The sequence below is a fragment of the Neodiprion pinetum genome, chromosome 4 (genome assembly GCF_021155775.2).
Source record: "Neodiprion pinetum isolate iyNeoPine1 chromosome 4, iyNeoPine1.2, whole genome shotgun sequence".
NCBI lineage: Eukaryota > Metazoa > Arthropoda > Insecta > Hymenoptera > Diprionidae > Neodiprion > Neodiprion pinetum.
In genome coordinates this window covers 26,917,215-27,157,342 of record NC_060235.2, presented here as the reverse complement: position 1 = coordinate 27,157,342, position 240,128 = coordinate 26,917,215, and the positions used below count along the sequence as shown (strand labels likewise).

Here is a 240,128-nt window from a genome sequence, read left to right as displayed (position 1 = left end):
ATGCACTGTACTTGATTGCGCCTAGTTCGTGCAATCTTTTCCGCAGCGCCTAGCTTGCGCTATTTTCTCCAAGCGAATCGTTCGTTTACAATCATGAAACGCATTATGTGTACTACTTCCTTCAAGTTTCGACACGTTGTCTACTCACCTTTGAAAATAACCAAATTGTGCCTACATTTCTGGACAAACCTCCTCAATCAACAACGAATTAACACTGTACTTTTCAGATTTTTCCGATACAGAGCTAGTCATGTTATAACACCACGATTATTCTTCTAATTTCAATTAATTTTCTTATCCTACCTCATTTATTATAATTATCTTTCACATATATCTTTTCTTTCCAAAGACTCAGTCTGATTCTTTGGACGATTCATCCGAGCCAAACCCTACTATTATACACCATTGATGGTTGAACATTCTGACGTATAACTAATACGATGTACGTACATAATTTATTGCTTATTACAAAAATTGTGCCACACCATGGCTAAATAGTGCGGACCCTTGAAGGGCCAGAGATTTGAAGAGATAATTTTTCAATTTTCGAAAGTTCGAGAATTTCGTCGTTTGCCTGTTCATTGTGCATATAAGATTGCTAGGATAAAAAGTGTGACATCAAAGAGTTTCTGAATCTCGTCTTGGTCCTCATTTGTAATGCTGACGAGCAAACAGCACTTTAGGTAGCTCTGTTACACTTTATCGTTTAAAAATAACCAGGCTAGAAATTGACGTTCATACTTAACAATATATAACAAAATAAAATCACTGCATTACTCTGTGATCCATCATCGATGATTAACTTATCATATAATCATTTTATTCTGACAGTATTTCATACAACTGGAACATATTTGAGATTTCGCTGTAATGATACACATAAAACGTAACATCTATGCACGTTTCAGGATATTCTTAGTATTGCTGGAATCAATTCTTCGATGCATTATACCGAGGTAATTTTCCGAGAAAAATCGATTGGGCGCAGTCAGAATACGCTGCGAGCGGTGGGTCAAAAGTTACAGCCAAAAAACCAGAACCTGAATTTTCGACATTTTTCAGCAGGTGCTTTTTCGCTCGCCATTTCTCTCCTGTTGGTCCTACGCTCTTTTCGCCGCGATTTCTGAGTTCCTGAGGGTCCAATTGGTCAGATAAGGGTCATTTGAATCGAATCTGAGACCAAAAGTTTTTTGCCCAAAAAAAAAGTAAGGCTAACCCCTTTGTGTTTTTGGTGAAAATTTTCGCGATTTCGAAAAGTGCTGGAATAAATTCTTTCATGCACTATGTCGACGTAATTTTGCGAGAGAAATCGATTGGGCGCAGTCCGAATACGCTGCGAGCAGCGAATCAAAAGTTACAGCCAAAAAACAAAACCTGTGATTATATGAATCCTTACGCAATGTTTTTGATGTGTTCTTATACTGAAAATATTTATTGCTATTCCAGGTACAACCCGAGGTGGTTATCGGTGGTTGTTCGAGGTGGTTGGCGATTGTTGGAGGTGGTCGGAGGTGGACGAGGAGGAGGATGAACTGAACTGAGTCTCAAAGCCCTGTTGACATAAAAGCAGCTATTCGATAGAAATTATAGTTTATAGTTTACACAGCCCATTGCATGATATTTCATTATAAGTACATATGTTTCAATGTATTTAGGAATAATTTATCAAATATACAGAGGTCATCTGCAAATGATAAATGAATTCGACCGCAGTTTGATGTATTTATTAGAGCTTTAACAATAAATTTAGGCTTTGTTACTTCTTTTATTTTATTATGGATAATCAAAAACATTTCCGACTAATCGTGCTGTGGAAGCATGGGGATTAAACCAAAGGTAGCAAAAGATTAGAAACAGTGTATGTAGAGTACGGGTATTTTTCTAATAATGCAAATAGAATAGAATACCACGCCTTGCGAATTAGCTTTCCAGTCAGAGATGAATGATGAATTTTAAGGACTGCATTATCGTTGTTGAATACTCTACGCCTCATGGGAAACGAAAATCTGTAACGATAAAATTGATGCACCGGATCATCGTCGACTTTAACTTTTGAAATGTCCTACCATTTTCGAACACCTCCTACCTCCCCCTGCCACCTCCGACCATCAATGGCCACTTTCGACCACCCCCTATCACCTTCTGCCAGCGCCGACCACCTCCTACCATTTCCGAACACCTCCAACCATCCTATTTAGCTATATTAGCAGATTAGCTATGATATGAAAAGAGAAGAATTATTCATTTCGAAATGGGATTCTATTCGACGCGCGCTCGATGTATTCCATAACATTAGTATTCATAATTATTCCAACAACTTTTCATTTGCTCTCTCGATCTTGAATTTTCATAGGCATAGAATCGAAACGTTGTTTTAGCTGGTCGCAAGTGAAGTATCTGCGTTGGGTAGAGGAGCAGAATTGTTTTTCGAAAAGTATTCGGATGGAAAAAAATTCAGAGTAACTTTAATACATCACGGATGCGCTAATTTTGAACGAGATGAAATGGATGCTTCGTATATGAGACGGTATTTAACGCTGCGTAGTGGTTTAAAGACCTAGAAAGGTGATAGGGAGAGAAAGAACGACGCTTCTTAACACTTCGAGTGTATTTTAACACACATTTGAAAGATACGAGCGAAATTTTTCATCATCCAACTGTCGCAGAACGGCAGCGTTATTAGCCGACCCGTATCTTCAGTCAACGGCTGACCATCGAAGGGCCTGGCCGCTTGAGTCTGGAATCGGCAGGAGAGATAAAGTGCGTATTTCTTGTATGAAATGTGAAAGCTAAAATCATTATACATCATATCATATCATCATACCTCATACATCGTACATCATACATCGTACATCATACATCATCATACATAGTATCAAAGTTCGAAACCATAGTTTGGATGTCGGACGTTCAGAAAGTGACGTCACCAATTCAAAATCAGCTAGCCGAATTCCTCAGTCTGGAAACAACCGCGCAGTAGAGCGGACGGATGAGAGGCGCGCTCCGCAAATTTCGAGTACCGGGTTCTCAACCTCCCGGATCCCGCGCTTCAGTTCGCTACGTATTTCGAGTCCCGGGTTCTCAACCTCCCGGATCTCGCGCTTCGGGTCCGCTACGCGGTGAAACTCGACTTCCAGGATAAGCGCTCCGTGGTTCCTGGTTCATGTTTACAATAAATTATTTCAATTCGTTTTTCGCGCAACCCCAAATTCGGTGGCTGTCGGTCCGCTAATAAAATTTCTCGACTTCCAGGATAAGCGCTCCGTGGTTCCTGGTTCATGTTTACAATAAATTATTTCAATTCGTTTTTCGCGCAACCCCAAATTCGGTGGCTGTCGGTCCGCTAATAAAATTTCTCGACTTCCAGGATAAGCGCTCCGTGGTTCCTGGTTCATGTTTACAATAAATTATTTCAATTCGTTTTTCGCGCAAGCCGAAATTCAGTAGCTGTCGGTCCGCTAATAAAATTTCTCGACTTCCAGGATAAGCGCTCCGTGGTTCTTGGTTCATGTTTATAATAAATTATTTCAATTCGTGTTTCGCGCAACCCCAAATTCGGTAGCTGTCAGTCCGCTAATAAAATTTCTCGACTTCCAGGATAAGCGCTCCGTGGTTCCTGGTTCATGTTTACAATAAATTATTTCAATTCGTTTTTCGCGCAAGCCGAAATTCAGTAGCTGTCGGTCCGCTAATAAAATTTCTCGACTTCCAGGATAAGCGCTCCGTGGTTCCTGGTTCATGTTTACAATAAATTATTTCAATTCGTTTTTCGCGCAAGCCCAAATTCAGTAGCTGTCAGTGCGCTAATCAAATTCCTATAACTTTACAATCTTCTCATAATCTTTTTGGTAAAATATGTCGATAAAAAAATTATATCAAACCTTACACATTATTTTTGATTTGTTCTCACGCTGAAAATATTTATTAGTATTCGAGGTATAACTCGAGGTGGTTGGCGGTTTTCGTTGGAGGTAGTTAGGGGTGGTTGCGGGTAATCTCGGTGATTCAGGAGGAGAAGGACGAGGATTTGTGCTCGGTGAGTAAAACACTTTTATAATATTTCATGGCAATTGTAATTATATTTCATCAGAAATATTACAAACTTGTCACCTTTACAATAAATTATTTCAATTCATTTTTCGTGCAAGCACAAATTCAGTTGCTACGAATAAGCTTATACAATTTATTATATTATTAATTAATTATTTAATCAATTACTCAATTATAATAATCCTTACACAATATTTTCGATGTGTTCTTATACTGAAAATATTTATTACTATTCAAGGTATAACCTGAGGTGGTTGAAGGTGGTCGGAGGTGGACGAGGAGGAGGACGAGGAGGACGAGGATTTGTGCTGGGTGAGTAAAACACTTTTATAATATTTGATGGCAATTGTAATTATATTTCATCTGAAATATTACAAACTTGTCACGTTTACAATAAATTATTTCAATTCAATTTTCGTGCAAGCACATATTCAGTAGCTATGAATAATCTTGTACAATTTATTATATTATCAATTAATTGATTAATTACATTAATCCTTACACAATATTTTTGATGTGTTCCTATACTAAAAATATTTATTACTATTCCAGGTATTACCCGAGGTGGTCGGAGGTGGACGAGGAGGAGGACCAGGTGGACGAGGAGGAGGACGAGGTGGACGAGGAGGAGGCGGGGTGGGTCGTGGGAGAGGACCTCTCCTCTTCTCAGAGGAGGGGAGGGGGAGGGGCAGGGAAGTGGGCGAGGCGGGCGGGGAGGGGGAAGGGACGGGAAGGGAAGGGACGGGAAGGGAAGGGAAGGGAAGGGAAGGGAAGGGAAGGGAAGGGAAGGGAAGGGAAGGGAAGGGAAGGGAAGGGAAGGGAAGGGAAGGGAAGGGAAGGGGAGGGGGCGGGAGAGGGAGGGAGGGAGGGAGGGAGGGAGGGAGGGCGGAGGGAGAGGGAAGGGCCGGGCGGGTGGGTGGGCGTGTGGGGGACTTGCACTGACATCCGTCGTCCACTCCCTCCCTCCCTCCCGCCCGCCCTCCCTCCCTCCCTCCCTCTCTCCCTCCCTCCCTCCCTCCCGCCCCTCCCCCCTCCCCCCCCCCCCTCCCCCTCCCCCTCCCTTCCCTTCCCTTCCCTTCCCTTCCCGTCCCTTCCCTTCCCGTCCCTTCCCCCTCCCCGCCCGCCTCGCCCACTTCCCTGCCCCTCCCCCTCCCCTCCTCTGAGGAGAGGAGAGGTCCTCTCCCACGACCCACCCCGCCTCCTCCTCGTCCACCTCGTCCTCCTCCTCGTCCACCTGGTCCTCCTCCTCGTCCACCTCCGACCACCTCGGGTAATACCTGCAATAGTAATAAATATTTTTAGTATAGGAACACATCAAAAATATTGTGTAAGGATTAATGTAATTAATCAATTAATTGATAATATAATAAATTGTACAAGATTATTCATAGCTACTGAATATGTGCTTGCACGAAAAATGAATTGAAATAATTTATTGTAAACGTGACAAGTTTGTAATATTTCAGATGAAATATAATTACAATTGCCATCAAATATTATAAAAGTGTTTTACTCACCCAGCAACCTTATCCTGGAAGTCGAGAAATTTTATTAGCGGACCGACAGCTACCGAATTTGGGGTTGCGCGAAAAACGAATTGAAATAATTTATTGTAAACATGAACCAGGAACCACGGAGCGCTTATCCTGGAAGTCGAGAAATTTTATTAGCGGACCGACAGCCACCGAATTTGGGGTTGCGCGAAAAACGAATTGAAATAATTTATTGTAAACATGAACCAGGAACCACGGAGCGCTTATCCTGGAAGTCGAGAAATTTTATTAGCGGACTGACAGCCACCGAATTTGGGGTTGCGCGAAAAACGAATTGAAATAATTTATTGTAAACATGAACCAGGAACCACGGAGCGCTTATCCTGGAAGTCGAGAAATTTTATTAGCGGACCGACAGCCACCGAATTTGGGGTTGCGCGAAAAACGAATTGAAATAATTTATTGTAAACATGAACCAGGAACCACGGAGCGCTTATCCTGGAAGTCGAGAAATTTTATTAGCGGACTGACAGCCACCGAATTTGGGGTTGCGCGAAAAACGAATTGAAATAATTTATTGTAAACATGAACCAGGAACCACGGAGCGCTTATCCTGGAAGTCGAGAAATTTTATTAGCGGACCGACAGCCACCGAATTTGGGGTTGCGCGAAAAACGAATTGAAATAATTTATTGTAAACATGAACCAGGAACCACGGAGCGCTTATCCTGGAAGTCGAGAAATTTTATTAGCGGACCGACAGCCACCGAATTTGGGGTTGCGCGAAAAACGAATTGAAATAATTTATTGTAAACATGAACTAGGAACCACGGAGCGCTTATCCTGGAAGTCGAGAAATTTTATTAGCGGACCGACAGCTAGTGAATTTCGGCTTGCGCGAAAAACGAATTGAAATAATTTATTGTAAACATGAACCAGGAACCACGGAGCGCTTATCCTGGAAGTCGAGAAATTTTATTAGCGGACCGACAGCCACCGAATTTGGGGTTGCGCGAAAAACGAATTGAAATAATTTATTGTAAACATGAACCAGGAACCACGGAGCGCTTATCCTGGAAGTCGAGAAATTTTATTAGCGGACCGACAGCCACCGAATTTGGGGTTGCGCGAAAAACGAATTGAAATAATTTATTGTAAACATGAACCAGGAACCACGGAGCGCTTATCCTGGAAGTCGAGAAATTTTATTAGCGGACTGACAGCCACCGAATTTGGGGTTGCGCGAAAAACGAATTGAAATAATTTATTGTAAACATGAACCAGGAACCACGGAGCGCTTATCCTGGAAGTCGAGAAATTTTATTAGCGGACCGACAGCCACCGAATTTGGGGTTGCGCGAAAAACGAATTGAAATAATTTATTGTAAACATGAACCAGGAACCACGGAGCGCTTATCCTGGAAGTCGAGAAATTTTATTAGCGGACCGACAGCCACCGAATTTGGGGTTGCGCGAAAAACGAATTGAAATAATTTATTGTAAACATGAACTAGGAACCACGGAGCGCTTATCCTGGAAGTCGAGAAATTTTATTAGCGGACCGACAGCTAGTGAATTTCGGCTTGCGCGAAAAACGAATTGAAATAATTTATTGTAAACATGAACCAGGAACCACGGAGCGCTTATCCTGGAAGTCGAGAAATTTTATTAGCGGACCGACAGCCACCGAATTTGGGGTTGCGCGAAAAACGAATTGAAATAATTTATTGTAAACATGAACCAGGAACCACGGAGCGCTTATCCTGGAAGTCGAGAAATTTTATTAGCGGACCGACAGCTACCGAATTTGGGGTTGCGCGAAACACGAATTGAAATAATTTATTGTAAACATGAACCAAGAACCACGGAGCGCTTATCCTGGAAGTCGAGAAATTTTATTAGCGGACCGACAGCTACTGAATTTCGGCTTGCGCGAAAAACGAATTGAAATAATTTATTGTAAACATGAACCAGGAACCACGGAGCGCTTATCCTGGAAGTCGAGAAATTTTATTAGCGGACCGACAGCCACCGAATTTGGGGTTGCGCGAAAAACGAATTGAAATAATTTATTGTAAACATGAACCAGGAACCACGGAGCGCTTATCCTGGAAGTCGAGAAATTTTATTAGCGGACCGACAGCTAGTGAATTTCGGCTTGCGCGAAAAACGAATTGAAATAATTTATTGTAAACATGAACCAGGAACCACGGAGCGCTTATCCTGGAAGTCGAGAAATTTTATTAGCGGACCGACAGCCACCGAATTTGGGGTTGCGCGAAAAACGAATTGAAATAATTTATTGTAAACATGAACCAGGAACCACGGAGCGCTTATCCTGGAAGTCGAGTTTCACCGCGTAGCGGACCCGAAGCGCGAGATCCGGGAGGTTGAGAACCCGGGACTCGAAATACGTAGCGAACTGAAGCGCGGGATCCGGGAGGTTGAGAACCCGGTACTCGAAATTTGCGGAGCGCGCCTCTCATCCGTCCGCTCTACTGCGCGGTTGTTTCCAGACTGAGGAATTCGGCTAGCTGATTTTGAATTGGTGACGTCACTTTCTGAACGTCCGACATCCAAACTATGGTTTCGAACTTTGATACTATGTATGATGATGTATGATGTACGATGTATGATGTACGATGTATGAGGTATGATGATATGATATGATGTATAATGATTTTAGCTTTCACATTTCATACAAGAAATACGCACTTTATCTCTCCTGCCGATTCCAGACTCAAGCGGCCAGGCCCTTCGATGGTCAGCCGTTGACTGAAGATACGGGTCGGCTAATAACGCTGCCGTTCTGCGACAGTTGGATGATGAAAAATTTCGCTCGTATCTTTCAAATGTGTGTTAAAATACACTCGAAGTGTTAAGAAGCGTCGTTCTTTCTCTCCCTATCACCTTTCTAGGTCTTTAAACCACTACGCAGCGTTAAATACCGTCTCATATACGAAGCATCCATTTCATCTCGTTCAAAATTAGCGCATCCGTGATGTATTAAAGTTACTCTGAATTTTTTTCCATCCGAATACTTTTCGAAAAACAATTCTGCTCCTCTACCCAACGCAGATACTTCACTTGCGACCAGCTAAAACAACGTTTCGATTCTATGCCTATGAAAATTCAAGATCGAGAGAGCAAATGAAAAGTTGTTGGAATAATTATGAATACTAATGTTATGGAATACATCGAGCGCGCGTCGAATAGAATCCCATTTCGAAATGAATAATTCTTCTCTTTTCATATCATAGCTAATCTGCTAATATAGCTAAATAGGATGGTTGGAGGTGTTCGGAAATGGTAGGAGGTGGTCGGCGCTGGCAGAAGGTGATAGGGGGTGGTCGAAAGTGGCCATTGATGGTCGGAGGTGGCAGGGGGAGGTAGGAGGTGTTCGAAAATGGTAGGACATTTCAAAAGTTAAAGTCGACGATGATCCGGTGCATCAATTTTATCGTATATTTTATAAATTATTTCTAAATACATTGAAACATGTGTATTTGTAATGAAATATCATGCAATGGGCTGTGTAAACTATAAACTATAATTTCTGTCGAATAGCTGCTTTTATGTCAACAGGGCTTTGAGACTCAGTTCAGTTCGTCCTCCTCCTCGTCCACCTCCGACCACCTCCAACAATCGCTAACCACCTCGAACAACCACTGATAACCACCTCGGGTTGTACCTGGAATAGCAATAAATATTTTTAGTATCAGAACATATCAAAAATATTACGTGAGGATTAATATTTAATAAGTGCTGGCATAAATTTTTTCTGGCACTATTCGGACGCAATTTTGCGAGACGAATCGATTTAGCGCAGTCCCGATACGCTGCGACCAACGCATCATAAGTTACAGCCAAAAAACGAGAACTAGTGTTTTCGACATTCCTCAGCAGGTGTTCTATCCTTCGTATTCTCTCTTCTGTTGATTCGACGCTCTCTTCGCTGTGTTTTTCGCGTTGCTGGGTTTCCAATTAGTCGGGAAGGGGTCATATGAATCGAAAGTACAATTTTCACCACGTAAATAATGCACACAGACTGAACAGAGATAGCTCAGGTATTTAGACGGAGACGGAAGATGGCGATGAATGTATGTTCTAATTTCGAACTTGGTAGTCCAGGAAACAATAATTAGGTCGTTTGTTTATTTGTATAATCAGAATATATTTGTATATAGTCTTTGAAATTACAGTGTGTAATGGGAAACAAAACATACGTCTTATATTCTTAATTATCTTATTTTATGCATACATGAGAAGTCAAACCCTCGTTTCAGGTGCAACTTTTTCAGTATCAACATTTTCTCCATATTCAATCACGTGTCATATTCATGATTATGTATCAATCTAATTCGGAAAAGCGCAAAAAAAAATTGACTGCGTAAAGTTTTTGAATTGTACGTGTATGTTTAAAAATTTTTCTCAGCATCACTCACAACATTTCACTGCATTATCCTCACAAAGCCATAATTCCTTAAAGGAGTAGCAATATCAGCCGTTTGTGGTAAATAAGTATTCGTTAGCTTACATGTAAAATGTTACATCTATAATCAACGTACATGATGATTTCGGATAATATTTTCAAACTGACGTTTCAAATCTATCACGCCGGCTAGGCTTGGGCTCTAATCTTACAAACTAGGCTAGGCAAATAAGAGTCTTCCCTTCGTTTATCTGGTCCTGTACTTTATCACTGGCCGTTGATTTTTCAGCCTGGCTGCTGAAAACCGCAGACGCAAATGTCAGGAGTACTCCTAGCACAGCCAAGTAGGATGCCCAGCCTGAAAATACATGAATTTCAAGAAATTGACAGCGCATCGCTTATAATTTATGTGCCTCAGATTTGCCCAGAATCGAGTTATTTTGAGTCTCAAATTTAAGTGTGCATTCAGGTTTTATTCACTCTCCAAAAATCATTGGAACTCAGTAGTAGTGGCAACTGAAGTATTGTTTCTATCATGTTTGATTGATCGGAACTTTCGGCACATCAAAATTATAATAGTGGGTGTTTGGTACTTTCAAGTAAAGCACAACGGCGATTGGTTCTTTTACATGATGTTATATTTTGGGTAACACACTTAGAAGTGAATTTGGCGAGGTGAAGACTTTGCAGTTTTTAGAATTTAGTTGATAGTTAGAGATCTAAAATTGTTCATAGTTGTTTTGTGTTATTAGGGGGGAGTACGGTCTAAAAACAGCAGAAAACTTGAATCCAGTTGAAACTGTTTTTCGATAGCAAAGTTACATATAATCGATAACAAGCTTGCACGACTGGTTCAATGTGTTTTTTCGCAGAATATGAATGGTTCGAGACGGAATTGCATATTACAGATTGGAGTGAATTGAAATTGCGTAACGTAGAATGCAAACTTAAACAAATTGAACGAACCCAAATCCACAGGCACGTGATATTCGAGACAATAAAACGATTAATTCGGATAGATTTGAGTTATCAATCATTTAGTTTTATCTTAACATTCGAATTGGCAGACATCAAGTCGAATCTGTCTCAGTATATTTTGATTTTTTTCGTGTACTGCGAATTTGACGTAACGTTCCATCAAGAAGTTTATCGCAAATCAGTTGGTGTACAGTTTGTCTATTTGGTTTAGCAGTATCTCATACGTCATAGAAAGTAATGTCACAGCGAAAATAAAGGATCAAGCCCATTGTTTTCATCATGATATTAAAAATTTGATATTATCCAACAATTATTGCGAAGGGTGTGACTAGACCGAGTGGATAAACTGTATTATATATAGGTTAGCAAAAAATCACAAAGATTTAGGATTATCTGCTACACACAATCACTAAATATGCAATTATACACGCAGGTATATCTTACCAAGACTGCAGTTTCCCAGGTAAAAAGGCACTGCTTCATCACCGCAAAGCCCTTGAATTTTGCTTGAGCCCCAACCCGCAACGTACAAAATCATCCCAAGGAGATACATGATACCTTAAAACAATTGAAGTAAATTCTTACAGATTAGGAATGGGTTTTAATGTAGCAGGGAAAATCATATCTGGGCACAATATTCGATTTAAAATTTTTTTTCTTTCTAATTACGAAAAATAATTTTCTGATGTGATGGCTATTGTGGATTTTACGTCTATGGTGAAAAGGTTATAGGGGATTTTATGTTGTCTTTCTGGCTGTTTATTCTGTTCTGCAAAGAATCCAAAGCTAAGAAACGAATCCAAACGCAGGTTTTTAAAATTATTCAGTGCCTTTCCACGCAGATTTTAGTCCGTATTACGTGACGTTATACGATTTTCTGGAATGGAAGTAAGGTGTAGGCCTAAAATATGGAGCCGTCACAAAAATCATCCACTTTTTCAGCCAATTACTTACATACCAATATCCCGTGAAATATAGTACATTTTTTTTCTCAATATCTTTTTTCACCTACCCGCAATCGATTGTGCAACGCCAGCTAAGTCGAAAATACTCTTCTTGCCAACACTCTGGACGCAGCAACCTATCAATGCGGCTACTACCGTGGCTGTCATTACGGCCAATCCAAGTGCCAGGAAGAAGAATGCGGCTTTCCAACAGTCAGGAGATGTCGAGGAAAGTGTCGCAAGACCATCAAAATTAAAATCCTCCCAATTTGGTTTGCCATGAAGTGCGGTAGCATTTTCTACGTGAAATCAAAAACGGCACTGTATTTTCGGCATTATTGCATATAATGGTTCGTTATGATTGAAACAGTTCGGAAAGTCTCACCGATATCTTCACTAGTCGGGGGCCCTGCCAGCCATCTTGGAGTCATCAATGCCGAGAACATAGCTAACACAGCACTCAGGGACATTAATGTCCAAAAGAGACTGCGACCGGTTACTATTACGTAGCACATTGTTCCAAGTGGTTGATAGCATTTTAAATTATGGCGACGCAGACTGCCATTTTTCTTCGATTTATAGCAAATTTTCTTTCCTGAAACACAAATAGAGCATGTATATATATATTGTATTATTATAGACGTTGTTCATTAGTCACATTCCAATTATTAAGGTTTCCCTATGCCTGAATAAATTTGAATTTGACTATAGAAGCAGAAAATGGCGGTTAAAACGCGTTTTCAGTGTATGTCTGTTAATTTTTTTTTCTCTGAATGATAAAAGTTTTTTTCTTTATGACTAGCTCTCTTGAACCTATATGCTAAGACCTGCTTGAAGAGCCCCTCTGCATAGAAAAATGCATGATTCCTAATCAATTATCTTAAATTATTGCTTCCGCTTGCATTCTACAGTTAATTATCGATGGATAATTTACTAGTACCAGCAGAAAATACGACCGTAAATCACGCCATCGGTTACGAAAGTATGCACACTTAGTTACAAAGATCAATTTTTTTAATCGACATTTCCGGTTTAGATGACTCTTTGTTTTGCCAATTCCGAGAGTCGCAGAAAACAGCACAAGTACATTCCGTCATCGTCGTATCGCAAAAAGCGCGCGATAAAGCGCGGCAGTAGCCGGTATAAACGAGCGATTATCAACGTTACGATATACCGCAGCCTTTATAATTTTCAGTTAGATTTCATGGAATAACCACATTACTGTTGTACAGTTCGAATTGCCATGGTGGCCGGGTCACGAGACGTATAAGCATCGTACGTACGGCATTATGCGGGTGTCGAAATAAATAGATTCAAGATGGCGAGGCATAGGACCCCCTAACGCAAACACATGCGACGATGGGATGTATATTGTAAAAGAACAGTTTTATACGACGGGGACATCTCGTCGAAATCTGTCCAGCTCCCGTCATGTTTACGATTCATTTGTAACGAGTGTCGCCGCAACGTGACACGTGAAACAAATCGAACCTACGCAGGATATGGAGCCATAAGCGTGTATCCCGGCAGGAAGAATGAATTGTACAGAATTTAAATTGGGCTGTGATATAACACACCGCGTATACCCATATTCGACTTGATGGGAAATATTATTATTACACGTCAACGGTCGTCGTGATAAGTAGACAAGGTATACGGGACAATTTTTTCTTTCACTTTAAACTGCAATTATTAACGATGAAATGGATAAGTAAGACATAACAGACAAAGGTCGGATATAATCATCATGCGTGCATCTCTTCCATACGGGAATATTGTCCTATGGATTTCCACCTGCCTAAGTTTTGCGCACAACGAAAGCGATCGTGATACAGGTATTTAACTGTTTAGGTGAAAACTATTCGAACGTGATAATTTACTTTCGTGAAGAACCACTTTAAAAGATTTGGTACAGGTTATTGTTGGTTATACATCGAAATACCTGATATCAATCGTTGTTCACGGATCTTATTATTAATTACCTCATTTTCTTATCTAAAATCGTCGAGGCTGGGCCATTTTCGAGAACGATTATACTTCGGTAGGGTACAATATGCCTATGTATAAGCATGTATGATGTATACGGCCCTACCATCTCCGTTAAAGAAGACCCCCGGAGTCGCCACATGTTTCTGTGTGGTCTCCAGCTTGTATAGCAAACTCGATCGCACCGAAAGAAAGTAGCGTTCGGTATATTCATACCGTCTGTTGAAAGAGACGTCGAAATTCAAAAAAACCAATTTCCCTCGATTAATTTTAATAAAAAGAAGTTATTGTACTCGATGCTTTGTCTATGACAATTTTTTAATACGCGACTCTCGTGTTCGTATTTTTATTGTACTGAATATTTTAAGACACCGTATTATCGTATATTGTAATGAGGCTAAAGTCAGGAATAATTTTCATTTATATTACAAAGGGGGCTTTCCGACTTCGGTTTTCTTTCACAGTATTTCGAATAAGAAAGCGAAATATGACAGAAGAAAATTTAACAGAATGAAGGTACGGCAAGAGGAATGCATAAAAATTAGGCAAAGGAAAGGGGAAGTAAGATATCTTGCGGAACCTTGTGCAGGGGAAAAAGCTTCAAAACTCCTATAATCGAACTTACGATAATTCAAGTATGGCCCCTTGTGTCTATACTTTATACAGCAATCTGTAAAGTAGGGCATCGCATTTTTTTAATCTTTGCTTCCACGACGTTTATCGCACATCCGTGATTGCTCGTTCGCTTCTGTTTTACAACAATGACAATCATCCTCGACCTATCTCTCTTGCACTACTTACGTTGAGAATCAGCTATAATAGTATCGCATCAAATAATTGTACGCTGCAAGCTACCGTTTCAACGGAGAGTTCAAATACAGCAATTACAATGTTGATTTTAGAATCCTCTAAAGCAGTACTTCTCGGTTTCGTACCGATATACCGTTATTTGAGTTTGACAAGTACCAAAAATTACTCAAACGCGATCAGTACAATATCCCTCAACGATGACAATTACAAAGACCCCCATTCCACAGAAATTTGACTATAAATTCTTTAAAAATTTACGTTATATGCTACGTCAGATTACCGTCAAATTCGATTGCAAAATTGTATTTCTCTCGACAGCTGAAATATTGTCAGAGGTAAAGTATTTTGAAGTTTACTCATCAATTACGAACGTCACAATATGGCTATGATCACGTTACGATGAAACTGTAACGACTAATTACAGGTGTAATTGTCATCTGTTCAGAAGAGAAGAAAATTTCACCGTCAACTTGACTAATCCCTACAATACCCAATAACGAAATCGTGAAAAATGGCTGTTCGTACCAGATCAAGCAAAATTTCGCGGATTTTTCTTAAACAATGACCCTACATTTTATATTTTCATACCTGTATCTCACGTCAACTTGAACTCCAGCTCAAGACATCTTTGCGTTACGCATCCGTAACGTCGTATAAAAATGTGTAAACTTTGTGCGTCTGTCAATTTCAAACTGTAATCTATATCTAATTAATTAGTTTTTTTCACAGACGCTCGTACATTTGTACGCGGACGAACATCGCCTTCAATAATAAGCGCTCTTCGTCGTGTTGTAGATCTATATATATATATATTATATATATACATATAATATGTATTTATATACACACACATGTACGTATATATAACGTAATAATCCATAGATGGAGATTAGAGATGTGATGAGATTCTTTCAACTTAGAACGAGTTTCGACCAAGATATCATTATTTATTGCCTATCTCTTCTGCGCTCATAGCGCGTGAGGAGAAACGATGCACTTATGGGGCCCTTGACTCAAGGGGATCCTTAATAGGGCAGTATACTCGTATACTTCGAGAGGATAGCGATCCCGACTTGCTTTGGTGCAGGGTGCGTTATATTTTTCTAAGTTTAGATCGTGCCGTGGGCGGTTGGTTCGGTTTAGTTGTTGTGTTACTCCGAGTCCTTTCCTCGTGGCCGTTGGACGATTCGACCATTCAGTCAGCACCGCTGCACGTAACAGGCATATGGTTTTCGTTTATTCTTGCTATCTCTAAAACTGCAATCGTAATCTCTTTCTCGGTCTGCTATATCCAGGGTCGTTTTGATCTTGCCGCAGCGTTCAAAAGTTCTCGTCGATCGACTTAATTATTGTTGGATTTGTGAGCCACATGCGTCGCTGCATTATGCACAGGATGCGCGATGAGTAATTCTTCGATCCTACAAGATACTTCAATTTAATTTTTTGAAGATACTTTATTTTGCGCATGAAAAATTGCTCATTACTTACAGAAAACAGTATACATTTTTGTTTTGCGTTGTGTGTCTCTTTGTTGTAAATAAAAAAAAAAAAAAAGAATGAAAAAATTGACAAATTTTCTTTGAGTTTGGAAACACCGATTACTGGAAGAAGAAACAAAATCAAGATTTGTTTGAATTCCAGTTTTTGTTGTAACATATAATTAGCTCTTACAATTAGCAAGGTTCCTCTATGAGTGAATCATCAAACTGAAAGGCTAGAAATACCAGCACAAAAATTTCGTTGCTTGCAAGTAAAACAAGATCACATCATCTTGGGAATTGCATGACGTACGTCCTTTCTGACGTCGGTATTGATCATTTGATATGTAATCAATGACCGCGATGAGATTGGCTATACGTATATAAGGGGTCGGTCGTTCACGCTTGTCTTATGCCGTTCTGTCTGTGAGCGCACGCTTTACGTGTAGACCTTTATCGGCACAAGTGACTCACCACCAAGAATAAGTACAGCGGCACCATGGGAGAAGGGCGAAGACGAGGCACTTGGTTTAATTAAAAAGTATTTAATATTCGATTACAAATCGAGGCTAGCGCAATGCGGAATAAGACACACAGCGTCGACTGCAAAGCGTGAACAATCAGTTGTGCAATATTTTGAATACAGAAACAATTTCACCATCAATGAAATGGAAGACTCATAACGCGCTGATGTACGTTAAAGCGACTAAGCCTTGATTATTTTTTCTGCAATTATGTACCATCATCCCGTTGTTTTATATATAGTTTTGCTCTTTGTTCCCGGAATGCAAAGCGTTCTATTAAACGTACGTTATAGGTGATGTTAAAATACCGAGAGCCTCATTTTTTGTATTGATGTAGATGGCAATTTTGGATCGATGTTTCTGAAGTTCGGATCAATCAAGCTTGATCGAAATCTGAAGTTCACATCAATTTTCAATTCTAGTAATGAACGGATATACATCAGCATACTCTAGTTTATCAATTTTTGATTTTGGATATCTTACCGAATTTCATTTACTTCTGAGGACCTTATTCTTGGAGTTTCAGATCAAGCTTGATCGATCGAAATTTAAGGTACATGAACCAATGAGATACACCAGTAAAATTGTGAAGTTCATTGGTTAATACGAAAATTCTATCGATAATAACTTTCTTGAAACGGTAAGTTGATAGCTTTTCTGGTAGGATAGAGAAATCGAAAATCGAACTTTCCAAGCAGATGTTGGAAAAACATGTTTAATATTCAACATCCAAGTTATTTCTCATCATGAAACTTTTTTGAATTGAAAATTTATCTGAATATCGGGACAGGACCAGGTGTACGATTATTTGAAACTTTTATGATAAAAAGTGAGTGAGGAGACATTTGAAGGAAATCAATTTCCGAGATAATTTCACTTAAATACATCTGGAAATAGACAGGAAAATACTTGTTTTGTCAAGTTTATTTTGTGACACTTCACGTTTCACATCAATAGATAAAATTTGGATAGTAACTGACGAGTCCTTTTTAGCCCACAACGAACCGTATCCTGAATATTCCTGTACATGATAAAACTTCATGACAGTGTTGCAGTGCGTTAAGAATCGTCAGGAATACCTATACCTTATTTATACACATCCTGATAGACGAATGGATACGATCAAAGTTATTTTCATTCGTTTTTCGACGCGTCAATCAATTCACATTAGTTATACGTTGCTCGTTGGGTAAATATAAAACATAATTTCAGTCGCATCGCTACGCATGCCATGTCCATGTATGTACATAGGAGAGAAAGCATCGCACCGTGTCCGTCGTCAATTATGATGTATCGATGCTGTAACCACAACCAAGTCCAATTACTATTTGGATATGCATGTAGGATAAGTTGTAAGTCTAGGCGTAAATGAAGCTCATCTGAAATGATTCAAGTTTTCCGATGCAGCCAGTATATAAGTAAATTATAAGTCACCCGTTATCGATACCTAATATCGGTGGCGATCTGATCTGCGTGAAAATACGATCCGATTTATAAAAGCGACAAAATTTGTCAAGTATAAGTTGCCAAAAATCGAAGTGAATTGAATTCAAACTTTATTACTGAATATTCAATTATTTATAAGTAATATTGAAATTAAAATGAACAGAACTAGTGACATGATATCAGATAGAAAATCGAAGCACGTCACTCGACTAAAAATTTTCTTTGTCATTTCCAATCGAAGGGTAAGACAAGACAGTCCGTCAGTCAGTGACCCTGTAATGGACGCCCACGTAAGTATGACGCAGAAAGATTTGCTTCACATGCGCATACATATATTCATGAATCAATCGACCGTCAGCGTGAATCTTCCGTGTAGGAGTCAGAAAGAACTACTTCTCGCTCGCTGTGATACAAACCCTGCACATATCTAAATATGCACCCACGATATGTACATATGTACCAACATACATGCATGTACGTAAGTATTTATATCACAGAACCCACGCCTCCGTGTACGGGTAGAATTGTCCGTGATTCGCATATCCAGATGCTACTTTGACTTCAACTATTATCGCTGGACTATTTTCTAGATGGCATTAAATTTGTGCCAAGTAATGTAATAACAAATTAGGGAAGATACGAAAGGGGTGACGGTCAGATATTGGTCGAATATGTTACATGAAGTGTTGGTCTTTTTACAGTAGAACTAGTGATGAGGAAAATGGTAACTAGTCACTTATATATTACAAATTACAAAACATAATTCGATAATGAGACGACTACACAATGCAAATTATATTCGCATTTCGTATTTTGGAACAAGTGAAATACGAAATACATTTGTAGGTTGTATGTCGATGTAAATAAAATATAAATTACATTCGTATTTTGTAATTGGGAAGAACTTACACACGTGATGTGTAATTAAAATATAACCCATTACAAATTGTTAATAAGTCGGTGACAGATAATGGTATCAATACAGTTTATCCTAAAGAGATGTAAGAATAATGGTCTTCGTGTAGAATTTGGATTTCAAACCCTTATAGTGTCCATCGTATATAGCAATTATTTTGCTATGTTGTAGTTGACAAGGTTATTTCTTTGAATGAGTTTACTATTGTAATTGCTAATTTCAACGTGCCAAAAAAGTTTTGAGGCCAAGAATTCCTGAAGAAAAAAAAAAAAATGAAATGCGAATGTTTCAGAAGCGATTGTTTTCGAAAATTTCGACCCGAAAAAATTTTTAGTGGTTGAACAAAAAAAATTCCTTCAACTCAGTCTGGATGTCACAGTAAATTGAATGAATTTGTTTTGGAATCAAAGAGATTCTAGAGTTGAAAATCCGTACTTTTCTGATAATTTATTACAAGCTGATCGTAGCCCAAGTATTTATCAAATTATTGTAATGTTAAACTACGGTATTCAGCCTAGAGATGCAAAAAAGAAACAGACTAAATTATCAACAAGAGCTTGAATATGCATTTTTTATTTTATACTAATTAAAAACGGTGGGAAATTTATTAGAATCCTTCAATTTCATTTCACGATGGCTCATTTCGTGTGAATGTTTTTTTTTCCATAAACTAAGCATAGATATCAAATTTGTTTTCTCTCTACAGTCAATTCAGTATTACTATTTGTTGATCCGAATCGATCGATATCAGTGATCGACATCAGTGCAATCTTAAACGTTGTGGTTATGGTTAACCATTTCTCAAATTGTTGTTACCTTGTCGTTAGCTTGTGTTAATTAATCGTATTTGCTCAGATTTATCTCCATTATATAATAGTGATTTTGTTTTTTTTTCTGCCATCACTTTCATCGGCGTAAGTCACACTGCTGGGGACTTTATCAACGGGATTTTCTCTTTTTACAAATTTTTGATTCAGTCGATCCGGCTCATCCATGTTTGGGTTGCGTGGGTTGAGTCTTACCGCAACTGGCGACAGCACAAAGGCGCACCCTGCACTCTTGCTGTAGGCATGCATGTACAGTGTGCATACATCATACGTATGCATAATACATAATATAATGCACACGCTACGCGCAATGATCACCATAAGAGTTGAACTGCAGTTGCGGCAGCTGTATAAGGCAGGTGCAGTTCTGTAGTTCATTCTCGCTACTTTTACTTATTTTTATTTTTTACTTGCTTTCCGCAGTCTCCCACATAATGACGTCCACATTTCCGTTTTTCATTGCCTTCACTTTCATATTACTTTGATTGTCATTTTCGAGATAGTAAAATTCACGTGATTCGTATTTTAGGAAAATTTGTTTTCTAACAGAAATAAAAATTTCAGTTAGTTTCGACTTGATTAAGTTTACTGGGTTTATATATTTGATTTCATTCTACCAACGATCAGGCAGCTTTTTGGGGTCAATATTTTGATTAGTTTACAATTGAATAGTGTTGTGGGATTAACAGTTTTCGGAATTTTTCTTTACTTTCATTTATGGAGAACTACAAAACACACCAATTGAATTATGAGCTGAGTTTTGTGGAGAACATTACCGCCGGAATATTTATTTTTGACAGGGTAATAAAGATTACGTGATATACTGATTAACGCAATTTACAGTTAAAGATATGAATTTCAATGTAACTGATTTCTGTTATTGCTTAGACAACTAATTTATGCATGTGTATGACGGAGTACATAAGAAGAAGTGAAATTCTTCGAATCTTCAATAAGAATATTGGAATATTGTTTGCTACGACAATAACGTATCAAAATGTGAGTAGAAAGTAGAGATTTTGTGAAAATAATGACAAAATTGAAGTTTGAAATTAATAAATTTTCTTACAAAAGTTAAAAATGTCACACTTCTTGAGAAATAATTTTTGTCATGAATATCTTACACGTATTTCAAATTTTCTTTGTTCAAAAAGTACATTTGGATACGAGCCAAGTCAAGTTTTGACATTCGGTCATCTGATTTGACATTTCAGATACATAGCAAAGTGAAATATATATATTTGTTGGAGACAGTCATCAAATTGGAAAAAAATATATAATTTCTCCAAATCGGAATTCGCAAGTCCCCTTTGGTAAATTGGGACGTTTTGCTTGTGAGTAAATAACGAAATATCAATTCACGGTATTAACTTGACTAAAAATTTCGTTTCGCGTACGTGATTATTACTATGAGAGTCAATTGCATCCTAACAAACGTGACCTGATTACTTTTGGTTTCATTGATTCATAGGAACTGGTATAAAATTTTTTGATAGAAACAGCCAATAGTAGTACCATCGAAATGTTAACCCTGAAGAACTGCAACTGCCTGATAGTTGGTGAAACGATCCATGTAGGTAAAATATCCACACGATACCGCAGACGTATAGTTATTGTAGCAGACTGCGCGGCTACATTCTGCGTGTTAACTTATTTTTGCGACGGTAGAAACACAGCCGTGACCGGAAACGATGCAGACATTAGTATGCAGTTGGTGTGAGCTAAACTTAATTCGTGCAAAGGTTCGTAAAATCGGATACGATGCCTTTGTGCATTATTTATAAACTCCTCGGAGACTAAGCTATGTACGATAATTTCTCCAATTGTTTGAAAACGACGAGAAAAATCTATCTTACATTCTTCTGCGACTATTATTTATATCCTACATCGCAACTGTTTCTGCCCATAACTATTCAAGACTTTTTAGCTTATGTGCAAAAATCACTGCGTGTAAGAACTTTTTATAAATCGTTGGCTCGATATCGGCGGTTAGATTCAGCATTATCTATGCCTTGCTCCTAACTTTGAACTCTGATCGATCCGAACGCATCAGCGGGAATTAGGATTGAGTCGATTGGTTTTTATCGGTACCCTGTATCTTATAATCTTTTCCTTTGGAAATGAGTATTTTCTTTACCTACGTTATGCCTGACAGAAGCTAAAAGCTTATTCGTGTAGTATACAAAGTGTCCCATAACTCCCGCAATATAATACGCCTGTAGCGGTGTTGTGCTTGAAATATGAGCGTGGTAAAGTGCAATAGTATACGTGAAATATCTCTATGGCACATATTAACGAAGCTCAGACGCTACACGAGAACCAGGCTATTTCTACATTTGCGGTGCGATGTATATTTTTCTAACTCTGATTATAAGGTCGTTGATTACGAACCTGAACTCAAAATTTGGATTGAAAAAATAGCGGATTCAATTTGGAGGATGAAAAATGCAAGAAGTTATTTAATTGATTTTATCTTGATGCCCGGAGGTGTCCGAAGTAACCGATTGCGAATCTGAAGTGAAGTAAAAATTGAGAAATCTCAAATAGCTGGCTTTTTTTTTACCGTTACTGTGAATTTTTGAATTTCCGTTCCAGACGCGTAATCGTTGTTTTCAAAAATTCCCGGATAGCAGGTTTCATCCAGATTTACTAGTTTCTCACAATTTAGCCCGACAAATTTTTCGTTCAAAATCGTAATCAAGGAAATTTATAATTTATACGACGATAATCTCAGGCAACTGAACACCCGACGCGCGTACATGCGTCAAGTTTTCCGTTTATTTCTAGAGGCCAGCCAACTTTGTATGCGAAAGCGTTTCGAGATTAGTACAAATCCGTCACATTTTGACAATTTCAAATTCTGAAAACAAAAAAGTAACCTCAAGATGCCTTCCAAATTCGATATCGACCGTCTGGCCGTAACTGAGATGGTCAACTTGACCAGCAGACGAAAGATTCGGCACGAATTCGATGAATCTACTAATGGAATCACACGATTTGGCGTACGCGCATTTGGGTGTTTAGTTTCCTGTGACTTTCACGATATCATCTCGAATGGGTAAATAATTACCTAAGCTATTATACAGGCGCACTAAGGAAATAACATTTATACTTTCCCAACGTCATTTCTCATGCCAGCACCACTATTATAGCTTGTCTATACGCGAATAACGGGACACCCTGTGTACGTACAGTGAATACACATCCACCGGTTCCATTTCGACATCCGATCAAACGAGTCGATATTTTCCTAGCCAGCCGAAGACGCGCTAACGTTGGCTCCTCATTATCACGTATCCACCGCAGTCGAACTAGGATAGAAACGGAGTAGCATTCGAGGCGCACACACAAAGATACGCTGTAGATGCGCGAGCGTGATGCCGAATTATTTAACGCCTGTATTTAATGTAATTAGAATGGGCTGCGTGCGGCCGAGTCGCGTCTCGACTGGGATCGAGGAAGGGGGCGAGGAGGTGTCGAGGACACAAAAAAGACACGAGGAAGACAAGAGAGGAAAAAAGAGGATAAAAGAAGCACGCGTGCCTGCAGACTCGCTGCCCTGCCGGCCCCACGCATATTCGGCTTATTCACGAGGAGAGGAAAAAATAAGGAAAAAAAAAATAAAAAAAAAAAATAACGACAACCAACAGCGTGTGGGACAAAGAGAAAATAGGGAATGCGTTATACGTACACGGACGACGACTTCCCCCCCCCCCCGTTCGCCCTGCTTCTGGCCCATATATTCATAACAAACAAAGAAAATTATACCCGCCGTAGAGTGCGGAAACGTCACGTATCTTGACCTCCACGTTTTTGTTTATTTCCTGTAACATCCTTCCGTTTGACGTTGTGGAAACTAGGAATGTCTACATCCCTCGCATACGCTAGAATTTACGTACAGTGTACATACGTATATAGGTATACAGATGTTATAGATTTACGTCTTCGTGTCAGGATGACATCTCACTGAAGGAAGTGACGTGAAATTTACAGGAATTCGTGAGAGAGAGAAAGACGCTACGCGTTGTACGGATTACTCGTGTGTAATATGACGACGAGAATCTACACTTACGTAGCACAGGATTTGTAACGTTATTTTATGATGTATGTATAATTGAAGATGTTGTGAAAATTATTTTGTTAAATGAATTTAACGGCATTTCATGTGGCATTGCCTTCGCTGTGACGAGAAATCATTTGCATGGCATGTGCGTGAATGCTTCTCGTAATTGGACTCCGTAAAATCTCGTTCTTGTTATCTACATGTGCGCTAAATTTCCTCGCCGACTTTAGTTACCATTCCTCTGACCGGGCAAAAGAAAAAGAAATGAAATTTTTATGGCCTGGAAGGGTGGGCTTTGGGAATGGGAGGGGATTTACGGGACACGTGCGGTGCTGAACGCATTTTTTTACATTTCCAGTCGAACTGGTTATCGTAAAGGTCTTTCATTTATGGCTCGTTTCTTATCCAATAAGTTAAACGCGATGCACAGTGCTTACTTTTGTATCGAACTTTCAAACTGCTTCGTGTTTCGGTCTTAAATTTGCAAAGCAGTTAGTTGCATTACTCAAACTCACCCCCCAACTGACGTCGCACGCATAATAATAAGATTTCAGTCCGAGGTCTTTTCAAAAGCTGGGGGAACCTTGAACAGGAACTGAAAATTTCATTTGTTATAGTAACTAGAAAAATTCAGTAAAATAGGTGTCGTTAAAAAAAACTGTTTGAATATTGTTGGAATTACGAAAAACGAGGTACGCGTAACCATTTTGCGCTATTGTCGATCCTTTTTTGGTAATTGCAACGCGAAATCAGTTTGTGAGGTTTACTCTACTTTTTCAGTTAAACAAGCCTTTAACGTCAATTTATTGTTGCACAAGCATTAAATTTTCGCAACAGTTACAAGAAAATAAAGCAACAGTGATCGTAATGAGAAAGAATAGCAGCGGGTGCTAGACTTTCCGGTAACAGCTAGAAAACTAATTTTTATTTTGTGCCTAGAATTATATTTTTCGATTGTGGTAATAAATGAAAATAGTCAAAGACTGAGCGGTAACTGGAAGTAAAAATTTCTCTCACAATCAGTGTACGATACAGCTTAGAAAGCGTACCACATACTATCATCTTTCGAAAAATGGCTAATCATATTTTAAAGCTCGAAGTTACAGCCTCCGAATAACTTCTGCACAAAACCTATGGATTTGATTTTTACATCCGATCATAACTGTCACTGTAATGCAGCTTATCGAAGAATTTAATGGTGGTTTTGCGAAACCTACCTTAAAATCCCAAAACCTAGTTTTTATGGCCACTCTATATCACTTTACGACTTCTCTAATCCGACTCATTTCAAAAAAAAATTTCCACTATGCAAGGTGCAATGTATACACGTAATTTTACACGTGTCCTGCGAGTATTTTATGTTTTATGTGGGTAGACGTTTATTTGTCATTATAGATATACTCACGTTTACGGGGTAAGGTATCATGGTATTTATGTACCCCATACCTATGCCACGACATATTTATGGCATGATGTTACAGTCTCCCCATAATCTTGCCCAGTGGGCCTGACCAAATACGGGGCTATACTTACAGTCATGCACGTACATAATACCAGCCTGGTTGAAAACGTTCTCGACGCGTTGAGTAAATACAAAATTGCTTGTTAGATAATTATAGTCATTCACAAAGGTAGTGATGATGAGATTAGGGTGGAGCAAATTGAGTCGGTACCTGCGCTAAGCTCGAAGAATACAATATTGTACATGGATTCAAGTCTCGCACGTGTTTCTTATATCTAATGTACTCTTTCATTATCAAATATGAGATTCATTAATTGTTACCGCTCAGTGAAATATTTTCCTCTACATATCCCTATAACTCACAACCAATGTAACATCGTTTGCTACTGCTGAAGTCTTAGAAAAATTTCCGACTTTAACCCATTCCCTTTTTTTGTACACTATAGTGTACAGTTTTGATTTTCGATTTCTACAATTTTCTCGTGATATAGTGCATATTAAATAATCGTCAGATGTATGAAATAGGAGTAAAATTTTATGACAAATCGATTGCTGCTATGCATTTTGTAGAATCATTCTCACGTTGTAGGAAGAACGCAAATTTTGAAAATAAAACTCAATTTCTGAAACATTTCCAAAATATCTCTAAATCGTCCAAAAAGTGTTGGTTTACTCAAATAAAGGCATGTTGCTTTTAGATAAATGAAGACTCGAATACACTAAGGCCACATCTTTGATGCTTTGTCGAGTGTATAAAAGAGATGCGGAGTAAAACGGTAACTTTCGGTTGAATGAATGAATGAACATGAACACGAACGCCACCGTCATCCTGTAAAATAAATGCTCCATTCCTCCTGGGATGGGCTTGCCGCATATACAATATCCATCCGTGTGATGAGTGCCATGACTCCTAGCATTATGCACTTCGGTAGATTCAATTAAACCTAAACCCCATAATGCACGCGAGGTACGCTTGGCATGAAAAAGCAATCGTTTAGTGGGTGCGTTAAATGAAAATCAATACGTTTGTAATCTACGATGATTGTTTTAGGAATGGAAAAAAGAAAGCGAGGTTAAAAGTATGAACAGTGGCTCAGACCACGATTTTTTTATCCCCGATCGTTTTAACATGGTGAAAAATCCGATATGCCCATTCGATTTCAATCTGCAACGAGTAATTTGATTCAGAAGACAATTGCCTAGAATTCCAACCCGACAATTAATTTTCATCACGTTAATATCGTCGAATATTCAATTTACCAAGACATTGCACCGATATTGATTTTGATCAACAAATAGAAATATTGAATTGACTATTGAGAGAAAAAAAACACTGTTACGATGAATTTTGTAAGAAACAAGTTTCCAAACCGGTCAATCCGTCGTAAAGTGAATTTAAACAAGATTACAAAGTTTTTCACCTTTCTAAAGTGGTAACTTCACTCTTCATTTTTGCATTTCTAGGAAAATTACTGTAGCTTACGAACGTGTTAATTTAATAACTGCACTCAACACGCGATCGTCTCGTAATATAAGATGATCAAAAAAGTATCGATTATCAATTATTATGCCTACAAGCTCCTAAATCAAACAGAGTGTTAAATGACGTCATGGGTTCGGTGGATTATAAATGACATAACGATGAAGACGTTGTATTCGGTACCTGCAATGCGGTTGCGGCGAAGCATCGTTCTTAATTGATAACGAGTAATTTCATCGCGTCATTTCTTGGTGGCTACAGAACATTTCGCACGATCGACTCTTGCGGCTGGTCGGTAAAATGCGAACGCGACCGACAATGAGCTAACTGGTCAAGAATAAATAGACAAAGAAAATGTGACGTTTCAAATCACTTGTAGCAATTGAATTGTAAGGGTGAAGAATAATATCTAACGGCACGGTATTCATTTACGTACTAGAAAATGGAGAAAGTATATACATTGAGGTTGATTACATTAGGGAAACAAAATATAGACGCGTATAACTTATGTGTAAATGCACGAGGGGTATGTGGATATGTATATTATAGCTAGAACTGGGTACTTGCAAGAGATTCAAACGAAGCGTTGTAAGGAACTCGACACACAAAATAGACAAGGTTGAAGTTGGTAACGTTAATCTGATTAAATATTACGAAAAAAATCATTAATTTGCAATTTGAGAATGAATTCGAAGGAGTTTGTTGTTAAAATATCAGCACGTTCTGCGTTACTGAGGTTTTACAAATTTCAGATGATCTGAAAGTTGCAAAAAGACAGCTTTTCCTGAGTATGCATCGTCACGCTAACGTTATACTAACTTCAATCTGATAAAATTAGCTAGATGTTAAACATTCATATGGGATTATATCTGTAAGAAGTCGATACGGGAACTCAGTGCATTGGAACTTTACGATTTTCGGATTGTTTGCACGCCGATTCGATTTACATGGATTATTTTCGATTGTAAGCACTAATTATAGGCAATATATTGCAATTTAACCACAAGCTATTTATCTGAACCTGAAGTTTACACTTTTCCAAAGTTTTGATAATCAACGAATACACATCAACGCAATATTTATTCCCAAGGCTATCATTTTGCATTTTTCGATAACTAATCAAGTTTCATTTACTCTTTAAGACGTTATTATTGTAGATTTTTGACCAACCTTGATCGATCGAAAGTCGCCGATACTTAGCGTACCCATTTTACACATTCAAATTTCGAATAAGAATCGTATGTCATACAATTGAAAAATAAAGAAATTAACGCATAAATTAGTGGAGCAGAATTCTTCGGGTAAAAATAATAATTAATTTTATATTCACGCAAAATATATATAAAAAAGTATATAATAATACAGATGTATGTATAGAATGTACGTAAGATTCAAAAGTAAGGGTAGATATTCAAACCTGTCAATGATTGAGAAATGTTTCATTCATAACAGTGCAGCGTTATGAGAGGCGCGTGAACTCGTTTGAAATAAAGTTTATAATATGTACCGACGGAATGAGTCACAGGAAATGGTTCACAAACACAATAAGTACATAATCTATGTAGATTATAAATTCTATCTACTCACATTCAAGAGCTTGTATCAATTATGTTTGCAGCAGAATTTGGAACTTCAATATTCGCCGTATACTCCGATTAAATTTAAACTTCTCCCTTGGAACGGAGACGAACGCACTGTAATAAATGTCGGCACGTCGAACAATTAACGATGTGTAACGCGGCTAATCGAGCACAGGGTGAATTACCGGCGCCGACAAACTGTCGCCTAAGACTGAATCGCGGGGCTCGGATGAACCTCTCAAAGCGTGCAGAGCTCGACTCACGTTCAACTAGCTCGCGACCTGCAGAGACGAGACTGCCGTCGAATGCATGGGGAATGTATGGGGAATGCATGGTGGATGGCAACTGGCGCGTTAGAGAATAATCGGAGAGGGGAGACGCATGCGATAGTCAAACATACAAAAAATTACACGGGGCTGAAGGCATTACCATTGTAAATTCACCTTGGGTTACAAATTTTTATTTCTTACAACGTGTCAAATTTCTGGACCTTTTCAGAACCTTTCACCAGGATTAGAAGCCGAGCTTACCGGCTAACATGTTTTTTGAATCATTTTTGTTGAATTCATTTGAATTCTTTTTTAACTATCGAACTGAAAAAATGGCATTCACCAGTGTTTGAACAAACCGCAGGTGCATTGACGAATAAGACGTTTACTAAGCAATTTATGGGGAATTGTTTATGAGAGGACCGGGTTTATCTAGTTTGTGGTATTTTTTTCTAAAATAAGCAATATCTTGTCAAAGCTGAATTGAGTTTTGAAGAAAAGACAATTATGTGGAATAGGAGAAATCCGAAGACTTTATATTTTACAACGTACGTAGTTGATATAGGTGAGTATCGCGTTGTCCACCATTTCCTTGAACTAATGCTTTTTACCCTGCCTACTTTTCAACCCCTGTTATAAAAACGACCCTCCGAAAACTGTTACCCATTTACCCAAGAGCCCGGCACCCCTTATATGCATCAACCCTTGGTGGACTCCCTTCATACGATTCGATGCAGTCACTACTTTTTAGGTATCTAGTTTCATCGATTTTTTTTTATATCTGGCAGCCGTAGGAAGTGACAATCTTGCGATAATTGCCCGATTGTTGGACTGTTTCTTGTACGAAAACTGTCGGTAAATGTTTGCTACTCATTATGAGTAGTATAAATAAGTGATTCCGCGTACGTCCGTTATTTTTATTGCTCATTAAAAAATGCATACACGTAATTTTGTATTCAATGGTCGAGTAGTTCTCGAACTATTTGAGAAACGAATTTAAAAAGAGACATCATTTGATAATGTTTTATGAATTCGAAACGCAATACGAGCGCGAACTTTTTAAGCTGGCTGATTAAGGGCACCCAAATTAACCACTTTTTTCGTATTAGTTTCATCAAATTATTGTACTATACAAAATGAAATGACTACCCTTGATCTCGCTTGATTTTTAAGCTAGCTTTTATCAGTCGCTCCGACACTATAGGGAAGCTTTACAAATAGCTAACGATCATACAGCTGGAAGATATTAGTTTTTCGTTCCTTTCAAGATTTGAATTTACAAAAATTTATCCATCATTGTTTATCTTTGCATTCATCTTCCTATGAACGACGTTTTTCAACGTTAGTACTCTGAAAGATACCCACAACCAGCCGTATTTTTCTTTTTCACATTTCTCACCGTTCCGAACGTAGAGTCGCTAATTTTCGAATTTTTGGCCCATTTTTAAAATTATGACATAATTACAGAAAATTTTACGCAAAATTTGAAAAATTTCAATTATTTGAACATTTGTTGTAATACGAATAGTTATAAGTTATATCAGCTTAAATTTGATATTTTTCTGCAGAAACAAATATTTATCTATTATATTGTGATGACAATTTCTGAAAAAAAAAAACGACTCACTATGAGATAAGTTTAATTTACTTCGGATAATTAACTCGAGTATTTCAACGGCTGTCTAATTTTTGTTTTCTCAAACAATTCAGAAATAGAAAAGTAGCTCAAATAAGATACTGAATCTATGAATTATGCAAATTGGTATGGAGCTGGTAAGTTTTTTTTTTAATATGTGTTGTCGACTAAAAATATGTACGTATCTTCAGTCAATGTATCTCCGATGTTACGTACAGATCTGTAGAATTTTTGATGAGCGATAGCAGGTGACGGGGATGGATAACACTGTAATCATTTGCAATTATCAACTCGGTGAAGAATACATCATTTTCTCAGATTGTAAGTACAGGAGACTGATATCATCCTATTTTCCCATTGGATCAGACACGGAAATTTTCCTAGAAATTTATAAGAAATTATAGAAGCTCAAACAAAATGTGCAGGGGTTTATTATAAGATATAGGGAATAAAAGATCAGCGCAGAAGCAAGTCTGATAAAATGCTCTTTACGCACCTTCCTTAAAAGACTTTGGCGCCTCGTTGACTGTAGATTGCAGGATCGTGTGCGGGTATTAGAGAGGATTATTCCTGAAAGTGAAAGCCCTTGAAATATGTATCTTATACATTACAGTATTTATTTACAGAATAGGAGCGATGACATATAGTATTGTTTTTTTTTTTTTTTTGTTTGTTATAATATATAATATATGTATGTATTTATAAGTGCAATTATTATTAATTGTTGTTAATTAACGATATTTAATTACTAATATCTATGCTCTAGACACAAAAGATATAAACTCCACTTTTCCTAGACTCACTCGATTGTTCGCACTATTTTCTGACCAAAAATTTCATCAATTCAGTCCCCAAGTGGAACTACCATCTTTTAATTCCAAAGTATGGATATATGTACACCATAGAAACGATACTCACACTTAAAAAATAATATTCTGAGTCGTTATAATTAAATATTACTATTTTATTATTAATGTTGTTACTACTATTTTTATAATAATTATTGTTATGATTTAAAATTATTATTCATTCGTCCACCTGGCCTATAGTCGTCTAATAGACACTTCATAGTTACTATAATATTATCCATTATGGAATATATCTCCTTATAAAATATGATTTCATTAAAATCATGTCACATACAGAACTAGATAGTACCGCTTGAAATTATTTACCTGCATTTGAAAATAAGATAAATGCCCCAGAAGCAATTCGCGATGATTAGTCAAGACTGATTGGAAGAAAATGGACAGCAATATTGAAAATCACGGTTTTAACATGTTGGCGAAATTGTAATTATACATTTTCTACAATCACTCTTAATGAATAGAGTTTAATGTAAATAGTTGTCTAATTTCTGTATGAATATGATAATCTACCAAATAAATAATTGGTGGTGCAAATTTTATTCTCCTATATGTTTGTATCGATTTGGTTTTAGTATTACATGCGAATCTACAAATAATGTTAGCAAAATTACCGACCTTGTCATTTTTATTGGGGACAATTTCTACTTTGCATAGATTCAAAAGACAACATTTAATTCTCCAATTTTTTACTTTCGTTATAAATCTTTTGTATAATGTCTGAGAAAGTACACCTAATCGATTGGAAATTAGCAGCGATAAGGGTTAAGGTTGTTATTTATTAAAACTTTACGATATACGTATCGATACGAAGTATTCAACTTGTACTTACTTTCTTACTTTTAAAATTAGAACAAAATGCAAGTTTATCTCTAGCTACTTCATGGGGCATTTATTTGATTTAATTTCAGATGAATAATCAATCACTATCTAACTCTGTTTGACGATTAATTTAAATTATGTTTACATCGTGTAATAATAATCCATGCCTCAATACGGGCAAAATTTTCATAGTCTTTCGATATAATAAAATTAAATTACCCAGAAATCTGGGTAGAGACATGGTAACAGTGTAGAATTTGATGCAAAAATGCTACCTTGATCATTAACTTTAAACATCTTGCAAACGTCGAAATATCATTCGAAATGAAAATATACGAAATGAGAACTTATTTGGTGAATGGTGTTTGTGTACTAGATATTTCTCTGAAAATTCATCTTCACACGAAAATTTTTTCCTTCAAGATAAGCTTTACATAAACGCGTCAGTGTCATGTGTCCGTGTAATGTCATGTACGAATATATGGAATATACAAAAATGCCATTCGAGTATTCATTTGCTTTTGCAATCACTTATAGATTTCCAGCTAAAAAATATTTGAACGATTTTTTATCCAATGAGCACAGGAAGTGTACTAATAAATTTTGCTTTACAACACTGATCTGACCGATATTGCAGTACTTTAAGAAGACAAATAAATGCAGTTACTGAAAAATACGTACATCTCAGTCATTTGGGAGAATTCGTATTATCAAGTTCAGTCGGTTCTGTGATGCTAGAAAAAACATTTTTTTTTACAACTTCAGCAACAATAAAATTCGTAGTCGCGAAATATGGTTTCATAGTTCCGACATTTATCAACGTATACGGCAAATATTTCAAACGAAGATGACTGGTGCGTATTTATTCATTCCCTTATTTGCATCAATGAATTTTGTTCTTCGTCTATAGAAGCGTACCAAACTTCAAAGCACGAATTTTTCTAATTGATTGAGAAGAGCGTATTTTCTACTGACTACGCGTATTTTCTAATGGACCTGGGAATCAATATTCATTATGATTGAACTCTAGTACGCAATTAGCGTAAATGCGAGAGCTGTGTTTCTGCGAAAATTCAGTCGAATCGGTGAGACAAAGAAGATGTTATACGCTTCAAGGAAAAGAGAGGACGATAGTAAAGAATCTATTACGAGATCTGTTGGAGTATAAAAATTTACTCATAGGAACACACTCGCACGATTTCAAATAGTAGGTTTACAATTAGCTTTTGTCGAGACAGCAATTTTCAATGCGACGAAAAGCTATTTCTACCATGACATTTTTATTTCAAAACTATGTAGCTGGTTATTAGTAAATTTTCGCTTGATTCAAATATTGTTGATTCGGAATTAAACAAAAAAAAATGTTATATAGGTAACATTATGTTTACCATTTCTAACATTATTCAGCTATTTATAATTACGCATTATTATTAGTTATTATTATTTATTTATTATTAATTAATTTATTATTATTATTATATTGGACATTTAACAATAAAAAACTGTTGAATTTGAGAATTCTTAAACCATCAATATTTTGGTACCTAGCCAAGTGAATGTAAGCATAATTTTTCACTTGTAAAATAAAGGTAAATAAGATAAAGATGAATTTGTTCTGCTTTCAGTCAACCAAATTAAAATATGTCATTTCGATAACCTCATGAAATTCTGGCTTTGTACCAAATTGCTTTCCTTACGTAATATGGCAGTATCGGCATGATATTTTTTCAGTTCCATATTTTCTAACCGAATGTCAGATTTTTTAAATACGAAACAAAAAAAAAAAAAATTTTTGTATTACCACCGAATGAAGAAAAATTCAACACAAGCAAATATCGGTGATCAAGTGTTAACATTAAATATTACACAATAATTATACGTAGATATAAAACGATGTCCTACCGATATTGGTAGCCATCGCAGCCGAACTGAGAAGGAAAAATGTGTGTACAAGTTAGTTAGTCCTAAAATCAATAAATAGTTCAGTTACTTGATAAATTTTTAGTAATTAATTACATACAGTAATAATAGTTGTAACATAATTAAAACTTATGGCAACACGTGTTCTTTCCTTGATTATAATTATGTGCGCTGTTAGCTTGTCTAGAGCGTCTTACGGTTGCTTGTTACATATACATTATCATGAATATTTTAGTCATCGATTGGAAAACATTTCTCATCCAGTTTCGAACACAAAACAATCGTAATTACTTATTTTTATATCGATTGTACTGACCCGTCGGGACATTCACAAATATTTCGAGATATTCTAAACATTCTTCAACGAACATATCGTTCTTTATTTATTTCAGTTGTTGGTTAACTTTATTAGAGGTACGAATGTCAGAAGAGGAGTCGGAAAGTAGATAAGTTTAGTCAGTTGCCATTTTTCCAGCTAGTCTAAGTGGCTCTTTATGTGATTTATTCATTCACATGTTTCTTTTGATGAGATTACATTCCATTGGTCATTACAGTGTTTTCATAGTAAATACTAAAGTATCTTTCACGTTTTCGCTTGTGCGGTAGACACAATTTAAGAAGTATATTTGGTTCTGTTACGCTAAGGTACTATCAACGGTTCAGTTCAGCGTTTTTCACTTCTAAGATTGTATGTCTCATACAGATATTAAAATGTAGGTGACTCTGAACTGCGTCATTGACATTGTTAGTCGCGCATGCGTTTCACTATTGGACAATAATAATTAAATGCATCTCTCTTTATATATTAATTTCTATATGTGTACTACACGTTTTGCTGTTACTGGTGGTTGGCAAATATTTTTGTAAATCGGGCTACAGCCGAATGCGAATTTAGCTGAATTTTATGACTGATAGCACTTGCATTACGTAACATGACAGCATGAACTGTGACAAAACACATCTTCATTTATCACTGTTAAATTCGCTCACTTTCAATATTTATTATATTGCCTAATGCAATAATTAGTTGTCTAACGATTTAGAATGGATTTTACGGTTAATCTCATGGTCAAAAATAGCTAAGGTATGAGTTGTACAAGATGTACGCCACATAATGTCTAGATTTGTTGATCTTCTTGGGAAACGAATAACGTATGCATTAATTATACACTTTCAACACGTCTGGGGTAGTTTGAAATTGATCAATTTGTGTCTGGCATGATGGATTTGGAATTGTTAAAACAACAATCAGTATACTTGTACGACATATGTGATTATTTATGTACAAATTATAAAAAAGATTGATACTTAAAAATCTGTTCGTCACCATACGCTGATTAATTTGTTCCTACATCATTGTTTGGCATTGAAAGGCAAACTAATAAAAATTATTTGATACCATAATTATACTGAGAATGTGGTTCAATTGCTCGATACGGAGTATGCATTATGAGAAAATTACATAAAAATATAGGGAACGTAACAAAACCAAATTCTATACATCTTGATTTACAGCAGAATTTGTTCATGCAGCTGACAGTGTATAACTGTGATGATTGAAGTATTGTATCTACAGCAAAATACTTGAAACTGAAATATACAAATTCCATTCATTCTCCAATCTGGATTAGTATTCAAATAAAATAGAAATATTAACTGCGGTTACATACTTTTAGCCATGGTGTTTCGATAGCAAATTGCACAAAAAAATATTATGTATGCCAATTTCTTTAAAGTCATTGCAATACTCATAGTAAAAATTGACCAATCATTTCATAAATATTTGAACAAATAAATTTGGACTCAAATTCGTAACTTTGAACGCTCTTTTCGATGGCTACATACTCTTTTTTAAAGGCATGAAAATCATTTTTACGTGTGAATTCAATATTTGATACTCTTGAAGGAGGAATTCGTATATCGTGTCAAGTCTATTGAACACTGCTTGTACGTGAATGTAGCCATTGCCAAGAGGAATCTATTATTGTTCAAATAGGCGTCAAAAATTTTGGAGTAGTTACATAAATGAAAGAAAATTTCAATTTATAATTGTTTAACTCCATCCCTAACATAAGCGCGCTGTCTCAACGAGCATTGGAATAGTTTGGAACTTCCAATTATGAATTTTTTGTTGATACAGTGTCAAGATTGTTTTACGTACTGACGAGTGTAATTGCCAATTAGTCAGTATCTATCTTGAGGCTGTAAAGGGTATGAATCAGTTTCTAGACAACCAGTGCTCTAAGCATAAAACTCTCGGTTATGGTGTGGTGCTCCTGGTTTTGGATATGCTTGGGCTGCGGGAGATCGACGCGGTTCATCCAGAGCGTAAGATCCTTCGTCCTTCTTACGCATTCTGTATACAATGAACATTACCACTAAGATTGCGCAAAGTAGTCCAACAACTGCGCCTCCAATAACAGCTGTAACAAAGAAAATTCAATCAGAAAATAAGACAATGTCTTCGATACTTGTTACTTTTAGTTTTCTTCTCTTTTGTTTCTTTAATGAATTAAATACTGCAATTTTTTTAATGTAATACCAGCATCTTCTTACAATAAAGGCTACTATATCCATACTTCAACTTCTATCATAACTAACTTAGGTGCATTGTCTTTGACGCAATTTGTTCGCACTATGTTCACACCAATTTCGTCATAAGTGGCTATTGTTGATCATTCAACGATCAGTAAGTATATGAATATTAAATCACTAACCAGACATTTTATATATCACAGTACAATGCGTCGTTCGACAGGTACAATAGCCTGTGATTCAGGCAACTAAGCACTCTGCACGTCTCGTCTTGAGTGTCATTTAGGCTAGATTAGATAAGTTAGGTAATATCTTACCGAAATAAGTCTGTGATTCTTGCGCTCTAAGTAAGTATAGTGTGAGATAGGAGCACTGCTCCTAATCATTAATTACCCTTTAAAGTTGCTGCATTCTTTTATGAGACCATTTCACAGTATGCATTGACTGCTTTCCAAGTTTTGATTTCAATAAATAATGTTGCATTTTTAGTACCTCAGGCATTTTCATTCAGACACTGCTGTTTCGTAATTACATTTTCAATTAGTATCTTGTAAGTCCAAAACCCTTCTCCTTATGTCTTTTTCAAGGAAATTTCTAAGGATCGTTGTTAACTATTTCTGATATTAGGATGAACTTGATCTGGGCGTTTTCACCAAATACAGTGCAGTGAAATTATCACACCTTCGGAGTAAAAACAGAGATATTTTACCTCAAAATACTGGCATTTAAAGAATACTCTCCCTAATAACCGTAAGCATTCACTCAAATACAGAAATATATGATGTATAAAATATAACAAGCGAAGTGATTTTGAAAACTTTTTTCTCTACAACTCTCCTCCGAAGTCTTGAATTCACTAGGTAACGAGCGGTGGGTCAAACAGTTTTTTGTGTTGTAACACATCATACGTGAGAATCTTGATATGAGGAAACCGTAAAAGATGGTAATAATTGCAAAAGCTTACCAGCCAAGACGCCAGGTTGTGCAAAGAAGGAACTTGCACGGTCTTCCTGCTTAGGATTCATGTCAGGGCCGCTACTGTCTCCGGTGTCTTCGTCGTGGTCGTATTCGCCCGCAGGCTCATTCACATCAACTCCGGTATCTGGTTTGTTTACTGTCTCAATGACAGGCTGAAAGGGGAATAAAATTTAAAGCCTATATTTAGTATTGGTAGCATACGAAAAAAGTGTATAATAAATAGTACGTTTGGGCTAAAGATATGTAAAGTATCTACGTGTAGACACAGGTTATTCAAAGGCTCCAAAATTTGAAATATCTATACTTAAAGAATTGCTGTCACGAATCTGCAGCAAGAGAAAATTTTTATTTCGTCAAGAGTCGGCTATTGATCACTTGTAACGTAATATTTTGGTTTCATACGAAAGTTTTCATTCAATACTCACAGATGCAAGTATAAATCTAACACACTAGACTATTTCAAATTTGTTTTTTAAAATTTTTTTCCGAGATCCCGCCAGAAACGCAGTAAAGCTTGGTCTCCCAGAAAGGCTACGCCGAAGAATAGGTCTGCGAACGAAATCTAAGAGGTGTCGCACAGCGATTTTGTATCTGCCACCGTGATGGAATAATCAATTTAATATTGAACTTCAATACATGAAAATATCTTGACAAGCATGCCTTCTTTGAATGATAGATCTTCGCGAAGCCTGAATAAATGATCAAATTGTTATATTATTAAAGATAATAAACGATATTGACGATTAACTTATTGAAGATTCATTTCATTTTCTCAACATCAACTCTAATTTGTGGGAAATAGACGAGAGTTATTTCAGATATTCAGACTTATTAAAAACTCTGTAGGTTGTTCACGACATTGCAAAGAGAGGATTAACTTTGATCGAAAAGTATAAGACTGATTCAACAAAAAATGTAGAGACAAAATAATGTAGTTTCCAAATCGTTCAGAATTATCGTATATTACATTCCAATTGCAGTAACATAAATATTTAATAAATTAACTACCATGAAATTTTACATAACTAATTACAGACTATCCGGGTTTTTTTTCCCCCTTTAATTATTCAATATGTGACGATTTAATCATTCATTCAGGTGTCATGGAGGAAAAATTAATCAAAGACGATATTATTGCCGAGATATTTCAATATATTATAGTTTGACATTATAATAACTATTTAAGCCAGATGTGGTCTGTCTGAGAGATTGAAACTTACTTTTTATACAGCAAGTACAAAAAAAATTAAATTAAAAAAAAAAAAAAAAATTAAAAAAAAAAAAAACAACAACCTACTACACATACATCTATATCTGCCATGCCTTTACAGAGAAAGTAATGTGCAGCTTTTGAACTCAATTGTCAAGTTGAATAACTCACCTGATTTGTTTTGACGACGGTATCTTCGATGTAAGGGGCCTTTGTTTCAACCTTCTTTGGCACTGTTTCTTTTCTCGGTGGGATGAATGCTGAAATGTATAAATTTTGATTCAACACGATATCAATTTTAAAAATTGGCTTGACGATAAGCAACTTTATATGTTATACCAAAATACTCATGGTATATCTTATGATATTATTAGGTTTATATCGATATGCATAGGCTTTAGAAGAAAATATCGAATTTCTCAGTGCAACAAAGAAAAATCAGCCTACATAAAGTTTTACCCAAAAATTTGCAACGATTTCAATGCACATAACAGCAGTATTTCAATGAAATTTTCATGTTAAGTAAACTAGTCCGCTTGTGTATGTGATTCTTATTACACTTATTCAGACGTGAATATTGCGTAAAAAAATAAGAATTTAGTGATGCGTCATTTTACTCCTTATTAATTCTAAGAATACGTACATAATACAAATATGACTAGTTTTTACCGATCGCGTAAAGTGTCACTTACTTTGATATAATCATATAATCAAAGCTTACATATTACTGACGCGAAAAAAATCGACGGTAGCGCAATTTTACGTAGAATACCAAATACAATCATCCAAAGAATTTTCAGTTTCACGCAACAACAACGCCAGAGAATGCATTTATGTACTTCAACTATCAACAACTGTGGGAATACATTTTGTGGTGTTATTGGTGTGTCAAATAAGACATTCTTTGCACGTGGAATTTTGCTGCTCAGTATTTTTCACATCAGTTCGTGAAGTAGGCTTTGATACCAGTAAAAATGAGTGATACTTATCCATTCTTGACAATAATTATAGTGTAATTTCGGTAGAACTTTGCTATTTAAATTTTGCTTGAATGTTGAAAGCTGCGATTTTGTAATTTGAGAAAAATATTGAAACAGTGCAAACTCATTGTCAGTCCCTATACAGTTTAAAAAAAGTGCACACACACACTCATTTTGTTACGACTCGATGTCTCTAGATCTGTTGGGTTTAGGCAATTATAGAACAAAAGTCTCGAAAAACTACGAAAAATTTGTTGGATTACGGCACACAAATTCCTGACAACGAGTAAAAAGATGAATACCAAATCAGGAATTTTCTTTGCACTTTTGCTCCTCCTTTCCGTTAATATCGGTTTCAATTGTGTCTCGTATACTTCAGATTCGCGACACGATCTGATTCCGTATCAGTCCGCTCGCATTCGTCATTAGCCACGTTTTCCTGTCCACGTACTTCTCAGCTGTTGAGTCAACATGTGCGCCGGTCCATGCTGGCTGAGTTATTTCTCGGTATGTAATGAGTCGAACGGAAGATCGTAACGTTTACAGGAAGCATTCCAAGATTTGTAATTAACGTTATAACTTTATAAGATCATCGGCTGGATGGTATTTCTTTTATAATGCCACTTATTTAGGCGTGAATGCCGAGTACGGAAAAGCGTTGAAATTGTATTTCAATTTACAGTACGTCGCAGTTAAGGATGCTGGTTTGTACAGTCTAGTGAAAAAGTTGGTCGAATAAGAAAACAATGAAATCAGAGTTAGAAAGTTGAACTTGGGCCAATTGAATTTTATTAAAAAGTTTCTTCTTCATGTAAACAAAATTTAGAAAATGCAAATTCAAGTAAATAGTCCAGTCGGGATAGACATAAAAATAGCCTTAAATGGAAATTCGAATGTCTATCTCGACTGGACTTTATTACATTAAATATGAGGAATTTGACAAAGACCAGTTAAAATTATGTATAAACCGTCCTATTTTTACGGGCCGAGGGACTTTTGTATCATACGCACTTCCGAGCAATATTTCATACCTGGGAGACTTTTCCGGACCTTGTAATAAGTAATTCCAAGTTTAATTATACGCATCACAGCACTATTTTTATGCAAAAGTTACGGCAGGTAAACTGTGTTCTAAATTATGACTGACATTCACAGCTCTAATACTTTAACTTTACTGGCATAAATATTTCTTGAGAATAGTGCTATGAAATTTTACTCTTCATTACTTATAAAATTTCGGAAAGTCCTTCAGCTATGGCTATTGTGGCTGCACGAAAATCGCTCGGTCGGTAAAGAGCTTTGCGGCATCTCACGCTCGACCAAAGCGTGCCATACACATCGTGCCTCGTAACTCGCGGATGGTAAGTCCGTTTGGCAGTGTTCTGCGTAAAAAATGAAGATCATCATATATACCTATATGTGAAATTTCTGTGTCATCCATCTTGACAAAGTCATGATGCAACAAAGCTTGCAAATTTACTGATTTGGGATATACATAAATTTCTCCTTGGTTCGGATTGACGCAAAACTTGGAAATCGGGGGTTTCGTAGGTTGCCGATTACGGAGGTCAAGTAAAAAAAATTTTTTTGGAGCTTATCTTTAAATGAATAAATTTTGATTCTGTACATCGAATAATAATCAAAATCTTCATTTATTACTTATAAAGTTTGCTTTTGTCTTTTTTCCGTAGATAAATAAGTCTTGGAGTTTTTGGTTGATAGCATAAACAGCAGGTAGCAGCACGTTGAAATAAAAAGCAAACCTTATTCAATAAAACTATTTTTTTCTTCTATTAGTTACGTGACAGAAATCAAAATCTGAAATCTAGAACCGAGACTCAAAATTCGTGTTGAGCGATGTTGTGATTCTGAACTAGAAATTCAATATGGTGGATGAAAATACAAGAAGTCAATTTATTTTAATGAAAGTCGATTATGCCCTCGGAGTTTCTGACGTCACTCATTACGAATCCGAAATCTTAGTTTGTAAATTCGAAATGGCTGATTTTGTATACCTGCTATTTTGAATTTTTTAATTTCGAGTTCAAACACGCAATCAACCACCCAAAAAACTTTCGCGTATAATCGAGTTTCATCCAAATCAATTGACTCTTTCCATTTTCGTCTCCCGTACTGGATCCGCTATTTCACGTTACCAAATTTTTAGTTTAGAATCATATAAATATAGTGATCTTAGAAATACCCAAATGGGCGAGCGAGATTTGCTGCATTATAGTTTCGTCAATCAACCATCATCACAGTGAAAATTGTACTTCAAAACGTATCCTCATTTCTTTCAGGGATAACTAAGTCCATGTCGAAATCTAGTATAGCATCGCTTCAAAGGTGAAAGACTATATTTGAAACGTATTTACCTTCGCCTTTAACACCAAGCAAATATGGACTGCATTTGATACTAAATTTTTATCGTAACGAAGAAAAAATTTGCATATCTTATCCCAAGTCTCGATAAAAATAAGACCTTCAACTTCGAAATGAGACAGAGAAATCGACGCTATTTCAGCTATCTTCAAAGCATGTGAGTGGGCTAAAAGGGTTCAAGGCCCAAGTCTTACATCTGCCGTCTTCACCATCCTCATCGTCAGGACCAAGCCCACTTCCGGAGGCTTCGAGATCGTCGCGAACTTCACCGCCCCCGCGACCTGATCCTTCGAATTCCCCTTGATCTTCCAAGTAAATGTCGTCGTCTAGGTATGAATTGTACGACACGCTCCCCGCCGACCTTTCTTTGCTGCTCTGCTGTTGTTGATCCTTCTGTACGGGAAAAGAAAAAAAGACAAAAATATAGATATCCGAAGGGATCCTTCAGAATGCGCCAGGTATAAAATACCTGTCGGCTAAAATATACTAAGAGAAGATATTATGAATGAACTTTTATTATTGAGAATTGTTATCTCTTCTTACGAACAAGGGACAATTTCTCACGAGTGCTTACATAGCTGTAATTTGTACTATTACGTGGAAAAATGAATGGTCAATAGTTATATTACTACATAAGTCACCACATCTGATGTATTTGTGAGACACAAAAGATGTCAATACCTATAGGGATTGTATGAAAAATATGCATCGGAAAGTTGTTCCTAATAAACTTATATCTTTATTGTTAGATTATATAACCTAAATTTTGGTGACCTGCGAGAAAAAGCAAATACTATTTAAAATATGTCACGCCAAACATTCATGATCCTCGAAACAAAATGTTCACAGGAGCGCAAAAATTATTCGCGCTATAAATTTTTAGGAACCTTTAAAGAATAGCATAGAATGCCAGCACATTAAGTTGAGGAGTGAAAACATTAGCGAATAAAAATTGAGTCGTAAAAAATGAATTTTGGAAGTCGATTAATGTGAATACAGCGTGAATTACACGCGAAATAATAACCGTGAAATCTGGCTTCCGAGGGTTCAATGGGTTACTGAATAAAAATTTGGTCGTGAAATTCTGAAATTCGAAATCGTGAATCCAATTCTAAGTTATGATAGCAAGGCTTTTACAGTATCGCCGAATTACACGCCACTTAATTAGAACTCGCATGTGGTTTAAAACCCCTCAAGAATTGTTATTCAAGTTGAATTATCTTGTTAATGGCTAGCAATAAAGTGATGAAACTGGTAATCACAATACTATAAATACTCTGATGAATTGTAAATCCGACTGACTGCATCATGTATATGACATTCGTTAAATAAAAAGAAAAGGTTATCTTATTATCGATGATACCGCAAAACAGAAGCATTTGTATCGGTGAGGGTCAAGGTAAAAATAAGTCGTGAACTCATTCAAGAAGCAATCAATTCTCGGTATATAACCACCGCATATATCAGTCAAGCAAGACGACTGCGATAACTGTCGCAACATAAAACAGGTTTCCATCTTTGTTAAAAGAACCCTTCTTTGGACGTATAAACAAATTACGCCCACCAAAGTTTTTCGGTACATGATGAGCATAATTATATCGCAACAATGTTTCTGCAACATAATAACATATTATTCCGTACTTGTATAACTTGTCAATATTTAAGTATAATTCACATTGAATATTTCATCAGTCCGTGGCATTATTCGGAAGAATTTCGAGATTACAAAATTTTTCCTAATGAAAGGTCCCGGGGAGAAGGGATCCGTTGCGCTATATATAAACTTTTTGTTAATTTGTTCAGCAAACGGCTTCGAGTCACCGACAGAAGCTATGTAATTTGGATTAATGTTCTCCATTTCTTCGACTTACATTATCACAGTGGCAAAAAAGGGTCTCGGACAATCGAGCGTCGCAGACTCTGATGGTCTTCGTGTCTGATAGGATAAAGTCGAGGACATTTGGCTGTTCAAGCGTGAGGATTCGAGTACACCCAAGTTTCTTTCTAAACTTCGACCGTAAGGATTTACGAGTATCTACTTAATTGAAGTCGAAAACATCGTTGCAAAAATCATCTTGCAAATTATAGACTCGCTAGCATTGCACGGGACTTCAAGTGAAACTAAATACATACAGCGAAAGGACTGTAAAGCAAATAAATGATCGTAGATTACTACCTGTTATTCGAAAATCGAATTAGTAGTGAAGTAGTGGTGAGACTGGGTTCAGAACTGCACAGAAACGGTTTTTGCCAGTATAAACTCGACCCTAACGATAAGTACCAACCGTGGCTGACCAGGGTTCACCGGAGGTCAAGTGGTCTGGGTGCTTTAATTACGATCGTGGCGCCGTTAGACTCGTGACCGAGTTCGGTCCGAGCGCAAGTTTGTTGATTTGTTTGAATTGTATTTTTAGTCTTCGAAACAAGGGGCGCGAGTCAGGGTGTGTCACATGTGGGTTTGTGGTGAAGAAGGGCAAACCGGGCCTACAACGATCTTGTGAGCCTTGGCATTTGTCTTCGCACATGGCAGCGAAGACATTCGTACACTGAGAGAAATTTTTATTTCCGGTTACCGCTCAGTCCTTGACTATTTTCATTTTTTACCACAATCGAAAAATATAATTCTAGGTAGAAAATGAAAATTAGTTTTCTAGCTGTTACCGGAAAGTCTAGCATCCGTTGCTATTCTTTCTCATTACGATCACTGTTGCTATATTTTCTTGTAACTGTTGCGAAAATTTAATGCTTGTGCAACAATAAATTGACGTTAAAGCCTTGTTTAACTAAAAAAGTAGAGTAAACCTCACAAACTGATTTCGCGTTGCAATTACCAAAAAAGGATCGACAATAGCGCAAAATGGTTACGCGTACCTCGTTTTTCGTAATTCCAACAATATTCAAACAGTTTTTTTTAACGATACCTATTTTACTGAATTTTTCTAGTTACTGTAACAAATGAAATTTTTCTCAGTGTATAAAATTCAGAAGCTAAAGTCGCCTAGACTGATATCGCATTGCAGAAAATTTGGTAGGAAGATTGAATTGTGGAAGTTCTTTTTCTAGAAAGCTGATTGCTGAATGAAAACGAGCAGTTGATTGTTCTTCTTCCCGTTGATGATCATGATTTTTGAGAATAACTGGGAAGATATTACACAAATCATATGAATACGAGTAATTTCATCCACGCAACACGACGTTAGATATTTTGGTAATAGCAGTAGGCATCTCTTCCCGGTTTGACACAGCATTTTTTGGCATCCAGCAGTCTTAATTTTGTGCATGAACCATTGCGAGAACAACCTAGTTTAAATTTTCGTTTCCGAGTAACGAAGGAAACTGTAATGAAGATATTAAGGCTCCAAGTAATTGTGATTGTTTCTTTTCGAGTCAGTTCACGACTCTGTGGTTAGGGCAGACGAGTCCTGTATGAGTAACATTCCGTTTTACTCTTTCGTTACTACAGTCTTCTTTTTGTATCACTAGACTAAACTTCTTGAACCGCAGGCTGCCTGTGGGGACTCGTGTTGATAGAAGGATCTGGGGATCAGTGGTATACTGACTTTGACCTTTCCGAACATCAGGGGTTTCGTTATTAGTTTTACTGAAAATATATCATGTATTTTTAAAACTTTCAAATTCTACCAACGGTGTTGGATCCTAACAAAGCGTTCTTCTCGGTATCGGTATGGCTGAACCTTTGACTTGCATGACTTGTGTATTTATTAAATAATCACCTTATTTATAGCTTTTGTTTTTACTAAGGAATTATCTCTCATGTTATTGGAACGCCATTACTGTAACCATTGAAGAGATAAACCAAGACAAGAACATCGGATGATGATAATGACGTGTGAAAAAGAATCTTATACGTCTACAAACAACTTGGCATCAAAAGCAATGATTTTTTGTACAAGTGGGTATCCGAACCAGGTACACAGTGCAAGCTCTACCTTTTTTTGAAGTTGGCAAAGATAAGTCGTAGGAATATGCATATGCAGTAAGTGCAAAATCAAATTTGATTTCATTGATTTGTCACTATTGCAAATCGATTTCTTCTATTGTTGTCAATAATGTGGGTATAAATACCAGTGTCACAGAGTACGCGTTTACGATAAAAGCTTCAGTATCAACGTCAGCCGATATGAATTTGAAGTTCAATTTTAGGTTTGTACCGCAATTTCTGAAAATATTTATTTTGCAGCTGACGCAGACTCGATCAGTGAGATACGAATATCTTTTTAGATATGGCTGAATAGACCAAAAAAGTATAAGCTTCGGTTTCCTATCAGCTGGCGGTGAGGTCGAGTCTTTCACGGAAGCGCACGGTGTAAAATCACGAGGATCGATTTAATCTTCGTATAAGCTGTAAGAAGAGTAAGCGGCTTTGGTGGGTGCGCGATGGGTTTTATTTGGTTTCTATAAACGACTTGAATCGTGACTCTACAGCTATACTCTCTCTCTCTTTTGGGCTTTCCTGCGTCGTGCCTTTAAAGTAATTCAATTTACCGCAGGATCGTATCGCTGGGTGCCGAGAGAACGAGTCACGAACTTTTGTCGTGAGAGCGAGGAATCGGTGAAAGAGTCAACGTGTTGAAGGGGTCAGAAATTTTACGCGAAATCGATCTTCCCGAACAAAGAAAAAAGCACTTGAGCGTTACGCGAGTGTGCTAAAATTTTTGTAAACGACGGTGTAATAAATTCTTACAGACACATCCGGAGACTGATGTTTATTATCTGGGGGCAACAATAGAACCAGTTTTGTGAGATTCAGTCTTGTTAAATTAAGAATAGCTGATTTGGCCGGGCTATAGAATAAGTATATACCTGTACATACTCACAGAGGAAAATTTCATTTGTTACAGTAAGTAGGAAAATTCAGTAAAACAGGTATCGTTGAAAAAACTGTTTGAATATTGTTGGAATTACGAAATACGAGGTACGCCTAACCATTTTGCGCTATTGTCGATCCTTTTTTGGTAATTGCAACGCAAAATCAGTTTGTTCGATTTACTCTGCCTTTTTAGTTAAATAAGACTTTAACGTAAATTTGTTGTTGCTCAAGAATAAAATTTTCGCAACAGTTCGCAAGAAAATATAGCAACAGTGATCGTAATGAGAAATAATAGCAACGGATGCTAGACATTCTGGTAACAGCTAGAAAACTAATTTTCATTTTGGACCTAGAATTATATTTTTCAATTGTGGTAAAAAAATCAAAATGGCTAAAGACTGAGCGGTCACCAGAACTAAAAATTTCTCTCAATGCTGTTGTGGTTGCTATCATGAACCGATTTATAAAGAAATTACATGCCGCAAGAATCCTTTTGAATGAAAAAAACATGTGACTCGTAAAAGATGCGAGGTTGTCATTAACTGAGGATAGAGGAGACCGGGGTCGGTTGAAACAACGCTAATAGCTCAAAAAGTAATAGTGATAGTGCGGGGGAGGGGGGGGGGGGGGGGGGGAAGAAGGGAAAGAAGCGGCTTTCGTGTTGGAACGTGCTCGTTTAATGTGATTTCGTGTACAAAAGTAAGTATTTTTCTTGCTGCTATGTCAGTTACGATTGTTTTAATTCCGATTGTTGAAATTATAGTTGATAACAGTGATTTTCCAGAAAATGTTTCAACCGATCCCGATTAGGTTTGGCCTAATCCAGTAAGCGAGGAAAGATTGTAAATAATTGGAAACGATAGAAAGTTTAAATCTGGCTTATCTGTTTTTCTGATCCTACAATTACAATTGAAAATAACAGCATGAATGACTAGTTGAATATACTTCTTCGCGCATTAATAAATGGCTGGAAGGAATCAAATTTACAGCGATTGACTTACTTGCCCTGAAAAAAATTCTACAGAAAATCGCTGCGGTATTGAAATAGAAACGAATGAATAAAAATTGAATGACTCTACCTAAGAAACTTTATTCCAAACGAATTTAACCTCGTGCAAAAGAATCGATTAGGAATATATAGCGATAGAATTGTGTATTAACGATTGGATCGAATTAAAATTCGTGTTATGATTGAAAAAAAAAAAAAAAAATTAACTAAATTTATTGTTCCTTAGAATTCGATGACCACGACAAACCACAATTTGAAACATACTAGAGAATATTGATATTGACTGGTTGTAAAAATTTCAACCGAATTTCTCGAGCCTACTTTTATACATGTGACCCAAATGGGTGTAAGTTTCTACTATAAATGTTCCACATTTGACTTTCTGCTCTCTTTTCGAAAGCAAGCTTACTGCATCTGAAAATGAGAAACGAACAAACACGACACGTCTGACAACGAGATCCTTCGGTATTGGCAGAAAAAAAAATTATTAGAGGTGTAGTGATTTGAAGGCGACTGTTTCAAGAAAGTCGGAATTAAGTTTAACGCCGATAGCTCTTATAATTATTGTTAGTTTGAGAAAAAGGAAACGAAGGTTGTCAAAAAATTTGATTATAATTTACAGAATATAATAATTAGATCATGAAAATAATCATAATAACAACAACAACAACAGCAACAACAATTCGAACTAATTACCGCGTATCGAGTCGAGCTAATTGATAATAGCATGAGCTAGTGTATCATCGATGTATTATACATATCACATCTTCTCAGATTAGGAACCCTTACAATATTCGTAGATTTTCGTAACTTGTAATGCTTCGGCGCAAAGCCCGCTGTGGCGTAAGTAAAATAAATTTAGAAAATTAGAAGTAAAGCTTTCGGAACGTGACAGCAGCTGTACGAGCCATCCGTGAAAACAACGAGGGAATAAATTTGAAGAGCAGTAAAATTGAGAGTAGTCAAGCAGTTCTATTCTCCGTCGGTCGGTAGTAGAATTGGGCGGTTGCCGTGAGACGAGAAGATGTTCAACGATTGCGCACAATCGGTGGTTGTCACATAGCAACAAGCTGTCGATAAAGCTGTCGGCAAGTCAAAACTGACCAAAATTGCCTCTCGTAGATAAATTACATCGTTAGCTGTTTGTGACTTGGGTGTTTAGGCAGCGAGTCTAGGGTGTGTGATATATGTTTAAATTTACACAAGCGTAGGCGGCTGTAACCAAACAGCTTCACGCTGCAAGCTGCGAGCTGCTGATTTCTCGAAAAGGAAACACGGGGAACCAGGGAGGAAGCTGGACGTAAAGGTCGGTGAAATATTCATGCGAGTTAAAAAATTGAAGAGCTTGCAAGGGCGGCTGACTTTGCTCGCGGGCGAATTTCAGGTGTCGCAAATAAGTTACAGGCTGAGTCTCCGACGCGTGTCTAGGAGAAGGCGACATGCAGGACAGGCTGTATCTACTTACAACTTAGCTAAGATGCTTTTGTGGGTGACCTAGTGCCTTGGTGTCGAAGGAGGGAGGATTCGGATGGTCTACCATCGCTTTAGGCCGGGTTCTGACTGCGCCGCTCTAGTACGAAGACGTGCCGCAAAGCGGCGCGGACAGCCGGCAGCAAGTCTGGTAGCGACCAACCCTCGGCAACCCCCAGCCAAAGCCAATGGCGTAGGTATTCGGGGATCTTTGAAACGGGGGTGAAAAAGCTCGGTCGGTGAAAAGGCTGTCTTACGGCCTTGCATGATCGATACGGCGTTTTCAAATTTTGGGTCATGCAATTTCGTGTCGCGGGAGGAATACACTGAGAAAAATTCAGTAAAACAGGTATCGTTAAAAAAACTGTTTCAATATTGTTGGGATTACGAAAAACGAGGTGCGCGTTACCATTTTGCGCTATTGTCGATCCGTTTTTTGGTAATTGCAACGCGAAATCAGTTTCTGAGGTTTACTATACTTTTTTAGTTAAATAACGCGACAACGTCAATTTATTGTTGCACGAGCATTAAATTTTCGCAACAGACACAAGAAAATACGGTAACAGCGATCGTGACGAGAAAGAATAGGAACGGATACTAGACTTTCTGGTAACAGCTACGAAATTAATGTTCATTTTGGAACTAGAACAATATTTTTCGATTTTGGTAAAAAAATGAAAATAGTTAAGGACTGAGCTGTAATCGGAAGTAAAAATTTCTCTCAGTGTATGAGGCATATCGAGTTTTAGAGATAGTTATTGCCATGTTTCTGATTATAGTTTCATTCTCTCGAAACGGTTCGCAAAGTCGGTTTTTTCAATTTTATTCAGTCAAAGATCGTATGACGCATTTCTGAAATGAATTTTCATGAATAAATGTCACTCTTACACGTACAGAACTTGACTTATAAAGAATAACAATTGAATCTGACTCTGAAATTCTTATTTTACGGTCGAATACTTCGAACGTACGAAATTGAATACTTTTTTTTATAAAAGCCTAGTTGCAAGTTGGGAGGATATATTTTTGGTCTCGTGAATTGAAAGAGTTCCGATTACTCTACTATACGGAAATGAAGAAATAATCATTGTCACAGCAGTTATTGGACATAAGTATTTTTATCAAATCTAATACGAGAAAAGTAATGAAATTCAAACGGTTTGCTATAATGTACGAATCTGAATATGGAAGGATTCTTCATATCGGATTTAAAGCGAGGATTTACGATTCACGTAGGTACTCAAACGCTTATGAATATATTTTTCAGCCTACTGCTCAACTTTGCAAGTTTTATGACCCCGATGGAAATTCCCGGTAACTGATGTGAGCTATGACGTGATTTGTGGAACGCCGATTTCCCTTTTTCACGGTATAATACAAGATAAAGATTTTACGCCGAAAGAAATATGACTAGAGAATTTATGTCAAGCAATTTTTCAACAGCGAAAATAACGATCGTTATCGTTATAACCAAAGCCACTAATATTATCGTTGCAATATAATACAAACGCGCTCTAATCTGTCGTACATAATTTACCTTGTACATTCGTTGTTACGTAAACTGGAATTATTGTTCCTATACGTATGCGTTATACCACCATTCTGTGCCACGATGCGCCTCAATTAATCATTGGCATAGCATTGTCCGTGGTGTTTAATCGACGATGATTCAACCAAAAATTTCAAGGCATTCGTTAGCTGCTATTAACCATGTTGGTGTCGCTGTAACGATCCCTTTTATGTAACATCAACACGGTCGATCAACAATATTTATTGGTAATTCGTTTGTAAGTTCAAAAAGTGCGTTGGATTTTTCACTCAGCTTATATATACGGTCGCACAAGCACGAAAGGATGTTTTACGGTAAGAAAATATCCAATCGGAGTGTCATTAGGATTTAAGGTATACCTATTATTAAGGTATACTTGTCGGGAATTTACGTATTTGAACCGTCGCCATTCACAATTCCGCCCGCTATGTTTTACGTTATTCCACATTCTCACGTGGCGATTTTTCAGATGCAGGACTCCGTCTTACAGTATTTCAAGTTTTTGGTTTGCTGCAAACATTCCCTCATTCAATCCAACACAATTCAAAAAACACTGGGATAACGATGGCAACTGATGGCAAATTTGTTGAAAATTTACACGAATCGTGAAAATAGTATATGTATAGTGTAACAAGGAGGCAAACTCGCGTCTTTTAGTGGCGAGCGTAAGTTTGAAATATAAGTCGTAGGTGAGCACGCCTACGAGCCAAAGACTAACAATCAATTTTCAGTCGTAGAAATGGGTACCGTGTGTACGAAAAGCACGGATGAAAAAACGCGTAAAACACGCTCGCGTTACATAAAAATACTTTTACTTTTTTTTAAGTTTAATAAACGAACCAAAATGAATTTTGTCTTAAACTCATCAGAAACACTATTTTTCCAAGATGTGTAAAAAATATCGTGTTAGAATTGGCCGTTGTAGACAACTGTGGTACAATTTTAATCGCCAAGCGTTGGATTGACACCAAATTACAGTCTACAGAAGTCTTCCACACAAAAATTTTTGCATATACTGTATTATCCTGTCTCATTTTAGGAATATACCGTGTTCTCGCACCCAAAGAAAACCAACCGAGTGTTTGTTTGAAACGTTGAAGTTTATTGACATAACTACATTGTAACGATCAACAATTCTAAAATTCGTGCGAACCCGAATTGAAGACAAATAAAATAACATACGTGCGGTTTGCGTGTAAATACCTCTACCGATTTTATAACAACTCGATGAAACGCGATCCACGCATTCTTACGGATTAAAGTTAACGCATAGATGACGCAGTTCTATGCAGGCCCAAGGATATGTAATTCAAAGATAATTAGAACGCTTCGCAGGGCTGATTTCCGTGACAAATTCATCATTCAATTATTATTCAAACAGGGATGCCAAAACGCGTCCTCCGTATCCTGCGGTCGAATTTGCAGTTGATGTAGCATGATGTATGTATTCCCCAGGCGTGTTATAATAGCAGTTGGTTTCCATAAAATGCCCACGAGGTTTCAGCAAGATAGAACAATTACCGGACCGCAGTTAGACAGCAATGTTTCCGATCCGCATGCCGCAGCTTGGTCTCGGTGATAAATTGTTCAGGGTTTTCGACCCAACACTACAGCTGTTGTTGCCTTCATGCAGCAGAAGGCAGCGTTGACAACAATCTTCGTCGAAGAAAATATTTAAAGCGATATGTATTTTTTACCTAAAAGAGAAAGACAAGACGTAATAGCGCAAATTTTATATTCCTAAACCGGCACTCACGATTTTATGTCGCAACGATGTGTTAGGAAAAGAATATTCGAACAAGGTTTGCTAAAACGAAGCATATTTCGCTTCGTCTGTAACCTCGATTTCATCAACAAGACGGGGATTTAATATTGGACGAGTCGGGATCGTCGAAAGGAGGAAATGAACTTGCTAAATACTATCGATTAGCGAGACGAAATATTGATAATTCCGTCAACGGTATGAAACGTGCGATAAAAGGGGGATCCTTAACAACGAATGATTTTACGGATAAGCCTTAATCCTGTCGCGAAGACGTGGAGAAAATGATAAAGCCTATCTACGAAGAATGGGACAGGGATGAGTTGCTAAAACGGTGCTTACAAGTCATGGATATAACTTCAAACAAAATTTCCAGAGAAGATAAAACTTCGAGAAGATGCGAATATTTGTATCTTAAAAGTGATTCGATAAATTTGAAAAAAAAAGAAGTAAGTTGGAGACTTTACAGATGTTATTATCACTTAAAAAAGTTTAAAGAAATTGAATTGCACGGAATACCCCATAAATAAGCAGATACTTCGCTAATACCATTTTCAATGATGGAACAACGAGTCTCGTACAAAAATTTGGTCTGCATCCGACCTGAAAATTGGGCTAAACGTACAGGAGTACTGAGAGTCAATCCAATTGCTATGAACGGTCGTCACGAAATCTCGCTTAATTTTTTAGTTGGAATACAATTATTTCATTCGCAATCAGCGGAGACAAACGGATATGAATAGTGACGTATTCGTGTGCATGTAACGAAATGTGGTGTTCAGGTGTCAAAACAAATGAAGCAGGAAGTCGTACTGTACACGGTATGTACAGCACATACATGCCTGACACTTCCTTCTCCCACCCACATACATGGGTCAGCGTCCGACGGGTCAGTCTGTGAAAAGACTGAATTGACACACGTCTCGCTTTATCCTTCACTATATCATAACGAAATCATGTTTAGTTGTTACACGACCGACCTTACGTACCGTCGTTCATGGTCTATTTTCCTTTTAAGTAAACGCAAATTCCAATTGTAGTGTAGCTCGTTAAAGTATATTATGTATAGTTTAATAATTATTTACAGGTTATTTTTCGGAGCCATAAATTGAATTGGATTTTATAATAAGGTGTTTGAAGTAAAATTGTAGGATTTTTTTTAAAGATCAGTTCGCATTCGACATGCATTTTATATTGCATTACAATTATGAGCAAGTGGAGAAAGAATTTTCTGGAATTACCGAATGGGTTTAGTTATAAAGAAATCTTTCGCCTCCGGAAGAATCTGAATTCCAAAGAATTTGGCTGAACGAATCAAATAAAACCTGTTCAACGTAAACGTTCCAGTTAAAAATAATTTTGAATGTTGATATTACGCAATCGAAGATATCGTCGCTAGTTTGCTATGAAATGATATGTATAATTGAAATATGTAACAATGAAATGCTTCGGTATAAATAAAACTTGGTTAGTAACGAGTGCAAAGAAGTTTATTTCTAATCTGTATTGTCGATGAAAATAAAGCAAACGATTCCAGATTCTGAAAAGGATTCTTGTTCATAAAGTCTGTAATTTTCTGGGAATTCCAAATTGCTTAGCGAATGGAATTCACAGGACAAAATTAGACTTTCAAAGTTATAATTTAACAAATGTGAGAAATATTCGAATTTGAAGACTTTATAAATAAAATCGATTTGTATTTGTAACGATTTTATAACGGCGAACCAATATTCGACGTTACAATAACATAACGATATTTGATAAGGTGGAATGTTAGAATATTAGGGATAAAACTCTGTGTCATGTATCATTCAGGCCACATCTCATCCTGTGTTATGCCAAGATGAGAAATCGAGTAAACAAACATTAGCCAGATTTTTATTGCCAAATAATAATAGAAGTATAAAAATTGGCCCACTCCTTTATTTTACACATTTAAATATTTCTATGGGTCGTACCTTGCCGTTCGTAATTTCAACAGGTAAGGTTGATGAAAAAAACGGAGAACAAAATTATCCCTCCGTCTATACACCGGGTCTTTCAAGGAACAGACGTTTTCTGAATATCAATTTTTATCAACGATACTTCAAAACTTTCGTGTCTGCCAACTTTCGGATAATGTAGCAGACACTTTGAGAAGAAACCCTGATTTTTCCGATTTACTGAAAGCTTAAAAGTCTTCGAAAAAGCGTACGGACTAAAGGTATAAAAAACAAATGTACACACGTAGGGTTAATATTACGATAGTAATAATAACGAGTTTTGTTAAATACACCGATTTCATAGCGAATAGTTAGTTGCAGCGTCAATTAGGAAAGGCGTTGAACTCCGATTCTACGGGGTTACGTTCTGCGATATTAGAATCAACCATTTTTTTTTTTTTTTTTTTGGCTTTAACATGTTGACACTGCAGTTACAGAATTATTTCGCTGAAGGATACCACCGTTATGTTTGTTTGACACTATGAATTGTAAAGACGTGTTAAAGTTTACTAAAATGCGGAAAAACGTATCGAAATATGAGTATCACGATGAAGTCACAGTTTTTAGGTAATAATAAAGCATTTTTCAAATTGCCAAGCTTAGAACGAAAATAAAACTAGTAACTTTCAGTCGGGTAACTGTTGCTTTTTTTGGCGAACCTTACCGTGTCAATAGCAGCTATTCAAAGCTGTAACTTGAAAATTAATTTGACTAGATTTTTAAAAATTTTCAAATAGAAAATTCAAAGCCACATCTCAGAAAGGATCGATTTAAAAAGTTGTTGAAAAATAGAGATTTCTTTTCCGATAAGTGTTTCTATATCTTCGGAGCAGATTTGCAACGCGACCTTCCAATCTTGATCGAGACTTTGTGAAATGCCGCGAATCGAACGCGATGGTCAAGTATAAATTAACGACTTCCGCCGGCCGATAGCCACCATGAAATATCTGATCATGTCTCGGATTGACTTCTAGGGTCGCGTAATAGAGATTTTGCCGGCTGTCGACTGTCTGGAAACAAAATTAGACACTAACGTCATTAGGAACACTAGGCGTGGCTAACCGGAGGATGGAATCACGGCCTAACCTAACTCAACTCGAGTTAAGCCAACCAAACTGACTTTATTATCATCTTAGGAGCGGCACACGTTGCTTTGTAGTATGGAACCGGATCTCGAGCAGCGCCTCGCTGAATCTTACAGAATTTCGCTAAGTAATTCGCCCAGCTCATGGATAAGGGTCACATTACAGTGGGAAATTCGCTGGAAAATTGGCCTCTCAAGGAATCCAGCAGAGGTTGATATGACCTTTCCCGCACCGCGGCTATTAACAGTTTCCTCTTCTCGCTCTGGAAATAGACTGCGATATTATACTTCGTCGCGGATCTTCTAAATGTCTCTGTAACGTGATAAAACGGCAATATTTCGCCGTGGGCTTGGAAAGTGATGCGACAAACTTGTTTTTTGCTGGAAGAATATATCACGTGTATCCAAGACTGAAAGGGTCCTTGTATTAGCTTTTTATTCAGCGCTTTTTACTCTTCTTGTCAAGATCCGAGCGTTCTTCCACGAATCATGTATAATGTCTCGAATAATCCAAACGTAGGTACAACACTTTTTACATAAACGTTATTTTCATCAAAGGATCAGGTGTCGGTCCTTCCCAAGCTTATAAGGATGAACGGCCAAGACCGTATGAATAAAAAGTTAAAAAGACAATGTTATTTGCGCCAATGATAGTAAACACGAATGAAACGCATAATCCCTTCTTATGTAACAAAAGTGAATCCGAGCAAACTCGAATAACACAAGCTGTGATATAAAGAATTTAAGAAACGCTACGTATAATTGAAACATTTGAAATGATTAAATTCCGCTGTTAATTCTCATCCGAATCTAATGTCTTTGGGCTGACTTTAGTCACCATAGAGATCTCCAGACATAATCTAAAAAGATTTGCAGAAATAGTTGTCAAAAGTTACTTCCAAAGTGGATGTAAATAGATTTGTGTTATCACGGTACTACGAGTGAAGAATGTTTGTCAACAATTATATTTGCACTTTGCGATTGTACTACAATTTAATATTTTTAAAAATATATTCAAGTCAATTTGGAAAAATCTGGTCAACAGAAAACGAGTAACAGTCGTTTGACTTATTTACAGCATTTGCCTAGCACTTAAAGTTCCTCATTCGACCCATTATACGCCTTTGTCTGTAGTAAGAATTTCGAATGAAACGTAAGATTCGGGGTAATCCTGTTTCTGTATGGAAATATAAAAGGGACCGCAGGAATTGCTAAGCCAGGCTTTACGGGCGACGGAAAGCTAATGTAAAGATGGCTCGGTGGAAGCGGCGCAGACATGACGTTTGGATGAAAGCAGACGTATCGATTCTCCGAAAGAGGGTGAAATGTATGCGGGGGAACAAACTTTCGGAAGGATATAAGACGGACAGGCGTTAGGCATGGAAAATTTAGCGATTGCGTTACGTCACGACGCCATTACCACAAGGGATTCGAGGGCACCATACGGCTTTGGTTGCCTGGCTTGCATTCGGGTCGTCAATAACCCCTAATCGGCGGGTAGGTGCCGATACTTGAGCAAAAGTATCAATATAAAGTCCAGCAATTTGTCTTCGGTTGTCGAGCGTATGCTTACGAAGATTACAATTTGCAGCAAGCGTATTCGTTAAAGGGAAAATAAGACGCGGAGATAAAGGTCAGCGTCGTTTAAATAAAAATTAACCACATTGACGTTTTTGCATGAATCAGTAGGTCCATCTGTTACATTCTAAAATCAGTGTATGGACTCAAAAATCTTTCGATACACGTGGGATTCGCGTTAGTAAACCCGAGATGAGATCGCCGTCCCAATTCGGAGACCGGGGGTGATTCGAGTCCGCAATCTTCGACCCAGCCGCTCTTCATTATCGTATAACTGACCGCTTTCCCGGGAAAAATACGATCCGAAGTTTGGTTTTCGCGCAAAGTTTGTTCAGTGAAAATGCCGGTCAAGCAGAGCAGCATGGCCTAAAGAAAAACCTCTCGAATGATGATGTCGGAGCGATACTTTTACCAATTTAACCTTGGCAATCGTAAATGACATGAAAATAATCACAAGTTTGACGTTCGTTAATCAATCAATCAAAGTCATCCAAAGCGGTTGGTAATTAATTGATGTTGAATGTATTGTAGTAGGCTTTAACGGAAATAGTAACAATCGATTTATTGATGGATGATCTTATTCAGATGCCTCTGAAATTGATAGCTTCTCAAAGATAATCTGTACAGGTTATATCATTTCGATATAAAACATTCCGTTGTGCTGTGTAATAAACGCCTTACAATTTTATGGTTTAAGTATTGTACTCACTGTTGTTATACCCTTTTATAGTAGGCGTTTCCAATCGTTGTCGTAAACAAGTTTCAAAAGAGCACTTCTGGCCCAGTGATTAATTACTTATTGACGTCCTATTAACAACGGCATTGCCAAACATATATAATAAGCCAACACCAGAGATCTTTGATAAATGTGTTTTAGATCCCAGTAGCTGATGCAAAACCCGTATAAGGCGGGTATACTCTAAATCAAACCTGTCAATTAGACTTAAGGTCTGCCTATAAATTCAACTGATTATCTCCACGATGCTTCGACCTTAATCTATTTACCAACAATACGTATCACAGTTAATTTCATTAATTGTAACAAATTCGTTCCAGTATTAGCTCTGCGATGAAATTAAAGAGCTCGAACGAGTGAAATTAAACGTGTACTTGGTATTGTAAGGCATTTATCGATGATAGCAAAAACTGTATCCGAGCTCGTATAAATACCGTTAATTAAAAATATTCCAATTTCGTTTGTTTTTCAACAAGTATTCGAATGGGGAATTTCATGTTCAATTTTACAGTCTTATACACAAAAATTGTTGAACGGTTGATTATAACCACGAATATTGGAGATTCACTTAGTTAGTCTTTGTTTTTCTATTAAATTTTAACGACTCCATTCCATCAACGGGAGTCCCAGAAACGAATTGCGTTAAGTGAAATAAAATAATTCCTAGGGAACGCCACGGTTCTCAACGCCGCGTCGATTGGATAGAAGTGTTTTATAAACCCTGCAATACTTACAGCTCCGTGAAATTGTACCGAGAGTGAAAATAGAACGAGGTACTGCCGTCGAACCTATGGCTTTTGTTTTTTTTTTTTTGGGTAGTCAATAAAAATATACGGACAGTTTATTATTTTTGAAAATAGTACATGCACAAGTTGCGAGTTATTTCACCTCTTTTACAGCTACCACTCAATTTTTGTCAAAGCTTGCCAGAGAGCTTGGAAGAAAAATAAGATACCGCAATATTGAATAATAATAATAATAGAGTTATAAACTTTTGTCAGAAAAAGATAAAAACCTAATTGAGTAAAAGGTGTTACGTAAATTATTCAGTATCTTCGGATTTACTATTTCTGACGCGAAAATTTCACGCAAGATTACGAAAATTCTTGAAAACCAATTTCGAATTCCCTGTAAGGCTGAAGATGAACAAATTATAGATGCTGCAACTAATGAACGCAAATAATTCGTATAAAATATTCAAACTACAAGACTCAAAAAGCGACCAGACAAATAAACGTCGACTGTAATGCTAACAAATTGGATTCTTTGACGTGTAATTCTATCGCGGATTGGTATGCCAGAGCGTCGAAGATGCTCCTCAAGTTTTCAATAAAGCTAACAAGTTTCACACTGTGAAAAGCTTAGAGCAAGTACAACCGAGGTGTCATTCGGCTCCGTGATTTTCCTCCGCCATTTATCCTCGACCCTTTTTTCTCCTTCCCGCTTCAGCCTCACTCGACTTTGCAGAGCTTTTTGCTTTCTCCACATTCGGCACCTTTACAGTGATTTACAATTTGCACTCGATGATTTTGATTTTGCACATCTGCTTTATTTGCTGCGTATCTGTTATCGAAAAGAGTTGAACATGAAGATGTTTATACGTTTGAAAATACTCTACCTACCGAAATTCACCCACAGACCTGATGAAGTTACGTTCTTCCGACTGAAACCATGCATTCTAAGGAAAAAATAGCTATGCATGGGAAAAAGATATTCAAACAGTAACGATACTTGAAGTGAAAATCACGCTATAAAGAAACTTTTAATGTAATTCGCATAGACATGAATTTGACATGATACATGCAACGACGACGGCACAGGCATCCACTCTTGCGAACTTCCACAACTTTAAATTTATGGACATATCGATTATTCAACACCGTTAGATTCGGTTCAAGAAAGAGAATATGCGTTAAAGATTGATTGAAGGAATAGACTTTTGGTGTAGAAAAGTTCTACCTTTGAATCAATGGATTCGATATTGACCGGTCAAAATTCCAGGTCCACCGATAATTAGGTACAACGGGAAATAACTTTGGTAATATTTACCACACGGACGTATGTTTCCCACGGTTTTTTATTCGCCAAATTTTGATCCGATGCGAAATCTTACACTCAACGTACGCATTCAGAGAATTGCACGCTTTCTTCATTACGGATGATGAACGAATAGAGGGAAAAAAAAAGAAAAAAGAAAAAAAAAAAAAACGGCCGGAGAAAAAAGGCAGGCTATGAAATCATTGTCCTATTAATTTTTCTATTACTTTGAAATCCTCGCACAGGTTCTAACTCATGATTATTCTTGAATATCCGATATAAAAGCAACGCGACGGAACATCGAAGGGTTCCGTTTCTGAATAGAGAATCCCAACATTCCATCGGGCGTATCGGCATGAGTGGAGCCGAAAGAAGAGCTAAGAATTACTTATAAATTCCATTTCCAATAATACCAGCGAGCCATCCTCCGCATTTTCCATTTCCTTCCATCCGTCTGGACGGTATAGTCACCGAGTCACGTAGGCCCCTCAGACCCCCGTGCTCTTCGACCTCTGGAGCCCGGCGCAAATCCCCACAACCGTCATCACCGAACCCTTTTCCAATTCTCCGTGGTATTTCGCTCCCGCATTCAGGAATTTTTACTCGGAAATTCCGAGGCCTGCGCCAGTGGTGAGCGGGGCGCTGCTTCGGCCCTCTTTATCCGCCTCCCGCCTCCCAACCTCCGGAGGTGGGAATAGTGGGAATAGGGGTTGTGAATCAATACAAGGGCAAGCAACCCTCCGGTTATCCCCACCATACAACCACCACCACCGTCACGACACGAATGGCGGTGTGTCTTCACCCGGGTTAACATTCACCCACGAGGGCGCAAAAGCGTTCAGGCATCCCGTGTGTGTGCGTATATATATATATATACTCGCGCGCATTGTACAGCAAGTATCAAGCGTACAATGCTTTTGCTATCAAGATTTTAACAACAATCCAAATACCGGAGCCTGAGCGGAAAGTTTTTGTATTCAAATGGCGAAACGTCAACTGTTGTGTAAAAGTTTTCAGAGAACGTTTCGATCATGTATCATATAGGTCGTTATCTCATGCCTGTAATCGACATTCCGTCGGTAAATTTGGTTGATTCTATATACGACGGACGGCTAATAGATACCTAGAAGCGTGTGTAATGTACGTCAATTTAGTTATTTCGATTCGCTCGTGTTAAAGGGAATAATTCGGAGAAAAGGGGGGTGTAGACTTTACTGGTTAATGGATCGGATCGTATCGATCAGTGAGAGGGTATAAATTTAATCTCATCACTCAGGCACGTGGGACGAACCAGTTTTGTTAGTGTCGATTTGCACGAATGTAGTTTTTACACGTTTTCAACTCGAACGTTCTGCGAAAGGTTTTATCAGTTCACGTAACAAGTATTCTCCATGAGTTGGACCACTTTTTTTCGATTACCACGCGAAATTTTCTAAAACAATGCCAGTTTTTAGCACCAGTTTAAAATACTGCGAATTGATTGAGATTTTTAAATCCAAATGCGTGGAAAATTTTTTTTTTTAACCTAATTAAACGAATTTCACGTGTAATCAAAGTGAAAAATGACAGCGTTAACAAGGAATGCTTCGTATAATATATAACGAGTCACTCGGCCAAAATGAAGGACAAATGCAAACACTGTTAAAAATTTATGTATGGATCTTCCTACACTGTATCGGAAGTTTTATTCAGATACACAATAGTGAATTCGCCGTATATTTACTGTCTATTCAATTTGCAAATACAATAAATTTACTACACAATTAAGTAAATTGAAATTACTTGTTTGTGCTTTTCCTATAAATTGTAGTAAAATCAAAAATTTTCGTTGTAAATTTAAGACTTAGCTGGATCGACTGTAAATTTGCAATCTGATTTCGTAAATCGACAACCCTTTTTTACAATAAATGTGCAGTAAATTTACAATTATTTCTAAAAATGCAGGTGTATATATACGTGAGCGTTAGATATAATATGGAAATGCATATGGACCGGAAAACTTTATTACCTCGAGGTAAAATCGAGCAGAAATATGCACCCCATCAATTTCTGTGCGGCCATCTTTGATAGCGTTTACGACCTGTCTTTGTTAAGGGGGTTGGCCATGGATTCTCTCGTCTCTCTTTCTCTCTTCGGGGAAGAAAAGCGCATGTTGAGCTATATCCTTTACCCCTCAGCGACCCTCGCGACCCAAAGGAGTCCGTCTATGGCGTTGTGATAACCTCGAATATCTGGAGTGAGATTTCGGATAGAAAAAGCGACGACAGTCGCCAAACGAGTCGGTGGCCAGGATGTGGATTTGTAGAACGGTCTCTCCCATCGCTGAGGTAAATCGTTGTCTGGAGTACGATCCGCGGTCGTATAAGCGTTGACAAAGCAAATGGGAGTCCGGTTCATTAATCTAACCCCATTTAACGAGTTGATAAGGTGGAAAACTAGACGGCGCAAGATAGGCTTGGTTCACCAACAGGCGTGTTTGTAATCGCGCGAATTTCTCTCTTTCCCAGAGAGAAAAAAAAAAGAAGGAGAAGTAGAGAGAAAGGAGAGAGAGAACGAACAGAGAGCGGTGTGGTCTGCGACTGATAAAACTTTCGGCGATTGCAATACTTTGGTAATGCTTTTTGTATACTTTTTGTAACCAACACGAAGCATGATTTGTATTGCATACCTCAACCTATTACACGAGTTTATTTAACAACGACTAGGTGTGTCGTTTTTTATCAGATTTTTTAAATTTTACGAATTAAAGAGCAGAGAAAACTTGTCGATGAAAAAAATTAACGGACGATCGCGGGAATCGAATGCGGGACCAGCGGAAACTCATTCGTGAATTTATACCAAGTCGACCATCAGGCGTCTAGTTTCAGACTACCTTGAGAAATTCCAGACGATTTGTTTAATCAAGAGCCCAATACAAGTTGCTGGCGCTCATTTACTCGAGCGGCTAGTCAACATTGAATTACAACATTAGCATTTTACGTTTTTATAAGAACATGTTGTTTCAATGAAGAAATCTTTCACGTTAAGATCTTGTATTTATAGAACGTATAATATGTTTACGGCGCTGAAAGAAAAGCAAAGAACTTCCATTTTGTATGGTTGATTGATTGAAGTTCTTCCCGTTACTGTAATAATTATGGCTGAATGATAGCTTGGCTATACTTTATACGTATTGTTGGCGCAGTTATTTTTTTCACCACATTTACTTCTATTGATGAATGTCAGCGAAATGACAAATAGTCGGGGTGTCGACTTTAATCAAACTCACGGATAGAAGACCGAGGGTCACGAAATTATGCCGAAGAAAAGCTAATTAGAAGTACGTGTACCGGAATATACGAACGATCCAAGAGTCGTTGATGATGTCGGTTTTCGGCCAGATTTCAGCAACAGCTTCGTCAGCAAAAGTGCAAAAAAAAAAAAAATACACTATGGCCATCTTCAAATATGTAATCGCTGCATCAATGGAACTGACCGAATTATCGTGGCTCTCTGTCAGCACAAATTCCGTCCACTCACGTGAAGGAAAATGTCATTAATTTTCGTAAGCAGAAAGGCAGAGCTATGGAATGAACAAACACGGATTAATATTGGACGAGGGATTGAACATTTTTAAAATTATTTAAATCTTCCGCAAGTTCGATAAAGTCATGTGATATCTGGATTATTCAAAAACTCATGGGATACCTGAGCCCTCGAAATCAGGTACGTAAATACTCTGCTGGTAATCCCAATTCAATGTCAAACTTTGCAGAGGTTTTTGAAAACTAAAACTTAGTCATACCACTTAACGCTGGCCCGTTGGGGCTCGATCATTTCGATTTCGAGGCGAAGTAGTACCCGTACTGTTTTAACCGGGGGTTGCAAGCCGCGCCGGTTTCGCAACACGGAAACCACCCTGGCAAGGCCAGCCATGCGGCTGCACCAAATTTGTGTGATTTGTTATTTATTTTCAAGTGTTCTTGATCCGCGGACTGTAATAACCACGTTGGTTTCCCAACGTGTCAACCACCCCGGGTCAAAACCTCAACCATGAGGCCCCGGGAAGGCCAGCGCGAGAATCTCCAATCGGCTCTGCCCAGTTCTGCTCTCGCATCTAATTACTCGATCACAAGTTCGTTAGAAACACGATCCAACGTCATTCAATAATAAAATCGATCGTTATGAGCCTCGATTCGTGGAGTTGATAGCCCCATGTTCACACGGTTCACTGTATCACTCTCTCACACATAACGAGCTACTGTCAATAAGACTCACGTGTTATCTCTTCCGATTTTCGACTAATACTGATCTGATCTGGTTTTGGATTCTTCTCCAAATTTTCGTCTCGCTCGCTCTCGCGGGGATTTTGAGAACTTTGGACTGTATTGTCTTGTTGACCACTCGCTGCAGCGTGCGTGAGATTATCGTACTTGGATTCATTCCCTTTACGAATCGTACTTTTATTTTACTATAGTTACTATATTTTCTTATAACTGTTGCGAAAATTTAATGCTTGTGCAACAATAAATTGACGTTAAAGCCTTATTTGACTGAACAGGTAGAGTAAACCGAACAAACTGATTTTACGTTGCAATTACCGAAAAAGGATCGACAATAGCGCAAAATGGTTAGGCGTATCTCGTTTTTCGTTATTCCGACAATATTAGAATAGTTTTTTTTTTAACGATACCTGTTTTACTCAATTTTTCTAATTACTGTAACAAATGAAATTTTTCTCAGTGTACCATAGGCTGAACGAACAATTTGATTACATTAGAACGCTGGCGTATTCTGATTGGTTCATTATACCCGCGGGATTGAGTAATTTATCTGGCGGAGCCAAGTTCTATTTAGCAAGGGATCAGCTGTCCTAATTAAGCTCAATTTATCGTCCTCCGAAGCCTCATACGCTTCCATTCTCGAAACGATAGGATCCCGTGACGTGAGTAATTTATGATATATGCGAGGGGTACCGCGCAAAGTTCTCCAAGGACGTATCTTTTTCCCTCGGGGATTTACTTGTTCCCTTCGGACAGGGCAGCCTGTCCTTAGAAAGCGGCTGGCTTGATTGTCAATGATACGGCTGATAGATTTTTGTCAATCATTCAGGCGAAGAGAGGGATTATAGCGCTGATTACGAGATGGTTCTACGCCATTTATCCGACAGCCGATTATTGGTATGTGAAGAAAGTCAAGATTTCAGATGCGGGTCAAAGTTCCGAACTGTCAAGACTCAGACAGACAATTCTACTGATTAGTCAAAATTTCAAATGGTCAAAACGACGAACACTGAATATTGCGAATGGTCGAAGCACTAAATGGGTGTAAAAATTTAGAAAGATTAGAAAACGGATGATTATCAATATCGAATTTAAAGAAATACAAAAGTTTATCTAGATTTTATGGAATTAATTGTAGAATGCCTTGATATAGAAAAGCCAAAACCCATATAGGTGATGTGTAGAAAATAAAAATATAGAATTGTCAGAATTCCGACGATTCTATGTTATGGCTTACCGTATTCCCTCGGAATTTCCTTGCTACGTTAAACGTGACTGACCAGTGACTAACGGATAAACAGCAAATATTCCACATTTAACGCGGAATATTATTGCGTTTATTAAAACAGTGCAGGGTTATTCTCTGCATGCAGAAACCCTATTTCGAAAGCCAGCAAAATAATTTGCAAGGTGAAAAGAAGATTTCATTTATGATCACTGGGTTGCAATGTTCACGATTAGAAGACGCGCAGTGCTGTACGTTTCAACTGAAATCACTGACGAGTGAAAATTGCATATCTTTCCGCAAGCGATCCAACGTCCATTAGATGAAAATTAGGCCGCGGTAAACGCGCCTCACTATATTTCCATGTAGCCATCAATTATGGACTTATAATTACAATTCGTGATTTCTAGGCTTCAACTCTGAAGGACTTTTAGGTAAGACCATCGCAGACAACGTTACGTGACGGTTTTATAGTTACCTAAATTACCTTTGTTACATTTCACCCCATAAGTAGCCAACCCTTCGAAACCAATTTCAATTACTTTCCCGCAGTAAAAAAACATCTGTCCATTAACACAATGCCGAAACTTCATCAGAACCTGAAGGTTACACTATGAAATCAAAATAGATATACAATCTTATTGCATAATACACGGTTAGAAACAAAATGTCCCAGCAGGTCCACTAAAATTTTTTAGTTGATTCAACCATTTTTTAATGTATTACTACACTGAGAAAAGTTCTATTTGTTATAGTAACTAGAAAAATTTAGTAAAAACAGGTATCGTTAAAAAAAACTGTTTGAATATTGTTGGCGTTACGAAAAACGAGGTACACGCAAAATTAAATTTTCGCAACAGTGACTAGAAAATATAGTAACAGTGATCGTAATGAGAAAGAACAGTAACGGATACTAGACTTTCTGGTAACAGCTACGAAACTAATTTTCATTTTGTACCTAGAACTATATTTTTCGATTGTGCTAAAGAATGAAAATAGTTTAGGACTAAGCGATAACCGGAACTGAAAATTTCTCTCAGTGTAAGTGAAAAAAAAGTAAAATGTCAAATTAAATGTTGGTACGACACTTTAAACGTTGATACTACAAAAATGTGTTCCATATTCACTGACAGAAATGTAACAAACAACACAAATATAAAATAGTGAATCTGCTGGGACATTACGATTAGTTAAATTTTTGCTAACAGTGTGTACCCAGCAGATTTCGCTCGAGTTTTTTAGATTCACATGGTTTCTTTTTTCGCATTTCATTCCAACGTGGTCAACTATCTCTCGTCTTGGATAGTATCAACTTACTCTAAAAAATAAAACGATCAGAACTGCATTTTAAGTACTGAGGTACGAAAGTTCTTGCATACCGTTTCATATTGAATATATTAAATGATTTGGAAAATCCAGGGACACGTATAAACGCGAATTAAGCTGACCACCGAGCTATATCACAATATATCCTTTATCGTCCGATTTCATTTCATTGCATGGACCCTGCGTCCGAGCAGTGAAACCCTCTTCTCTGTCATCCGTGAATAGTCGAGCGTCCGGTAACTGATAAGTTCGTTGATTTAGATTGGTGACACTGAAAATTTATTCGAGCGTGGATTGGACAGCCTCGAGGAACGCTACATCGCTACACGTTACTTAATGTCAACATGAAGGACGCAGGTTGACTCGCTATGGAATTGGATATGACTTTGACCGAAGAACGAATACTTTCAAGTGGAATAACTATTCTGTTCTTCGATTTTTTCCTCATCTGTATGCGATATTTTTCTTTGTTTGCAATCCTAGCCTTCCGCCGTTGGGAATTCGATGTGCAGACGTAGGCGTGTACGTATAAGTATCCGTGCAAGGATCGGGAATGTTAATCGACCCTCGTCGGGGAACCAGGTCACGTCTGCCAATTCAGGTCAACCACCGTGATCATCTTCTCACCCTCATCTAATTCTTAAAGTTTCGGAAAGTGGTCCGTTTAAACTCACGATCACATCAAGCTCGTCTTTTCTGGTACGAAAAAAATCCCTTCAAGTCAGTACGTATGTGCAAAGTGCGCGGAAGAACACGAAGGAAGGTAACCTAATTAAATTATAAACCAAGATAACTACGCGCCTTTATCCTCACGTTCGGAGATTCAATGACTTACAATCAATTCAACGATCGAGAGGGTTTAAAGATCACTTTTCCAAAGCCGAGGGAAAGCGAACGGTGAGGTACGAAGACCCTATAAATATATACGCTTATAGGAGAGCTGAGAGAATATGGAAATTGAGGGCTGCAGGCGGTGTGGAACGTCAGAATGGAATCCGGCAAATCCCGTCAAACTGCCATATTTCGTATGTAGGCCAGGGACTTGGGCTCGTCGTCTCCTTCCAGTTCTTCCAGGGTGAAGTGGGTAAGCACCCCAACAGCTGTTGTGTTCGCTCGCCCAGGGTATATGCACCACTTGGTCTCGCACCCTGCTGTGCATGTACCAAGGCATAATACGTGTGTGGATAATGTTCGGATCTCCACGTCCTCGGACCGTTCTGCCGGTATATCGGAGGCCGTAGAAGCGAAGCGGCTCCGACTTTATCACTTTCCCGATAACTCCGGCGAGACTCGTAAATTTCAGGCCTCTTCTGTGTATTTTCCTGGAGGTTCTTGGCGGGTTGGTTGCAGCACGGGTACCTTATACGTCCGTAGTACCGACTAGTCGAACCTGAACGGAGGAAAACGGACTCGAGGCGAGGATCCGCGGGAACACAATGCCGAATTTCCGCCCGTTTGTTTTCCGCTATCGGGAACACCGAAAGTGGGATTTATTTGTTACCCTTCGTGAATAGAAATCCACGGTTTGAACGGAGCTGATTGAGCACCGGGAAGGATCACGGATTTAATGACTCTCGGATACCGGGCGGATCTTTGGCAGCCGTTACCCGGCGATCGAACGAGTTTGTGCAGCTGTAGCCACGCAATTTGCTTGGATATTGGTCGGGGGTGGATGGATCAGGAACTGATAACGCGTTAGATTTGAATTACAGCGAGCTAATAATTCCAAAACTACTTCAAGCATCTCTGAAGTTATCGCTAGAGAGATTTTTGTGAAATTCTGAATCATTAGTTTTCATTACTTCAAAGCGAAATGTCTATCGCACTATCCGTCAGACGAATGGTTTTCGTTATCTCCGAACGTTTGTAGATAGAGATCTGAGTATTTCATGACATACTTGGCAGCCATCCAAGATCGAAACCCCGTATTTTTTGCCGGATACGATTTTCGATAAATTATTCTGAGCAACCAAATTGCGAAAAATTCCGAGGAAACCGTGGGTATCGCCTAGTTTCCTTTTCATTTCCATTTTCAAGTCTTTTTCATACGTATATTTATTTTATAGAAGCTTCGTGAATTAGGACATTTCTGAAAATAACGTAGCCTTCTGAAGGAAGCATAAGAATAAGACTTGTAGGACCAAAATATCCGTTATAATTTAGTTTCTTCACCCTTGATGCATTGGTTTTTGATAATGTTTATTCGTATATGGATCAAATCAAAGTTTTGCTAGAGTTCAATAACAAGTCGAGTATGCGTTTCTTGGTGAAACTAAAGACATGTCCGCAAAGAATAATTTCTTCAACGACCGGAGGTTCGGGAGTAGAAAGTAATTTTTATGAAAATCATATTATAGCTGTAAAACCTTTTCCAATCACTGACTTGAAAACATTCCTATTTTTTATAATTACAAGGATAAAAGTAAGACAAACTTTTTTCAGCCATTCGTATATTATATAAGGAAGTTTTACCTGCATACGAATTTACGCTGCCGTTCTTCGTACAACACTTGACTCCGACTACTATTATACGACCTTGCGTTGCAAGCACTCCTCATTATGAAGGCCCGTGTTAATGAATTTTAAGAAGCTGTATACAACCTCGCGAATTTGACGTTAATAAGATCTGAGAATTACGAGAATTTAATGAATAACACGATTCCTTCACAATTAGGTAGTCGAGCTGAGTGAGATACAACGTGAAAAGGAGAATTCGTCAGACGTCGATATATTCCCGGAAAGGGTGCATTTGTAATGAAACAGGTTGTAACAGAGTTGACGTGAGAGATCCATCTTAATTTGTTTGCGAAATTTCATCACTGCGCATGTACCATAAATAATATTGTTTTCCGTATTACCTGGATTTCTCTTGCTAATCCGAGCTACTCTCTGTCCGTGAAAATATTAATATTCCTCGGAGCTTCATGCAAATGAAACAATTCTCTCCTTTGCTTCTGTACATGCATACAGCACAGATCTCAAAAGAAGAATGAAGATCGAGAACAGTCGGATTTGGAATTAAAAAAAAAATTGACAACCAAAAAACGGAGTGAACCAATTTTTGGAAAATGAATTTCAAACATACCATCTTCCCAATTCTCGCTAAACTGAGTACGCAATAAAGATTCTGTCAACTGGAGTCTGGTTCGTCAATGATCATTTCCATGATCCATGGGGTTGACTGGCGAAACAAAAGCGATTGTTTCGGAATCCACAGCAGATGTAGGTATCAGGTAACGTTTCTATGCATGGATGGAGTCTCGCCAGTTGTGACAATTGTCGTTAATCAAAGTTTTGCTGAATGGCGATGGCGCTACATGGAATCCCGAGTTCGCCAAATCGATTGTTTCGACGTTATTCAGTCTCAATAAAGAGGTTATAGAGCAGCATTGGCTGAGAATGAGCCAACTATTACGAAACGAGCAACTATCCGAATAGTAATTAATTATTGTGAATTGAAATTGGACGCATGTTTACTTGAAATTGAAAATATTTCGACTCAATTTCGTTTCGGTAGATTAAAAAAATCCCCTTTTCGTGTGTACCTCGAGTTTTATTTTATCGTAGGAAAAACTTACCTCCATACTTTTGGGCCGCGGGACGTTAGAGCTGATAAATTTGTCCGCACGGTTCACGATGAAAGATGTTTTTGGGATTTAAGGAGAGTAAAAAAAAAAAAAAAAGTTACGAATATCGTTTTAGTTCGGCCCTTGGGATACCCACGTAGGGTCTAACGATAAGTTATATCTACAGCTATGAAAAAACACCCGGCACGATAGGCGATAAATCAATACGGTGTAATGGAGAATGTTAGCAGAGGTTACACTCGGTATTTTGTTCGAACTATTGCTGGGTATGATACCTTCGTAAAGTATTCATATTATAGACTGCTGAGATTGTTTGAGAAATGTTTGTTTCCGTGTTTCGTGCCACTCACAAAAGCGTTTGCGAAGTTGGTGCGTTACGTTAAAATACGATGTTGACTTCAGGGAGTTTGATTGCACTGAGAGAAATTTTAAGTTCCGGTTATCGCCCAGTCCCTAACGATTTTCATTTTTTTTCCACAATCGAAAAATATAATTCTAGGCACAAAATAAGAATTAGTTTTCTAGCTGTTTCTTGGATCTTGGAAAGACTTTGGTCTTTTGCAGTAAAGCAGGTTGACCTACAAGTTACAACGAAACGAGCTTTCGATCTTTGTAGTCTGAAAAAACGGAGCATGACTACCGAAACGGGTGTAGTTTATTCTGTGCCGCAAAGAATGTCTAACTATGTAATTAGACGCGTGGGTTGCGCTCTCCACCCGCCAGCAGCCAGCTGAAATCCTCATTTCACGGACTTTAAGTTAGGAGTCGAGTATAGCTACCGCGATTTATTTTAAACTTTCATTAGAGGATTCTGCAAGTTTCGGCCTTTCCGGGGTAGAAGAAGATACAAGATAGGGTAAAGTCGCGAAGATGACGAAAACGAAGAAGAAAGTCAAGCCGACTGGTGTCGTTAAAAGAGTTAATTAATCCTCCTCGTCGTAATCCAGATTACGCATTTTTGTCATATACTACAGCAAATGCTTCGTCTCTGTGCGTGTTGATCTCCAATTCATAAGGCGTGAAGGAATGCGTATTACATTTTGACATCTGTAAAAAGTTTAGAAGCAAAAACCAAATCGATAGCGCATTGGGCCTAAGAGATGTGAAGCGAAACGTGAAAACACATTCTACGCTTTTCCAACCCCCGAGAAATCGAATTTATAAAACTCTCTTCTTAATCGATGCTTACGTCATAAAAGGAATATATTTCCCAAATTTCACGTTGCGAGGTCCAGGAGTTTGGGACATCTTTCTTTACAATTCAGGTTTGTCAAAGTCTCATGGTTTGAAAATTGGACGAGATTGGGTTTAGGCAGAAAGGTTTAGGTTAGTTATAGGAGTAATTTTCAAGATGTGTGTGTGTATTTTTGGGATGAGAGGGGCGAACAAAAGATCGGTATTTCATTCGCCCGATCCGCTAGACTAAATCCATATTAGATGAATCTGAAGAACTAGGATATCAGCAATAAAAAAAATTCTGCGATGTACCGATATCGAAGCCGCTTTTATAAGGCGATCATGTATAAGAAGTAATTGACAAACAAATAACGAAAAATTACACAATCCGGCTGGGACTGGACGATGGTGATGATTAGATACTCTCAGAATTCAACATACATTCGTCACAATGACAAAGAGTAACTACTGTACTTTTCATTAAATTATCACTGGAATTTCCTCGATATTTCAGACTCCTAAAGTAATAACCTTGAGGCTGATAATATCCGTGGAATTAGTGGCAGATGAAAGAAAAAAAGAAATCACGAAAACTGAGGAGGAAACAAATAAAAATGAAAGGACGAATCCACCTTCCATGTTGCAGCTTATCCCTTGAGGGACAAAAGATTTTTGCGTTAAATTTAGACAAAGTGTGTCGAGACTGACGGTTACGGGAAGGTCGTGATGGACGACGAAAGAGTAAAGCCGGTATAAACAACTAGGCATTAATCATTTGGTGAGGGAGGATGCCTGCTTTAATTATAATTGCGTTATTAGCGACGAAGAAAGGAAAAATTAATCTAGCGCTTTTTTTTTACGAAGGATCGAATCACAAGGAGCGCGACGGCGATCTTCGCTGTATTTCCTCCCAATCTCATTTCACTTGGGGATATTTCGACGACATAACGATGCTTCAATCTCTTTTCAAGAAAGCTGAAGAACTGACCACGTAACGAGCAACCCAAAGAATTGAACTAGAGAATCCAATTCTCTGTTGTTGTTTTTCTTTTTTTTATCCAACCTGTAGGAATGGATTAGTAGACTTCATTTTATTCTTATAATTATCTCTCAGGGAAATGCTTCTTTGTGGAAGAAAATATTTCATTGTGGTGGAAGGAGAGTCAATCAACTCACAGGTTTCTTCTCTACGTTACGTTTACTAACTGAAATTCTCTGTCGAATGACGATCAATTTCGTGTTTATCATTTATCTGAAAAGACAAACTAGTTCTCGTACTTGAATCTTATTCTTACTTGTGGGAGAAATTGTTGTAAGTAAAAAAAATAATATCACAGACGTATTGGAGGTATTGGATTGCAAATTCATTAATAAAGTTTGTCAAATTAATTGATCTTATCTTCTTTTTACAGATTTTAAAAATGTAGTTGAAATCCCAGAAATCTCGTTGTGGATAATGGTTGAAACTTTCCGGATTTGAATCACTTGGAATAATTCTTGATCAAGTCTCTCCAAGATATTTTCAATCGTTAAAATTTACATTTTACGAATAGAACTTGACTATTGATGGAACTTTCAAGAATCATCGAACTGACAAAACTTGATGGAAGACAAATTCATCTTTCAAACATTACAACGGTTCATTACCGTTGGTAACGACATACCAGAAGGAATATTAAATCTTAATTCAATAACGAATTAACGCTACGCCGATTTTGAGTTCAAAGGAGAAATTATTCGTCAAAGAGGCGGATATTTCAACTTTCAGTCAACAGCGAGAGGTTGTTTACTCTGTTCGGCAAAAGTTTTACCTCTTTACTTGAAGAAATCAGTCGACGCTCTTCGATCGCATTTTTATTTTTTTTTTTTTACGAATGCGAAGTGATGTCGAACGATACTGTTTTTAAAAATAATGCTGGAACGTCATTTTGAACAGCAACTTCGAAGTCAAGAAACATTTTGCACATAACATATATTAAAAGGTCGCAGCATGGTTTTAGAATCCGTGTATTTTAAGAGCAATTTCAAACTTTACATCGCTCAGCAACAGCAAGTTTATAAACCCGTACACATGCCCAATAGTTGATTCTACTGTATTTTCTAATATTACGAACAATATTTGACCGGTATATCACCAAACAGACATTTCTGTCCGTGAATTTGAATCGTAAGAAATTCGCACGCTCGCGAGGTTGGCTAATGTGATGAAATAAATGATTTGGTAACGCACAGCAGACAATAAAAGTGAATTGAGTTAAGTTGGGTATTTGATTCACTCCGCGTCGACAGATTAGAAGCCACATAGTCGAGGCGAGTTGCATATTATCAGCTCGGAAAGTGAGTGAATCATGAGTCATGAGTCGTTTGTAAGATAAACGCACGTAAACGACAATTTAATATAAATTTAAGCAACAAATCGAGGGACCTTCCTATCCTCGCGCATAGACAACGAGTACGTACTTACAATAAATTGTCATTATCTCCTCACTTATCGTCGGATTGGAAGGGAGGCCGGGCTGATTACATTCCGAGACGCGTATACGCGGAATACAGTAACCGCTTCACCGCTTGCGACGAATTTAACGAAACGTAAAACGTTTCCACATTTCGACAGACAGCAAAGCACAGAGATTATTTTGTTATTTTCACCGCGAAGCTACGCTTTATTTTGCTATTTATTCCAGATAACACCACGTGACGAACGACCAAGTTGAATATTGAAAAACATTAACTAACGTACGAAAACTTGCTGCGACACGGCGAATGTGTGATGGTTAATAAATAATTTGGCAGTTTGACAACTTTTTCAAATTTCTCGATTCCGGAAGTTCCACCAGTAGTTTGTTAATATTCGTGAAATGGTATTTTGAGCAATTTTCGCTGTCTCTGCGTCTCGTCGACTAGTGAATGATCTCATGTGATTTCAGTCAGAAAGTGTTTACAAGTTTTTCTTCTGAATGTTCAGGTGTTACAACATTGTCGTACTTTTAAGAATAACCACGAAGAAGAGATCGGTTGGTTTTTTAATTAAAATTTAAAATTTTCCATCCACGTGATTCGGAATCTGTAATTATCGATAGGATACAATCAAGGCATAAATTCATTCAGCAATAGGCGTCCGACAAAAGCGGATTGCGTAAAAAAATCACGGACAGTGGAGCTCGGTGGAGTACTTGAATAAATGAAATTGCTGCAGGATGCACAGCGGGTTGAAATGCCGTTTGAGATCAAGCGCCGAGGAGCTCGGAGGTAATTCGACTAAAGAAACAAACTGTAGGCAGGAAGGCGAGGCTTTGGAACCACGGTAGAGATTTTAAACGTCTGAAATGAATTATCATGCAAATCGGATGAAATATTGCTTTCCGCCCACCATTTCGACTGCCAATCTCGTTCTGAATATTGATATTTCAATGGTAGATACGGAAGAGAGTAGAGATGAATATTAAATCAAATCTACGGAATGTGAATTACCTCGATTAGAAATTTTAAATTAAAAATGCCATTGTTCCCCGATATTTTTCTTTACAATAACATATTATCAATACCGCAAAATATGAACATTTTATACGCGAGAACTATAAAGTACAAGGAGACTGTTATTGCTTTTACTCTTATTTTCTTGAGAACGCTTTTCAATTTCTTTTATTTTCGCGTATTGCGATATGTTTCTGACTGTAACCAATGATTCGACGTAATAAATTCAATATTTTTAGGTCAGAGGCAAAACGTACAGAGACGCTTGCATAAGGCGATTAAAATTGAGTAATCAGTGAACGACTATTTCGCAATAAAATCGAAGAGAGTGTAGAAAATTTTGGTGAAACCAGCGTACTCACACTGCGAGAAATTTTTAGTTCCGGTTACCGCTCAGTTCTCAACTATTTTCATTTTTACCATAACCGAAAAATATAGTTCTGGGTACAAAATGAAAATTAGTTTTGTAACTGTTACCAGAAAGTCTAGTATCCGTTAGTATTCTTTCTCACTACGATCACTGTTGCTATATTTTCTTGTAACTGTTGCGAAAATTTAATGCTTGTGCAACAATAAATTGACGTTAAAAGCTTGTTTAGCTAAAAAAGTAGAGTAAACCTCACAAACTGATTTTTCGTTGCAATTACCGAAAAAGGATCGACAATAGCGCAAAATGGTTAGGCGTACCTCGTTTTTCGTAATTCCAACAATGTTCAAACAGTTTTTTTTAACGATACCTGTTTCACTGAATTTTTCTAGTTACCGTAACAAATGAAATCTTTCTCAGTGTAATATTGAATATTGAATCGTACGCAAGTTTTCCGGTCTGTCGCGTGCGTCTGTGATCTCGGTGAAGATATAGGTTTATTGGCCAGGCTGCAGCGCGGTATTCAAATATTGACATCGCTGCTCGCGCCTTTTCTTCGCCCTTCGACCCCTCTCTTCGCGAAATGCCGCTAACCCTTATCGAGCTGTTGACACAGGAGCAGCTAGGTCATTCGAAAATTTCTACCGACAATATTGACACGATTTCAAAATGATGAAAGGCACTCCCAGCAGCTTCTTCCTCTTTCTCTCTCCCTCTTTCTTTTGTTCTCATTTTTTTTAAAAGAATCCAGCGAAGTGATTGTCAACTTCCAGGTTTTTAATAACAGGTACAATTCAGCCGCGTTCTTTTTTATTTACGCGATTTCAAATATATTTCATTATACCTGTCACAGGAAGCGTTCATGATTTTTTTGAGTCTTTACCTTGATTCGTTCCCAAGTTGTGGTTTTTGCAAAAATTTAAACTTCAAACTTTTCTCACGAATATCACTCTCACAATTGAACGAAGTAAGATATCAACAAATATGATTATGGATTTGATCGACTCGACAGGCGTCAAGTTGATATTGTTCAAAAAAGGATAAACTCGAAACGAGTTCAGGTAAACACATAAAAAAAAAAAAAATCGTATACTCTTTTCATGCGACGAGTAGAATAAAACTTTCTGAAAAACGAGGCAATCTAACCTTTTCCTTTTCAACAATAGAACAATTTGTTCCTTCTTTCAAACCCCACAGAGACGAAATTAGTTAGAAAACACATGATTTCCAACATATTTGGATTATTTATATAACTACAGATGAGCAGAAACCGGAAGCGAAATAAAAGGGAAGGGAACGGCGATAGATCGTGATCTCTAAATTTGGGTCAGTGCAGGCAAGTTTTGTCATGGGGGGAACGGGTCCCTAAAATAGCAGTGGGGTGCCCACGTGAGCGTATAAAATACGGCGTATAACGCGTAGAAAGATGCCAGGGAGAAGGATGATGAAACAATCTTCTGCGGGGAGTGAGCTTTCTGTTTGTCATAAACTAAAGACTGCAGAAATACGAAGAGAGAGAGAGAGAGAGAAAAACCTGAGAAACTTTTTCCAAGCCCACGTACGAATCCCGTCGTATTTCGTAAATTCCCTCTCTCGTCACGAATTCTCTCTTATCACGTGTGCAATTTAGCGCTCCATCATATCGCATAAACAATGATACATCATGCTCATAGAATATTGAGCTACGATACGCGTGCAATGTCTGCAGATTCGTTCTAAAGATGAAATAATTCACGAATTGTTCGTTGGCAAATGCACGAGGTTTGTTCAAATTAACTCTTACATAACACTGGTGTCACGCCGGGGTCGCTGGAGACCCCGCATAAAAAATGATTGCGTAGAAACGAAGATGTCGATTCGAAGAACTTGAAAAAATTCTGGGATACTCGTTAACTGTGATATTTGCAGGCAAATTATTTATCCACAGCAAAATTAAATTTTGAATATGAAAAAAAAATATCATAAAACAATGAAAAACAGGAGAATGGATCATTTTGCGCAAAAAGTCAGGACTCACTGAATTTTCAATATTTCGAGCTGAAAGTTGTCCAAGTAACTCTGAAGGCAGAGATGTTTAAGAAAAAAAAATATGGATATACTGCGCGACGAAAAAAACGTATTTATTTAAGTGAGTTTGAATTTTTCTAAAAAAAAAAAATAAATCAACGATTTTTACAACATTTCATTATTTACCTCGGATGAAATTTAATTATTATATACCAAGCAGCGAAATTTCAAGATATCGAGCAAACGAATGATTATGCAATTCTTACGGTAGTCTGGATTTCAAGATATTCGAAAATCAAAGATGATGTGAAAATCATCGATTCAATGGTGGCGTTAAAAGCGAAGCAATAAATACACAGCGAATTGAATGATTTATTACTACAAGTATATCGTTAAATTGACATCACGTTAATTAATTCTACTAACTTTTGAACTCTAATTTTGGAAAACATCAGAAGGATTTGCTGTACGGCAAAAACAATGTTTAAAATTTGTTCCAGAGAAAAAAAAAAAAAAAATGAATAAACAAATATTGTCCCAATCGAAAACAATCTATTCGGTTTCGTATTTGCGGCAAATAATCTGTTTTTCAGTTGCCTGATGCGTCGTTTACATTTCGACGGTTTAATTGCCTAGTGACCGTTATCGAAAATTCTGCAACGAGCTGATCGCGAGTGAGGTGCAATCAAAATAGCAGCCAGCAGCGACTCGTATACGTGCGTCGATTACGAATTTACATTGTCACTTGAAATGCGAATTCCATAGGATATGCAGTTTTGACCCTATTAATAGTTCGCGTAACGTAACGTATTACTCTCGGTACAAGAGCGAGGATTAACATTCTCTGACCCAATTTGAGCCTTGCGATTGCAGCGCAACTGCGGGAGGACGGTGTCTCTGCGGATTAATTATACTATCATGTTTTATGCACTGTGTGACACACCGTCGAATGCAGACCCATCCGGAAACCGTCTATTAACATGTCTCTCTATTCTTAGCCTTTTCATATCATACAATCAGTTATCATCCTCGGAAATGTGATAAAAGCATCCGCTCGAATCCGAATGATTCAATGTCGAATTTTTTCTCATACGTGTAATCCTAGTTTTGTAAAAGAAAGTTCAAGGAATTATCATGTTTTGCAGGGGTAAAAGAACAAAGTCGTTCGTCGTTAAAATTGGATGTACTTCATTGCAGAAGGATTAGACTATATAATTAAATAATTAAATCGGAAGGTATTTATTTATTTCTGCTAGACGTTGAGACAAAGATTCCCTTTTATTTTTTCTTTTTTTTTTCTTTGTATACCATCTTTTGTAGCACTATAGTTTTTGCTCTTTGCAGTTTTTATTGTCATTCATACTTGAATATATATGATCCTGCCATCGAAACAACAACGGAGGACAAGAAGAATTAATATTGTAACCAAAAATACACAACCGGTTTCATTTCTAATAGCAATTCACTTATATTTTTAACGAATGAACAAAGGCCTATTAGACGTAACTACATATCAGAGGCTTCGTATTTTATCTCATGAAAACGATCCAAAAAGTTTTAGCAGAATCCACGATCTATAGAGATCTGATATCTCACTCGTACGCTATGATGTAAGGAACGAATGTGAAATATGTGACAATTTAGAACATGCGAAATGAGTTTTCTTTCTGAATACAAATTAGTGCATATTTGCTGATATTAGTGATTATTACCTGGTGCTTAAACATCCACTGATTTACATTTGGATGAAACTTGGCTAAAAAAAATAAAGATAAAAAAAATTCCTCGCTTTTAAGACGTTCGTTCGAATTCAAAAATACATAAAACTTAAATTTAGACACAACGATTTCATGCCTCACGTAAAAGCGGTTTGATTTTTTGGCTTCTTTGAAGAGACCGTAGTGCCTGGATGAAGGTATGGGTATAAAATAAACGGAGACGGAAAAGAGGAACGCGGACGAAATCCTTCGGGAATTTACTTCGCGTAAGCCGGCTTACTTATACTTAACCTCGGGGATTTCGTATTCAAAGATAGAGAGAAAGAGAGATAAGGGAGGGGGAGAAATGAACTAGGAAAACGTCAAAAGTTCTCGTACATACAGCCTTTCAAGACCCATTCGAATTGAGGTGGTCTCAGTTTCGTCGTGTGGACATAACCTGACTTAGACGTATGCACAGCTATAGACGACAATCAATATGAACTGCTTATTTCATTGTAACTTATTGTTAAGTGGTTAGAGAGTGATTTTATTTATTTTACTTTCAAGTTGCTGGTAAGAAATTCTCTGTACTCATTTTAAACCGCTGATCTTTATAGATAATACAGGTAGATAAAGTTTTCGAGTCTTACGAGTGTCTTGAGTGGATGGATTAAGTAACTCGTTAAATGTTCCGTTTCGTTTTATCAAAGTAAAATATCATCTTCAATGAAGAACATGAAAAAGGTTTTCTCCGCAACGCTTACCACCTTGCATAGTTCGCATCGAAGTTTCTTAAATTAACCCTGGATAGTGCCGTGAAGAAGAAATCTCACCTGTAACAAACGGAAGAATGGATTATTTTTCACCGATCAGTTGGGAATGCAGAAAACGGTTGTTGGGAAAAATGGGAGTGATAAAAATTTCTACGATAGCAATTACGTATAATCTTGTACGGTAAATTTTCAAACACCATTTGTACACGTATAACAGGCTGTTCCTGATTCAAGAGTCACGTTCAACGTCAGGAAAGACAAAATGATCTAAAAGAAAACTGGATGAAAAAAGAGATAAAACGATTTGTTTCTGGAACGACGAACAGCGCGAAAACAATATCAGACATACTCGTTTCTCTACTTCTAGGTATAAAATGAAACTTAGTTTTGTAGCTATTACCAGAAAGTCTAGTATCCGTTGCTATTCTTTCTCATTACGATCACTGTCACTATATTTTCTTGTAACTGTTGCGAAAATTTAATGCTTGTGCAACAATTAATTGACGTTAAAGCCTCGTTTAACTAAAAACGTAGAGTAAACCGAACGAACTGATTTTGCGTTGCAATTACCAAAAAAGGACCGACAATAGCGCGAAATGGTTACGCGTACCTCTTTTTTCGTAATTCTAACAACATACAAACAGTTTTTTTAACGATATCTGTTTTACTGAATTTTTCTCGTTACTGTAACAAATGAAATTTTTCTCAGTGTAGCAATCGAGTCGCTTACCAATCAGTGAACTGGAAATTAGAAATGAACGGAAAAAGTGATTACCGTGAATATCAAAGTAATTATCGTACAGCTGTAACAGATTTAGAGTATCTCCAATAAATCGTATGAAATGGGAAAAATAACTGCTGCGAGACCTTGGAGTAGTAAGTCGAATTTATAGATTGGGAGTATACTTATTGGCAAATGCTAGGGTTATTCCAAGAGATATCAAAACGACGCGGAGTGCCAGGAAGGAACCGGATAGATTGCGAGTGACAACATTCAATAACTGTTATTCAAATCCACTGCAAGACTTTGTAGTCGTAATGTCATTAGTGATATTAAATAATTACTCTGGCTGTTAATCGAAAGTATAAATGCTTATTCTCACACTCGACCTTAGCCAGTATACATTTTTAAGTGATTTATCAATATTTCACTGATTCAAAAGTTCGACTAAACGACGCAGGATTTTGAAACAACACGTGACGTTCTCCTAAATACCTCGATTTCACAGCTCTTTGCACATCGTTTTCTGCTGATATATGCGTTTGTTCTTGTTTGCCATGCTACGTAGAATTTTTAATCTTTCGGCTGACGTAATGAGGAATAATCTAGAGAGCGAGGAATTCTAATATTCTAATTTCTACTCCAAAAGTACTAATTCCGAGGTATTCCATTACATCCAAAGTTGAGCATGCTTATTCGTTAAGAGAGAGGTTCCGGCTCGACTCTTTCATTTCCGACCTTCGCAGCTATGTGTCAACTGTACGTATGTGTACGTATGCAAATATACCTGACTTCCTCTGCGTGTGTGTGTATGTATATATATATATCTCGTGTAAAATTATATAGAAAACAAGTTTAGCACGTACCGATTCATCTGCAAATGAATCTGATGGCTTACGAAGCATAGGCATAAGTAATTCGAAGCGTGACAAAGAGTTTCAGGATGAATTAAAACTTATGAAACGAGAAATAAACCGTTGGATAAATCTCCAGCGATCTTATTTGCTCACATTGATGGTGCTGACGAATAAAACAACGTACCTACTGCATAAAAGAGACAAATCTAAACAAATTCGAATTACACAAGGTATTGTATCGACAATATAAGGAAATGTATTATAATCACACTACGTTCAAAATGATTAAACTCTGGCAATTGTGATCCGATTATAATATTTTTGGGCTTATTTTATTCACCTCAAGACTTCCGGCGACTTATTTCCGAAGTGGATAAAAATCTATATGTACGGTACAACAGACGTTTGTCAACAAGTATACCATACAGCTATACCATGACATAAAGTTATTTGAATGTTTTTCATTCATTTCGTGGCGATTTCAACTTCACTATCACTGGTTCAAATAACATTTCTGGAGAGTTATTTAACGGTGTTTTTTTTCTCTTTTCCTAACTTTTGATTCAGACGGTCCGTTCGATACATCGTTAATTTGCTGATGCGTCGCGTCGTTGGCGGGTAGCGATAACACGAAGCCGAAAGGCAGTATTTTGTAAATCATCGGCATACGGAGGGCAGCGAACGATTTGATCTCCGCAGCTGCCTCCGCCATTGCGCAGATGTGAGAACTAAATTTTTCAGTATCACGGAAAATTCGATTTCGACTCTCTCCCTCGCCACGTTCATTTTTGTACCCAGCTGCGAAACGACGGTTCGACACTGATAAAGGGAGAACTGAACACGCGAGTTGACAACATGGAGATGGAGTGCCAGATACAGATAAGAAGAAATGACGTCGTAAATCATTCCTAGTGGTAAATATTAAATCGAGAGAAAAACTGGAAAAGAAGCGAAACACGCTTGAAAAAAAAAAAGAAAAAAAAGAAAAAGTAAAACTGCTGGGAAGCAGAATTGAATTGTGACCCAGGTGTTATGGAAATTTTGTACGCATAAATAATAACGCACATAGGTGTAGATTTCAATATGAGAGTCAAAAAAAAAAAAAATGTAAGTCGAATGGAAAGTGGGGAAAAATTTATCTCTTCTCCCAGCTTCAATTTCGAAAGATCAAAAGGAATATGAAACAATGCCGCGAGTCGATCAAGGGTCAGTTTGGAATTGGATATCCGATCTGCGGTTCTACTCTGTTTTTTGAATTCGAAAATTTTTTATTTTCACCTCCTGTTTGCTCACGGTTTTTCACATTGGTGACTATGAATCTCTTCGTATTCGGTGATAAATAACAAGCTTAATTCATGTGATTAAAATTGATTAAGTCAACGGATTTATTCGAACGCAGTTCGAGGCGTTGGTAATTAGTAAACCAATTTATTTTATGTTTAGCTCTTTTTCCCGGATGACCTCTTTACTCATTCCCCGGCATAATCCTGATGGCAGGAAAATTACTAAGGAAAAATTCCACTAAAGAGTTCCACGAAAAATGGTACATGAAACAATTATTCTAACATCCAAATCCATTACCGAATCAAACTATCGTCACATGTAAGTAACACCCTCTACGAAGTGCAGAATTGTCCGTGAAAGTGAGAACGAAGAATGTGTAAATGTTATTCGAAACTTTTGTTTTTACAAAGTCCTTAAGAAAATCACAGACTGCTGTAGATCGACGATCTCCCTCGTGTCATCGAGTACAAGAAATAAGTCGAAAAGCAACCGATTTTTTAAAGGCATATCTGCGGTAGGTACTCGAGACACAAAACTCAAAGCGCAAGAAGACGTAGGATTTAAATAATGCTGCTGAGAACTTGAAAATCTTTTGGATAAGCAAAGATATTTTGATGAAGACGATATTTTGTTCTAATATTCATTCAACTTCAGTTGAGACAAGTTCGTCTAATAGTTCGGTCTTATTACTCTTCAAAGAATGCTGTATATTGACTGTAGCAGAACTGACGACGGTCTCGTTCATCGATAAAAATAAATTACACGTGAGTCGGATGACCGTAGGAAAGAGCTGTTGAGTGAATAACAAAAGTGGAATATTAAGCAAACAGCGATCCTATTGAGAAAGGAGGGAAACAGGAAGATTCTCTCTCCCTCCTCGTTTCATTGGTTTTATTTCACGGTTGATGAAAACAATGATGCGAATGAACATTGAAGTTAAACTTCGAGCATGGTTTATCGAATGTCATAGAAATTGCATTGTTTTTAGTAATCAAAGCCTTTTCAAGTATATACTGTACCTACCAGGCCGAAATAACGAGTGTAGACGGGTTCGATTCACGCTTCTATGGACGTTTGATACCAGGAAATATTTCTCGGAATTAACGAAAAGCGTGATTTTTCCAGGGGTATCTTAACGCCGTGGGACCAGCGAACGGCTCTTTGGGGAAAAAAGAAAGGGGGAGAAAATTTTCGCTGAGAATGAAAGATCCGTCACGTTTTACTGAGAGGGGATTCGTTTCCACACCCCTGAATTGAGGAGGGAATATTATAGCCTTGAAAGAGGTCTGCTACAATTCGTAAAATCGTCTCTCCGATACTTTTGAATTTAAAAATTTTTCGTCTTGCGGCTTTGATGCTTCCACTTGTTTCTTTCCCCCCTCTTTCTATAACAGCTATATATATATATATACATATATATATGCTCATAAACATATATATGCTCCTAGCCCGTCGTAAATTTTTGAGAAATAACATCAAAACGACGCCTTGTGTAATAAAATAATCGCGTTTAAGACAGTAAAATGAATTTTAATAATGTGGTGTTATAATAGTCAAGTTACTAAATGATTCGTTTAAATTTCATGCAGAACCCACAAAAAAAAAAAAAGTCTTGTTATTGTATGTCACTGAGAATCTCCGAGAACTTGTCAAACTCATTCGGCAGTTATTGAAGTTTCAAAATAAATACTATATATGTTCTTATAATAGCAGAGAATTTCTGGGGTTACCTTGTGACGAATTTTGAATTTTATTTATTAGCAAACGAGTCTCCTGATTGTTATAAGATTTTAACAGCAACTTCTTACCATCAACACTGATCAACAGGAACTAGATTTTTCAATTTTTATTTTTTCAAATGGGAGAAATAAAAATTCACAATAACATTGTAATGGTTTTCTGAAAACTGACATGAATATTATTCGCGATAGTTTCATAAGCCTGATGTTTCAACAATATCAATTTATATCACTCGTCAAAATAAACCAACACTGATCCGTTTAAACCGCAACGAAACTCCATTTTGCTTTCAATATCTTGCACCTATAACGGTTATCAACATAGCTAGACACCTACTAGATTCCAATCGGTTATAAAAATTATTTAAATACAATTTTGTTGAACAATACTGTAATGCAACCCACAAGTCTTTTATTCCGATCGTTAGCGCTTGTTGTATGTTGATCAAGGCTGATTTTTCAGTCGTGACTTGTGTCCTAACGTTTCATGTGCCAATCACTGGTCGACTGTTCCATCAATAGACATGAATTCAAATGTAAGCGAAGTGTATTGAATAAAGATTTCATGAAGTTAATCATTTGCGTTATGTCCGATATTCATCAGATGATAGTATTTAATTTCGATACAAGTTCATCGACGAAACGACAACTACACGAAGCCATTTAAATTTGCGGATTGAAAATATTCACGAATTTCGCTTCGGCGTGATTCTGCCTTGTACTTCATAATTCCTGTACCCCTTGAAAAATGTATAATTTAAAATTTCACTTCACCCCAGCACTGTATGGGTTATAATAAGGTCACTCTGCACATGGACGTCAAGGCTATCGGTGAAAATCACCAATGAGCACGAAGTCACGTCCGAGCCGGAGCTGACTGAGGTGTTTCAATCAATAAGGAAGTGGAAGACGATATTTGCGGGGTGAGAAACGGTCCTCGGTGAAATCAACATCGGCGTTAAATGGCCGTGAACTGTAGAACCGCAGCACCGAGAGAAATTTTTAGTTTCGGTTACCGCTCAGTCCTTGACTATTTTCATTTTTTACCACAATCGAAAAATATAGTTCTAGGTACGAAAATGAAAATTAGTTTTCTAGCTGTTACCGGAAAGTCTAGTATCCGTTACTGTTCTTTCTCATTACGATCACTGTTGCTATGTTTTCTTGTAACTGTTGCGAAAATTTAATGCTCGCGTAACAATAAATTGACGTTGCAGCCTTATTTAACTAAAAAAGTAGAGTAAACCTCACAAACTGATTTCGCGTTGCAATTACCAAAAAAGGATCGACGATAGAGCAAAATGTTTACGCGCACCTCGTTTTTCGTAATTCCAACAATATTCAAACAGTTTTTTTTAACGATACCTGTTGTACTGAATTTTTCTACTTACTGTAACGAATGAAATTTTTCTCAGTGAGGATTCGCGGATCTGGAACGCATGTTTACTTGCATGTCCGGTCGAAAGAACGAGATTAAAAATTAGCTAGCCGAAAAGTTTCGACAGGATCAAGAGGACTGCGTGCGATGATATCGCGGTTATCCGGAATTCCACCCGCGGAGAGAAATGTGCAGAAGCCGGACTACATTCGCAATTAGGGCAAGCAACACGGCTGCAGACAATACCATTAACTTAATTAAAGTAGAAACTCTGAATACCGCGGGGCTCTAAGTTATTCCAAAGAGCTGAGGCGAGGAGAATGCCAAGTGGGACTGCTGTCGCTCCTGCGTACGACGACGACGTTGTACATTGAATATTATCGCTCTGCAGTCGAGGAGGACTGTACGTATAGGACGAGTCGTTTATTTCCGTTTACTTCCGTTTCTCTACATTTTTCATTTTCAATTCAAATGAGAGTAGACAGACTTAGCATCCCTTCATAAATCAGACCGAAGCACGGACAAATCTATTCGTCCTACATATAGAAATGTAAGTTATTATTCTGATAATAGCGGAGACCGTTGTACCCGAGATACGAAAGGACGACTCGGCTACCCTTGTCACTCTGCCGTTGCGGCATGGAAATAAACTTCTTCGGTAGATTCGTCGTTGTAGGTAAATCCCAGAGACGCGAAGATGAATTGGATCGATTGAAAATTTTCCAATACTTCCGGCGGACTCGTTCGTGATAAGAACTTTTTATTCATAAGTATAGCGGATTGAGTGGAAGATAAGCTGAGGTGGTAAGCAGATTGCCTTCGTCGGGAGACTGAAATGAATGAAAAAATCTGCAGAGAAAGTAATTTTCGTTATTTATTCTTTTCTTCTCTGCGACAATTTAATTAGCGTTCATCTCAGGGGATGAATAACTTTAACACGTGACTGAGAATGGATCGGCCGGTTCGACTGACTCGTAAAATAGGAAGAGAAATGAAACCGTTTAACCAGTTGAGTACAACGATTTTTTCCAGTTTTCGTGCCAAAACTGATATCCGGGGTTTTTTTGGGTCCCTGATTTCATTTCGGTATTTATTTTTAGAATTTGCCACCCCCTGAGGTTGAAGATAAGGGTGACACAGGGTAAGTTTTCAGTTTTATTATGAATTTTGTTGTTATATTCAAATTCAAAGTTTGGGGTTAGACATTCCATTACAATAGTCATTAAATACCTTTCAATCATAGAAATTACCGAGTACAACGTGGTCTAAAATATGTAATTCCATTAGAAATACTTCGATGCACTCCGAGCCGTGTAATATCTGCTTAGATTTTGAACGCAAGGGATCAATTCTTCCTTACACGAAGCAAGAACCAATCAATGCTCGGGTTTTCTTCCAGGAAACGGTCGTTTAACCCTCGTGATATCCTATAGCCGAAGTCATCGACCCCTGTCAATTCCGGAGGGAATATAGAAACGCAGCAATACATTTATACTCGTCTATTCGAGTACTGACGAAATTCGATACGTGCATAAGGAAAAAATATAAATGTCGGGCTTGCGATTAGAGAGAATTGTGACTCATAACGATGGCAGTAATCAAAGCGCAATGTTTTACTCTTCGTGCACGAAACTTTACACTAGTCAATGTTATCGACGTTGTACGAAAAATTGTCGAAATATACCGTAAAAATAAAATTTCAACACGGGGTTCTGCCTGTAACGTAAGGTTTGTTCTTTCAGTCCGATTCTTCTCGACCAATAAATTAGTTCGTCTAAATGTTCGAATGAGAGAAAACCACGTACAGAAAAATCTAGCAATGTTCGACGTCGTAATGTAACGTTTATCTTTCTCCATTTTACTCGTTACTGAATGTGTATAAAAGATAAAGGTATTCAAGTGTGTATGTATCAAGAAATGCTTGTGAAAATAAAATTTTTCATTTCTTAATTCCGCATGGTTTGAAGTATTTGAAAGCTTTCAAACTGCCAAGCATCGCCCGTTTATATTTGGAACCATGAACCTTTGTTCACCTATTTTGAAAATTATCACGGAGTAAGAGAAAATTTACTTTACAGGACTGAACCACGAGTTACGAATAACGGCGAGCCTTTTCAACTTCGGATAGTAAATCACGGAGGAACAATCTCCGCCTGCGAATAGCGTATTGTGAAGTTGAGAAATGAACTTTTCGCCAGTTTATCGAACGTGCAAGGAGTCCTCGAAGAGTTAGAAATACAGGTAGAGTGCCCCATAAAAGATGCTGATTCTGCATCACCTGCGTCGAGCTGCCCCTACGGAGGCCGGGTTTGCTGGCGCCTGTCTGCCATGCATTATACATAAAACACTCGGAACCTCGGTGCCTTTTCCCTCGATTGCTTAGTCGTCGTTGCTTTGTAAATAACTTGTCTCGAGTTCGCGTCTCGCCAACGAATGGAAAGTAGACCGAGTACGTTGGTGCAGAGCTTGAAACAGACGAGGATATCGATGTAATTGGGTGCTACGTTGAGATTTTCGAAAAACAAAAGAAATCCCGAAAAATTTGTTAAATAATGAGTATAGATTATTAAGGACAAAGGATATAGAAGTTACAGGTTTAGTCGCTGGATAATCGCTTAGATAAAGGATATGTGTTAAGAATGTACTGGGATACGGTTTGATGCAATTAGCAAACAAAAAAATATGACAATCAGTATTCAAAAGTCAAAAGTCGATTTAATTGGATCGAATTTCACTTAAAGAAGCTCTCGTTAATAATAAAAAAATGAAGCCTGCAAATTCACGTGAAGAAACTTTAGTCACATATCAACTTCCCTATTCGTCAAGTTTGAAAAATTCTGTAACAAGAAAGATATTTAGATACAAGCACTGACTCGACATCCTGGAAGTCCACCCTATTGTTAGTCTGACAAAAAATCTCGTGAGTGACTTCCGATACCGATATAAAGGTCATCGCGATTGCGTTAATTTTTTTTATTTTTTTTTTGTCGCCTCAATCCTTTCTATTATAGTGATTTTTATCATCGACGGCGTTTTGCCAGTCCCGAAAGACCTTTGCCCGAGTTCAAGCGCGTAATCTTCCGTCGATGACTAAACCTCACGGTCCCCTTTTTCTTTATCCTGCACGTGAGACGATATGGTAATTTATGGACGACCCCCTTATCTCAGACAAACTTTGTGACAAGGTTTCAGTGTACCCATGAGATGTGAATGATAACGTACAGGGTAAAGTGTCGAGGGAATATGAGACTCAAGGTTCAGGGTTAGGTGAAACGAAATCCGCACTACAGTTCTCCGGAACTCAAGTATGAAATAAGGATGTCACAAGGAGGGTAAAAAAATCGAGGCTCGCAACACGCGGGGAGATTTTGCGGGGGAAAATTCGCGAAGTAGAAAAGAGTGTTTTATGTAGGGATTGCGAGCCGAGCAGGTTGTACGAAATCAAAATAGAATAGCAAGTTTTCGCATGAATTGTACAAATGGTTATACAACACATGATATGTGTATCTATATCGATACCACTTGTACATTGAGAAAAATTTCATTTGTCATAGTAACTAGAAAAATTCAGTAAAACAGGTATCGTTAAAAAACTGTTTGAACATTGTTGGAATTACGAAAAACGAGGTGCGCGTAACCATTTCCGCTATCGTCGGTCCTTTTTTGGTAATTGCAACGCAAAATAAGTTTCTTCGGTTTACTCTACTTTCTTAGTTAAACAAGGCTTTAACGTCAATTTATTCTTGCACAAGCATTAAATTTCCGCAACAGTTACAAGAAAATATAGTGACAGTGATCGTAATGTGAAAGAACAGTAACGGATATTAGACTTTCTGGTAACAGTTAGAAGACTAATTTTCATTTTCTACCTAGAACCATATTTTTCGATTGTGGTAAAAAATGAAAATAGTTAAGCACTGAGCGGTAACCGGAACTAAAAATTTCGCTCAGTGTACTGCGATGCCGTTGCTACGACCGAGTAAGCAGCATGTATTTTACGCATTTTTTTCTCCTCAAAAGTGAGATTGTTTCAAATTTTGAATAACGATACCGTGTTATTTTTTATGCTTTTGTGGCGATTGAGGAACAAGAAAAAAAATATAGGGTCCAAGTATCAGCTCGAAGACCATATAAGCAAAATTGCAAAAACTCTCATTTCCGAAAGTTTGAATGTTGAAATGACTAACACCCTGCAGTGAAAACATTTAAAGTAAAAAATATGGTTGACATGGGTATTATTTTTTTACCAAAAACCCTGACGTGTCCCTCTTTTAGCACAGTTTTCAGCAAAATCTATTCTTTTTCTCCTCTCCATGTGCACGAAATGATACACTGATTAATTGATCACGGAAATTACAACTATCAAAACACTCCCAACGACATTTTTGGAACAAAATTTGTCGCATACGCAATTGTTTCAGCTATAAAACTGATGCGTTCTATTGTATTTACACATTTGAGGAGGCCTTGAACAGACTTGTGTTATCAATGTTCACGATCCAGTTTTCCAAATAGACTTTTCACGTCGGACTGGAACCAGCGTCACCGTCAATCGTGGTCATCCCGAAAGTACCTTCGTGATTTTTTTCATCGGAAAATTCGACGGTGCTCTGTCAGCAAGAAGGAGATCCACTTCGTGCGGTTTAGCGAGATCTACGTGTCAGCTAATCTTATTTACAGCAGAGACCGTCACGGACCGAAGGTCGTACGAAGACGTCGCTGTTAATTAACGCGAATCTGTGATCAGCTCGATCCCTGACACTCATCCGGGGAAACGTATATTTATAATTGATCATTTCGTAAAACGCGTAATACGATGAATATTATAGTTCAGAGGTCAGACGATAACGCGATTAGTGGAGGGCGTGACTTCACGGCGATGTTATTTATGAGAAAACAGTGTTTGATTCATTTACTTACAATTAGTTGGGCGACAATCGAATATATACCGATCTCTCTTACGCTGTTGTAATTTTCAAACATCGATACTATCGATGTTAGATTGTATTACAGAGAGAAAAGTATTCATCGCGATAACTGGCATGTATCCAAAAGGATTAGGTTCTAGACTACAGAAGTAGTGTTTAAACTTATATTCCGATGTGGAAACTTTGCGGTTCTCGCTCAAGTTTCGTTTCTAGACATCCCACCCGATTCCAAATAGTTAAGGAAAGACGTAACTCGAATCTTCGAGTACGTTCTCTGTAAAACTGAATAAGAATTTCGTTACCTGTTTCAGAGTTCTCAAAAGTGAAAACCAACTATGCATAAACAAAGAAACTTTTTCGAAATAAACGTAATTTCGGTCTGTTAGAAAAATTAAGCTGAACACAATATCATAGCAGGTTCACTTTATATGTGTGCCATTTCTTACTTTTCTGTTAGTAAATCAAGCCAAAAATTTGACTGGATCTGCTGGGACACTTTTTTTTCTAACCTTGTAATTTTCACGCTTCCCAGTTCCATTTTTCTTCGGTAATCTTTCAGGCCGTCATAACAATTTTTTTTTAATTTCACCAGTTTAATATCAAATATTTGATAAATATGTTATTTATTTCCAAGAATTTAGTTTAGTTTAGTGTAGATGTATTGTAAACAGACATTGATATGGCTGGCTCTTAACTCAATCGTTTCGAAGGATGCCATCGTAATATGGAAACCGATATGTTTGAGGTAATAAAAGTGATAAATTTTCTGGATATTGTAATAATATATAAAAAGAAAAAAAAAAAATCCAACAATTCCTGAAAAATACTGTGATTAGTGACAAATTGATATGATTTACGAACTTAAAAATTATTCGTCCTGTTTTATGTATCATCGAGATTAGGAGTATCGCTAATCGTATTTTTTTCTTAGCTGACTTTCGAGGGAAATATATTAACATCCGATTCGGTTTCGTTGCATCATCGACCGAACAGCCAACTCTTAGCAGCTTCTAGGAAAACATTTTCAACAGTCAAAGTTCCCTTTTAAAAATTCTTAGAACCACAAAATCGCCGGTGTATGAATACTTGCTCCCACCTCATCTGGATAAACCGTGTTTGCAGCTAATTCGGTTTCACGTCTCACATCGTCGAGTATTAAAATTCCAACAAAGTCCAACGTACCCAAAGAGGAATTCTATCAGACAAGTCATCTACATACTTTTGGATCATCATTGCCAACGTATCTTTGTCGTCAAAGAAGCCCACACGTAATAGGTTACAGTTTGACTTAATAGACAAACTTTGAGAAGACGTGGAGAAAAACGAACAGCAAGAGTATCGACTTGGCATTTCTTGTGACACGGCAGCAAAGTCCACGACTAAAATGATGTCAAGCATGGCTGAGACATGGACGGGTAACTCGATATGGCTCCGGACCATATATGCCATAGTATATTCCTACGTGTCTAATGGTGCAACACATGCGAATGATGTTTCATAGCTGCACACACGTCGTCCCGGTCCGTGTAGAAACCAGATGCATGACCTTCACCGGACTCTTCGCAAAGCGGTGCGAAGTAAGTGCTCAATCACAGTAATATCCTCGGTCTGACGTCACGGCCTAATTTCTGCAATTTCTCAATTATCAATCAAAGTTGGCAGAATTACAAATTGCATCTGTGTCATTCTGCGGTCCAGCACCATACGCATACGCGTATTATACCAGTCGTCACCCGATGTGACGAAATTGGTAGCTTTATATGGCTGCGCAAAACAGGACGATTCGACATGGTGTCTAACTTTTTCGACGACATTCGAGGTTTTTTCAGAAACAAAATAAGGGTTTTCACGAACTTTTTGCCGATCCGCAACTATGTTACAAACCTTTGCAATACGAGCAATAAGTATTAAAATACGTTCCGTATACGGGAAGAAAAAAAATCACATCTTTTTTAAATCGAACAATCTATGCAAGTCACTCAAAATTAAAAAAAAATGTAAAAAAGTATCAATGTTTCGTATATTGCTGAAATCTGAGTTACCAATTGATCTAACAATAAAATTTTTAGGTTCATTAGTAACATTTCACGATATATCACGACATTTAAAAAAATTTGCTGTTTTTTTTTCAGATCGCTTGACACACTGGTTGAAAAAAAATCAGCGGCTAATAAAACGAGCCATTATAGGTATCGCCGAGTATTGAGGATTCACTGAGAGAAATTTTTAGTTCAGGTTACCGCTCAGTCTTTAACCATTTTGATTTTTTATCAGACCACAATTGAAAAATATAATTCTAGGTACAAAATGAAAATTAGTTTTCTAGCTGTTACCGGAAAGTCTAGCATCCGTTGCTATTCTTTCTCATTACGATCACTGTTGCTATATTTTATTGTAACTGTTGCGAAAATTTAATGCTTGTGCAACAATAAATTGACGTTAAAGCCTTGTTTAACTAAGAAAGTAGAGTAAACCGAACAAACTGATTTTTCGTTGCAATTACCGAAAAAGGATCGGCAACAGCGCAAAATGTTTAGGCGTACCTCGTTTCTCGTAATTCCAACAATGTTCAAACAGTTTTTTTTAACGATACCTGTTTTATTGAATTTTTCTATTTACTATGACAAATGAAATTTTTCTCAGTGTAGTCTGCAAACCGATAGCGCAAATAATCGTAAGCGTAGGAAATCTGCTTATTATACTAGAAGGTGACTAAATCTTTCCTTAATTTTATCTAAATTTTCCGCGATAAAAACTTATGCATGGGCGTATGAATACTGATCGTTTACTTCGCTTGCTATTATACTTACAATTAGTCAATTTGAAGACTAGTATTTTTCGTAAACGCCCGAAGAGATCAACCATAAGACAAACATCCCAGAAGTAAATAATATGCGAAACGCATGTGTCCTAATCCACGTGTTACGTAACTATTAAACGTGTCGATGGTTAGTGAATGTCACCGTTAACCTTACGCTAGTTTATGAATGGAGCCCATTCATGAAAAAGGGACACACCTCGATGGCGGAAGAAATTTACATTCCAGTCACGACTCGGTTACCGCAAAATATTCAAGCCGGTGTTGAGGTGGAAACAGTTGATATCTCGTAAGCGAATAATTTCACTTTCACTTCGCGGGTTTAAATGTGAATAGCTTCCAAGTTGATGGGTATTATTTTTTTTCTTTTTTTTTTGATGACTGATCGTTAGTCGTTAAATTGCAAATATCAACGTCACCGTTGTAGAAAAATAATATTTTCGCGAATAATAGATGACTTATAATTATTAAAATGAACTTTCGACCCAGATGTGTCAAATTTTCCTGAAATCTGATGACTGGATCAGCGGCGTATCTCCGCCGTTATACTTGTCGGGTCAAAAATATAATTGGCACAGTTCTAGGCTAGATTATCGAGGGCAGCTACAGAAATAACTCGTAATGTCCGTGGACAAAACCAACACGGAATATTCGGAATAAGAGTAGATAACAAGTGAAAATTATTCGGCGATGGCGAAGAAAGTTTAGATAATATCATGAGATATTTTGGAGAAAGTATTTTCAGAAATGAGCGAAAAATAAAATAAGTAAATAAATAAACAAAACAAAACGTACCTATGAATTTTTATTTCAGTTATGTCAATAACCGACGACACTGAAAACTAACGGATCTCTGGCAGTTTGGTAAATTCCAATTATATTTGCCGATACGGAAATTTTTGCAACATCAATTCGTAGAAATGAATATAAAATCTTGTTTACAACATTAACTTGTCGCAATTGATACAGCAAAAGGTTATCACGGGTCTTGAGTTCTTCTCAAGAGCTTATCAATGCTTGAATTTCGTCAGAAATATTCAACGTATGCAAAATTGATACGAAATTTAAGTATCGGTGATGTTGACGCTGATGAAAGTGAATAAGAATAAAAAAAACGTCCTTATCGTGTAATGGAAATGTAAAGAAAAATGCGATATCAATACTACGAAACGTAACCAGAACATTCAACATGATTGAAACCCTGGTATTCTCATCAGATATTGATGATTTCAGATTATTTTGTTCCGCATTCTTCAAAGATGGTTTTGAAAAATTTGTAGGTACCAATAGTTATATATATAGGCCGAATAAAAATATATTTGCCTACGAGTACCTACGTAACAGAAGATGTTTGTCGACAATTAAATTCCAGCGTTAAAACTATACCATCATGTTCGATTTGTCGAATGTTGTCGGTATTTGATCAGCGAGCAAAACTAGCCTAAACAATTAGAATCGGATTGCAAAAACGAAATTTAAATCATTTTGAATATTCCGATTGTAGAACCTTTTCATATTCATTTCTATCACATTATAGTAGAATGTTGTTTTATGGAATCACTATCATTGGCGCGAGTAAAATTTACTTTTCCTAAAATTTTTTATTCACACAGTCCTGGCCGGTCCATCCTTGAACCCGTTTTCTAAACGCTGACGAAAAGCATCCCATTCAGGCGGACGAACGTTGCCCGTTGGGATAAGGTGAATTTGTGCGACTCGGGGAAAAAACTCGGCGAGTTGTGTATATTATACACATACATACATACTTATTTGCGAAATAAGAAGAAAAGGGGAAAATTTCCTGCGAAATTACTGTCGAGGGAAATTCGTCCCAGGACAATAGACGTTGCAAGGTTGGAAGTGCGAATTGGCGACCCATTCGGACTTCTCACTCAAACGCCGTACAGGTAGCCAAGGGAAATGGGCATAGTCGGCGATCCTTGGAACAGACAAGACTAGGTACACAAGTTTACGTCGGAACTTGACCGTTTTAAAGCTGGTGTAGAAAAAAATGATTAGAGACTACCTAATCGTAAAGAATCTTGCTTTCAAGATAACAGAAGAAAATGAAGGAAAAGAGCCTATTCGTTGATTGTATGATTGAATGTTCTTTCAAGTTCGTTGAATGGAAATTATATTCGAGTAGGAACATATATCAACCATCAATAATTAATCGCCAGTTTGAAATTATAGATAGAATAAAATTCATACTGGTACATGTGGACTTCCGACTGGCACACGTGTGACTTTATTTGTATTTGAGCTGTAACGTGGTTGTGATATTATACCAATTTTGGGACAGAATGAGAAATAAAAATTAAACTAGTCTCGTAACTTCGATGACGATACTTCAATTATGATGGCTGATAGTACGGACAAAATCAATGTTTAATGGATTCTATAATATCACTGAGACTCGTGGTTTGATTTCGGTATGTTTTGAGCGCAACAAAGTCAGGGAACGATAAAAAGCATGGGGCAGCAGAAAGAGAAGATGGACGTATCGCGGAAGAACGAAAGAATATCATTGATCATCCCGAATGCGTACACGTATAATTTACGATAAGACGAAATACACGCGAGTAACTTTGCAGCAAACGCTGCTAAATGGAAAATGAATACAGCGCAACTTTTTCCATCCGGAAGGTTTGGCCAGATTCGAAATTTGGCAGACATCACTCGTGTCTTATAAAATCATTCGAAATTCCCTGAAATTTGAACAATATGTATCATCTGAAATCTCTGAATCCATAGGACACCACGATCTGAATAATTATTTAATTCGATCAATGAAATCTATTTGTTGGTATTTGGTACAACATTCTACCAGGTGCAGAGCATAAGGTAGTTTATCAAATAAGTCGATCGTTAAATCTAACACGCTGGAATGAAATTCGAGCAGTGCTGGGTCCGTTGACGCGAGTCGTCTTGGTGTGCAAGACGAGACTGCATCTTGGAGCCGCTGCGCCGCGTTCCGTCCCAGACTTAAACAAACCATCAATATCACGTAGTACCAAAGAGGACGGTCAGGCGATGCCTTGCAGGAATGAACGTTATTTTGAATTTATTTCCCGTAGCACGCGGTCGTGTTTGGATTTCAGTTTCACCTGATTTATTATAGCTAGTTTGCCATGTTGCAAAATACATTGAGAAAAATTTTTAGTTCCGGTTACCGCTCGGTCCTAAACTATTTTCATTTTTTATCAGACCACAATCGAAAAATATAGTTCTAGGTAGAAAATGAAAATTAGTTTTCTAGCTGTTACCAGAAAGTCTGGTATCCGTTACTACAAAATCAACTGGAGCTTGCTATCTCTGTTACAAAGTATCCTGGAAAACAAATCTCATGAAAAGTTCTGCACTAGAGATTTTTAAAATGTAGTCTTTCGATGCTAGTTCATTTAAAAGATTCAACTTCATGCCTGGAATACCCAAATGAACCTTTATGAAAAATTCTCTCGAATAAAGCGTGAATTTGTATATGTATTCTGTATCTACTGGTAGTAAAGAAAGGAACATCAAAGTCCTGTACAAAGCTTCCAAGTTCTGATGTGTTTGTAAATGTTTCAAGATTGATTACTTTTCATTCGTAAAATTAATTTCTTTTCACGCACGAGGTATAATCTGCTTTCGAACACAAACTGCCGGAAAGCCGTCCGACTTCCGCAACGTGGTAACAACTGACGACGTTCACAGCGTATAGAAATCTATATATGTACGTGATTGGCACCGGATTTTCTGCCAAGCTTTTTATCGATTTGGCTCTTCGGCAGAGACATGAATAATTTCCACTGCGAGAGCTTTCCGCTTCTGAGCCAACCAATATCGATTCGTTGATCCACGTTAATTTTCCTATGTGTTATGCATCCGTAAAAAGACCAAGGTCATATTAATTGGAAGTCTGTAAACATATTTTATGTCAGAAAAATTTGCTTGCCCGTTTAAGTCAGTTTTTACAAACCGAGAAAATATTCATTTCCGCGATGTTGCAATTATTTCTCTACACATGTAAACTTACAATTCTTGGAGACTAACAGGATAAGAATGGTAGACGTAATCAGAAGGTTCTGGTTTTCCTAAATTCATTTCGTTGTTACAGTTTAATAATCCTCGGGAATTGATATGGCGAATTTATCAATATGAAGAAATACAATTTTCCAATTTTGGAATTTTCTACATACCATAGAAAAAAAGAACCTCGTGGAAAAAATTTATTAAAATAGATGATATCTTATATGGATAATACCGATCGACTTATTTCACTATTGCGTACTGCCAATCAATTAACCACGAATATGGTACGCAACGTGAAATATATACGCATAAGTAGATACGCGTACAGGATTGAAACACTCGACTTTCCACCGCAGCGAAGTAACATTTCTCTACACTTGTGTAAATACGTTTCAAACAGTGAAACGGAGTCGCAGTGCGTAGTTTTTTTCTATTTTTTTTATACAACATGTCCGTTTGACCACCTTGAAAACTTTCCGCGCCTGAAGAATCTTGCGGAAATAAAGAGGTAATGTTTAAAAATGCATAGCTGTACTGTGTGAAGCGTTCAACCGGCGTTCAACGCATCGAATACAACTTGACGAGAGTATCAGTTATAACACCAAATATTCGAGTTGATACAATAACGAGGGTTTCATTATATATACCAACATCGTTCAATGCACAACAAAGCTATATCTGTTCGCCATGGAAAATTACAGGGACGCAGATGCCCGTTTATCCAAAGCCATTGCGTATCGTATGACGTAGTATAGTTGTTCTCACTATCCAGTAGACACGTCCACGATATCTTTGCTAATTTCTGTATTAATTATATTGATAAAACGTAACATTTTTAGCAATGAAATCAAGTTCCGAATCTTCGTTTTTGTCGAATATTGTATTTATACTGAAAATTATAAAATGTTTTACCAAAGGTCAGAACAAATACAGCTTGCCTGTATAACAGTTTTAAAAACGAGCTATGCTCGTCTGTCAAATCAGTATCATATTACCTCGCTGAAAATGAAAAATTGTTTGAACAGTTGACCTGAAAATACGGGATCAAATTCGGGGTCTTTCTTCTCGGTTTAACAAGAAATAACGTCCATTTGCTAGTCTTCCGAGTCAGTCGGGTGTAAAACACATCGGTAGACGATTTTTATATCCCACGATATTTTTTACATCCCTTTCAAGAAGCGGAGTCAAATATTTGAGTACCAACGTATTCGAGTTCGAGAATATTCTCAGAGGTTATATTCTTCAAGATATGTCGGAACGGTAACGCGAAGAAAAGAATTTTTATAGTCTAAAAATCATGTCTACATGCCGCTACGGGCCAACGGTTAGAAAATTTATGAAAGGAGTAGACGGGCGAAGGAGCGACTTACGATTAGATGAAGGAAAATCGAGAAAGCGAAAGATGCATGGAAAGAGATACCACAGACATTCTTTCGCGGTCAGGAACGTTCCTAATCATAAATCCATTTAGAATAAATTCGTGAACCTCGCTTTACCACCGGATTGCAAAATATTGCAATGGCTTGTGAATTCGTACTCATCATCTACTTGAAGTGTATCCTTTGCTAGTCGAGGCGTATTCATTATAAAATCAAAGTTCGTCTTCCACTTTGATGTTCCCCGCGGTTAATGTGGCGAATTATTTTACAGCAACTGCGAGGACGTTGACTGAAGACTTTCAAGACGGTTAACCTTGTCAACTATTCGCAAGTGGGCCTAGGACTACAGGAAGCCGTATTAAACAATGCAGTAATTTCCTTATCGACAGGACCATTCAACAGGCAATCCCATTAAGGTGACCGTCTTTAAGAGTCTTCGGTAAACGGATCCTACTATTGAAACACTCTCGTGAAATATCAGTTTCAATGTCAAAAACCATATTTCCATCGTACAAATTATGATGGAAGAATCTAATATTGCCGTACTGAGAAAAATTTCATTTGTTACAGTAACTGGAAAAATTGAGTAAAACAGGTATCGTTAAAAAAACAGTTTGAATATTGTTGGAATTACGAAAAACGAGGTACGCCTAACCATTTCGCGCTATCGTCGGTCCTTTTTTGGTAATTGCAACGCAAAATAAGTTTCTTCGGTTTACTCTACTTTTTTAGCTAAACAAGGCTTCAACGTCAATTTATCGTTGCACAAGTATTAAATTTTCGCAACAGTTACAAGAAAATATAGCAACAGTGATCGTAATGAGAAAGAACAGTAACGGATACTAGACTTTCTGGTAACAGCTACGAAACTAATTTTCATTTTCTACCTCGGACTATATTTTTCGATCGTGGTAGAAAATGAAAATAGTTTAGGATTGAGCGTGATACAGTATCAACAGTAAGACATTGATTAAAAAGTCTTCGAATTTTTTCTGCGTAAGTTATCGGCCCTCGAAATTAGCGAAGTTAAAGAAACGAGAGGGGATTCACAATCAGACCGACACAAAGTCCGCACACGTTCGCTATAACGTCACTGATTCAGCGACCATCATTTCTCCTATGAAATGTCAAAATTCGGCTAACGCTGCTCCGTTTGACAAACGCATCGTCCATTCGACTCTGCGCCGTTCTCCCGATATTTTCCAAACGTTGTCCGTAAACAACGTGCGTGCGTGCACATCCTTCCACATCAAAGTCAACGTCCGCTCGGATGCCCGAACATTCATTCAGCCACCCGCCCACCCCGGTCGAATAGAAACCAACTAGATTATTCCGGCGTAAAAGTTGGCCCACGAGCCGGGAAAGCTGGCGACTGTTCGTTAACTGCGCTGTGTAACAGGATTTTTACTATCCCGGGACGCGATCCAAGTCGTGGGCTCGGAACGTGGGCTGAACCCACGAGTGTAATCGGCCTCGGGGCAGGTGACCCACCTTCTTCAACGCGTGTAGGATTTGGAGAACTTGGTCGGCCGAAACGTCCGTCAAGAGCCGAGTCGACGCGGGGCGAAGTCTTCTTTGTTGGTTGCGATACGACGACCGCGTGGCTGCCTCGGGCTTCTCGCTCCGAGTCGAGGACTTCGAGTGGAGAGGAAAGGACCCGGGACGAATGGAGGGTTCGACGAGGTTCTTCAATTTTACATAACAGTTCTGGAGTTTATTTTTACCGGCCAAAGAAAAGATTAACGCGAGGTTTCTGGAGATCCTTCGAGGGAAAAAATATGCGAGATCCGTTTCTCGGCGTGAAATTTTTATCGATCAGGCTTGGTCGGAAAGAGGTGAACGATATATACTCGTATATATATATATATAAATAAACGAGTCGATCAACGGAACAGTTTCTATTTTATTCACACTTTTGGAAACAAAATTCGATGCATTTTGCTAGACAAGCTTTTCTCTAACTTCCAATATTATTGAGTTCAGGACAACAAATCTTTTCAATAGTTAAATTACCGATTACGTATCATGTATATATTATACTCGTCATGATATTCATTATAGAAAATTTTGAAATCCGGACGAACAACGCGTGCTAATGAATATATTCTTCCAATGATACAGAAGGTGGTTTTTACTGGCAATTTATATTGAAAACGAGCCGATTAATTCCAACTTTATTCCAAGCTGACGCGGCAGCTGAATGAGGAATCAATTATTATGGCAAAAAAAAAAAAATGTCATGCGAAAACACTTATACAGAGTCTATTGGGTGATAAAGTTAAATGTTTTTCGCTTGGAAATTCAACGAATTGTGGATGTATTGACAAGCGACAAAAACGGTCGCAGCAAATCGTATCGGCAAAGAAATGACAACACTTCGTGTCACGTTGACAGTTGCGAAGGTTCAACAATATTTCTGCCACCTATTATATATTTTTCGGATATATTCCGTTATATCATTTTACATTAATAAACCCGATTCAACAGAAGTCTTCATCAAGGTTTCAGTTCCCCAGGAAAATGGAAAAACGAATCAGCTACTAGAGAGTGTATAACTTGTTCCCTCGTGAATACTTTTTATTGTAGATCTCTCTAGATTTTTTGTAAAATCCTCGACAGATTCTATCGAACAGTTCGCCAATCGAACCTTAGAAAAATAAATAGCAACGATTAGAAGAAATTAGCCTACTTCTCTCTGAAAGTTTATCAAGTAAAAAAACCAATAAATTTTCAACTAATTTTTATAAAGGATCGAATTCTCGGAGGATTTATTATGAATTTTTCTGTTCTCTGTAAAATTTGAAAAATTTTTTCTAAATACTTGAGAATTTATGAAAGATATTTTGCTTGGCTTCGCCAAGTCATTCGTTGCATTAACAAAAAATTGTTCAGGGCAAGAAAATGTTTCGTTGAACCAAGAACTCTTATTTTTTTTCAGTGTTCACAATTTGCTTCGTATATATCTTTGTTTCGGTGATCCGTTTTGGCCCGCCGCTCTTTTAAATTCTCATTTTTTATTCTGAGCCAGGGAATTACGGTAGGTTTGTCCCACAACTGCTTTTACTTCTTCTTGTACTTCGTACAAGGTACAGTGTGAATTAAATTCGTGATGCAACCTCCACAGTTATGCGCTCGTGTATAATGTACGTAGGAACTGTCCAAGAACTCGTATAGTTAGTTATGTGCAGCTAACCGGCCAACGTAAGCTGTTCAAACCCACGACTTCCGGTCGATAAACACCATCGACTAATTCTGAAAATAGTTTTAATAAAAACAAATTCCTTTCCATCGTTACTGTGTCCAATCTCATATCTCTGAAAATGAATAATGAATTATCTCTCGCCATTTAGGCCAGTCAATTTAGAGAAGAAAACAGATGATACGTCGCGTAGACAAAATAAAGTATGCATAACACCAGGTATCTAAATATTATATGTACAGGGTGAGTTGTAAATCCTCTTCTATTGTGAAATTTAAATACAGTAAATTACACGTAAGAAATCAACAATTTAAGCCCTATGCTGCAAAGATGGCGTGCATTTAATTCGAGAAATACGAGCAAATCAATGGAATACAAGAAATTTGAATGATGAGCAAAGGGGATCAAGAATGATTAACGGAGAGGAAATTCTTCGGTAGATTTGAACATGTACCGCTAAATCCCAACGCGACGCTAAATCTTTTTCTTCTTTTGTTGACCTTTAGCGGTAAAAATGCAAAAAATTTGGAAAATAAAAAAGTCATAGTATCGAATTTTCAAAAATGTGAAATTCTGTTGTATAAAGATTTTAAATGTAGTTTCTTATTTTGGTATGATTTATACTTATTCATTTCAACGATTCGATATTTTGGCTTTCTATTTTTTAGACCCTTTTACATTGTGATTTTTCTATATTTCGACTTTCGACATTATGAAATTCTATAAAATAGATTTTTGGCATCTTTAAAAATTCGATAGGGCGACCGTATTATATCTTGATTTTTTTGCATTTCGGTTTCAACTTTCTGAATCCAATTTCATTTTTTTCGACTGACTTGCTGGTATCTCACATGTAATACAATCACTGCATTATCCATAGTATTAAAATCATCGAGTGAAACTCTGTTAACACAATTATACTTGTTTTTTATTTCACCCCAGAACCATGCGGAATTTAAAAGTACCTGAAAACTGATTGTAGAACTGTGAACTGAGAAATAAAAAGAACTGTACCGACCAAAAAACAAGGAACAGTAAACTTGGAAAAAAGTTGAATTGCAATAATCCCCGACAATCTTGACAATGAAACTGAAAAATTTGCTTTGTCTATAATACGCTGTATTCATTTTTGTAGAATTTAAATTCCAATATAAAAACCTTCCACTTTTCCAGTTTTTCCAACGTACAATCCTGATCATTGTTAATAATTGAATATCAAAACGTACAAATTATTGAGTACAATTTCCTGGCGATAAGCTAAAATGCCTAGCATTCCTAAAATTTTTTCCAATTTCAGGAAATTTCTTGATTGTTCGAAGTTCAGAAAGTTCGTCGAGAGTTCCGTTATTTGCCAAAGGCGTCATAACTAATTGAAGAATTGTCGACCAATTTTCAAATTTCAGAATTTTAAAATGAAGATAAAAAGTAGTGTCTTTCAGTCGTATAATCTTTGGTTATTTGCGCACCAACCGGTATCAACAGGCGTTTTTCAAAGTTAACTTAACCGACTTTACTTTACCAACCGAGTAAAACTTTATTCATTTTAATCATTACCCACGCTTACGCATTGCTCAAATGAAAAAACTTCGGATAGCAATATACGGCATGCAACGCAGAGTTCAAATATTTAAAAGAAAGTTTTGCTTCGCGTAACAATAAAGCCAAACAATGTATTCCTGTAATTAAATTGCCACTTATTGCAGGAATACATTTCCTGGCTTTGTTCTCGCATGAAATAAAAAAGTTTATTACTATATTCGTTTTGCTTGCCATGTAGAATGGCGCTATCTGCAGCATTTTAGCTTGAGTGATGCGCAAGTGTATGGGATTAATAGCGAAAATAATTGACATTTTACTTGGTCGTTAAAGACTGCCTATACAGCATTCCGTTAAAAGTTGAGTACGAAAAGATTGACCACCCCCATTAGGTGAAGTGAAAAACCGTCGCACGATTTCGCAATTCTCTTTAAATCAAGCTCCGCGTCCCTCTGATACCAACTTCATTGAAAAATGAGCGATTTTCCCCCTGAAATCATTCAGCAGGATCCAATCTCGGTCCTGCATCGAGGGGCTTTCGTTTACTCGTTGGACACACGGCGTTGCAGAACCGGTTTCAAAGCGGCATCCGAGTGGAAGCGGGGCGCCGGGAAACAAGGGGAGCCGGGAATACGGGAAGCACCGCAGGCCAGGGCAACCGCTGGAAGGCCCGTCGTGCGGTAGAGAGCTCGATAAAATCGAGGGCATTCCCTCAAGAACTGAACGTGGGTGTCCGGAGGACGCAGGAAGAAGGTAAGGAGACGAGACGAGACGAGACGAGACGCGACTTGGCGCGGTCAGGAGAGGAGAGGAGAGGAGAGGAGAGGAGAGGAAAGGAGAGCGTTCGCCGGACCCTCCGAAAGAGAGACGTTGGAAGCGCAACTACGTATCGAGTCTTCCCTGCTGCAGCGACTGCAGACATCGTCGCCGGAGTTCAACGGACGATAGTATTAGCAATTTGACAGACGGTGTTTAACCATTTCTCTTTCACCTACTATGCCCAAAACAGTGTCTGGAGTTATGGGATTCAGCCGGCGTTGATAAAGAGCAATACTCATCCTCGAGGATGTGACCAGACTCTCTACTCGAGTGGAGACAAGCGGGCGGCGCTGTTTTTTGACCATGTTTTACTACGCTCTGTAAATTTACGTAACTTTTGAATCTCATGGAATCCTCGTTTCTCGGAATTTCATTAAACACTTGTAATTACTGCAATCTTTTGTAATCCCTTGTGTTTTTCTGTACTCCCTCTATATATGATCCTTGATATTCTTTCGATTTTTGTAATGATTTTTAATCAATTTTCTGTACTTCCTTTATATTCCTAACATTACTTTTATAATCCTTGAAATTCCTTCAATATTTGTAATGACTTGTAATATTTGTAATTGATTGTAATATTTTGTGTTCCTTGGTATTCTTCGTATTATCCTTGTAATTCTCAAAATTGTTTCAATCTTTGTAATGACTTGCAATATTCTATATTTCCTTCATATTCTTAACAATACTATCATAATCCTCGAAATTCTAGCAATCTTTGCAACGACTTGTAATATTTTATATTTTCGTTGAATTTCTCATGCATATGTCATCACTTGTAACATCTTTAATTTCTTGTAATTATTTGTAATTCATTAAAATTTTTATATTCTTCGTAATCCTCGTAAGCCCCTGTGATTTTTGCAATCTGTTCCTAACCTCCATAATATTTTTAATCCTCGCAATCTTTGTCGTCTCTGTAATTGTTGTACTCTGTTTACCATCCATGTAACTTTGTTTCAATCTTAGCAATCTTGCAGTCGCTGTAATTTCTGTACTTTGTGTGACATCCATTATCATTTTGTAATCTCTGTAATTTTTCTGTAATATCTGCAATCTCTTTGCAATACCTGCAATCTCTGTAATATATTTGTAATTTTTGTAATCGTAATCAGTGAACGCAATCGTGACACGTGCTTAACCTATCGAACCCAATGGTTGGAGAATTTTTTTTTTTTTTAGAGCATCGCACTTCGAATACGATGTCAAGGAAACAAAATCGCGAATTGACAGAACGTGCTCCTTATCTGCTAAAAAATTGCAGGTGTCAGGAGTAAAATCGATTTTAACTACAGGGTTAATTAGATGCTATAGTCATATTTAATTAGCCGAATGCCTAGATGCCAGTTTTCAATTTACGCGTGAACGAAGTTGTAGAACAGATTTTTTTCCCAGCTTACAACAATTTGCAATTATGACGAACAAAATGGCGATTACTATTGGAATCAATTAAAATTTGAATAAACATGCTCGCTCTGTTGGTAATACGGTGAAAAAAAATTGTTTGTAGATGCAAATCTATACGTGTAATATGTTTAGCAAGCGCCATTCCACAAAGTCTAAATTGTTGAATAATAAAAGAAGATTCTATCCAATTGCTCTGTTCAAGAATAATACGGAAACCTGCAATTATGATAATTCAGTAAGTAATTTACTTGGACATAAAATCGCCTGAATAATTTGAGTTCCGATGAAATCTTATGAAATCCGATAAAGCCTTATGATACGCCTCTCGATACGCCCCGATAGAATCCAAGAAAATCCTGCGAAATATCAAGGCAGTTTTTTAATAGTACTGAAAGCTTTTAGAATCCATTCCATGAAATTTTCTCAAGGCTTATAAAACCTTTCGAAACCCCGTAAAGACTTGAAGCCGTATATAGGCTAGCTTAAAAATTTTTCCTGCGAAACTTTTCAAGTCCAATTAAAATTTTTTTCGAGTTTTCAGATCCAGTATCGGTCATTTGTTAAAATGATCAATTCCTGGATCATAACGCTATTGTCGATAACTTCAACAAGAAAATTACAACACATGTAAATAGAATTTTTCAATTCCAAACGCGTAAGGTTATATTGGAAAATAGTTGAAACTGAATCTTCACTTAGTAACAGGTATAAAAGATTTTAGATTTTAGATAGATTTTGTAATTTTGATTATTTAGAATTTTTTGATTTTCACCCACCTTGCGATTTTTAGTGTAACAGTTTCGATTGGTCAAGTGAGAGTAAAAATTAAACTCGTAAAAAACAATCTGCTGCTTTGTTCAACCGATCTTGTAACCTTTCTTGTAACACGTTTTTCTTCAAATTTATACCACGTGGTATTTTTTTGTTTTTTTTTATCGGTAACTGGAAAAATAGGCACCTCTGTTTGCTGAAATGTATTAATCACCTACCTACCGACGACTCAGAGTGGTTATGTGATATTTGATAAATTTTTCGACGAAATTCGAATTGAAGGTGACAATTAAACTCTGTATATTTCACTCGGAGCGGATAGTTAGTTCGGATAGCGGATCAAGGCGAGAAAGTATAAGTAATTGAGTGGATCAGAGGCTTTCGGGATGAAAATAATCCCCCCAACCTTTGGAAAGTATAATCCAGAGCCGAGAGGCAGTGAACGCCTCGCATCATCCCCGACGAAAAAGTTGAACTCAATCGACGCCCTCAAAGGATTGAGTTTGCGAACCGATAACGAATTACCATCGCGACCGCGTTGCAGGCTTCGCTCACCGCCCTTTTTCGCCTACTTCCGCCACCGGCGGCACTGATTCAATTTCCCAAACCCAACCTGCGATGCCGCAAAAATCATACTTTTTTTTCCCCCCACCAATAATAATAGATTATCGACTTTGTCATGAAATGCAGTAGTCGCTCAAACTTCGTTCATCCTGCCTCCGCTGTGTACAATTGTCTGATGTTATCACTGTCAAAAATCATAGAGAATTTACTGGACATTTGTTGTACAAAAGAGTGGTCGATTTACGAAATGGGGTTGCGAATTTACAAACTCGGTGCAGCGACGTGAATTACTATGTATTTGTCTTAAATTTACAGTGAAAAGTTTTGATTTTACTGAGATTTATAGGAATAACGCAAAAAAGTAATTTCAATTTACTTAATTGTGTAGAAAATTTATTGTACATAATTGTAAATTGGATAAACAATAAATGTATGGTGAATACAGTATTCCGTATCCGAATAAAACTTTCAATACAGTGTAGGAGATTCCGTGCAGAAATTTCTAACAGTGTATTTAACATTTTTTAACAAAACAGTTATAACCTTGTTGTTGGACGGTTCAAATCGGAGTCCAAATACCGTAGTTTCTGTAAGGTGATCTTTCAAGGAAAAAACTTATCGCCATCATTATAATATGCGCGACTATTACGAATAACAGGAAAAACTGCCACGATCGCTGTCGAAATTTCTTTATAGCTTCAAATTTCGCATAATCACTTACGTTCACTTGTTTAAATGTTACTTGTATCAATTCGGAACGGTATAAGTATGTGATATTCCTGGTATATTTTATCTGTACATTTTATAACGCAAATTAAAATTTGTGGGAGCTATTAAGTACCTACTTACGTAGATTGGAGTCTGAACTTGACAAGATACAAAAATTTGTTTCCTCTAATCTCTGGGTCAGAGATCATCCGAATAGAGATTCGAGTGACATTTATCATGCATTTAATTTATATAACTCCGCGCAATTGGAAATAAACAGATGAAATGAATATGGAACAGGTTTATATTGTATAAGGCCAGAGACAAATTGAACATGTGAATAACATAAACAAAATAAAAAGTGTTGAAATACTACACATAACCTGCTTTTGACGTTTATTGAACGCAATCGAAACGCAGTTCGGTGTTCTTATTAAATGGGAAAAATTTCCCGTCAAAAATTGTCGCGAATATGTTGTAAATAAACAATAAGCAAAGGAAGAGATCAAACCAGAGAAACGAGAATTGCAACGATTCCTGAGCATTATAGTTTGTTTCATTAATTTCAATGTAAAATGCACATACGATAATCCTTGAACTGCAAGGTTTGTTTAAAAAAATAAGGATTTTCCTAGATTTGTACCTAAGTACGTAGATGGTAAAGAATGACACCCATGTAATGATTATTATTAGATAAAAAATTTGGCCACGAAATTAAGTTAAAGCAAAATCAAGGCTGATTGGTTTTTACTAATTTTCACTCACTCCGGTAAGACATTAGCAGCATTGAATGTGTTATCATAATGAAAAACAAACACGCAGAATGATCGATATCTGTGCTGTTATTCGATTTGTTTCCCGAATACTCGGCGAGAGTTTCTGCACTCTCAATACATTTGAAACGCGATAACCCCTCGGATCAAATCATCCACTTATTCTCCGTACACATTTACATCATATGTATAAATGGACACCGATGGAAGTGGGTTAGTCGTGAATTCGTAATACCACCGATGCGCGATAAGTTCCCAATGTTTTCCCAATATTTCTCGTTCCCTTTACAGTCGATGGCGAGTGTCAAGTATCGTACAGAAAAGAACGAATTGCAAACCTTGTGCTTTACAAATTTGTAATAGCCATTGGAGTATATTAGAAATTTATGAATTTTGTGGGTATTATCTAATCGCACATAATGAAAAATGTATAAACCCAACATCCCATGTGAAATAGATCAATGATTCGATTGTTTTTTAGTTATACTATTCTACATATTGGGAAACTATTTTTTCGTCAAATGGTTTGAAAAATTTTTCCCATCTCTGATTAAAAAGATGATGTAAATCTGTCTACAATATATGAAAAAATCTACCTTCATCTTTTAAAATGTAGTTATAAACTTTTCAACACTTCTACTCAACCATTAAAATACCGTAAAAATTGATTCATACTTTTGTTTAATAATAATTGTAGAATTGAGTGTACAGCGAATCGAATGCGAGAAAAGAGTAACGAAATCTTCAACATTTTTCTTGTTTCGAGTTATGATATTTTAAAATATTGCCTGTTGTTTCGTAAGTTAAAAGCCGTCATCACTTCTTGCTCGTGGGGTGTTCACCTAAAAATATCTAAACAGGAAATACTATTCAAACGGACCTCTGGACTCCGTCCAAATTTATCCATCTATAAATTGATAGATCGAGAAGAGTTGACGGATGAATGAGGATGCTCACTCATCGTATCTCAGTTATTCCGCAAACTGCCCGCAGTATCGTCGAAGTATTTCGAGGTGAGGTTTATGTAACGCTTATAGCTGCCTGCGAAAACCATAAGAAATTCAATGAGAATTCTACTCTTTCTCATCGTCCTCCGATTTACAAAGTGCTTTCAAAGCCATACAAAAATCCCGACACCACCGAGGAATATACAATATCTATCCGGAAAATTCAGTTACCCTACAGCACAAAGCTTGTCTCGATTTTAGAGAAAAAATTATCTTAACGTCGCGTCGGTTTCCATCGCGCGAAGGTATTGAGAGGGAACATCCATCTTGAGCATTATAAATTGAAACCATTTTCCATCTGTTGGGGATAAGGAAATGAAATAAATCCATACTCCTGAATGTATTATTCGTTGTAATATATACATCTTCGTTCATTTTCTTTTTAAATTCATGTCATGGATTTCGAAGAAATCTTAATTCTATATCTCTTTCCTGCGTTTTCATTCAATCTAATCAAGACCATAATGATAACAAAGAAGGTATCACATTACCGGATTATTCTTTGCAGATTTGCGTCACTTTTTATATATAACAGTTATCGCCACAACTCCGTTACTTTTACACACATACAACACGTAAGGAAAAGAAACAAATAGCAGAATTTCACTTGATGGAAAAAAATTGCAATCCTTCTACTCGGAAAAAAAATCACCCATGAGTGAATTTGAATTCCTCCTGGAATAAACCACCACTGCACTGTATTCATACCTTGGAAAAAAAAAAAAAAAAAAAAAAATGAAGGAATCATCCAATTAACGTAATAGGTGGGTATATTTTTCCTCGCAACAAGCACGAGACTCTTTGATCTGCCCCCGTGTTCCGCTAAATCCACGCGACGACTTTCATACGTGTAAATGAGGGAAAAAAAAGCGTAAGAAGAAAAGGAAAAGAGAGTACCGTCAAAGGGAAAAAAACTCAATCAGCTTTTTCTGATCGCGTGTTTTAACCATTGTCTTCTCTTGTGTCACTGGCATTGCATCCTAGCGAGGCGAAACGAGTGTTGCAAAAACTCGAAAGACCAAAAGATTCCTCTCGTTGGTGGTTGTTGTTCGCAAACGAAAAGGAAATCCTGATCAGATCGCGTAGGTCGTTTATACAAGCAGGAGCCAGCCAACAGAGGAGGTGGATGTCACACAACGATAAAACGAGCCTTCGGCAACTTGAGCTCGCACAGAGTGATTAGCGACGCTCTTAATTAGCGAGTTAACGACTTCTCCACGTCGCGCTCTCAAAAGCCGTTCTGCACCAGCTCAATACCGCACTTTTTCGTCTCTCAAGTGCCGCTATCGACCATTAGCGAACACCAAGTCGAGTAGGTTACACGATTTCTGAAGGACATTACGTCGTTTTGCTTTTTCACACATCGAGAGATTTCTATAATTGTGGTTACTAGTCGTTGACTCTATTCAATTTTCCACCGTTACTGTAACGTCGGTTTAGTTCCCTCGTCCGATTTCGTTGCGATTCATGTATGTTGAGTAGAACATTGTACACAATGAAAATATAATAATAATGAGAAAGAATAGCAACGGATACTAGACTTTCTGGTAACAGCTAGAAAACTAATTTTCATTTTGTACATAGAAATACATTTTTCGATTGTGGTAAAAAATGAAAATAGTTCAGTTCTGAGCGGAAACCGGAACTAAAAATTTCTCTAAGTGAGGGATGTATTTTTTTATCGGCGGAAAAACGGTTCAAAGGGGCGAAAACGACTCCCAAATATGGTTGCTCAATGGGATGTTTGAATGAAACCAACGCAGAAATGTTTCGTTTATACCAGTAGAAACATTTCATCGTTGGTTTCATTAACATACATTGAGCGCATCAAAAAATCACCTGGTTGGCTGCCCAATTTTGGGGATAGTTTTCACTCGTTTAAACAGTTATTTCGCCGATAAAAAAAAGGTATGTACCTTCCAGTTTTCAATGTTCTACAACTGATGTTCCTTGTGAGTGTATAATGAGAATGATTTTTGTAGTTGTAACCAGAAAATCTAGTACGCATGACTATTCTGTCCGGTTATGGTTACTTGCTCGATATTTTCTTTCAACTATTGCGAAGATTTACGGTCTTATCTAACTAAAAAAATTTAATAAACTAAACGAACAGATTAGATGTTGCAATAACCAAAAAAAGAACAACAAGTTATGCAGTGTTAAATGAATGTAGCTTAAAGCTAGACGAGCATCTTCACTATTAAAATTATCATAAAAATGTTGAATCACCTTATCTTCATTCAGCGGATTAGGTCGGGTTCGGGGTATCAGGCGGCTTATACGTTTGTACTTGACCCCGAGTCGAGCGTTAATTACTATTTGAGAGAAGTAGAAATGAAGTTAGCTGGGAATAAAACCATCGAGTCGAGTGTATAGAACGGTCAAATAACTCACCTTGATTTGAAACCATCGGCACCCGATGTTTTGCCGGTTGTCAAAGGAGGAATCAAAAATTATGTTTATCGAAAAAAGTTTCGCCGAGGACGGCAGCTCGGTGTTTTGATAGTTCATTAAAACTTTTAGATTAAGCGTCAGAATCAGTCCTTCCCCCATCAATTTACCGATTTCAAGACCCGATAGTCAATTAACACACTCTCAACGGAGGCGGATCGATTCTACAGAATATGTTCTACGGAATGGAATTGGAGATTCGCATAAAGAATAATCCTGCATAAATTGTTCCACGATAGAATGGTTCTATAAAAAAAGAAAAGTGTTTTACAAAAAATTATTTTATAAAGATTAACCTAATGGATAATTGTAATTTTCCAAATTAAAATTAATTATAATCGGAATGAAGAATCGACATTTTTCGATAAATCTTTCCATCCCTGCAAAAAGCACAGTAATGCGAAAAGTGGAAGTTTTGGGAGACGTTTCGCGGTCCTCGGTCGGTATAACAAAGTCCACCGTGTCACATCAGTCTTGGCAAACGCGTAGCTCGACTGTAACACATCCGTCTTGTGTACCTGCAGACCGGACACACTACACACCCTGCACCGGCAGACGTGCCGTAAATCCCAACAGGGTTTAACGCGGATGGAGCTGGCGAGTTGGGCGAAATGCGCGTAGGAAATAATCGTCAATCTTGAGAGAAGAATCAGGGCTCCGACTGGCCGAACAGGCTAAGCTTCGTTTGTAGTTTGAATAAAGGGGATGCTTTATTTGAAATAAAAACGGCAAATTAACACGATTTCTTAGTTTTCACGCCATTTCTTTATATTCAGAATTTTTTTTAATCATAATTCGACAAAAGTAACACTCACTATTATATTTTTTAATATGGAAAACCTTAAATCAAGTCACCGACTGAATAATACAAAGAAAAAAGAAAATGAAATCATGATTTTTACACAGGATGTAATATGGGAGAACTATACTCGATAGATTCAGGTTAAATAACAAACGAATTCCTAAAAATTTGTATCACGAAAAAAACGAAAAGTAAACAAGGCTCACGTTATGGATTTCGTGAAAATTTCAAATTTCATAGGAAAATATTAGGGCACCGAATGGCGTGAAAAAGGCATTTAATATGTAATAAAAGAAAAAAAGTTGGATAGTTGCAACGTTTGAGGCAAGAAAATAATTTTCAAATTACTTCTCTGGAAAAAAGTAGTTCGGTATAAATTAATAAGCATTATTTACTCTTTTAGGTAACAAATGTATCAATTTCAGTGCATAACGTTAACGGGACGAAATATTTAAACAAAAATCACTATATTAGATTTGTTTAAAAATTTTGGTATAGTCGAGTGTCTAAAAATATATACATATGTAAGTATTGCTTTAGTCTTGTCTTTCTTGCGTTGTATTAAATGTTCTTCTTCTTCAGTCATATTTTTATTAGTGGCTGGTGGATACTGAGAAAATTAAACAAATCTAACCGCGATTCTTTTATTTTCTAAGACATAAATATCAACAAGGTTTACCGATGATATTTCTTGACACTCTTCTTTTGGCGCATCCGAGTAATTTTATTTCTCAAAAAAGATATTCTTCCAAGAGAATTCATATAATTCAGATCCTCTCGCACGCGAAACAAAGTACGCGTTGTTAATCCGACAGCGCTAACTTAAATTTCTCACCAATCCCTCCCATTTCCCATCTTCAACACACATTTCTACGAGTCAACTGCAAGATAATCCGGTGTTTGTTATTCTCTGTCAACCAAGTCCAGGGATAATATTATTCCTTCTCAATTAACAGGCAAACCAATGACCAATTAGGGGATTAACTTTTTTCCAGCACGCAGCCTGCTCATGTGTGTAGAAAAAAAGAAAAAAAAAAGAAAAAAAAAAATCAACCCCCGGAGGCGGGTCAGTTTTACTTCTTTCCTCTTTCCTTTCCCCACCCTTGCGAGTTTCAGTTGTTTCGCTAACGACCGCCAAATGAGCCTTATTACTAATTCCGTCCACCTTCCGCACCACCGCGAAATCGCAACGAGTTTTCCGCTCCAATTTCCAGCGCGGCTCCTCGGTAACCCCATATTTCATGCTCATGGAATTTGAGAAACTAAGGGTAGCCATTTCTCAAAGTGGATGGAATGCTTGCTTTACATTTTCATTTTCATTAAAATATTCGCCCACGTTCATTTCGATTCGCGATCAGAGACACCTCGGTACTTATAATATGTATAGGTACAGTAAAGCACTGTGGAGATTTATGTTTGAAAAGAAGACTGAAATTTTTTTTTTTCGATTCACCGATGAAAATCGCATTCGAATAATTTTAATTTTCTTAATCGTAGTCAGTACGGATCTATTCTCCCAATTACAAAATAATTAGTATCGATTTTTTTTTTTAATTAATAATTACAACTGTATACTGTGTACCGTGTACTTTGTAAGTAACAGAAATTTAACTACAAATTACAGTTGCAACGCCGTTAATTATAACATGTAATTGGTGGTGGGCACTACTGCTGAACACAGTAACTCTGTTCGGCTAGATGAATATCCGGTACGAAATTTAAAAGCGGAACAATATTAATTGCGACGAAGGAACGATGTTATTGAAAATCGATTTTCACCTTGAAAATTGGCAGAAAAAAACTGTAAAGGGATGATAAATTATGTGATATGTTACGGTTTCCTTGTCAGTGGGAAAATTTTTGGTAACAAGTTTATATTCGGATTGGAGTGAAACAATCATCACGTAACAAAGTGTGAATTTCTTAAAATTGACATGTGATGTAACATTCGTAGAGCTGAGTTTTTGGTTTTCGACGTCAACGATCGGTTTTTTCAATCTTAATAATAGCCGCGTACAGAAGATTAACAAAAGTATTCCGATATTGGTAGGAGCACTTCAGATTCATGGCTGCGGTTAATAATAGAAAAATATGATTTCGCAAAGCCCAATTTTTCCGTATATCATGAAAAATAACGAATGAGTAAAAGGGGGAAATGTAACTTTCGAGAATTACTGTAAGTTGTACAGATTTATCGGTATTCTTCAACTAGAAAAACGAATAAAAAGGTGAAAAACGATGATATCGATTTACTACTAGTGCTATAATAAAATTTTCAGGCAAAGAGTGGATACCTATTCCCACGAAATTCAAACTATCCATCACGGCAGTCCCTCCTTCTCCATAATCGTATATAGAGGTTGCGAGGTGCCAAAAGTATTTTTGAAAGAATAATATGCAACGTCGTATACGAGAATCGGGGTTCTTTTCTTCGGCACGTACTTTGCTTGTCGGATTCAAAACTGCGCGAAATTATATTCAATCAAAAAGCGTTCTGTCGGAAGATCTGGAATTACAATCGAAATTGCGCATCGCTTAAGGATTTATTGTACCACAGGATAGCGAAAAGTTTCAGGTGAATTTTGCTAACCGATGGTCCGCACCGGTGCACCAGCTTCGTGCTCGAAAAATAAAATGCAGGAGAAATTGATTGGAAGATAACAATGCCCGTATGATAATATGTCAATCTACCTAAACTGCAAGGCCTGATCACAAGTAAAACGATGAAAGAATGTCACACCTTGCCAAATTCCACGTGATTTATTTCGCAAAGTTACGTACTGCACGAACTTAATTTTCCAACATGACCGAGCAGTAAAGCTGAATACTTCTCGTTTCTTTTTTAAGTATCGGATTGAAAGCCATGGCTACATGGTACAACGTAACTTCTTTCAATTAAGACTCATGGGAAACCATGGAAACGTCTTCATAGCGCCAGACTTCGACTGTTACTCCTGCATGTTTAGCCGTTCCGAAAAAATAAGCATCGTTAGTTTCACGAAAAGTACCAACGTATGAACTTGTTTCGCAGAAATGCAATTTTTCAAATTTATCAATAGAATTTTACGTAATCTGGTCTCCGAGGGTTTTTTTAGTAGGTGCTTCGATTTAAATTTGAAATTCAAAAACTAATTGTAATATACCTGCCTTTAAGCAGAATAAAATTAATCAATCACTGGATAAAGACCAAGCTTGATATGTAAGGATATTACGAAAATTTCTGCATATACTTAATTTTCATTCGGAGTAAATGCCTAGATGTTTCTTTTTGCAGTGATGTCAGTTATTATAACGAAGTAACGCAAGTAACGGATTCAAACCAGTAGAGTGAAGTGCGACCTTACCTGCAACAAAGAGAAAAGAAAGGTTATGTCAAAGTAAAATTATAAAAATGGTCAAGACATGTCATTACGGAAATCAAAATATATATTTTGATTTCGAATATTTCTCTTGTCAAATCAAAAAAATCTACTGCAACATTATACAGACAACTGAATTTTAAAACAAACAAGAGGAAAGTTTCAAAGTTCACTCGCATCCCATGTCGGACAAATTTCTTAGCAGTGACAAGCATTTTCGCACTAAAAAACGAATGAAACTTCACAGTGTGAGATTATTAATAACCCTAGTTCGAAAGTAAGGTGAAGGTAATCGTTTGCTGTCGTATATTATAAGAAAGAAAAGTACAGTGAAAAAATATCGTCAACCTTCATCCGAGGTCAAGATAAACCAATCAATAAATGTCATCGTGCAGATGTATAAGAATAGTTAAAACTAAGTACCATATTATATGTTTGATACGTCAAACCGTGAATCGAGGTTGAGATCCCTAAACTCACCACACACAATTATTCTCTCTGTATTCGTCCTGAAAACCATTATCCAGTCATCTTCATTTGTTCGTTAATTCGTTCGGTATTTTAAATGGAAAAATGATATCGCTTGGAGCAGAAATTTGCAAACGAGTAGGGAATAAGCTCTCGGTTCATTGGTCAGAGTGCAGAGACAACCGGCGGTACAGAGATCTTCGATCCGTGGTTGAATGGGAATGCCGTGGAGGGTTTTGCGTTGGTGATAGGAAACGCCGACGAGGCGGCCATTTCCATACCAATTTCTATTCTATTTCCGTCAACGGTGGCAATGGCTTTCAATTATAGACTGCAATATTGAGAGGCACGTTTTGCCAATAACCGCCGTTGCTGCTGCTGCTGCTGGTAGTCCAATACCACATGCACAGCTACCCAGAGGCTTTGCCTGCATTCCTCTGCCAATACCCGCGACGCAAGCTTGGGATTCAGCGTCTAATTCCTGGGGCTTCCCGACGCCGGTGGAGGTGGAGGTGGAGGAGGAGGAGGAGGAAGGAGACGCGGGCTTTGCCGGGGACGAAGAAACATCCGCCGATGGAAAATATGAACGGTGTTTCTCAAGGTGGAGGGATGTGAGCCGATAAAAGGTTACCGTAAAAAACTGTTGAAATAACAAATTTTCAATTATTTTTCCCGGATTCTGCTACAGGTTTAAAAGGGACTAGAGCGTCGAAGCGATCGAAAATGCACTGTCTCTTCGTAAATTAATTAGCAGCAAATTGATGCCAGTAAAAAAAATTCCTTTGCACATTCCTTTCCATTTGCTGATGGTTCGAATATTGTGAAACAAATTTTTTTAGTTACATAAAGTTAACGATATTGACGGAATATAGGGTCAAAGGTTAGGTCATTTTTTTACATATCCTAAGCTACGTTCAGCAGCGATATCTTGAGTTTTACTGGACCGATTTCAGTCAAGTTTCACTGGAAAGTTTCTAGGACTTGTATTTTTTGGGCCATGTTTGGAGGAAAAAACAATGAATGAAATTCAACGATTCGCCACATGAATCTAAAAAAGTAAATTTTCTCACGTTATGACTGATTTTAACCCTCGCCATTTTTTACTTTTGTTCAAACTTTTATATTGAATACTTAATTCAATCACTTTTCAGTTACAAACATTCGTATTTTTTCAAAGTTACGATATTTTCCAAATTCTTGAACCAATGTCAAAAATTACATTTCTTGCGGTTCGGATCTTTTTAAAATTGGTTTTATCATGGAACTATGTTTCGATGTCTAACTTTTCAGGTATATAGAAGAAATTATAAAACATTTACCACTCCACGAAAAGCACGTGAAACTTATGTAAGCTCTGTTCGAGAAAGTGGAAAACTTTGACTTTGGCATGGATCAAAACATGATTCTAGTCATTAAATGTCATTTTACTAGTTTGTCGGCTTACTGATGATTAGCAGCTAGTTGGGTCGAAGCGAAAACGAGGAAAAACGAGCGAAACAGACAAAGATTGGGGGGATAAAAATTGTCAAAGGGATTTTCGTCAAAGGATGGTAAATTTGATTTGCCTGGATCAAAGCTAAGATCGTCAGATACGAAGGGAAGAGATGACAAAAGAATAGAAGCGGAGCGTCGACAAGAGAAAAGTGAAGAAAGGTAAAATCAATGAATGGCCGGGCTGAGGCAGAGCAAGTATAAAGCCTGTAAACGATTATGTAACTTTTCTTGAACTTTACTTTACATTCTCTCGGTGAGATGAATGAATTTCATTTTTTATCGCTCTAACCAAACACGTCTAGTTCATAACGATTCCCCAGCTTTTCAAAATCCGTAAAATCGACCTTTTTCACACGTAGATGCGATTTTCTTTCAAGACGTCAAATTCAACTTTGGTTTCACTTTTATACAATTTCTGCGAAATCTCTGTAGCAGGTGAGCAAAAATTCATCGTCCTACGATTGATCAACCGGAAAGATTTTACAAAAAAAAAAAAAATTACTGACAAAGATATTTTAATTCTGTTCGAAAATGATGCAAATTTGATGAAACGAACATCTCATCTGAAGAGGAATGATCTTTTTTTTTTTCTTTTTGAGAAAACATTGACAATATTCTAATTAAGTTGTATATTGTTAAAAATACAATTAGACTTATCGACTCATATTGATTACAGTACTTGGCTTGAAATTCATAGAAGAACTGATGTCAGTTTTATTAACATTTCGTGTGAAAAAAAATAAAAAAATATTGCCAGACTTTGATGGAAAATTTTTGGTTTTCTTTTTTTGAAAAAATTATTAATTCTCATCGGACATAATTCTTTAGTAATCATTTCCGGAATTTCGGATACGAGGTGGAGAACTGTGTATATACTTTCGTAAATATCTTATTTTTTCCGAGAGTTACAAAATTCGTTTCGAAGCTTCGAAGTTGAAATTTTCGAGATTTCTTAAACAGTGAACGGATTGAAGAAAAAATTTGAATTCAATCACGAACTCTCCTTTCGACGAATAGAATAAAATGTAAAGAAATCAAGCAAGTCACAAATCCTACCTTTCAAAGCTATGCGATTTTAAAAACAATATCCCATATTTTTCATTAAACTATTTAGCAATAATTAATTGCTGAATAGTGAGTTTCAGTCAGGTCAAGCACGCAATGATCCCTAATTTTTATCTTTACGTCAAACTGAATAATGCAATTTATCGCTGCCGAAGCTAACTAGAACATGACTGAAGTCAGGAGAAAGATGACTTCTGAATGGATTAAATGCGCGCAAGTTGCAATAATAATAATTCTACACTGATCGCGAGACGAGCGATTAGTGATTGATGTTCATTAATTACTGTGACCTTACCAGATCTCCGACCATGGGACGCACAGTTCACAAGTTATCGTTAATTCTTGTATTGCATTTATATTGTTTCTCGCGGTCTCTCGTTTTCGATTCTTGTCTTGTTATTGCTTTCCAGTGTATGCTAACAATAAGTAGAATCTGTTGATGCATTTGGTGATGGGTGGCCACCAATAGGCTGAAACTGATTAAAAAGAAAAAAAAACAGCAAGCACAAGGTTTCCAAGACTCTTGCATCAACCTTTTTACTCATGTATTTACAAAATGTATAGGCATAGTTTTTCAGGAATTGAATTTTCAAGACAAACAATTTTTCTAGGTATACCATGAAGATCTTGAATTGTCAAAGATTATTTCAAAAATCACTGACTCAATTTGCGACAGCGTCAAAGTACAAAATTTCCATATCCATAATGGAAAAATCGAATTTGCAATTGTTTTCTCAACCATCGATGTTGCTTTCAAATGTTCAAAATGTGTTTGCATTACTTATACCACGTATAAAAATAACTTCGTCACGGGGACAAAGAAGAAAAGAATTCTGCGAATATTTTTATCAGGCGTAGTTAAATCGTGAGTGCGCAGGGAAGGGCAAAGATACGGATCAGGGTGCGTAATCTGCCTTAGGTTGCGTAATGCTTCGTTCGAATACCACATCCTTCAAAAGGGAGCCTCCCTTTTCTCCGTCTTGGTCCGGTTATCCGAGGCCTGAATCGAGCGGGATAAAAAGCCGTGCTGTGTGCGTGAAGCGAAGAATACGACACCCACTAACGCATCCGTTTCTCAAAACGAAAACGGTGTATAAGATAAGTTTATCCTCGCCATCCGGCAAGATGCTCTGATCGCGTTATGCCTACTTTGCGTTACAGAGCAATGCTTACAACGCGCGAGTCTCTGCGAACCCTCTTTGGAGTTTCGAGTACTTACGAGCGGAAAGGAAAGGACGGTAGAAACAATATAATCCAAATGGAAAAAAAAAATCAATCCCTAGTTGGTGGAACCCAACTGCGTCACGCTCAGCTACCTACTTTATATCCATTTTTTGTATATTTAGAGAACTTTGAAAACATACCTCTTCGCGGTTTTTTTCTATTTCTTATCGTATATCTATTGATAGGTTTTCAGTAATCGAGAGTAATTATTGCGATGTGATGTAAATTATTAGTGCTAGAAAAAAATTGATCGAAAAAAATCGTGAAAATCGAAGCAGTAATTCGTTTCCGAGAAAGTTACTCCTTTGCATATATATTACACAATGTTTTTGATGTTTTGCATCAACTATAAATTTTTGAGGTCACTGATGACGAATCTAAAATCGAATTTAAAAAATTCAAGATAGTGGGTTCGATATGGCGGACGAAAATCTGAAATTCGATCGAATTCGAGGAAAAAACTTTGTCAGGGGTTTTTGGGGTCGCTGATTACGAATGTGAAATCAGATTTTAAGAATTCAGCATGGCGAATCCAATCAGCGACCTCGAAAACCCCGACACAGAGTTTCTTGACCATATTCGATCCACCATGTTGAATCCGCTGTGTTGAATTTTTTAAATTTGATTTCAGATTTATAATCAGCGTCTCCAAACACCCCGGAATACTATCTTCTTAGAAAAGTGGGCACGCTCGACGCGATTATTTTCGCATGAAACCAAAAAGTTTTTCGACAGTTTCGTTCGGCCTTGCATGACAATGGTATCAAAATAAAAAATTAGAATCGTGTCAAAATTACCGGAGTTGAATAATTTTTAAGATTCCAATGGTGAATTTTTTTTTTTAATCGGATATGTCTCACGACTTGTGTTACTCGAATTTGCTTAGATTAATTTCTGTGACACGGTAGGACTGTTCTTTCTTTCGTATTCACTACCTTTGGCGTAAATAACATTGCTGTAGATTTTTTTCACATTTTTTTTTTCTTCTCTTTGGATAATTTTCGATTGCCACGGAGCCCAAACATCCTCAAGGAAGCAAAAATCCTGGATGATTGAACAAATCAATTCTACGATTAATTTGAAACCTGAGATTGAAAAGAAGTGAATATACCGACGGAGAAATTCTGTAGCGCTGAAGACGTATAAACGCGTCAAATAATAATCAGCTCAATTACACCGAACCTAAATACGGGAAATCAATAATCCCAGTCTGGGAATAATTACGTGGAAACTGACTGCTATAGTACCAACCTATCACGAGACACGGGAAAAGTAAAGTATAGACCGAAAGCTGTCAGGTCGGAGAGTTATTGAAAATTAATTATAATAAAAAGGTATAATGTGATACAAGGGATATCAATATGTTTCGATCGCACATCAGACGTGCGAATCTATTTCGTTTTTATTATGGGTAGTGACGTAATCGGTCACTGCCACGACTGCCGGATTGGCTGGCAGCAGTTCGGAGCTCCGGGGTTGAGTGTAATAAATTTCGACACAAACGGTTCACCTGATATATGCTTTTCGATTATTCGTCCAGCGAACCCGAGTTGTGGAAAACTGGGTTTTCAACACAGCGATGGGATCCTGCCAGCTGCACTGCGGCAAACCCCCCAGAGAGAAGTTTCTACTTGCGGTTATTGTTAGGGTTCTTAATTATTTTCATTTTTTCATTAAAACCGAAAAATATAGTCTCGCTGTTACAAAATGAAAATTAGTTCTTCACCTGTAGCCAGATAATCTAGCAGGGTACGTGTCTTACTAGTCTTTTCAGTTATGCTCACTGACACCACATATTTTCTGCCTACTGTAGCGATGATGTCTAGATCTGACCTGACCAAAATAATGTCACCAACTAAACGAGCAGACTTAAGATTGCTGTAATCGGAAAATGTAATAGTAGCAGCTTTAATTACACTGATTAGTAACTGATTTTACCACACTATCTTGTAATCCAAATAATATTCGAACCATCATTGCAACAAATGTCGTTTCACTAGAATTCTCTGGCAACTGTAACAAATGATATTTTTCTCAACGAGGTGTTGGTAAAATTGAATCGTTTTTACATTTATAAATTTTAACGCAACTAATACTAATCGTCAGTCACGTCATCAACGAACTGAAAAGTAACTCGAGATCTTTATCGTTACGCTTAATTTTCACATAACTTTTCTGAAACAGGGAGTAAAATTTATCAGCAATAACATGGTTTTATTTCCATCGGTACGAGAACGGCACGGAATTGTTTAATGCGAAAATTTGCAACACAGTCGTTACATAACGCCGAATTATACCCCACTTTTCATTAAAATGTCGTATTCCAGTCACGATTAACATCCGGTCCGGGTTTGCAACGCGTCGAGTGAGAAAGAGAAAGGGTGAGTTTTATTGTTAGTAGCTCATAATTCCAGCGTTTTATTTCGAGCCTTACACCCTGACAAAACGAGTGTTACACTTTTAGTGTCTATATATTATATATATACCTGCCTCCCTCAATTATACTCAACGACAACTTGACGCGCCCCACGTGAATAACCTGTGGCTTTCACAATTCGTCGAAACTTTCTTCCTCGACGTGTAATGCCGCCAGTTATTTTATATAACCTGTCCAAGACCATTGTATAATTATATAATTCAAATTAGTTGACTCACATTGTTTACAGTAAACGGTGTAAGCGTGCTTCCACGCTAACACGCATTGCAATGAAAAAATTTTTTCACAATTAAAAAAATTACTTTCGGTGTGGGAACGTCGCAAGCAAGGGGGAAATAACTCACTGATTTAACGTGTCAATAGGTTTGCGAATTGATTATAATTCACCTGACTCAATGAGAATTGATTAAATTATTAAGAATCGACTGAGAAATAACTGAATTATGGAAGATTAACTCAAGTTGATTTGAATTAGTTTGGAATCGTGCCGGAATGTAATTAGTTTACGGAAAAAAAAAAATTCCGTTGGATGGAAAAAAAAAAAAAAACAAATTGTAACGAATCAAGTTGAATTAAAGAAACTGATCCGATTGAAAAAAAAGTCAAGTTGATTTGCATAAATTAATTTAAATTAATTAAAATAAAAAAAATCATCGTCTTACCCGTATCTCGAGTTATTTCCCCCTCGTGCGAATGATATGAAAGAAAAAAAAAAGAAAAATGTTTTAAAAACTTGCGAGAAAGTTTTTCTCAAGTCCAGAAAAATCGTATAAAATCCTCGACCGTTCCCTGAGATTTGAAGGCTCGTAGAAGACCGCTTGGAAGCCTGATTAATTACCGCATGCCGGCGTGCAGGTTTGTCGGCACCCCTTCGTATTGACATTCGTATCAGCTCTCACGGCCAGGTGTTCGGAGCTCAAGATTCTTCTCGCGCATTCCTCCGCACCGGGCTAGCAGCCAAGTAAGGCGATGCTTGGACTTGTACGCGCTGCATCCGTTCGCGCATTCACCTACGTTACACCCACACCCAGTAATTGCGTATAACGTGCGTTCCGCTCACGGGTAAGGATTACGTTATTCGTCGAACCTGGCGGCCGGTCATTTGGGTTAACCAATTTCTTCATCGCGAAACTCGGGCTTCTACGCGTACCGATTCAAAGTCCGCTTATCTCAAAGGCGAAAAAAGGCTCGACAGCCCCGTTCTACAGACGATTCGGAACAAAAACAGTCTCCAATGCGTTTTCGTTTGACGCAGAAGTAAAGAAACGCTACGATGTCTACGAATTTAATATTGCAATTTCGTTGAATCTCAGCCATTTCTTAATTACTCTGTCAAATGAGAATGGATTGGAGTGTTTTTGTTCGGAATCATGTGCTTAAAAAATTATTACATTCGTAAGCGAGGGAGATTTTTTTTATGAATGCGCGGAATAGAAGAGACTGAAATTTGTATGTATACATAGACGAACGCTTAGACATCAATACTTCGTATCAAATAAGAGGCTGAAGTTAGTAATGTTAAAGTGGCGGAAAATTATGAAATAAAAAATCGATACTTTGAAACTTTAGAACGGCTTTCAAGAAGTTGGGTATTCAAAGTATGAGGATGTCCTGATCTGTTACGGTTTACTAGACTTCAGACAATCCTATAAGTTACGAAAAAACATTTTTCCAAAAAATTCGTTACAACCAACATTGCTGCGCTGACGTTACTAACTTCGATCTCATTATCAAATCGTGTCAAAATTGCTAAAAATTTTGCAAATTCCTTCAATTTCGCTCTACGATGGCTGATTTTATTCGGATATAACTATTTTCCATAAAGTTACTGATTGTACGACAGATTTTCTCATTTTTACAGCAGTTAATTCAATACTGGCGTTTGTTGATTATAATCAATAACATCTATGCAACATTGTCGGATTCAATTTTAAACGACGTCAACACAATAAAAACAAAAATCACCCGTGAATTTTCAGAAAATAGTCTTTGAAATCCAACAGATTTACAATATTTTCAACAGTTTTGAAGCAATTTGAAACGAAGCATCGATACGCGTAAGCTTTTTCTTATATTTCTAGTATTTTCTATTATTGAACAATTAAAGAATTTTTATAGCTTCCAAATATCATCATTTTACCTGTCATTTTTATTCCAAATAACGTGCATGTAAATCAAACAGATTGTTTCGTACGTGTTTCGATGAAAATTTTACAGAAGAATATTTCATTGTCTATTTGATCATGCGATACGCGTATATTCACTACATGCTTTGTTAGAAACTTTGATAAAATGTTAACTTTTCGCTAAGGATCACCGCTACGTCAGTACCGAATGAAGCCATTTTACAATTCTCAAGCATTGTTTCCAAATTATAGATCCCTCCCTTATTTCGCTAACATTTCAAGAGTTTTCAAACTTTCCACATTTCTATCGTTAATCATGGTCAACAGAATAACCAAACGTTTACATGGAATATGAAAACCGGGTTATAAGAGGTTAAGCATATATAATGTCGAAACGTTGACCCTCAGCTGGGACATTTCGGGGCGTAGGTACACAGAGGTTGTTTGATAAGGGACCCGGTGGTCGTTGAGACAATTTCGTTGACGAGATAACAATTGTTACACATCGCGTCTATTCCAAAGTGGCGTAATTGACGCAACATCGATCAAGCAACGCCGCATTTTTACTTTGACAGTATAAATTGTTGTCTCGTCGATATTGGCTGGATTATTTTACCATTAAATGTACATAATTGAGAATTCTTGAACAACAGCGAATGAAATAATTGACAGGAATAATAATATTCAAACAGTTCTTCGTTCTGCTATGTCAATTACGCTTCATTCTCCTCGTCCAAGTTTTTACAATGCTGCGGTAACGAAGGTGAGTTAAGTAATTAAGTATATTCAAGCAAATTACAGATACTAACAATATTATTACGTTCAAACCTCGGACAAACATGATTGTCCATTGTGAGTCATACGGTAATGTGAAGTATATGTAATAACGTTTAAACAACCGAATTACCAAAGCATGCCTGAATTCATTTGATACAGAGAAATGACAAAAACTGAGTGGTTCGTAGATAAAAAAAAAAAAAAAAAGCAGGAGCTTCTATCAACTGAAATTCTACGTTCATTACAAATCGTCAGTTCTATGTTTTTCAAACAACCATTACTGAATATTGGGAACGCTTCGAAACACAGCAAATGAAGAACGATGTGTAATGATTCACCTTATCGCCTATGATATGACGTAACTACTGAAACACGATAAAACAACTATTTCACGTATTGTTAAAGCCGTAAGACAAAACACCTCAACCATAATAAAGCCACAAAAATAAATATGACACGTAGATTTTTTTTTTTTTGATTTCATTTCCTTGTTTCGAACTTTTCGGAAGTTCTCCTCTGTTATACGACAGCTGTAAGTCGTAACTTGCGAGCAGTAAACCCGTAGCGATCTTTCACGTGAAAACCGAGGAGGATAGTAAAGTTCAAGTGAAATTTCTATGTCTAGCATATCAACGAAACTATGAGGAAAAAAAATGTCGCCATTTATCCATTTGACGGATATATTTTTCACACTATCCTCTGATTGACATATTTGAGGTCGTTAATTATTGTTATGTATGTTAATTCTCTTTACGGTCCTAGATAACATCGCGTTCCCCACGACCAAGAAATTTGAATCATATGTTATAATTGTATATCATTTCAACCACTTTGAGTGAAATACTTCGAAGAACAAATGGTATACAGCAAACATGAAGCAACATACGAAAAACAAATGACTAAATGGATAAAGTACAATAAGTGTTTGACAATCACGGGGTGATACGAATTTTGGTTTGCATTTTGCTGTCTCAATTGCTAGAGTCAAATACCAACCAATCATTTCTTACAATAAAGCAAGAACGAAAACTCAAAGGAAAAATTATAACTCAATAAACCAAAAATTGATGTGTCTTGTTGTTAGTTACATCGTTACGAACAGCAGGCAAGAATGATAACTTTCGCTTAAATTCAAAGCAAAACGCTTACTAATCTTACGAATGCCTGATGCTGGGTGGCATCATTCACGGTTATTTTCGGACAGCGTAATTCGCAATTGGTCAAATTTCCCCAAATTACCCTAAGTAACCAAAATTGTTGTATCATTGTAGCTTGGTCAATACAATACGCGATACAGAAGCGGTATTTACGTATACGTTACCTGCTATCCTTATTTTTCATTTATAACCACCCACTGACTATCCGAGTTAAGGGGAGATCGAAGTGGCGTCGAAGTGATCAGATCGTATTTTACAATTTCCTCATCTCCAGAGTAAAGAAATTGCTTCGAACTCAAGGAAACGATAGTTGGCATTTGTACTTGTATGTTGTTACATCAGAGAAGTTTCGAAAATTTTTGCAACAGATTCTCACTCACTTCGAGATTATGGTAAGTTAGTTATATCTGAATCCCCATATATATTTTCGGCATTTTCACATCAATTTCAAAACTTTTTTGAGACAATCGCACCCAAGTGATAGTGCAAACCATCATTTGCGAAAGTTTGAAGAGCAATAGAATTGAAAATACAATTTGCTCACTTCGTCGACACGTTGACCTCTCCTTAAGGAGTGACACTTTTATATATATATATATATATATTTCTCTATCTATATATATATATATATAAGGCATAAACCGTAGATTAACGATGTTTGAATAATTTTGGGTTACGATTGGAAACGGAATGTTAAAGCGAGGGGCAGAGAGCAGAGTTGTGAGATAACAGACACTCGATAGTGCGATAATAAACAGCACCGCAGGGACGGGGTACAACTTATTGGTCCGTTCCTTCAACCGGGTATATATAGAATTAGGTACATAATAGGTATGTGTGTAGCATAATTATCATACGTCACATACCGTGACAGCTTGAGAAAACTACACATTTAAGGGCGTTTGCGTCGAATATATAATTCGATTTCATTGATTCGTCAAACTGAGCGGCGCCAAAATTTTTGTCTGCTCGTCAAGTTCGCCAACTGAATGTTAGAGTTGTAGATGTGAACGGCGAAGGTCGCAAGGAGAATTGATCGATGATTTTTTAGAACATCTAATATTGAGTTGACAATTCCCGAGGAGCAAACTTTATTTCTGATTATTTGATCCTTTTGCAGAAACCATTGAAATTAGGTGCGTTGAAAAACGATGGCAAAATTTCGTTCAAGTTTTACAAAAAAATGCAGTAAATTGTATTCGCGCTTTTTTCCCTGGGCGATAAAATCGTTTCGATGTTTCGGAATTCGTCAAAGTAGACAAAATTCGTTTGTTTTTTTTCCACTGTAAAACCTGGTAAAATTGGGTTGTATTCGTCACATGTTTGTGATACGTTAATCATTGTGTTTTTGTTTACTGTCACTGAACACGAAATCAGTGAGATTTGGTTATTTTATTAACTATTAATCAATATTTTAGCGTATGAATCAAACCACACCATAAAAAATTTCTGATTTCTGCAAGTCCGCTACTACAGTTTTCGTCTAATAGATGTCCATGATATACTAATCAGTTCGAAAAAAAAAAAAACGTCCCATCAGGTCCACTGAAATTTTTGGCTTCATTTCACCATTATTTGCTGTACCACTAATTTAAAAAAAACGGTAGAATTTTCCGCCAGCCTGCTATTTTGTTATTAATCTCTATTGAAAAATTCAAAAATGTTCTTGCAACTATAAATAATAAAAGCCCTCAAACTCAAATTGCTTGAAGTATTTTCATCCTCTTAAAAAAAAAAATAAGATTTGAAAAGCATAGAGAAGTTACGGGATAAGCCGTGGCTGCGGACACAACTTAGCTACGAGATCGAGTACATATTTACACTGTTAGAAAGGTTTGCGACGAGCAATCGATCCGCGACACCGAGGAGGGTCAACGAGGACCGGACGTGCAGCAGGGATAGGTTCTTTTTACCTCACCCAAGAAACTGTAAAGGATATCTTTCTTCTCTTTCTTTATCTGCGTAATGGACGCTACACGAAATATCTCAAACATCTCATCGTATTTCTCGACATGATCTTACAGCTTTGATACACATGTTTTTTGTACATCGTAATACGACATCATATCGTAGTTTGTTATACAGTTGACAGCGTTCAGGGAGGATAATTTGGCTGGCTGCTGGATAAAGAAACGCGGGAATCAAACATGGGTGAAGAATCTGTGAACGGAAATGAACGATTAACTTCAAACAAAAATTCATTGTAAGGGCTCCGGTCGTTATAATTATATTCACGGGTTATACGCTCTTCGTTTTTATCGATCGTGTCGAGTCGAGCTGCAGGTTGTGCAGGGCTGAACTCGCCCTTGCATATTGTTAGTTCTGGCGCACCGCACTGCACGTTGCACTTGACATCATGCGATTGATGAGGGAAACTTTGGAGTGGGTCGTAGAACGAACAAGTCGTGCGATTATTTGAAAGTTCGGAAATCCACAAGGGGGCGAGTAACGAGAAAAATATATGAAGAAAAAAGTAAAAGAATTAATGCATGGATATAGGTGAGTTGGTGAGGTTGTATAACGGGAAAAAAAAATTCTCGCAGTCCAATTCCCTGCAAACTTATACAAGTGAAATATAATTACACCTACAGGGAATCGGAATCGCGGGGCAAAGAGGTCGCAGGTAATTGAAAAGATATATGAATTTCCTTCCAACTCTTCTTCTCTCGCTTTCTCTCCGTCTGTCCTCTTCTTCTTTTTCCTTTCTCTATAATTCCCAGTCTAAGTACACCGCGTCGCCGCGACAAGCCAGCGATTGAGGAGATACAAACGCAATTTCGTTATAGCGGCAAAGATCCGGCATTAGCGAGGTTAAAATGGTGTAATTACAGTCGGCGTGGGCTTCTGGCGAGAGGGATCCCTCACATTAGTACGACAATCGTTCCCATTGAATCTTATACTATTCCATGTGGGTTGGCCCAACCGCTTAAGGCTGCATCTCTGCAGACGTACAGTCGAGTGAAAAAATTATGAAACAGTTGAATATGAAAATCAGGGTTTCAAAGGTGGGACCCAATTTGATTAATATAAATTGAATTTTATGTGAGAACTATGTCTCTTCTTTGAAATAAAATCATTGTGAAAAAAAAAAACACTGCAAATTGAACTTGAAAAAAAAAATCTATTCATATTAATGACCTTACAAAGATATCTCTTTATTGTTTTCTTGTTTGGAATGCCATGCTCGTGTTGTTTCTTTGTTATGGATTAATAGCAGGGCTAGTTTCGTACGTATAAGTACGGGGGATACTCTAAGGACATAACCAGAAATAAATTTAAAATAACGTCTCAATATGCTTTTTTTTATTGAAACATAAGTTCGTTAATCACAGCCTATACCGCCTTGCGTAAATTGGTTTTATTACACAAATTGGAGACCGACGATGAAAATCGATCTCGGTCAATTTGTTAAGAATTAACTTTGGAACGAACAAAATCACTCGTACCTAAGATTCTTGTTGATAAGCGGACTTTGCGTAGTTGAAAAAACGTGAAGCAACGAAACTTAAATTGAATTCAAATCGATCGACCTTGGTAGCTATTTACTTTCAACCTTCGTCGTTGTAACACATTTTTATTTGGATACTTTCGTGTTTGGTTTGTACGCCAGATCTACGTTTTTATAAATACGCCACTGCCAAACCAGCCAACGAACGAATCACCTCTCACAGGCACTAACACAAGCAATTTGCACCCTATGCAAAAACCGAGTGAATCACGTGTGGGGTGTCTTCGTGTCCGCAACCCTCGCGAGCAAAACGAATATCCCCCCATCCATGATTTACGTAAAGCAATCATCACGCGCGTGATGAAAGTCTGTTCCATCGAATATTACACCGAAAGACTTTGCTTGCATCCTTATAGTTTTTATGAATAATTGCCCCTCGCCTCTTTAGCCCCTGTGCCAAAAACGCACTTTGAGTATCGAAAGAAAGAAAAATTTGACTGACTGGAAATTCCATCTTTTACTAGGATTTTGACGACATTAAACAAGTTCGTCGCTTTTACCTGTTAGTATGCCAAGTACGTACGTGATTCATTGATTACACTAAATTCTAAACGATGGTGAATGAATTGCAAGATGTGTAAATGGAGAAACAAATTCGTTGTTCTATTATTTCGAACTACTCTCCAATCGCAGTTTGTTGATCCTGGTCGTTCGGTTTTCTTTTCCAATTCAAAATGTTATCTGAAGCAAGCATATCGGTTTGATGGTACAAAACATGACGTTTTCAATAATCAAACTTGTAAACTTGAAAATTAGTCCAGAAGGTCAAAAGTCATCAGGTCAAGAACCTGGTCGGCCAGAACTACGGAGCGCTTTTCCTGGATGTCAAAATCCACCAGGTGGAGGTGGAGGACAGCCAGAACTACGAAAAATTAGTCCTGAAGGTTAAAAATCACCAGGTCAAGGACCTGGACGGCCAGAACTACGGAGCGCTTGTTCTGGAAGTCAAGTTTCACCGGATAGCGGACCCGCAGCGCAGGGTCCAGGAGGTAGAGAGAGAATCCGGTACTCGAAATCTGCCGAGCGCGATTCTCATCCGTCCGCTTTACTGCGCGATTGTTTCGAGACTGAGGAATTCGGCTAGCTGATTTTCGTCGTTACGATTACTATAGATCGATGACGTCGAGAGAAACAAAATTTTGGGTGACGTCACTTTCTGAACATCCGAACATCCAAACTATGGTTTTCAACTTTAATACTATGTATGATGTATGATGTGTGATGTTCACTCGTTTGCAAGAGCACTTCTCGACCCTTTTGTATAATCATTTGTGTTCTTTAACTCATGTTCGCTCACCCACCTGGAACATTTTCTGATTGTCAAAATTTATAAAATTCGGAGGCACTTTTCCACATGAACGAATTGCAGACAGATTATCAACTTTTTGTCCTATTTCTAGTCAAGTATTTTGCTTTATTATTATAGTCTGCATAAAAAGTACCGTTCTGTGCGATTGCAAATTCAAGGTTTTCAATAATACCCACTATAAATATTTTTTCTTAAATTCCCCGATTTTCCCTCACCAAATTATGAATTTCTCTTGGGTAAAATTCCAACTAGTAGTACGAATTGGAGTATCGAATAAATAAAACTCCGAACTAATCAGTTTTCAAAAATCCGTGTATCCATATATTTAAGGGTCATGAAATTGAGCACGTGAGGGAAAATATTGTTCTTGTCTAGTCTCTACTTTTCTATCATGCCACTATAAAATTCCCTCACTAATTACAAAATGTTTTGTCCTTTCCATAAATTGCCTGACCACTTTGCGATTCCGTGTTTTCCTAATTAGTCAGAAGCTACAGCAACACCATAACTGAGGTAAAAATCATGATTGGAATGTAATATGTTCTGAAAAATGGATTATGCAACGATGCATTCTTGTATACGCGCGTTTCCGAACGCTTATGTAGCTGGCTGGAAATATATTCCTTGACGGCAGTCAAGTAGAAAACTTCCCTTTAATAGAATAACGAAATTCTTTAATATTTACGGAAGTTACAGCAATTTTCTGGCGAGTCTAATCTGGTCTGATACAACCGTCATTTATTTATTTTATAACCCATAACGTTTTCGTAACATTTTTTCTCCCATGGTGAAAAAGTAATAGAAACAAAACCATCTTTCATTGGTACGCAAATATACAAACTACTAATACAAATACAAACTAAGAATGGGTTATTTTACGGGGTTTAAGTGTATAAAGTTAAAATATCGAAGCATAGCAAACTAACAACTACCTCTCACAAAATATAAGTGACAAGCTTTGCTTGGTCAAATTCCTAATTTCAAGCTTCGTTTACAGTTGACTGCATCAAAGAGGCGATTAACATGAAAAATTTTCCTCGAGTTAACGTTACGAATTTAAACCTCGTAATGAAATGTGTAAAAAAATATACAATTCACTTTTATTCGTTTCTTTGAACATCGCGGTTAAAAACGTCGAGTTTTTTGTTGTGCCATATTGCAATTTGCACGTTCAGATATGGAACATATTTTCGGTTTTGATAAAACGCTACCGTTCACACTGTGAGAAAAATAACGGTGTCAATAAAAGCCCACACTGATTAGTGTAAAATTAAACATCAACGATGTAAATCGTTCGATTCTTGACACCAAGTGGTTTTAAAATCAACACCAAAATGGTGTGAACTTCTATAGAATATTTTCGTTGTTACATATAACACCGCATTTCTAACAGTGCATTAACAGAGTTCGTGCAAAAAGCAGTTTACAAAATTCATCGCTCTCCACATTATATGTAATTTAAAATAGTTAAATACAAAACCCATCGTTTGTACAGTCCATAAACAGCCTCAAGTGAGATATAAAAAGATTTGTAATTTGTCGAGTAAATATGAATGATTTAGCGCAAGCATTTCCCAGAAATCATTTTCCGTCGCGGTAATGTAGCTTCGATATGAAAAAGTAAGAAAGAAACTAGGATTACCGGGTATTCAGATCTGAAATGCGACTTTTGTAATCAAGCTCCCTGACTTTCTTGACCTTCCTCCCGGTTTTTCCAGATTGCAAACATCTCTCCCCGGTGTTTCATTGACGCAATTGTTTACATCTCGAACGCGCGTTGCCTCGTTCCTTATTCGTTTGTTTTTACAATCGAGCATATATTATCATTTAACCATCGCCGTTCGCTATCGTTGTTATCAATTTCTGCCGGTTTTCAATCACGGGGACGTAGACCAGGATTGTATTGAATTAAATCGACTCTGCTTACGCGATGTAATATCCCGTCATCGGGTCTGGAATTATTCTTTACCAGAGCATCAGAGGGCACGAGGGGGTTGGCGGGGAGGTTCGTCGCTCCGCTTATAGGACGCGTCCGTCACACATGGTTCTCCGTTCTCGCGGAGATTTCCTAGAGCCACATCCGTATATAAGCGATGCATTTTCCCTCGTAACGCGAGGGTCGGTCAATTGATCACGTCGTCTGCCGCGTTAGCCAGTTTTCGAACTGCTCGTAGGGATGAAAGGTGTCGAAAAAATATTCAACGAACACGGACGAGCGAGGTAAGCTTCGCAGGTATTATTCGTGATGAAAAATGAATCGAAATGCTTCGAGTGGAATGACTCGGGATGCGAGAGACTAGACGGGGTGAGGACCGAGGGAAAATGAAAAGTGACAGACGTTCACTTACCTCTGATGCAGCAGCGTTGCATCCCGATAAAATAACGCCTCCGAACGCCAGAAACAGGTATATCCTTGGGTGCATTTTTGTTTATTCCTTCGCGAGGGAGGGGGAGGGCCCTGGACTGAGCCCGAGAGTTTCACTTTGTTTCGTTAAATACAAAACTAATCAAATACAACCGAAAAACCACCAAAACTCGAGAGCAACAATGCGAACACACCACACTGATCAATGAATCCTACGACACTGAGGGCGCGACGGTCGTCCCCGCTTCTTCTGTATTTCGCGCCATCTTGCCACCGGTAGTGCCACCTGTGCGGATTTACGGCGAAGCTCTCGTGTCGGCAGAAGTTCGATCGATGCGTGACTATGATAGGGTAGGTCCGTGGCGATATTATGACAAACCCCTATAACGTTAGCAGATTATTTATCAGATGCGTCGTTGACTGAGGCTAATATTATTCGACTCGTATTGTCGAGATTTGAACTCGGGTTAGAGTCATTTTCAACTGATATTCATCACTGTTAACACCTTAACAGGGATAAGAAGTTTCAGTTGTTTTTCGAAATGAATTTATATTTTTTTTACTTTGCACAGAATAGCCGCGTATTCAACGATCATTTTTATTTTGTACGCTCGTAAAGTTACGCGAGTGTACTTTGAAGTAAAATAGTTCAAAGCGGTATTGCATATCTGCCTGACAATGATTTTTGAACTGCATTTTTACAGTATTTAGGCTACCGAAGCAATATCGTACAAAATGAAAGAAAGTCAAACAAGTGGAATTCCCATTTTTATAACGTGACAATGTGATAAAACCTCAGATACAGATAGTATTATACTAGCAATTGGAACTTACAAAACCAAAAATATTAGAAATAGAAAAGAATTGCATCGTTGAATTAGTTCAGTTAAAGCTGGGAGCTAGTATGCTAAGTGTGCAATAGCTCAAAGCTTAATTACAACATAGTTTTGGATGATGAAATATGAGTTCGTACAACTTTTTTAACTATGAAAAGCTGTATACTTTATTTCTACATAATATTTAAAGATTTAATAGTTTAAAAAAAAAAAGTCCATTCAAGATGTCATTGACTATCATTGACATTAAAAATACAATGATTTAATTTGATGTATGGCGGTTCAGCTATTCGTCAAATCCTGCATACATTTTTACTTCTCCATCTTTCCAATTCGAGCCTTGTGGCGCTCTATGGCCTCCTGATGACGCTTTATCTGTTCCTCGTGAAAAGAGATCTCATCATGAAGACCGTCACGCAGATTTTTCAACTGCTCCTTTTGCTAGAACAGAAAAAGACAATTCAGTGACTGCATATTAAAGTGCGTGAGAATTATCCTATGGAATACAAATATGACGCAACCTCTTATGTTGGCTATTGAAAATTAACTTTTTGATCTTGGTAATTACTCACATATATCTTGTGAAAATGAATTTTGTAACATTTATACAATGTTGCAATTATAAAAAGTCTGCTTACTGCCCAATTTTGGGATTATATAACATTTGGTGAGGCATAATAAGGAAAAACACATTCACGGTTTGCAAACTCAACTCTTTCAAATTAATACGAGAGTTGAAATATATAAATTTTTTGTTTGATCTGTCGTTACGTCAACATTACTGACTTCAACTTCGTTATTTGGTTTTGCCATTCCAAAAGTTCAAGTCATTCAGCAGATTATTTAAGACAGCTTCGAAGTATCTTTGCTAACATAATTCAGCAATAGTAAAATATATATTTTTTCTATTCATTCCAAGCAGTGTCTCCATGGAAACAATCAACATATCTATCAGTCAATTTTGCAACAATTGCATAAACTAATTGTTGAAACATAATGACAAAGTTGAGAAAAAAAATTTTTCTCAGTTAATAGGAGTATCATGAAATATATCTTAAAAAGTCATTAATTTTATAAAATCAAACATTGATAGTGACATATAAGGTTGAAGATCACCACATCAACGTTAAGAATAATTTTTATTTTTTTTTAGGAAGAGCTGTTATTTTTTCATTTTACGTTCTTTGCTTGTAAGAAAATGTAACAAATAAAAGAATATGTTCACATTTTGCAATCTTATTTCTTTTATAATCATTTCAAGGTTACAAAACTCTGAATTTATTTCAACTTGACAAACTCCTACTAACTTTTCATTTCTCAAGTTAATGAAGAATAGTGTTGAGGACTGCTTAAACACCTATCCTATCCTATGCTAGCGTTATACCTGATTGTAGAAGTATTGGTCTTCGCGTGCTGCTTCCATCTTGCCAAAACTTCCACCAGCTTCCCTGATGCTGCCACCGCCACCACCACCCTTTCCTGCGCCACTACCTGGTTCACCAGACATTCTCACGTGGCTGAAAAAATAGCAGGATACAATCATCGTGGAAAATCTTGTAACAAGGGATGATAGCCTACGTGGATAATTGCATGCAGTTTATTAATTCTTTAGTGATGGGTATACTTGACATGGTAGGGTAATGGCTATTTATTGAATATGTTTGTACATTTCGATCAGAAAATTCTCAAAAAATTTGTCAAAGTATATTATACAGTATATCTACTTGGCTACGGATATCGAAAAACAAACTGTTTCAAAACTCCCAGTCTTCGTGTATTTTAACCCAAAGAAATGTTCACCAGTTGAAACAAAATTTTTTATTTTGAATCGAAGAGTGTGTCAGACTTGAAGGGTTAATAAATCACCATACACTTGGAGTATGCCTAGTCTGGGTTTGGCCCCCACCACTTCTGGCCAACGACGTACTTTGTCTGCAATAGGACGCAAATAAATTCTACCAACAACGCACTTGGGGGTGACGCATTTTGGTAGGTGTCGGGTAAATACACACCTATGTACATGCATTTCTCATTGGGTTGCGTAAGGTCGTTATACCTGCTTTATTTGGATGACTGGGTTATGTAATACTATAAATTTGAGTTGACTACGGATTATGCATGTGATTCGATTTATCATTAACGAAACTGTCTGTCTTGTCGAACATTGCGACAAACGAGCAACGTATGTGCACAAGTTTTGCATTCCGTAGCGTAAATTGCTTGACAATCAGCCAGCAACTAGTAGCAGACGGCTAAAGAGCTAGAGCAGCGAAAATAGCGCAGGGTGAGCCGGTTACGCACCGTTGTGCCGGGAGAATAATTTCGATCTGTCGATCTTTGGTACAGTAATCATAATAAAATATTGTGTATTTTTTAGTACCTGAGAAACGCCATGTTCCGCGATAAGACAGTTGGTATACGCTGCATGTTCGATCAGGAATTCAGAAACACTGTGCAACACTACGATGAATTTTCACAGATTTATGAAATTATGTTCGAAACGTGGGTTATGAGTGAAGGAAGAATACTGACTGCCGAGGAATGTCCACGAACTGGACACGACCGTTAGTTACAAAATTACCCGTCATAAGCGGTGGCAGCACTGCAGGCTACGATGACAATAAGCAAATACATGAAAATTGCACCATGTATTCAGAAATCGAACCACCGAATCCGTTGACTGATGATATATAAAGACCTTCAGCTCTGAGCTAATATTTCCACCATCTGGGTGGATCCGTAGGTAATTCTATTGCTCTGCACTTACCGACGCATCTTGTGAGATTCGAATGTTAAATCGAGTCGGCAAAGCAAAATACTGCAATTTCCCGCCGGTCTTTTTTGACTCTCCTTACTATACCTTTACATAAGATTACCAATCCTTATATATCTTCGTAATGTGTAAAAACGGCATAACTTTCAGTACAATCTTTGAATTTTTGACTCCAAAAATATTCTGTAAGGTTGTTGGCAGATCGTCACCTACTCGATATATTGAAAATATTTTAAGTTTACAATTAGATCGTCTATGAAGCTTCGTAAAAGCATGAAGACAAGTCAGTCTTATGGTCGGTCTCTACGCGATTCGATTTATACTTATGCAAGTAACCCCGATTTTTGTAGCAATTGCAATTTTTGTACAGTTATGCTATTTTGAGTTTACAATTTCTTTCTTTATCGCAAATTTGATTCAGGGGTGCAAGGCAAACTAAATCTTTCAAATTATTTCGGTGATACGTGTGAAATTAATAAAATGTTATAAATTAATGAAAAATTACTTATTTTCTCGATAACTTTGGGATTCGTTGATAAAAATGAAAAACGGTAGACCAAGGATTGTATAATTTTTCTTCTTATATATACACAGTGAATAAGAATGTTTAACATTCAACTTTCATGAGAATCCGTGATATCACGTGCTTGAAGTGATTATTTTGGCAAGGGATTCTTGACGCATAAATTTCGAACTTCCTCGATTAGTGTAGACAACGAAGGGTTTTCAGCTCCCAAAAATTTAAAATTTCATGAATATTCAAGGGAATATGTACAATATATTAAATACTCAACTATCACAGCTTTGACTTACCTGCAGGTGTTATGGCTGTGCAAGCCTGTATTCACAGCTGTGTATAATTTCTGAGTGTTATTTTATAACCTTCGAGAATTCACTCGCAAAAAATTGTCTGGCGAATCTTACGTGATCAACATTAACAAAATAAGGTGCGAAAAGTAGCTCCGAAGGGGCTGAAACACTTGCAATTAATTACAGGGCGAAAAATTATGTTTTGGAAGAGCTAGTGAGGAATGAATATACTATTTTATTTTAATAGTCTTAATAGAAGTGTCATTACTTACATAAGTTATATTCCACGTCAACTCAACAAGTAACTTTCCCTCACCAGCTTTAATTTTGTCCATAATTTTTTATACGATTGTCATAACTCTAAACAGCACTCCTGAATTATATGAGATTTTTATATCCGACCATTCTTTTTTTATAAATTTTTAAAGTCAAAACAAACGCCATTTGTGAATTTTCCCAAAGAAATTCTCAAAAATTCTGCGATCAAAAATCATTTCAGGCCAAATCCAAAACAGATAACTATTTTGTTTATATTATATGCGATCAGAATTAATAACAGAAATTGTTCAAACTTGCTAGTATCAGAAACTTCATGTACAATACAGTCTACAGGCAGAAGCAAATAAAAAAGATATTTCACAGTATATGCATTGAGTCCAGGCACTATGATTGAAATTTTTTTATGAAAAATATTTACAAGATAAGCACTTAGTTAAAAAAACCAGAAATTGTGACACACGATCGCGCAACGTCTCGTGTATTCATTCCAGACGTACGAATTTACCTGTGAAATTCAGCAGCTTGATTTTCGATCAGATGTTTTTTGAGCTCCGAAATTTTGAGCTCATTAAGAGCAGCCTGTCTTTGAAGTTCAGCTCTTTGCAGCTCGAGATGGAGCATTTCAAGTTTCAAGTTGTGCTGTTGCTGCGTCGCTTCGAAAATCCAAATTGCTTTCTGCACATCGCTGTGCTGGCACTCTTGATAAAGCTGAGAAAACACATCACTGCTGCATTCTCCACTCCCGCCTGGTTAAAAAAAAATAGATAAATTGAAAACCTTGGTCAAAATTGGAGCAGCGTACTCGGACACTTGTTGGCCCACCTCTTCAATTTTCACATTACGCGGACATCGATATTTCCGAAGTTAGTGAATGGATTTGGTGTTATGAAAACTAAAGGCATGAGGAGGCAGCTTGAAGTGTTTTTTTTTGTTCTTTGAACACATTTTTTTCACATTTTATACGGTATAAATACAAGAGAAGCATTTCAGAGTAGTGATGTTCGTAATGAAAAAAGGTATCGGAGACGTTAAAATTCAACTGAAAATCTGAACCACGTGACAGTTAAATTTCAAAAGGAATCTCTGAAACATCGAAAATTCATTGGCATCTCCGGAAAATTGCTTTTCATTCTAATCGTCCTTCAAGGCAACGCATTATGTATCAATAATCGACTGTTTTAAAAACATAATTGTAAACTTCGGTGAAAAAAACAACCTGAATTGTTGTACAAAACGGTAATTTTTATTGTGTTAGCTTGAAGAACTTTCTGCACGAGAAACATATATTCTGCTTCGAATCACTTAGATCCGTGAAGTCAGTTCATAGATGTACAGCGACCGATGAAAGTTACGAAATTACCAACTTCAAAAATATATAATTTTCGAAAATTTCAATTTGCAAAAGTTTTCATATCAGATATATGTGCTTTTTGAAAAAAAATCTTCCATAAAATATTCGAAACATGTAGAAATATTCACCTTGTTCGATATTCATGAGCGAATCCTCGTTCATCTTGGTCCTCTTTTGATTTGTTGCCGTTGTCTCCAATTGTCCATTTTCGCTTTCCGGCTGTTGGAATAATTGCTCTGTCGAGTTTCTCGGCTGTTCATCATTGTGTTCATTAAATCCATCGCTGTTGGCTTCGACTTTCATTTCGTGCACCGATACTGTCGGGGTCGATGAATTTGTCATGTTGTCTAGCAGTCTTTGAAAACCTTCTGGTCTAACAGCCTTCTCATCTCGATCACTGCCGTTCGACAATCCAGTTTCGTCGTTATGGTTTCTTGATCTTTCCATCAATCGCCATACTTCGATCGAAAGAGTCGAGGGCTGATTCTTCGACGCTTCTTCCGGTCCAAGTGTTCGAACCTGTTGGAAGTTGCGCCGTCGACCCGTGTCAGTAGTATAAGTATTATAGTATAAGCGGCAACAAAATCAAATAAAATTCTGGATTTTGACGCGAAAGTGAGTGAAACGAGAGAGAGAGAGAGAGAGAGAGAGTTATCTACACAATTTAGAATGTACGGTGACAAAAAGAAAAGGCAAGGAATGAAGGAGAAAAAAAGGAAGAAGACGAAAAAGAAGAAACAGAATGATTTCTTGAGTTCGAGTCTTCACGGCGTGTAGATCTATTATATATCTGTCCAAGTTTGTTCGATTCCGATCTTATCAATATGCACGTATGAACATCTAACATTGATAATTTCATGCCATTTGTTCATTAATTATTAGTTGTGTGACCATTTTTACTTGGTTCACACGAATGATATAATAATTTACTTGTAAATGTCTAATTGGAGTTCAAGACTGATGTTTCTCAGCAATTAACGAGCTCAAGAAAAAAATATGCGTAAGACGGTTTGTAAAAAATTCTAATCAAAATTCAAAATTCAAACCTTATACATGAATTTTGTGTTGAAAAGGCAGTAGAACAATAATATTGCTCTGTTGTTAATAATACAGGTATTCACAGTTGAAATTCAGTATCTAAACTCTGATTTCTGAGTCGCGGGAAGTTTTCAAATTAAGTTCAACTTGATTAGCTTCAGCTGCACTCTTGATACGTATCTTCGTTTCATCATGTTTTTGTTTTGAAGTCATTACAATTTCAAGTAGGTATACACATACACAGACCTTTTCGGCGAAGGAGTAAATTTCGAGTCTGGCCTGCGCCTTCATACGCCGCCACTGTTCACGCATTCTGACGATATCTCTGTCCGTTGAAAATCTACCCCGAAAAACGGAGTGGATTTGCTGCCAGGCAAGGGTTTTCATGGCGGATGCCGTAGCGTCAATTTTCTTGTTCTCAATGGCTCGTGCGTGGAGTTTTATAAGGGAAAACAGGGCGTTTTTTTCTTCGGGTATCCAATTCTGTGTGCGTTCCCGTTTCTTGACGACAACCGTCATTGACGAAGACATGCTCTCAATAAACTAGTGAAATATTAACGCTTACGCTATCGATATTCTGCCACAATTTACTTTGTAAAATCAACGATTTGCAGTTAGCCGAATTTGTTGACTAGCCCGATGTCGTTTACTGTTATTTTGTTTAAGCGTGGTTAGGGTAGTCATTTGTCTACGTATCTCAGCGGTTCACCGTCTAACGGAATATCAGCTGACGGACATTTTCATTTGTTTACAAAAAATAAGAGATTGTCGGAATATCGCCTTTCTGACACAGCCCAAATATTGGGTGACCCAGAAGTTTGTATTTTATTAGGAAACGCGTATATAATAATTATAATAAGTACATATGCATAACCGTTAGACTAAGGATATGTATTGGGCGTACAGTTTAGTAATAAAATTAGTAAAATACTTTCACAGTGAAATACGTTGCACAATACGAAACAAACGAGGGATCAATTTTGGGATTCATCGATACGCGTACGTGATATTATTCCGGTTGCGCAGGAAAATTTTATAATCAGTACATCGCTCTTACAATTCTGAGCCTCCTCACCCCGAGATATCCTACAAAGTGCATGCCGAAGGTAAGCAAAAGAAGCCCGCATAGGTCTATCTTTAAATTATCTTCACCGTATCCATATTCAGTCAAAACTTCTCGCCCATTTCTATAACACGGCAAGTCTTTGTCCGGGTAACACTCTGAAATGGGTTTGTATTAAAACATTTTAATTTTTGTTTTTTTTTGGGCAGTAAAAAGTACTCTGTCTGTCTTGTCGAGCTAAAACAATGATCGGTTTCTTACCAATACTATCTACGGTTGTCCAATGGATGATCGCCAGGGCTTCGTTCGCGTAGTAAAAAATCGACAAGTATTTCACCCATGACAAGTATGGAGGCATGGCTCTAAACAGAAAATTTATCAATGAACACTTTGAAGATTTTCGTTGGCCAACCTGCGAGCAGCCAAAAACTCAACGCCGATTGGGTGAATCTAGCAACGGAGTCACGTGATTTGATGCGTGCGCATTTGGGTGTACAGTTTTTTGACCATGTAACGATGCAAGTACGTTTATAGCGAATGATCGCCGTGGAGATGAATTGCTAAGTTGAAGAAGGAAGATTGGGGGGATTTTGACCCCTTGAGATACCTGATATTGTAGTAAACTCCAGACATCAGATAACCAACAAGGTCGATCGGTCCCATAATGCTCATCATAATATCGGGGTTCTCAATCCAACTTGACATCATTGAGCCGTAAGCTGAACTCGTTAAAGCAGCCAATATGATGCAGGTAACGAATTGCGTGATAACAAAGAAGTTGATATCCATATCCAGAGAAACGAGCATTATTAAAAAAAATAGAATGCAATGGCAAACAATCTTGGGAATCTGATGAAAGGAAAAGAAACACTCCGTTACTTACACCAGCTTGATAGGAAAGAACGAAAAAAAAAATAATTCAAGTAAAACTGGCACGATCGCAAAATGAAGTGCTATATTGTTTATCACATTCGGATAAACAGTAGGGTTTTATCGGTGAAAGAAGTTGAAATAATGTAATTTCTCTGACATTGTTAATTATGAGTTGTTTTCAATTCTTACTGTACGTCAAGTCATTTTCATGTTCAATTTTTCAATTAAATTCAACCTAATTCAATATCTGGTAAATTATGTTTGTGATGAATCGGAAGGAGCAACAACCGTTCTTTTTGCTTTGGAAATGCCAGTGTAGTCTTTATCAACTTTGGAAATATTAACAGCTTGAATGAACCTCAATGCAATCGTACCCCCGGTATGAAAGCAAAGCCATTTTATTTTAGCGGCTACTAGTTTTGTTTTTATATCAGTTCCATGAAAATTACCCAGCTGATAACAGTTGCGATGTAATAAACTGCCGGCGTGTACATTGAATTTTCCTGCAAGTATAGAGGTAATTGTTCAGACAGTACGCAAGCGTTCGAATAAGTTGACGAAAAGATGATCTCAGCACTAATAAGGTAAAGAGCACCCCGCATATCCTGAACGCCAACCTGTGTGTGCGAATTCACACCGAAGTAAAACCAACTGATGAGTATCGATGATACCTGAAATTTAATACCGAATATATGTATGTAGATATTATTTACCGATCATGGTACCCGAATAATTTATTAGGATCATGTAGCTTTGGCTCTGGATCGTATTATACTCACTAAAAAAGGATAATAATGGCCCGCCTCGTGGAACACTGTCCTTCGCATCTGTATTGATATTCTCCACATGAGCCAGTAAAATTGTACTAATTGATTGGGTTTAAGCCTAGAAGAAGAATTGACGATTTACTTGAACGAAATTTTACTAAAGAATCATGTATTCGCCGGAGATTGATAATATTTTTTTCAATATTACGGGCAATTCGGTTATAAAATGGCAGCTTCCGTAATTTTCGACAAAATTGTTAACGGGAATGCTGAGTCAAGTACTTGGATGAAAATTCTAAACAAATTGATACGCTACCTAGAAGTTACATGCGAAAAGTCACCTACGAAATGATGTAAGAATTTGTTCGAAAATTCAGGAGCATGCATTATTGAAAAAATGAACGTGAAGTTAATGTTTAAACATTTAACGAAGTACCTAAACCAAGCTCTGCAGATTACCGCAGAGGTGATCACGCAGTCGTGCTCGTGGCAGAAAAGCAAAGCTTTTCGTTTGTCCGGCTAGTTCTTTTTGATCTTCATTGTTTCGCAAAACCAGCTGTACATTGATGTACCCCTTAAGCAATTGAAAAGTTTACTCACGTTTGAGATTTGAATTCTATCGAACCATTCCCCGCAGGGACTTCTGGTGGGTTGTAGTACGTTGAACGAGTAAAGGAGCTGCAAATCTTTTCTAGACGTTCATAAAGGAGAAATGACTCTGTAGCGTTCAGGGAATCAGCCAGATTCATATTTGACACAATTTTGACGTAAAATTCTGCCTCGTTGAACGATTCCGGGCAATGAAATCCTTCGCTAATGAAAATAACGCGAGATTATTGTCCACTGCTAATGTTATATGAAATATTTTGTAAGTTCTCATCTAGCTGGTAGAATCAGATACTCTGTTGTAGTAGCAATTTTGAGGTAACCACTAAATGTTATAGAATTGTTTTTTGTTGTTTTTTTTTTTTTTTGTGTAGGTACGACTTCACAATCCTACCCAATTATCCGTTTCGATCAGCCATTTAGGCTCAATTACTTAACCAGCGAAAAATTGACTAGAGCATGACGTACCTACCTGTTGAAGAATTTCCTTGCATTTACCAATGTTCCATAGTACGCTGTTCTTCCATTAGCCAGATATACAACGTGACTGAACATTTTGTAGAGATCCATTGCAGGCTGATGAACCGAGCAGAACACGATTGTTCCTGATCTAGTCGCAGCCTTTGCTGATTCAATTACTCGCATCGCTGTCCACGTATCCAAACCTATGAATACCGGAAATTGGCATCGTTTCATTGTAGAAATGTTACGATTCGGTGAGCACGAAGTTCAAGTGTCTATAACCTCTGAGTATATTGGGGTGTTCCACAAAAAAAAAAAAAAAAAAAAAATTTGCAAATTTCCATGGTGACACCCTCTGAAAAGTTTTTTTGGGTTGAAAGGAAGATTCTCTCCAAAGATGAGCGTTCTACGTTACTCTTTTCAGGAAAATTGAAAAATCAATTAAGCACCATCTTAAATGTAACTTACACCGCTCGTGTCACGGTGGAAATTCGCAAATTATTTTTTTGTCCAACACCCTAGAGTATAAAAGAGAATAAAGTACGGGCGCGAGAAGCAAACGCTTTTTACGAGATTTGATTGAGTTCAGTCGTATTTGAAACTAATCAAGATTTCTCAACAAATATGCAGAAAATTCCTGGGAAGCATTTCAATCTTATTATTCACCAACGCGAACACTTTTGAGGACTTTTCTTCTACCGCGAACCATTTGGCGATCAGAAATAAAGTTTACCGAATTTCGTAGAACGACTAGGTTTGCTTTCCAGAACTCTAATCAATGCCACTCTGACTACCTTTTCTCAAATAGAATTCACGCTTTATGCCCAAAGAAGTTCTAAGTTCGTCAGAAAAATATAAGGTGTTGGTAGTGTTTAAGAAACAAATGAGTGTCGAACAATATTTTTCAACGGACAATTAACCTACATTTCTAAAGTCGGTGAAATAGTGAACATTTTCTTTTTCTAAACTTAATAGGAAACTGTAACTTATGAAGATCTCTCGAGAGTTAACATTTTTCAAGGTATAAAAATATTTACTTAAGAAAAGAATATTTTTCGAACGATCGGTTTCGAAAATATGAAATAATTGACGGAAATTCTTTTTGACCAGTGTTACAAATTGAGAAACTTTAATAAACTTCCGTAAGGCCAATGAAAATTGAAAATCACCGAGTTCCCGGACAAAGCTTTCCATAAGCAAGTCTTGCAATTAGAAAAACAAACAATTAACCGTTAGCCAATCAATCATAATTATCAAATCAAATTATCGATCCATATTTACCAGATGTGGGCTCGTCCAGGAAAAGTATTTTCGGTTTCGTAACCATTTCGACTGCCAGCGACAGCCTCTTCACCTCACCACCTGACAACTTCGAGATCCGAGTGTCTCTATGCTTCAGTATTCCGAGGTCCGTGAGGATGTTCACCGCCAAAGTGTTTCTGTCCTTCGCCGACATTCCTTTGTCCAGCCTCAAAGCGCACTGCAATAAAATATTCACCCAACGTTTAAGCGATTTCTGCTTGTCAATATTTATTCTGAGGCATGTACCGTGAATATCATGTATTCCATTGCTGTTAGTGCAGGTGGCAAGGCGCAGAATTGAGGTACGAAGCCTGCTATCTTGGACATCAAGTCTCTCGACACGCTGCATCCATTTAGTCTGATGCACCCAGAATGCAGCTCAATTTTTCTCGCCAGTGCGGCCAAGAGCGTCGTTTTACCTGCACCGCTAAATGGTTGAGTAACAAATTAACTTCGTTTACACTGGGTATTTGACAAAACGATGAAAGGATTATATGTCTTCGTTTTCCACCGTGTCAAATTTACTCGTTTCAATCTCCACTATTCTCGATTTTATCCGCGATGTTTCATGTCGTTCTACACTAGAAGTAAGGAGGTGTGTTTGGAGATCAGAAAAAATATTGTTGTATGAAATTTTTTTTATCTTCTTGTTTGAATAACATTAAAACTACGAGACCGAGTAAATCTAAAACCTCATATATATATATTATATAGCACGTGCCTTGTGCTTAACATAAACTATACTGATAGAGGGCATTTATTTAAACAGACAATGTTCCCCGAGCTTACAATTGTTTGCTACTACAATTAGTTGACATCCATCATCAAATAATGGTCGAAGCGATGCAATTGTAAATAAATACACCTATTATCTATCTATATATATATATAAAGTATATAAAGTATATTTTTTTATGAAAAGTATTGGTGAATTATTTTCCGGGCCGGTGATGTACATTTTTCCTGTTCGACATTTGGCACCACTTTGATAAAATATTTTAAGACAGAGAAAATCGAAATCGGTCCTTTTTTCGTTATCTGTGTGCGCATGATATTTCAGTACCTAATAAAGATGTGTGTATAAAAACAGACAGTCCAATGTCTTCAATTTTCATTTTAGAAACTTACAGTTTACACCCTTATCGTTATCGCTATCTGAGTTCATGTATGACGTGTACATGTTGTGATCGTCTTCGCATCGGTTCAAATGTCACGCGCATGCGCGCGGAAAATATTTTAAATAATGTAAAAACATTGTGAGGAATATGTTAAAATTCAATGTACTTCAGTACGAATGCCCGTAAAATATGATTATGTACGTATAAGCGGATACAACTTGACTCGAGTTCGGTTCTTGTTGCATCCAACAGCTTTATTGAGTCTCACAATGAATTTATTAATGTTACTGTATTCGTCTAACAATGAGTTCGATCTGCTTCGGTAAACTGAAATTATTTGACGCTTATCCTTTAAAATATATTTCTTACCTGGGACCCATGACCGCTACCAAACTGCTAGAATCCGCATGGCCAGTGACTATTTCAAAAATGTTTATTAAAATTTCGTTCGAATGATATTTATGAGTGGCATGCCGAATGAATTCAAAGCAGTGGTTCAACTATTATATTATTATAGATTTACAACAATCACTATAGTTCTGTCAAACTGTAATCTTGTAAATTGAAAACTTTATTTCTCGATCAATCAGAAAATCAGTGCAGTCAGTGGTAGAAGTATAAATTTACCTGTCCACAGTGAGTGAATTAAATCTACTTATCAATCCCAAGAATGGGTACATATAATACAATACAAACTAGGTTTTGTAACATTCTGAAATGATAAAAGTCGTTCTAATTTACTTAAGAACATAACGACTGATACTAGATATTAAATGTATTCATTTTCTGAAGAACAAAAAAACCGGTGAATAATGTAATTTTATGAAAAAGATATTTTACAGTACATTTATTGGTAATCAAAATTTATTGCTATTAGACATTGGAATATGTACACTATCAAAAAGCATTGCTGATTAATGACCAGTTTTGAATATGTTGAAATTTTACGTAGTGAAATAATTCTTTTATATTTTTAATGAGACTCCCGGTACGTTTGCCAAATATTTCAAAATTTTTCAGCCTTTAAAAGGCTATAGTCTTCCAAGTGTCGTGTGATCTCAAATTGGGTAAAGTACAATTTTTTCTGGCACTGTTATGATGTACGGAGTAGAGTCGAGTTAGTTCCATCATACCTGAGTCAAGTATCTTGACCGGTTTGTCATCGCGAGTGGAATATCCAAAAATCTTCTTTGCGATACTTTTGATAAAAAAATCAGGCTTGCGTCGGACATGAACGGTAATATTTTCCCAGGAAATAGATATTGGAAGTTCGGGAGGTGGGGAATAAGACACCGATTCGACGTCTTTGAGAAACATTTTGTAACACAGAATTCCGAGATACACGATATCCGATTCGGGTCCCACTGTCTTGTCGCCTTCAGAGTTCACGGCACAATGAACGCAACGTACACGCATCGTTTTCACTCCCCCGGGTGCTTATCATTTTGCTGTTTAACCAAGTTATCTAATAACCGCGTACGTGAAATGTATACGTTACATAAATTGTGATACTTTGTCATCATCCACTGCATTGTACTCTGGAATGGACTTTTTCACTTATATCTTAACTAGGGTTTCTTCGTCATTGAAACGGGGAGTAATGAGTCAAATTATTATTTGTCAATACGCCTATTCCAAGGCATCGAAAAACCTCGACTCAAGATTTTTACATTATGAAAAAGTAGTTTCATTACGTTTAGCAGAAGAAGTGTGCCTCGACACTATCTTACTGTTTGACATTATTCCTTAATGAATTCTATCCCAACTAATATCATAAAATAGATGTGTAACAAGTATATTGACATTTCTTTTAAGCTTTCAGATTCACTAGACTTAGAGTACTCAACAAATGCTCGTTTTCAACATCAGCTAAGGATTGCTCTCAGTCTAGATTATATTCTATAGTTTTTTTTTTTTTTTTTGTGCAGCACATCAGCCCGAGAAACGGGGTTTTTTGTATTCTTAAAACTGCTATACTGTTTTGTCACAATTCACCAATCTCAGGAGAGTTAGTTAAGTGCGATCTTTAAATATTAAAAGTGATTATCTTTCGGCTGAGTATAGATTCTAGTCATACGAAACCTTTGATATTCTTATACAATACGTACGCTAACTTCAGTAAAATGGAACGTTATAAGCTAAAGGGCCTGACGAAACATTCAATTCAATTGATTGTGAACAAAATCAATAGAAAACTACGCTGTTGCGGTATGAAAAAGAAAAAGAAAGAGAAAGTGAATTTTGCAGAACGAGCATGGCCACCTTGTAGACAGGATAGTGAAAGTTATGTGAATCATATCCTAGCATTGGTACCATTCTAAATTTATCAAAAGTATTTTCACTGACATGGAAATAGATAACTTTCCGTTCAACTCACAAAAACGCCAAGTTTTTGCGGAACATTAAGATATGTCGCAGGGGAAGGCGTTGTGTAGGAAGTAAGGGTAGAAAGAGTCGATAAATAACAAATGAATATAATTTAATAATATCTCGGTCAAAAACATACATAAGAAAGTAAATGGAGAATGGAGTACAAGTAAACCGTTATAATCGAGTTACAGATACTGTTGGAACATTTGTGTCTTTGTTTGCATATTCCTGAAGCTACGTATTAATTATACAGTCGGTTGTGTATAAAAGTGCAAACTTGCCAAAGTCTATGTCAATGAGGAATTTTCTCCTTCTACAACGCCTGATTTTATCATCGTTGCTATTTTTAGTTATGATTATTATTTTTCAACCGGATTCTGTATACTTTATTATATACATGCATTTGTATTTCTATGTACAATTATTAATACAATAATTTACTTTCAACGAGCAAAGAATTTTTTGGCACTTTAATATTGGAAGGCGTGTACAATTATCATTGTACATCGAAATTGGCCGATATTCAAAACGTAACTTATCTCGAAGCGAACGCTATCGAACTAATCATAACTATAATTTCTTATTTGACTTATTGAATACATATAGTTAGCCAATCAAGATTTTGGATTGAGTTTTACACGCACGTTTCGAGACAGTATTTCGTTACGAATACAAGCCTATACATGTAGGCTTTCTTACAGACTATGGAATAGCTTTGAATTGAAAAATCGGTGAAACTGAATTTTAATAAATTTTATTTGAATTCATCCGAGCTAAAATGGATAGAATGTTAAAAATTTACGTCAAGGTTTCGTTTCTTCTTTTTCTTGCAAAGACCCGTGTAATGATGGTGAATTATTTTTCATAGAGATCGAACGTGTGGTTGGTATTCTTTTTTTCGGATTAACGTATTTGAAGCGAAACAGGTCTTGAAAGTTATCAGAGGCGATACATCAATGTATAATACGTACTTATGCAACCTTGCGTGTGTTTACGTGTTACGTACAACGGCGTTTGAATTTTATTCAAATGAAATGGCACTTTTCTTTAGTACAGCTTATCAATACCCATGATTATACTTTATTCGATAAAAATGTTCGGTACGTACTTACGGGTAACTTACGCGAGAAAGGAACTTACTCAAAGAGAATTATCGAATATAATCGCTATACATAAAATACAATATGTGATTAAAAATTCTACCGAACTTTAAGGCATTTCGTAATTTTATTTCATTTAATTTCTTTCAATTTTCAACGCTTATTAAATAGTAATTAAGTAATTTAATAAATTACTCGGATGATCGTGATGTAAATATGCGTGCAATAAAAACGATACTCACGTGCGGGAAAGTAACAAATTTACACACTGAGAGGAATGTTTACGCCAAGTTATCACTATATTGCGAGTCCGTGTATTAGGAGGTGTGCAGATGTGGGAGGAATAAATGCGTCACGATACTTCGTGAGACGGTCTGCGACTGGATGGATTAATGAATGAATGGGCGACTTTGCGGTAGAGTTTTGGTTCGCGTAGCCCTGAAACCTAAGTCTTCGAGTGGCTTGAAGTCCGCAGGGTGAACCTTGTCGTAAAAACAGCGGGCGTGCTTAATTTCTTTCAATTGGTCAAAGTAAGTGCAGGACTGTCCTGGCGGCGTAGTGCCTTAGACGTGAAAAATGATGTCAGCAGGAGCAGGACTTCTTTGTGTTGGTCGGTGACTGATTCAGAGCGAATCTTTCGCCGTCTGATTGCTCTTGCGCACCGTTTCCCTTTATGATTTGATCGTTCTGAAGAATCTGTCAACAACAAATGAAATTCAATCACAATATTCAATAGCTGGTGAATTACGCGGCAACGACAAGTTTTTGTATAATACTCGATATCCGGTAGAAGTGCAGAAGTCTATCATTCAAATTTATTTATATTTCGTTAATTCTTGCAAACGGATTAGCTTTCGACGAGTTAAAGATAAAACGAGCTGCATTTCCACAGCTGAAGATTTGAAAACACAAAAAAGTAATTTCTGCTTGGGAATATAATCACAGTAAATAGTCAGTGTTGTAACTATTCGTCGGTACAAGTGAGCGACTTAAATTTTTTGAATCATTCCTACTCAAGGTCCCTTAAAAGAAAGTTTAAGATCCAAAGTTCTTATAGACTGTCTATGAATAATTTTTAATTGTTATTTGCATCTTCAGTATCGAGTTGATTGTACTGTTTTTGAAGAAATATTAAACTTGGTAGTGGATATATTTTACAGAATTGGGTCATCGCCCATAAATTTCGTAACGACGTACTTCCGTCAAACGATAGTTCAGCAGTATTTTTCAGCAGCAGGATCAAATGCAATATCTATTTTATGTGTTCATCACTTGCTGAGAGAAATCAAAGAAATTCCAGTCTCTGATATTTCAAAAAGGAAGTCTACACTTGATTGCGTCAAGTGTTTTGAGGGCAATGTCGAGAAGTACGATCAATTGAAATTCGACAAATTCCAAAAGAGCATCCAGCTGATGCTACAAGTTATCGTCTATGCTAGAATTATTTCATCCAATATAATAACAGTTCACAAATGAAAAGAGACTTTCAGATCGAAAGTTCAAGTAGCAGTTAGGCACGCTCTCCGATTTGTAATTCTTACCATGGTTCAATTTCAGAAGACTTTACGCAACTGTAAATTTCTGTAAGAGAACCGCGGTTTGTAAAATTGCCCCCGAAGCACTCCAACTGTTGGGAACCTAACTAATCGAACTGTTCATTTTGAAGAAGCTTGCAAAGACTGTATGCACTACCTTGTTGACGAGAAACCTCGCCGCCTCCTCAATGTTAATGTTTTCCTTCGCCGAGGTCTCAAACCAGCCAGAAAAGTTTTTATCTTTACAATACTCGTCCATTTTATTCGGAGAATTGACGAGGCCTTCCTTTTGCTGGTCACATTTATTGGCCAAAAGAACACATGGAATGGCTGACCCATCGGGGAGCTGGACCTTTGAATCCAGGTCCTGTTTCCACTTGACTACCGCGTCGAGGGTGGCGCTTCTCGTTACGTCGAAAACTATGAAAGCACCTACCGCCTCTTTGTAGTAGACCCTCGTCATATTTCCAAATCTCTCCTGACCTGGAAAATTCGAATTCATTTTGATCCCAGTAAAATATGAGAACGTCATTCTACCGAGGCGATTAGGTTGCGGTGGTCAGGGTATACGCGACTATCAATCTTTTCTGATTCCTCAAATTATAACGTACATCACTTTAACCCTTTCACTCGAGCCATTCTCCTTTTTTTGGCATGGAAGTGCGATTCTACCTTTCCTGTGCATTTTAACTTGGAATTAAACAACCTCTCATTTTATTTACAAATTTGTAAAAGATTTTCAACCGCAGTATTTACGACGCTGAATAATAATATTATGTAAGAATTTATTGAAAAAAAAAACCCCTTAAAATGGGGTGAAAACGGGGTGAATTAACAGCGTTGCTTTAGACAGTGATCTTGAATGAGATTTATATGAATATTTATCTTGACACAGTACGATTTTAAACCATGAATTGGTGCAAGCCCCAAGACTATCTATATGCACCCATAAGAAGGGTGAAAACTACCCCTATGCATTGAATTGTGGAAATCTAATGGCCATCTAATTAAAATACGTTTTTATTTGAATTTGTTTATTCATAATATTTACGAACAATTATGGATTCACAAAAATCCTAATTATTACAAAGTTTAAGTATTTTTTACCTGAAAATATAAAAAAAATCAATATTTTACATGAAATATAAAAGAAATGACGAAAAAAAAAATAAAATAAATAAACGGTGCTCACTACATTAGCTTCTGTGACTGAAAGGGTTAGACCACATTTATTCGCTCACGATGTTATCGAGATGAAATATAGAGCGTGAAATAACTTCTGTACAGAGAAACATATCCACGTGATGCAACAACACTGGAAAAGTCTGATTCTTGCTCACCTAGGCAGACGTGAAAACGACACGTGCTCATATTTGCAGACTGATTGACTGGAGCTATCAATAGACATAAGGCTATTTATGCAATGAATATACAGTAGAATACGTAGTCGTTTCTGTTACCAGAAGTGGGCCGAAGTGGGCATGATCTTGACACTTTTTTTTTCGTCAGTGCGTTACCTTCAATGATCTCTAAAAGGTGATGTGAATTTTCTCGCGGATTATTTGTGTAGTAAAGAAAGAAGGATAGTATTTGAAAAGTGTAAGAAGATCGTTAACGACTTATCCAACAGTTGCGATGACGAGGTGTTGGAATGTCCCGGTATAAAATTTTAGGCCAGAGTAAATTATGCGTCGGTCTGCTACACTGCAATGCAAATTCTAAAGAGGATTTCAAACGTCGATGCATATGTGTCCGATAACGATATGTGAATCTCACAAACAGAGAACTACTCATAAATATATAGCGAGACTGGACAATCCGATAAGTGCGGACGGTGAGATTCTTCGTATAGGCATTACGTGTGCATAAACAATACACGCTGAGAAAAATTTCATTGTTTATAGTAATTAGAAAAATTCAGTAAAACCGGTATCGTTAGAAAACCTGTTTGAATGTTGTTGGAATAACGAAAAACGAGGTACACCGAACCATTTTGCGCTATTGTCGATCATGTTTTAGTAATTGCAACGCAAAATAAGTTTGTTCGGTTTACTCTACTTTCTTAGTTAAACAAGGCTTTAACGTCAATTTATTCTTGCACAAGCATTAAATTTTCGCAACAGTTACAAGAAAATATAGTAACAGTGATCGTAATGAGAAAGAATAGCAACGGATACTAGACTTTCTGGTAACAGCTAGAAAACTAATTTTCATTTTCTACCTAGAACTACATTTTTCGATTTTGGTAAAAAATGAAAATAGTCAAGGACTGAGCGGTAACCGGAACTAAAAATTACTCGCAATGTATATATTTATACGGGAAATTCCGTGCTGTTTCACCTAGTGCCGGAGATCTTTCCAAACTTTGTTGTAACTTCGTTATATGGTTATACTCTCAAATACAACCACCCTTTTTTTTCGTTTCTTGATATCACTTACCGTTTCAAAGTTAAATGCCAGAAAACTTTTAAGTTTGAGGCAGCTTTTAAAACATTGCAGAAAATCATATTTTCATTGACTCGGAAGTCATGAATTAGGTACTTACGACCTAAGCTTGTACATTTTCCGAGTTACAAATAATTCTAGGCCAAATTGCAACAACATCTGACTCTAGGTGAAACCGCATGGAATTCTTTACGCGTAACACGCGTTGATTGGCCGATAAAGATTCAGCAATTAATTATTTCAACCATGAAAAAAATATGTATAATAGCATCCTATTATTCCTCTTTTATCGGGATCGTTGTGAACTTGACTAACCTGCGATGTCCCAGAGCTGTAGCCTTATTATTGTATGCTGGTCCCAGTTGAGAACCTTTAGGGCAAAGTCCACCCCTATGGTGGCTCTATAGTGCTGAGAAAAGAATTGATGAACGTATCTTTTTATAATTGAGGTCTTGCCTGCGCCCAGTTCACCTATCACGAGTATTTTGTACAGGTGTTCCCGCTTTTCACCAACACCCGCGGTCGGTCCACTGTTCTGAGATGTCTGCAACAAAAGGAAACAACCAAATATTTTTAACTCCGGTTAGGCGAGTCATAATTTCCTTCAGGTTGAAAACGAAGTCGAGCATTAAACGACGCGAAGAGAAATACCGCTGATGTTTTTCAGCTATAACTTTATAAATATAAACGTCGTACTGATATTTTGCGGGTTACGCTATCCACCGACTGACTGAACCGTTCGAGCGATACGCGGCAATTGCTTTCTGACACGGCACTTTTTTTTTAAATGATTTTACAGCTAAAAGACTGAAATAGAACACCGCGTTACCTTCCATCTGAAAAAATCCAAAGCAGCCAAATTTCGCCAAAAAGTAAGTTCCATCTGAGAGTTTGTGGTATGAAAGTTACCAAGGAACAAGACACTCCGGTTCTACCGTGGACAACCGGCCACCCAACTGAATATGAATCCAAACGTGGCAACGAGTGCATCGTCAGATAACGAATATTAATAACCCCGTTTCACTGTTGGCTGTCTGGTTTTTATATTGGTTTTGCGCCGGTCGAATGGAGTGGGTAATAACAAGCGCCAATGCAGTTCGGGCTGACAACGAGCGATACAACGAAGCCGACGGAATTACTGGTGTTTGCTTGAAACAGAATTTCGGAAAATTTGCATCCGGACTTACCCGTCCTGATTCGGTACTTACAGAAGTTGTTTCACCGCTTGTTCAAATGATTTTACTTACCCTTTTACATAAAAATCTGAAGGATAAACTTTAACCGTGAGAACGACTAATTCTCAATGACAAGTTCAAACGAAGACAATTAACACCAATTGTCGGACTAATCCACCTTTCAAGCAATCATCCCAAAATACCGTGCGTTCTCTGCGAAAATCGGTAGTCGCCGGCAGCCACGCAACTGGCGAACACATTTTTGCCCCGCAATAACCGACGGTGAGTACATTGCAAAGAGGTAAATCAAATCAGAGTCAGGTATACCGGGTATGCACTGCCGATAATTTGGTCTTTTATTCTATACTGCCTTAAATTTATGAGGCTTAGACCCCTTTGGGTTTAGCTTTGAGGAGACTGTTAATTGTTAAAGAAAGTTGATTATCCTGTCACAACTACCTGTGGTTGTCATTTGCAAAATCGTTACTTTTTGTCAAGTGACAACGAACGGTATTAATTTCTAGAGCGAAGGGTAGACACAATTTTGTACAGTCGGGTATAACGAAGCGGTAGGGGAACGGCGGAATGAAACACCTTGAAAAAGTGTCACGGAGTGTACGAGTACAGGTACGTCTTATCTTTCAGCGTTTGGATACGCCGTCAGAACGAATTTGTGCCGTGACACTCATCCGTGTCTTATAGTCTTATATTCGCTGAACGAAGTAGGTATCTAAGCAACTTGTGATGCTGTAATGAAATTTGTATCGATTATTGCAGAACCACATCGGAACACTTGAAGGATTAAATTTCATGGAATGGATAAGTCTTATCGTGTTATCCGAGAATTGTCGTTCATCGTGTTATTCGATCATCCATAATGCTGTATGTGCCGTGTTGACCTTGAGATCGGTAATTACCTGTCAGCAACTGGTTGAGTCAACGCGTAGATAGATTAAAATAATATTAGTGTGAAATACTACGTCTGTAATGATTTAACGTCGTTGTTCAAAGTTTCAAGTACGACTGTATATTTTATAAGTCAGATACTAGTGCATATCATCTGAAACACTGTTCGATGAATGTTGACGGGTTCTGTCACAACAAACGTAATCAAAAGCGAGTTAATAAATATTATGAAGAGCATATCTAACAATTTCCAAATTTGTTTTTTTTTTTTTTTTTTGCATCTCATTTGCCTTTACAAGTATTTAAAGGTTTTAGATTGCGGTTTTTTTCAATAACACTTCAATGTCAGATGGTTATTTCTATTTACTCGAAAGTATGCGGATTTCAATATGAAAAGGTCTCGAATCTCTCTAAGACGTGTATGAATTTCAATAGAATTTTGTTCAAGTTTGCAATAGTGAAAACCTTATGGACATAAAAAAAATCACGAACGTACGATCCGTTTGTCTACAGCTCGTTTTCCTTTTAGATATCTATTTAATTTTTTTGATCAATATCATTCGAAATCATTTCGTAATTTTCGAAATATTCAAATAAAGTTCAGCATTGGTAATCATCAGAGTAATCATTGGTAGTTATGAGAAATCGTTCAAGATTCACAGGAATATTTCAACAATCTTAAAAGATCATAACATGAAATATTAAAAATTACAAGATTAGTATTGCTGCCGTTTGCTGAAAGCTCTAGAATAATTGTTATGACCATTGTTTGACGTGTCAACGAATCGAGGGTAGGTGTAGATTGGTACAGAATGAGGACGAGTATTGTGTCGAATGAAATAATTTCTGCTGATGGGTCAACCGATGGTCGTTCACCCTGGTCTGATGTGTAAACATCACGACCATTGAGGGTTCGTGCGTCCGATAAGATTAAAATCCCCCGTCTACGTATAATCTTCAGGATATGCGGTTCAACGTGAAGATTAAAAAAAGTAAGTATCGAGCGTAAATTGAAGTAAAAGAATCGATGTAACGAAAAAGTATTGAAATCGGGATCAGGAAAATTGAACCGAAGTCGATTAATAATCTCTTTTTGACGAGAAAAAAAAAATTCAATGCGGCACAAGTGCCCAGAAAGAAGTTTAGTTATTTGCGAGTTCAAAAGCTTTGTATTATTGCTCTATTTTGTAATATTAAAACTCATCTATAGAAGAGATGTGTGTGTGTGTGTGAATGATTTTTGTACGATGTTTTTTCGATGCGTCTCAGAAAAAAAATCATTACACGTGATTTATAGAGAATTAATTTATAACGAGCACAATTACCCGGAATTCATTGAAACTGGACGAACGGATACGTTTTTGGTAAAACGATACAATAATGTAATTGGTCCGAAGTTTGAAATTCGTGTATTTGATAAATCTTTCATTCGGGAGAGTCGTCGTTTTCAATTCAACTTGATTGACTTTAGTTGCAATTTATAAACCTTCGTTTCACTACTTTTTGTTTTAATTGTAATCATCTGTATTCCATTAAATACGTTAATTTAATTTATTGAAAAAACAAAAACACAGTGTATATGGTACTTTTCATAACCGTTGGTAAAATATTGCAAAGGAGTGCAGGTATCGCTGAAGATACGTCGATTCCAGTTCAGTTTAAACGAATGTGAGAAATTGTCAGTTTCCTTCGATTAACAATCGATTTGACCGAAGCAAAATATCTCGCGAAGCGTGAACGTCGGTTTAACACCTGATGGCGCAATTGTCGTAAGGATTTCACGTCCTGCACCTTCTATATTTCAGGCAATCGTATCGGACAAGGTATATTTTTCAGTCGCTTCACTCCATGGACGCATAACGAGCGAACGAGGGAGCGAGTGTGTGAACGATAGTAGGGAAGTCTGTCACCCTTACCGAGCAGGGTGAAACTTGAAACCCGTGAATGCGTCTCGACAGCCGTCGACCACAGCTCAGACCACAGAGAGTTACTATCGATCTGTGTCACGAAAGCATGTAGCCGAGTGACTGCGTATATAAATGGTGCGCGTATAGTATGTCAGTGAATACGTCCATATGTGGGATAATCATTGCGCATGAAAAATTTCCTTGACGTTGGGATAACAGTCAGTTTTCATTATAAATTACGCAAGCTTGAGACGTGGAAGGATATCTCATTCCAGCTCACAATTGTACCTGTGAACAGCTGCGTACGTTTAGTGAGATTATCAGAAAACTAAACACCCGAATGCGCGTGCGCCAAATCACGTGATTCGATTGGTAGATTCAACTAATTTGAGCGAAATTTTCAGTCCGCTTGACAGGTTGACCAACCGATTGTACGCTGCAGCCAGACGTTAACAGCTGTCCAAATTTGCACGCGTTTCGAAGTTATGTTGCCTTGAGAATTTGAGATTAGCAAAAATTTTATGGGTCTGGATTCGAGTGAAAACAATCTCGAAACGATTGCGCGTATAGATAGGTCCCAATTAGAAAAAAGTTGGCCAGCCTGTCTAAGCAGACGACAGTCGAGGCGCATGCACACTTGGGTGTTCAGTTTCCTGCAACTGTCACGGTATACGCCACTCCGGGTTCCACGCAAAGGTCCTTTACCCGAAGCCCCGCTGGAGCAGTTGGGTTTCGTTAACCCTCGGGAATCACGCAAACCGACACGCCACATTATAGAGACTTTTCTACAAGAAGGTATAACCTTTCTCTGGAGTCTTGGGAAGTCTAAGGACAGCCTTCCAGCATCACGCACAAGCTTGCGGTGCTCGAAATAAGTAGTGAGGTAAGTGCACCAGTTATTGACACGTTTAGACGCAATCATTGACCCTTTTATTTTCCAAAATTATAAATGGACGGCACGAACTGTGAATTTCATGACGACTACAACAAATTGCTAGAGAGTTAGACACTACAAATTTATTTTTTGGTAATTTCAGAAGCATGGATCGAACAGATACAAGCAGAAAAGGTCGATAATTGGGACAGAGTCAATAACTGGTACACTTACCTGAATGAATAATCGTAGAATAGAGAAAGAAGATAAAAGATTCTCACAAAAACAATTGGTTGGTTTTGGTTACAGCCCTAAAAGGTTATTGTCATACGTTGGACTTTTTCAATCAAAAAGTCGTCTCCTCTGTTACTTAAACACTAGCCAATGTACCAAAATAATAAGTAAACTAGTAATGATTTTTGATGAGTTTTGATTTTATGGTACATTTGCGCCATGTATTTGTGGGTTGATTGGTGCGCGTTAATAGTGAAATGACTTAAAAGTTACAGCTAAAATGTTTTTCATTTAGTTACTATTATCTGTGGTCGAAGTCTCGATTCCATCAACATATATATCAACGATAAATTCAAAACCATTGAATATTGATGCAGGAAAATGTACGAAGTGAACTTCCAGAGATTTGTAACAACGAAAAACAAAATTCTAATATCTATATTAATATTCACACATATGATTGCTGATTATAATTTTTGCTCTATTAATGCTTATAGGTAAGCTTAGAGAACAAAAATTCCAGGATTAAAATCGCGCTTTACTGGGACATAAAAAATGTTTTTTGTATTTTAAGGGATATCGAAGTTGATCATCAATTGACTGTAACGTTGGTCCATGAACTGTTTCGACAAAATTGGGGGTCTAATTTTGAACTTGGTTGTGTAAAGCCATCAGAAAATCATTTTACACGCGTATGAAAGCCTCGATCAAAAGTCGATTGTCACGCACTCGAGAGAGTCTGTGTGTAAAAATTTCCACATAAACTTTCCCAATGGAACATGGTCTGTGCGCTCTAATCAACCGCCAACACTATCGAATCATACAACCCAATACAGAAACGAGATTAGAAGCAACGAAAACGAAAATCCTAAGAGAACTTAATAGTCGGAGTAGAAATAATTGAGTAAAAGTAATCCTGGTTATCTCACCGCGCTTTCTTGACTAGTCGATCGAGATTTATCCATTATGTCCGCAATCGTCGGCGCGTTGCTCATCGTCCTGAGACTCGCGCGTCCCGTGACTTGTTGATCGAAGTTCTCCGCGCGATCCTCTTCGATTCCTTGGAGATATCCCAGGCCGGTTTCCTCGTCGAATGTTCCTTCGAAGGTTGAAAAGGTGTCGAACTTTTGCACGCTTATGTGCCGCGCTGGGCCCCGGATATTCCCAGTGCAAGTCTGAGCCTTCGAATCGATCTGACTTCTCGCCGGAATTACCGTGTCCGCAGATGATTCTTCGGAAGTGTCGAACCTTCGGCGTCGAAAAACTGCTCGCTTCTCATCGAGGAGCGACAACTTGCGGCGAAGCTCAAGCGGTGGAGTTTTCGCGGGATGTATCGCCGATTCGGAGTCTGATTTTAGGGACAGCTTCGGTCTCCGGATCTCAGGATTCCCGTACTCTGGACCATCGGACCATTTCGATATTGCGTAGGGGAGTGTTGAAACCACGCGATGGGTTTTCTCGGGTGAGTCGCTCGTTTGTGTCACTTTTTCGGCGCTCTGCGTTTCTGCTACGAATTTTTTATGATAAGCCAGTGAAGAAATCGGAATCCCAGATGCGCAATGTTATCAATATTCATACGCTGAGAGAATCAAGTTTGCAGAATGAAAAAAAATGTAGCAAGATTTGTATTCCTTAACCGGTTATTTGTCCATTCGACTTGAATGCAATCGAAACCATGCACTTGTTGTTGGGTTGTAAAGTTTTACGATGTAAAACTACAAGGTTGTTAAAACGAGTGCCTGGAATTGCAAAAGCTCAGAATTGAAAGGTGAATATTCTATGACGCAGCTTGTCATGTAATGCTGCTGAATCAAAGTCCTTTCTGCTGTACGTAAATTGTGCGATTCAATTTTTATAAAAATTCAGGTAACGGTTAATCACCCGGAGAAACTAATAGAAGCTACATTGAAGCTTGAACTTTCGAACGATTTTCTAATTAAAATAGATTTCGATCTTACACATGAATTTTAAAAACTTCATGCTCCATTTTTCAAACATCATTCCATTCTTTCACCGGAAAAATAACAAGGCAATATAACCAAAGCAGATATTATTTTGCAAAGAAATGCATTCCGAACCGAAAATCTCGATCTCTTCCAAGTGCTTTTCAAATAACCTCACAAGTCCCGTGACGCTGTGTTCCAAATTTGAAAAAAGAAGCAATGCATCTTAGAAATCGTTGAGACGATCAAGGCACTGTTTACACATCTGCTCTAGAACGAAGATTCAATTCTGGCATTGAAAATAGGTATAATTCTTACCGGAAGAAGGTGAATAATAACAGCGAATTAAGTTGGCTTAACGATATCATGTGCTTGCAGATTGAAGTCGGCCTTGCGCAGACGCGTGTAATATGAAAAAGCGACAACTTTTGGCTCACCGTAAATTTTCGTCAATACTTCTCGATTCGGTATGCTTCTAATGGTCAGAGACGGTGACCTGCGCTGCACAACCGTGACGGTGCTTACAGGTTTCTCCAGGCTATCGAGCCTCGTCGATCGCGTCGGCTTCTTCGATCTCTGCTCTCCCTCCTCTCGGAGGTGTCCCTCGGCGACAAGCCTTTCCTTTTCGATATTTTCCTTTTCCAAGTCTCCGGCCCCCTTCCGCAGGGTGACGCCCAGCTTGCAAGGGCTGTCCGATTGGCTCTGAGACTCTTGGGACGATTGGCTCTGCGAACGGCTTCTGTCCCCACCTTCCGGTGTACGTCTCGTTTCCTGTTCCGATTCCGATAATTTGAACTTGTTCAAACTGAGCTTACGGACGAGTGAATTAGACTTCTTCTCTTTCTTCAATTTTTCCACTTTCTTTCGTACGCCCCCTACACGGAGTTATGCAGGAGATGAGATATGTTTGATTCGACTAATTCTTACATTCCTCGTCATTGCCTAGCTTGGTAATACCTGAGCCATGAGATGTTCGACAGTCTGCACGACTCGATGACTACGAATTTTGTCAATTAATTGTTTCAAGTCTAGATGTTTTTAATCTACTATTTCTGTCGAAATACGAAAGTTTTTTTTTCCATACCAACATTCAACTGTCGAGAACGCTTACTTGTTGGCTGTGGCCGAAGACTGTGAATGAAATTATTAGAAAATTTACTCTGTCAGTTTGGTTTTCGTCGAGTCAAAAATTGTTGCCTAGGTAGACATTGATTTGGTGCACCAATTCTATATAATTTTAGATGAAAAAAAAATCTTATTGCAATAACGGAATTAGACCCGATGAAAACGACGAACTCAATCAAAGCGTTACTGGGTCGTAAAAGACTGCTCCTTAAAATTTTAACCCAACCGATTTAAACCAGCTGTAACAACTGAAAATATCGTATCTCTATAAAAATGTCTTGTGAATATTTCAACAATATCAGAACATTCTTCTCAGCACAAAGCTCTGCACACGAATCCTAGCCGTTAAAGAATTCAGGTTCTCTTTTTTTAACGCCACTTTCAATTTGCGTTCTCAAATACCTGAGTCTATAACTGACGATACTTGATACAAGATATGCGATCGCAAACCAGTCAATCAAATTTACTGTTCATTGAACTAATGTTAATACAGTCAACTGTTCAGTCCTATTCCATGAGAGAGTCGAAGAAGCAATGTCGTAAATCAATCGAACTCTACAGGTATTACCAAGCGATTAACCATCCGACTCACAGTCCATTCAATTCCCATGAATTTTTCGAAGTGAATCAGACGAGAGTGCGGCGGTGCAGTGAAGTTTTACCGTGTTACACAATTATCGATAACCTTTGGGACCGTCTTCGTCTCTGAGTGCGAGCTCCGGGAGCGAGGCGTCGGAGCCTCGGCCGAAAGTGCGATCCCCTGGTGATTTTTTCTTGATTTTGAAAAGACCCCCATCCTTCCGAAAGCTCTTTTTCAGGGCTCCAAAACGGCCGCGTTTCTTCTCATCCTTGCTCGCCACTGTATCCAGACTCGAGTTACTCTCCCCCGCGACGGCAACGCGATCCGTCGACGCTCGTTCCGGTTCCTCCTTTGGATCCTCTTCCTCGAGCGACGACCGGGCAATGACGGTGTCCACCGAGCTTTCGCCCTCGTTCGCGCTGTCGCCGTGATCCATCCTAAGAAACTGTCTCCGCAGACGGTGCTCGGCGTGCCTTTAATTTGTCGAATTTGGCTTCCTCGCGGAAACCCTAGAAACGGCCAAACTGGTCGATGCTTTCGACGCTCCGAGCCGCCGTTTCGGAGGACTCGGACTTTTTGTCGAATAAGCGACTAGGGTTTTACTCGCCAGCAGCAGATCATGGCTTGTTTTTATTTTTATTGTATTTCTTTTATCGCTGATACGATTTTTCTTTATTATTTCAGCCGAGACTGTTCGTTGGAAATCTTTCACATCGGTGTGATATTTCTCCGAGATTCGTCAAGACCCGACCGTTGCCAGAGATTTTTATTTTTCTGGCTAACGTGAAGGGAATTCTGCAATTCTCCAACGATTCGCTGATGCGGAAAATGAAAAAGCACAATTGTCGTTTCTTTGGGTCGTCGATTTCTATCTCATGTGCTCCTTTTTTCGTTTCCCAAACAATATTCGGGCAACCCACAAGTATGTGGAGGACCAGAAAGACACTGCTGAACTAGCAGACTCTTGTTATGCACTAAATGCGTTGACATAAAAATTTACAGACCAAGGGTCGCACGGGCGGGGATTCCCCCCCTCTCGTCGGTCTTACACTCTCGAACCTTCCTATATTTACGACGATACACGGTGTACCTTTACCTCTTTGCCCCACCCTGAAAACCACACCGCAAGTTACATCACTGCGTCTATACCTAGGAGGTTGTGCTCGAGAAACAGAGAACGGCCCGAGAAGCGATCCGGTGGCTCGGTTTGAGCGGAGGTAAAATTTTACGATGCGAATGGAAGTCACAGCGACGTAGGGATGATTATATGAGTATCTTTGAAACTGATTGAGGAGAATGCATTCAACGTGGCAGCCATCGTTCGAAAAAATGTCAACGTCAAAATCGTCAAAATCTTGCAAATCTATGCTTGTTCCATTTTGATTTAAGGGGAAAATTCAGCTCGAGGGCTTCATGATATTTGTCATTATTTTGAACTGAGGATGAGTCGCGCAAGTTTGGCGGGGTGTTTAATTCTAAGGCAGAGGAAGAAAACACTTTTGATTAAATATCTTAACGTTACTATAATTGAAAAAAAAAATAATATTGATAACCTGGTGATCAAACTAAAAAATTATAATTCACCTTGGAGAAAACAAAAAAAAAAAAAAAAATAATAAGACACAATCATAATAATTGACGAGACGGAGTCAGCTCTGTAAAAGTGACACGACGTAAAAAATGTCGATGACGATTTTAGCGTATATATTCTTGTGAGAGTTTCGAGAGAAATATTATTATCATTGGCTTTGGCGCTTCATTCTCAACAAGTCACATTTCTCGTCAATTTCCAATAAAAGAAATTGAACTTGAACAAATTGATTTCGTCACACTTCTTAACAGCTCTTTGCAAATCTTTATTGCAGTGTCATTCGTGTAGGAACATCGTTAATTGTTCAAATGTCATTTAAATGTTTTATGGTGAAGATGAACACGCGAGGCTGGAGTGATTATTTATTTGAAGTTGGTTGTACTTTTTTTTCTCTGATGAGAATATTATTGTGGAAGTTTGGAACAGTATGACATTTTTAATGCAAGCATTGAAACAATTAGGTTGAACTGATGAAATAAGAGATGCTCCTAACTACCACGTATTCTAAATTCAACACTGCGCATGATGATAAAAATAATCTAGCACCATAATTCAATAACTTTAAGAGACTTACAGCGGGTGCAACTTGATGCTTTAAAGAAGATTAGCTGACTTTCATCACGCTGATCTTAATACCTTCGTGCGTGATTAAAATTACATATTTGTTTACCCAAAAGGATGTCAACATTGCGAGGAAAAATTTACTTAAACTTTATACACATTGTCAAGTGAATGCATATGCCTTATTTACGCATCATTTTTAGACTCACAAAGATTGTGACTCGAAATCCCAGAAACGAGAACGAAACCAATTGAGGTTAAAAGAAGAAACTTTCAGGTTCTCGTGGAAAGATTTAAAAAAAGTCTTGGAATTTTTTTTTACTAAAATGACAAGACAACGTAGTTCTTTACCAAAAAACCTATTTTTCGATTTAATGGCGTAATAAATATTTGGTCAAGAGATATCAAGTATTTGTAAAAGTTTCTAACTTCGCGCTAGTGAAGATCAAGCTCTCGTTTCAAAATAGGCTTCATTTATCAACAATTTGTAATAAAAAATAAATTGGCATCAACATCTGAGAGGTACACATGAATCGGGCTGGTTTTTCACTCTCAAATTATTCCCTGAAGCGTGTTTTTTCTCCATTCATTTCGAATAATAGATTTTTCAACGTGTCAAAGAAGTGTCATTTAACACGAATTCAAATTCTTTTTTGACAAACGGCTTATTATAGGAAAAAAAAATGGCCAACATAAAAAATGTTCGCTATCGCTAAAAATCTTAAAGAAAAAATAATCAAACTACCATCGTTAACGATAATCGAATACTTTCGAATTTGAGCACACAAGATTCAAGATTCCCAAAATACACCATTTCGTGTAAATACTGGTTCGATAATCGATTTAAAATTAGAGAGGTGCATAAGATACAAGTATAAGGAAAGTGTTACGTGATTCTCCATGCCTGGCTGATTACGTTTTCCAGCGAATGGAAATACAAGGACAGGAAGGAGGTAATATGCAGGTTGCCATGTGAACAATGAATTATGATATAGAGAGATGATAAGTAAAAATGATTAAAACCAAGAAGACGTGTAGCTGACAAGTTGAACACGACGTATAAACTTGGGAATAATTTTGCTGTGCTAAAAGTTATAACAAAAGTAACTCTAAAACCACTTTTGTGCAAAATTTGATAGCTGAAATTTTCAACACTTTCGCCCGTATAAAATCACCCAAACACAATGCGATGCTTCTGGTAAATTTCTACGAAAACGTGTGACGGTTGAACTGCTAATTGGTATATTTGCATAAACCGTAAACCAGAATCACAACGAATGATAAAAGTTCGTAAAGATCGATGACCGTGAGGCACAAAAATGGCTTGGTACTCTGTGCTGGATGAAGGAGCTGTCATGTTACAAGAAAACTGACCGTGGTCATGAGCTGGAAAATTATGCATTAGAATTTGATATTAGACGAGCAGTTTAGAAACAGTTACGTAATGAAATCATCGAGCATACTTATTGTTAGTATAACCGGTAGCGTATCGCAGCATCAGTGTCATGCTACGGGACATTTCAAATGAGATCATTCAAGCTGTTTTTCTGGTAGTTCTCGATTGTTCATAAGTTGGTGATTGAATTCTTACGCAATTGTTTCATCAGTTTTCATCATATTTTGAAGCAACAAATTACGCGAAGGTTATTTCGTCATGAGACACAAAAATGTGTCAGTTGCAATATTTATAGAACGGTATTTTTTCTTTTTTTTTCTACAATTACTACCTTGGGGTAAAGATTGATTTCGTATCAATATATTTCGTCAGAGGTTCATTTTGAAGATTGGAGAACTGATTTATTGTAACTATATTTTATTCAAATTTGCGATAGTCAACGCGAAAAATATTTCCAAACAAGTCGACCAATCAGATCAGGCACGGTAAAGTTTTTGTAAAATAAGTATTATCTTATATAAATTTATATTAAACAGATTATAAGAAACAGAGTGTGCGCGTGGGTTTCAAATTTGAACTTATATTAAAAACTTAAAAATTTGATTTCCTAAGTTCGCGTTTTATTTCCTTGCGAGTTGAACACGTGACAAAAGATTCGTGTAAAGTGTAAAACGACGACGAATATTTTACTCCATCAGAGTTCAAGATCAACGCGCATTTCGCGGATAGGCTTTATCTTTATAGGTTCGTAAAAATTTGTATTGCCTAAACGGTTTCAGTTTCCATATTGCTCTTGTCAGGGTATTTATATAAGATATTGAAAAAACAATTAAAAATTTGCAAATTAAACAACGTGACGAACCGATTGACCTATGGAACTTCTTATGTCAGCAGCTATATTCGGACTGCAACGCTCAACCGATTCAAAGAAGACTCAGATTATATTAAAGAGCGTTTCAAGCCTTATTGGTCTGCGCAAAAAACAAAAAAAAAAAAACAAAAAAATTGAGAATACTCCAGACAATTGTAGTTGATAAAGAATCTACCAAGTTCCATTCGATTCTGAAAAGGTCAAGTCAGAACTCGCCAATCTTTTTTCGCCCCGATATCAAATATCTCACGAATGGATACCTATACATACGGCTTATTTCTGTTCACCTAATCAAAGATGACGTATATGTGTAGCTGGCGAAAATCCGCAAAATTCTGACGAGCTTAGTACGATCATAATTGAATTAACGTCGACCCGTGTAGGTCGCCGAAAACTTGACGCTCGATACTCGCCCGCGAATTATCGCAATAAAATTGTGTGATTTCTTTTTTGTATGATAATAAAATATCGGCACGTGCGCTCCGTTGCAATTCCACAACGCTAAGCACATTTGTATCTGATGCAATAGCCGGACGTTTTACGAAATAATTCAGTATGTAATGTAAGCATTTCAATTCTCGATAAGAACCTGGGAAAACTTGAAATATTGAACGTGGTTAAGTTACAGAAGCGCGTGTAGCGTCCAAACTCATTTATGGTTTGAGACAATCGAAGCTTTAAATTTTCGCAACAGTTGCAAGAAAATATAGCAACACTGATCTTAATGAGAAAGAATAGTAACGGATAGGCTAGACTTTGTGGTAACCGGAAGTAAAAATTTCTCTCAGTGCAGGTGAAGAAGAGACCCTGAAAATTGAGTCCTCCCTTTATGCGCGGCTTCTCATCCGCGTTGCCTGAGGGATCGAATGACAGCGGAGAACAGTCCTAAGTCATCTCTCCGGCTTTCTGACCGTGTGTCGAAAACCTTGCGTGCAATAACTGTATCCAAAATTTTATTTCGTGGGGAATTTTTTATTTCCAATTTAATGGCTGAACGGAGAACTTTTGGCAAAGTTTGCATGCCGATAAGAAGTATAAGTATTATTATTACAGACGAGGACCTTGCCGAGAATTACGGGACGCTTAATTGTGCGTATATTGCTGTGAGTGATATCAATATTACGGTTCGATTAAGACTGAGACGGGATTAAATAGAGCGTAAGATAGATAATAACAAAAATAATATGTATAAATTTCGAAGCATGAAGCAACGAAAATTAACGGCACTCGTCCTGCCAGACGAATGAATCATTCTTCCTTGTTTACATTGCATTTACTGCACTAATAAGCATAAATATAGTGCATGAGTGGCTTGATGTATAAAAAATTTGGTACTTGTAACAACATATCTTGATCTCAAACAAATGTTGAGCACCAGCATCGCTATGTTTTTCTTTCAAAGTATGTACCTACTCCGTTTGTTCTAATTTTTTGTCGTTAAAATATTTGGTTGTAAATTTGGTGTAAAACCACGCGGTCGTGATATGAAGTAATAAAAATCGGATACAAGAGTCAGAAAAAACTCACGTTTTCGCGTGTGTCAAACAGCATAATTGTGAGCTCTTGGGTAAGTTAGAATTAAAATGGGAAAAACAAGCTTAGGGAAGTTGTTGTGAATGTTATTGAGGTGTGCCCAAAACGTCGTACGAATAATTCGTGAAAATTAATTATTTTTTTTCCTGTAGCCACGTTTACTGTGCATGGGTCTTATCGCACATCATACGCGTTCCGAGTGACATGGTTCTGTATTCGCAACGGGTTTGAATCACAATCAGTGTGACATCGTACATTGACATTATTTTTAACGAGCACCATATACTTAAGTGATTAAAAATATACGAGACGAACCTAACTAATCTCTTACAGTCTTGCACAACCCGTGAAAAGTTAATGTCATATTTTTGAAGCGTTACTATGAATCAATTAATTATAAAATTACAGGGAAAACAATTTTTTTTTTTCTTTCTTTTTAATTATTTTTTACTTCAAGCGACAGATTATATCTAATAACGAGAACAAAAAGAGATAAGGTAAAAAAAATCAAATAACCGTTCACCCCGCAGCTTTGATAGCATGTACAAGTGAGCAATTAATTATAAGAACGAGTTTTCCTCAAAGTGACGACGAATCGAACCATAAATATTCCCCAAGAGGATGTCGTTATTTATAAAAATTAAACATCGGACGTACCTTTCTCTGCCGCCTGGCGTCTTCCTGTTTACTGTTTTCACTGAAGTTCATGTTCAGGTCTAGATACAAATGGTTATTGTTGACAAGCTGCGGCGGAGGTTCCATCGGCGGAGGGTTAGCTTCCTTTTTGTGCCTCATACGTCTCTCGGTGCGTTCTTGCCTGGTACGTAGAACCAGCATCACGTTACGCCCTAGCATTTCCTCAATTTTGACAATTCTTAAAGACTGATTTGGAAATTCGATCCTACGTTATCAGCGCGATTGCCGTGTTAATTATCGTTTAATAATTTCTTGAGCAGTGATTTAATACTTCTGGTACAAATTTTTTTTAACGAATATTATGTCTACGATTATGACTACGATTATGATTATTATTATTATTGTTGTTGTTGTCGTCGTCGTCGTCGTCTTATACTTTCTCTCACATCTAGGGCATCGAAGCCATTTTCGACACACCGATCACGAGTCAGGACTTGCAAGCAAGTAAAGGAATTCGAGAACAGTTTCTTCAGTTTATCGGCTCTTAAGCACGATCAATAAAATTTCAGCATATAACAGCGTTCGACAATTTCAAGATTCCATTTCATGACTGCCTGGACGCGTGTTCACCGATTACGGTAGAATTTTCATAGAAAGGTGATTTGTCCAACAAGTCGGTACTTGTCTTTATCGGTACTACGTTCACTTTGCCCAAGGTATCGAGCGTGTACCGAGTGAATATTTGGCAACAATATACACTCCTCGTGAAATTCACTAAATCAAGCTTCCGTCCCGTCTCGTCACTGTAGTTTCGGAGCACAAACGTAAAACTGTAGTAGCTCCCTTTCTTCCAATCTCGCGAGGATTTGGAAACTTGTTAGGAAAAAGCCAACGTCGATCTGACAGATGTGAATAGTTTCGAATCACTCGATGCTCTTCTCGGTATAAGAGTTGTTGCGTTTTTACCGTATACCCGTTGTTGCGGATGAATGGATAGGTGGGTGGGTGACGATTGCTTTATTTACTATCTTTCTCGCGCTTTTGGCGCCACGCGATTTGAGGACACGAAATTCTCACAGAATCTGGTAGAATGTGGTTTGACGGTGCAAAGTCCTCGTATATATTGGTCGGCCGGCTCCGTTATCGCAAGTTCTTTATCGACATGGAAAAATTGAGGCGCCAGCCACGCACCCGCTTCTTCCCCCTATGGTGCACGCCGCCAAGAGAGCCGAAGATGACTCGAAGCCGCGAGCAGAAGGGTCGACTCGGAGTGTCAGTTTGACGTCAGAGTGTCGCATCGCTCGACTCGGGACGTCGTGCGACAAAAACTGCATTTTATATACCGATTAATTAACAGTGACGCTCGACTGTTATATCGAATGGCCAAGAGTGGGCGAGAAGTTCAATGCACCAACTCGGCTTTGTAATACGTACGTTATAACGTGTTACACGCCGTTTACTGGAAAGCTCGTGTTTACGTCTTCTCGCGCTCTCTGGTTTTGTTTACATCGTGTTTTTCCCATTTTTTATTACGAGTTTTCATTCATCTCGCGTACAGTCACGTCCCCTTCTTAACGCATGGCAATAACTACAAGGGAGACGAATGGCGCAAGCTGAATCTGACGACTGCTCGAACCTTCTCTAGAGTGCACTGCAATTTCGGAGTGTAGTCTGATGTCTATTTTTTTATTTCCAAATTTTTTGCATCGACGGAGCTTTATACGGTGAAACTTTGCAGATTGAGCGTTCTACTACGCATGCGCGATCTTTCTTCGTCTTTTCATACACGCTGACCACCTTATAGCTTTAGTTGTCAAACTTGGTTTGCGGAGGTTACGCTTGTGATGAAATATTTCCTTGCTCGAATAAATCTCGAATACGTAGTTGATTCAGTGATTCGACAATGCTTGGAGCACTTCTTTTGCCAACTTACCGATGACCGACAACCACCGCGAGTCAATATGACGCACAATTTCGTTTGTCGGCTTAACCCATGGAAAAGTTAATCCATAAGTTGAGGTGGAAGCTCTGCCATTTACAATTAGTTGCATTAACCGAAAAAGTGGGATCTACGGTATTGTCGAAGATATTCAATGTTCTCAAATTGTAAACCATTATTGCACGCATTTCGACTGATTTTCATTTGCAGTTATTCAAATCTACGACCGTGAAATCACGGTTGTTTTATCACGACAGTCATTTAAGAGAGACACGGTATGATTTTCGAATCGTAACAAGTCGAAACGTAACGCATACAGCTGAATTTGCCGGTTACGTAATCGGTACGATATAACACGATATGCCGCATAACACGCCTATAATAAAAGTCTGCAGAGTCTACCGATTTGGGGCGACAAGTACGTGACAATGAATTGAGTAATCCGACTCAGGAGTCAGGATTCGGGTGGATGGTTTGTAATTTCATCGGGCCTGCGCCAAAATATGACACACCAGGAATGCCAACTCGAATTGAGGCGCAATCGTCCAATAAGAGCGTCAATTGTTCCGACAACAACAAAAGCGTTGTTATTGTCATGTAAATCTTGTTAGACACTCGCATCTCACAAAGTGTACATTGCACAAATGTCGCAAATATGATATACGAGGTTTAGCGATTCGTATAGGTTTACAATATTATCAAGCTCGTGTAAGCTCGTAACTTGTTTATCTTGAAAACAAAAATCTAACGAACAACTGTGTCTCGACCGAATTATACCAACGGAAATATTAAATTTTTTATTAAGAGCATAAAGAAGTACAATCAAAGTCTTTTCTCACATGCCGACAGTCAAATCGACACGTAATTCCAGATCTTACTTACTTACTTATTTTTTTCCTGTGAACTCATTTTGTACTATACATACAAGTTTGCTACAGAAATAATCAAGAAAGAGTTCGCATTAAGCTCCTTGCCATAACATCCTCTGACACGTGAATTGAATTCGCAAGACATTTGTGACGAATTCACATTACAGTGAAAATTTATTTACAAAGAATTCAATTTGATTTTGTGGAGAATTCATTGTTTATTCCTTGGTAATTATAATCGGCGAGAAGTTTCTGTGTATATATTATGAAATCTTTCCGTTTACACCGAGAGTGTTAATAAGATTATTAGTTAATTGTTCAACAATGTTTCTTAAATAGTATTATTCTTGTAATATATTAAGCATGCAATTGAAGTAGAATTATCCTAGTTATTGTTGGGAAGCGAGCGGGGGATTAAAGTCCATCTTTTCCTAAACATACGACGCCGAATATTTCCTAAATGACTCGAGTCAAATCGTATCCTATACACCAGGGTTTTCGGTGGTGTCAATTAGATTACCACTAATTGCAGGGATATTACATTTTGCGGGATTATTTTCGTACAAAGCCTAGAAAGTTTTCGTATGATTTTTTGCCAGTCAGAGATGCGTAAGGCCAAATAATAAACAAAATTAGTAAAATTATACACGGTCAGTAAAGACTCAACTATGATACTATTTTATTTTCAAGGTGAATCATCGGTTCCACCATGCTTCGGAAGAGAGTATTCCACGTCCAAAATACGAGTTCAATCGAATTTTCTTGGCATAGAAAGGATAAGATCGCACGAATAAAGAGCGCGTCAAGCAACGAAATGGTAAAAATTTATAAAGAATAATGCGTTTAACTTACAGGTAAAAATTGAGTACTCGAGGTTCAAGGATGGTATATTCGTCTTTGAATTTACAGCGATTCCTGTTATTATTTATAATCATATTGAAAAAGAAAATCTTGATCGATACTTATCGAAAGTTGAGTTTTTCTTTCAATTACAGAACTCAACTATTCTGCCAAATCGTCAACTGGTGACTAGGAAAACCCATTTCAAAATCATTCAATTATCAATAAACATAACCTGAATGTGAATAATGTCATTGATTATAGTTCGTAACGTTATTCATTTTTTTATAATGATAATTTTATTCAAAGTAGAAATGTGCAAAGAGACAATCAAATGCATCGATCGATGTGGTTCGAATCGTAAACGTAGCCGAAATTTTAGTTTGAAAATTAATTACACAAAAATTGAAAACCATGCAATGAGGTTCATCACGGTGTTTAATCATGTCAGGCTACGGATTAATTTCCCGTCACTTTTCTTTGTCACACTTTACAGCCTCCCCGACTGTTATCAGCGCAAGTGCAATGAACTAAAAATCCTAGAAATTACAAGGGAGTCCGTGACTCAATTCGTTGTCTACGCGACGTGTCGCATCCCGCGCAAGAACATTAAATACATAACCACGTGTCGTTGTGCCTCTACATCTATCTTCTTTACTTCTCTGGTGTACATTACGCAAAAGATAAACTAAAAAGTTCCACTTCTTTGTCCATAAAGTTTATAAAGTTGATTCGGTTTTGACCGATGACACACAGTTCGGAACGATCTGAGACACACCGGCACTGATGGTCTCCGAAAGAACGAATCAAGCAATCCGTAAAATACGGAGAGTATTTTTGTGTTGTTCATTCTGCATGGCCGGAAACTACGATTCGAATTTATGTGCTGTATTTTTCGAAAAGCTTCAATTCTCGTCGCGCAAGTCTAAGACCTTGTTCAGTTCCACGACGCTATAATTTTCTGGAACGAAGTGATGGATTTTCAAGACGAACAGAATTCGAGGCGCAATTGTTGAAGGTACGATCAGAAGAAAAGACGATATCTTCCGTTACACGTTGAAAAATGGATGGATGGAGGTTCGTGCAAGATTTTACCGAAGACGTAATTACAGGATAATGAGTGAAACGGAAAAATACCTTAGAATCGAGTCTATTCGTCATTATTTGCCTGGGTACTGTTTATTGTTGATTACCGTGGGCTGTGAAAAGTTGTAATATACCAATTGCTCATATTTTTTTTTATCAAAGATAACGTTCACATGCTTCAATTCTCGGAACATGATTTATAAACGTTCGTAAGTAGCTTTTCGGCGATTTACGATACTCGCTTAACGAATAAGATATTCATTTTTGTAAACGAAAGATACACATTTTTTGCATGTGGAAAATTATATATCTCGTAACATTTTGAGAATGAAAAAACGGGCCAAATTCGCATGCGCACTGATCTAGCTACCTATATATATATACATTGACCATGTGCAGTCTGCTTTCTAAAAACGCTTATTTAGGTATTTGGAGATTGTGGAATAATGCGAATTGATGATATCGTTTTTAAAGGGTATAAAAAACATGTTAAGCCCACAAAAAAATTGAAATTATACGTTGCTAAAATTATACAAGAAGAAGATTAAAGTACAAAGTGATTAATAAGTAACTAGCAGCTGTTAATTAGCCAGCAATATAATTAACGAGCGTTCGCACCATTTCTTATCCACATGCACCGCACCTACACTCAGGCATGGCATGTTTATTTTTACGTCAATTCGTAATGCATACGGGTCATACGCAGGATAAATAGATAATAATTTGAAGTTCATCATTATTATCACCAACATGCCAAAGCTATATGCAAATCGAATGTCACATAACCAAAGATCATAATTTTTAAACACGCGTATGCAGCAGAAAATTCACTTGCAATTATTTGCCATAATGGCATATTCATTCTCCGATAGAATTGAATAACAATACAAGTGAGAATCCTGTTCGAATTTATTATGTTTAAACAGATTTTCGCAAGTCCAATAGAAAAAGCATTTGGATTACGCTGATTTTATTGATCACAGTCGAGCATTTGAATATTTTCGAGAGCTCTATTGTAGAAAATCAAACACAAAACGACCCTTCGAATTAGAAGCTTCATGAGCTTTGCATTTTTATTACACTTGAAACATGTAATAAAGTGTTATTTCATCTACCCTATGTTTAGCGAATGAAATACGACATTTGCGCTCTAAAAACCTGCTGAGATGTTAAAACAATCGTATATAAAGTATACAGGTAAATCAATTGCAGTTACCAATTGCCGTAGCATAAAATTATAAAATAAAAATCTTCAACATGCCTCAGCTGCCAACGATTTATACTCATTTTATAGTACACTACTATTTTTTCAGTACGTCAATTTACTCTGAAGTGTTTAAATTTTTATACTGTCAAGAACACGGAAGCACGTGAAAATGAGTTGAAAATTTTTGATACAAAAACATTTGACATAGGTACGTGATTGAAGATTTTCTTGGACTCCGTAGACGTCCCAAAAATTTCTAGACACATCAAATTCGTGTGTTTGTCAATTGCTCTTACATATAATATAAACTTCGTATAATAAATCACTGTAACGAAGAAGTGCCACCCGCGTGAAAATAAGGGAAAATACATTGCTTGTTTGGTTACAATTAATGTAGCATGTTAAAGATAAATCGTTGAAGATTGATCGAATATTCTAGCATCAAGTCGGTTGAGGCAAACTATTATTTGTTCTGGCGGCCGGCCAAACGAATCCACTCTGACCGTATCACTCGTGAGAAATAACATCGGTTCCAACATATTCCAATGAATAATTGCCGCATTTGTTTTCCGTCGAAGATTCGGACAGTCGGCAGCAAGAAGCGTTCTTTAGTTATGTTTTTAAACTTCGCGGACATTTTTTCACGAACGATAAAAATTTCAAGCCAGTCTTACAACGCGATGACCCAATCCTGATGTATACGTGTTCTTATCGGAGTAAATTGAGCGAATCTAGGTCACCTAATTGCCAAAGTATATACGTATAGGGGAGTTGAGACATGGCCTCTGAAAAATGAAATATCTTTCGGAGGTTAGTTCATCCTCGAAAAAATAATCGTCGACGTTAATAGAAATTCTTACGAGATTATTCCAGTGGAAACGAAGATACGCGACTTCACGGAAGATTAGCGTCGCAAATAATACGAAGCAAATCGCCGAATACTCATAGGTCAAGCTTTTGTCAATTATATGTGAAAATTGTTGAATTGCGTTTCTGATAGAACTCCGAACGCGCTGGCAAGATAAAACTGGGAGTTATTAATTAAAGTCTCGCTAAGCGAGGAGTTTCAATTTTTATCCTTCAAATGCCTCGCACCGACCAAACTTATCATTTTCAACATCACTTTCCTTCAAAGTGGGTCGTAAAATTGCGTATAGAAATATCGGGCCGTTGCTTAATTCGAGTGAAATAATAAGCGGTAAGTCAAAGTTTACGATAGAAAGGTGTGTGAAATAAAATACTTTCACAAAGTCTCGTGATGAAAGAACAATTACTGCAATTCTACACGCGGACGGGTTTTGGATACGTGCAATTGAATTAACCTTGAATTTACCTTGTCATGCTTTCCAACGGTAATTGTGTTTGTAAATAGCACTTGAAAATATTCAACAATACATTCTGTCTCTTTACATTTAAAACATATTTCTGATTCAAATTGTCTTTTTTATGCTGTCGCGAATTTCTAGTTACTTTTAATAATAATTGAGCCTTTCCGCGTGAAATTCGGTAAAACTATTGTCTACGGGCAGAAAGCGGGATTCGAGAAAAAGGTATCAAATAAAAAAATAAACAATCCTGTCAAAACTCGACATTTTTTGCTGATATAATTTTTAATTCGGATTACTAGTTAAAGCAATAATTAATAAAAATTGCATTTTTTTCATGGCGACCAAATTTCATAGTTTTTAAAACAAGCGACAACGTCGTTTAATATTTGAGGTCACAGTTGACAAATTAAACACTTTGCACAATCGAACACTTTATTGCGCACAGAGTTTCTGAAGTTCGGAATATATTTACATCAACCTGAACTATATACATATATATATAAATATTTTTCTTAGGACGCCTCGCCCACTCGCCGCTATTGTTTAATTATTTACGATTAAAGTTTTATACTCCACGTGTGAACTCTTAGAATATTCGGATTAACTTTAAAAAAGACGTACTGTTATTTTTGTTGAAGAATATTAATCGAAATAATGTATACTGGTGAAATGATTTTGATGAGGAAAATTATTATAAATTTATGATTCGTTCTTGAACGGTTATTGTTTGCCATTAGATGTGCCAAAACTAACCATCACAAATTAATTGTATCGTGTATTGAAATAAATCATCTGAAAAAGTATCAGATATACCCATACATGTAACGAGCAAGTGTAACATATTTATAAAAAGTGATCATAATCGAGTTATGAAATATAAACACTCGTGATTATTTTGGAGGACTAGCAATTTAATGGGCAGAAAAAAGCCTTCGTGTATCAATTCGACAGTGCTTCGCTTTAATTAGCGAATCACATCAAAGAGCAATTAGAGCTCGAGAGTGAGAACAGAGGTCAAGAGTGCGCCGTGTCAATGAACGTCGCCATCTATACCAGAATTTTTAGAGACATTCATGAATTAAAATCGTATAATCGAGTGACACAAATAACCAGTTATAACTTACGAGGCGCATTATCGCATCATTACACAGATCGAGAACAGCGTATATATTTCAATAAAACGAATGGCGTCTTATTACGCGGCAAATGTGCAATCTGTTAGAAAACACATGAGGCATTCCATGACACTTCGGTTACATCAAAAATTAATATACCTGAAACTTTTTGCCAGAATCAAGTTATGCAAATAGCGCTTTCCGTAGGTCGAAACGAATACCCGATTTTCCTGACCCCTCTTGATTATTTTACCACATTACACAATTCAAGCATCTATTGAAGGGATTTGCTGTGAAATTTTGACATTGTTCCGATGAATAAAAACGTGCGGTATTCAATATTTATGTATGATTTTAATGGATTGTTACGAGCACTTTTATTTTTGAATTGCTATTAAAAAACTGTAATTTATTAATAACCGTCATACTAAAAACGTCACAATGACAAAAAAGCTTATATAACGTCAATTCACTGATTCTTTCAAGCGAGCATGAATGTTTTTTCAACTGTCAGTGCTAAAACAGTATTCCTGTTTTTACAACATAATACAAACGTAATTTAATACAAGCGAATATTTTCCAATTGATTAATACAAGTGGACAATGAGGAAAAAATCCGAACAAGTTCCCTTTTGTGTTTGAACAAAATTTCATCTTAGAAGTTCAACGCAATATTTTCCTTCTCTTTATTGTATGTTCCTATTTCAGAATTTAAAGACTATTAGAATCCGTTCAATGTCTTACTTCGTTGAAGTCAATAGGCATTATCGGTTGTGAATCATCAGAAGAGGAATGATAAGTTAATCAACAGGTAATGGAATTACGGATGTATCAGACGTACAGTCTAAACGTGAAAGTATAGAAAGAGAGAAACGTCACATCGGAGGTTCAGAGGCTGCAATTATAGTCAATGAAGTTGAATTTGATTTAAAAAAAATATCTCCCGAATAAAAATAATTAAACTCAAATATTTTGACGGTGAAAAAAAGCCCAGCTGTGCGATAATTTTCAATAACAAAAAGGTACCGTTCATCAAATTTTTACGAATTATAAGTGATTTTGTTCGTAAAACAAAACTCCGCTGTGTATTTGATTGAAAATACTTTTTTCCCGTAAGTCCCCTGGTCATTTATTATGAAAACATTAAATTATTGTTGATAAATCTGTGCTTCATTATACGAAGCACATTAACTTTGTTCGAAATTCATTTCAGTTGATTCATCGAGTATCCAGTTACAAATCAAACGATTCATTTCGTACTCAAAGTACTTAATCGTTTCTCCGACAGTACAAAAAAGCATCAAAGTACCTACTAAAAACTTCTCATTTTTGTGCTAAAAAAAAAAAAAAAAAAAAAGGTTGCAAACCACACTTTTTGTTACACAAAGTGTCGTGTGCACAAAGGAGGCAAAGTCCTCATCTTGCAATACTCCTCTTCGGCTCGCAGACAATTTGCATTTTGGTAAATCCGTCTCTGTGTCGCGCAAAGTATAATCTCTGGCCCTGACACTGATATTGCCAGGCGATAAGTGACTTTGTAAAAATTATTGTAATATAATTGAGAGCCCATTTGGATGGAGATGGGTCGAATACTGCGCCTATCATTGACGACACGCCGTTGCGACTCTTAACAGACAGTCAGCCTACACCTTGTGTCTCATTCAGCCACATGCGTAGAATGCCTCAAGTTCAGAAGCATTGTCGACTTGGTTACACGGTGTAGTACAATGCAGGTGAATTTTTACTCGTACAGTACCGTCTGAATGAAAATTTTACACGTGTTTCAACTCGTTCCCAGGTGTTGCCACATGCGTAATCGAAGATAATACAAATCAAATATCGATACGCGATAAATAACGATTGCACCAGCCCTCGGATTTCTTTTCCATCACATCCGTGTTAACTCTCACTGTATTAAACTATGCGCCCTGCGAACAATTGTACTTCCGATTAATTGTTTTTAACGCTGTAGCCACATATTATTTGGTTTCTCTCAAATTTGGAATTGCCGATCAAATTGGCTGCATGTTTTTTTTTTCGAACTTCTTCACTTCGTCTGTAGATAGTTTTTGAACGGGTTACAATAAAACTCGTGAACTATTTTCCCCGCCAAAATTGTAGTACTTTTTATTTATACATAATATACAAGTGTTTGAAGGATTATGACATTGATGACTGCAACTATAAATCAGCGTCTTTAATTTACAGATTTTATCACTTTTGAAGAAGTAATGTGTTCTAAAAATCGGGAAAATGGTGTGATTGTGTTACAAGTATAATAATACTAACATTATTTTGAATAAAAAAATTCTTGTAAACACTCTGATATGGTATTGATGCAGTACATATTATACCGTGGTGAATATGATGCACCTTGATGCGTAGTAAATAGTCTGGATTACTGTAATTAGGTGGGTAGGTACTGTGCAGTTGTCGTAACTGAACAAAGTATCGAATGTACCTCAAGGGACCATAGTTCATTCATTCAAAGCAAACTATTACGAGCTTACATTTTTCGCAGTGGATGTCGTGACATTGAATAATTCAACCTTATTATGGATATTTCAGACCTACATAAGTGCACATATTACTCATAACCGCAGTTGTACAGGCTTAAGGATGTATCAGCAGTACAGTTCAGGATAAAATTAATCAATCAAGAAAATGATTTGACGGTCTAAAAGCGAAAACTAAAAGCACTATTTTGATGTCGTAAAAAAGAAAGCTAAAATTTAGACTATTTTTGTAGATATTTTTGGTTCTTTTTGTTGCCAAATCATGGTAAGTGGCGCTTAATGTTTAACGAAATAGCCCAGATAATCCCTTTTTATGCATAAAATCAAATTAAATCGTAGTCTTCATTGCCTGAAAATATTGTTACATCTCATATTGGAGAAAAGTTCCTCACGTATGCATACAATCATTGCATCAGTCCGAGATCCACATACATTTTTGATCATCTTCGAATATAAATGTCTTTTCCGAATTCTATGATGAGAAAATAATATTGCACCGTCGAGATTCGAGGGATGAGATGATTCGATCAGTAGCGGTAGGAATGTTACATGGTTTGTAAGAGTATGCGACAATCGTTCTTTATCAACCGCATTAAAAGTCACTTATTCTCATTATTATCGGAGCCTATTATGCATTGTTACCCTGAAAAAGTTGCAGCAGTAGCGATTCTACATGATATGCCAAACGCAAAGGTTAACTAAAGAAAATGTTTTCTCTACACAAAAATTATGCCAAAAAATATTCCGATAATTGAATTAGAACCAATTAAGGGCATATATTTTACATCGCTATTCTCGCATGAAATATAAAAGTTTTTAGACAATTCTGTTCATGGTAGGATAAGGAATTGCGCTATCTAAGGCATTTTCATTTCGATGTGACAGTAAAAATAAGTGTGACATCTTACTCGGTGTCGGTATCGACTGACTACAGAATCCTCTTAACTATTCAGATTCTCTCATTCGGATAGCAATTTCAACGATTGAAAACTAAATAAGATTATTGGCATTGATAATCTACATCAATAGATATGCTGAATTTAGAGGCAGGCGGTTTGATGGATTGCGTATTCTAATCTCACAAAATGCAAATAAAAGGATAAAAATATGGCAAATATATCGGCGCTGAATCATCGGAAGATTATCCTTGTCACACGACTTGTAGAGAATTAATTTTATATCTCATAGCAACAGAAGGATCGATTAATTTTTGGCTTAAAAAAATGATGCACTGCGTATAAAATAATCTGTAATCGTGATATTTAGTCTAGATTGAAAAAATCTTAAATTTTTACAACTTCCACAGGCATGCATTGTTCGAATGAAATTCTCCTCGATTAACTTTAGTCACAGCTTCTGAACCTCAGTTGAACCATTCGGTTGTTCCGCCGCCTACTTTCGTACTTGTCTCGACTGTACGCACGACACATCTTTATTGCTAATTAACATATCGAGTAGTATAATAACACATATAGTTTGTCGCACTTCATACGCATGTGTCACCCACGCCGTCAATCCGCGAATGGGTGATCCAAGAGAGTTCCTCATTATACAAGGTTATAACGACGAGTTACGAGGTAGTGGGTATATTAATAGCCGCGATTGAGAAAACAATCCAGGACAAACAACTTTCTTATTCATATAGGTATACCTCAGTTCAGCCTGTTCCGTACCTTGCAACTAAACCTACTACCGCGAATCGGCGCCTTCCGATCCCCTGCGACTCGAGTAATTAGAAATGGTTCGGTGTGTTGAAACGATGATTCGTTTACCTACTCATATCGATAATTACACGATACTTCACACACATGTACACACGCTGCAATCATGCCAATGAAACGTGCAGACTTATTTGGAAGTCAATTATATCGATAATAGGCGTCCGGTTAAGTGGATCGATCAAACGACGCATCGCATCATCTTTACCGATCTGCGGTGGATAGTAATTCTTTCGGCTCGATAAAACCTCAATTATATCAACGCCACGATTACTACGTATTTTTCTCAGCGTACGTATTATACGCAGATACGCGTGAAATGGTTGACACGAGGCAACGGTGACAGTCTCAGGGAGACAACGGAGATAACAGTTGGCGCGGTGAGTCAATTCAGCGATCTACCTACCTGCAACCTTTACTCGCATTTTACGTAACAATTTAACAATCGTATCTCGTTGAAGCGAGCGATGCTCGACGGTATTTGCGTAAAGAGAACACGGCAGGGTAATTTTTCTACCTGCTTCGAACGTCGACGACGAGTTACTTTGCTTAATCGATCGTTTCATTTTTCAAATTCCAGGTGCGAGTGGATTCGACGGAGTGTATCGAACCGGAACGCGTCTCCGTAGCCTTTTACTTTCACGAATAAAACCGACAACGATTTTCTACGAAGGTCACGACCAAGGACGAAAAAATACGACGGACATCGTAGTAAATCCGCACGTGCCAAAAAATCGATGACACTTTCATAGTGATCGTGAGAGAAATGACTACTTGACGTTTTAACCAGAGGAACGAAACTTTCCAGAATCGAAATATCCTGCTGAATATTTCCAACATTTGATAAATGCAACGAGGCGCGAATCCAACGTTGCTTCCATCACGTCGGAATATTTCAGAAACAATATTGTTTTCACACGATTAGATAAGACAGACGAGCATAGAACGCTATCTACACCTCGGTGCGCATGCAACAAATCATGTATTTTCAAAACGGCGTCAATTTTTCATTCAACGAATTCACGCGGCTCACGAAATATCTCGACGCCGTTTGAAATCCGAGTTTCAAGTGTTGACGCATAGACGTGCATTCGCACAATTGTAAGCACGTGTTCGGGCGCGTACGGCACAACGCGCTAAGAGGACGGGACCTCGTTGAGAAAATGAGAACCTCTCTGTAGTCTGCTAGACTTTCAAAAACAGCGCGCGAATCGAGCGTCGGGGCAAATTTAACTATAAGCGAACGGCCATTGGCCGTGCTAGCGATGCGTTACTCACCATTTGTTGACCGGAACTATCGCTGCGTGTTTCCTCTGTCCCCCGGACAAAATCTGCCTCGTATCGTTGCTTTTTTGTCACAGAAAAACGCGAGCGTCTCACGGTCGATCTGACCACAGCTGAGCCCATTCGGCCATCTTGTTTGCCGCGGTACTTGTCGTAAGACGGGCTGTAAGATGACGCGATTACGCACCGCCGGCAGGTTCTAGCTACGAAACCCGGCTTGCGCAACGCGCGCTCAATTTAGTTTCCGATGTGTCCGCAACGATCGATCACCGCTGCTAGAGCGCCTGTCTCTCTATCTAATAAAAAAGTTTCAAACAAATGAACGTAGAAAAAGATTATAATAACAATAGTAAAAAAAGATTATAATAACAATAGTAAAAAAAGATTATAATAACAATAGTATACGCATGAAGTTGGCGGTGGGGTGAGATCCCGAAAACAAAACAAAAAGCATCCAGCAAACCCTTTGATAGCTGTCATCGGCTGTTTATGACAGTCTTTGACAAATATCTTTATAGGTATCTGTTTCTGACGCGCAAAAAATGAACATGCAAACGAAAATTATCACGATGATTCCCGACAGGAATTGTCTTTTTCGCGCGTTGGCGTATTGTCTATACGGCACTCAAGATCGACACGCAGAGGTGAGACTGAGTATCGTTTCAAATATAGTGGATAATTGGTCAACATTTGCGGGTTTTATTACAGGGAATGAGTCAAACGGTGCTGTGATTAGGTGACCTGGTGATTACAAATCACATATGAATAAAAATGCAATATATGCAGCTGCGGATATTTTTAAGATATGTTTAATCGTGTATCGCGAAGAACAAATTCATCCACACCGGATGGGATCACAAAATGGAACACAACTCTCGCTACTCTTCACCGGCGACGGAGACAGTGGACACTTTGATGTCTTGCAGAACCAAAATAAAATTCAGATAGTGAGTAATAAGTATGAAAAGTAAAAATCAAATAATAGTAAATCCAAATATATCACCAAACAGTCAAAAGGACAGCCAGGATTTACGATGACAATGGAGAAAGGAGGAGTTTCAAGCAGCAGACAAGGCGATGAAGATGGTGGATGGTCGGAAGTATCACAAAAGAAAGAGGAAAATAAAATTGTAAGTGCGAAGAACCAAATAAGCCATAGAATAATATCCACCAAATATTCGTATAACCAGGAAAGAGGACGACCAGGATCGATGTTGACCACAAGAGAAAGAGGTGTTTTGCGGAATGAACATCAACGCAAATATAGAGAAAAAAATAATATAAAGAAGGTGATTTTGGAGAATAACCGGCAGAGCGGCAGTAAAAATAATTCAACGAAGGGTGTCGAAGAATTAGAAGAATCGATTGCGATGATTGATTCGGAAAATAAATCGAGAGGACGACCAACCAATGTGATGTACATAGAAGAGCGAAAAATTAGACGACGGGAACAGCAGCGAAAATATAGGGAAGCGAACAAAAAATATCATACTGGCTTTTCAACCAACGAACAGAAAGGAGGAGTTTCAACCAGCAGACAAGGCGATGAAGATGGTGGATGGTCGGAAGTATCACAAAGGAAAAAGGAAAATAAAATTTTAAGTGCGAAGAACCAAATAAGCCAGAGAATAATAATAAACAAATATTCCTATAATCAGGCAAGAGGACGACCATGATAGATGTTGACCACAAGAAAAAGAGGTGTTTTACGGAGTCAACAGCAACATAAATATAGAGAAAAAAAAAATATAAAGAAGGTGATTTTGTAGAATAACGGGCAGAGCGGTAGCAAAAATAATTCAGCAAGTCAAGGAGATAGACAGATATCAATAGAGAAGGAACACCAATTTTCAACCAACGAATGGAAGCTTAGATTGATGAAAAAAAAGAAAAGTAAGCACAGAAGGAATTGAAGTGGACAGCAAGTGCAGGACCTGTCATTAAATCAACATGAAGGAATTCGCCTGTCTACTAGACAATGCGTAAGGAAATAGTGAGGCGCGAAGCGCCGAACAACGAGGCGCGCAGCGCCAAGTGCCCGAGGCGCGTAGCGCCGAGATGGGGTTGGCGCGCGAAGCGCGCAGGGGCGAAGCCCCTAGTATAATAAATAAATTAAACATTCTCTCCGAACTCTTTGTCACTTTTTCTCGACCCGAGCATGGAATTCTTGGAAAGCTCGCCAGTTCGAAACTGTACTTGGCACGACTTACTTTCAATTATTTCACAATCGGATTATCAAGTATGAACGTTCGGGCTTCACGGACTGAATCAAAAGTTACGAAAAGAGGAAAAAACCGTTGCGAAAAACTCCAACGATGTTATTTGTGCCAATAACAGTGAGAACAAGCTGATCGTAAGATAACGAGGATTCGAGAAAAGCTTTCATAATTATCGAACTGGGTTTATTTTATCGTGTTCGAATGTTCTTACCATTGTTTGTTTTGAATCTAGAATAATGATGTTTGTGGCAATTCATTGTCTATGGGAAAGTTCGTACCAACTTGAACATCGCCGGACTTTCAATCCTTTGGATGCTGTTGCCAACTTTATACTATATTTTTTTTGCAACGAATTCACAAAATTCCTTGAAACTATGCTACAGTTGTATGTATGAGGGTTTTCTCTAACGTGACAGACTTTGAAAACCATAAAATTGAAATGTCATGTTCGACAGGTTTAAATTAGTATTCTGAATGTTCACTCACTCCAACATAAATTATTGTTACGTAATATTATTTTGAACCGATCATTGTTTTATGCTAAGAATGTCTTGAAGTTATTTTTACAAAACTCAAAAATGCCATATCATCGGAAAAATTCTTATTAAAGTTTGAAGCGTGGTTTCTTAGTTCTAATCATCTCGTAGATTTTTTATGAGACTTCTACCCTTGAAGAAATTACTTACTATACATACTGTTTAAGAAATTTGCATCGCCTCGTCGCTTTTTTACGCGGGCACTCTGAATTGTTTGTAATTTACTCAGCGTTATTTTATTCGTAAGCTTCACTCCATCTGTTTGTCGTTGGTGTAGATTATTTACACGACAAATCAGGTAATTGTTTGTATGAAACATTTCAACTATTTCCCCAATAATTTTGAAGTTTCTCTGAATTCGGTATAAGTACGGTGAGAGAAAAAAATCTAAATTGACAACTGTATTTTTACTGAATACTTGGATTGAACACGTCACACCGTCACGCGAAGACATCGTATAATTTGGAAGATGGTTTCATTATACTAAATTTACATGTTGGTAGTATATTATTTGTCGAAACAATACAGAAGTAAACAAACATTCGCTTCGATAATTAAGCATATACATTGAGTAACGGTTTGCTTCGTCGAAAGAATCCAGAACGGGTAAAAAGTGCATCATTATGCGTGACACAAAAAGATAATTAATCTAAGTACTAAGATTCGTTACTTTTTGTCGTTCATTATTTGTATGTGAAATCTCTCACGTATTTACAAGTAAGTAGTTAGTGCCTATATAATTTCACTTCTGTAATATAGAATCTAGAGTTCTAGGCATGCAGAATAAGCGCTCGTCTCTCTAAACTTTCTAATCCGGCGATGAAAAGTTAAACCAGTGTTTCCCAAAGTGCAAGAGCTTCATGTACGTATTTGCTAACATATTCTAAATATACAATATTGATGGTATCAATATTTCGCAATACTTGGAAAAAAAACATATTTTTATCAAATTCCCCTGTAATTGTGATTCAGTGGCAGAAATTTAACGGTCTCGCTCGCAATGCCCAACTGCACCGAATGTATCCACGATATCCATCTTTGTCACATGATTAAAATGGTTCAAGACTATATGCTCAAAATCAATCTCATTAGTGTATGCCGATTATCTTTATGGCCGGTCACCAAACATCGATCGGAAAACTACAGCTAAATAAATTTCCGTCACGAATAAAATTACTGTTGCATCGAAGATCGAGTACGAATTCAAATGGAGAAGTCAACGTTGCAACCTTAATAGGCGTGAATAATGCCGCGATTTCCGTTCAAGCTGCAAATATAATCGTATGTATTTACATTGTTCACACATATACTGGTTTTCAAAATTTCATTGCAAAAGAGTACGAATCAAAAGCGGTTTACACAATTGCAACGCGTTGTGGTTACCGAAATCTTTCAAATAATGTTCGAGAATATTTTCATCATGAGAACAGCACTGCTGCTGAAATATTGCCAATATGCGATGCAAACCGGTATTCGCATAGAAATGGTAGAGGTTAACCGCACGGCGGACAGTCCTGACCGAATGAAGAACTTTCACGGTGAAGCCAAAGGATATCGTAAGCATCTCAATTTATGACTAAACAGGATTAGGACAGTGTCGCTTTACACCCGTGCAAATGCGAACGATTTTTGTTTGCGCTTTGAAAGTGGCGTGACAAGTTTAACAGTTTTACGTTATCTCACAAGTAGATAAAATTATTTTTACTTTACTTTGCTACGATTTATGTAATTAACGCACGGGCTATTCCATGCCAACTAATCCGTTCATTGAGACTAGTTTTTTAATAAAAAAAATTTACGGTCAAAAAATCAATCACACCGCAAACGTTTATCTGAAAACGATAGGAGGTTGGATATTGTAGGGATCAAAAAACGTGAAAACCGAACTATTCGTTAGAAACGATTATAATAATTTCCCCCTTCGCGGAAAATGGAAAAACGGAGGTTTGAAGAGAAAAGAATTTGGTTAATCAGACTTTTTTAATTCCTACGGCCTCTTAAAATCAATTATTACATCACCATGTGATTACAATTCATTCATCTTCCGTATTTCTATGCCGTTGCAGAAAAGAAGATGTATGTATTAGCTAATTCTACTGGTAGAATGACACAGCGCAGTAAAATAAATGAATTAGAGGGACGCGATCCATTTTCCCACAGTTTATTTTTGACTACATTACCTTGTTACACGTTGACCAAGGTTCTTTTCGATTGTTACAGCTTTTTATTACTTATTACTACCTAGCATATTCTCAGAGTTAAGTTTTCAACATTATTGCCATGTCGTTCCGAATATAAGTCGAGATTTTTTATGCTTGTACGTGAATCAGAAAATATGTACCGAATTATATGCAGAATTGGCTTTATTATAGATATATTTATATAATAATTACCGAACTCAACTTACATGTGGGGTCAAATTATATTCGGAACAATATTGAAGTAGATTGCGTAGATATACAATAAATACAATAATTTACTGGATTCTGTAACAATAATTAATTTTCAATACTTAAAGAGTGCGTTTAAACGAAATATGCACGTCTATTGAACGAAATATACAACTTGTGCACTGAACGAAGGATTAGAATGATACGCCCGCGCATCGAAAGCTTAAAAGTAAATACAAGATGTTTGGAAATATTCGTATGCTTATATTCCTTGCAAGCCAAAAAGTAAGACAAAGGAAATGCGAAGGAAAATAGACGCAAAATGAAACATAGTACGCCGACGTATCCAAGCATGTGATAATGAAAATTTGTTGTTCATGTAGTATTTTGTCCTCAATAAATTCTTGCACATACCTGGACCTACTCGCGACCTCGAGCATGGATTTAAATTCTACCAACTAAAATGTGTATCGGGTGTTTTGAAGAATTTACTATGCAATTCATTGTAGTATTTTGAAAAGAAGATTGTATTTTCCATAATGTACTAGTTGTTATCTTTCAATTAAACGAACTGGTTACAATAAAATGCCGAGTCTGATGAAAGGATTATAATGACAGGAACATTCAAATACTCCTATCTTTACAAAATTCAAATTTAACATTAACAACTTATAGTTACACTTGCAAGTAACGAAATTCAGTACATAGTCTGTTTTGGAACATAAAAACATGCAATGGTGAACCTTTCAGTCATTGCTCTTCACCGTCCGAATATCTTGAACAGTCTTTGAATTATATGGATAACTTCCGAATGGGTCGGTTCTGCGGGGAGTTGGACTCAATTCGCTGTTACCTCAGTTTTTGACGTGTTCAATATAGCGACAGCGGTAGTTGCAGGTAAATCCTCCGTGCGGGATGACTTGGCGCGTAGCAGTTTGTAGGAAACGTTCTCATAGGTGACGAATGTGATGATAGTCGCGGGCGTCACTCTGACAAGATTAGGGCCTAACCCCTTGTAAAAGCCACGCCAACCTTCACCCCTGTAACCACCAGCAATACTTTATTTCACTAATGGATCTCAGCAATAAATTCCGGTTCTTAAAAAATTACGTTCTTTTACACATCGCCGAGAATATCTCAACGTGTCTCTCAACGTTTGGTATTAGTTTCACGTACGATTATTGACGCAAATCAGACCCCATTTTGCGATAAAACTTGGGCGCACTAAGCACGCGAATTAAAAAGAAGTAACACGTACGAGGGAACGGAATCATGAAACTTTATTCAAATAAGTATTTACGTTTTGGATTTGAATTGCATGTAATTCTCGAGTATTTACATTTTCATCTTGGTGCTCGTTCAACAATATATAAACAAAGTAATCGTCAAGGTGTCATTTTATTTAAAACAAATTTTGAATAAAATATTAGCCACTTCACATACCGTAGACAAAAAAAAAAAAAAAGAAGAAACATAAACACGAAATAAACAAATCTCCAACAGATAAGCACACGAATAAGATACGATATAAATTTGTTTGGTTTGTAAGAGCACATGCTGCACAAATCAAACATGGCAATGATATCGCAAATTACGATTACGTTCCATGAATTATCCACTGCACACATAAAGAGATACCTACACATCTGTACATAGCAAAAGTCTGCTGTTAGTGGTTTTCATTGCAGGTACTTCAAAGCAGTACGACACAAATATTTTACATTTTTCTTTTCGTAGTCAATTCCTTCGTTATACCACGGCTATACTGGTTTCCAAAATATTATAACAATTACAATTGTTCGGACACATTTTTTTTCTTGGACAAAGTTAAATTTTTTTACCATCTGAATCTTGCAAGTTTTCTTATCTTTCACATCAACGACTCGAGTGACAAAATACCAAAGAGTTATTAGAGTTATTTCATTGCCAACAAAATTTTGTCCCAAAGCTTTGCATTCAGTGCTGAAATACTTTATAACCTCTTCTGCAATCGATCGGAATAGTTCCAGTTAACTGCGTCAGGTAATCGCAATGCGAATAATAAGTCGGTGACAAAGTTGAGAGCGAATAAAAAAGTTATGTGTTCGATTCGAATTGCAGTAAATGAAGTTGACAATCTGATCGGTGTCGGTATTATTATACGCGCTATGTTTTCGTTATACCAGTCGTTTGAGAACACATGATTGGATTAAAAATCGTACTGCTGGTGGTTCACCTAGGTTTAACCTATGCACTTACCGTTCGTACATCTAGACGTACAAGTAGAACAGTTGATTGCATTGTATCGGATGAATCAAGTCAAGTTTACACACTAAAGATAAATAATCTTTTCAAAATATGAAGGAAGATATCGATTCAGCTATAGTCGATCGCAGATGCAAATGCCAAATACGTTTTTTCTCAACATGACGAATTTACCTGCAATTTGCAAATGTGCAGCACCGTCAAAATGAAAACTCACGTGCGTACATTTTCAGTGGCATGACATCATTGGTGAGGAATTACAGACCAACTAAGTTTACGATACATTTTTTTTCTTTTCTTTTTTTCGCGACACATACATGATCGTACACATTGAAGAATTATATTTAGTTAAAACCTACATTTCATTGTTAAATCAGTTTCATTTTTGAATGGTGATACAGTTTAGAATTTGAAGCATTTGATCCGAAAGCTTGAAACTCTTAATCATAATTTGTTATCTTCATACTCATAAACCTAGGTGCAACAAAATGAAGAATTAGTCTTTCAATGTTTTTCACTATCTGAAACATTCAATATGTGCACTGAAAGTATGGTTAAGAATGTAAATTAAGCTTGTAAATCGATTATTTAAAAAGATCCAGTTTGTTTGAAGCAAAGTTTGAAAGATACAAGACAATTTCTGCGAATCAATCTACAATTATACAACATCTGGATAAAAAATATATTGCAAAATCAATTCGATAAATTTTTTCATCAAAGTATTAGATCGATTACTTCATTAAAAACGTAACGCTTATTCTCGTTTTTATAATTCTTATTAAAATTCTGATCTCTTTTGAAGCAAACTGTCAACGGATCAGAATATAAATGACGAATGGAAATGTGGTTTTGGGATTCAAAGCACCCCGTATCTCAGTTTCCATTGCAATATATAATCAAATAAGCCCATAGAAGAAAAAATGACATGATCAGCATAAAACAAAAAAGTTCAAGCCATGATACTTTGTATGGACTTCGGGTATTGTGAGATTGGGCGGTACGTGTTACTGTAATACTAGTATTTCGGTATAACGGTCTAGATTCCTTCGATTCTTGCCTGCGGTTAAATAATTTGGAATGCAACCATTTTCCAAAGCAGTACATATGTGAATGAAAAATTGAATCTGCGTGCAATTTCACGATTCTTAATGTAATACGAATGAGCATGTACGTGAATTTTTCATTCCAAATGAAATTGCGGCATAATGAATGAAATTGGAGAAAGTGCCTTGAATTAGGTACAAGGCCATGAAGTGTTGAATTAAGGGCGTTTTCAGCTAGTTCGGAAAGTACTCATCGACATCTTTCTAAATGTGCAAACACACATTTTGTCTTGACATGTTAGCACATTACTGCACATACGATATCATATGAAGGATTTGAACTGCAGAGAAAAAATCAATTACTTATACGTTGATTACCCTACAAATTATTGGTCAACAATCTAGGGTCTACGATGTTGATTTGACTGTAATTTTTATCACTTCCAGTGGACATAGAGATAATCCCCCTCCCTTCCAAAGGGTTAAACCTCAAGAACCTAATATTTACGCAATGAATTTGTGTACTCGTACTGTTTTGCATGTAAATTAACATTGTTGAACGAGAAAAAAATTGCTATTTGAATAAGAGAATAAACTTTTATTTTTGGCAATTACTTCGAAAAATAATATTAAATTCTGAGAGTGAAATTTATCACGTACATATCACTGTTGTTCATTTTCATTCCAAACGGAACGCACCCGGTACAAATTCGAGAAAGAAATGTAATCCCCTTTTAGTTCCAACATAAATAGGCAGGTTTCTCATAAACGGTGACTTTCAGAAAACTGGATGTCTAAGAATCGAGGGATTATCGGAACTCTGTGCTCACTAGAAGTGGTTAAAAACGGTTCATCGCAGTTCAAATACTTTTCGACATCTCTGATGTGTCAGCTTAAATTTACTTTCGTGAATTATGAAGAAAATAAAAAGTTCTCATGCGGAATGAATGTTATCCCATTAAAGAAACATCCCAACAAATAGAAAAGTAATCGTAGCTAAATGATGTTCAGATTGTTTATGAATAATCCCGCTAAGTAGAGAAAACTGTTGTGACGATAAGCAATGCAGTAAAATGTAGAATATTTTGAGTTAACCATAAGATGACACTTAATTTTGAATATTACTAATAAGATCAGTGATAAGAATAATCACAATAAAAATCATAGTAATGATAATAAAATTGGTTAGCAAAAAGAGACTATCACATACAGCACACAGAGAAAGAGAATAAAATTGCAACTAAATTGGTAATGTCAAAGATAATATTATCGATATTAATGATATATCATGAAAATAAGTTTGATAACTATCAGCGCAATGCAAGGCTTTGGTTAAAATTAGTTAGACTTTGTAGATGTTGAGCACATGACTTCGACAATGGTCAAGGTCATGGTTTTTATAATGGACAAGGTTGATAATTATTTGATGGCACGAAAGTGTGTTATGAGCTTATCTTATAAATAATAGTTCGAAAATAAAACCTTCCAAGATACAGATTAATATTTATATTTGTTTAAGAAATTCATGTATAGATAATATTAACATTATATAATAACTTATAGATTATTTTGTCTCTTAAATTCTTTTCTATACGGTACTTTTTTTTTTTTTTTCTTTCATGTTTTCCAAGCGATCTAAGAATAAAGAGTTTTAAAGAGAGATGTTCATTTTCATGGCTAACATAAATAAATTGTACTAATATTTACAGATTGCGACGATATATATTCATAACTGTTACTTATCAAGCAGTCATAATCAAACTGTCATGATTTATTAGTTGCTGAGATTTTATGTGCCATAAATTGATCCAAATGTTATATAAATATTTATCGAATATTTTTTATCGTCACAGCAATAATCTACTGTTACTCTCGGAAATTTTTTCAATACCACCTAACCACATTCGTGGTCACAAATAATAATTGTATCATCAGTTTTCAACTATTCAATAACAGATCAATGCGGCATAATTTCAAACACCAATTAGACATTTATTAACTGTATCTTTGAGAAGTTCATTATCTAATTCACACCTTGACGTAGGTCTTTCAATTTTGTTACGTATTCTCGAAAAAATATTCATCAATATTTTGACAATGCTTGATCACTCTCAACCGATTATGAAGAGGATTATTAAAAAAGGCTGTGTCAATTTTTGAAAATAATTTTCGTTCTTTAGAAAACATTGGTCTCGGCACATACATACTTTCTACTGAAAAAATTACAAATATAGAAAAAAAAAAAGGTACTAACAAACAGCTTTTTTAACTCTCCTTTTCAAACGTACTTCAATTCAAATGTCTTCTTTTGGATTTAAAGTTTCATTCAAATAAATACATATACGTTCATTGTATTTCAGCGTATTAGAAATTATATGACTAAATGTTTCCAAGTAATCACTGCGCTTGTAAAAGTAAAATATATGTAAAGGATATCGAGTAAGAAAAGGAAAAGAAACAGTAAAACATACTACATAAGTCAGAAGTGAAAGTTCACTTCGATATTGATCTATTTCTATTGCAATTTCACATGAGCTTATCTTGAAATATCATATGAGCAGAAACCAACATTTGCCAACTGAAGTGATTTGAAATATATCACGAAAAAAAAGAAAAGAAAAAAGATGTAGAGAGGATCTAGTATAACTGCAATTCAGATTCATCTTTTAGCAATCCATTATCCGCTAGACATAATACAAGATGAAATAAATTATTATAGGTATTGCCCGTACATTTTACACGTTATTAACCCTTTCAATGTTTGCCGCACATATGCGTCAAAAACACAACTGTCCACCTAGTGAAAAGAATTATACAATTTAATACTGGGTAATCTAATCTTTAAAATTTCATGACTTTTCTTTGTCAGACATATTTTGTATTCTTCTTCTCAGTGAAAAGCATAATTAGCAAAAAAAAAAAAAAGTAACATTTCTCGCAAGGGAATTCATAATAGAATTTGGCAATACCTATGTAAAAGAATAATGAATTACTTTCCTAGATAGTATTGCAGTACACGTGTATGGACAAGTAGATAAGAATTGTAGGTCGAATTCACTATTCTGTCACAAGCATGTGATTGAAGTAACGAATGTGTAACATCACGTGAAATATAAGGCTTAACTTCGAGTTACTGCGCAAATAAGAGTTCCTAAGCCAAGTAATGAATTTAAATTTAAATTCAACCACTTGCATTGTATCTAACTAATATCATTTTTATAAAATGATAATAAAAATTATCTAAAGTCATTAAAATTATACGTGAAATCAATTGTCTAGAATCACTTATATCGTTTTGACTGATTGAATCTCATCGTAGGTGTAAGTGAGGGGCTTAGTTTGCAAATTTTTCATAAATCAGCATAACCAGACAAATGTTTGGCAAAACGTGTAACAGGTAGGGTGTGAACCCTTTATAAAATCCCCTAGCTTTTTCTAACCTCCATGTTAGTTGAATACAATGCCAAGTTCCTCTGTAGTCGTGATGGTGATCCTGAAGTCGAGCCCTCACTACTTGATACGGATACGTCGCCATAGCAGCGAACAATTTTGATAAGGCGGCAAAACCAATATAATCCGTTGTACTCTGCAAAGAAATGAAAAGAGGAAATGTTAACACAGAATTAAAATCATTTTTTAAGATTAATATACACGTGAGAAATGTTGCCAGTCATAATAGATGATAATTAAGAGCTTTGAGTTATTCCTAATTCATCGTCGGTCTCTTCTTCCCGTTCATATTTCATATTTCCAGTAATGGTATTCTTAATTCATTTCAAACTACTTCCGGATTCCATAAATGAACTTTGTGGTCGTTATGCCGTTTTTAATTTGTTGTATATTATCATTATTATAATTCAGTATATTATCATGAGTACAAGGTACTGCTGTTATATGATATATGTCTATTATATGGATAAGGATCTTACAATCAATGGCTGGGTCTCTCTTGGAGGTTTGACTTGGGTATGAAAATGACCTAATAGGTCAAAGTGCAAAACAGAGAGTTTTAGTTGAAGCATGTATGCATTCTTATATAGGCAAGTGACTCAAGTGGGAAGTTCAATTCGGTATTTTTCGCATTTCTTTTTAATATAGTGCATGTCTGTAAATTTAGCGAATAAAAAATGAGAGGATCGGAACGTTTGGAAATGTCTTCTAATTTAGAAATCGAAAAAGTTAATTTGGGTTTTCTTCAAAATTTTTTTTCGCAAACAAAATTTCTTCTGCCGAAATGAGTATAAATTTTTTAGTATTCTTACTTAAAATACCTCCTTGCAGGGAGTTCTTTTTTTAGTTGAGCTGTTTTAGATGAATATTGAGATAAAAAGAAAACTTAAAATTAAAGTTAGATTCTCGAGTGTAGAGCAGTTAACTAATAATGGAGGTAAGGGGTAGAAATTTGGTTGAAAGTAACTTATTGTCATGACCAAGTGCGGAGCAAGAAGCTTTGCTAGCGTCTTCACACGCTGACCAAATAGACCGTTCAATATCATGGTAAAAATTAATCATATCGCAAAATAGTTTTTGTTTCAATTGTCAACTAGATATATGTGGCCACAGTTTACTTTGATCAGAATTTGAGAGCTTAGAAAATTAGCTACACAATCGAGGATTTGTTTCACTTCAAACTTAGCTTTAAACTGCACAAAATTTTAGCAAAACTAACGTAATTTGCGATTACACATCAGAGTAATATGTTAATAGAGGGTGACAGATCGTACAATACCTGTATTTAGAAATGAATTTAACAAGGAACATAATGCATGCGGTTTATGCTATATCTATTGTAGATCTATTTTCAAAATTACACTTAGACTTGAAAGATAACTAGCAGCATTCTATTTTTTTTTTTTTTTTCAAATACTACTTACCAGTTTTGTGTCTATGGGTAATCCTCGGTAGTCATTATAGCTATTCTTCATTTCCTCATACGTCATAAACTGAAGCGCGCCGTGCGAGACACCGAACATTCCAGGAACAAGACCCTATTCGAAAAGAAGTGCGATTAAAATTTCAGAAATTTCAATGTGTAGAAAGTATTGCAATTCGGATTTCAGATTTGAATGCAAGAAGAGCCCATTTTCAGAGGCACAAAATTCTTGGCCATTCTGTTTACATGGGAAGGCTTTTCCCTGGGATAAGATCGAAAAAAAATTCATCAATGGTGATGTTTCGCCATTGTTTGAGGTTGTCCTCAAATTTTATTACCTAGTCAGGTTTCGGCCAGATTCTCTGTTGCATTGAGCAAAACGTTGTGAAAATAAAACATCTATACCACGTTAAAGAAATAACGCAAAGAAGTTGAAGCGATCATTTTTCAACATTCTGAAGTTGCTCAAGGGGGGTGGTAAATTTTTTTGTGCTTGATTAGCAGATCCATAATCTTTGAAAAACAGCTATTCGTACAGAAAGTTTCGTAAATAACTAACAATTACGTGTTTGAGAGATACTAGTTTGATCTTTATTCTAAGCTTCAAAAGTAGAAAGATTGTCTACAATTTATCAAGTTATGACATCATCAACAGCTAGCAGGATTCTTGTCAAACCTATACCTTTCACCTCATGATGTTGTTCATTATGTGAAACAAAAAATCTGTATACTCTTAATTTCAAAACACTTATAGTTATAGTTGGAATTAAAAATTTCGATATTGTCACTGTACTTTTTATTTTTGATACGTTTTCCGTATTTTTATGGAATTTCAATACATTTGTAAACTACAATTCCCAGTCTAGTTTGAGCATGGATCATTTTAGTTCCCGTAAAAACAACGTATCGGAATGGAATGTGAAAAATTTTATAAAAATCATATGAACGATTTGGAAATTACCATACGAAAAGAGTTCAATAACATTGTTTCGAATAAAATGAGTGCAACGTTAAAAAACTATAAGCCATTTGTAAAATTTTAGAGGTTGAAATAAAGATGAAACTACCATCTTTCAGCCATACAATCGGTGATTATTTGCGACTGTATCTATAGCAGTTATTCAGAATTAACTTGAAAATTAAGTGTGAAAGGACGACCACCCCTTTAAGAATAAATGTGCTTGCAAAAGACACATTGACGGTTACGAGAATGGTTGATCAGTGCAAGAAATATTTTGTACTGTATTATACTTCATTCTAGTTTCATACAAAAGGGCTCTTTGTCTTTTACTTTTTATTTTACACAGTGAAAATTACCTTGTAGAGTCCTCGAATACCCTCTGTTTTATATATTTTGGTGAGAGCATCAACCAAGCCGGAGTACCTTTTGCTTTCTGCAAGATTTACATCACTTGTATATTGAAGGCAAAGCCGCGTCTTAACTACCCAGATTGGATTCGTTATTAACAGTGTCATAATCCCAGCGTCGGCTGCAGCCAACATGTGCATTACTGGGCCCACAGGCTTCTTTGCATTTCCACCTTGAATCCATGTTTTTATTGTGTTATAGCTATAAAAAATGGAAATAGATATTAGCACGAGGAGTGAAACAACAATCGTGCAACACTATAATTATAGGTGCATTCATTTTACTTTCCCTTAACCGGGTTCATGGATTTAGCAAGATGTAGTTACTACAAAAGTGTTTCAAAAATTGATCAACAATTAATCAATCATCTCATTTCTAGAGATGGTAAATATTTTTAAGTTGCTAGCATCACAGTGTACACTATTTTACAAACAACCAATATGCAATTAATACATTGCTTATTATACTCCCGTATATTATACTGTAGATCAGATAGTGCAAAAAGTTGAACACAAATAATGTTTACATATACATTCCCTAAATTAAAAATATTATCTTAATAAATAAATACGTAAATACAAAACAGAATAATGATTACAAGGAATCATGTGCTGTTTTTGATTCAGTAGTTGCTCAGTGATCTACAAAATGTGTATGGCAATGAATCAAATACAAGTTCATTGAACTAAGCCCATCATAGTTCCTGGTAATGCCCAGTAGAGATGATTTAAGTATTTTTTAATGGAATCGATTTTTAATAACGCACAAGGCAATTACTGAATTGGTTGGGTCAATAAATTTTTTTCTGTGCATCATGTCATTGAGGGATTTTATAAATAATCGGTTCGAATTAGTTTGAAAATGGGATGACGCCTCACTGCTACGAGTTAAATACATACAAGATTTAGGGCTCTTATTAGTTACTGGTCAGTTGAAAAAAATTTGGCCAGGTAGAGATCACACGATCACAAGGGTCAGAAACCTAAGAAAAAATAAAGGAAGTTGAAAAAATTGGGAAAGTGAATCTGATATAAAATTAATTAATTATGTATAATTAATTCGTACAACTGCAGATGAGAATGGGAGAATTATTATTACTGAATACAGACTTTTATGCTCTCTACTGTATTGTTACATTTATTAAATAAGTTGCAATAAATGATAAGAACATTGACGGCAATAGTTTTTTTCATACCAATGTTAAAGAATTTAATGCTCATAGGCGGATATCGGCGAAATTTGATTGGAAATGACAAAAATATAATTGAATCAGGAGAAAGAAAATTTCTCCATAAAAATGTTGTTTGGAATATTAGATATGCAAATAAAAAAAAAAAGAAGATAAATCTTTGATGATGACAATGCAAAAGGTAATGATATAAGTAGTTGCTCCTAAATCGGTCACATGATCCCATGCTCAAAACTTCTTGATACGTTCCACGAGATATCACAGAATTATGACCGTTGTAAATTTTCCTTTCAACTCTATTACTCACTACACTTTCTCATACTATTTATAGAATTATACTGAATAGAATATGGGAGTGTAATGTCCTAAAAGTGTATAGTTAAATACAGGACAATGAAGAAGATATTGGCTGATTAGATTTTACGCAGATAAACACATGGAGATGTATTGTTGGTTATTCTATTAGATCTAACCGAAACGGGATTGCTTTGTCGTAGAAGATCAGTTTGAAAGTAAAACAGATTTAATTTTTTACCCGGTGTAGAAAAAACTTTAAAGAACTCGTTATCTTTTTTATGTTGCTGCTGATATTCACAACACAATTACAATATTCTATTTTTACACAACCAAGCAAGTTAGTGTTATCTCTGTGAAGTTGACACTAGGAAGCTACGTAACGATGAAAAGTTTCTTGAAATTCAGGGAAATTGTACACACAGTTGTACAAGAATTTCTTCCTTATTTTATTTTGACGTATAGCAAAGAAGGAAATCATGAATAACTATTGGCAGTAGAGAAAAGGCAAACAATTTGACCACTTACAAGAAAAAATAGAATCCCCAAGAGCTGCCTGAGCCCAGAATATTTGGTACTACCCCTCTGTAGAGGCCTCTCAGTCCCTCTGTCCTGTGGATTTCTACAAAGGCACCCCGAAGACCACTGTACTGTGGAGTAGAATGTGTGATGCCATCGTTAACTGCAAATGGAAAACATTAGTCTTGTAATAAAAGTACAGAATCTGGTGTTCATATTATGATTTGCGACCAGAGCGCATGTCGAGAACTATTGAACAGCTAAGTTATGACTTATTGAAACATAAGCCTTACATTTTACAACATTTCATCATTGACACTGAAACGCATTAAAATTGAAAGTTGTTGATAGGAACGTAGCATCATCTCATGTCGCTCCCCTAAAACCTAAGACTTGTTTGGTAGATTATTCTATACAAAAATAGGGAATCGTTATAAGTTTAATTAACATTGTTATTTTGACCCGTCAAACTGGATTCGCGATGTGGGTGGAATTTTTGTAATTTGATATCGGACAATGTCATTGCATTCATGGATTATTAGAAAAAATCGTTTCATGTACATCACAATTTTGAGGAGTGTCTGAAAAATTCATTGATCCATGATACAAAAAGACATACTGATGTGTTGGAAAAAAATAGTCACTTTTGATCTAATATTTCGTTAAGTCAACATCACAAACTTGAATCTTCTGAATTTTCTAATCTGAAACTCAGTTTTTCATCCGGTACACAATACATCATCAAACTGAAGAAAACGTTGGGATTTTACCACATGTTCGTTGGAACATATCATAATGGTTTTAAAAAAAATCGCATCAATGCCATATTCATATTAATTTATCTGAAGTAAAGTAATAATTTGTGAAAAAATAAGCATGAAAAATTTGTGCTGTTTCTTTGTTTTGGAAATATGTAGATTGAAAATTTGTTTTCTATGATACGGCTGTAACAATAACAAGAGAAAAAAAAAAGAAAAGAATGTGATCAGCCTTAATCTGGGCTTGTAGATCAGTAATATGGTGAATATAACTAATTGTTTTGATGAAAAATATATCTCTTCCATATTGCGGAAGATATATTTTCGAAACATTTATTATCCATAATTTTGTACATTTTATGAACAACGAATTAGGACGAAAATCTGATGTATTCACTTTCGTGATCAGATTGCTATTTTTCTTTTCCTGCATTATATTATGCCAGCATGGACTAAAGCCAGCAGCTTTATTTATTCAAAAATTGTCACAGCCAAAATTTTGAAAACACGAATGTTACGAGGTGAAAGCTTGTTGAACATTCTGTACTGAATTTTTCAATTAATTATAGAGTACCAAAGATTACCGTTACACTATTCAACTCGCTTTTTACCTATAAAGATACACCTGAAAAAATATTCCTACTGATTATGAATTAAAGTATTGGAGAGTAGTCACGATAATGGCGTAAGTTTGTCGGCGAGATTCATTGATAGTTGGATATAAGATAAAGCCACACAATCCAAAATATAGTACGCAAAAAAAGAAAAAACAAACACAATCAGATGCTGAGGTAAACGATTTTGTAAATTACAGAGGTGCAATTGGTAGAAGTAAAGAACAGCTTGGTAATATATAAGAGGCAATATCCGTCGTAAAATGTGCTGGCCCCTTACCAGAAACATGAGAAATTTTACCAGTTGCATTAGAACGTGTGAGATTGGAGATGTGAGTGTAAACCTTCACAAGCTGAGTTATTTTTGAAAATCGTACAAGGAAAAGTTTTAATCGCATATATAACGGACCTTCTTTAACTCGAATTAGACAGTTTTGTTTTGACATATCAACTTGTTGTGAGGAAAAATTAAAGATATTTGGTTTCAAATATATATTAATAAATAAGATGACAAACAATATTTTGGAAAACCAACTCCTTTAAAATTATTCTGAAACTACAAAACAATGATTTTTAATTCACTGTTTCGTTGCTTATTATTATCAACTTGAACCTCGTACATAGACAGAATTTGCAGTGTATGAATGATTCATATGTACTTTGAAATATGAGTTTCTATTGGGGCACAATCTATATTGGCACAAGAACAACAGATCAACCGGACTGTGAAATATGTACAATGTGTTTAATCGTTGGATTAGCCACAAACATGGATCAATGATGTTTATGTTAGTAAGTGTCCAACAAAATTTACGTGAAAAATTTCGTCAGGGTTGAAGTTTGTAAGACTGACGTAACGATGTATTTTCATTGCAAATCGCTAGTTCACAAATTTTATGTTTGTCTACAAATCATTGAGGCGTAAAATATGCAAACAAAGCTCATATTCCACAAACATATGTTATTTAAAGGCATTTTAAATTTGTGAAACAGTAATTTTAACTCAATGTTTTGTGAGGTTAACGTCACTCATTTCAACCATGTAAATTTAAGAACTATGTATTTAGAAAATTTCAGGTTAGGGAATTCAGGATAAGCTGTTCATATCTTTGTTCTTCATGTACGGGTGGATAAAGAAACAAAATGCATGCCTAATAGAAAACTGTTCCAAGTGTTATTTTCCCTGTGAGTACGAACCCTGAATGGTAACAGTACTAGGAAAGTATCAATGTCTGCCATGACGCGCGTTGCTTGCTCAGTGATAACTCGCTAACGGGACAAAGAGCGATGAATTGTTGCCTGACGACGCCGATCGCTAATTAACTATGAATATTATATATACGAAAGAGACACGAATCGGCGATGCGATAGCTACGCATACCTACTTTGCATACACGTGGTAACTCAGTAGACGTGTTGCATCATATTATGCAGGAAATCTTATCGGCGAGAAAAAAAAATAACCAATTTCAAAAATTCATAAATTCATAAATTGGCAAAAAGAACGCTCAAAACCGTTCCGGCATGACGTTTCGCTGAGGTTCGGGGGTACAGACCACGTGCACCGCAAGGGGACACTCGAAGCAATGACAGCTGAACGAGTCCGAAGGTTCGGCACTTGCTCTGGCGGTGTTAAATTGTCGTCTACTTACCGGCAAATCTGATTTTTATCAGGTCCAAGGGATGCAGCATCAAGGTCGACAAGACCCCGCCGGACAGACCAGCGATCAGATGTTCATATTTGACATGACTGAACACCGGGAGAACTCGCGTGGTTCCCGTCCCTGTGGTTTTTATCGTAGACATGTTGCGTGTGGACTCTTCGTGCGTTACTGAATTCTCGATTCTATCGTGTTCGGGTCGCAGATTTCCAACAGTCGTATCACAATCATTGTTTCCAGCAATGACAACACCACCGTCCGCCTCGGGACATTTCTTTTGACTCGTCGTAGTCACCGTTATTCTCGAAACAATCGAGAAACTGATATATCACGAGGTATATGGCTTACGTAACAAAATACGATGCTTCCTTGCGCTTACACGCCGCCATACTGAAACAGAGTTTTCACTTCCATTGCACACATCGACGCGCAGACGTTCCGCGCATGCGGATACGACGGTCGTGTGACGTCGGCAAGGGTAGACGTTCTTGGACAAATTGAGTTCAGAGTGAGTGGCACGGAGACCAGAGTCGTTGACTGAAGACTATAAAGGCAGTTACCCTTATGGGCTTTGGTGTGAAAACCGAAATTCGTCGCGCGCTGGCGCTCTCTGTGGTATTCCAGCAGCAGAGTTGGGAACTTATTGCAGAGCATCAGAGGGTTACCGATCACGACATGATGTTGGTTGCAATAACCTCCGAGTAACACAATCTTCGTAAGGTATGCCCAAGTCAATATTTAGCTTGTGCGTATTTACCGACTTATAACGTTACCGAATCGTCAGCGATTCAAGAAATTAATAATGAGAATCAATTTCATCCAATATTCGTAGCAAAAACGTGATTTAATTAAAGTATAGATACCCGGGAAAAGTATGTATACATGGATGATATATAATGATGATCAGATGTCATAATAATGCAGAGACCAAAACGTGTATATGTATATGCGGTCCATGTACGATATTAATATATATGATCCATTTACGATTAATACGTCATGTAAATTTGATAATTTTCCAGGAGACAAACTAAATTATCTACAATAATATGGCTATAATATGAAAATAGAAGAATTATTCATTTCGAAATGGGATTCTATTCGACACGCGCTCGACGTATTCCATAACATTGATATTCATAATTATTCCAACAACTTTTCATTTGCTCTCTCGATCTTGAATTTTCGTAGGCATAGAATCGAAACGTTGTTTTAGCTAGTCGCAAGTGAAGTATCTACGTTGGGTAGAGAAGCAGAATTATTTTTCGAAAAATGTTCGTATGGAAAAAAATTCAGAGTAACTGTAATACGTCACGGACGCGCTAATTTTGATCGAGATGAAATGCACGCTCCGTATATGAGACAGTATTTAACGCAGTGTCCTGATTTGAAGACCTGAAAAGGTGATTGTCGGCGATTTTTTTTTTTATGAGGAGAGTGAGAACGCAGCTTCTTAAAACTTCGAGCTTATTTTAACACACGTTTGAAGGGTACGAGCAAAAATTTTTATCATCCAACTGTCGCAGAACGGAAGCGTTATTATTAGCTGACCCGTTAACTGAAGAATATATCTTTAGTCAAAGGCTGACCATCGAAGGGTTTAGCCGATTGAGGCTAAAATCGGCAGGAAAGATAGAGTCCGTATTTCTTGTCTGAAATGTAAAAGCTAAAATCATCATACATCATATATCATACATTATATCATCATACATCATACATACATAGTATTAAAGTTCGAAACGATATTTTAGATGTTCGGATGTTGGTACTTTCAGAAAGTGACACCCAAAATTTTTTTCCTCTTGACGTCATCGATCTGTATACACGAAAATCAGCTAGTCGAATTCCTCAGTCTGGAAACAACGCGCAGTAGAGCGGACGGATGAGAATCGCGCTCCGCAGATTTCGAGTACCAGGTTCTCTACTTCCTGGATTCTGCGCTCCGGGTCCGCTTTCTGGTGCAACTCGACTTCCAGGACAAGCGCTACGTGGTTCCTGCGCTCAAGGTCCAATACCTGGTGAATTTTCACATAAACCAACAACAAAAAGGTACGTTACTATTTGTGCACGGTGAGTAATACATTTTTATAATATTTAATGGCAATTGTAATTATATTTTATCTAAAATTGTGCGAACTTGTCACGTTGACAATAAATTATTTCAATTCATTTTTCGCGCAAGCCCAAATTCAGTAGCTGTGAATGCGCTAATAAAATTTCTATAATTTTTTATAATTTTCTCATAATCTTCTTGGTAAAATGTGTCAATAAAAAAATTATAATAATCTTTATACTATACTCTTGATTTGTCCTAATTTTTACTGAAAATACTTATCAGTATTCGCGGTATACCCGTCAATGTAACTTGTTAAACGTCTCTTGAACAATCAACTTTTTTGAAAATATGTTAAATACGTATTTTCTTCACGTTGAATCCATTGCACTTTACATTTACGTAACTCTCTCAATGGTGCTGGAAATAGAACTCGCCCAAATTTTTTGTCGTTTTGGCAAACAAAAAGGGTCAGAGTATAAATTTTTTTTGTATTATAAGAGTGGAAGAAAAAAGGTTTTAAATGACACTAACAGAGTCGATTTATCTTTCCATGCGATACTTTGAGAGCCAATCGTAGTTTTGACGGTTTCACATCGTTATGACGTAATCACTTGCAATATCGGACTCCGGCTTCCGGCAACTTTTTTAGAACACAAATACATAATTTTTCACAAATTTGCAAAAATATTGTTACAACGGGGGGAAATTACGAAAGATCTAAGAGAATCAAAGAGTTCTCTGTGCGATTTAAGCGAACGCCGAGCCAAAGAAGTCTCACGAACAAGGAATATTTAGAAAGAAAATAGATGTATTTGGACACAAGCTCTCTTTTTAAAGTCTAGAGACTGACTGTTTTTACAATAATATCGGTTGACGCAGCAACCTTATTCTTTTTAAAGACATAAGAGGTTTATAAACGTCTTTTATCTATGATGACTACTAAATCATTAAAAAGGAGCAAAACGGTTGATTTCACCCTTTGTAACACTATCCCCCCCCCCGAGGAAAAGAGTGGTCACGACTCGGGAAAGATAAAACAATTGTAAAAGTGATCTAGCAGTCAGTGCTCAAAGGTGAATTGGAGCTGTGGCTCTAAAAATTTTAAAGACTCCCTTTTTTAATATCTGGCATTTGCCCACAGTCTCAAGGTAAACCACAGAAAACCTTGAGCAGATAGTTGAGCGTTAAATTGAATTTCAAAATTTATGTGCCCTGTTTTATAAAGGTAAGTGTTGTTCAGTGTTATGTATCTTCATAAATTTGAAGACATCAGCAACGCTCCAAGTCGACGTCGAAAAGTAATCTAATCCTCTTCAGGGAGGATCGACCGGTTGAAACAGATTCGGGCGAAAACGTTGAGGCGGGAAACCGAAAATTCTGGGACCAAACAGGGAAAAGGATGGGTGACTGGATCCAAGACTTCTTCAGAAACAGCACACCCTAGAGTTTGGGAGGACAAATGTGAGTGGTGGAATATCAATCCAATTTCACTAAGTGAATTTGGGAAAATACACGAATAAGATGAATTGAATATTTATTTAAAAGAAAAGAAACGATCTTATCTCATTTATTTCGTGTCATTCTTCAAAACGAAGGCCACCAGTCATCCTCAGGAATCGGGAAGGTCGGAAGGAAAAGGCTGTTTGGCTAATAACCTGAAAAAGCATGAATAAGATGGATTAAATATTCATTTAAGAGAGAAAAGAAACGATCTTATCTGAATCTTTTCCGTGTATTTCTTCAAAATAAGGCCAACAGTCATCCTCAGGAATCGGGAAAGATTGGAAGGAAAAGGCTGGGCCAAATAACCTGAAAAAGTGCTCACAAAAACTGACACTTGAGGTTAATAAAATGTGAAAATCAAGCAATCGCTCATCGACCTCGAAAAATAATCGTGGCTCTATTCACATTTCTAAAGAAACCAAACCTATCCGACACAAAACTCGATTCCAGAGAAGAAGTTTCTAGAAAGAAACAACCGAAGAAAACAAATTTCAAGTTGATTAGCAACTCAGAAATAACAAATCATTATAAGAAAATCTTCTATCAAAGACAGTCTTTATCCAACTCTTGAACCACCCAAAATGAATTCAAAAGAACATACTTCACTAAATGCGGCGGCATTAACAAAACGCCGATGAGGATTTCCTTCCCTTATTTCTAAATCTTTTTTCCGCCAATTATAGGAGTTCGGATTCGAATTTTGCATCGCTTCTCCAGTAATTTTCATAAGCAAAAAACAATGGTTGACATCATGTCCAATTTTTTTACAAAATAAGCAAGACAATACAGTTTGATCAGACGCAACTACGTTTTTAATTTCGCCTCTGTTATCCTGATTTTGAAGAGAACCACGATTTCCTTGTTTAAAATTATTATTACTTTTTTTTTATTTCTATAACTCTGAGACTTGGTCTTTTCCGAGCGCTCAAAATCCCGTTTTTCTGAGGTGACTTTTGACACCTCGATTTGGCGAAGTTTGTTTGACCCAAAATATTGTTTACGCATGGCCTCCACCTCGAGGGCTTTCGCCGTTGCCTCTCGCAGGGAAGTGAGACCCGACGTCCCAACGGCCATTTTAATTTCCGGGTCAGTAATTGCATTAAGAAAAGCCTGTGTTGCTAATAAATTTCTAGACGGTTCATGGTCTGGTAACGCTACTCGAGATAGTCGTTCTATGTCTTGACTAAGAGACGCGAGGTCCTCGTCACGTCCTTGTCTCCTCATTTGTAATTGTGCTGTATAGAGTTTTGTTAAATGGTCATTGCCATATCTCAATTTTAGCGCAGAGCTAAGTTTGTCATAGTCTGAAATTTCTTCCTCTGATAATGCTGTTAAAACGTTTAACGCGGGAGTTCGCAAACAAGAGGCAAGGCTGTGGGCCTTCATGGCGGAGTCCCACTGATTATGCTTTGCTATTGTATCAAACCGTCTCTCATACTCGGCCCATGGAATTTTTCCATCGAACATAGGCGGTTTCAAAGAGCAAATGGGTTTCTCGTAAATTTGAGAAGTAAGCCCTAGTAATCTTGAATTATTCAATTGACTAAGATGAGAATATCGAGGCTGAACATAAGACAGAAGCTCGGAAAAGCCAACCTCGTTATCTACTCTTCCTCTACGGATTGGGGATTCGTTTATTTCCCTAATAAAAGGCACAGACCTTGAATTAAGAGCCTCTTGGGATCGTCCTGGGTATTGTACCTCCCGAACAGCAGGAGAAGGAATAGGAGTAGGCAGAGGAGTAGCAGCTCTGGAACCTTGAGGAGTGACGGCCGGTTCTCCAGAGCCGTTCACCTGTTCACCGTCTGAAGAGCCGCTACAGTTGTCCGGAACAGGTCGTGTAGACTGGTCTCCGAACGTTCCTGAGCCTCACGATCCAATCCCCGCTGTTCTCGTTGATCGGCGAGTTCTTGTTTACGCTGCTCCTGTTGGTCGATAAACAGCTGGAGAAGTTGTTGTTGTTGTTGGTTAGCTGCATCCAGAAGCTGCCGTTGATGTCGTTCGGCGGCTTCTTGTTGCTGGTTCATAATCCTTAGTGGATCGATCTGTGTGATCGAGACCACCGAAGGTACAGGAAGAGGGTCCACTGAAGGTGTAGAAATTGTCTCGGGAACCCGCGGATTTTCCGTGATGGAAGGTTCTTCTCCGCAACTCTCCCTTCACCGAGAACGTGTCAAACGATTATTACTCATAGTTAATAAAATTTCACGCACTGAATCGACTCGATTAAAACTCAATATCCCTCTTCTGACACCAGTGTAACGTTCTTAGACGCTGCGAAAATAAAATAAGGATTCGTGAGTTTGATTAATAAGACACAATCAAAGGCGTTAATAAATTCTGGGAAAAAGTTTTAATTGCGGAGTTATTAATTATAAGATTGAAAATAGATATCCCCCACCTCCTAACCCCGAATTATTGCTATTTTTGCCGTATCTATCACCGTTCTCGAGATATTCGCGATTATAGATTTGAAAATTAGAATTAAATTATTAAGAAAAAAAAAAAAAAAAATCCAGGGAAGTCTTCATGATGGCCTAATTACCTGCCCGATTTAATTTATCCTTTAGGAAACCTCCCAAATTTCGTTAGTTTTGCCGTATCTATCACAGTTCTCGAGATATTCGCGATTTAAGAATTTAATTAGCTGAATCAATAAGAGTTATTAATCATATTGTTAAAAATAAATTTCCCCCACCCCCTGACCCCGAATTATTGCAATTGTTATAAAGGGTGAAATCATCAATCACCCGTGTTATCATGATCTAGTAGTCATCTTAAACTGTAAGCCTTCATATGTCATAAAATGAATAGGGTTGCTGCGTCAACAAATATTTTTGTAAAAACAGTCAGTCTCTAGACTTTAAAAAGAGAACTTCGGGTCAAAATATATCCACTTTCTTTCTCAAATAATCCTCGTTTCGTGAGACTCTTTTGGCTCGGCGTACGCTTAATTCGCACAGAGAACCCATTGATTCTCTCAGTCCATTCGTACACTTCCCCGTTGTTACAATATGTTTGATCGTGTATCGCGGAGAACAAATTCATCCACACCAAATCGGATCCCAAGATGAAAGACAATTCTCGCTACTCTTCACCGGCGACGGAGACAGTGGACACTTTGATGTCTTGCAGAACCTAAATAAAATTCAGGTAGTGAGTAATAAGTATCAAAAGTAACAAGCAAATGATAGTAAATCAAGTTGCCAAATACAATTGGGGTTGCATGGCATAGGGAGTTTTGTACATGTGAGTGGATTCGTTTACTAAAACAATCTGAGCAGGCCTGCATAGGGAGCCAATAGCAATGTCGGGTTGATCGGAAACAATCGATCAACAGTTGCAGACCTGTCATCAAATCAGCATTAATGAATTCACCTGTCTAATAGACAATGTATAAGGAAATAGTGGTCGCCGAGGTGGGGTTGGCGCACGAAGCGCGCAGGGGCGGAGCCCCTAGTTGATAATAAATTTGAACAACTCAAAACTTCTGTTTGATTCTTTTGCATTAATGGACTTTGGGATAAATACATATATCATTGACGTAACCGATCACTGACCTGAAATAATTAATTTATAATTCTATAGTAAGCAAATTAGGTACAAGATTGCATACGAATGACATAAGCAATATATCCGTGACTCACATAAAGTGATCTCCAACGTGGACTTCATTGTTAAAAAAAATCAGTTTTTGTGAACGGAAGCATAGTCAAAGATTCATGGGCGATGTTAGGCCTCGGAAGCGTAGTCGATGGTTCTTGGGCAATCTTAGACATTTTTGCCGCTGGTTCCGAGTTTAAATCACCATTACTCGAAGAGCTTGAACCTTCGGTACACGACAGAGAATTTTTACGGGACGACATACTGATAATCGTAAGTTGATTACTTGAAATTTTTCACGCAGAAATTTCTACGCCTAAATTGACAGTTTAGATGCCACGATTAGTTTTTTTTTTTTTAATCAATACATCGATGTTCATCGTTTCGTGTACCATTTGTTAGTTGTTGTTACAGTGAAATTGTGACGTTCCGTTCAAATTTGAATGATTTTAACATTTGTGACCAGAACCAACAGGCAATACAGACCTATACGCTAACCTGTGACAATTAACTGTGCAAGAGCTATTTGCAATCAATATTGAGGTAATTCTCTACATAACTGTTGAGTTTCCGAGGGAAAACATTTCACTAACAAATAATTCAACTTTTCTTAATTTTTCGTGTCATGACTGAACATAATATTAAAGTACGAATCGAAGGCGATGGGAATTGTCTATTTAGACCTTTTGCTTATTTTTTGTTCCACGACTAAGAGAATCATAGGGATGTTAGATTAAGAATTGTCTCGAACGTGTATAATAATTGGTCTTTTTATGAACCTTTCATATAGTATCGAAGGACGGTCAAATTCCATGTAATTTTGATTTATGTATATATCCGAAAAATATTTCAGAAAATGATACGGGTGTAGAAGTATTAAGCAAATTATCATGTCATTTGGATCCAATGACCTTCCCTATTATTTTTCCTTCTGGAGATTTAGGATGGAGTCCGTCGATAAAACAAAATAAAAAAAGCACTAGACGGTTAAGTGCTTTACAGTATTACTCATATCGGTGTAAAAAGAAGACTATAATAACAATAGTATACGCATGAAGTTGGCGGTGGGGTGAGATACCGAAAACAAAACAAAAAGCATCTAGCAAACCCTTTGACAGCTGTCATCGGCTGTTTATGACAGTCTTTGACAAATATCTTTATAGGTATCTGTTTCTGACGCGCAAAAAATGAACATGCAAACGAAAATTATAACGATGATTCCCGACAGGAATTGTCTTTTTCGCGCGTTGGCGTATTGTGTATACTGAGAGGTGAGACTGAGTATCGTTTCAAATATAGTGGATAATTGGTCTACATTTGCAGGTTTTATTACAGGTAATGAGTCCAACGGTGCTGTGATTAGGTCACCTGGTGATTACAAATCACACATGAACAAAAATGGAATATACGGGGGAGAAGCAGAATTAGCTGCAGCTGCGGACATTTTTAAGATATTGTTACAAAGGGTGAAATCACCCGTTTTGCCCCCTCTTTAATGATCTAGTAGTCAGCATAGATAAAAGACGTTTATAAACCTCTTATGTCTTTAAAAAGAATAAGGTTGCTGCGCCAACCAACATTATTGCAAAAACAGTCTTGTTTCAGACTTTAAACGAGAAACACATATTACGCTATTAAAAGCATTTTCACAATATTTTATTCACGCTCTTGATTTCTTTTGATTTGATAATAAATAAACTCGCGGATCCATATTTTATTAACGTAACGTCAAGAACGTTACATTTGGTGTCAGAAGCGGGATCTTGAGTTTCTTTTTAATTAAGTCGATTCAGTGCGTGTAATAAACAATGAGCAGTAGTCGTATGACACGCTCACGTCGAAGGGAAAGTGGAGAAGAATCTTCTCTCATGGAAAATCCGAGGATTCCAGAAGAAATTTTATCACCTTCAGTGGATCCTCTTTTAACTCCTTCGACGGTCTCTCAGCTTGATCTGCTGAAGATCTTGACACAACAACAAGAAGCGGCAAGACAACAACAAGAAGCTGCTGCTCAACAACAGCAACAACTAATCCAGCTGCTTCAAGAGCAACAGGAACAACGGAGGCGAGAAGGGGAGGCTCGAGAGCGTTCAGAAACTAATCTTCAGGACCTTCTTCGGACGACTGTGGCGGCCCTTCAATCCGTTCATCAAATGAGTGGCGCTGGAGGACCTGCTTGTCAACACTGCGGTTCTAGAGTCGCTACTCCTGTTCCCTCTCCTGTTCCCTCGCCCGTTCCTGTTCCCGTTGTTCAAGAGATCCGACATCCAGGTCGAACCCAGGATGTTCGAGAATCAAGATCTGTGCCTTTTATTAGGGGAGTAGTTGAATCCCCAGTTTGTAGAAACAGAGCAAATAATGAGGTTGATTTTTCCGAGCCTCTGTCTCAGGTTCAGCCTAAATACTCTCATTTGAGTCAATTGAATAATTCGAGACTTCCTGGGGTTACTTCTCAGATTTATGAGAAACCCTTTTGTCCTTTGAAACCGCCAATTTTTGATGGAAAGATTCCATGGGCAGAGTATGAACGTCAATTTAACACTATTGCAAAGCATAATCAGTGGGACTCCGCCATGAGGGCCCACAGCCTTGCCTCTTGTCTTCGGACGCCGGCTCTGAATGTTTTAACGGCATTGTCGGAAGAAGAAATTTCCGATTATGAGAAACTTAGCTCTGCACTAAAGTTGAGATACGGAAATGACCACTTGACGAAACTGTACACGGCTCAATTACAGACGAGAAGACAAGGACGAGACGAAGACCTCGCGTCTCTTAGCCAGGATATAGAACGGCTTTCACGTGTAGCATTGCCAGATCACGAGCCGTCTCGTAATTTATTAGCGACTCAAGCCTTTTTAAACGCAATTAGTGATCCAGAAATTAAAATGGCCGTTGGAACATCGGGTCTCACTTCTCTGCGGGAGGCAACGGCCAAAGCCCTCGAGGTGGAGGCAATGAGGAAACAATATTTTGGGCTGAACAAGCTTCGTCGGATTGAGGTGTCCGAAAACACCTCAGAAAGACGAAGTTTTGAACACTCGGAGGAGCCAAAACCTCAAGATTATAGAAATAAAAATAACAATAGTAATTTTAAACTAAGAAATCGAGGTTCTTTTCAAAACCAGCAAAACAAGCGTGTAAATAAGAACGCGGTCATGACAAGTCAAACCGGCTTAACTTGTATATTTTGTAAAAAAACAGGCCACGACGCCAATCATTGTTTTCTAATTAAAAAAATTAGTGGAAAACCGATGCAAGGCTCGAATCCAAACTCTTATAATTGGCGTAAGAAAAATATAGAAATAGGGGAAGCAAATCCTCAAACGAGTTCTTCAACAGGAACTCACCCAAAAAACTAATTTCAGATGATTTGTCAGGGCGAAAATCATCGCAGATTGTTAGAAGTGAAAGCCCTCTTAGAGAACAGTTTTTAATTAGAAGTCTACGACAGTCTGGTCTTTACGCGCGTGGTACTGTTAATGGCGTCGATTGTCTATGGGTAATAGACACGGGCGCGGAAGTAACCGTAGTTCGATCGGATCTCTTTAAATCCGATGACCAGATTGTTCCCTCTTTTTCTCTGCGAACAGCCACTGGAGAGACGACCCCGGTTTTGAGACAGGCTACTGTCCAAATTAACCTTTTTGGGTGTATCGACTCTCCACATAAGGTTTTTATAGCAGATATAGAGGATGAAGGTATTTTGGGAATAGACTTTCTTACAGCTCATAACTGTGTTATCTCGACTAAGAGAAATTCACTAGCTTCAAACAATCGCGAAATAACTCTTTGTACAAATAGAAATGGAATTTACTGGACTCCTCCTAGAATTCGGGAAATAGAACTTTCAAAGGATGATTGGCAACAACATTTCCCTTCACATTTACAGAGCCTTGTTGAGAAATCTTCGATTTCGTTAAATTCAGCTCAGGTAGAATCGTTTAAATCTCTTTTGCTAGAATTTATAGATTCTTTCGCCAAAGATAGTGGTGATAAGGGCCGATGTACTTCTGTCAAGCACAAGATCGACGTCGGAGAGAGTTCACCAATTAAACAAGCTCCTCGAAGACTCGCTCTCAACGCCCGAGAAGAGGTGAAGAAGCTTGTGGAAGACATGTTAGCGAACGATGTGATTGAGCCATCGTCTAGTCCCTGGGCTTCACCAATCGTCCTTGTTAACAAAAAGGACGGATCCAAACGATTTTGTATCGATTACAGGAAGCTGAACGATATAACGAAGAAAGATTCTTACCCTCTACCCAGAATCGACGAGACCCTCGACCTGATAGCTGGTGCAACTTGGTTCAGCACCATAGATCTTCAGAGCGGATATTGGCAGGTCGAAATGGATCCTCTAGATAAAGAAAAAACAGCTTTTGTTACGGGTTTAGGAGGATTATGGCAGTTCAAGGTTATGCCGTTTGGTTTGAGTAATGCCCCGGCTACCTTTGAACGAATGATGGAGGCTGTTCTCCATGGGCTCACGGGCAAAATATGCCTCGTTTATTTAGACGATATAATCGTTTTTGGCAAGAACTTTGAAGAAGAAGTTCAAAATCTCAGACAAGTTTTCGCTAGGCTGAAGCAAGCTGGTCTGAAAATGAGCCCGAAAAAATGTCATCTGTTCCAGAAAGAAGTAGGCTTCCTCGGACATATCGTTTCAGCACAAGGTGTGAAGACCGACCCATCCAAAATAGAGAAGGTTTCTTCTTGGCCGACACCTAAGAATAAAGAACAAGTTCAAAGCTTTTTAGGCCTTTGTACGTATTACAGAAGATTTGTAAAAGGTTTCGCTAGTATAGCTAAACCTCTCCATCATTTGACCGGAATCAAGATTCCTTTTGACTGGACCCCGGAATGCGAAGAGGCTTTCAAGAAATTAAAAGGAAATCTTATTTCTTCGCCGATTTTAGCTTATCCAGAGGTCGAAATTCCTTTTATTTTAGATACGGATGCATCTCTTTCAGGAATAGGCGGGGTTCTGTCACAAATTCAGGGAGGTCAAGAGAGAGTGATAAGCTATTTCAGCAGAGTTTTGAGTAAAACCGAGAGGAATTATTGTGTCACTCGTAGAGAGCTTTTAGCTGTTGTTAAGACCGTAGTACATTTTCACCATTATTTGTACGGCAGGAGATTTTTGATACGTACAGATCATGCTTCTCTCAGGTGGCTACTTTCGTTTAAATCTCCCGAAGGTCAGGTAGCTAGATGGTTAGAAAGGCTCGGTCAGTACGATTTTGATATTCGTCATCGAGCAGGAATTCATCATGGAAACGCCGATGCTCTCTCTCGAAGACCCTGCGAGGAAATGCCAGAGTGTAAACAGTGTGCACGATTAGAGAAAAATCGTGACCCCTCTCTTATAATACGGAAGATTTCTTTCGAAAATAACCAGGAGGAATGGAGAAAATCGCAACAAGAGGACGACACTTTGAATCAAGTGAAGTCTTGGAAAGAAGCAGAAACTCGCCCAGACTGGCAGGATATATCTTTAGCCGAGCCAGATTTGAAAATTTATTGGGCTCAATGGGACTCTATCCTTTTAATTGATGGAATTTTATACCGAAAATGGGAATCTGCAGACTTGAAAGAAATCAGGTGGCAACTTTTGGTTCCCAGGACACGAGTTCCGGAGATTCTTGCTCTTTATCATGATTCTCCTGCAGGTGGACATTTCGCTTCAAATAAAACTCTGGGCAGAATTCGCAACTTCTACTTTTGGCCTCGTTGCCGGATGGACGTTGAAGATTGGTGTCGAAGATGTCGAGTCTGCACGGCAAAGAAAGGACCTCGAGCGAAGGGACAAAGCTCTCTTCAAATTTACAACGTGGGAGCTCCATTTGAAAGAATAGCAATGGATATTCTTGGACCTCTCCCGATAACCCATTCTGGAAATAAATATGCTTTGGTTATTGCTGATTATTTTACTAAGTGGCCTGAAGTGGTTCCCCTCGCTGATCAAGAAGCCTCTACTGTAGCACAGGCATTCGTTAAAGAATTTATTTGTAGACACGGAGTTCCTCTAGAACTTCATACTGATCAAGGCCGAAATTTTGAGTCAACCTTAATGAAAGAGGTTACTCAGATTTTAGGGGTTAGGAAAACTCGTACAACTCCTTTGCATCCGCAATCTGATGGCATGATAGAGCGTCTGAATCGAACTTTGCTACAATATTTGTCGTCCTTCGTAGAGCAGAATCAGAGAGACTGGGACTCCTGGATCCCTTTCTTCCTCTTATCTTACAGATCTGCGATTCATGAGACGACGAAACAGACGCCAGCCCTCATGCTTACTGGAAGAAATCTTCGACTTCCGTCAGATTTAGAGAAAGGCCCTGTTCCTGTGCAAAGACAGCATCAAACAGATTATGCCTTTTCATTACAACAACGTTTAGAAGAAATTCATCACTTTGCTAGGAATAGAATTTCTATGGCTTCAGATAAATTAAAAACTCGCTATGATATTCGAGCCAGAGATTTAAAATTTAATCCTGGAGATTCTGTCTGGCTCTTTCAACCTCGAAGACAGAAAGGACGATGTCCAAAGCTACAAAGAAATTGGGAAGGCCCTTACTTAGTGGTTAACCGGATAAATGATGTTGTTTATAGAATCCGAAGATCTCCTCATTCGCGTCAGAAAGTGGTTCACTTGGATCGTCTTGCTCCATTTGAAGAAGATCAACCTGGAACAATCTCTCCAAGACCAGGAACATCCTTCGAGGTTAGATCTTCAAACGAACACCCTTGACGACTGTGATCGATTTGACCTTCTTTACAGTCGGTCATCGATTGGGAGAAGAATTTACCTTTTGGAATTCGTTTGAGTAAAACTCGACCGCTTACGATTATTATAGAAGGAAATATCGGATGCGGAAAAACAACTTTCACCAAGAGGTTTTTAGCAGATCGCCAGGTCTGTACACTTTTAGAACCTCTTGAGGAATATCGAGATGTAGCTGGAATTAATCTTCTAGATTTGATGTATCAAAACCCAGATCGTTATTGCTATTATTTTCAGCATTTCGCTCAAATGGTTATGTTAGATAGACATCTGCAGACGACTTCATTACCTGTAAAGGTGATGGAAAGATCGATATTCAGTAGCAATTGTTTTGTAGAAGTTCGACGAAGGTTAGGTAATTTTCGCGACTTCAAATCTCATTTATTGACGAAAAATTTTGATCTTCTCATTCGCTCGTCTGAGCTCAGAGTAGATTTGATTGTTTATTTGCGAGTTTCCCCAGAAACTTCTTTTGCTCGAGTTAGTTCCCGTTCTCGTGAGGAAGGATCGAGTATTTCTTTAGAGCTAGTCAGAACTATTCATGAGGTTCATGAAGATTGGCTAGTAAAACAAACCTTTTCTTCTTTATCGGCTCCTGTTTTAGTTATCAATGCAGAAGCTACAGCCGATCAAGTTTTTAAAGATTTTTGTACTTCCTTAACATGCGGATAGTATATAGTTAACTTGTACTTGCTTTATTAAGGGATACACTTAATTAAGTAAAAGACATAAAAAAAATGATAAAATAGATTTTCTTTATTAAAAAAAAAAAAACATAAAGATTGTGAAAGGTTATGTTTTAAAAAATTCATTTTCTTGCAATCGATATTTTGCGTAGCTGGTCTCCATTTTGTATGTTCGAGGCGTGATGACGCTTAGACGAAATCGGGTTTTGGTCGGCTCGATTTTACTACGTCGAACCTAATGTTGCTTCAAGCGTTGCTCTATAAATAAGAGAGAGTGATTTTAAGATGGGTTTACTCTTTTCATTTGGATCTTTCAAATTAGAATTGAATTATTTCTTTTGATTAATAAATTTTTCAAAGAGCTTACATTTATTATCGTTGAGAAGGAGTTAGATTTCAGCGCGGCTCCAAGGACCGTTGCCGTGTCGATCAGTGTCGAGTCCTGGTCAAGTACCTTCTTCGGGCTCGTGGAGGGCTGGTCAGTAGGAATTGTCTGACACTTTGTTGACAGAGTGCCGGGCAACAGGGGAGATTGGGGAAGTTTTTTTTTGTAAAATTATTTAGAAATGAGGGAGGACGCCCCGGCCGGCGTCCGTGCCGGCCGGAGAACAACAACGATTTGATGTTTTCAATATAAGAAGTTGTTTGTTTTCAAATGATCTTTTGTTTTCCTAAAAGTTTTGTTTCCTTCTAGAAATTTCTTCTTCAGAATCGAGTTTTTTGTCGGATAGGCTTTGGTTTATTAATGTGAAAAGAGCCACGATTATTTTTCGAGGTCGATGAGCGATTGCTTGATTTTCACATTTTATTAACCTTAAGTGTCAGTTTTTGTGAGTACTTTTTCAGGTTACTTGACACAGCCTTTTCCCATCCAATCTTTCCCCGATTCCTGTGGATGTCTGGTGGTCTTATTTTGAAGAAGGACGCAGAAATGATTCAGATAAGATCGTTTCTTTTCTTTTGAATACATATTGTTACAAAGGGTGAAGTCACCCGTTTTGCCCCCTCTTCAATGATCTAGTAGTCAGCATAGATAAAAGACGTTTATAAACCTCTTATGTCTTTAAAAAGAATAAGGTTGCTGCGCCAACCGACATTATTGTAAAAACAGTCTTGTTTCAGACTTTAAACAAGAAGCACATATCTTGCATTAAAAGCATTTTTCACGATATTATATTCACGCTCTTGATTTCTTTTGATTTGATAATAAGTAAACTCGCGGATCCATATTTTATTAACGTAACGTCAAAGTACGTTACATTCGTGTCAGAAGTGGGATCTTGAGTTCTTATTAATCGAGTCAATTCAGTGCGCGAACTTTAATTATGAGTAGCAGTCGTTTGACGCGCTCTCGTCGTCGGGTAAGTGGCGGAGAAGAACATTCCATCACCGAAAATCCGCGAGTTCCCGAGACAATTTGTACACCTTCAGTGGACTCTTTACCTGTCCCTACGATGGTCTCAGTCTCACAAATCGACCTACTAAAGATTATGAGCCAACAACAAGAAGCCGCCGAAAGATATCAACGGCAGCTTCTGGATACGGCTAGTCAACAACAACAACAACTTGTCCAGTTGCTTCAAGAGCAACGAGAACAGCGCAGACTGGATAGAGAAGCTCAAGAGCGTTCCGAGACTAGTCTTCACGAACTACTCCGGACAACTGTGGCGGCTCTTCAGTCCGTTCATCAAATGAGTGGCACTGGAGGACCAGCTGTTACACCGCAGGGTTCCAGAGTTGTTACTCCGCTTCCCTCTCCCGTTCCCTCTCCTGTACCCGTTCCTACTGTTCAGGAGGTCCAACATCCAGGACGATCCCAGGATGTTCCTGAATCAAGGTCTGTGCCTTTTATTAGGGGGGTAGATGAATCTCCAATTAGTAGAACAAGAGTAAATAATGAGGTTGGTTTTTCCGAGTCTCTGACTCAGGTTCGGCCTCGATATTCTCATTTTAATCAATTAAATAATTCAAGATTTCCTGAGGTTGCTTCTCAGATTAATGAGAAACCTTTTTATCCTTTAAAACCGCCAATTTTTGATGGAAAGATTCCATGGGCAGATTATGAACGTCAGTTTAATACGATAGCTAAACATAACCAGTGGGACTCCGCCATGAGGGCCCACAGTCTTGCCTCTTGTCTTCGAACGCCGGCTTTGAATGTTTTAACGGCATTGTCTGAGGAAGAAATTTCCGATTATGAGAAACTTAGTTCTGCACTCAAATTGAGATATGGAAATGACCACTTGACGAAACTGTACACGGCTCAATTACAGACGAGAAGACAAGGACGAGACGAAGACCTCGCGTCTCTTAGTCAGGATATTGAACGGCTTTCTCGTATAGCTTTGCCAGATCACGAGCCGTCTCGTAATTTATTAGCAACACAAGCTTTCTTAAATGCAATCAATGACCCAGAAATTAAAATGGCCGTTGGAACATCGGGCCTCACTTCTCTGCGGGAGGCAACGGCCAAAGCCCTCGAGGTGGAGACAATGAGGAAACAATATTTTGGGCTGAACAAGCTTCGTCGGATTGAGGTGTCCGAAAACACCTCAGAAAGACGAAGTTTTGAACACTCGGAGGAGCCAAAACCTCAAAATTATAGAAATAAAAATAACAATAGTAATTTTAAACCAAGAAATCGAGGTTCTTTTCAAAACCAGCAAAACAAGCGTGTAAATAAGAACGCAGTTAGGACAGATCAAAATGTAGTAACGTGTTTATTTTGTCATAAAATAGGACATGATGCTAATCATTGCTTTTTACTTAAAAAGAATAGTAGAGAAATGATACAAAACTCGCATTCAGATTCCTATAATCGGCGAAGAAGAGATAAAGAGGTTGGGGAAGAAAATCCTCAATCCTCAAACTAACTCTTCTTCTGAGGCTGGTTTGAGGAACTAGTTTCAGACGTTTTTATATAAAATTATCATTGGAGTTAACCTCTTTCTTTGAATTATTTTGGTTATGCGTGACAGGCATTCCCAACCTATTTTATTGCCTGTCAGGGAAATGAAGCTCGTCGAAGGTTAGGTAATTTTCGCGACTTCGAATCTCATTTATTGATGAAAATTTTCGATCTTCTCATTCGCTCGTCTGAGCTCAGAGTAGATTTTATTGTTTATTTGCGAGTTTCCCCAGAAACTTCTTTTGCTCGAGTTAGTTCCCGTTCTCGTGAGGAAGAATCGAGTATTTCTTTAGAGCTACTCAGAACTATTCATGAGGTTCATGAAGATTGGCTAGTAAAACAAACCTTTTCTTCTTTATCGGCTCCTGTTTTAGTTATCAATGCAGAAGCTACAGCCGATCAAGTTTTTAAAGATTTTTGTACTTCCTTAACATGCGGATAGTATTGTATAGTTAACTTGTACTTGCTTTATTGGGGGTTTTGTTTCCTTCTAGAAATTTCTTCTTCAGAATCGAGTTTTGTGTCGGATAGGCTTTGGTTTATTAATGTGAAAAGAGCCACGATTATTTTTCGAGGTCGATGAGCGATTGCTTGATTTTCACATTTTATTAACCTTAAGTGTCAGTTTTTGTGAGCACTTTTTCAGGTTATTTGGCACAGCCTTTTCCTTCCAATCTTCCCCGATTCCTGAGATGACTGGTGGCCTTATTTTGAAGAAATACACGGAAATGATTCAGATAAGATCGTTTCTTTTCTTTTGAATACATATTCAATTTATTTTATTCGTGCATTTTCCCAAATTCACTTAGTGAATTTGATTAGTTATACCATCACTCACATTTGTCCTTCCAAAACTCTAGGGTGTGCTGTTTCTAAAGAAGACTAGGATCAGTCACCCATCTATTTCCCTGTTTCCTGTGTGAATTTTCAAAAAGGAATCTGCCTTTATCCTGTTTGGTCCCGGAATTGTCGGTTCCCGCTTCGATGTTTTCATCCGAACCTGTTTCGGAGGGATCCTTCATGAGGAAGATTGAATTTCTTTCCGACATCAATCTGGGCCGTTGCTGATAATTTTGAATTCATGAAGATACACAACACTTGAAAACACTTACCTTTATAAAAACAAGGCACATAAATTTTTGGAATTATTTAACGCTCAACTATCTGCTCAAGGTTTTCTGTGGTTTACCTTGAGACTGTGGGCAAATGCCAGATAGTAAAAAAGGGAGTTCTTAAATTTTTAGAGCCACAGCTCCAACTCACCTTTGAGCACTGACTACTAGACTACTTTTATAATTGTTTTATCTTTCCCGAGTCGGGACGACTCTTTTCCTCGGGGGGGAGTAGTGTTACAAAGGGTGAAATCACCCGTTTTGCCCCCTCTTTAATGATCTAGTAGTCAGCATAGATGAAAGACGTTTATAAACCTCTTATGTCTTTAAAAAGAATAAGGTTGCTGCGCCAACCAACATTACTGCAAAAACAGTCTTGTTTCAGACTTTAAACGAGAAACACATATTACGCTATTAAAAACATTTTCACAATATTTTATTCACGCTCTTGATTTCTTTGACTTAATAAGTAAACTCGCGGATCCATATTTTATTAACGTAACGTCAAGAACGTTACAATATGGTTAATCGTGTATCGCGAAGAACAACCTACATTATTGTAAAAAAAGTCTATCTCGAGACTTTAAAAGGAGAGCTTCATCACTAAATAAATCCGTTTCCTCTCCCAATTTTCCGCTTCGTAACATTGGTGTCAGAAGCGGGATTCTTCTGAATCTCGACAGAGTTTTGTGTGGATTTAAAGTGATGAGAAGTATATACTGTTACAAAGGGTGAAATCACCCGTTTTGTCCCCTTTTAAATGATCTAGTAGTCATCATAGATAAAAGACGTTTATAAACCTCTTATGTTTTTAAAAAGAATAAGGTTGCTGCGTCAACCGACATTATTGTAAAAACAGTCAGTCTCTAGACTTTAAAAAGAGAGCTTGTGTGCAAATACATCTATTTTCTTTCTAAATATTCCTTGTTCGTGAGACTTCTTTGGCTCGGCGTTCGCTTAAATCGCACAGAGAACTCTTTGATTCTCTTAGATCTTTCGTAATTTCCCCCCGTTGTAACATTGAGAAGGGAGATTCCGTTTGGTTATTTCAACCTCGTCGGCAACAAGGGCGTTGTCCCAAACTCCAAAGTAATTGGGAAGGTCCTTATTTTATTGTTGACCGGATTAACGACGTTGTTTTTAGAATTAGACGTTCCCCTCGTTCGAAATCTAAAGTCGTTCATCTGGATCGCTTAGCTCCTTATCAGTCAAGAGCATCGTTTCAGTAGCTCTCTGAAGGTTAGAAAGTTCGTTGACAGGTTAAGGTTAGTTCGATGTTGTTCGATTCGAGAAATTTTGATACATCGATTTCTTTGGCTTGAAGAGTGTTTCGGTTCTATCCTTGAATGAAGTAGTGAGCGTTTGGTCGATCCCCTCTTATTTTTCTAACCCATATGTCAGTTTCTTTGAGTTTTTATAGATTTTTCCCGACGAATCTGCCGTCTTTGGCTGTTCCCGATGTTACCTTCAGCTGTACTGTTTGTCCGGTCTTAGCCTGGGTTCTCCGGATATTCAGATAAGATCGTTCCTTTTCTTTTATTGAATGAGCTATAAATCCAATCAATCGCCAAATTTGCTTTGCGAATTGGGAATCATCCGCTTCCTCTCACTTTTGTCCTCCCAACTCTAGGGTGTGCTGTGTCCGGAGGAAACCCCGGGTCGGTTCACCTGTCCTTATCTTGGTCCCCGCAAGAACTTTGAAAGAAAATCTCTTCCTCTGGGATCCGTTCTGTCTCCTGCCCTTCGGTCTGTCTCGTGTCTTCGGCCAAGGAATCTCATGAAGAACTCACTAACTCACCCTTAACACATACCTTTATAAAACAAGGCACACAAATTTTGAAATTCAATTTAACGCTCAACTATCTGCTCAAGGTTTTCTGTGGTTTACCTTGAGACTGTGGGCAAATGCCAGATAGTAAAAAGGGAGTCTTTTAATTTTTAGAGCCACAGCTCCAACTCACCTTCGAGCACTGACTGCTAGATCACTTTTTTTGTAATTGTTTATCTTTTCCAAGGTGATTTTGGAGAATAACAGGCAGAGCGGTAGCAAAAATAATTCAGCAATGGTGAGTGGTAGCCAAAATAATTCAACGAAGGGTGTCGAAGAATTAGAAGAATCGATTGTGATTATTGATTTGGAAAATAAATCAAGAGGACGACCAACCAATATTAAGGACATAGAAGAGAGAAAAATTAGACGACGAGAACAGCAGCGAAAGTATAGGGAAGCGAACAAAAAATATCATACTGGCAAACATGTCAGCATAAGTAATGAAACAGAATTCGAGGAGAGTGAAGAAATATCAAGTCAAGGAGATAGATCGATATCAATGGAGAAGGAAAACACCAATTTTCAATCAACGAACAAAAGCTTACAATTTGATGGAAAAAAGAAAAGTAAACACAGAATGAAATTCATGTTTGTGAAGAAATATTAAGTGACAGTGATACGTCGACATCGATGGACAAGGAACTGTCTGTATTCAACTTTGTTTTGTATTCGGTCTGTATTCTTTTTGAGAATCATTACCAGTAAATTCTACATCTAGGCATAAAAAATGGGAAAATAATTACTTATATACAATCATTCGTCAAAATTCGTATGAATCCCTAAGCAAATAATTTGACACCTTTTTCACCATAAAACAAGATGACGGATTAGATCTGCTTCTGTGCGCAGCAGCAGAAGCAGCAGAGGAGGAGCTGCTGCTTGAGACGAACGACGTAGAGTGGTCCGTCTACGTGTGGTAAATGAAAATTATACAAGGAAATGTAAAGAAAATGATAAAAAATTTATCATTCCAAAGCAAAAACATCCCAAAGTGAACGATTTTTCGCTCCCTGGTTAACTTCAAACTAAATTTAAAGTGATAAATGTACAAGACAAAAATTTATTTGAAAAAAAAAAAACTAAAACAATCTGAGCAGGCCTGCATAGGGAGCCAATAGCAATGTCGGGTTGATCGGAAACAATCGATCAACAGTTGCAGACCTGTCATCAAATCAGCATTAATGAATTCACCTGTCTAATAGACAATAAGGAAATAGTGAGGCGCGTAGCACCGAGGTGGGGTTGGCGTGCGAAGCGCTCAGAGGCGGAGCACCTAGTTGAAATAAAAAAAAAAATCCAGGGAAGTCCTTATAAACGACTAATTAGCTGCCCGATTTAATTTCGCCTTTCGGAAACCTACCATATTTCGTTAGTTTTGCCGTATCTATCACCGTTCTCGAGATATTCGCGATTTTAAATTGGAATTCTGTAAATTAATAGCAGATATTGAATATATTGTTACAAAGCGTGAAATCACCCGTCTTACCCCCTTTTAATGATCTAGTAGTCATTATAGATAAAAGAAGTTTATAAACCTCTTATGTCTTTAAAAAGAATAAGGGTGCTGCGTCAACCAGCATTATTGAGAAAACAGTCTTGTTTCAGACTTCAAACCGAAAACACGTACTCTGTCATTAAAGCTTTTCCTCAACACCGTCTGCTAGGTCACCTGTAAAATTGTTTTAAATTATGCGAATCGGGTCGACTCTCTTCAAGGGGTGCGCGGGGGGGGGGGTTAGTTTTTTGCTCAACTTATTTTCTGTAATTTACTGCATTTTGTTGAATTATCGGAAAACCCATTAATTTGTTTGTAACATAAAAACGTTACAATACTTTTATTGACCGAAAAATGCGGTCATCTACGTTGACATTTCTGCGACCTATCACGAGTTGCTGAGACGCTCACTGCCTTCATGTAAACAAAATGATGATTCAGCTTGGTCCAATCAGATTTACTTAACGAAGGTCAAGTGGCATATCGCGGGCTGCGCTTCAACGATTTTGCCAATTTTGAAACACCAATATTTAGACTGCAATCACACAAACTTAATAATCGATAAGCTCAGCATTATGGAAAGCCCAATCCTATTTGGATTCAGAAGATCGTCGCGGGCTGAACAAGATTTTTGAGTTAATCATCACTGCGATTTTGACCTGGGTCACTGATAATAACACTAATCAACGATAAATACGCAAAAAATAACGATAAAAATTGAAACCTAATCATCCTAGACAACCCGGATCCGCGACTAAGCCCTTCCCAAATCTACAGCATTTCAATAAACATAATTTATGAAGTTGGACAAGTTCCTGGTAGAGAAGAATTGAGGCAAAGCTCTAGATAAATTGTTCCCGGTTAAACCTTCGCGCGCATCACGTTCCAATAGCCGTCATTATTTATACATGTGGTAGCCAAATCGGTTTTTGAAAAGTTTTTTCGGACCCTAACCGGAACCAAAATAGTTACGGTCCTTTCGGTATGAAACATGAAAATTTGTAGGGAGTTCACCCGGAAATATTAGGCGATAAGGTAGCAGTAGGCTTTGATAGGAATTCAAGACCACTAGAAGTGGCTTTAGTCATGTCGTGAGTTTTGCTTTGTCGTATTCTATGTTGATGATACTTCCATAACTTCCAAATCGCGTTGAAAGGTTGAGCTCTATTTTTAGAATAATTAATCATCTATTTGAATATTGACTCAGGTATTCAATGTTAATTGCTTACTTTCTATTTCTTTTCAATTGCGACAAGTGCATTTCGGAATCAGCTACCAGTTCTATCGGAAATCTTGTATATACTTGTTTTAATCTTTCAATTTCAAAACTAGCTCTGGTTTTGTCCTAGGCAGTTTTTAGCGCTGGCCACTGATTTCGGAACTCACCCAATAGTCCTGCGTCCGGTGACAGGCACGGCTGTTAACCATCTTGCCCGTTTCCCTCATGGAAAAAAACCATTATAAGAGAAGCTTTCAATCAAGAAGGAGATAGAGCGTCGTCACAGCTACTTATGATTTACATATATTATTATTAATTAAACCTTAAGTAATATCACTTCATTGTAGGTTAATGATTACATTCTGGACGTGTCAACTTTACCCATCGTATGATTACGTATTCGCTCTCTTAGCCACATCTAGGAAAGTCTTGGAACTTTACAACTTCCTAATTCTTTGACCTACAGCTATTCTGAGGCATGGACTTCAACCGAATGGAAGAGTGTCTTTCCCTCTACTTAACTGATGCATTAGCACACATTATAATATGCATATTACATCATAACTATACCCTTAGCGTATTTTTTTTTTTACACATTAGACTCGATTTTTTTTTTGTTTCTTTCGTCTTTAATTCTTTTTTTTATTTTTTGTTCTATTTTTTTTTTCGACTTTTTTTCCTTTTCATTCATGAATTCATTTTTTGCGACTAGCACCCGTTGATAGATGAAAGTGAGTATAAATTCACTTTTCTTATTTACTAGACACAGCATTGTATTTAAATATCAAAGTTCTTTTTTTCAGCACCCTGCCATATGCAGGAAAGTACATATTATTGAGCAAAGTAAAGATATTGGTAATAATAAACTTTAGGACCAAAGACTTAATCTAAAATTAACGAACATACTCTGGACTCCAGGTAACTTGCACGCTTTCAGCTCATTATTTTCCCCCCACACGAAGATTTACGCTCAGAGCTCCCCCCCCCCCCCCCCCCCCTTTACGTTGCGGGCTTTTTACCCTCCACCCCGCGATAATCCTTATATCCTGTACCACCGAGTTGTGCAGCATGTAAAGTAGGAGCCATGATTAATATGTCGATATTTTCTTCCATCCACATTAAAGCAGCGTGCAGTCAACGAAAGTCCAGCGCAGTTTACAGGCATAGAATACAATATCTTCTTATTGTAAGATCCCTTCGATGACTTCAAAAAAGTTTCAATAATGACGACATATACAACCTCATCCACTCCAGAATAGTATGTGTTATCATCAGTCAAATTGTCAGGATCACAATTACGCCTTAACAGAAGGGGTAGGACTGAGTTAAGGATCGATATGATGCCTATGAACAGCGTACAATATCCTTCGAAAGTTCATCCTTTTGGGCTAGGAATATACGTTGACTTCTTCTGATTCTTCGTTTGTTTCTATAAGATTTCGACAGTTGTCCAAAAACTATTTAGTACTGCGGCTTTGGTACTTTGGTACATGTGAGGAACAACGATGTAGTGTTTCAATGTGGTGATACTTCGCCTTCTTACTTTTCCGCCCAAAGCACCTGTCGAAAAAGTTCGTACAAAGTCGGTTGCTTATCCTTTCAACAAGTGAGCCATAACTGCTTCCACAATTTGTGGATTGTAACCGACATAGAAGTTGCTCAGGACGGCAGTGCAGGAGGTGACCATGCTTCCCCGGCGGCATTATTCCTGTTATGCGCATGGCATATAATCGACGTATTGCTTGACCTTCTGAATTTTCTAAGATGATTTTCGCAGTTTTCGGTCAGTGAACGATGAGTTTCTGAATATTTGAGAATTGCTCTTCGTACGCTGTTTCATCCTTGGTGTGACTTGTTCTATTGCTTCTTGTTTCCAAAATTTTTCCATCAGCTGTTTGCGTAAGCCGAAGTTTTTACTCGGTTACATACTGCAAGAGATAAATAAGCTTGCATATTAACTACCTCTTCCTCGATTAGCTATCCTAGCAGGGTTTACTGTAACGTCGGTGACTCTTATCTTGCTTAATCTCCAAATCAATTTTGCCAGAAACACAGCAGGTTGGATCAGCTCAAGCATATATCAGTGGGATTGTTTATTCTGTTTCGATTCACTCGAATCTACGGCATTTCTCCAATTTACGGTAATTTCAAGGATTTCAATGAAGTATCATAGGTTGTAAATGTTGGCTTTATTGTTTTTGACGTCAAATGATAAACATTGGTTCGTGTTCAATTGATTCCACTAATTGGTACGTTCGCTTTGGATTCTTTAGTCGCCAGGTTTGCCTATTGACCTAATCGTGAATCTAACAGCGCAGCATCACTTAAAAGCTTCCATATGCACCTCACTCGAGTATTGGCACTTTGCTCCGTTGGGTTTCACTTGAATGCTAAATGACAGACTTCTTCGTTTTCAGATTCGGAATATCGACTATTACCTCTGGATACGGCCTGTACCTACAAAATCCTCTTGGCCGAGATGTAACGGAAATTGGAGTTGTTTAGAGACCTTCGTATAATTTCCAGTACCTAGGAAATTAAGGCAAAGGTTTATTTTTTAGCTTCCTTCATTTTGTGACGTACAAGCAGTTTCAAAAAATTCTTGACAGCAATGCAAGGAATTGACCTGGGCCAAACCTGCAGGCCCACTGATTGTCATCAGAACGACTGGCTTTTCTTTCGGGTTCAAAGTTGATGCTACGACATGTTCGTAGCTGGCGTATACTCATGACCTCTGGCGTGCCACTTTGTTTGTTGATCAATTTGAGTAGCTCTTCTCTCTCTTTATGCTCGTGATGAGTATGAAGATCCAGCACTTCAGTTGTCAAGCGAATCGAGAAAGCGTCTGCGAATGATTCTAATTCGCTAAGAGTCGTTTTAATGTGCTTTACGAAGTGATGCATCATGGTATAATTGTGCTCCATTATGAGTAGAAACTTTCAGGATCTTATTTTTGTTAGGCTCATTGTATCTTCGTAGTTAATTTTCGTAGCAATCTACCAATTTCCATATAATGTTGTAGTTTGGTGCGGATGCTGAGTGCGATCGAATCATTCAACGCTATTTTCCGAGAAGCTTGCATTTTTACAAATAAGGAAGTAATCTTACAAAGGTCGCGTTGGTACACCCGGGTTGCTGAATTCATCTTTTTGATTTTAATCAACGGTCCAGGTTGGCAGCATGTGAGGCAATGCTTTTAATTTGATGATTTTCCATAATTTTCCATTACCTTCAGGTTTTTTTCAAACTCTCAATCGTCGTTTTCGCTTCTACTTCCACTTCGAAGTATCTATCTGCCACGTCTTCTGGTACTGCTGAATTTTCCTATTCTCAATGAAAATAGCGATTTAATTTATTTTTGTGCTTGTTAGTTAGGAAGTTTTAGTTTTTCTCCATAACGTTTATATCTTTGTTTGTCGAGTCTGTTGGATGTCTGTTCCCGTCGATTCATTATTTCTTTAGCATTTTAGTTTTTTCTTTTTTAGCGAAGTGTCAATGTTAAATCTTTTTTTTCTGCAAATCTCTGGCATACGATGATGCTTTTTTCCTGACCGTTAAAACTGCTAATCTTACAGTAGTAGAAAAGTTCTTGTATATAATACAAAGAAATACATTAAAAAGAAAATACCCAGATATCTCCGAAAAACTGCTATTCTTATTTTCAGTATGGTTTCACACTAATATTACCTGCCAATTACCTCCTTCAAACGTTAAATATGTTTTAGTCTAAGGTTCTAAAATACCTAGTACACAAATATTAACAACATTCTCTCTGAGATTCGAAGTAAAATTCGGATTCGTGATGACGCATGAAATGAAGATATATATTCGATGCTGCGGAACCTTGATCCAAAAATACCACATTGTGGGTTATTTACCGTAGCGCTAAATGATATATAAGTAATAAATAAGTACAGATTTAATTTATACTGAAATCGAGATTCTCGGGATGTCGAGCATTATCAGTTGCGTGCGCAACCCTCCCCGCTCCGTGCTTGGCAATGAAAGGGGGGATTTTCTGACCGTATAAACGATCGCGCTGGAGCGAGAGCTGTCTGTCTATAGAGAACTTCGGTAATAAATATATCGTGACGGTAAACGAATTTAGAGACGAACCTTCCTTGTTATATGTATATATAACCTCTTTCCTTAACCTAACCCGAACAAACAGCATTTATTTTTGCGTCGCACGGTGTCGGATCTATTACCTGTAGATATTGTGCTTTTTATAACGAGTTTATGGTGTATTCTTAAACTTACAATTAGTATTCATTATATTAGTTTGTATTTTTTAGAGTATTTCTTTAGAGGATATATTTGGCCCTTTCTCTTAAAGTAGAATATAAGGGAGACCAAGGCAAAGGGGCATAATTTTTATCCTGTTCTACCTTATCCCGAATACCCCGGTCTCCCCTGCCAAATTTGAGTCTAATTTACTAAGTTCAAAATAATGTTTCTTCCGTATTGACACAGCCTGAAAATTTCCTGGTCTAATTTTTAACACAAATCAATTTTCGAAGACTCTTACAACATTCAACAAAATTTTTAGGATATGACAAGTATCCTGTCTTGAATGTCTTGACCACTGAACCGGTTAATTCAAATCCTAGTTTTGCGATTTGGAAGAAGAATATCAGCAACACTTTTTCTGAAACAACATATTTCTAACAATACTTTTAGTATATGGATTAAACCCAAGGAAATAGGAATTGGTGCGGGATTTTATGCCAATTTAATAAAGAACAGAATCACAGGAACAATTACATGACTTAGCTGTTGCCTCAATTGTGCGTTACCGGATTGAAACTACTAGTCGTTGTCACCACCATGATGATTATCGGGACTTGTGGGGAACTCATTTTCATGGCGAAATTACCAGACGGATACTATTTTAACAAAAATACGATTTTGGGATACCTCATTACCATATCTATCTAATGGCAGGACGAGTCAAGCGAACAAAAATATCGTTTATATTTACTGCAAATTCTTCAAAGACATTTTGAATCTCCAGAGACAAGATTCACTTATGTTCCGCAGGAAACGACTGATAAGGTGACTCTAAATAGCTGCAAGTTAGTAACTTCACTTTCGAAGATTGCTCAGGATTCACCTAGATAGCGCGTTGAGGAACATAACGCGACGTATTTAAATCTCAAACCACTTTATTCTGAATTATGGTTATTGTGAATAACAATCTATTCGGGACTTTGATACTGACCACACGTTATCTGTTTTAAAAATGACCGTTAAACTAATGGACTGTCTCCAGCCCAAAAATCTTGTAACGGGGAACACGTCTACACGAATTGACGGGACATGCCAGGGTGAATGAAAGCATAATTAGTGTTATAGACACGTTCTTTATTTAACCGAGTAACTGACGTTCCATTCGACACGTTTATTATTTTACGAGCCGCTACCCAGATCGATAGGGACGGTTTAATTATGTTACAAAAGGTGAAATCACCCATTCTACTCCCTTTTCTTAAGATCTAATAGTCGGCATAGATAAAAAAAGCTTGAGAGTTCTTCTGCTTGAAATGAATAAGGCTGCTGCGTCAACTAAAAAAAACAGTCTTGTTTCTGACTTTCACCAAGAAAAATACTTGCCGATAAATAAAAGACTTTTTCATAACTTTACTTTGCCGTGCCTTTAAACTCGTTAAGTTCTTGTTATAAAAGGTGAAATCACCCGTTATACCCCTCTTGTTCTGATCTAGTGGTCACCATATTGTTACGATGGAACCTTTTCACCCTGTAGGATTAAACAAGGGAATATTACGAAAAGATGAATTACTTGGTTGCTGCGTCAACCGATATTATTGTGAAAACAGTCTTGTGCTAGACACAGATTGGAATTGACCTATTTCTCTTGAATATACCGTTTTAAAATAATTTCCTCAGGAGTTTTAACTACTCTTTATAATCGGCGAACCCTTTTACTTTAATAGTAACAGTTGTTACAATATATAAAAGACGCATAATAGCTATCACATGTTATAAAATGAATAAGGCTGCTACATCAAACCGTATTATTGTAAACACAGTCCTGTTTCAGACTTCAAACCGTAAACACGTATTGCCAATAAAAGCATTTTTCTTATTTATTTATTTACGCCTGTTTGACCAGTTCCTTCCGCTCAACGACCCTCAGTGTTTTCTCTAGTAACTCCCGAGAGAGTTGTAATACTTTATGCGATCGAAATTTTAAACAAACCTTACGTTACAGTATGTTTCAGTATAGTGACTCCTGCTGCAAATTAAGTAATAATGAGAAAAAAAAACATTAAGAAATTTTTTAATAAATATAATAATAAATAACCGAGAGAAAACAAAATGGATCTTTAATTCAGCTAACTTATTGAAAAATTCTCTATTACGATACAGATAATATCGTATAAATTCACAGGTTTCTATTGTAAAATGTACTGGCCACGTAGCAAAAAGTGGTATAAGAATCATATTGCAATTCATAATATCCTGAAATATGTAATTATTATGTGACTTTGTAGTGACAAATATTAAGCAAATTGAATTGTTACATGATGGGATTTGGATGAAGTTCATTATTTTTCGATTTACGTATTATTTGGCTTGTTATTATCATTCATTTCATACACTCAGATTTGAGATTTTTTCACCTTAATAACGTGAAAAAATTTGAATAAATATGTAGGACAAGTGTAAGGAAAAATTGACAAATCGTTTAAAAAATTATTACTTTTTAGTAATATTGCGGAGAAATTAAATTAAAAAAATTGGAAACCAAGATCAAGGGAAAGTTCAGGCTCAGGCACTGTATAAAAAAATTTATGCTGATTATTTTAGGACGGGCCACCCACAATCATGGATCTCACTTCGGTAACGCATGGCAAAGAAAGTTACATTGGGTAGTTCAAATTTACCCCAAAAATTAATAAATCAAACTTGAAAAATATGAAATGAATTTTTTTTTAAAATAATCTTCAATTTTATTAAATAACTGACGACAGATTAGACCAACATTAAGCATTATGTAATACGAGGATGTGGAACAAGCCGATAATTATGAGTATTAAAAAAGGAATAGGAGAAAGTAAATTAATATAAAATGTTCACGCAGTTTGGATATGGTGAAAAAATGACAATTCATGAACTGTTGATTTTAGCGTGAAAGAGGAATTGGAGTCAAGATGATCCGTGATGGAAATTGTCTCTTCATCTCGTTATCGATTGCCTTTTCAATACACAAGAGAGACACGGCAATGCCGGGGTAAGCAATTATACACACATAAAACGTTATTGACGAAAATTTGAAAGAATTGCATTATTGGCGGTGAGTTATATCGTAACGAAGGTGTGTTCACACCCCTTATACACCCTGGCGCGACCGATGCCGATATAATATTGATCAAATGTTTAATCATTTGTCTAATGTAGTCAGTCTGCAGACACGTATACAGGAGCACTTCGTGCCTAAATAAATCCGCTTTTCGCATATTATTCTTTTTTTGTGAGACATTTATTCTCGTGGACGCAATTCAAGATTGCCCTTTATTCTATAACATGCATGTAATAAAATCCATAAATTACTGGTTGCTGTGACAACCTAGATGATTGTAAGAATAAACAGTCAAGCTTTCCAGATTTGGAAAGTGGTACACGTATTTCAACGCATTTTGCAAAACATTACATCATTTAACGCCATAAAGTAAGATAAAATCGTGACAAGCTCAATTAAATCACATAAACGTTACGCGTATCATACGAGGAAATCTGGGCCTACATACGAGTGATGTAGAGCACACCGTACCTACTTGCATTAATTCTCAAAATGGGTTTACCCGACGGGACATTCACATGCAAAACACGTTATTTTTCCAAGGGAAACCATCCGTGAAAAGTTGAAAATCTCATAAATTTACACGAGATTGTACCTTTTTCCACACGAATAACAAATCTACATGGCTATCCATGAAATGTAGGGAATTAACTGATCATTTGTTTATTCACGTATGGTTGTTCAGGCAACAGTTATTGTTGTAAAAACAATTCAGTCTCATGACTTTGACCCGAAAAAAATTTACTTGACCCAATGACGTCAAGTACTACATGAAATACTATTGGGGAAAATCGTAAATCTAACAAGTTCACTTTGCTTTTAGGATTACATATTACGTGACGTAAATATTGCTATTCAGGTCCGTGTTAATTACTGTATAAATATGTCTGATCGTGGGATAAGTTTGGATAAGTTTGCTTTCGAAACATAGTGCTATTTCAGGCAAAACAAGTTGATTAAATTACTCTTAACTTGAAATTTCCATACCTCCAGAATCCTTAAGAATCGAAAGAAATTATCAAGAATTTTTCTCGAGTCACATGAAATCGAGTCAGGTAATTTCAGAATCATTCGGAAGCAATCAGAATCTAGAGGAAACCTCATGAAATCCCAGGGAATCAGGGGGAATCATGAGAAATCAGGGGAAGTCACATGAAATCGCCACTCGGGTTTTCATATGTTAACTGAAATCACTATATCAGTGATTTCTCAGTGATTTCATCTAATACCGAACTATTTAACCGATTTTTAAGACTTGATCATACGCTAACCGAATTCAGCTATGTGATAATGAAAATAAAAATAAAAATATACGATCCCACGGTCATCAAAAATCAATAACAAATTGTCTATAAAACGCGAATGAGCGAATGAATGTGAATTGAAAAAACTGACCTCGTGGTTTGTACACAAACCAAATTTTCGTTGCAGGAGATCGAAGATAAACGCCTACGCGTTCGGTCCTCGTTAATCAGTTTGCGTAGCGTCGCATCTCGGAAAAATGTTCCTCTCTCTGGTGTTGCGTTGTGTTCGAAGCTCGCGGAACATTTCAATCATCAGGTCGATGAGTCTGGCTGAATCATCGGGCTCTCACCGTCCTTGCCTTCCTCTCGTAATCACCACTTCATATTCGGGATCAACCAACCATAGAATTTAATTATGGCATAAATCACGAAATCAGCATTACTTCTGGCGTATTTGAAATAGGCAAGAGGAAAAATTACGAGCCAAGCCGTTTAATTTGGACACTCGTAAACACGTCTTTACTCTTAAATATCTCGTGAAGAACTGTTTTTCTTCACAACTGTTTATCACCTAGATACGTGTTCCTTTTATTTCGTTTATTGTTAGTCTTCTGTCAAGTATTTTTAATGGGCCATGTATCGCATATACTGGGAGACCGTAATTTTAGAAATCACACACCGTAATATTGTTGATTGTGGAACGCCATTTAATAAGCATTACGTTAATTAAGCTACATCGAAGGGGAGGGGCAAACTATTAACGTAGTATTATAGTTATGTCGGATTGTTTCATCGGTTCGACAAAATATGATTTCAAATGTGCAAAATAGAAATAAAATGTTTGCATCAAGAATGAATATATGGCGCATTCTCCATGAGTCCAACAAACAGAATCTTCGTAGATTAGGAAATCTATCCTTTTGGGAGGGGATTCCATTTATTTGTGGGCCATATTACTGATATCGATAGAACCTGGTTAAAAAGTTGGCTATACTAAAAAAAATTATTTTCCACTGCACTTTGCAATGCTATACGTCATATGTTATTTATTTAACTTTTTTAATAGAACGGCTATTTTTACAGCAAAATATTGAAATGTATTTTTGTGACTCGATCGGGCAAACGCGTGCCACATTTATTTTACATTGGTTTTGCAATTCGCGTTAAACTTTCTTGTTTTTTAAATTCACGTAGGTATATCGATTATTTGGATCTTGAATGGAATTCTGATGGCATACATTCGGAATCCATCTATATTTCATACTTTCATTTGTATACATACAATTCTTTTAAAACGTGTTCGTAATCTTATTTGCATTTCATGGATTACTTCGTTTTGCGTAAAAAGGGACTAATTTGTGATATGACTTGGTAAGACGGTGTTTACTGGCTCATTGAGTGAAATATCCAAGCTCGTCGCAAAGCCTCGCTTCGACGAATGAAAACTTGGACGGTGATTGGGAAAACGTAATTATTTCGGACCAAGCTTCTTTTCGAGCACGTTCTCCCATCAATCACAGCTCGACTAGCCACGCCAATAAGCTAACATAGCGAACCGTGAAACACACAAAAAACTAAAGATTTTCTTCGTAATTTCTCTACTGTTAGACCCACGCTCATTCAAATGTGTTTTCCGTATTTCTGAGGGTTTAAGTAGCCCAGAAAGGGTCTAGCAAATCGATTCTAAGACTGAACAGTTTTTGCTCAAAAAAGTAAGGCTAACCCCTTTGGATTTTCAGTGACATTTTTGAGGATTTTGGATGATTCTGGAATTCATTCTTTGATGAACTACCTACGTTGACGTAATTTTGCAAGATGAATCGATTGAGCGCAGTAAAAGTTCGCTGCGAACAACAGGTGAGGACAACCAACGAAATTTTTTAGTATTCTTTCGGCTGTTGGTTCAACGCTGTTTCAGATGTCTTCTTCGTACTTCTAACGGCCCATCCAGTCCAATAACAGCCGTACAAAACGATACCAGACGGAAAAATTTCTGGGTCCAGAAAGTGCAAAAGAAGCAAAGCCAACTTTCTCAATAGTGGATCAAAATTTACGACCAAAATACATAAAATTTGCACAGGGTTTTCAAACAGGTTAAAAAGTAAAATCGTAAATTTGTATTTTTATGTTTATTCAATAAGCCTTAATTCTAAAACAAGTGTTTGTGCGTCAGTGTGTAGTAATTTAACTAGTTACCAAATAGCACAAAAATAGAAGAGCAGAAGGAATTTGAAAGTATAATTGAACATTAAATAATAATTCTGATTATCTGGGAAAAACTAGATCTAATTTTACTTAGAAATGAAAAGTTAGATCTTATCAAAAACTACAAACGCCTAATAAACGACAAAGACCTAAGCGATAGTAAGAAATCCTTTTCCTTAATCCTTTATCCGGCGATAGTTAGCCTTGATACTAGCTCATGAGAATACGTGAACTTTATGACTTCATTATGGTGTAAAAGAACATTAGCCCAAATCTACGATGCGCTTGTCCCCTAAGTCGAGTTTCAGCAGGCAACGGACCTAGAACGCAGAAACTACGAAGATCTTGTCCCCGAAGTCGAGTTTCACCAGGTAACGGAGCTGGAGCGCGGAAACTACGAAGCGCTTGTCCTGGAAGTCGAGCTGCATCAGGAGCGCAGGATCAGGAGGTACGGAACCCGGTACTCGAAATCTGCGGAGCGCGATTCTCATCCGTCCGCTCTACTGCGTGGTTGTTTCCGGACTGTGGAATTCAGCTAGTTGATTTTCGTCTCTATAGATCGATGACGAGTATATACGTGTATAGCCGTATTGTTATAGATAATTTAGTTTGTCTCCTGGAAAATTATCAAATTTACAGTATGCATGACGTATTAATCGTAAATGGATCATATATATTAATATCGTACATGGACCGCATATACATATACACGTTTTGGTCTCTGCATTATTATGACATCTGATCTATCATTATATATCATCCACGTATACATACTTTTCCCGGGTACCTATACTTTAATTAGATCGGGCCAAGTACTGGCTTGGGCTTACCATGGCGAAGACTGTGTTACTCGGAAAGCGAATGCAGCCAGCATCATGTCGGAATCGGTAACTCTCTGATGTTCTGCAATAAGTTCTCAACTCTACCCTTGGAACATCTGAGGGAGCGCAGGCGCACGACGATTTTCGGTTGTCACACCAAAGCCCATTGGGGCAACTGTCTTTATATTCCTCAGTCAAGGTATTCTTCAGTCAACGGATAATATACGTACAGTGATTTTCAAATCTGGCTCGTCGTTGATCTCGGGCTCAAGTAAGCGACGTTACCAAATATTCGCACGCCTACAAGCAAACGCGTTCGGTGTACGTTCTCGTTGGTTTATCGTGAAATATTTCTTCAGAATTTCCGAGAACCCTCGTTTTTTTTTGTCACCTATAGAATTCTGATATTTCATACTACGTATACATCGGTTTTTGTGTAAGCCGTAACTCGTTAAAGGTAAAAAAACCTTCAACTGCATTTTTGACAATGATAGATCGGCCGTAACCCCCGTTTTATAAAAGTTCATTCTCATCGGTTTTCAACATAATTTATTTCTGTTATGTGCCCGATAACTAACCCCTAAATTTCGGACACTTAAACTACTTCACTTTGTGAACAATATACCAAATCTTAGAAACTCTCCTGAGTCAGTCGATTACCGGAAAAACCACTTTAAGCTTACTCTTAATGCGCTGCGATCAACAGATAAAAAGTTACAGCCAAAAAACAGAAGATTTCCCTTCGAACTTTTCTGCTGTTGGTTCCACGCTCTTTTCGATGCGTAAAACTGTCGGCTCCGAATATGAAGATAAGAGTTAGGCGAGTCCCTTTGCATTTTTGACGAAAATTTTCGCGATTTTGAAAAGTGCTGGAATAATATCTTTCATACACTATTCCGACGTAATTTTGCGAGAAAAATCGATTGGGCGCAATCTCAATACGCTGCGATCAACGCATCAAAAGTTATAGCCAAAAAACGAAACCCTGTGATTTCGACATTTTTCAGCAGATGCTTTTTCCTTCCGTAGTTTCTCTCCTGTTCATCCCACGCTGTTTTCACTGCGTTATCTGAGTTCCTAGGGGTCCAATTGGTCAGAAAAGGGTCACACAAATCGAATCGGAGACCAAAAATTTTTCGCCCAAAAAAACAGCAAGGCTTACCCCTTTGTATTTTTGGCGAAAATTTTCGCGATTTTGAAAAGTGCTGGAATAATATCTTTCA

At 37.3% G+C, this 240,128-nt stretch overlaps 7 protein-coding genes and 3 long non-coding RNA genes across 19 annotated transcripts; 3 read left to right on the top strand and 7 right to left on the bottom strand.

Annotated features, from left to right (window-relative positions):
• Window positions 1–9,722: 9,722 nt before the first annotated feature.
• Window positions 9,723–30,727, bottom strand: LOC124215923 (LHFPL tetraspan subfamily member 2a protein). 2 transcript variants are annotated; one of them, XM_046619854.2, is made up of 5 exons: window positions 30,591–30,727; window positions 12,283–12,492; window positions 11,966–12,196; window positions 11,398–11,511; window positions 9,723–10,333 (listed from the first exon to the last, which is right to left on the bottom strand). In XM_046619854.2, exons 2-5 carry the CDS (start codon window positions 12,410–12,412, stop codon window positions 10,191–10,193), a joined length of 618 nt encoding a protein of 205 aa, XP_046475810.1. In that variant the 5' UTR covers window positions 12,413–12,492; window positions 30,591–30,727; the 3' UTR covers window positions 9,723–10,190. The 2 variants fall into 2 exon arrangements, with proteins under 2 accessions (XP_046475810.1, XP_046475811.1); XM_046619855.2 differs by lacking the exon at window positions 30,591–30,727 and adding an exon at window positions 28,477–30,280.
• Window positions 30,728–33,217: 2,490 nt separating this feature from the next.
• On the bottom strand, window positions 33,218–134,673 carry Sdc (Syndecan). Of its 3 annotated transcripts, XM_046619850.1 has the most exons (5): window positions 134,430–134,673; window positions 42,262–42,460; window positions 38,877–38,965; window positions 37,482–37,647; window positions 33,218–36,405 (listed from the first exon to the last, which is right to left on the bottom strand). In XM_046619850.1, the coding sequence occupies exons 1-5, from the start codon at window positions 134,502–134,504 to the stop codon at window positions 36,224–36,226; spliced, it is 711 nt and encodes a 236-aa protein (XP_046475806.1). In that variant the 5' UTR covers window positions 134,505–134,673; the 3' UTR covers window positions 33,218–36,223. The 3 variants fall into 3 exon arrangements, with proteins under 3 accessions (XP_046475806.1, XP_046475807.1, XP_046475808.1); XM_046619851.2 differs by lacking the exon at window positions 42,262–42,460 and having other exon boundaries at window positions 134,430–134,670; XM_046619852.2 differs by lacking the exons at window positions 42,262–42,460; window positions 134,430–134,673 and adding an exon at window positions 39,988–40,134.
• Window positions 134,674–135,197: 524 nt separating this feature from the next.
• Window positions 135,198–137,823, bottom strand: LOC124216678 (ATPase inhibitor mai-2, mitochondrial-like). 2 transcript variants are annotated; one of them, XM_046621486.1, is made up of 4 exons: window positions 137,295–137,319; window positions 137,154–137,214; window positions 136,667–136,799; window positions 135,198–135,723 (listed from the first exon to the last, which is right to left on the bottom strand). In XM_046621486.1, exons 1-4 carry the CDS (start codon window positions 137,302–137,304, stop codon window positions 135,595–135,597), a joined length of 333 nt encoding a protein of 110 aa, XP_046477442.1. In that variant the 5' UTR covers window positions 137,305–137,319; the 3' UTR covers window positions 135,198–135,594. The 2 variants fall into 2 exon arrangements, with proteins under 2 accessions (XP_046477442.1, XP_046477443.1); XM_046621487.2 differs by lacking the exons at window positions 137,154–137,214; window positions 137,295–137,319 and adding an exon at window positions 137,663–137,823.
• Window positions 137,824–139,593: 1,770 nt separating this feature from the next.
• Window positions 139,594–140,814, bottom strand: LOC124216249 (uncharacterized). Its single transcript, XM_046620540.2, has 2 exons — window positions 140,624–140,814; window positions 139,594–139,890 (listed from the first exon to the last, which is right to left on the bottom strand). The coding sequence occupies exons 1-2, from the start codon at window positions 140,796–140,798 to the stop codon at window positions 139,646–139,648; spliced, it is 420 nt and encodes a 139-aa protein (XP_046476496.2). The 5' UTR covers window positions 140,799–140,814; the 3' UTR covers window positions 139,594–139,645.
• Window positions 140,815–140,822: 8 nt separating this feature from the next.
• Window positions 140,823–150,075, bottom strand: LOC124216248 (protein scarlet). The gene is made up of 12 exons (XM_046620539.2): window positions 148,858–150,075; window positions 148,094–148,142; window positions 146,853–147,033; window positions 146,586–146,784; window positions 145,315–145,507; window positions 144,837–145,049; window positions 144,249–144,354; window positions 143,919–144,140; window positions 143,204–143,445; window positions 142,858–142,958; window positions 141,780–142,754; window positions 140,823–141,014 (listed from the first exon to the last, which is right to left on the bottom strand). The coding sequence occupies exons 1-11, from the start codon at window positions 149,138–149,140 to the stop codon at window positions 142,573–142,575; spliced, it is 1,971 nt and encodes a 656-aa protein (XP_046476495.1). The 5' UTR covers window positions 149,141–150,075; the 3' UTR covers window positions 140,823–141,014; window positions 141,780–142,572.
• Window positions 150,076–150,186: 111 nt separating this feature from the next.
• On the bottom strand, window positions 150,187–184,562 carry Rab32 (RAS oncogene family member Rab32). Of its 6 annotated transcripts, none has more exons than XM_046620531.1 (6): window positions 164,024–164,879; window positions 162,651–163,088; window positions 161,200–161,777; window positions 155,490–155,718; window positions 152,887–153,212; window positions 150,187–151,890 (listed from the first exon to the last, which is right to left on the bottom strand). In XM_046620531.1, exons 1-6 carry the CDS (start codon window positions 164,352–164,354, stop codon window positions 151,777–151,779), a joined length of 2,016 nt encoding a protein of 671 aa, XP_046476487.1. In that variant the 5' UTR covers window positions 164,355–164,879; the 3' UTR covers window positions 150,187–151,776. The 6 variants fall into 6 exon arrangements, with proteins under 6 accessions (XP_046476487.1, XP_046476488.1, XP_046476490.1 ...); XM_046620532.1 differs by having other exon boundaries at window positions 161,200–161,774; XM_046620534.1 differs by having other exon boundaries at window positions 162,651–162,984; window positions 164,024–164,269.
• On the top strand, window positions 156,238–157,492 carry LOC124216250 (uncharacterized). Its single transcript, XR_006882561.2, has 3 exons — window positions 156,238–156,631; window positions 156,874–156,976; window positions 157,127–157,492. It is a non-coding gene; the product is annotated as an uncharacterized lncRNA (long non-coding RNA).
• A 756-nt stretch (window positions 184,563–185,318) lies between the features above and the next one.
• On the top strand, window positions 185,319–185,835 carry LOC138190759 (uncharacterized). The gene is made up of 2 exons (XR_011176843.1): window positions 185,319–185,355; window positions 185,419–185,835. It is a non-coding gene; the product is annotated as an uncharacterized lncRNA (long non-coding RNA).
• Window positions 185,836–189,308: 3,473 nt separating this feature from the next.
• Window positions 189,309–204,522, bottom strand: LOC124216069 (solute carrier family 25 member 32). Its single transcript, XM_046620147.2, has 6 exons — window positions 204,109–204,522; window positions 201,094–201,247; window positions 199,031–199,283; window positions 197,715–197,828; window positions 196,281–196,426; window positions 189,309–190,593 (listed from the first exon to the last, which is right to left on the bottom strand). Exons 1-6 carry the CDS (start codon window positions 204,260–204,262, stop codon window positions 190,392–190,394), a joined length of 1,023 nt encoding a protein of 340 aa, XP_046476103.1. The 5' UTR covers window positions 204,263–204,522; the 3' UTR covers window positions 189,309–190,391.
• Window positions 204,523–204,587: 65 nt separating this feature from the next.
• LOC138190758 (uncharacterized) lies at window positions 204,588–238,654 on the top strand. Its single transcript, XR_011176842.1, has 5 exons — window positions 204,588–204,837; window positions 205,893–206,166; window positions 234,463–234,566; window positions 237,619–237,736; window positions 237,798–238,654. It is a non-coding gene; the product is annotated as an uncharacterized lncRNA (long non-coding RNA).
• Window positions 238,655–240,128: the final 1,474 nt, after the last annotated feature.

Excerpts from the sequence above, each read along its gene's own strand:
- LOC124215923 (XM_046619854.2), bottom strand. The coding sequence starts at position 12,412 with ATGTGCTACGTAATAGTAACCGGTCGCAGTCTCTTTTGGACATTAATG. Across the intron at positions 11,512-11,965 it reads CGTTGCACAATCGATTGCGG|GTATCATGTATCTCCTTGGG; the intron begins GTAGGTGAAAAA and ends AATTGTTTTAAG. Across the intron at positions 10,334-11,397 it reads CCTGGGAAACTGCAGTCTTG|GCTGGGCATCCTACTTGGCT; the intron begins GTAAGATATACC and ends ATGTATTTTCAG.
- Sdc (XM_046619850.1), bottom strand. The coding sequence starts at position 134,504 with ATGCACCCAAGGATATACCTGTTTCTGGCGTTCGGAGGCGTTATTTTA. Across the intron at positions 37,648-38,876 it reads CCGTCGTCAAAACAAATCAG|CCTGTCATTGAGACAGTAAA; the intron begins GTGAGTTATTCA and ends TTCCCCTTTCAG. Across the intron at positions 36,406-37,481 it reads ACAACCTGGCGTCTTGGCTG|CTGTTATTGGAGGCGCAGTT; the intron begins GTAAGCTTTTGC and ends TCTTTGTTACAG.
- LOC124216678 (XM_046621486.1), bottom strand. Across the intron at positions 136,800-137,153 it reads AGACTAGGCATACTCCAAGT|CCACGTGAGAATGTCTGGTG; the intron begins GTATGGTGATTT and ends CTATTTTTTCAG. Across the intron at positions 135,724-136,666 it reads ACCAATACTTCTACAATCAG|CAAAAGGAGCAGTTGAAAAA; the intron begins GTATAACGCTAG and ends TTTCTGTTCTAG.
- LOC124216249 (XM_046620540.2), bottom strand. The coding sequence starts at position 140,798 with ATGAAAGTCGAAGCCAACAGCGATGGATTTAATGAACACAATGATGAA. Across the intron at positions 139,891-140,623 it reads GCTCATGAATATCGAACAAG|GCGGGAGTGGAGAATGCAGC; the intron begins GTGAATATTTCT and ends TTTTTTAACCAG.
- LOC124216248 (XM_046620539.2), bottom strand. The coding sequence starts at position 149,140 with ATGCGTGTACGTTGCGTTCATTGTGCCGTGAACTCTGAAGGCGACAAG. Across the intron at positions 147,034-148,093 it reads GTAGCGGTCATGGGTCCCAG|CGGTGCAGGTAAAACGACGC; the intron begins GTAAGAAATATA and ends TCAACCATTTAG. Across the intron at positions 145,050-145,314 it reads GCAAGGAAATTCTTCAACAG|CGAAGGATTTCATTGCCCGG; the intron begins GTAGGTACGTCA and ends TATTTTCATTAG.
- Rab32 (XM_046620531.1), bottom strand. The coding sequence starts at position 164,354 with ATGGATCACGGCGACAGCGCGAACGAGGGCGAAAGCTCGGTGGACACC. Across the intron at positions 155,719-161,199 it reads CGACTAGTCAAGAAAGCGCG|ACATCTCAGAACAGTGGACC; the intron begins GTGAGATAACCA and ends CTTTTGTTGCAG. Across the intron at positions 153,213-155,489 it reads ACAGCTCTGGGACATCGCAG|GTCAGGAGAGATTTGGAAAT; the intron begins GTTAGTCAAGTT and ends CGAATTTTCCAG.
- LOC124216069 (XM_046620147.2), bottom strand. The coding sequence starts at position 204,262 with ATGTCTACGATAAAAACCACAGGGACGGGAACCACGCGAGTTCTCCCG. Across the intron at positions 201,248-204,108 it reads GATAAAAATCAGATTTGCCG|TTAACGATGGCATCACACAT; the intron begins GTAAGTAGACGA and ends TTCCATTTGCAG. Across the intron at positions 196,427-197,714 it reads TACCCATAGACACAAAACTG|AGTACAACGGATTATATTGG; the intron begins GTAAGTAGTATT and ends ATTTCTTTGCAG.